This window comes from Xenopus laevis, chromosome 1L (genome assembly GCF_017654675.1).
Source record: "Xenopus laevis strain J_2021 chromosome 1L, Xenopus_laevis_v10.1, whole genome shotgun sequence".
Lineage (NCBI taxonomy): Eukaryota > Metazoa > Chordata > Amphibia > Anura > Pipidae > Xenopus > Xenopus laevis.
The window spans coordinates 107,204,267-107,492,624 of NC_054371.1; the positions used below are offsets into that span (position 1 = coordinate 107,204,267).

The following is a 288,358-nucleotide window of genomic DNA, read 5'->3' on the forward strand; positions in this document are numbered from 1 at the left end:
AGGTTTGTTTTTGCAAGCTAAAGATCGCCTCCCTGAACAAATCAAGAGTTGCGTTCACAGTATCCACTTTGTCTTTAGTGCACAAAAAGATCGTTAAGTCTGGATTTAAAAAAAAATTTGCAAGGGTATGGCAACCCCCAACCGGTTACATTACACGACTTCCAGCTTCGCCACAGAAAGAGCTCACGTGGGCGACTGATGCCTACTTGCCTCTCTGATTGGCCAACGTGACTGTCGTTAAGACTCCACAGTATTATGATTCGCCATTTTTAAGGGGCGGGCAATGACTATCGCGTGGTGACTCAAATGGTTTATGTCGCTCAATTTAGAAAAATACATGTTCTTCCGCCGCAGAAAGAATTGAAAATAGTCCTTAGCTCCCGCCTCCTTCTTGGGGTCTTCTTTGGGCGCAGGAGGGGCCGAGAAGCTAGTCGAAGGTGAGAAAGAAAGATGGATTGTTGAATACTTAAGAACAATGTTAACATTAGTATTTGTTAAGCTAAGGCAAGAGCGGAGAATGTGGGCGCTTTATACGTTTAGGAAAGGAATGTCCAACCTCCAGCTGTTGAGCTATAGCTGCCAGACTACGCCGAAGGCGCTTTAAGATGTCCGTAGCATGTTGGGAATTGTAGTCCAACCAGAGCTGAAGGGCGGTAGAGAAGACGGCCTTGCGTTTGAGCAGGCATATTTTAAAGTAAAAAGAACGGAAGGGTTATGTCATGGAGCATTCTAAAGGCTAAGGGGTGGAGTGTTTGGCAGTAAAGAGACGCAGGCAGCTAACAGAGGGTGTGCTTTTTTTTAAAAAAAAAAAAAAAAGGAAGAGGTTTTTTAAAGCGGCAGTGCAGGATTCGTTGGGGGCTTAAGTTGGAGAGGGGGAAATATTTGAGAATGAAAAATCCTGTAAGAAAATGAGGGAGTGTCTTCGTAGAGTTGTAGGGTGGAATGGCGCGGGGGGGAGGTATTTAGTCTCTTCTCGAAGTTGTGGGCTATTACTGCAGGTCTAACGCAAAGGGAGGAGAAGGGGTTGTTATTGGGGGGGGCTTCAGTTTTATATAAGGTGGGAGGGGGAGGAGGAAGGTGTGGATTTCGTCCTCTCGCCCTCCCCTTCTTCTCTCACTCCCTCTCTCTCTCTGGTTACATTGTAGCATTGGAACTAGTTACAGTTGCTGTTTCTCAGACAAGAAGACAGACCTCTGCACCCCCCTCCTCCTCCCAAATATCCCCCCAGTCAGGAGGGGGGCACAGGAAGGACCCCAGAAATCATCAAACAACCCCCATCTCTGCTTTCATCTTAAGGATAGTAAATCTGGGCTCAGACCTGCTTCTCCTGGGGGACTGATCCACTTCCTATCTCCATGCAATCCTTCTGGATGTTGACTTTGTAAAAAGGTAAATATTATATTTACATCGCTTCTATATAGGCATTTTACAAATGGAAGAGGCATGTAGTGCTTTGCATATCAACAAGAAAATAAGTGACTGATTTTGTGCATATGTGTAATCTCTGCAAACGAATGCGCATATTTACCTAAACTATTTTAGCACACATGTAGGCAACTTTCCTAAAGTCTAAACATGGCTTGAAATTTAATTAGATTGTAAGCTGTTCAGGGCAGAAGATCTAGATTTCCCAGAAGATCATGGAAGCTTCTTTCGTAACATTGTAATGTCTCAGTAGACCTTGGGCCTCAGTGGGTTTACTAGAATGCAGTGTACATGTTTTAACACTGATAACTTCTCCTTTGTGTGTGGAATATAAAGTGGCTTTCCTGCTACCCGTTCCTTACTCTTTATTTTTTACTTGGTCTGTTTTCTCATGTTATGCAATACTAATAACTGACATTTTTACTTTACTCTTGGATTGGCTGCTTTTACACATTTATGTATCACATTTTTATAATAAACGGGCAAGTGTTTATTTTGTGCTCCAAAAGAATCCTATTTTTTTTCCAACAGTGTAACTTGTAAATGAAAGTCGTACAAATGTAATGTCACTCATTTATTTGTAGAATCAAACAAAATTGATCACTATTTTTTTTGTAATAGAGGTTTGAGTTTAGAAAAGTTTTTTTTCCCCCCTCCATGTATTTAAGCCTTGTTTTGAATTATTAAATTATGCCACTTTCAGAATAAAAACATCTTCCATGTTCTCATTTTTTTTCTTATAGAATGTAGTATATTTTTCCACCTTTGTGGCATTGGGCTTTGGTGAACGGGGACGCATGGCAGGGGTGTAATGGTGGATGAGAACCTTTTGTCCATAAGGAATTGGTTCTTCCTGACTGAGTTTGGCAGGCTCAGTTTGTCGAAGGAGGGGAGGGAGGTGGTGGAGGGGAGGGGGAGTCTCTCCCTTTCTCTGAGCTACAGAAACATCTGCTCTGTGTTAACTGGGTAGAAGAGGGACTAAGACATTCTGCAAAAAAAAAGGGAGGGGGAACAAAGTTCTGAGAATAATTTAAAATCCTTCAACAAAAAAAACCTTCAAAGTTTTTTCCACTTAATGCATAACACCTTGAACTCAACAGAGACTTGAACACAAAAATAGACAACCCTGAAAAAAATATATTATGCTTGAAAACAAATAGAAAAATTAGTTTGTAGGAATACAGAATATTGAATTAAATGTTCCGCCATGGAAAAAGTGATTTTTTTTTTTTATCTCTCAAAAGATGACAGTCTTATGGAGTTGCTAAATTGAGAATGATTTGGATCTTTAGGTCCCAAGGTCCAGTGTGGCAGTAGTCCTTTATTGCACAACCAAGCTTCTGTAAAAATACTAAAATAATTTTTGCTCATTATATAAATTAAATACCGAAAAGGCAGGACTTGGCAATTTTTTTTCATTGTAGTCACATTAAAGTGTTCTGTAGCCTTTTACAAAAAGGGCAGACACTTTACTTATGCTGCTTTTTACACAGTTGTTATTTTAATATGGGAAATTTTATTCTAGGCATTTCTTCAGGACTAATATCTCATCCATGTAAAACCCCAGATTTAATATCCGTTTCTTGCTCCACATGCATGGGCCAAGCATTCTTATAAATAAATGCATGAAACCTAAGATGACATCAGTCAGGTTGACATTGATGTGTTCTAAAAGTAATATTTATTAAGTATAGCTATGGGATCTGTTATACAGATTGGTCAGTACTTGGGGGTTTTGCAGATGATGGTGTGGCTAATTTGGAACACAATCCGTAAAGGAAGTGCTTTTATAATGGAGGGTGGCAAAATGTTAGGCAATCCCAGTGAATTAAATCTCTGCAGTTTTTTTCCACAGGTCAGTGCTCATCTTTAGTAAAATATGCACTGGACCAGGGGAAAAAAATTGAGCATTGTTTGTGCAAGTGGGTAGCATTTATTATTTTACAATACTGCATGGATATGTCTGCACTAAGGATGCCTAAGAAAGTAAGCAAAATGGCAGCATGGCACTTTGTTAGTTTTGTCACTGCCACTGGAATTGTTTTGTCATACAGCATAAATTAATGCAACCTTAGTTAAAGGCAAGTTAAAAAAAAAAAGTGAATCCGTTAAAATGGCAAACTATATTACCATGTTTTGGAGATTTCTAGAGAATGGTTTTCCAGATCCTAGTTATGTGATTGTTTTTCACTTTATTATCACATTTATAAACCAGCAACATATTTTGTAGCACTATACAATAAATATAAAATATATACTGGGCATTGAACATACAGATTTATATACAAAGCAACAATTAACCAATAAAGAGAGCCCTGCCCAAAGGAGCTTTATATTCTTTATAACTTTGTTCATACACCAAGGATATTCATTTGTATTTTTCTACTAAACTAGCTGCATGTTCATAAGATAATATTGTATAAGATCAATATTCACCCAAATATTTTTTTAATAGACTAAATTTTCTAACATCTTGCTTCTGTAGATGATTGTTTTAAGGATGCTCCTTTTAGTTGAGAATGCTGCTTGTTTGACATTACTGATCTGTCAAATACTTCATTCTGTGAACTCACTAATCTTCTGTGTATTCTGTGGGCTTTTTTTTTTTAAATCAGTTATGTGTTAATGTTGTTATTCATATGCTTAATCTAATAGATGCTTAAGAAAAAAAATATATCATAAAATGAAATGTACAAAAAAAAAATTTGTTAATCATGTTGTTAAAATATGGAAACAGGCCATCTGCATTATTATCTTACCCCTCCTGTATATGATCTTTTTCTTGAATTGCTACTGCAGAATATTTTTATACTTTCTGAGGTCTCCATAACTGCAGTAAGACTTGGGGATATATTTATCAAAGAGTGAAATTAGAGATCACCACAGTCCACTAGCGTGAAATACTGCATCTCTCCATTCATTTCTATGCAGTCTTTAAAGGTGTATTTATCAAATTGTGAACTTTCACCCTTTGAAAAATACGCCTTTACAAATCCCATAGAAATGAATGGAGAGATTCAGTATTTCACGCTAGCAGACTGTGGTGATCTTTAACTTCACTCTTTGATATATCTACCCCTTTGTGTGATCTTCAGTGAAACTCTCTACTTGACTCTGATTGGTTAAACTTACAGCAATACTCTCTGTTTATGTGCACGTGAGTACACAAGTCTAGACCTGTGTTCTGTGTGTGTATATTTAATGAATGAATATGCATTACATGCTGTGTTGATAATTTCCATTAGTTAAGATTATTAAAAATTACTACCCAGTAGAAGAGTGGGTGAGTAAATATTTAAACTGTCAAACATTTTGCCCTGGGTTGTATCCTCTATACACCTTTTTAATTTACTCTGCATTTGGTAGCTACATAGTTTTAGCTATAACACATATTTTTACATAAATGCATGCACAATGAATTTGTCATATTTTAAACTTGTCTAACCAAAGAACAATTTCACCTAGGTTTATGACATGAAAAACAGCTCATATGTCTGTAGCATTCCACAATACAAATTATACTTTTATATTTATTTTCTTCTGATGCAGTTGCCCATAATGTGTCTTCTGATTTTCATTTTATGAACTATATTTTGGTATTTATGTAGCACTGCATGTGCCCATGCTCTAAAAATCATGATAAGCAAAAATGGCTTGAATTTGTCTGCATTCCAGTTCTTTATAAGATAAGTGTACGAACTGTGCAAAGAAATTGCCGCTGTTGCAGTATTTTGGTGGGAGAATACATCTGAATAAAAAAACACTTAATTAAATATTAGTTTTCAAAAGTCACAACATAGTCAGAACATGGGTACTATTATAACTTTTAAAGCACTCCTGCTTTGAAGGCATAGGAAACTACATTAGGCAATGATGTACTTAAGAGGCTTCGAGTTCAGAGTAGCATGGAATGGAATTCATGTCTGTATGAGACTTGAGGGATAAACATGAATGGCATTCCCTCACTTGCTTTTTTCCCCTACTCTGTTGAATAGATCCAATAAAAACTTACACCTACATCCGAGCAAATAATCAACATTTGATAATTGTGGTATGACCATGTTTTAGTACAGTGCCCCCAACCAGTTGCTCTCTGGCCCCTTCAATGTTGCTCCCAGTAACCTCAAAGCAGGTCCTATTTGAATTTCTGATTTGAAGGCAAGTTTTAGTTGCATAACAATCATGTCTACTGCCAAACAGAGCCTCCTGTAGTCTACAAGTCCAAATAGGGGCTACCAATAGTCAATCACAGCCCATATTTTTTTGAATGCTTTTGTTTTCATTTTAATGTGGCTCATGGGTTAAAAAAGTTGGGGACCCCCGTCTTAGTGGATGGTTTTCTGCCTTGCAGTCAATGTGCCCTCTAAACTAGAGCACAAATATTTAGGCAAGTACACACAACCAGTTGTCGTATGCACACAGAATTTTGTGATTATTCTGACCTGCCTGTTTCTTTGCACACAGGTTTTTAATCGTGTGAACGTGGTTTTAGAAGAAAGTGTGTGAAAACATAATTTTTGAGCATGCAGCCAAAATGAAATTAGAGGGAAAGGCTGCAACATTTTTGGTACAATGCTAAAAACTGCAAGTCACCTTTGCTGCAGTTCTACCAATGTAAAGTATTTTTTACTGCAAAAAGTACCAGTCATGCTGATGACGTTGTGTCACTTTGTGAGTTTTGTTTTATTTGTTACCATTTATTACCCTGTGTTTGTAGAATGTGCAAATGTGCACTTTTCAATGAAATGTGTTTTCATTGAAGGTGCAACAATGGTGAAATTTCAATAAACACAGAATTAGGATGCTGCATCATTATGATAATGATTGTAATTTATATGTGATTGTATAAAGCAAGGAAATGTTTCTCCAATGTAATTTATCACGGGTCGAATTTCGAAGTAAAAAATACTTCGAAATTCGACCATCGAATTTAAATACTTCAAATTTGAATATCGAATTTGAAGTTTTTTTTTACCGAATTTGACCATTTTGCGGTCAAAGTAAAATCGTTTGATCGAGCAATTAAATAGTTCGAATCTATTTTACTTCGACTACAAAAAACTTAGAAAAATGCATTAGAAGGTCCCCATAGGCTAACATAGCACTTCGGCAGGTTTTGGCGAACTATTGAAGTCGAAGTTTTTTTAGAGAGACAGTACTTTGATTATCGAATATTCGAACTATTTCACTTCTAATCAAATTCTAAGTAAATTCGAAGTCATAGTATCCTATTCGATGGTCGAAGTATCCAAAAAATTACTTTGAATTTCGAATTTTTTACTTTTCCTCGAATTCACTTCGAACCTTGATAAATCTGCCCCTTAGTGTATTTTTTTCAATGTTCTAGAACCCCTAATAGTGTAATTTACTTAGTATTCCCCCTAAAACTATATTTTGCTCCATATTTGGCAGTCCCCTCTTCAAATTAGCAACACCAGCCAGCCTTCACTGTCTTTGTCTGTGTAGGATTTCAACAGCACAAGGGTGAATATTGCTAATGCACAAAGAAAACGTTAAAGGATTTCACAGGAACATAAAAAAGGAACATTTGTTACTTTACCCTTTGACGCTTTCCACTGTAATAAGTTAGCTTTTCTTTAAAGGGGCAATATCTATCTTATCAATGCCTATCTGAGTCCTGTCATTCATTAGGCTTTCCATTCCCAATTTTGTTTTCTGTGGTTTAATAAGCTGCTGCAAACTTTTCAGTTTCTTAAATTAAACAGATTGGTGTTTTGTTTTTTTGTTTTTTTTGTTTTTTTGAGTGAATGATTTGGTCTAAGTGATCTGTCTCTGACAGATCACTCTGTACATTGAATTCTGTGCAACACTTTTGAGTTCCACATCTCAAATAGTATACATGTGCTGTATTCATATTTTAAATACTTAAGTGTTCACATTTGAACACTATTAAGCTACAAAAGAAAGGGACATTGCTGCATCCCTTCAGCCTAGAACTGTTTTCTTAGTTCCCAACTCACTAATAATCTGGTATTGTTGGATATCAGATCTACTAAAATGCTTTTTTTTGTTTGCGACCAAATTGGCAAAGATTGATCATTTGGCAGCATCTTAGTATAGGCAAATCTTCCTCATCGCTTCAGATTTACTGAATTTTGTGATTTGTCTGTTTATGCCTATAATGAGACATATATATATATATATGTGTGTGTACAGTATGTATGTGTTACATTGTAAAGTGCTACTAGTGTACGCAGATGTGTACCTTTTTACAATACAGAAACATTGAAAACGGGTAGGAAAAATATTTCGATAAGTAATTAAACCAAGATTAAATGCTATTTGCTAAGAGACATGTATCTATACTTAACTTGTATGTTGGCGAAATGCAGAGCAAAATATACAGTGTGGCTTGAATCATGTCAATTATTTTGAACTCCTTTAAAACATTTTGTTTGTTCTGTGGAAGAAGCCAAATCTGGGCTCCAGGTCTTCAAAATAAATCATATTTGTGATGGTAAATGGAGGAAAAACAGTACCATATACCCTTGCTGACATTGAAGGAGGCTGTAGGAAAATATGCAAACCTTTATGTAGATGTGTTGGTGATAATTAATTTAAGCACACATAATAAAGAACTCGGAGACACTTAGGGGCCGATTCACTAATTTCGAGTGAAGGATTCGAAGTAAAAAAACGTTGAGTTTCGAAGTATTTTTTGGGCTACTTCGACCATCGAATGGGCTACTTCGACTACGACTTTGAATCGAAGGTTTCGAACTAAAAATCGTTTGACTATTTGACCATTCGATAGTCGAAGTACTGTCTCTTTAAAAAAAACTTCGACCCTCTAGTTCGCCATCTAAAAGCTACCGAAGTCAATGTTAGCCTATGGGGAAGGTCCCCATAGGCTTGCCTAACTTTTTTTGATCGAAGGATATTCCTTCGATCGTTGGATTTAAATCCTTCGAATCGTTCGAATAATCCTTCGATCGTACGATCGCAGTATTTGCGCTAAATCCTTCGACTTCGATATTCGAAGTCGAAGGATTTCAATTCCCAGTCGAATATCGAGGGTTAATTAACCCTCGATATTCGACCCTTAGTGAATCAGCCCCTTAGGCTAAATCTGGCCTTACATTAAAGGACCAGTAACATAATTTTTTTGAAAAAATATTCATTTGTACAAATCGGGGGAAAAAAAAACACCAAGACACGCTTAACTTCGCAAAGTCCTAATTAAGGAATAACTTACCGATTCTCTGCTTGCGCTCCTCTACAGAAACGGCAACAGGGTGACGATCCATCGTGTGGCGCTCGATCATTCCTCCCTGGCTATCTCCTATAGAAGGCAGGGAGGAGAAATCAAGCGCCGTACAATGGATCGTCGCCCTGTCGCCGTTTCTGAAGAGGAGAGCAAGCGGTGAATTGGCAAGTTATTCCTTAATAAAGACTTTGCTCATTTAAAGTTAATGTCTTGGTGTTTTTTTTTTTTCCGTTAAAGGGGTTGTTCACCTTAGTGAACTTTTAGTATACTGTAGATAGTGATATTCTGAGAAAATTTGCTATTGGTCTTCATGTTTTATTATTTGTTTTTTGATTTATTTAGCTTTATATTCAGCAGCTCTCCATTTTGCAATTTTGGCAATCTGGTTACTAGGGTGCAAATTACCCTAGCAACCTTGCATTGATCTGAATAAAAACTGTAATATGAATAGGAGAGGGTCTGCATAGAAAGATGAGTAATAAAAAGTAACTACATTTGTAGCTTTACAGAGTATTTGTTTTTATTTCGGGTCAGTGACCCCCAATTCAAAGCATGAAAGGATCGGCAGAAAACGGCAAATAATTCAAAAACTATACGAAATAAATAATGAAGACTAATTGAAAAGTTGCCTAGGATTGGTCATTCTATAAATTAAGTTAGTTCAAAGGTCAACCACCCCTTTAAGTACAAAAAAAAATTTGTTACTGGTCTTTTGAAAAGATCCACTCAGAGGCAAGGTCACCATGCTAAAGGGTGGGCTCGAGGTGGGCAATATGGTGCTGATCTGATTGTTGGACACTATGGCACAACAACGGTGATACAGGAGCGCTCTACCGGTATTTTTAAACCTGTCTGATCAATATTGGCCCCATACACGGGAGAATAAGTTGCTGAATTGGTCTGTTGGCAGTTTTTTTATTGACCCTTGTATGGCTTCTGGCTGCCATTACTTTTGTACAAAATTCTGATTGTAATTGATTGCCCTAGTTCTTGATGTGATGGCCACCCATTGTTTTATTTCCACTTATTTAATTCTGTGCAAAAAACAGATTCTTTATCAAACTATAAACACATAGCAGACTAGCCAGCCATCTTTGGAGCTATTTGTATGCTGAGACAGCCAACAATCTAGAATGTAGTGATAAAATAGATACTGGAATTCCTGGATTAAACCCAAATATGTGAGCCAACTCCTCATAATCGGGGGAATTATATGAATGATGAACAGTCTCAGTGTAAACGTGTTATGTTATATAAATAGTAATAGTAGCTGTTTAGTAGTTGTTTATGTTAATAAGAAACCTAAAAATCAAGCATCATTGCTTGCACTTACAATTCAGATTCTAGTTGCAATGGGCTTCCTACTGTGTAAACTTGTAATTTTTTTTTACACTTTAACTGAGGCTTTTATGTTCATCGCTTTCTTTCTAACTTCACTATTCAAAAGCTTGTTTTTTTTTTTCTTCCTGGCCCATCCTTTTGGACTGTTGCTATGTATTTTTTTTTTTCTTCTGATGGTAGTTAGATAGCGAGAAAAAAAAACCATGTTTTTAAAGTCTCTGCATTGAAAATAATTACCGGAAAGAGAAGTAGCATTACAATAAAGAATAGGGGGAAGGGCTCTGATCACATTGACAATCTCTTCCCCTGTCTGAGTTAGAAGTAATTTTTCATTAGAGGAAAACTATACCCCCCAAACTGACTACTTAAGCAATGGAACTTTGTCCATTAATTGGCTCATGTGACCAAACAAGCATAGTTTGTTTGAATGTTCAATTTAGGTTTACCCAATTGTACATAGTACTAAAAAGGTATATTATTATGAAAAAAAATTATTTACATGAAAGTGGGCTTTACATATGAGCCAATTTATACAATTTATTTCTATAGAGACCTACATTATTCGGAGGATATAGTTTTCCTTTAATTTGGTGTGTACAAAATGTTAATGTTCCTTCCACACTTCTAAAACAAAGAGGTAAGTTAGTGGTCTCTTGTACCATGTGCTGTTGTGAGCATCTGACAGGGAATTTCGATTGTGAGCTCCATCCTTAAATGACTGCTGACCATTTTTTTTTGGCTTCTACTGGTCACTCTGCATAGCATAGGGGCTAAATTTGCATTTCTTTTACTTTACTACCCTCCTGCATTACAATATTTAATACTTTTAAGATGAAAGTCCTATGCAACTGTGTATTTCATCTTTTAAACATAAAAGCCTTTTATTTTTAGGGGTCTGCCTTTTAATTCTGGAGCAGAATGAATCAGCAGCAGAGGATGACAGCTGTGGGCACAGACAAGGAGTTAAGTGACCTCCTCGACTTTAGCATGGTAAGCATGGTCAGCCTGTCATGAGTTTCCCAAATCAATCCCGACTGCATACCAATGAACTATTTTATTTTTTTGCCCTTAATGAGGAAGTAAAGTCTAAAATAGAATAATGCTAAAAATGCTGTATTTTGTATACTAAATATAAACCTGAACTTACTGCACCAGAAGCCCAATTAAACTAATAATTTATGATTTCAAAGTTGTTCGCAGGGGGCCGTCATCTTGTAACTATGTTAAACATCTGTGCAAGACCTAGACTACGCACATGCTCGATGTGGTCTGGGCTTTTGTTGGAAGGGTTAAGCTTAGGGATTGTCATAAATAATCACAACCGCACAAATCAAATAATATCTGCCATAGAAGCCTATACAGCAAGACTGATTAATAATCAGAATATGCAGACTGCACTGGGTCTGTGGATAGAAATCTCTACCCGGTCGCCAGCTGCTGTACAGGAAAACAAACCAAGCTGCTCAAGTTCTGGGAAGGAAGGTGGGAGCTTCCCCCTGCCGTTTGAAAGTATTATTGTTTCCCTGCAGAGCAGTTAGGGACCGTTTGAAGTTTCCTATCTTCTGCAGTCAGAGCAAGTAAAATGAAGGAGGATTTTCATTGCATACAGTCAGGTTTCTTATAAAAACAGTACATGTTTTTTTAATTAAAGTATATTGGAGATAGATTTATTTTTCATTAAAATTTTGCCATCATATCCCCTTTAATGTTTTTACCTAGTTACTGAATATTGAGATATTTTTAACTAGAATGTATACATCATATTGTTGAAAAGAAGACACATGCTATAAATAAGTTAATTTTAGGGTGAGCTATCCGTTTAAAGGGGACCCGTCACCCAAAAAATATTCAAAATCCTATTTTGTCATATTAGTCAAGCAATATGATCTTTAATTATATTGAAGAAATTATTTTCTTGTTTGCGTCAGTCTGGGAATTCATAATTATAGCAAGCAGGCAGGAGCCATTTCACTGTTATTAAGGCAAGCATTGCGTCATCTCAAAATCTTGTTTGCGCACCAGAATGGGGGTGCCCATGCTACACAATTAAACTGTGAAGAGAACAGGGGAATGTGGGCAGAGCAGTGACATCTAGGAAGTGCTGAATGAAAAGTGCTGAATGCCAAGGCATAGAGGAGGGGCAGACAATATTTGATTGACAGCTGAGATTTTTAAATCCGCTTACAACAGCTATGAATGCTTTAATAAAAAATAGAAATTGGATTTTCTGTTTAATTTGAAAAGGACTTTTTTTATACAGCTTTTTGTGTCCAGGTGACAGGTCCACTTCAATAGAATTGCTTATATGTATAGCTTGCAAAAGCATCTATCCTATGTGCTATTCTCACTTTCCACAAAAATGTGCAGAGCTAGTACAAAAATCGTATTCGGCTTATAATATCGTGCCTGTAATAAATGCGTATGTATAGTAAAGTAAAATGAATTTGTTGGCATCGCTATAAGTATGAATATCTATGTTCTTAATGGCTTCTTTAGAAAAAGGTTATACAGTATGTCCTTAAAATTTATAGTTTATTAAAATTTTGAAGTAGCTGGTCAGAATGTATTGGGGTCTACTGAACTCATATTCTTTTGTGTTAGCCTTGACAACAGAGGGCGTAAAACTTTTTTTACCTTTTCCCTTTATTGTTAAGTAATTTTACATGAACTTTTTACTAAGTATGAGGAGATACAAACATCCCACTTCAGTACTGTTAAGTCAAATTGGCTAAACTTCAGAATAAATGTGGAAAACAGAAAGAAGTGATCTAGCCGTTTGAAAGGTAGTAGTGTTGTTACATCAGACCTGAGAGTAAATGGGCAGGGTTGGATTCTTTATTCTCCTTTCACAGCCTGACTGACGCTTATTTTATTTTAAGAAGGGGTGTTGAGTAGACCATTCAGGGAGTCAATCCTCTCACCTCACTGCCACTTAATTACACATAAGACAGGGGTTTCCCAGGGTTAATGAGAACAGTGAATTCCACTCCCACACAACCAAAAAGGAAATGAAGGGTCCCCCACCTGCCTCCTCCTTTCTCTCACACCCCCACCTTTTCCCCTGCAGTAGGAGGAAGCTGCAGTTTGCACAATGCTGGGGGGTCCCCTGTGTGAACCTCTGCAGATTGTTTCATTTGAATGCTTAATTAAAATGCTGCTGTGTGCATGTAAAGCAAACAGTTCTCTTCTCTGCTTCTGTAAAGACCCCCTACTGCTACATTAAATCTGAATCTTATCCTGTGAAACTTGTCAAAGGGAGGTATCGCCCAAGGTTTAGATATGCCACGTGGATTTAAATCAGAGTGAATAGAAGGGAACAGGTAGTTTGATTAAGTCTCTAACGTTAGGAAAGAGAGGTATACATTTAAAATGGGGATGTAATGGGCCAAATGTATTTTGGAATCCTAGCAGGATGTAATGGGCCAAATGTATTTTGGAATCCTAGCAAATTTAAAGTGGAGGTTCACTTTTTTAACTTTTTGTAGGTTATAGAATGGCCAATTCTAATGAACTTTTTAATTGGTCTTCATTATTTATTTTATGGTTTTTGAATTATTTGCCTTTTTTCTTCTGATTCTTTCCAGCTTTCAAATTGGGGTCGCTGACCCCAGCTAAAAAACAAATGCTCTGTAAGGGTACACGTTTATTGTTATTGGTACTTTTTATTACTTATTATTTAAGCACTCTCCTATTCATATTCCAATCTCTTAATTCAATTCAATGCATGGTTGCTTGGGTAATTTGGATATAGAAACCTAGGAAGGTGCTGAATAAAAATTTAACTCAAAAACAGCAGATAAAAATTGAGAACCAATTGCAAATCGTCTCAGAATATTACTTTCTACATCATACTAAAAGTTAACTCAAAGATGAGCAACCCCTTTAACTACAAAAAAGCTCATGCTTTTGGCAGGTTCAGATTATAAAGTCAATTTTAGTTAGTGTTATTTATGTTTTTAACAATAATGGCTATTTATAAATACTGTTTTATTTATCGTATTACGAAATTGAACACAGGTGTAAAACAAATCTTACTATTTGGTTATGTACTTAAGGGACAAATGTGAGGTTTACCTAAAAGCAGGAATCCAGATGTTAATTACAAACCAAGCTGGCCAACTAATTGCTTTCGGCTTTATTTTCACCTTTCACTTAGTTGTGTTGGCTTGTAAGTCAAACATCCGTTTTCACTTTTAACAATTTAACAGTTTGTCTCAATAGATGTGTCATTATGCCAAAGCCACATGTGGCACTTTTTAAAAATTCCCTCGGTGGAGTAAATATGCCAATTATGCAATGCATTTCTATGCATATTTCTAATGGGAGTAAAAATGCCAAGCTACGCAGGACAGTACATTTTTTGGCATTGCTAGAAAAAACCCGTTCTATCTGTGAATGGAACTCAAGCAATGAATAGTTTGCCCAGTGTGAGATTATAGTTTGAGACTGGTGAGACATTAAATTAAGGATTCGGCCTTTTTCACCAGGATTTGGATTTGGCTGAATCCTTCTGCCCGGCCGATCCGAATCCTAATTTGCATATGCAAATTAGGGGTGGGAAGGGAAATTGAGTGACTTTTTGTCACAAAACAAGGAAGTAAAAGATGTTTTCCCCTTACCACCCCTAATTTGCATATGCAAATAAGGATTCGGTGTTCAGCCGAATCATTCACTAAGGATTCGGCCGAATACAAAATAGTGGATTTGGTGCATCCCTATTTTAAAATGTATCAAGAAAAATGTGTTTTTGCAGAGTGTGTCTACACACTGATAATTGCCTACACTCAAACATGGTGATTGATGATCAAGGGCTTGTTTAGTATTAAACTGTTTTACATCTTGAGCCCACATTGCATTTGAGAGCCTGTATATGCAATATATAGGCTATAGAAAATATATATACCGTTTTTCGAAGTATATTAAAGTCCATACACGAATGAGCCAGATTATATTTGAATTTACCAGAATAGAGGGTATCAAGGTCTGTTTTGACAACTATTGTCGGCACTATAAAAAATGTGAACTACTTGCATGAAAATCTTAACTCGTATGTAAATCCGCTTCTGTCCTTCAAATAAAATTTTTCATCTCTTTACACTTGCTGAAATATCTAGACTGATTTAAAAGAGTGTTGAAGTTAGATATGTGTGATTCAGGTAAATAAGGATCACATTAAGAGCTTATAGGGGAGGATGGAGCTTAAAAGGTATTTTAGGATGCCTTTATAAGAAAGATTATGGGATTTGGAAAACTGCAGCTCTGTGGTACTAGAAGCCCTTGGCTGGACGTGGTCTTCCTGGATATTTTTGGTCCTCTGCCTGCCCAAGGGTTGGTGAGATGGCCTTGTATGATGTTTTTTTTATCTAATATTGCTTGATACAATTGCTTGCTTTATCTCATGAACCCTTAGGTAAATTGTGAGAAGCCTTTGTGAACCATTCAGCTTTTTTATTTAATCTGTAGTTATTTCATTTGCTACTTTTAATATTCAGTTTCATTTGTTTTGCACCTGGACAAGCTGGCCTGTCCACATTTTGAAAGTGCATCCTTGCATCTTGAACAACCGTTCAACTGTGTTCTGCCATGTTTGCTGACAATTTTTTTGCATCCTGGCTCTGGTTTCTAGCAATCTTTTGTGCCTTATTTGTATTTTTGAAAATCTATAAACATGTTATCAAATTTAAAAGGAATGTAATTAAAGGACAAGTGACTTCAAGTGACAATATTTTAACTTTAGAGTTGGAATCTTTTGATCCTGCACTTACAAATAAAAATCAAAAAATGAAATTTGATTTTGAGATGGGTTTTAATTTTTTAGAAGAAGCTGTAGTTATGGCATACAACTTGTGTAAGTGCTAATAACATTGTCTTTTTGCATAATTTGTCTTTAAACAACCTTGCTTATCTGCTAAGAGTTGTAATTCAGTAAAAGGTATACGCTGGTTATCTTATCCTTAATTCTACCATGATCTTGAGTAAAACCCTAACTTCTTTAATTGTTGAAAAGGCTGCTAAGTTCATGTGCTTTATCACGGGTAGTGAAATAGAAGCTTCAGTAAAAATTACTGTCATCAACTTTAAAGTAATTTCCTAACATATATATATATATATATATATAATTTATTTATACACACATCTTTAAAATGGAAACATGCTTGTATGTATCAACCTCACTCATTGCTTTTTCACATTTGTTTTCCAGATGTTCCCTCTACCTGTGGCTAATGGGAAGACCAGGCCTACTACTCTGGCCAGCACGCAGTTTGGAGGAGGATCAGGTAAAAATATTGCCTCCCAGACAAATGTTTATGGAATGTTTGAAAACTGGTATATTTGTATACATTGTTGAGTAAGAAAGAGAAAAACTGTGTCCAGAGAGCAAACTGTAAAAGAAGAGAAGCTATCTGCATTACAGACTGCTCTGTACTCAACGCACAGGATTGTCATCTGATGTCTGAGCTATATCTTGTTTTTTTTTAATTTTTTTTCTTGTGGATCCTTTTCATGGCTGAGGAAATGTTGGAAAATAATTTAGTAAAAGCATTGGCAGGCTGTTGGGCCATGGACCCTCTGTATCATTCATTTCTGAATGTGTCTTCTGTTTGGGATCATTGAATACCGTCCGTTAGTTTGGAAAGTGAAATAAAATAGCTTTGTATTGACTTGATTTTAACCTGTTTGGTTAAGCATTTGTTTTGCATTCTTCCCCATATTTACCTTCATCTTTTGTTCAGATTTATGCTTTTTAAGAAACGTTCAAAAATTCACAGCAAGTGGTAAATTACGTGTATCTGTACATGCATTTTTATGTGCACTTACTGTATGTCCCAGTCTGTGTACATGCACAGATGTGCTTGGGGCCACCTTCTTTCCAAGAAGCCCCCTCATCAGATCAGACTTGTTACATGCACAGATTAAAACTGTTCTAAATTGTTTGCCTATATGCATATGTCTAAATCTATGCGGGTTTAGGGTTTTGGGAAAGATGGTGGCCGTCTACCCAACTATATGATTCTTTGGGGCTGGATTGGTGTTGAAGTAATTGGGAGTTCATAGAAAATTGGCAACCCATCCTTTAACCTCCTCATCTCCAGCACAAAGTCTGTCTGGCAAACTTTTTTTGTCACAGCTGAGATCTTTTGGACCCCTGCCATTGTATTCACTGTTCTGTGAGTAGCAGACCTGTGAAGATTGGGAATTCACATACCGAACATGGTAGGACTGTGAGCTATATTGTGTTCTTTAAATCTGTACTGCAAAAAGTTCTTAAAAGAGTTGTTCACTTTGTTAACTTTTAGTATAATGTAGACCAGGCATGTCCAAAGTGCGGCCCGTTTTCAAATTTCCCCCGGCCCTCAGCCTCCATCATGAAATTAATAATAATGAGGCCCCCCAGCACAGTTCGATCAGGAATCTCATAGCAGTAATATTTGGGCAGTTAGTGAAATTATATGCCACTTGGTCATTGTAGACCATGATATTACGAGACAATTTGCAATTGGTTTTCATTTTTTATTGGTGTTTTTTTCTTAGTTATTGAGCTTTTTATTCAGCAGCTCTCCAGTTTGCAATTTCAGCAATCTGGTAGCTATGGTCCAAATTACCCTAGCAACCATGCTCTGATTTAAATAATTGGCTAGAATATGAATAGTAGAGGAAGAGAAGTAATTAAAAGTAGCAATAATAATACATTTGTAGCTTTGAAGAGCATTTGTTTTTGAAAGCTGAAAAGATTAAGAAAAAAAAACAATTCAAAAACTGAAGACCAATTGTAAACTTGCTTAGCATTGGCTATTTTAGAATATACTAAAAGTTAACATAAAAGTGAACCACCCCTTTAACATTTTGAAAGCTTAGCTTCACATTGTTCATATAGTTGTAATTCTTATTAAAATATAATATTTTATTTTTCATACTGCTCCCATAGCAATTCAAACTGGATGGTTAAGCCATCACACATTGTATTGAAATGCTGGTGGAGAAAAGGCTGTTCCTGACTGCCACCCATTCCATGTGTGCAGTCAAAGGAATGAATGTGATCCTGTTGCTCTGCACCTGGGGGCTGGGTGGCATTTTAGACAGAAAACCCATGTCTTTGCATTTTCCTGCTGAAATCTGCCCCATGTGCACTGTGAAAGGCTCATTGCATTCATTCCTGTCACTAAACATGGGACTGGTGCAAGGGCATAAGCAGCAAATAGTAAATACCAAACTCTTTGACATTCCATAGATTTAAAGAGCAGCTAATCAGTCACGGAAAATGTGTTAATCCGAACAGTGCCTGAAGTAGTACTAGAAAAGAATTTTGAAATCTTTAATTTGATTCTTGCAAATTACAGTGAATGGGTACATTTTGCACACCATGCTTGTGGTTATGGTTTACTCTTACACAAGACTTCAATCCGACTACTTGCAGTAGAGCAAACTATGACATGCAAACTGTCCCCACAGGAAACAATGTAACCTATTTTTAGCTGCCTCAAGTAATCGGTTTATGTGGTGTAATCCTTAAACGTATAGCAGAGGATTTTGTCAAAGGAAAAACCTGGATTGAGTCTTCTGCAACAGTGGTCAAATAAGGGGATGGTAGATGGGGGGGGGGATGGGAAAGAGTTGCTAGCTTGTGCTACACTTGACTTTCCGGTCTGCAGTTTTTTTTGTGGAACAGGCTTAATAATACAAACAATTACTGCTTCCTTATAGCATGCAAAACAAATATCCTATAGCATAACTTGCATTATTGCTGGGGTAGATTACATTTGTGTGTTACATGATGTATACTCAGACTGACATTTTCCTCTTCATTTTTCTGAATATCCCTTTTGTGGATCATGTTGCTGATTGTATGCTTTCAGGCAGTACATTTAGGGCACAACTGAAATGTTTGGAGGATTAACCCACACATAGCTGTTGAGTTTTGCAGTCCGTATCTTCTTCCGTATATAGCAAAGCAATATCCAGTGAATGCTTACTACATATCTTTTTACCTCTGCATATGTCAATAATTTCACTCCTGTAGTTCAGTAAATGGAGAAGTGTGTGTGTGTGTGTAGATATTGGCCTTTTACACCTATTGCCCTGAGCCACCATTTTGTGATGGTCTTTAAAGGAACAGTTCAGTGTAAAAATAAAAACTGTGTAAATAGATAGGCTGTGCAAAATAAAAAGAAATGTTTCTAATATAGTTAGTTAGCCAAAAATGTAATCTGTAAAGGCTGGAGTGACTGGATGTCTTAACATATTAGCCAGAACACTACTTCCTGCTCTGGAGCTCTCTAACTTTGAGTTAGTCAGCGAAATTAAGGGGGGCCACATGGGACATAACTGTTCAGTGAGTTTGCAATTGATCCTTAGCATGCAACTCAGATTCAAAAGCAACAGTTATGACCCATGTGCCCCCCCTCAAGCCACTTATTGGTTACTGCCTAGTACCCAATCAGTGGAAACCAAGAGAACTGCAAAGAAGGAAGTAGTGTTCTGGCTATGATGTTATACATCCAGTCACTCCAGCCTTTACCTAACTACTGTATATTAGAAACCTTTTTTTATTTTGCACAGTCTTATCTATTTACCTAGTTTTTATTTTTACACTGAACAATTCCTTTGACCATATGACTGGAAATAATGCAGCTCTAAGAGCAAGGCCAGACATGGCATTTTTATTTTATTTTTTAAACCACACGCGACCGCTGACATGCGTTTTTCATGCGTTTCTTAGCATGTAGGTTTCTTTTCCCAACATGCACGTCTCATTAGTCTCGTTCCCCATAATTCTGCTGGCTTTGGAGGAAGACATCTAGGAAGAATTTAAGCCTAGTAGAAAATGTATTTACATATAAAATGGAGCCGGAATGATCGTCGATTCGCAACGTAATTACGTCACCGACCTAATACGTCATAGAAACGTATATGCGTCATTTATCTCGTGAGAATTTAGACGCCATATTTAAAATACGATGCGTATTTACCTAAAGTGTGGTTTCAAACGTGCAGATCCCATAGAATCTATTGATTTGCTAGTTTCTTGACGTATTGGCATTTCTGCTGAAAACGCCAATACTGGTGTCCCGTGGCGGATTTCAGCTTGCAAGCGCCCTCTGATAATTGCTATACTGCGTTTTCCATTAGTTTCAGTGGTACTGCAGTTTATGCGTATTTAAGGCAAAAACCGTGAGAGACCGCTCCAGCTCATCACACTTCCTTCGGCCAGGTGCTCAGTCCTCGGTGTCCCCACTGTATCAACATTATACGTATTTACGCCCGACTGAGCTTTTTTAAAAACGCCACTTGTGGCCTTGCCTTTACAGTCATAGTAAGAAGTCTGTGCGTTCATTGGCTAATGTCGCCTAGAATGTATGTGTTCACTTTAGTACTTAAAATTGCAGTTTCTGTTTAGGAGTATACGCGTAATTAGGATTATATACATACTAACATAAAAGTATACTTTTATAAAACTGGTTTAGATGATTTTTTTAAATTTTTTTTTTTTGTTTGTTTGGGGGGATTTGGCCGAATCCCAAATTGTTCATGGAGAACTGCTGAATAGAATCTGAACCCTAATCTCCATATGTAAATTAGTGTTCAGATCAATTTTTGCTCCAAAAATTGTTGCACGCACATAACTGTTTTCACCCACAGTGCATAAAAACGTGACTTTATATGTCAATCCTCTTATAATAATGCATTAATTGTGCAGTAATTATGGGTTGGTAATCATGACTTCTAATCTGTCGTGAATCAGTCCGTATTTCTGACCCTTTTACAATAGGTAAAATTACAGCATATAATGGGTCAATAACCCCACGCTCTGGTGTATACTGTGAAAACTAAACTAATTGGTCTGTTGTTACTTGGGTTCTCTAATCATGGGGGTTGGTAGAGTGAGCACTCTAAATACATTTTAGAACCTTTGTTTCTTTATTTTCAGGTTTAGTTTTTGAGAACCTTTTTTTGCTCATTTATGTACAACATTTAATGTACTATACACAGAAAAGATCTATTTTCTCTGACACAGGACCAGACATATAATAGAGCTAGAGACTGTGTTATGGCAACAAGTCAGCTGAAAAGAGAGAAACAAAGGATCTAAAACTGTATTGAGCATGTTCACTCTCCCAACCCCCATGATTAGGGCTCAGAATTTCTTTTTTATGATCAACATTTTTTCATCCCCTGATACTTTAACTCTGATCTTTAATCACATTTTCCCCAAGTGATCTTAGCAATGCCTATAATGGAGGGTTCACTTACAGCAGGAGTGCCCATACTTGTATGAGGTCTACTTTTAGTGATGTTGTCCCATTATGATCTACATTCATAAAATCATTTTAGCACTCCATGGAAACGATTATTTAAATATTATATTGATTTATGAAAAAAATTATATTTCTATATTTAACAAACAACTATTATGTAAAATTAACATCAATATATGAATGAATAGCATGAAATAGGAGGTTAATTTAGACAAGCTGTTCACCAATTTAGACAAGCTGATCTACCTTTTGGGCACCCCTGCTTTACAGACATGGCGAAGACCACTTAGAAAATGTACAAGTCATCTGCATGACCTGATGACATATAATAGTTTTATTATATATCTATGTGACTTGTGTTTATACATATACATTTCTTTCCCCATTGTTTTATCTGCTATATCTGGATTAAGGGTTATTAACCTACTGTCACAACCTTTGGTTTAGCACTCCTGAGGTGAGCCTGCTAGCATCCACTTTATATCCTATAGGATTGAGTTGAACTGAGCTTGCTTTGCTGCCAGATGGGTGAAGGAGCTGAGCAATGATGATCAGATAAGAATAGATTTAAACTCCCCTACACTGTGTGGGCATGGGGCGGGTGGAGGAGGCATGTGACATCACAGTTGTTTCTTGCCCATCATGCGTTTAGTTGGAACATGGGTATCAACTCAAGCATGACCGTAGCATGCTTCATGAGAGGCACTCCCCAACTAGCAATTGTATGTTCCACAGGGAGGGGGACTGTAGCTTTTTTGTTTTTGCTTTCCACATATAATAGTCATACTCTTTCTTCTTTCACATTAACTGGAAGGCAAAAACTTGCACATACAGGTTTCACTGGTATTCCATAGAGCAGGGGTGCCCAAACTTTTTGCAACGAGTGCCAGATTTGGTGAGGTGAAAATGTGTGGGGGCCGACCATTCAGCCCGACATTCTTTGAACCATTAACATTAAATTACAGGAATCGAGTAATCGTAGCAGTAATATTTGGGCACATTAGTGAATGATTTGCCACTTGGTCTATACTGCTGCCTGTGTGCTGAAGGTGTTGGCAATAGACACGTACTGGAACGTAGTGACGCCATACTTCTGCTGGCACGTCAGTACGTCTATTGACACCTTCAGCCCTAAAGAATATGCGAAAACAGTGCAGGTCTACGTGCCAGATCATTTCACTAATGTGCTTTAATTTAACTGCTATGGGATTCCTGATCGCACTGTGCTGGGGGGCCTCATTATTATTAATTTCATGATGGAGGCTGAGGGCTGCAATTGGCCCCCGGGCCACACTTTGGACATGCCTGGCATAGAGCTTTCCACAGTTCATTTTTCTCCTCACTATAAAAGTAATGCTGCTAGATTTCCTTTGTTAAAATTGGTGAGACAGTTTTAGCATTGTTTCACATTATAGGACAGGCAAATAAAAACATGTTTAGTGACTGGTTTTTCTGTCCGTTTTTTCTGCTAGCACAGAAATTTGTTCAGTCAAAACAGGCACATTATCTGTTCTATAGCACCGACCTATTTTATGTAGTGCTGCGTTCACATCCATTCCTGTCCCAGGGTAGCTTACAATATGTTGCCTATTGCCTTTGCACACACTTGGACCCAATTTCATAAGAACTCTGAACTTACCTGTATAGTTTTAAGGTGTGGTAGTAAACTGTATAAACAGGAGACACCCCTGCAGACACTGGGAGAACATCAAACTCCCTGCAGAGAATCAAACTAAGGATCCTAGCTCTACAAGGCAGCATTGTAGATCATTGGTTAGGTGATTTAATTGTGGAAGAGTACTGTGCGTGAGATAAAATATTGGGATTTCTATTTATAAGCAATTCGGCTGACCCTTATACAGCACCTGTCAATCTGACCTGCAGTGCTGTTTGGTTCAGCATGTTTATGGCCACCTTAAGCCATGCAAAAAAGCAAATCTTTACATATGGCAAGTTATTAGCTGGTCCAAATCAAACTAATCAGATTGTTTTGGTTATGGGCCAACAAATATTTCACATAGGGGGCCCATGGAGAGATCTCCGGGGAGGACCGCATCCACTAACAATACAGTCCTTGTCCCCAATACTGCACGATTAATCAAATGTACTGTACAAGGTCATTTAAGTGCTCAAATATTTTCAATTTATCTACACAATATACTACTCCCAGCTTGGATTCATTTGATCCTTCTCTTTCCTAGTGAGCTTCAATCGGAAACTATCCAGCTGATACTATGCAGCTCCTGCCAGCAGGCTGTCATTGCATGCTGGGAGTTACAGTCCAGTTCTTTCTAAAATGCATAAGGGGGTGATTTACTTATGTGAAGGCAGTGTGCAAAACACAATCCCAGTGGATTTTTTGCTCTTAGCCTTCCTATATTACATAATTGCAGCTGCTTCAGTGAATACAGCGCTGTCTGCGTTCGGCAGCACTTAATTCATGTGGGCAGGAGGGCGGGACTCGTCCCTACCCATTCCCCAACACACGAGCATTCTCATATAGCACCATCATTTTACTTTTTTTAATCTTTGTGAAGCATGTAACTTTAAAGACGTGTAAAGAAAATAAAAGGAACCATATTATGCCAGTAAGTATAAATTAAAAAATACAGAGAATATACGGTTTACATCTAAAGCTGTATACTGTCATAGCAGGTATGAAATTCAACATTTTAAATGCAGTCGTCTTGAACCTATTGGCAATGCACTTGTTTTGCCATGTGGTGAGGCACAGAGTTAGGTGCTTAAAGGAGAAGGAAAGCCCCAGGGCGCAAAACCCCTCCCCTGTGTTGCCCCCCTCCCTCCTCCCCCCTCCTCCCCCCTCCTCCCCCCTGGCCTACCTGTCCCCCTGGGCAAATGCCCCTAACTTGTTACTCACCCCTCTGCGCAGGTTCTGTCCACGGAGTTCACAGTCGCCATCTTCTCCCACGCGCGTCTTCTTCCTGCTCTGACCGGCGTCTTCTGGCGCATGCGCAGTAGGAACAGGTACGGTACAGCTCTATTGCGCATGCGCCGAATGTCACGAAGTGTAATCGGAAAACTTCGTGACATTCGGCGCATGCGCAGTAGAGCTGTACGGTACCTGTTCCTACTGCGCATGCGCCAGAAGACGCCGGTCAGAGCAGGAAGAAGACGCGCGTGGGAGAAGATGGCGACTCTGAACTCCGTGGACAGAACCTGCGCAGAGGGGTGAGTAACAAGTTAGGGGCATTTGCCCAGGGGGACAGGTAGGCCAGGGGGGAGGAGGGAGGGGGGGGCAAAACAGGGGAGGGGGGAGGGGTTTTGCGCCCTGGGGCTTTCCTTCTCCTTTAACTGCACATGTGCAATTTCCCATAGCATCCAATCTGCAATTCATTTTGATCTCACTGATTACAGCGGTGAACCCTGGTTTATATAAGGAATGGTTGAAGTAACCAGTTTTTGGATGTGTATGGCAAAAAAAAACCCCAATGATTTACATTAGATGCTGGTGGATTTTTTTACAATGTGGGATCCACAGTTTGATCACATGTGGAATGAAAAATTTAACTGACCTATACAATTCTTGTAACATTTGGGTTATTGCATCCAATAAGTATGACTGGCATACTTTGACTTTAACCAAGTTTCATAAAGCCTGTGCTTTGTGGTAATCTTCTTGTGTAGAAAATAATGTGATATTTTGTTTTAATACAGTTAAAATTGTCAGTGTATCTTATTTGTACGGCTGGGCCTGTAAAATACCAACCGCCAACTGTGAACGAGGCTTTAAAGTATATTTTCCCGTTTCAGGTGCTTCAGTATTCTTCAAACCATGTAAAAGCAACTAAATTATAAACTAAAAAGGCTTCTTTAGTAGAACATTTTGGGGTACCAAAGTCTCCATAAATGTGACCATGATGAGCGAGCTGATTTTCCCCCAAAGTATATGTACGTGTTAAGCTAAACTTTGCCCTCCCCCAGCCTGTTTTTCTCATTTACAGAGTTCCTTTGGAATTCCCTCCCCTCTCTCTCTCTCTTACTCCAAGCAGCTGCTCCTTCACCCTCATCTGCTGATCTCCTCCCCTCCCTCCTTCCATCACCTCTCTCCAACTTGTACTTCCATTGTGCACCCCCACTCTTTTTCTATCTCTCTCTCTCTCTCTGCAGTGTTTCCTAACTAATTTCCTAGTTTAGTTTGTTTTCCACACTCCTATTTTTGTCCTTGTTTGCTGGGTATTTGAGAAGCATCTGCAGGGAATTCCAGGTGTCTGCAGAAGACATCCTATCCTGATTATTAACCTTCTCCATTAATGTATCAAAAATTAGCTGTTTTTTTTTTTTTTCCAAGCCAATGTTAAAAATGTTTTGGATTGTCACAAGAGTGAGAGTAATATCGTACATGACAAGTCTATCTTGTATAGGAGTAATTCACTTTTAGTATGTTATCGAATGAACAGTTCTAAGCAAATTTTCAATTGGTCTTTTTTTAAAATGGTTTTTGAAATATTTGCTTTTCTGCATGTTTTCAGCTTTCAAACAGGGGTCACTGAACCCGGCAGCTAAAACACTACTGCTCTGTGAGGCTACAATTTTATTGGTACTTTTTATTATGTACCTTTCTATTGAGGTCCTCTCCTATTCTATCTATAAGATAGGACGACTTGGTTTCAGGATGAGCGTAGGAACCAGTGTGGCTTGGACTTGAACTTATGTATCCCCTTACTTGAATTTTTAAGAGCTTGCATAAACATAAATGCCTCCTGATGTGCATCATCATGCTTGCAAAGGAATTTTTTTGTAACTGATATTACATAGCACTAAAGCATATTGGTACATTTACAGGTATAAGCATTAAGAACTTTATGGTTGATTTGAAAAATGTTTCTATATGGTGCCATTCTAAGAACTTCGTGTTATTTAGATACAATAGCTAACATAAATGTAGTGCCTTCTGTGGATACATTTAACAACTTTAAAATTGGCATTTTGTAGTTTTATTTAAAACTGGTTTTAATTGTATTTACAGATACATTAGTGGTGTGAAGTATTGGTGGCGATTTTAGGCACTTGGTGCAATGTGTTGGAGCACAATGAACGGCATTTCTGCTTTAATAGAATCTGAGTGTGATGACATTTGATGACATTTTTTTTTAATATCACTAGCTCACAGCCTTTATGTTGTTTTGTAACAGAATTGTAACACTATGGAACTACAGATGTTAAAGATTAGAGAAAAGTGCAGTTTTTGCAGAGAAATTATGTAACTAGGGCCTATGAATTATCAGTAGCAGATTCAAATGCAGCTAATTGCATCAGGCTACTTCCCACTGATGGGCTGATCCAGTGCCTGTCAGTACACACATACAAGGCGAGTAAAGTGACTGATCAGCTTTGCTCTGCTGGTATACTTGTAGCAAAGCTTGTCATTAAAAAAGCACATATTGCTATGAGTGGCCATATTGTCATGATTATGTGTTTTTTCTGACACGATTGTGAAATTATGGCACTCTGCTACAGACCTCCCCCCCAGTCATTTTGTCACTGGCGGTTTCACATGCACCCCTGCTGATTCTGGATACCTTCCTGCTACCTAGAGTACTATTTCTTTTTTTCAGGGCAGGGTATCCCCCGCTGGGAGAGAGCATGCACAATACAGAACTTTTTCCAAGAATTTTTACTGTGCATGCACCCTCCTAAAATTGGTGCAGTGACACCTGAGTGGTCAAAAGAAAATGGTGGCACAGCACTTTACAAAGAGTACCCAGCTCGGCTAAGTGATTAAGCAGTTAGACACCCCCAGCGATTAAGATTTATTTACATTACATTATTTATTTCACATTATTTGCTGTATTAATTCAAATAGCCCATAGGGTGTCCAGTGGAAAACAGAAGCAGTCAAAGTGCACCACATAACCTCTACTGGTTTTTGCAAGATGGCAGCAGCCGTTAAAATGTCGTATCTGCAATTAGCCTAAGAATATGCACAGTGAATCACTGTGGAATGCATGGTAGCCTTGCAAATGCACATCATATATCTCCTTTCCCCTAGACATGCAAGTCCTGGACTAATAATTGGTTCAGATTTATTACTTAAAGCCTTTATCTGCGGAAACAAAGCAAACCGTTTACTACTAAATATGACACCATCACGTTACTTTGTTACAAAATTTCAGATTCTATAACTAGTTTAACAACAAAATAATGTCATTGTTTTTCTGTAAACCAGGGACATAAACTGCCTTTTTTTTTTTTTTTTTTTTTCTTTTATTGCCTGTGCCTGGAATTTATGATCCCAAAAGCAGATGTTTTGGTAGGGGAAGGATATAGAAGTCCCACTCACCAACTCCACTCTTAAAGGGCAAGTCAACCCCAAAATAAAAAATTTGCCTAATAAAAAAAATATAATTTTAAGCGATTTTCCAATATACATTAATTAAAAATGTCAGTGCTTTTAAAGTTGTTTATAAAAACAATTGTTATTGAAATCAGCATTTGCTTAACTCCTGGTTGTTACTTTTTAAACAATGCAGTCTTGGTTCCCCAGCAAATACAGGTCTGTTAATCAGCTGCCTTGTCTTACATTGTTTCAACAGCCACCGATGCAGAGACTAGAAAGTGACAGATAAACACTTCTTTCTATAGCAATACAGATACAAATAACTTGAAAACCATAGAAAAATTGTAATGAGTGGCAAATATTTTTTGGGCTGACGTTGCCATTAAACGGAGTATAACAAATGTTAGCTTATATTTATTATTAAATGTAATATTAAGGGGTTATTTATTAAAGGTAGAGTTTTTCCTGAAAAAGTCAAATTTTTTGAGGGTAGTTTGAGTAAAATCTCAAATTTCTGGGGATAAAAAAACCCTAATTTTTCTAGACTTTTATCTAGACTTTTATACCCCGAAGCTCCAAAAAGCCAGAGTCAAGGTCATGTAAAAGTCAGTGGCAGAGGTCCCTTTAACCATTTGAAGATGTTTTTAGCCTTGATTTTTGGGGGGGTTTTTTGGTGGTTTGCTCTCGAAAACTCGATCGAGTATTCGAGTTTTCCACCCGATTGCATTGATTCAAGTTTTTTTTTTTTTAGATTTTTCATAAACACTCAAGTTGTGAGTTTATTCGAAGTAGAAAAAAAACTTATAAACTTCACAAACTCGATAATCCCCTAAGTGTTTCTAGCATTATTTTAAATGAATCCATTTTTAAAAATCGAGAGAGAGAGAGAGAGAGAGAGAGAGAGAGCATTCCAACAAAATCATATACTCACAATTTGGAATAAAGCATTCCCAGGCCAGCACTTCCCTTAGTAAATGAAGTGATTTCTGAAAAATAAAATCACTTGATTTATTAAGGGAAGTGCTGGCCTGGGAATGATTTATTTCAAATTGTGAGTATATATGCACTTTCTTTTTGTATTTAAATAACCACGTAACCACTTGCACTTATTCTTGATAAAAGCCCTAATGTGGGCCGAAACGTTGGACACGTGAGTGATGATTGAATAAAAATCTTTTTGATTGAAAATTCTGGAGTGCTGGTCCGCTTTGAATATTATATTTATATTTTATATATATATATATATATATATATATATATATATATATATATATATATATATATATATATATATATATATATATTTTTTTATTTCTTTCTTTCTTTTTTTTTCACTAAAGGGAGTGCAGGTCTGGAAACGATTGGGATATAGATATATATTTTTATATACACCTATGGCATTACCATATGATATCATGGGCAAATTTTGGCGCCATTTGGGCCCGTAAAAGGGGTTGTTTTTTGTGTTTTGCACTTCCCGATGACGGCTACGCTTTGGATTTTTGTGTGCACCAGCTTATAGTTGGGGAGATATATATTTATACACACACACACACACACACACACTGCCTTCGTTGCTACACAGCAGCTTATTTATATAAACAATTGTAGTGTTTCTGAAGCAAACACAGCCGTTTTACCAGTGCAGGGCAACAGTGCTTTATATTTTTATTACATAAAAACACTTACTTTTTTATGTTATTGTTCCTTTAACTACCTTTTAGGTGGCCATACACTCATTTGTAAAGAGACCCATATGTCTCTGCTCAAATTGCCCATCCAGGTATGGGGCAAGACTGGGGACAATAATAAGGGTTGCATTCTCGGTTCAGTGTGATTTTTCTTCTAAATGGGTTTTTATCGTAGTGGCAAAAGTAGGTAATTTCCATAAAGGTCTGTATGCACACAGATGGAGTACATTTAAATGGTATATCATTTTCAGCATTTGTCGGCGGGAAATAGTTATATAGGTATATTTTATATACCTGTATATGCCATAGTGCTGGCTCTAATATATATTTAAAATATTTCAGAATAATTATCATGGCAAACGTCTGAGAGCTTTGTTTCCTTGGCCATACAAAAGTTGCTGCCTATCTTTGAATAGTATACAAGGCTTTTGTCTGGATCCTTATTTCTCTAGCTTTTGGTAATCCACATCCATCCGTCTCCTTTTATGTATGCATTGACAAGCCAAGATTTGCAGTTAAAATGCAGCCTTTAGTCAAGTATCAGGATCCTTTGGATCCTGGGTATTTTAAATCCTGGGAATAAATAAGTTAATGCAGATCTGTATCATCACTTGTGTTACATGTTGCAGAGATCCATCATTTTCTTGGACCATGGAAATATCTGGCTTGCTTCCACATCTCAACTGCTCCGTAATCAACATTTTTATCTTCCACATCCCTCTCCCCGTTGATTAGAAAACAAAATGTAAAAGAAACATGATGAATATTCATGAACTGCATAGATTAATATGCATAATTATGCAAATTAGGCAGCAATTAAACCACAAATTCTCCAGAGCGGATTGAGGAGGGGTTGAATCTCAAGCACAAAAGACCCAAGTGTAGCAGGCTCTAATTGCAGCTAGGCAATTCCAGTCAAATGAGCAACAGCAAGGCTGAACTATACTGTATGTATGTGTTCTATGCTTCTTTGCATATATGCACGTTCCCCCCCCCCCCCCTTAGATTGAGGCCCTAAGGTTTTGCATGCTGGCATGTTATTTAGCAGAGTAGAACCCAAAACCAAGCAGAGGGTAAGGATGCATATTGAAATATCATGTTGACTAGCTATAAGTTTAAATTCCTACTGAGTAAAACAATGGCTAAAAATTATGAGATGCATTTAATGGTACGTGATCATCCCAAAAGTCTCCTGTCCCTTTTACTTTTTTAAATGTGACATCTTCATGTGCCGGTCAGATGTTTAACATTCAGGTGAATTTAATTGTTTGATGCAGTTTAAGGTGCTTTTCTGTTGCTGAAGAAAACAGCAAGTATGTCATCCGTCAAATAGCGCAAAAATCTTGATCTAATACAGGAAATTGTATCTGTCAGAGAATGTGTTTTAAGAGTTTGTTCACACCCCTTTCCCTGCTTTGTTTTACATATATATGGATATATACACACACACACACATATTCTCCCTGCCCCCTTTGCTTGCACGCAAGTCTCGTTTTCAAGTTGTTTTTATGTAGATTATCTATATAGACAATAGTGACATCTTTATAAAGGCTAGATTTGCTCTAGGAGCAACCTACAAAAAATGAGGGGGGTGTGAACCTATTGTGAAAAAATCTACGCACAATCAAGACATTTGCATTGTCATTATGTCTGTAGTCGTCTGTTGCTAGACTGTTTTCCAGGAATGGTGGTTGGCAAGGTTTTCTCTGAAGACTGCTAAGGGACAATATACATACCTGCAGTAGTGGTGTCCCTCGGGGCATTTGATCCCAGCACAGTGTGTTTAAGTACTAGTCTTTTAGCATTATATGAATAGAACAGCTAGTCATTCTTTTACATACTCTTTACCAGTGTAAACTTACACTTGGTAATATGCTTATTGTTTTGCAAATGTTTACTGAATGTTTTAACACAAATACTGTAACATGGACTAAAGTTTGTGGGGCCAAACATAATGGGGAAGACACAAGATAGTCGCGTGCCTGTACATGAAAATCCAAAAACAATGGACATTAAAAAAAAAAAAAAAAACTGCACCACAGTAAAAAAAATTGTGGATACTTTTACTTCTTTTGTGAGGATCTATTCAATATTTGTAGTTCCTTGTGGTAGAAAGTCAGACCCCTGTGGGCATACATTTTGGTAAATGTTTTCAGAAATGGGAGGAAAGGAGTATGCAGTCATTCAGTTTTATAGCTGATAAGCTATTTCTTTAGAATTTATTTACTATAGTAGTGATAAATAGGAGAAAATTGGCAATCACAGCTCTCTACATACCTATATGATATATTTCTATATAGCATATATAAATATTGCATTTACAGTGCTGAACGATCAATTATTATCTGTACAAACATATGAAGTATTTTCCTTTTTCGTATTAAAGCGTCTCCTTTAAGGTGTGTTATTTATCTCAAGGTGTCATGGGAAAGCATAGATGATGCAATTGATGCTAGCCATTTTAATTGCTTGGCATCTGAGAGGGATTTCTGAGTAACTGGTTCTTGTGTCCAGAATTTAAAGGGCTAGTGCATCTTTGGTATTTACAAAAGATTTTTAGCCTCCCAAAATATACAAATGGACAATATAAATTGCATTATTAATAATAATAAGTGTAATGATCATCTGTGTAACATCATTTGTTTGTTTTGTTCCAATTAAAGGTTTGGAAGAGAGAACAGGCTCTGCACCATGGGGTACAGAAGATCACAACGGATCTACCTTTGACCAAGGAAGGGTAAGGGAAGGCAACATTAACATACCTGATATTATAATACAGTTGTATCATTTGTACAACCCTGCCCCACCCCCTTTCATTTCTCTTCCATTATAATGTTTCAATTCCAGTTCTTGCTTGTAGAGCACGGCTCGCTTGCTGTAAGGTAGAACTTCTTCCCCTGTGCCCCGAAAGGCAGTATGTTAGGTAATTGTTTTAAAGATACAGAAGAAGCAAAAATATTGTCTATTGTTGCTGAACTGTGATGGATTGTGATTTTTATGATGACTCTTATTCCCAGTTGTGATTTTGAGCAAATTATCTAAAGGACCTACATTTTTGATATTTTTAAAAAACAAAAAAGTCTTGATTTTCTTTGCATAGTGTCTGTTTTCTTTTGATTTTATTATCACAGCCACATGTATCTGAAGAGTGATGGGGACTTTATTGGAGGCATTTTTTGAAGCGCAGCCTGGTTTGTCAATTTAAAAAAGCTGTTCTAATGAAGGGGAGTGGTTGCTGGTGGTTACATTGTTGTTTTATGCTGGGGGTTACTTGTAGGCTCAGTGTCATTTTTTGTTCAGATAAGCTATAAGATATATAAAATATCTAGTAAGTCATATTTGGGTGCAAAACTAGAAATGGCTCAAGCTAGGTTTTACTTGAGCAGTAGATATTCTAATAAGCAGTTTATAAACTTGTCATTGAGAATTATTCAGAACTGGCACAGGCAAAGCCTGTTAGGCATTCCCCAGTGATTATACTCTCTTACCTGAGACCCAGGATGGTGCTTCTGTTTGCTAAGAATTGGGGGGGGGGGGGTACTACTTTAGCAACATCACCATCGCAACCTTTCCGGATCTTCTCTACGTTCATCGGTCCTGGCGCACATGTGCAGGTAGAGTAAAAAGTTGAACTTAGAAGCAAAAAGCTGACCCCATTATTCTATTGCGCATTTGCAAAAGAGGATCACAACATGGTGCTCCTACAGAAGTACCCTGGGCTGGTGCAGTTTTCAACAAACTGGAGCACTGTCCTAGGATCTCAGATAAGTTAATCATACAGACTTGATGGTGCATAACATTAAAGGGCAACTAAAGTCTAAAATAGAATAATGTTAGAAATGCTGTATTATGTATACTAAATATAAACATGAACTTACTGCACCAGCAGCCTAATAAGACAAATGATTTATGCTTTCAAAGTTGGCGCAGGGGGCTGTCATCTTGTAACTTTGTTAGACATTTCTGCAATATCAAGACTCGCACATGCTGAGTGTGGTCTGGGCTTCAGTTGGGAGGTTAAGCTTAGGGATCGTCATAAATGATCAAAACAGCACAAGTCAAATAATATCTGCCATAGAAGCCAATACAGCAAGACTGATTAATAATCATAATATAGAGACTGCACTTCGTCTCTGGATACAAATCTCTACAGGGAATCCAACAATGCTGCTCGAGTTCTGGGAAGTAAGGTGGGGGGGCTCCCCCTGCCGGGCTCCCCCCTGCCATTTGAAAGTATGATCGTTTACCTGCACAGCAGTTGGGGACCATCTGACAATTCCTATCAACAGCAGTAAAAGAAGGGGGAATTGCACTGCATACAGTCAGGTTTATGATAAAAACTGTAGATATCTTTTAATTAAAGTATATTGGAGATAGATTTCTTTTTCATTAAAGAAAGTAAAAATGGGATTTTATATTTTTGCATTTACATGCCCTTTAAGCACTCCCCTCCCCAGTGTTTATAACTTTCCTTTTCATTTAACTATTTAAAAACAAAGTTTGTATCTGTTCTCCATCATCACACCATATGAGCAACTACAGCTGCTGCTGTCAGAATATTTGATATGCACTTTGCCAGGTACATATTTGTTTTTCTCAGCCATTCCTTGCATTTTTTTTTCTTCTAGGGTTATGGAGATGGAACACATTATGGGGAGCACAGGGAACTGCCATCACATGAAGGGAACTTATCTGCTCCATTCCTTGCTTCTGGTCTTGTAGGTAAGTGTAAGAGACACAGTGGTAGATCTTCAGGATTTACAGGTTATTTAGTTGCACTCAGAGCCACAAAAATAGCCTGTATTTATTTCATTGCTGATAAATACATGCTTATTCCTTTATTTCCCTGACCCTATAACTATATTATTTGTGGCAGTCATCCTCGATGCCTCATGTTATCTTCATGTCTTGTGATTCCTCTGCAGTGCTCATGATTTATGCTCACCTGCCAAATCTGTGCAGGCTGACTGAAAGAGGGTATCTGTGAGTCTTTTGCTTAATTTTGTGCTGGAGTTTCATAGGTACTAACAGAAGTCTTTATCCTATGTGCAATTCTGTGAAGGAATGGAATAGTTTTATTGGTTTATGGGGCCTATTTAGTGAAGGCAATGATAGGCTGGGGTGCATTTGCTCTAATTGGAATGGATGGGGAAAATTTGTACTTGGTGGGGACACCTGTAAATTATGCACAATGGCCCACCACTTACCTTATAAAAATTAAATATGGTTCAGTTGAGATCCCCATTACATCATTATGACAATAGATCTTAATATTCTAGTTATTTTAAATATTTTAGAACCCATCTCGTATACTGATGACTTTTTTTTTTTTTTTTACGCCAGGAAAAAATGATAGACCTCCTTATTCAACTTTTGGTAGAGACTCTGGGATGACAATGAATCAGGTAGAGTCTACAGCTATATAGTTACACCATGGCATTTTGTACATGCACACAAAAGGTATAAGTGAAAGAATGGTAAAATAATACATAAAATACATGAGTACAATGTAAATTTTTGTTTATTGATCTAATATACCTGTAGTATATCAGGTAATGGCGTTTAGACTGTAATTCAATGGTGTCTATAGTCTTATTTGGCAAGTATAACTCAAACTAGGTGAATATTGCAATAGGCAGCTCAGTACTCATACTATTTCTGAAATCTCTCATTTTGTATTGAGCATGTCGCACATATCTACCCCACACAATGTTCTGAAAACGATCGCAAAGGTTATCCACTTTCTATTCAGGTTTTCACATATTTATCATTCAGTTTATCATTCATACCATTGCCTTGATCCTAAATTATGTGAAACTCATGGCTAGTTGATTAAATATTGAATTGTAGAGATGAAACTTTGTTCTCTTGTATGTTATCATATATCATATTTAAAAACTCTGTTTAGCTTGCTGTTGCTAGATACATTAGGGATGATGATTATTTGATTTTGTCATTTTAGACTGGATTTCTTTCTGGAGATTTGGCCATGAACAGTCCTTCTGCCCTGTCACCAAATGCAGGAAAAGCAGGGTCACAATATTATACATACCCCAACAACTCACGGCGGCGACCTGGAGATAGTAACCTTGGTAAGAAAGCAGATGGGCATTTTGTCTATTGAATCACCAAAGTTACTTGCTTATTACAGTTACTGTAAGAAAAATGTTTTTTAGCTGCTTTAAATTTGGGTATTTGGTTAAGGAAGTGATGTAGAGGGGGTGGATCCCATGAGGGGTCTTGAGGGATGGAGGGCCTGCAAGGAGGAGTTGCTGATTACTCACAGTTTTATGCCCCTGGACCAAGATGAGGAGGTGTATTTTACCCCTAGCTTTTCCGTTTATCCGCCCCCCTTTTATTTTCACTGATATTCAGATTTTTTTTCCCACAGATGCCCAGCCAAAAAAAGTGCGGAAGGTACCACCAGGACTGCCTTCTTCCGTAAGTGATATTTATTATTCATTAATTAATCCTTATAATAGAAATCTGGAAGAAATGGGTAATGTGTAGGATGATGTGCCAACAAACAGGATGTGACATGGTTGAGGACAGAGGCCACCAGAGTTGTTAGGACAGGGTTGTGATATTACAAGAGGGAAAGACTCACAGGGGCCTATTTATCATGCTGTGTAAAAATTGGAGGGAAGCTTTACCGGTGATGTTGTTCAGAGCAACCAATTTGCAATTAGATTTCAACATTAAACAAAAGGAAAGATATTATCATCTACATCCATTATATCACTGTTAGCATTCTGTTCCATGAAAAATATTACTTAACTATTATATTAATTTATTTATAGTAATTTATATTACTATATTTAAAAAAAACAACAATTTGTTATGTAGCTTTAACAGAATAAATATCTGAATGAAAAGAATAAAACAGAAGGGTAATTTAGTCAAGGTGTTTGTTGACCGTGTCTTGAGATCTACTGATCACCAACTAAAGGTCTACTTGTAGATCCCGATGTACCTTTTGGGCACCCCTGATTTAGGGGCTGAGTCAAGTATATTAATCAAATTCTGATGGTGTGGACTTTATTTTTTGGAAAATAGTAAATTGATTTTAATCGCTCCCTCTGTGCTCTGACAACATAGTAGCACACTGAATACCTGAATTGCATGTGTTTTTAATAAATTGTTAATCTATTTATCATTAATGATATTCTAAGTTGTTTAGATATTTCTGTAATTTCTACACACTAGTTGTGTTAGCATTGCTGTCTTAAAGTGCAGGGGTGGTGGGGTTTCATTATGACCAAGGCACTATCTGCATGGTGTTTGTATGATATCCCTTTGTTTGCCTGGGTTTTTCTATGGATGTTGTAAACTGTATCAAAAAGGATGAGGCATCCACATATCTGGAAACCCAGTAGTCAGTAAAGTAGTTATGATATGAATGCCATCTGGCATGTAATAATTGCCTGCAGGGTTTCCAGTTATGTGCCTATTTCTATTGCTCAGTTTACTTCCTCCACTCTACACATACTGAGGTTTCTTTGCTTCTGATGACATTTTATGTCATGTTAGGTTGTAAACTCTATAAGGGCACTGGGTGGTTTGAAGGTAGAGTTAGTCCTGGATTAATAAATGATGCTTAAAGGGTAATTAATCGAAATGAACATGCACACAAAAAGTAGTGGATAAGTACTTTACATAAATATAATTTAGTATGTATTTGTTATAGTTAATTCTTTTTAGACTGTAAACTCTTTTGGGAAGGACCCGCTTTACCTTTTATGTTCTTTTTTTTCTTTTCTTTTTTTTTAATGCAATGTGTATGATGATGATAACTGACTTATTAATGTTCTTAAATGTGAATAAGCTGCTGAGACAGGGACAATTGTGAATAACGAAAGATATAAAAGTTTACATAGAGTGTGTAAATATGTGAGCACTAAATTCTTCCTGTTAAAGTTGCAAGTAGAAAATCATTTAATGTAATGTTTAGCTAGTATTGCAACTGCCATTTTATTCCCAGACCACTACAAAAAAACTGTACATCAACATATTTGTGAAATTCACACATATAAAATCTTTGGTAAAAGTTGTATTATGATTTCAGTTTAGATCCATGGAAACTGATAGTCGGCATTTCTGTTAAAAAATCTTCTGGAGGAAATGCTCTTGTTTTGACTGAAATCATTCATGTAGGGGTAAATTTTGATTTCCAATTGTTGGCATTATTAGAGAAAAAGTACATCTTATTGGCAACTGTGCAATTATGGCACTTATCTATGGATGCTAAGATTTGCTAGCTTATGGTAGGGAGTGGTTTTGCCGAAATCTGCTCTCTGCATGCCCAGGCAGGCTAAGCTGATGGCAGTACACACATAGTGGGGATGGAAGGCAGCGGATTGGCTTTACTCCACTGGCATAGTTACGGCAACATAAAAAGATTTGTGTGCCTTAGCCACTTACACAAAATAGGAAACGGTTCAGGAAATGTAAAATCTGCATTTATGATACTATGGTTCATTTAAATCATTAAATGTAGATAAAAAAAATCATAGTATAACTTGTCCTTCAAAGAAAAAAATGGTTTGGAGAAAGAACTTGTTTATATGCCTATATATTCAGAGTTTTTAATGTGATGCACAAAAAATATGCTATAGCTCATGTACAATAACATTCCAGACCCTACTAAAACACTCAGGGCAGTGTGTCAAGGCCTGCTCCTCACCCCTCCTCTAATGCTTAATCTTCTTGCGCCCCCTCCCAACCAGACTGAGCAGAGGAAATGACTTCACTCTGCTGGAGGGGTGAGATCCCCCCCCTCCCAACCATTTAAAAGGGGCTTGGGAAGGAGGAGGGGTAGTCTGTGTGATTTACAGCTTCCTGAGTAACTGTTAACTTACTCATTTCCAACCTGTGGGTTAATGGCAATTTGGGGGTTTTTAAATTAAAAACAAGGCATAATTTTCTTCTTCATTGAGTGTATCTTAGTGTGTCTATATAACTGTACTACCATTGGGGGGATGCTTTGCAGAAGAAAAATCATAGCTGAGCCGTTTGGATGAATTAAAAATATTTTAAAGAAAATGTAATATAAAATGTAATATGGCTGTACATATTGTTATTTGCATCTTTGAGTCTTTTCACATTATCCTTTTTAAGAGTATTCAACAGAGTCTTTGGACTTAAATTAAGACCGTTAGGAATCATAATAGTCTCCAGCTGTGTGTGTGTCGTTTTTCTAGTTTAGAAGAAACGTGTGAATTGCTACTAGTCTGCAAAAGGAAGAAACTGAGATTCATACTTAAAAAGTGTTGGGGGGGGAGGCACAAGGTTGTTTAACTTATATCCGAATTAAAAGCCATATCCTTACAGTTCTGTATGTTTAGGTTATACTGTCATTCCTTAATTATCTCCTTTGATCTTGGTAATAATGTCCATAACACTTTATAGAACGCAATACGTTCGTACAGAACTTTATTTTGATCATTCCTGACATCAGGCCATGGTCCAGTGGAGGTTACATTCATACCGATTACATTCATACCACACAAACACCAGGGTCTTTTTCAAGCCATGCCATATAACCTGCCTGTATGATTTTGGGATGTGAGAGAAAACCAATGTAGATATGCACAGAGCTACCTCAGTGGTTAACCCCGTCTTGCTGGGATCCTGAGCCATGTCTTAGAGCAGGGGTCCCCAACCGTTTTTAATAGCGAGCCACATTCAATTGTAAAAAGAGTTGGGGAGCAACACAAGCATGAAAAAGTTCCTGTGGATGCCAATTATGGACTGTGATTGGCTATTTGGTAGCTTCTATGTAGACTGGCAGTCTAATGGAGGCTGTGTTTGGCAGTACAACTGGTTTTTATGCAACTAAAACCTGACTCCAAGCCAAGAATTTCAAAATAAGCTCCTCCTTTGAGGCCTCTGGGAGCAACATCCAAGAGGTTGAGGAGCAACATGTTGCTCATGAGCCACTGGTTGGGGATCACTGTATAAATGGTTCAGATTTTATTAATTATTATATTATGACTTCCAATTTCTGTGGTACTGAGAGCTGGAATCTTGCTGGCATACGTGGCGTAGGTCTGATAATGAAGCCAGTGTTGACCGCCTCACTTTAAACCACACCCATGTTACCACAAGAACTGTTCAGGCCAAATCCATATGGTGGTAGCACACCAAAAAACCAGATGGTTGGTGCTCACTGCAGGGATCTCACTCATGTGTGAAAAATGTAAGTCATATTAAAACATACCCTTAGATCCATATTCCTCCTCCCCTGTGGATAACACCTTAGGGGCCTGTAACAACAATTCCCAAATGCTAAAAAAACACCGGAACAAAACTTACTAGGCTCATGTCCCACAGGTAGCGCAGGGCAGAGTATGGTGCGCACACACACAGAGAGCATGAGGCAGGTAGAGTATGGTACATACAAGAATCATAGGGCAGGCATAATATGGTATATACAAGAAGCATAGGGCAGGCAGAATATGGTATATACAAGAAGCATAGGGTAGGCAGAGTATGGCACACACACGGAGCATGAGTCAGGCAGAGTATGGCACACCCTTTCAGTCTGGGTATGAGGTGTGAACAGTACAGGGCTTTAGGGGTGTGAACAATAGAGGTATCACAGGTGCGAACAATGCAGGGGGATTACAGGTGTAAACAATGCAGTAGTTTACCATCTGAATTTAAAGAGCTACTGACACTTTCCTATAAAAATCATAGGAACGTGTCGGTATAAAGTAAATGCTGCACAAGGAATTGTTTTGCGGAAAGCCGCCCCCAGCTCCCGCAAACCTGTGTTCACCCAACCCTCCGGCACCGCAAAAAGTCCTTCAGTGACGCTGGGCTGGGCTGGGGGTGGCACGATCCTTCCATAGGCTGTTACAAATGAAAACAGGAATTCAGCATATGGAAGGATCGCTATATGGAAGGATAGCCCAGTGTCACTGCAGCAACACAGAAGATCAATTAGCTGTGTGAGTGGATCGGCAGCACACAGTTTTGGGGGGGCTGGTGGCAGGTTTGTGGGAGGGGGGGGGTTGAGCGAAACGATTCCTTGTGCAGCATTTACTTTATACTGACACTTCCCTATAATTTTTATAGGAACGTGTCAATATCGCTTTAAGGGTTAAACCATGCAGGGGCCAGTTACTTTCAGTACTTACCTTTTAAAGCTTACACAAGGTATGCAGTCGCAGCAGACAGACTTTCATAATGGGGGGATCGTGGCCCACGGGCCAATTGAGCAGCACTGGCTTAATACCTTGCTTTATTTTGCTGCAGCTAAATTGCTGTCAGATCAAACTCTTTGACTGCTGATGTAATCAGATGGAAAACAGTGGTAGCCAAAATACCCCATATCTGCCTGTCATTGCTTCCAATATGAATATATTGTTAATGTTGATCTTCCCAGGCATTTAATTTTTAGTAACTCTGTTGGCATATGACAATAGCCAGCTCTTCACTTCCTGCTGTTTGATGGATTTTGCTGTTTGCATGAAAAATTGGAACAATAGAAAGTTAGCCATACCATGTATGGCCCCTTGTGTGCTCTCTGTCTGATAAAACTTTCGGTAAATTGAGATTTTAAGTCTTTTAAAGGAACAGTTAAAATTTTTTGGCTAAATAGATCAGCTGTGCAAAATAAAAAGTGTTTCTAATATAGTTAGCCAAAAATATAATCTATAAAGGCTGGAGTGAACAGAAGTCTAACATAATAGCCAGAATCCAACTTCCTGCTTTTCAGCTCTCTAACTCTGAGTCAGTCAGCGAATTGAAGGGGGGCTACATTGGACATAATTGTTTAGTGAGTTTGCAATTGAAACGTAGCATTCAGCTCAGATTCAAAAGCAACAGTTATGACCCATGTGCCCCTCTCAAGTCACTGATTGGTTGCTGCCTGGTAACCAGGGTAACCAGTCAGTGTAAACTAAGAGAGCTGAAAAGCAGGAAGTAGTGTTCTGGCTATTATGTTAGACATCCAGTCACTCCAGCCTTTATACATTACATTTTGGCTAACTAACTTGAAAACATTTTTTATTTTGCACATGTAATGCATATAGTATCGAAGAATCTACTCACATTTATGGGTGGTGCTCTATCTGGGAACCTTGCTGCAATCCTTGGTATCCGTAATCCATATACTCCTAGAAAATCAGATGGCACACACAGAAGCATTCGTGCTAAACGTTTGAAGTTTTATTGAGATCCCCACATTTTATTTTGCACAGCCTATTTACCCAGTTTTTATTTTTATACTGAAAAATTCCTTTAAAATAAAAGTACTGCATTGCCAAACATTTGTGCTGCAGAATAGTTCTATGTACTATGGAAGGCAGCAGGTAATCTAGGTAGACAGGCCTGTACCAAGCATTTCCCTAAAAAAACAAAAACATCTGGTTTGCAGGCAAATGGTCCACATCACCAAAATCATCACCCCTGAAAATCCCAGATTTATGGTTTCTACTTTGCTACAATGCTGATACTATAAAATGGCGTAATTTCATTGGTCAGAACTTTTTTTTAATTTATCTATTTTGTGTGTGTATCACTCTCTCTCTCTCTCTCTCTCTCTCTCTCTCTCTCTCTCTCTCTCTCTCTCTCTCTCTCTCTCTCTCTCTCTCTCTCTCTCTCTCTCTCTCTCTCTCTCTCTCTCTCTCTCGATATATATCTCTACTACAAGAAGGTCCGCACTCTCAGGAGTGTTTTTTTTTTTTATAATTATTTTTTTTTTTTGGAGTTTTTTTTTTTGTGAGTTTTTTTTAATTATCTTGAGCTGAAGTTAATAAGTTGCTTAGGTAGATTTTTGTCTTAGTGGGACTTAGTGAAACCTGAACTTTTTAACAGGGAATTAAGCTAGGCATTAAGGTTTATGGGGAGAGCAAATTCTGTAGCCTCAGGTGATGATTTTTTAAAAAGCTGCTGGAATCTGCTACATATGCTGAACTGCCTGTATACAGAATGTTACATATTTGCATGAAAGATGTTATACTCATTTATTAGTGAATTATTTAATTGAGAATGAGCAAGTTTTATAAACCTCATCTTTCAAGAGAGAATGTACATTCATATTCACTTATGTATGTTTGTATTCATAATTGTAAATTTTTGTATATGAGTAACTTGCTGGCAGGTGGAGTTCTTCTGATATATATCTTTCCACCTCTTGTCTCCCTTCCCCCTTCCATTCTAGCTCGCAATTTAGCCCCCCTCCTCCCTCTCATTATCAACATCCCCCCCCTCTCCCAGCTGCCCAGAGTGCTGGCACAGTGCCAAGGTATGGCAGATGGTGCAGAGGGTCTAACTCCCCACCCCCTTTCCCACTCACACACACTCTGTCTTTAATCAAATTATAGGAATCCAGTATTTTAGTATCCTATACATTTTGCTATTCTGGGAGGTGCCTCCTCAATCCTTAACTCCAATGTATTCCTTATCTGCATGATATGCCTCTGCTCAGTATTCTCAATAATGTGATTCATTAACATGAAGACAGTCAGAAAACTTCTGTACTGTTCTCTGCTTAAATGTGGCTTTTTTACTCTTTGCAACTGGAAGCCCACTGGGCCAGATTTGGCCCTTCAAATTATTGTAATGGCTCCAAACATTCCCATAGAGTTCACAACATTGTTTTATAATAATCTGGTCCCCAAATTTATGAAATAGGGAAAACTTGGCTCATGTCATGGCAAAAATGTGGTCAGTTAGGTTATTTACTATTGTTTCCATCTCGATAAATTCCTTTATCCATACTGTATGTGTAGAGACGGACATGTTGGAGAGTATGTAAAACTGTTGTTTGCAAACTGTTGCAGTTGATATTTTGCTGCAGAAATTAACTAATATACAGTTATATAATAATAGTAATATACAGTACAAAAAAATACATGTGATCTAAAAAAAATTACAATTAAAGGACAAGGAAAGGCTTATTCACAGAGGGTTGTCAAGATGCTAACATATTGGCACCCTCTGGGCCTGATGCGTCTTCTCAGAAAATAAAATGCGGGTGGGGGGGTTGGGAAGTAACATTGCTGCACCGCCATCTTGCTGTATACCCAGTTGTCATCCTACTGCATGAGTACGAGTCAGCACCAGGGACGACTGATAAAGGTAAGTAAAATAGCGGCACAGCTCTCTGCTAGTTTTTCCCAGGCCAGTGCAGCATTTGAGGAAGAAATAGCAGACTTCCGTCATGACCAGGGAAGCAGAAAATGGTTACGGGGGGGGGGGGGGGGGAGAATGATAACCTCAGGCCATGATTGGTGCTGAAGGCATGTTGCATTTTAAATTTTGGTTTAGCATTTGCATCATGTGAGGAGCATTGCTTGCAAAGGTGGAAGAATTTATTTTTCAAAATAATGTTTTTGCTGAAGACTGTTGGTTGTGATTAACCTTGCATTATTCATCTTTTTATTCCATAAGAAAATTCAGTTTTTTGTTTTTCTATGCAGGTTTACCCAGCAAACTCAGGTGATGAATACTGTGGTGACCGAGGAAGTTATGCCTCCACTAAGACGCCTAATTCAGTGTATCCTGGTGCATTCTACATGGCAGGTCAGCCATAATCACAGCAAAATCTTATTTGCGTTCTCTCATTACAATGTTATACGTGGCTATTTCTGACATCAGATGTTTCTTTTTAAAGATGTGTTTGTTAATGTGGTAGATCCCTGATGGAGGAATTGTAGTATATACTGTATAGAAATATCTGTATGTTGACAGTTGAGGGGCAATTTACATTTGAACATGCTATTGAGGTTAGAAAACACCCTAAGTTCCGTTGTACCAGACTTAGGATAAACACTTTCACCATGTCCAAAATGTCATCTAATTTTTGACCTGCTGTCCTTGCTCAGGTCTTGAAAAACGGTGCTGTTCAGTTTGGTGAAAGCATCTAGTGAATACCAAAATGTAAACAGGATCTGGCTTGAGGAGTTTTTTCTCTTTAAATAGTGAAGTATGAAGAAGCAATAATAAGATCAGAAATGTCATGTTGCTGGTCACAAAGGAACATCAGTTCTCCCTAGACTCTTTTAAGCTGCATATCTAATAGCTATTGGCAGAGCATCAAACTGCAATCTGTGACAAGACAAGACAAATGGCAACACCCACCAAAATGATTGGCACATAAAATATTCCATGGCCTCAAGAAATTCTGAATCTGTTTTTAGAAGCAATACTTCACTATGATGGAATAATGTATTTGTCAATGTATGCAATCTTTGTAGAGCCAAACTGTGGGGTTGCCTCATCCTAGGGATCTGAAGCAGTGGCTTGGGGGCCCAGGCTGAAGACCAGTTACGATTAGATTTAGGCAGAATGTCTGTTTGCTCTCCTAGATAGTCTTGGAAATCCAGCATGAAGATCAATGATGGTATTTGTTAGCATATTCTTAAAACATGGCTGATGCGATTTAAATTTAAAATATACATACATGCATACAAGTAACTTTATCATGAGCTAAGAGGGGTTCTCAACAAATTTTAGCCAAAATGTCTGAAAACCACTGATGTAGGCAAACGTTTAACTTCAGTACATCAGCCATATGCATAAAAAGCACATTACTTGCAAACAAAATGTCTGTGAGCCTTTTTTATCTAAAATTTGTGCCAACTGAAAACAAAGATTCCTGTTCTACTGGGTTATCACTTTCATTACACAAGATTAATTCATCATTCACACATATGCTATGGAGCTGAAAACTAGGTCAGGTTAATATTTTTCTATTATTAAATTGAATGCAAACTTTGTAACTGTGTATTGCTTACACTGTGTGTATTACCATTATCATTCTACACTGTTGTATCACTTACCCAACCATCGCTCACACTATTTTCCACCTGCTCAACTTAAAAATAATATTTAGAATGATGTAGACAATGGTATTCTAAGGCAATTTGCAGCTGGTGTCTCAGGCTGAATTTTAAACTTCAGGTTAGGCAGTGACCATATATAAGAATTTGTTTTCTGTAGTGCAAAAATGCATAATAATCCAATTTGGCATGCATTCTGTTTGAGATTCGGACCGAATCCAAGCCTTTTTTAGCAGGGTTTGGCCGAATCGAAGAGCCTGACTGAACCAAATCCAACTCTACATAACTGTAAAAAAAACCTTGCTGTGCATGGTGTTCCGCTGTGAGCCTGGAATTTCTGGCCCTGCTGAGGGTTCGGTATTCATCTGCATCTGTTCCCAAGGATTTGGGGTTCAGTGCATCCCTAACATTTGCAGAGAGCTCTCTTTTTATGTTTTTTTTTTTTCTTTTTAAGATGGACTTCACAGTTCCGATATCTGGGCTTCTTCAGGAGGGATTGGACAAGGAGGTTACAGTTCAGTCCTGAATAGCTCTCAGTCCTCAGTCTCCCAGACCACAGGATTCAGCAGCCTGCATCCCCATGAGCGAATGGTTAGTGACTATTCTCTGTTAAGAGTTCAATGTAAGAGAACACTAAAAAAAAACATAGGGACAAAGCACCATGGATTTTATGTATCCATCTTTATCTTTGATTTGTTCCTTACTGCATTCTGTATCACATGTTTGTTACATTATTGTAAGACCCATATTCGTTATAAATTATTGTAAATGATTGTAAGGTGGTGCATAACTTGCTTGTGCTATATAAATATGTTTACTGGCAACATATTAGATTATTAGAAATTAGATTAGGCGATATTAACATGATCCACATAGTTACTGTTTGATACTGGCCTTACCGTAAGATCTCCCCAGTGGGGAAAAAAATGGCCAGGCAGGTGAGAAAAATAAGCTACCTTTTTCCACACGCAGGCCAAAATAGAGGAATCTTTACAGAAGTCAATAGGACTGTGCTTTTCTCCATACACAGCGGCAGTCCTACCAGCTTCTCTAAAGTAATTCTGTTCGTGCATGTGAGGTTCAAACCAGAGAGGAGCCGGATAGCTGAGAAAATGTACCTGTTAATCTGCCGGCAAAAGCTGCCTGGGGAGAATACTGTGGCTGCAGAATTTTTGCTAGTGAGTCATGGTAAAAGCACACTGATTATTTATACTAATGCTGTAATCAGGTCTGAAAAGAGCAATGCCGCAAGTGCCCCTATTCACTTGTCAATATTTCCTATTGTGATCTATGTAAACATGGTGGCTGAAGCAGACTTAGTGGTCTGTGTGTTATAGTGGTGGATAGTAGCTGCTGCTTTTTTCAGGCTGATGAGTCTCCTGTGCCACTGCCAAGTGTCTTCTAATATTTGTCTGTTTATCTTAAGGGTTTTCCAATGCATTCCGGGGAGGTGAACCCTTCTGTGACTTCCAGTTTCTCCTCTACCCCTGCACAGTATGGAGTTTCCAGCCATACACCCCCAATCAGTACTGGGGATACTATCATAGGCAAGTTGGAAACTTTTTTTTAAATTTTTATGCAATTGTGTTTTAAGCCTCAATGGTTTATATTCACTTGACTCAAATCATATTTGAGTCTGCACTTGGAAGCCATACACCAGATGTCATGCTGTGCTTGTACTGTGTTTGTCTGCAGGAAACAGAGGGACAGCCACTGGGAGCTCAGGAGATGCACTTGGAAAAGCACTAGCCTCAGTAAGTTCTTCTTTACATTAATTAATATACAGCACGGTATATACCCTTTATGGAGTTAGTTGTATTTTTTTTTTTAAAGAATGTTTTATGATGTGTTTGTGTTATCTTTGTGATGCAGCAGGTTAATTACCCAAGTAAAGATTATTTGCTTCATAGCACAGTATTCTTATTATATGAAATTATATATGTCTTGTAGAGGAAAGTCTTAAAGTAATGAAAATATAATTTACTGTTATGCTGCACTGGTATAAGCGCTGGTATAACTGGTGTGTTTACTTCAGAAACACAACTATAGTTTATTTAAACAAGTTGCTGCATAGCCATGGGGGCAGCCATTCAAAGCTGAAAAAAGGCACAGGATACACAGCAGATAACAGAAGCTCTGTAGTATACAGTTGGATTCTTCAGAATTTATCTGCAAACTACTGTGTATCCTGTGCTTCAATGGCTAAACATCAGCTTGTTTATATAAAGACACTTTTTTGGTGTTACTGTTCCTTTAACTGAGGTGCTTATTGGCAGGCTAAAATTTTGTGTGTTTTGACAATAGCTGGACATCCAGTGAGCATGCCAATAAACACCTTTTGACGTCTTAAGCCCTGTGAGTGCAAATTTCTTTCTACAAAATTTGCATAACTTCCAATATGGACAGCAGATGGGTCTTCTGTGTCTACATATGTGGGTGCTGACATGGTCTAAAATGTGGTTGCTAGGGTTCAAATAACTTCAGCAACCAGGCAGTGGTTTTAATGGAAGATTGTTATATGAATAAGAGAGGACCTGAATAGAAAAATGAGTAATAAAATTAACAATAACATTTTAGCATTTCTGAGCTATAGTTTTTTTTGGTTATTGGGGTCAGTGACCCCCATTTGAAAGTTGGAAAGAGTCAGAAGAAAAAGGCAAGACCATTTGAAAAGTTGCTTAGCAATGTCCATAACATACCTAAAGTTAACTTAAAGGTGAGCCACCTCATTAAATGGTCTGTTATTCACGTCTTTTGGAACAGCATTGCCATCGGAGCCCAGTATTATTTGACCTAATAACACAAAGTATTGTTAGAAGGCCTCCTTAGGCTTACAAAATATTATTCAGTTTTGTAATCCATAGCCCCCCCCCCTCAGACTGTTTCCATTACAGCAGTGCTTGCTTTACCCCATGATGGCTGGCTACCATGTGTTGTCTGTTAACACCTGACTTTGTTTCTAGATCTATTCTCCAGATCATTCCAGTACCAACTTTTCCTCCACACCATCTACGCCTGTGGGTTCTCCACAAGGAATAACAGGTTTGTTTTTGAATACATATTGGTAGCATAATAAATATTTTCTGGGCCCCTATATTGAGATTTGTTACAGTGTATTATCACAACCAGCATTCTATTTCTCCCTTTTCACTATATTTCTTATGATAGATTGGTATAGAAACAAACATAGAAGCAAAATTCTGCACAGACAAATGTGCAGCTTTCCAAATTCACAGAACATTATAGAACAGACTAATTGTTTCTGCTGATTATTTCATCCATTCATGTTATGGTCTTGTGTGTAGATGTTTGTGGATTGGTTACTTCTGTATAAGGCCTCCCCCTGGTGGTTTCTGGCTTTCATTGCATCATTGTCATTTTACAGGTTCAGGACAGTGGCCAAGAGCAAATGGCCCCGGAGCTCTGTCTCCTAGTTATGATGGAACACTTCACACGTTAGTAAGTACTTGCACTGATTACAGTTTTGTGAAGCTATAGATATTGTACATACACCTTCCTTTGCAAGCGATCTGTTTGTTGTAAATTCAAATGGATTGTAGCTGTTAGATGATTTTCTTTTCCCCTATAATAGCAGAACAAGATGGAAGATCGCTTGGATGAAGCCATCCATGTCTTGAGAAGTCATGCTGTGGGGCAGACGGGCGCCCTTCCAGGAGGCCATGATGACATCCACTCTCTTCTCAGTGCTACTGCTAGTGTTCTTGGAAGTGGCTTTCCTGCTGCTGTGCTCTCTCTTGCCAATCGACATTCTATGGTAATGTGAAAAAAAAAACATTCTCCTGTAATATGCTTACTGGTTATATTTCTTCTTATATTTGTTAATGTTATAAATTCCACCAATCTATTACCAAATAGTCATCTTTTTTCTAATTTTTAAAAATTATTATATACTTTTCTTGATTCTCAGATCAAAGGTGAACCATTATGAAAGTCTTAACCCTTGGCTTCTTTCTTCTTCTAGTTAAACTCTCACACAGAAGAAGCCCTGCCTAGTGCTTCCAACATGCTGCACAGCCAGGTCACTGTTCCTGCACAGCCAGGTTCACTTCCTGATCTAACCAGACCACAGGATTCCTACTCAGGTTGGAAGGAGGCACTTTCTTAATGCTGGTGTTTGATATAGAAATACTGTGCTTAATGAGTCTGCATCTGTTTGCCTCTTATTGCTGTATAGGTCCCATACAAACAAATAATATTTATTTTGACTGTTTTGCTTTTTGACTGTAAACAGTAGGTGCAAGGCACTGACATTTTTATAAAGTCTATATCAATGGTACAACAATGATGGGATTTTGTTATGTTTATATATTTATTAGTAACCTGAAGTCATGGTGTACTTTACCTTCACATTATTCTAAAAAACACCAGGTCCAAAGCATTCTAGATGATAGTTCCCACACCAAAGATCAGCCAAAAATTTTACAGGGAATATTTAAATGTCATTTGGATTAGTACAACATTTTATAACAGCAGAAAGAGCACATAGTTAGAGACTACTTAATTGCTATGGCAATATATTTCATTCCAAGTAGATGCCATACCCACAATCTAACCTTACAAAATATCATGGCATACTGTATATCACAGTAGAAACAGATGCCTATTTGTGTTTTATCATGGTATATTCATATACAGTATACCTTATTTAAACCGTATAATCTTCTGTTTGCTGCAGGGCTTCCGGGGCTTGGAAGGGCAATACCTCCAGGCAGAGTCCCAGATATAAAAAGGGAGAGTAAAGAGGATGAGGAGAACAGATCTGTGGCAGATCTGTCAGATGATGAGAAGAAAGAGTCTAAGCCACAGAGAAGTCGGACACGCTGCTCAATTAACAGGTCTCACTAATAGTTTGCTGGGGTGTAAAATTTTGGGAGAAATTGTTTTTTGCAGTCAATTATTTGTAAAGAGCTTTTAAGAAATTGTCAACCCAGACAAGCAGCGGCTGTTTGTTGGTCTTAGTCTTGAAAACAGGGTTGCAATGATCAGCACTTCTCTAGCTAAGACTAAGGGTCAGATTTATCAAACTGTGAGATTAGCGTTTACCACAGAAAAACTCTCGCACTTCTATTAATTCCTATGGTATTGTTAGAATCAGATTTATCAAATTATGAACTGTAACTTTTACCAATTAATAAATATGATTTTAAGAATCCAATAGAAAATGGGTCAGGATTTCTGTGGTAAACTTTAATCTCACATATTGATAAATCTGCCCCTAAGTGTCTATGCTTCTTAAAAATTCAGTACCATGTGCAGAGAATAGAAAGGGATATAGAGCAACTATTATCAATAGCAATTACATTAATTACATTTACAAATAAGTAAAACATTAATTTTTTTTTTTTTCAATTAATGTAGATTAGAATGTCGATTAACATTTTCTTTCATCATGCTTTTTCAGTGTTTGGGTTGACAACACGTTTTAAGTGCAAAAGAGGTTTTTTTTGTTTTGTTTTTTCTTTTAAGAACTACTAGTACCTTACTTCTAGCAAAGCATGTTTTATCTAATACACCATTTAGTCTACAGAGAGTTAAATGACTGCTACATACATTGTCTATGGATTTGACTCGGCACAGTTCTCTCCTCCTTCTTCAGCTTGTTTAAAGCCGATAACTGTTCAGAGAAGGCTCAGGAGGTGCTGTCTGCACCATATATTTAAAGAGAAAATCTACCCCTTTATAAGATGAGCTCATTTAGCTGGGCTTATATAGAAAATGGTACATAAACACTATCTAAATGTAGTTGTTGTTGTTAGACATACCTGATTTAACAGATTGAAAAGAACACCATTTAAGCATCTAAGCATTCTTAGATTCACAGTGTAATAGTGATTACCAACCCCTTGGATGTTGCTCCCAGAGGCCTCAAAGGTGGTGCTTGTTTTTAAATTCCTGGCGTGGAGGCTAATTTTGGTTGCATAAAAACCAGGTGTACTGCCAAATAGAGCCTCCTATATAATGCTTGTCCACATAGGGGCTACCAAATGGCCAATCACAGCACTTATTTTGTGCCACCAAGGAACTTTTTTCATGTTGTGTTGCTCCCCAACTCTTTTTACATTTGAATGTGGTACATGGGTATAAAATGTTGGGGTTCACTGGTGTAATACAACCCATCTATTGTCAAGTGATATATTCCATGACTTGAAGTCCCCTTCTTCACAATTAAACAAGGTGAGGTAAACTGGTTGGATCTCTCTGTAAGACTATTACGGTTTCCTTTCACTCTGTGAAGATCAGGTATACCTGGGTAAAAAAACTTAATGAGCTCATGCCATAAAGAGGAGTATATTTTCCCATTAACTCTTTGGTGGCCTAAGTTGCTCTGTCAGATGCAAGGTAGAGCACATTGAACAATAAGACATTAATTCATTTAGATCTCCTATAAATAAAGTCTGCTATCATCATTCCATGTTTTTATAAATATTTTGAATTTAACTCTGCTGAAGGACTTTTGTGAGTTGGAGTGAAAAACCTTAGTCTTGCAAATTCCTTCCTTCCTTTATACCCTTATTCCCTTAATTCTACACTGCTATCCTAACTACACCTCCCCTCCAGTCAAGATGAGGATGAAGATGAAGATGATGATAACCTTCCCCCAGAGCAAAAAGCAGAGCGTGAGAAGGAGAGAAGGGTAGCTAACAATGCTCGAGAGCGGCTTCGTGTCAAAGACATCAACGAAGCTTTTAAAGAGCTGGGGAGGATGTGTCAACTGCACCTCAACAGTGAGAAACCGCAGACTAAGCTACTGATTCTGCACCAGGCAGTCTCTGTCATCCTCAGCCTCGAGCAGCAAGTGCGAGGTGAGTGGGATGTGCTGAGGGAGTGGTGGGGCACTAAATCTGTCTGTCTCTCATCCCCCCCTCCTATTCTTCTCTTCAGTTCCAGGATATACATGCCACGCCCCCTCCATCCTTCAGGCGCTTTGCTTCTGGACAGTACATGTATATTCTGCTACCAATCCTTCCTGCTTGCCAATGTTTTGTTAATTATCCTGCTTTGTTTTCATGGGGTTTGGTGGGAAGTGTGGGGAATACTGCATGAACTGCATGATATTCATGACATTTTCCATGTTCCCAAGTCACATATTTAGAGATGGGCTGTCAGGATAAGAAATAATTAAAACTGATGCACTTCAAATTTTCCTTTTTGAACAATTTGTATATTATATACTTCTGAAGTCCTGTAGTTAGTTGCAGGCTTTAAAACAAAATATGATGATAAATATATCCATAACATTTATGTAAGGAAGCGTGGCTTTATTTCAAGCTATCTTATCCAGGGCTACAGCAACCAGCAGCAGTTAAAAAGTGGTGTTTAAATGTAATGAGAAATAGGGAATCCCAGTGGAGAGTTGTTTTGGGCCTAGTTTACACTGGTGAATGTTTAGCATCATTCTATTCTATGGCCTTTTTAACCCGTTGCCATTTTTAATTGTGAACATTAAAGATATATTCCTTTTGCTCAGATTTTTATTTTGCCATTAAGTGCAGTTCTTAGTTTCTTTTGAACAGAAATTGTATAAATAAGTTTGTAAATCCAGATTTGTCTTGTTAACTTAATTTTCTGCTGTGTGCTTCTTTAGTGCAGTTTTATTGTAGAAACACTGCCATTAAAAAATCTACTAAAAATTAGTTTGTCCGTGTATTCCCAAATTTTAATTATTTTTAATTTCTGGCAGTGATTTTACTAAAAGAATGCCATGTTTATCATGTCTGAGAAAATGGTTTAGTTCTTTTAGGATGTTGAGGGTTAACATACTCAAGCAACTATTTAAAACCGAGTGAACCTGTAATAGACATATGTTTCTGTAATGGCCTGTGCATGCTGGAGCTCCTCCAAGTACTGTCTTGTAGGGTCACAATTTCAACCACCCGTCCTCACCCAGACTTGCTTTGTGCTGGGCGTCTGCTGCACTCTTTGCAATATTTTGATATGCCCCTCTCCCCCCACTATTCTTCTGAAAGCTCATAACAGCCTATATCTAGTGATTATTTTACTTCATCCTTCTACACTGCGCTTCATTCTTGTCCTTTTCATACTGCCAAATGTCTTGCACTTTTTTCCTTTTCTAACAGACAGTTCTCAAACTTAGTGCCTCCTACCATCCCCTGCTCCTCCTCCACACCCCAGTCCCAATGACCTCGCACTACCTGCTCCTAGAAATTGTGGACACCATAAAAAGTAGTAATTTTTTGTTTGTTTGTGGTATTGTGCTGCTCCAGCAGCCACTACTGAAATGTTCCTAAATGGACTGAGTTTTATATGCACAGCTTACAGCAATATACAGTATGCAGAGGTGCAGCCATGTCTAAGTATATGCATAAAATTAACACATCTGTATACATGAGTACAGTAGAGGCTGATTTGTGCATCAAATCCCAGGCCACTTATTAAGTCTAAATATTCTGGACCATGAACAACATTCTTCATCAGAGTTTTACTGACATAAACAAAACAAAAACAAGCTGCCTGCAAGCAAACACGAGCCTTTGGAATCCCACTCTCCTCCATTCACAACCAAGACTTTTTGCTCTGGAAGGAAGAACAGCAATGAATACATTCGGGAATGTATTTTCGGTCATGTAAAATCTTTTGTCTTGGGCTGGAATATTGAAAGATTCTTCAGTGCTTAGAAAGCAGTGTGTGTGTGTGTTTGCTATGACTGGTTGTCTTCCCTAAATGTCAAATTCCTTGGCTGTCTTAATTTCTAAATGTGTGATTCTTTTACTGAGGTAGACTTGTGAAGCAGCAGTGGTAAAAAAGAATGTTAAGTTAAATTTTGTTACTGGGATATACTGCATATTCATAATATACTTATTTTAGAGTTTATCATTTGATTTGTGCTTAAAATAGAATTTAAAAACTAAACGGTGGCACATGTGAAATAAAGAACTGTTAGGACCAAAAACATTTTTATTCCCCGCAATAAACTCATCCAGCATTATACTAGAAGTAAGCCTCTGCAGTTTTATTTTGCAAGCTTCAGAAAGAACCTTTTAAAGAAAACTGACTTTGTTTTCTGCTCAAATCTAGCCCTTTGATGCAAGTTACACAATGTTGCAGAGCAGTTTTCAGCTGTTAAAATATTATGCCATACATGGCTTTTCTATGGCTTTTGATTGTTGCTGGACTTAATCAGTGCAGTGGCTATGAAATCTAGTAGTGCATGATCTTTTATGAGATGCAGTTATAGCTCTTCTGCAAAGAATATCAATTTCTTAAAATCTGACAAAACTATATATGACCAATTTCTCAGATTTCTCCTTCCTGAATACACTATATATCATGATTTTACAGATTTGTAAATTAAGCTTAAGGGGGCACACTTTCCTGCCTCCCAAAATACAGTGCGCCTTAATCCTAATATAGTAAATTAACTAGAAATTCCTAGTGTGTGTATATAATTATTGCAACTAAATAAACTAAAAAATCTGATATTTTTGTCCACTGCTGCCGGTGTCGACCATTTATATTTTGGGATATCTTCCAAGAGATTAGGCTGCTTTGCCATTTTAGTTTTGTCTTGTGGAAGCAGAAGAATGCAGTTTAAAAGGATTTTCAATGTAGGCAGCAACAGTTTTGATATATTGATTTTATTAGTTTTGAGACAGATTTATTAAAGGATTATCAGAAGTAGTTTAATTCCTAAAGAAAATGGTATATGTGGAGTTTTCTGTGGAAATGTTGCACAGCAAAATGCTGAGAATATGTACTGCTGTATCCAATAATGCTTTTTTATGTATTACTATACCTTTTGAGCCAGAAAAACATCACATGCACCATTGGTAATTCTTCTAGTAAATCTCCTAAGATTCATTACATTTTTTTTTTTTTTTTTTTTTTAAAAGGATATATTTTTCAAATACTGTACACAACTTCTCTCCATTAGTGTGAGCATGGCCTCAGTGTGTAGTATGTGTCTTGAGTGTTCTAAGCAGTGAAAGGTATTTTGGGGGTTTGAGCCCCATGCCCTCTTTAATCCTTCACTCTCCTGGGGTCCAGCAGCGGTGGAAGCAGTAAGGAAGACTGTGTTGAAGAAAAGGACACAAAGGATCGTGAGAGGAGGATGTCAAATAATGCACGAGAAAGAGTGCGAGTACGAGACATTAATGAAGCTTTCAAGGAACTCGGTCGTATGGTGCAGATGCATATGAAGGCTGACAAGGCTCAAACCAAGCTCATCATCCTTCAGCAGGCCGTGCAGGTCATAATGAGTCTGGAGCATCAAGTGCGAGGTATCCCCTACCAGCCATCCACTGTTGTATCTAGTTTGCCATTACAAGTCCTCTTATTGTTCCACTTTGCCTTCTTTCTAGTGTTTTTATTCATACACTAATCATGATGATCCACATTAAATTTTTCCCAATCTATAACCCATATTACATTTTTTTTATTCCACTCTATAACATTCATCACATTAACGCATCATCCTTCTTTCCATGCAGTACAACTACATTCACTTTTCTGTAAAGCTTATCTTGATGTCTGAACCATCGTCTTGCTCATACATAGTCCTTTTCTATCCTCTTCTACACCAGAGCCGTATTTTCCCTTATTAGCCTAAAGCACCAGTGTGTTTCCCAGTTGAGTAATTTACTGCCCCACTTACAGGCGAGTCCACTTTTTTATCTTCTTAGTGAGTTATTATACCCAGTATCCACTATAGCAATCCCATTAACTTGGCCTTGGTTACTTTCAAATGTTGTTTTAGCGCTTTTCTTTTCAACACTTGGTATGACTACATTTTTACTGGTCCTACCTGTCTAAATGTCCCTTCACCATGCTGAGTAACACATCTAGCCATATGAGTATGCATAATTCTATAATAAACCCGTTGGTAGAGTATGACCATAAAATGGTTTACTGCAAAAACATTGTCTGCATAATCATATATTTTAGCACAGCTAGCCCCCATGATCATGTCTGCCTTCAGTGGCTTTTTAGTTAAAAAAAAGTTGTCTTTGTGCAATGTAATAATGTTTTACCAGTGGTGCTATGAATTGGCCTTCATGCAAAGGTATTTTTAGGACTTTGGTACCAGTAAGACAGGAGATTTCGCATGGGTAACCAAGTGCCCTTTTTGCCATGGCCCTAAATATAGTGGGTGTTGGGAAAGCATCTTGGGGGGGAGATGTCATCTGCAGTAGTGCAGATTTAAACGTGTGCCACTACCCTAAGACTACTTATTTAATGGATGGCCACAGCCAAGCAACATGCTGCTGTGTTTCTCATCTACATCCAGCGCCTGATGCAGAAGTAATAACAGATTGCATGTGTCTGGAAATAATTTTTGTTTAATGGTGATACTGGTATTTATCCACTTGTAGTAAACAAGCTTCTCTTACATAGTTTGTGGTAGTTCAGATTGATGTTTTTTGCTCAAATAAATCAAGAGGAAGGTAATTATTTCAGTTTACTTCAAAAGATGGAGAAGCTGTTTTGGCCCTCTGCTAGTTGCCGCTGCTTTTGTTTTAGATTCAAGTAGCGCAATGCTTTTTCTTACTGCAACATCGCCTCTAGGCTTTGTGCTTGAGCATGCAAACAAATGTTTATATGACCAGTTCAGGAAAGTCGTTCTTGAGTGTACAGATTTTTTGTATACACACTCATAACTGGGGTTTTTAACCAGACAATCTGCTTTAGGCAGGTGCTGTCCAGTTCTGGAAAGACTGTGTGGTTTTCAAAAGTCTGAACATAGCTCAGTAGAAATATGTGCTTATAAGCTTTTCAAAGTGGTTGGTGCTTTGTACTGAGCAGTAACGTCTTTAAGCTGAGTTATGTTGTAGCAGTCTAGTAGACCATGACAGCGCAATACTACAGTCTTTACTATTTTTCTTGCCTCTTTAAATTTATTTTTTATTGCTATGCCTTTATAGCAATAAAAATAGAGGAGCTGACTAATGTTTTGTTGGATTATGTGCTTTGTGCTTATTTTTTTTTTTTTAATTTCATCATCATTTATATAGCACAAACACATTACTTTAAATTGGATCAATTATGGTGGAGAGGGCTATAAAGCATTTACATGGCAAAAACCATGCTATGTCTATCTTTTTAGACTGACTTTCCACATTATCATTGGTAGGGGAGTGACTGCGCTACATACAAAAGAAATATAGGCAATGTAGAATCTGTCTTTTTTTTTTTTCTTAATTCAAAAATATAAAAACTTGATATGAAGGATTTCTGATTTTATATCCAATTGTAGAATATATTGTGTTTTCTAAAAGTGCATCTGATGCTTATAAAGGTTTGTGCAGAATAATAAAGCTTTCCTATGTTAGAATAAATACTATAAGCACAGCATATAGGCAACTAACTCCTTGTCTCAGGCAGCTGTGCCAAAGGGGGGGGGGGGAGTAGCAATAGGAAAAGGAATTCTAGAGAATGTGGTTTGTCCTGAATCTAAATATACCGAGTGAAGCAAGGGGTGTGAGATCACTAATATACTGTAGTAATAAATATTTATATCTTAGAAGTATTTAAGACTTTAAACTCTCCACTGCCCTGTAGCCTGAAAAAAAGCATTAGAAAACATATAGTTTATATCTGTAAAGATCGGGGTGATATTTAAAGGACAAATATGACAAATTTCATATATTTTCATGTTCGTACTTAGTGTTTTTTTTTTTTACATGCTACCATATATATGCATTAGTACCTTTGTTAAGAAAGCAAAACTAAATCTTTAAAATCAGAAGATTTTTGTCCTTTATCAATATACCGCAGACAAATTCTGCATCATCTTACAAAACTTATATAAAGTTTACATCAGTTCGCCCCAGTGTAGCTTAAGCTGGACATACATATACCAATAATATACCACATTTTTATGTATGATTATTGGTATGCCTTTGGTGCCAACCGAAGCCCAACTGATCTTCATGCACAATAGATATTGGTTGGTTTGGGAATGTGACCAGTTAGGAAATGTTATCTGCCAATGTCTGACAGCTTATTGTATATTGGCAGATGAAATAAAGACGGGACCATGTATGGCCGCCATCTCAGTCTAAAATCTATACTATTGTCAATTTATTATCTATTCTACACTATGGTGTAGAAAAAAATATTTGTAATATAACCCTTGACGCTGAATGAGCACTATTTTTATTACGAATCCTCAGCTGAAGTATTGTTTTATTAGGCAGGCAAAAAATTTGCTTATTCTTGCAATCTTCAGTATACTACTTAGTTCCTCTGCCTTCACAAAGAAATTACATGTAAATCCTTGACAATATGGTGCTGTCCTACTATGATCGACTTATATGCACAATGCATAAGGAAATCTTGATGGTGCACCTCATAATTACCGCTGCCTACTTCTCTCATAGAGCGGAACCTGAACCCAAAAGCTGCCTGTCTTAAGAGGCGTGAGGAAGAGAAAGTTTCAGGTGTTGACCCTCAAATGGGCCTGTCTGGAGGACACCCTGGCGTTGGGGACTCTCACAACCCAGTGGGACACATGTGAAGTAAGTAAGAGCAGAATATAAGCATTAGCAGAAGCTAATGTACTGGAATTGTTATGGGGATTTCTGGTTGAAGAAAGGTTTAAAATTCTGATGTAATTGTTCTATGAAACAATTATAAATCCAAACTAACAGTGTTTTACAGATTTTAGTCAAACATTTACATATGTACTACAGTATGTGTATTTGCATATATATATACTATAAAAATAGCAATATTGCTAATCTTTTTTTTTAAAATCATATTTTAATTGGCACTTTAGGAGCACTGATTAGAATATAAGTCAATGTCTTTTAAAAAAAAAATAGCTTAGCAATTTTGTTCTTTCTACAAATCTACTGAACCTAACGTATTGTTTATTGCCAGCAAATATTGCTACATAAACAAACATCAAATATAACTTCAGTTCAGTATGCATCTCTCTGTAGGATGTTGTATATAGAAGGATGTAATGGAACAGCTTTGCCAGCCCTCACTATATATCTCAGATTTAAGGCATTCTTAAATTTTTTTGGATTATTTCTTAAAAGTTTCCATTTTCTCTTTCTGCAGTTTCCACTGGAGCACTGGAACATTTATCCCTATGAACCTTTGTTGCTGTTATTGTTTTTTTTATATTATTATAAATTTACATATTTTTCTTTGTGTTTTGGAAAACCTCCAAAACACAGAAGTCTTTGTGGCCTTGACTTTATTCTCCTGAGATGTGGACACTCGCTGGAAATTTCCAATGGGGGAAGGACAAAAAACATTGACTCATACTGACAATTTGTCTTTTCTGGACTTTTATAAAGCAAAAGAAAGACAATGTGAGAAATTGCCTTAACTGAAAACAAAATCAAATCGGTTTATTTAAAGGAGGCAGCAGGGGGAAGGATGCTTACTCGAATACTCCCTGCTACTAGTGAGTTGTGGGGAAGCAAGGATAATTTTTCTGTCCTTGTACATTCACATCTACAACAAACTGAATTTTTTTTTAAAATAAAAGAAAAATTAAAAACCGCGAAAAAAAAATAGTTAGGCATCATAGAAAAAATGTTTTTAAACTTAGAACAAAATAGAAATAATTATTTTTTTCAGGATTTTTTTTTTTCTTACAGTAACCTTTTTATATAAAAATAAATGCTGAACAAAAAATTTAAAAACAGAAAAGGAACCCTACCCTATACACTTGATTGTAACCCTGCCCCTTAATTCCATCTTGCACACCCTAGTTCTACCTTTTTATCTGCCGTTGTACTCCCTACACTACCTTGCTGCTGATCATTTTCCTTGGGCATATCCTGCACTCCTTTATTGGTGATTTAGAAGCAAAACTACTCCATTCTGCAAACAAACAAAATGCAAAGAACAACTGTTGCATTGCAGATGATATGTGAACTCTTTAGCAAAAAAATTATTTTGGGTGGGTTATTCCAATCTTGGAACTCTTTGTATTAGATGAGTGCTTCCCTAATTACATCCAGTGTTGGGGGAGGTTTAAGATTTTTAAAAACAAACAGAATTATGCTCTTTGATTTATATTCCACAAAAATATCGTCTTCAACTTAGTATAATGTTAGTTTACAGAGCATTGTTTCTGATGGATGCGAAGGGTTGTTGAACAAATTACCCATCAGATCTAATTAATAAAATGTGTTTTCTAAAATTATTACAAACCCTCATCTTCACATTTAGACTCCCTTATATTGCCCCTTTCACTTTTATGACTTTCCTTTTTAAAAACCTTACTGCAATTTGTTTTAACTTTTGTTTTTTTATAAAAATGTCTTGCTGTATTTTTTTAATTGATTCTATATATAAAAAATATTTACTGAAAGACCTGTTTTAACTCTCTGAATACATAATACAGCTGTAGCTCATGGCACATCAGCTGACACCCGAATGAAGAGCTATCTGGACTGTCTGTCTTAGTTCACTCTCCCACAGCTTTTTATAAGGGCTGTGCATCAGTGTAGAAATATGTAGCATTAAATGTTAGGGTGCAGAATATACCCTTATTTTTGTAGATATGTGTTGTTTGGAAGGGTTGCAGTGGGATTTTGGAATATTTCTGGAAAACTGCCTTCAGACATTCGTAAATATATATTTTTAATATTTTATTTTAAATATCCTGCCTTTTAACATGTCCAGCTATGCTTATTACTTGTTACTGTCCTTATACTTCTCTTGGTATTCACAGTTTTGTCTTTGCAATAGAGTTGAATGTACTGTGAGAGGATAAAAGGGGGGGGGGTCTGCTCTAGCCATAATTTACAAGCTATGAAGACTTGTTTTATAGCATGGGTTTAATTATTGTATGATTTAGAAACAGAATGCCTTGAGTCTATGTTCTCAACAGAAATAAGCATGGTCAACTCCCAGAATCCTTCTCTAGGCATGTCATTCAGCTTTGTATATTTTTATTGTCCTCTATGTTTTTGTTTATAAATTTTAATTTGTTTAATACTATCACGCAAATGACAATAACGTTTTGCTCCATATTACAAAGGTAGGGAATGAAGAGGCCTTAATACCCAAAATCAAGTAATTACAACTCAAAAGTATTTTAGAAAGACAATACATATTTTTGTTGAAGAAGCACAAACAGAAAACAAATGGTATTTCTTTAGTGCCTCGGACATTTTTAGTTTTTTTTTGTTTTTTTTCTAAATAATTTTATATGTGTCAAATCAGCTGGCTGGAATATTTGGAATTTTTAATAACAAAAATAATAATCCTAACTTTTTTTTAAGTAGGTTTTGAGAACTGTCCTGTACATAAATCTGTGTTGCAGCAATACATGTAAGCTTTTATAACTATATAACTTCTTGAATCCCGTTCTTTCAGATGTTGTATACGATGAATGATAAAAAGAAAATACATTTAAAAAAAACCCATTGTAATAAAAGATTTGCATTGTATTAAATACAGCTTTGACTAAGCTTTTTTTCATATTGTAAAGCCCCAAAAGTACAGCAGCCGTGTGATTTTTATTTTATACCAACTTTCATGTTTTTATCTAGTTTATTTATTTATTTTAATTCTATTTTGCCTCCTTCAAAGTTGATTTTGTTTGTCTCTAGATTGCCAAACCTAAATGTACCAGTGGAACCTGCTGATTCTTGCACAAGCAACTTAAACTACGACCAGTAGAATGTGGTTATGAGCTACTTTTTGTATGGCTGATTTACGGAAAACACTAAATGCAATTAAATTAAAACCAAACAGACATATATGCCTGTGCACTATAACATCCCTATAAATGACTAGACATTGCAGTCTGCAGAAAAACAGCAATTTTCCAAGTTTGCCAACTACATGTAGTATCTTAACAGTTAACAATAAAGGTACCACTTCTAAATCATTTGCTGCACTTTATAGAGGTTTTACATTATTCACATCAGTCTATACTAGAGTCCATATTATCAGGATGTATGATTGGTAGGAAAGGCACACATTCAATCCTGATGCTTAACCAATCAAAAAGTCAAATCAACTTTCTGCTTTTCTACTCTGATTTGCTTATCTTTGACCCACTTCAGTTGTCTTGCTCCCATGATGAGGTTTTATTTAGTTTTGTAACACTCTTTGCTCTGTCTTCTTAATCTCTGGCATTTCAGATTTTCTTCTCTGGTTTTTATTACTGCAAAAATTATCCTTCTAGCAAGGCTAGATACACCTACCTATATACAGCTACATATTACACAGTAATAGGCATTTAAAATGCATTGTATTCAAGCCTATAATTAAATATGGGATAATGGTCAAGCACATGGTAAAGCCAATAAGTACTGGAACAAATGCACATACACACTTTGCACAATCCATATTGAGTACAAGCCCCAATTGGGTTTGCATGCAAAGTGCTTGAACACTGGCACCTATTAGCACATATTGTATAAGTCTAGGGGTGCCTGGCTACAATCATTCAGTAATTCCCAAAAGCCCACAGTAATAGTTCGAGCTCTACCTGATCAGAGGTAACTGAGTGCCTGTGCACTGCCTTAGTGTAATTTTCCCAGTCTCCTGTGGAAAGGGGAATTGACAAGAATCTTTTTTTTTTGCCATTTGTCAATCCTGAGTCTTATGATTGTTTGGCCCCCTTTTCAGATGATTGGATTACCCTCTTGGGGAATTTAGGTCTGTCATAGAAAGTTTGTCAGGGATGCTCATCTGCCATACTGAAAACGTATTTTTCGATTTGCTTGTTTTTTCAGGATATTTTACATTTGTCTCAATATCTCTCTAAAGAAAATTGTGTGTGTGTGTATGTATGTGTGTGTATATATATATATATATATATATATATATATACATACATACATACATACATACATACATACATACATACATACATACATACATACCATTTAACACTAATGGTGTTTGTAATTGAAGACGGATGCTGTGGGTTATTTTTCTGTGCAGAGTAGAATGACTTTTGACCCCGAGATCTAAAATCTTTCTACAAACAGAGCAATTCTGTACCAATGTCCTGCTCTATAGAATCTGTTTAAAGATATATGTATATATATATATGACATATATACAATCTAACTCACTTTATATCTACGAGTATCCTAAATCTGTAACACACACATATATCCACATGTTCCTGTCCACGGTAAAGGTTTTTGAGGTATTATGTACTCCTGCAGGATTATCTAAACCTTTTCCAGTTCAGAGCTCTTCCCTTTAGGACTGCTTGTCTTAAAAGATTAAAGGGGCTGTTGCTCCTCATACATGGCTTTCACAAATTTTTTGGAAAAACTTTAAATTAGTGACCCTTAGGGCAGAGACACATGCTGCTATTTCGGGAAATCAATCGCCCAGCAACAAATCACTTCTTCAGGCGACTGGTCTCCCTGAACTGCCTTCCCGCTGGCGCAATCCAAGTGCTATCCCGCCAGCGATTTACATTCTAGCTGGTGGAAAGGCAGTTTGGAGGGATTAATTGCCCGAAGAATCGATTTGTCACTGGACGACTTATCTCCCAAAATAGCAGCAGTGTGTCTCTGCCCTTAGGTTGAGAGTAGTTCATATCTCTAAGCACAACTTGTATCAATAAACTTATCTCTAAGTACTCCCTGGCCTGTTCTTACACCCTTCTGACCATCTGCTCTACACATCAGTTATTACTTCTTCACATACACGCATTCAAACTGGAGCTGCACTCCTCTGCAATTTCCTTTCATGTTTGATAAGACATTATCTAACTAAAAGATCATTTAAACACTGAAAGATTTGGAGAAAAACATTTCACTCTGATCTGCCATAGCATTCCTACACAATACACTATAAGCCACTGCCACCTTTTAAGTATAATATTCAAGGCAATACTTGCTTTGTTTCTAATCCTACCCAACATCACGCCTTCCTTTTCTTACTAATTTCTCCTGTTAGATTTCAGGTTCTAATGAGCAGTGCAGTGCTTGGTTACTATGTATATGAAATATTTGTAGTACAGAACTGTTGAATATTTATTCTACACATTAAAAAATACTAATACTAATAATAATGGCTTCTCCAATACGAAAAACTTTTTAGACCATGTAGGAATGGGGCACCCTGGCCCTACCAGAGAACCTAAAGTTAAGGGCCCATCTATTTAGGCAAAACAATTATCTGCATTCTAGTGATGTGCGGGTCGGCCCAATATTCAGGCCGACCGCTACAGACATTTTGGGGGGCCTGGGCAGGTTCATGTTGAGCTCTTCTTCCACTCTCCTCTCCTGACTTTACTCTGCTGACTTTCAGCTTTGGCATCCTCTATTTATAAACGCATGCCTGCCCGCCCCCTTCCATGATGTTTGAGATATGTGGGTCAGGCACACATCTATAAATGCTGGTGGGGGTGCAGGATCTTTTTACTGATGACCCGCACATCACTACTTCTGAATGATTAATGGGATTTTTTTATGTGGTTTATGGCATAGAGTAAAATATTTCAAAGCATTCAGTATATCCAATAACTATTTATGTATTTGTGTGGATCATACAACATTACACCCTAAAACACCCCTTCTTTGAAATTTGGAAGGCTCCAAGATACATAGTGGAACTGATATACTGAATGCCTAGTCCATTTTAAGATGCATAATGCAAACTGTATTTAGATAGGAGTGTTTTTAATCCTACTAGATTACCCAATTTTAAAGGTAAATTAACCTTTTAAATAGTTTATAGATGGACCTCTTCTAGGCAAACGTATTTATTTTGTATGGTTTTTAAATCATTATCCTGCCTATTTTTCCAGGCTGCAAATGAAAATATTTTATTGTTTGAGATCATTGACCCCAGCAACTAAAAATAAAACCATTTACTGTGAGGGATCCATTTTGTTGGTTGGTTTTTTTTTTTCCGGGTCATCTACTATTAATTTTATACTAATTTATTGTATAAAAAATAAAAGACGATAAAGACTAGCTATAAAATGTCTTAGAATATCACTTTTTACATCATAATATAATTTTAATTTAAGGTGAAACACTATCATATGGTCCAGCACAGCACAGAGCGATCAGGAATCGCGTAGCCATAGCAGTAATATTTGGCCACATTAGTTAAATGATCTGTCACTTGGTCTATACTGTGTATACTTCAGCCTGTGTGCTGAAGGTGTTGGCAATAGACACATACTGGCACCATGTGACCTGCCACTCTTGCATACTTCTTTAGGGCTGTAGGTGCAATAGACGTACTGACATGCCAGTACAGTAAACTAAAGAAGTATTCAAGAGCGGTGCATCACTACGTGCCAGAAAAAAAACTAAAATTAGTGCATCATGAAGACTACAAACACAAACACCTTCAAATGGTTCAAGGGACCTTTGCCACTGACTTCTACATGACTTCCACATTTTAGTTGGGAGTATTTTTGGATCCAAGCCATTTCCAGCTTCAGGGCATAATAAATCTTGAAAAATGTGATTTTTTAAAAAAAAGTTTTTACTAAAACTACCCTCGAAAACTCCAATTGTTCAGGAAAAACACTACACAACCTTTTATAAACCCCCTTGATGTAGTTAAAATTTGATCCCTTGTTGCATGAAGCGAGGAACATATTTAGTTTCACGGCAGCAAATGCCCTCATGCACCATAGGTATTAGCACACAGTTGTCACAGTTACATCAATGCAGATATTTTCAGATGAATTACCATTGCTGCCTCTATCTCTCCTAATTGAATATTCAAGAAAGCAGAGAGTCTATGATAAAAACTGTTAATTCTGTATATTTTAATTTAATACAATGTTTATTTTATTTAATTTGCAGTCATACACTCTTAATTTTTAAGCCGAATCTCTGAACCTCCAAATTTTGCTGACGCAAAAGCAGAATGTAATTGTATATATACACTGAAAACTAAGTACATTCCATGTTTTCGTTTCTGTGTACACCAATATACAATTTTCAAATATTGACAGCACCAGTCATGGATTTCTTTACGTCTGAAACGTTGCCAAGTGTATCGGGGTCTGAGCCCATGTCTCAATAAAGGCATTTTAAGTAAAGAAATCCATGACTGGTGCTGTCAGTATTTGAAAATTGTGAGTGAATGGATACATGGTGGAAACAGTTGTACGTGCACCAGGCTCTAAGAATTGGGAGGCTAACGGTGCTGACTAAGAAACCTGCTTACTCCAATATACAGTCAGCACATGCCTGTGGGTGCCTTCTCCTACATCATAGGTACAGTTTATCAGCAACAGACTCACTCCAGGGCTTCATAATGCAGTGAAAATTTAGAAAAATGTATTGTCAACATTTAGGGGGCTATTTATTAAGGTTCTCCATGAAAATTTGTGTTTTCAGGGTTATTGTTTTGGTCAAAACTCCCATTTTCAGGTAAAAAAAAATACTTGAATTTATAGAAATGTATTATACCCCAAACCTGGAAATATCTCAAATCCAAAAATACACCATCTAAAACATGTAGAGGTCCCTTGAACCATTTACAGATGTTAATAGCCTCCATGATTTTTCGAAGGCAACATGTCGCCAAAAAATTAGAAGACCCCTGCATTTACCCCATCCTAGGGTTGACATCTGTTCGGTTTTGACCCAAACTCTTCGGTTTTTCTAAGGCCTGTTGTACAGGTCTCCACTTTCTGTTCGGTTTTCAGCCATGTGAAACCCGAATAATAATCTGGCCAATAAATGAAAACCAATTAAATACAAAGATACTCTCCTTGACATGGCTTAGTTGTTATCAAGTGCAGTTTATTTCTTGTTATTACAGAAACAGAAATAAGCAAATCAATCAAAAAGAAGAAAGTTTTTCTAAATGAGCATTGCTGTATTTGAAAGCTTTCTGGATGACGGATTTCTGTATAATAGATCCGATACCTGTAGATTAAGGATTGGCTTTAAGGTGGCCATACATGGGCAGATAAAGCTGCCGATATCGGTCGTTTGGACCGATTTGACAGCTTATCTGCCCGTGTATTGGGGCTTCCGATATCTGGCCACGATATTGATCGGGAAGGTTGGATATTTACCCGACCGACCCGTCGGAGACACCTGACGCATCGTAATTCGATCCTTCGGCCATACGGCCGAATGTTCGAATTACCCCCAATATAGCCATGCAGTTAGTGGCATATCGGGGAAAGACCCGCTCGTTTGGCGATGTCGCCAAACGAGCAGATCTTTGAGTCTATGGCCACCTTTAGTCATGGGACAGAACAGATAGAGATAGGGTTTCCAGCCATATGGGTTTCAACTGGACATCTCTTGTCAAAGATCGACCCGTCGGAGACACCTGACGCATCGTAATTCGATCCTTCGGCCATACGGCCGAATGTTCGAATTACCCCCGATATAGCCATGCAGTTAGTGGCATATCGGGGAAAGACCCGCTCGTTTGGCGATGTCGCCAAACGAGCGGATCTTTGAGTCTATGGCCACCTTTAGTCATGGGACAGAACAGATAGAGATAGGGTTTCCAGCCATATGGGTTTCAACTGGACATCTCTTGTCAAAGGGCTGTCTGTTCAAAACTGACCTATTAAAAACATTGCAAAAACTGGGCAGAAATCCAGCCAGTTGCACATAAGTTATGCAATAACCCTTACCCGGCATCATAACAAACTCCACACATCATCTCTGATATCATCATGCCCACCTGAACACCACTGCTCCACCCCAATGCTATCTGCCCCGCCCCCTTTGTTCGGGTTTAGCTACTGGCAAAGGTGGCAACCCTACCCTATCCCCATATAATATGTTGAAGCATGCTGACTGTGTTAGAAGATTTATATCTCCACTTCGGTTTTCACTTCCCAAATTAGTACTCTGCATTTGGTCTTCGCTATGTAAACCTTACAGTTTGTAAGTTTTATTATTAAATGCTAAGTAAACATTTTAAGAAAAACGGATGTAATGGTCTCCAAGCCAGTACCAGACTCCAGGCTTTTTTATTCAGAATCCGATCTTGATGTTTAGTAGTCCTACAAATCTCCTGACAATGCAGTCATTCGTTCTGCTTCTGAGAAGCCGAGGAAAATATGTTTTAACCAGGCAGCAATTCGGTCAGCCTGGATCCTGAGGTCCTTTCGCCGCCATTTTGTTTGCGAATGTTTATATTACAGACTACGGGGACTTGCAGGTCACATTGAATGCATAGCCGGAACCATGATCGCTAGGGTGTTAGGTCCTCGGTACCAGCAACTGGCAAAGAACTGGTAAGAAACAAATGCTTCTGAATTGGGCCAACTTACGCATGTACCACTTTTTAATGCACAGCCATATTAGGGCGCGGATATTTCATTCTTTGAGCGATAAAATAAATAAAGTTTCACCAAGGATATAGAGTCCTTTTTCCACTGTCGGTCTGTGTATGTTTTGTATGAGTTATCACCTCTTTCTGAGCTTTGTGGATGTGAAACTATACATAAAATATTTGGAACGAACACACATTTTACATGTTATTCACCTTGATAACTTTTCCATTATTGGGTTTCAAGACCTAACCTACAAGATTATTTGTGTGTTTTCTTTACGAAGAGTTTACAGTTGTGGGTTACACACACAGGAATCCAGCTCATATCTGCTTCCCCCCTTGTTGAGGAGCTTAGATCTTGCAAAGGACAGTAAACCATTAAATGAAAAAAATACTTGTGTTGGACATAGTTTTTATCTGTTTTAATCATAAAAAAAATGTTTTTATTTTTATAAGCTATACAAGGAAAACTGGTCTTTGCAGACAGATAATTAAATTACTAGTTCTTATGCAAGAACTATTACAAAATGGCCCCATAAAGTGGCTCCTGCCATGAGGCAAGGTGAGAACATTGCCTCAGGCAGCAGTGATTGGCCAGTTACCATAGCAGTAACTTAAAGAGCCGAATTTCCGGTTTTCATCCAAGGCTAAAGATCTCTTAAAACACAAAAGGGTGAAGAATTATGAATGGGTTTACATTACAAAGTACAGCAATCTGTCCTATTTTTCAAGTATATACCCTTCATTTTACTTTGTTCTCTTTTAAGGGTTTGTTTGCCTTAAAAGTAGCTTTTAGTATGACCGCTATCCTGAGACAATTTGCAATTGGTCTTATTATTGTTATTTTTTTTTTGCGTTTCGTTCAGCAGCTCTCCAGTTTAGAATTTTAGCAGCTATGTGGTTGCTAGAGTCCAAATTACACTAGCAACTAGGCAGTGATTTGTATTAGAAACTGGAATATGAGAAGAGGAGAACCTGAATAGAAAGAAAGAAGTAATATAAAGTAACACTAGCATTTTTTGGCTGCTGCAGTCTGTGACCCCCATTTAAAAGCTTGAAAGTCAGAAAAATGTAAGGCAAAAAACTATAATAAAATAAATGACCAGCTGAACAGTTACTTGGAATTTGATTAACATACTATAAGCTAACCACACCTTTAGAAACAACAAAAGGAGAGCTGCTGCAATCCAATGTCCTCAGATGTAAATGAATATCCTGGTCACTTGGTGGAATCAAGTTTGGACTTAAAGGAAAACTATACCCCCCAAACAATGTAGGTCTCTATTAAAAGATACTGAGTAAAACAGCTCATGTGTAAAACCCTGCTTCATGTAAATGAACCATTATCATAATAATATACTTTTTTAGTAGTATGTGCCATTGGGTAATCATAAATAGAAAATTGCCATTTTAAAAAATAAGGGCCGCCCCCTGAGATCGTAAGATTCACTGTGCACACATACAAACCACATGTAAGGTCACATGAGCCAATTAACAGACAGAGTTCTGCCTTTTGCTTCCTCACTTCTTCCTGTTACAGTTAGTGTTGTAGTATTTCTGGTCAGGTGATCTCTGAGGCAGCACAGATAGAGTCACGAAATGGTGGTTCAAGGCAAGAGATGTAAAAGGGCAATATTTATGTAAATATATATTCCAGTTTGGTAAGATTCTTTAATATGTCATTCAATTTGATATAAACTATCTGTTGCTTAAGTGTTCATTTTGGGGGTATAGTTTTCCTTTAAGCATTTTGTCTGTTTTCTTCTTTAGGGCTCCTGTCCTAGCCACCTGGGGATCAGTAGGAGCAGTGGGACTGATATGGGCTACAGACTGGAGGCTGTTTCTTGATTATGTTCCATATGTAAGTGGAAAGTTTAAGGATGAGAAATAAACTTCTACCGATCCACTGTCTACTATGAGGTGAGCACATGTAGTAGGCTGATTATTATACCATGTTGGGGAATGAGGGTTTTTTTTGCACCGAATCCACTATTTTGGATTTGGCCGAACTCCCGAATCCTTCACGAAGTATTCGGCCGAATACTGAGCCGAATCCTAATTTGCATAGGCAAATTAGGGATGGGGAAAACATTTTTTTACTTCCTTGTTTTGTGACAAAAAGTCACGCAATTTCCCTCTCCGCCCCTAATTTTCATATGCAAATTTGGGTTCGGCCGGACAGAAGAACAAAGCAGTCTATGGAGCTTAATGGAATACTGGGGGGACATAACAGAATAGCATCACATATTGGTATATTGGTTGCCACTGCAAAAAGGTTTGGCTAAGCAACTGACAAATTGTTTATAAAGCCAGTGTATTAAATAGCCACTACATTTTAGTGGATTTCCTATAATAGCAACTATTTCCCCTTTTGCTAAAAAATAAAAAAGCATTACAGTTATGGGACCTGTTATGCAGAATTTGTGGGGCCTGGGGTTTTTAAGTCAACTAATTATCATGTAAACATTAAAGGAACAGTAACGTCAAAAAATAAGTGTTTTAAAGTAATGAAAATATAATGCAGTGTTGCCCTGCACTGGTAAAACTGCTGTTTGCTTAAGAAACACTACTATTGTTCATATAAATAAGATGCTGTGTAGCAATGGGGGCAGCCATTCAAAGGAGAAAAGGCTCCGGTTACATAGCAGATAGCAAATAAGCTCTGTCTGTCTAATGGTGTTATCTGTTATCCACTCGTTAACCTGTGCCATATAGCTGTTTTTCAATTTCCGCCATTGCTCCACAGCAGCTTGTTTATATGAACTATAGTAGTGTTTCTGAAGCAAACAGATCAGTTTTACCAGTGTAGGGCAACAGTAAATGATATTTTCATTACTTTAAAACACATTTTTTGGTGTTACTGTTCCTTTAAACACAGTAAAATGCTTCCAATAGGGATTAATTATATACAGTATCTAAGTTAGCATCAAGTACAAGGTACTGTTTTATTATTACAGAGAAAAGGGAAATCTGAATTGTTTTATTAAAATTGAGTCTATGGGAGATGGCCTTCCCTTAATTCAGAACTTTCTGGATAACAGACCAGTTATTACCTGTTATACAGTCCATTTGACTCGCAGGTGAATCATTCTGATACAATGGAGGATTAGCTGGCCTACTTCAACCTTTATATTAAACCCTCTGTAAGCCATGTGATTTCTTCTAGTAATGTTAAAGACACTAACTGTAACTTTGTCTGAAGATTTATTTTATTAAATATCATTCTGTCCCTAGCATGTCTTGGATTTGGCCCAGATCACAAAATCTTCAGTGTCCAGTATGTTAATGCAAGGAAATGGACAGACCGTCTTTACACCTTGGATGAAGCTGCTTATTTATGAATAAATGTTGGACTTGCGTATTTCAGAATTATTTGCTGAAATGTATTGGTGTCTACTTTAACTGTACTGCTCACTTCTGAAAAAGAAATCTAATAAAATGTTTATAATTCAACTTGAAATACAGTATTTCCTGTTTATCTTGAACTCAAGATGACTGATTTTTCAGGGACATAAAGATTTAAAACTATTGCACTATATTGCAGTTGAAATTAATGCATTTCTGAAAGCGGTCTTCAGCAGTAGTCATGTTAGGGGGACTTAACGACAAAAATTAAGGTTGGTGCCACAATGTGCTGTTTTACAACCTGTGTATAAGCGCAGTAAACAGCCCCTCTGCTATTTGTCTTCCTAGAATCAACTTACTCCTGCTCCCCGTTTAAATTTTTTTTATATTTGTGTTTTAAAGTGCAGCCATTTTTTTTCTTGTTTGGACAGTAAAAATGTAATGTGCATAATTAAAAAAAAAACCCTCACTTGACTAGGATTGCCATTTGGAAAACAAGTCAATTTTCACAGTACAGGTATGGAACCTTTTATCCAAAATGCTTGGCAATTGGGGTTTTCCAGATAAGGTATGGACATCCAAATTATGCAACGATCCCTTAAAGCAGGGCTATCCATCTGGCGGACACGACCCCCCCTTGTGTGGCCACATGAAAGTCTGTCTGCTTACCATGTGTAAACTTTAAAGGGTATCCCTACAGAGATTTTAAACCTCCAATTCAGACTGTAATCCCCTGTATTGTCCATGCGCAATCCCCCTTGAATTGTTCACACCTGTAACACCTCTATTGTTCACAACCCTAAAGCCCTGTACTGTTCACACCTGAGGCCTAGACTGACTGCCCACATTGTTCACACCTTATTCAAGCTGCTAAAGGGGCACTGTCACTGTATGTAGTACGTTTTAGAGTGGTCCTGATAGGTTTCCCTGTCTCCTGCTCTGTTCTGACCCCCCCAATGCTCTGTGTGTGCTGTACTCTGCCCACCTTATGCTCCCTGTGTCTGCTATATGATCACACTCTGCCTGTATGTGCTGAATACTTGCAAAGCTTTGATAGTGTTCTATTTCTCAAAATTGCCTTAAAGGAATTGTTCAGTGTAAAAATAAAAACTGTGTAAATAGATAGGCTGTGCAAAATAAAAAATGTTTCTAATATAACTAAGTTAGTTAGCCAAAAATGTAATGTATAAAGGCTGGAGTGATTTGATGTATAACAAGTCAGTCAGAAACTACTTCCTGCTTTTCAGCTCTCTTGGTTTACACTGACTGGTTACCCTGGCTACCAGCCAGTAACAAATCAGAGACTTGAGGGGGGGCCACATGGGTCATATCTGTTGCTTTTGAATCTGAGCTGAATGCTGAGGATCAATTACAAACTCACTGAACAGAAATGTACCATGTGGCCCCCCTTCAAGTCGCTGACTAACTCAGAGTTATTGAGCTGAAAAGCAGGAAGTTGGATTCTGGCTGTTTTATTAGACATCTGTTCACTCCAGCCTTTATATATTACATTTTTGGCTAGCTAACTATATTAGAAACATTTTTTATTTTGCACAGCCTATCTATTTACACAGTTTTTATTTTCACACTGAACTATTCCTTTAAAGCTGAATTTTTTGATGCCTAGTATGTTTAGGATTAACCAGTGGGGCCTGTAGAGAGTTAAAAAGGCTGTACACATTCCAAACACTTTTTTTCAGTTAAGTTGTCTTCAGATTGTTCACCAGAGACACACTTTTCAATCGCTTTCCATATTTTATTTTTTACCGTTTTTCCAAAATTTAATTTAAAGTATAATGTTCCTGTGTCTGGTGTTTCAGTTTGGCAGCTCAATGATCCAGGTGCAGATTCTGAATGTTTATGATTTGCTACATTAGTTGTTACATTTCTCAGCAGCATCTGTGGAATATTAGCAACTATTGTATCAATTCTATCAGCTTCCTTTAATGAAACGCAAGGATTCTGCTCAGCAGGGTCAAAGATAAGATATGTAGCAACTAATTTATCAAATTAGAACAGGTTACAGAGTTGGTGACTAGTGATGTGCGGGCCAGCCCAATACCCGCAGGACCCGGGGCGAGTTCCAGCTAACCACAGCACACAATTTACAAGTCATGTGCAGGTTTGGGTTGTGCTGCCTGCTCGCACCGTCCATGACCTTATACTGCTTCCTGCTTCAGGATTTATAGGTGCCCGTCCCACCCCATTTGTGATGTCATCAGCGGGACAGGTTGACGTGGGTCTATAAATAGAGGGTAGAAGGAGAGGGTGGGTTTGGGTTGGTTGTGAGCGAGTTTGGGTCGGGTGCAGGTCGAGTTTTTCAACACCCTGCATCCCCCAGAAGTGAATACCTCCAGAAATACTTTTCACATTTCAACCTTTAAAACAATGTAATACATTTTCAACAGCATATTAAAAACATGGGATGAGCAAGCTGTTTCAGTCAGCACAGTTTTGAAGTGTAATCTGCATTTTCAGCAGGAACGAACATTTTTGTGGATCAGAGCTAGAATTTTTTTTTTTTTTAGATTTGTGTTGCCAAATTAAAAGGCTGGCATTATGTGACATTTACCTTCAACATTAACCAATCTGATCAGAGCCAGGTGTGATCCTCTCATTAAAGCCATCTGAGGTGGTGTTTGCAATACCATCCCTTCTTTGCTCCCTGCACGTTTATCTTTACATAGCCAGCGAGGGTCTAGGGCAAAGTTCCCTCCAAGCTGTGTGCTTGTGCACGCACACAACTACTAATTATGGTAGGCACAAAGAATTGTGTGTGAAAACACAAAATTCGCATTTATTCTGACCTGTGCACACAGTTTTCAAAAGTGTGCAGACAAGTTTAAAATGTGCACACAAAAGAATTTGTTTGAGCACATAGCCGAGAAGCAATTACAGGGAACATTGGTCCAGGGGGTCCACATTGCTAGTGCAAAGAGGGAAATTGTGCTCTTTGCACTAGAAAGAATAAGTAATAATAACTAGAAATTTGTCTCTTAAAGTTACCGGGAGCAGCTTATTGCCACCCCTGGTAACTTCTGGGGAACTGCAGCCTGAGGCAAGATTCTCCCCATGCCTCATGGCAGAAACACCCCTGTAAGCCGTTCAGGCTGTCTAAGGAGCTCTGAGGGCAGGAGCCTTTTTTTTCCTATGGAGAACAGTTGTAGCATAGTGGAAAGAAGCTTTCTCTAAAAAAGTAGGGCAATGCATATGATATATACAGTATGTATATGCTATTTGTATGTTAAAACCTGCTCACATGTACCTCAAATGGTGGAAGACATAGGAAGATGTTCAGTCGGAGATTGGGATATTACCTAAATATTCTGTATCTAGAAATACATCCACAAAAGAACAGATCAGTTAAGCTGTTTAGCCAAAAGTACCTGGCTCCTTAAAATGGATGCTAATGCCTTGCCAGAGTTCCCAAGGTAAAGCCCTTGTAACATATTTGGTTTAACTTCATTAGAGCTAAAATGCTCCGGAACAACATAACTAATAGCTATCGGACCATCATATTTCTACTCATTCCTTCATGGAGGATCTAGCATCTAGCTAATGAAAGATAGCAATATTGACGGTGATCTTTCATGTTCTTGTTTGATCTTATGCAACGCTTGAGACAAGCCATCTTACATGCATCTGTAGCCTTTGGAAACAACAAAACACATCTAAAATGTACATGTACTAAAGCAGACAAACAAGTAATGAGTCCCTTACAGCAGAATAATGCCAAAGTGGATATGGGTGGAGGCACAGTAATACTCTTATTTCTGTTGTAGGTGAAAATCTATACAGATATATCTATTATCAGAAATGCTTGGGGGGGGGGTCCCAAAATATAATGTTTTGCCTAATAAAATAAAACATAATTCTAAGCAACTTTGCAATTTATATTCATTACATTGTACTGTTGCCCTGCACTGGTAAAACTGATCTGTTTTCTTCAGAAACAAGCTGCTGTGTAGCAATGGTGGAATTTGAAAAAAAGGCTTTATGGCACAGGTTAAATAGTGGATAACAGATAACACCATAATGTTCTACAGAGCTTATCTGCTGTGTAACCTGAGCCTTTTCTCCTTTGAAGGCTGTCCCCATTGCTACACAGCAGCATATTTATATAAACAAAAGTAGTGTTTCTATGCAGTTTTACCAGTGCAGGGCAACACTGCATTATATTTTTATTACTTTAAAAAGTTTAAATTTTTTATGTTACTGTTAATTTAAGTAAATGCTGCTTTCAATAGCAATTGTTTTTACAAATAACTTTAAAAGCTCTGGAAAGTTGCTTAGAATTATGTTTTCTTTTATTATGCAATTTTATTTTGGGGTTGACTTTATAAGTCTACTAAAAATAATTTAAAGGACAAGGAAAGTCCAAAAAACATCTTATTTGAAATGGCTATATGCAAGATGTAATTAAGTGCTCTTCAATTACCTTAAATTACATTAATTTTCGTGCAGCAGAAAGTTCTCTGAAAAAATAGCTCTTACTAGTAAATTCTGAAATACCCATACAGCAGTGGTCTATGCTAAGACCAAGACCACGGTTCTGTTTAGTGTAATATAGCAGAGAACTTGAGCATGTCAGAAATCTGTCTAGAGGGCGCTTTCCATTCTACTCATTATCAGTGACCTGCCAGTTAAAAGCAATGCAGCCAATCTCGTAGTTAGCGCCGAGTTGCAATGCAGGCTCAGGAAGGAAATTATGCAGCCTCGCTGCAAAGGTGATGCGGGTCAGAGGATTGGGTAATTGTGGCACATGTGCACTCAGAGAGCATAGAAAATATGTCAGCGCCAGAGAGAAGCGGAAAAGTTTCAGAAGCGACTCAGTACAGCAAAGGGGTTTGCATCTTATGGTAAAATTATGAAATAAAGGCATTCCTTGTCCTTTAAATAATCATAATATAATTGTTTTGTGACCAAAGTGGATTTATGCAGCTTAGTACTTCTTTTTATATTTTACTGTTTTATTATAAGAGAAAAAAGTAGATTTTAATTATTTGCTTAAAATAATGAGAGATGGCCTTCCCGTAATTCAAAGCTTTCAATAAAAGAAATCCCATACCTGTATATTGATTTGATCTAAATAGGAAACAGTAGAGATGGTCTGGGAAGAGTTATTAACTGTACGTCAATATACATAATTGATATATTGTTAAAGAATAATTGTAAGTTTCATTAAAGGACCAGTAACACTAAAAATTATTAAGTTCAAAATCTATTCTATACCCCTCTAACAATGCATCTGTCCTCGACAATTTTACATATTTCAAGTGCTTTATGTGAAAATACCATTAAAAAAATTTCTCTTCTTGTTCTCAACAAAAGGCTATAGGGCGACTTCAGCTGTGGCAGACCCAACGTGCGCGCTCCACAGCAGCTCCCGACATCACCTCCTCAAACCAGAAGCCAGTTGTAGCAGCTTTACAAAGGATTTTCTCACCCCTTGCTAACTGACAATTTCTTCTTTAACATTCCTGCAAATTATGTTCCAAAGAAGAGAGGCTTCATTACTTCCTTGTTGCTGTGCTGCGTGCAGGTGAAGGAATGTGCAGACTGACTTGATTTATGGCTGACTTGGGCACTGCGTACCCTGCTCGCAGCACGTACAGCAATAAATCACGCTGAGTTTAAAAACAAGGGGCTAGAAAAAACCTTCATAAAGCTGCAGCAACTGACATTGTTACATATACCAAACACTGCAATATGGGAGTAGGCCACTAGATGGCAATTCTTGTTTTGGTACATTATAGTCTTTACACACCTAGTTATACTCTGTGACTAGCATTAAAGGTGTGGTTCAGCTTTAAAGGAACAGAAACACCAAAACATTCATGTTTTCAAGTGAAAATAGAATGTAATGCTGTTCTGCACAAGTAAAACTCCATCTCCTATTCATATTCCAGTTTCTTATTCTAAACACTGGGTAAATAAATAAACTGTTTAACCAAATTCTAGCAGTATCCAGAATCAACCTGGCAAAGCAATGGCTACAAACTTAGCAACATCACCACACATGGATTAAAGAATTGCTCTGATACAGAATATGTTATATCTTACAGCTTTATTGAAACGGTGGCAAAGCATATTGCAATATGGATACCAGGGAATTTGTAGAATAAAACTATATGATAAGTACAATAATAGCAGATAAGACTGGCAACAACACTGGCAGAATACAGACAGAATGGTAATTTCTGTATTCCCATACTAACCTTTCCCACCCATTCATAGTTGAAGTATACTTATTAATGTTGAAATATATACAACATAACCTGTGTTGAAAAAACAAAAATTAAATAAAAGATTTAAAAAATAAAAAAACACTGGGTAAATAAGACCATAGTAACCAGATAGCTGCTAAAATACCATACTGGAAGCTGTTGAACACAAGGCTAAATAAGTAAAAGAAACACAAAAAATAAAATATGAAAATTGATCAATGTACAAAACAGTGTTTACATCACACTAAATGTTAATTTAAAGGTCAACAGGATTTTTTGTGATAAAATATCTGCTTATACTTCATTCATTGTGAAATATATAGTGAATAAAGTACCCCCTCTTGTAAAATATAAGGATATTATAAGTTACCGAGGAGTTTCATGACCATATAAAAACACGAGGCCGAAGGCCGAGTGTTTTTATACAGGTCATGGAACTCCGATGTAACTTATAATATCCTCATATTTTACAATTGGGGGTACTTTATTTATTATAATACACAAATTTTAGTGAGTCATGTGACAGAAATTACATCATTACTCACCGTTTATAACTGATGACATCACTACTCACCGATTATAAGGATATAATTTACAAGATATTCATGGCTTTTGTGTATTATATATAAATATGGTTATATTTGTGAACCCACAGGCCTATTATATCTAGCGCTGGTGTGTACATAGGGGGGGGGGTTAAGCAGTAAGTGCAGATGTCCTGTAGGTTCCAAGCCATTCTTTGCTCTTACCTTGACTTCTTTAGTTTGCACCATAAGAAACATGGCTCCACAAAAGCTACAAGTTTTTATTAGAAAGATCTATAGGAACATTTCTTCCATTAGAAAGTTCCTGTAAAGAAGACAACCTCAAACTGGTTGTATAGTAGACCTTTATTAAAATAAGGGACGCTGCCATTTCAGTCAAAAGTTATAGGCGATGAAAGGTCTGGTGAAGGCAGTGGGCAAACGCACCTCTTATTTACCAACATTGCTCTGCCTCCAATCCTTCCACCTTGCCTCTGAAGTCACAAGTCATAATCAATCCCATCCCCGTTTAAATGTACCACTCTCGTGATTCCTCCACTACTCTATGGGATCCATACCTAGCTCCGCCTCTTCCGGCAGCGTGGTCATCCTACCGCGACATCACTAATTGTCATGTATTAGGCTATAGCCGCTACCTTACGGCTCTTTTCCATCGACCCCGTGACCCCCCAACAAACAATGTTGTTGAGATTAAACTCCGTCTCTCCAGTGGATTGACCCAATCAGCGCTCGCTCTGCTCCTACTGGGGGGGGGGGGGAAAACAATTAGCGGAGGGATTCTAAAGAACCCGCAAGACTTCGCGGAGGCATACGCGCTTTGTGTTGCGACCGACAACGGTACTAAAATGGAGAAGAAGCGCTGGGAGTGCTCGGCTCTGCCCCAGGGCTGGAAAAAGGAGGAAGTTACCCGAAGGTCTGGCCTCTCCGCCGGCAAGAGCGATGTCTATTACTATAGGTAACTGGGGAGAGAAGTAAGAGAGCAAGTTATAGTCTTTAGTAGACGGGGGTAAGAGAGGGACTAGAAGGCGGGAGGTTAGTGCAAAATGTAAATGCATAGGGGTGCAGTGAGCCCTAGGTGGAACTAGGAAGGGGGTTTTGGGTGTCGGCAGTACAAAGCAGATTAAACTTGAGTCAGAGTGGTGGTGGGTCAGATAGGGACAAGCAAAAATGGGTGCAGATGGAGGAATAAAGAGTAGGCGGGATATGGGAGTGAAGATAATTAGGAGGGACAGAGAGGCGCCCACTGTTTAGATTATAATTGGAACAAAACAGTGCGGAGCAACAAGGGCATAATATCAAGATGGAAGATAATGCTCCTCGCTGGTATATCTCAATTTTATTCTATTGCCCTAGTGCTATTTCTCTTTATTTTGCCCATAAAGAAATAAAGCCATAGAATGGCAAACTTCCTTAGAATTCATTTTTTTCTGTTGGAATTCATTTTTCATCTAATGGAAAATGAATATTTTGTTTCCATATTTCAGCTATAATGCCCTCCTCACTAGTATTTTGCTATTACCTGGTACACATACTTAAGCCAAATTTGCAGCTTGATCCCCCCCACATTACTAATAGTTGTCACTTGTGCTTTATATTTTTATCATCCGATAAAATGCATTGGCAGATTTAAATTCAGTTCCTGTTATATTCAGTCTGATCTCTGGTGCATTATCAATAAAGAGGTGGGGGAAAGCCTGACACATTTAGTATTTTTTTTTTTTTTTAACCGCTGTGGTCATTTCCCATTAACAGCTACATAAAGCACTCTTAGTATCCCGGCACCTGCAATTATTATCTGAAAATGTGTGCTGGCTAGCAAAATGCCTTCTATGGACAATGGCACAGGCTGGCTTATGTATTTCAATCAGGATAAATGTAAGATAATGTATGCAGGGTTTACAAATATGCAGTTTACCTAACTGGGGCTGAGTAAGCAAGAATCCTGCTGAGGGGGAAGAATCTAGGAATACTTATAGATGGCCAGTCTTGGTTGGAACAATTTTGTTATGTTTTAAGGGGTAAATCCTCATGACCAAATAAATTAAAATATATGGAGGATTGAAAATGGATAATTATTTACAAAAGATGCACATAATGGGATGTATCATCGTTTCATAGAAATATATAAGGGGACCATTTAATAAACTTTCTGGTTCCTTACTCGCTTGTATATGTTTCCAGAAGACACAAGGGCATTTGGGGGGGAAAAATTCATCTGTAGGTGTAGAACAGTTTTTGTTTTTGCTTTTTTGTTTTTTTTGTACAATGAAACGTATGAAGTTGTGGAATTCTCTCCCAAAAGCAGCTCACCCAGCAGATATAATAGATCGCTTCGAGACAGGGTTGGATGCCTTTTTACCAAGTAAGAAAATACAAGGCTACTGGCATTTATTCTGTTAGTACAAGGTTGATTCATTGACTGGTCACATAGCCAGTTTGACAATTTTTTTCCCCTTTCTGAAGCAAATTGGAATTAGGCTCAGCTGCACCAGGATTCCTATCCATGTAGGTTAACCATTGTTTTAAATGTCATAGTACTAACTCTTCCAGTCAAAAGGATAGTATTATTTCTGCAATGAGACTTAGCATGTCATACTGTATCCAGACACATATAAGCTTTACTGTATTGCTTATAACTACTTTGCATTAGTCAACATTTTTTATACCAACATATGCTTTAACAGAATTTTATTGTAAAGAAAGGTGTGCCAGTTTGTTATGCCCTTCCCAGTGGTTACTTCTACCACCTAAAATTTAAATAAATAAAATGCAACTGCTTTCCAGCAAGGCACCGCCAGTATGTATTTTAAAAAAGAGCCAGCATGAATAGCTGACTGATTTTAACCTTTTGGTGTGTGCCTAACACACTGGACCCCCCCCCCCCCAACAGTGATTTTGACTAGTTTTTTTTGTGAAATATTGTAATGCTAAAATTTTAAGCTGTTTGTTTGCCTTTCATTAACCCCAGAGGTCCATGATAGTCAAGTAGACAAGTTAAAAGTTTGCAAAGCCATAATAAAAATGGGTGTTCTTTTAAGTTTGCTGTGCCAGTGAATTCCTTCCTTCTATGTTCTAGCCCAAGTGGGAAGAAATTCCGCAGTAAGCCTCAGCTTGCTCGTTACTTGGGAAACTCAATGGATCTCAGCACATTTGACTTTCGTACAGGAAAAATGCTCATGAGCAAAATCAACAAAAACAGACAGCGACTGCGGTATGATGGACTAAATCAATCTAAGGTATGAACAGCAGAGAATGCCAAAGGAAATAGTGAACCTACTGTATTAAATGGATTTTAACTCTCTCTGACTTGCATCATTACACACCACCTACTTTTGTAAATCTTTTGCAGGGTAAGCCAGATCTTAATACTGCACTTCCTGTGAGGCAGACAGCCTCCATTTTCAAGCAACCAGTGACAAAGGTGACTAATCACCCCACCAACAAAGTCAAGAGTGACCCACAGAAAGCAGTTGACCAACCAAGGCAGGTAAGGTGTTTATGTTGTGTTCTAATGTTAAAGCCCCTAAGTATATTCCTGAACTTAAGGTAACTCTAGCTTTCATATCTGCAGCTCTTCTGGGAAAAGAAGCTGAGTGGGTTAAATGCATTTGACATTGCAGAGGAGTTGGTGAAAACTATGGAACTACCTAAAGGTTTGCAAGGTAAATGTCTGAAGGTGTTTCTTTATGCTTATATTCCTTTGCCACAGCAACATTTCACTAGCCACATTTTGTTGTGCCAATCAATACGGCGGTAACAATCCTTATTGCTTTCCATTCATTTAAATAGGAAGTATTGTGGGTTAGCTTGCACCCACGATTAGTGGTTGAATACAGGTAGCAGTGTTTTGATTTTTGCTATAAGTAGCAGTAAAGTATGCTAATTAAAGATACTATATTGTGTCTGTTACTTTTACAGTTTTGAAGAAAACTAACAGTAAACTTTATTTGAAGAATAATTTTTGCAGTGGTATCACTTTAACATCCTCTGAACATTTCTTTCTTTTAATTTTAGAAGTGTGGTGTGTGTGAGAGAGAGAGAGAGATTTTTGAAGTGCTGGATATATTGATCAAATTACCTTTTTACAAAATCTCCACTGCTTTATTATAAAGTACCTTGATTGCTTAGCCAGTAGGGATGCACAGAATCCACTATTTTGGATTCTGTCGAACCCCTGAATCCTTCGCAAAAGATTCGGCCGAATACCGAACCGAATCTGAATCCTAATTTGAATATGCAAATTAGGGGTGGGAAGGAGAAAATGTACTTCTTGTTTTGAGACAAAAGGTCACGGGATTTCCCTCCCTGCCCCTAATTTGCATATGTAAATTCGGATTCGGTTTGGCCAGGAAGAAGGATTCGGCCAAATTCTGCTGAAAAAGGCCGAATCCCGAATCCTGGATTCGGTGCATCCCTATTAGACAGAAAGTTTGACAGATGTAGTGTACTGTATATATACAGCCCCGAAGCGGAGCTTTTAGTAATGTTGACAATCTCTCATAAGCTATATAAATATCAATAAAATTATGGCAGATTGGACAAATTTAGTAAAACGCTGTATGTGGCGTAGATAATATAGTGAGTAAAGTACCTCCTCTTGTAAAATAATAGGATTTTTTGTTACTCACCGTTAAATCCTTTTCTCTGTGGTCGATAGGGGGACACAGGGAACAGCTGGGGTTAAGCTCCACCCTCCGGAGGCAGGACACTTGTATGAGTAATCAAAAGGGGCGTGACCTAGGGACTGGCTTAACCCATATGCTACGCCAACCTAATCAGTTAGTACCAAAGAGACTGCTAAACAATAGAAATAAAACTTCAACTAGCAGAACTGGTAACTCAGGGAGTATTCCCTCATGGACCAACGTGGTCAACATCTCGCCGCGGGACGGGAAGCCCTGTGTCCCCCTATCGACCACAGAGAAAAGGATTTAACGGTGAGTAACAAAAAATCCTATTTTCTCTGTCGTCTCAGGGGGACACAGGGAACAGCTGGGGACTTATCAAAGCAGCCCCAAGAACAGCAGGGTGGGAGCGAAGAGATTGTGGTACATTACTGTACCACTGAATGTAACACCTTTCGGCCAAAGGCAGCCTCCGAAGAGGAAAAGGTGTCTAATTTGTAGAATTTGGAGAATGTATGAACAGACGACCAGGTGGCCGCTCTGCAGATCTGATCCAGGGTTGCTGAATTGCGCCAAGCCCAGGAAGCTCCCATTGATCGAGTGGAATGTGCTTTTACATGCTCTGGAGGAGATTGTCCTTTGGAAATGTAAGCTTGTCGTATGGTGTCTTTCAGCCATCTAGCAATGGACGACTTAGATGCCGCCATGCCTCTTCTAGGCCCATTAGGAACTACAAACAGTCTTTGAGAACGTCGAAAAGACTTAGACTTTTCCAAGTACCAGCGAAGAGCTCTGACCACATCTAGGCTGTGAAGTCGTTTCTCCTTGGGGTTCTTAGGTTCCGGGCACAGGGACGGCACCACAATTTCCTGGTTTATGTGAAATGAAGACACAACCTTGGGTAGGAAGGATGGTACTGTGCGTAGAACTGCTTTATCTTTGTGGAATACTAGATAAGCTGGGTCACATGAGAGAGCACTCAGTTCCGAAACTCTTCTGGTTGAAGTAATTGCCACTAGAAACACCGTTTTCCAGGTGAGCCACTTCTCAGGAACTGAGCCTAACGGTTCGAAAGGGGGATCCAGTAAGGCTTCCAAGACTAGATTGAGATCCCAACCAGGAATCGGAGGACGAAATGGAGGAACTAAATGGGCTACTCCTTGCAGAAAAGTGTGCACAGGGTCTTCTAGAGCTAGGCGTGAGTGAAACAGAGCAGACAATGCCGAAATCTGTACCTTTAAGGAACTCAATTTGAGGCCCATCTGAAAACCTCGCTGTAGAAAGGATAGAATTCTTGGGATATTCAACTCGAGAAACGGTACTTGTGCTTCCTTGCACCAGTTCCAGTAACTGCACCAAACCCTGTGGTAGGCTTTGGACGATGTCGATTTGCGTGACTTTAACATTGTGTCAATAACGTCTTCGGTTATGCCCTGTCTTCGCCATATGTCGGCTTCAATAGCCATGCCGTCAAAGCAAATAGGCCCGGGTTGTGATGGACTATGGGTCCCTGACACAGGAGGTCCATTCTGGATGGAAGGCGAACAGGAGGTACTGCCGACATTTCTTGGAGATCGGAGAACCAGGTCCTCCTGGGCCAGAAAGGAGCTATCACAATCACTGTGGAATGCGATACTTTGATCTTCTTGAGGACCCGAGGCAGCATTGGAAGTGGTGGAAAAATGTAGGCTAGGTCGAACTGCCAGGTCTGGGTCATGGCATCCACCCCTACTGCTAAGGGATCCCGAGAGCGTGAGAAGAATCTCTTCACCTTGCGATTGGTTCTGGAAGCCATTAGATCGATTTGAGGAAGTCCCCATTGGCTGACAAGATCTGAGAAAACATCCGGATGAAGCTCCCATTCCCCTGGGTTCAGATTGTTCCGACTGAGAAAATCTGCTTTGGTGTTGTTCACTCCTGGAATATGGATAGCCGACAGCCTTACAAGATGGAGTTCCGCCCATCTCAGAATCTCCTGAGTTTCTGCTAGTGCTGCTTTGCTGCGGGTTCCGCCCTGTTTGTTGATGTAAGCCACAGTGGTAGAATTGTCGCTCTGAATTCTCACTGATTGTGTCTGCAAACGGCTTGACCAGTGATGAAGAGCCAGTCGCACTGCCCGAAGCTCCAGTATGTTTATGTGAAGCTTGGATTCCGGAAGGGACCATGTGCCCTGTACGGATAGGTTGTCCCATGTTGCTCCCCAGCCCCGGAGACTGGCGTCTGTCGTGATTACCTTCCAATCCGGAATCGCCCAGGATTGGCCCCTTGATAGATTGTCTTGTTGCATCCACCATTGTAGAGATTCCCTTGCTGCTGGAAGAAGTTTGATCTTCTGGGAAAGAGGACCCCTCTTCCATCCCGACAGAATGTTGTTCTGAAGAGGGCGTAAATGAATTTGTGCGAATGGAACTGCTTCCATGACCGAAACCATGGATCCCAGGACCCTCATGGCCATATGTACTGTAGGATTCTGTGTGAGAGATAGTTTGGAAACTTGATTTCTGATCCTCAACTGTTTGTCCCAAGGTAAGGTCACCCGTTGGGTGAGGGTGTTGAACTCTAAACCCAGGAACGTCATCTGGTGACTGGGAAATAGACTGGACTTCTCCCAATTGATTGTCCAGCCAAAGTCCTGGAGTAATCGGATCGCCGTCCGAAGATCTGTTCTGCCCTTCTCCAATGTTCTTGACTTCAGAAGGAGGTCGTCCAAGTAGGGCGTCACTGAAACACCCTGAAGTCGCAAGCAGGCCGCCGTAACCGCCATGAGCTTGGTGAATACCCGAGGAGCCGATGACAAGCCGAAGGGAAGGGCTACGAACTGGTAGTGGATGTTCTTGAAGGCAAATCTCAGAAAACGATGATGAGGTTGCCATATCGGCACATGAAGGTACGCATCCTTGATGTCTAGGGACATCAATAATTGTTCTGGTTCCATTCCTCGAATTACAGAGCGCAGGGTCTCCATTTTGAATCGTACTGAGCGTATGTGCTTGTTGAGGAATTTCAGATCGAGAACAGGTCTGAAGGATCCGTCCCTCTTGGGCACTAGGAATAGATTGGAGTAAAACCCGGAGAATTTCTCCAGCGGGGGCACGGGGACAATTACTCCGTTCTGTTCCATGTTGGATATGCATTCCAAAAAGGCTTGAGCCTTGGCTGGATTGACCGGGATTCTGGACATAAGGAATTTTCTGGGGGGAAGTGAAGAAAAATCCAAATGGTAGCCCTCTGAAATTATTTCGTTTACCCAACTGTCTGATGAATATCGGTTCCACACCTCCCGGAATTGAAGCAACCTGCCCCCTATCGGATGCTGTGACTCCGGAGGGGATGCCCCGTCAACCTGAAGTGGACTTGTCAGTTGTGGGCTTGTTGTGAAACTTGTTGGTTTTCCATGCAGGACGTCCCTTGTCACTGTTCTTTGATCTAAAGTGGGAACGTTGGGGAGGACTACTACGTCTGTTGTAACGTCCACTTTGGCCACGAAAAAATTTTCCGCGTCTGTAGGAAGGATTGGTCTTGCTTTTGCTCTGGGGTAGAAATGTACTCTTTCCCCCCCGTAGCCTGTGATATGATCTTTTCTAATTCTTCGCCAAAAAGTCGCTGCCCTTTGAAAGGAAGTGAGGTTAATGACTTTTTTGAACTGATGTCCGCTGCCCAACTCTTAAGCCAGAGGGTTCTTCGGGCGGCTACCGAGAGAGCTGAGGTGCGGGCAGTAATCTGGGCCGCATCTAAGGTAGCGTCACATAAGTAGGCGGATGACTCGGCTATCGACTGTGCTGTGGCAAGGAGCTCCGATCTAGAGACTCCGTGTTGAATGTCTTTGACTAGGGAATCGGCCCATGTTTGTATGGCCCTTGCCACCCAGGAAGAGGCTAGTACCGGCCGAAAAGTAGAACCTGCAGATGAGTACAGAGACCTCAAAAAACCCTCTAGCCGTCTGTCAGATGGATCTTTAAAAGCTGCCGAGTCAGTGACTGGTAGTGCTGTGGCTTTCGATAATCTGGATACTGGAGCATCAACTGTTGGTGGCATGGACCACTTATCCACCAATTCCCTGGAAAAGGGATAGGACTTGGAGAATTTACGGGTCGCCTGGAATTTTCGTTCTGGAGAGTTCCACTCCTCTTGTATAATGGCGAGAAGTTGATCATGAGAAGGGAAGACTGTCGCTGACCTGTGCTGCCTTTTGAATAAGCTAGCAGTCTGAGGTTGCTGTTCTGAGGGAGTGATCTTGAGGACCTCTAGTACTCCCTTAATGATACCCTCAATGTCGTGTTGTGGTTCACGACCCTTAAGTTCTTCGCATTCATCATCTTCCTCCCCAGAAGACACATCGGATAGAGGTAGTTCGCCCTCTGACTGAGATGAGTCGGCTTCAGCTGATGAGACATCTGAGGGAGTAAGATTACTAGCTTCAACCCTGTTTTCTACTCGTTTGCGTTTCCCACTGGACTTCTGACCCAGCTTGGCTAGAGCTTTACCCAAATTATTTGCGATGGAAGGTAAACTCTGTAGGGATGCCAGTGATTGAGACAGCTGTATAGCCCAGAGTGGAGCTGGAGGGTCTGAAGAAGTTCCAGCCACCTCATCAGGAGATGGGTCCTCTAAATTTGGAGTCCCAGTCTGAGAATCCCTGGGATTGGGTGAAACCCCTGGAATTGGAGTAACTCCCTGCCCCCCTGAACAAGGTCTGCAGAGAGGCTCACCCTGACCTCCTGGAATCTTTGCATTGCACTTAGTACACAAAAAGTAAGTGACCTGTGCTGCTGCCACTGCTGCTCTCCCCCCCGGTCTAGGGAATAAACCCCCTGACTTACCTTCTGCCATGGCAGTGTCTGAGGTACTCACTGAGCAGGTTAGGCAGGTGTGAGGGATGAAGCTGACCCTGGCACAATTATGGGCACTCGGTCAACAGTGCTGGTGCTGTTGTGTGGATATACTCCTAGCAAGTAATTTAGGTGAGAAGAGCAAAAGACTTTATTGCTGAGTCTGCTCTTTGTCTAGCCTGTCAGCCGGAGCCCAATACAAGTGCAAGGCTGCGCTTGTAATCCGGCGCGACAATCAAAATGGCGCCTGGAACGCATCCGACTCTGAACTGAGCGATGCGTTCCACCTATTCCCGCGAAGCAAACCAAAATGGCGCCTGGAACGCACTCTGCGTGTAGCGCTCAGTGCGCACAAACGACTGGCCGGACAGAGGAGGGAGATTACTCCCTACTGCTCCCACACCTCTCTGCCACCTCCCCCGGCCTGTAAAGGAAGCCAGATGCAGAGGTACAGAGGGGGAGAAGGGCGATGGAAAACAGCAGACAAGCCCCAACAAACAGCGCTTAATATAGTATAGGGAGAGTCAACATCACCTCACACACACATACCGGCCAAACCTTCTGACTCCTTATCAGGAGCAGGAATGTATGGGTGGTCGATATAGCCAGGAAGGCTAGGATAAGACCCCGGTATGTATTCCCACGAAGGAGGTCTCTCCTACGGAAATAGGTAACCCTGTTCCTGGGAGACCCCTTGTTGCCAGCCTGAACTGGCTGTAAAATCTTCTTTTCTTCCTGAAGAGGAAATGTCCAGCCTCCTAGCAGGACACTTAAAAACTGATTAGGTTGGCGTAGCATATGGGTTAAGCCAGTCCCTAGGTCACGCCCCTTTTGATTACTCATACAAGTGTCCTGCCTCCGGAGGGTGGAGCTTAACCCCAGCTGTTCCCTGTGTCCCCCTGAGACGACAGAGAAATAAGGATATTATAAGTTACAGAGGAGTTTCATGACCATATAAAAACACGAGGCCGAAGGGCCAAGTGTTTTTATACAGGTCATGGAACTCCGAGGTATCTTCTAATATCCTCATATTTTGCAACTGGCGGTACTTTATTTATTATAATACACAAGTTTGTGAGTCATATGACAGAAATGACATCAGAACTCACCGTTTATAACTGAGGACATCAGATATTCATAGCTTTTGTGTAAAATGCGCGCGCGCGCCTGGTGCACCCAGAGAACTAGGTCACTGCCCAGGTGCTGGAACAAGCAATAGTACAATCAATGAAGAATTTTTTTGTGATGCAAAAAACTTTAGTGTTTATTCGACGTTTCGGCTCCTAAACACGAGCCGTCCTCAGGAATAGGACGGCTCGTGTTTAGGAGCCGAAACGTCGAATAAACACAGTTTTTTGCATCACATACACAGTCATACATACACAGTCCCAAGGTGCACACCGTTTCCATAGATAAGGACCTGGGTGCCTGCTCATATGTTATAGAAGCTGCTGGTGTATTCGGGGGGTCAAATTTGCTGGTGGGTTTAAATCTTGGGATGGTTGTCCTGGGTTTATCTCTGAAGTGTTCTTTTAGTTTTAATTTTCTTTGGAATCTATTTATGTCCCCAAGTATTTCTATGGGCTGTGGTGTTGAACTGGGAATAAATGATAATCCTCTATTAAGCAAGGATAGTTCGTCCGGGGTGAGGATGTGCTGACTGAGGTTAAAGATTACATCCGTTTCCCTCGTGGGGGTTTGCTTCCTAGGTTAATACCTCCCCCTTCTAATGTGGTTTCTCTTCCTCTGTCTTGTCGGGACCTTGTTCTCACCCCTAAAAAACTATTCTGTTCGGTCTGTGTGGGTAGGCCAGAGTCAGTCAGTGGACTGGTCAGAGCTATCCACAGTCTGTAATGTCCTGGGTTTATGTTTACGTCTGATATTATTGTAACAATCTGATTTTATGCCCATAAGCCAACCATACAACCGTTTCTGTTTATAATCGTCAGCAACCTTACGTATCTTTGTTTGTTTGAAGTTAGTCAGGTCCTGTTTGTGTCTTTCTATAATGTCAGTGAGTTTTTTTCAACCAGTCGCATGTATTGTCTGATTTCAGTGATTCTAAGTGAGCTGTTTCAAGTCTAGTAATGTCCTCCCTAATCGTTATCAGGTCTTTCCCCACTTGTTCTACCACCAGTAATATCAGGTCAAGGGAACATCGGTTCAGGATTCCGCACCATTTGCTGCAGAAGTCTGGGTTATTACGACCAAGGGTGGGAATATTATTTATTCTAAAACCCCTCGGTATCAGTTTTTGTCTGTGGTAATTTGACAGGAAAACCCCATGTAGATGTAAGTCCACTTCTTTACGTTTTAAATCCAAAAGTTCATGATAAACTCTTGCTTTTATTCTGTTTTCCCGCATCACCTCTTTTTTTCCCTACACTCTGTTTTACCTCACTTTTTCCCAACATATTTGGTTTTTACAGTTACAAGCGAATGGAAGCTTGTTCGGTTGCCTAGCAACGACCATTGGCGCCATTTTCACCACAAGGGGTTTAAATTCTGTGGGCTAGTGGGTTTTCTGGATGTTTGTTTGTTTGTTTTCCCTCCTGATGAAGATCCCTGTGGGGGATCGAAACGTTGAGCTTCAATAAAGATTCTTTCTATTTTTGAACCTTTCTGCAAATCCTGTGAGTGCAGAAATGACCAGCAACACCAGGATTTCAGTAGCCAACGTGACGTTTCGGTCCTCTCAAGGCCTTGAGAAAGGTCCCTGAGAGGACCGAAACGTCACGTTGGCTACATATGCACATGTGAATATATTGTTTTTTTCACTGAAATCCTGGTGTTGCTGGTCATTTCTGCACTACATATTATTTTACTGGGCACCCAGGTTTAGTAGAATTAGTAAGCGTTGTGCCACCCCACTGACTGTGTGTGTATATATAATATATTTATTTCCCTATGGGACCAGACTGTAAATTATATCCTTATAAACGGCGCGTTCTGACGTCAGAACGAGCCGTTTATAACAGTGGCCCTCGGGCCGCCGAATTTTGACGCATCGCATTGGAATTTGACGCCACGCGTCCGAAACGGACGACGGCAACCAAAATTTCGATGCATACCCCCCCGCAAAATGTACATTATAATGCATAATGTACCCCCTACTAAAAAATTATAAAGATATCAGAAGTCACCTCCGAGTTATGTGATATATAAAATAAATTATTTAAAGTCCCGCTTTTGGGTCAGCATGTTGCTTAGATCTACAGTACCCATGTAAATACTCTTATGGGAAATACATGAAACAGAAAGGGTAGGTGTTTTTATACTTTTATTTATTTATTTTTTCCCTAGGTGTGGGTCCTGGATGCACAGATGAGACTCTTCTGTCTGCTATTGCAAGTGCTCTGCATACTAGCACTATGCCTATCACAGGTCAGCTTTCTGCAGCAGTAGAGAAGAATCCTGGTGTTTGGCTTAACACTTCTCAGCCCCTTTGCAAAGCCTTTATGGTGACAGATGAAGACATCAGGTGATAACCATATTTTTTTGGGTGTAAAATAGTTAAACTTGTATTTCTGTAATTAAAGGGAGAAAAAATATGTGAAAACATACAGTATAAAACATAGACTGACTAAAGTTAAGTTCTGAAATTCTGGCTTATGCATAAGGCTACTATACTATGCTTTAGATACAAGCTCTCTGTCACTGATGGTCTGTGCACCCAAAGTGTCATGTGCTCATGGAGTAGTTATTTCAAACCCCAGTGCTTGTACAGTGGGCGTTGAACATACAGCAACTGAGAGAGCACATACAGGCACCAGGGAGAGAGCCCAGATGAGAACTTGAAACATAAAACTTCAGTTTTACACCGCTTCTATGTGTCTAGTGTATATGCATTACTAAATGTATGTTTTCTTATCTGGCAGGGAATAGTTTACAAACTTTCATACATTTGCAGAAGATAGCTGACATGTATGGGTTAGGTTTTAAGTGAATGTAAAACATAGTTACATAGTTAAATTGGGTTGAAAAAAGACAGTCCATCAAGTCTAACCCCTCCAAATGAAAACCCAGCATCCATACACACACCCCTCCCTACTTTCACACAAATTATATATACCCATACCTATACTAACTATAGAGTTTAATATCACAATAGCCTTTGATATTCTGTCAGTACAAAAAGTCATCCAAGCCATTCTTAAAGGCATTAACTAAATCAGCCATCACAACATCACCCGGCAGTGCATTCCACAACTGTCCTGACTGTGAAGAACCCCCTATGTTGCTTCAAATGAAAGTTCTTTTCTTCTAGTCTAAAGGGGTGGCCTCTGGTATGGTGATCCTCTTTATGGGTGAAAAGGTCCCCTATTATTTTTGTCTATAATGTCCTCTAATGTACTTGTAAAGTGTAATCATGTCCCCTCGCAAGCACCTTTTTTCCAGAGAAAACAACTCCAACCTTGACAGTCTACCCTCATAATTTAAGTCTTCCACACCTAACCAGTTTAGTTGCACGTCTCTGCACTCTCTCCAGCTCACTTATATCCCTCTTAAGGACTGGAGTCCAAAACTACACTGTATACTCCAGATGAGGCCTTACCAGGGACCTAAAAAGAGGCATAATTATGTTTTCATACCTTGAGTTAATGCCCTTTTTTTATGCAAGACAGAACTTCATTTGCTTTAGTAGCCACAGAATGACACTGCCCAGAATTAGACAACTTGTTATCTACAAAAACCCTTCTCATTTAAGGGAACTCCCAACACACTGCCATTTAGTGTATCAACTTGCTGCCCAGTTTTCCAACTTAGACAAATCACTCTGCAAAGTGGCAGCATCCTGCATGGAACCTATAGTTCTGCACAATTTAGTATCATCTGCAAAAATAGAAACAGTACTTTCAATGCCCACCTCCTGGTCATTAATAAACAAGTTGAAAAGCAAGGGACCTAGTACAGAGCCCTGTGTACTCCACTAACAACACTGGTCCAATTAGAAAATGCTCCATTTACCACCACTCTTTGTAGTCTATCTTTTAGCCAGTTCTCTATCCAGATACAAATACTATGGTCCAGGCCAACATTCCTTAATTTAACTAGTAACCTTTTATGTGGCACTTTATCAAATGCTTTAACAAAGTCTAAGTAGATCACATCCACTGCCATCCCAGAATCAAGGTCCCTGCTTACCTTGTCATAAAAAGAAATTAAGAAATTTTAACATACTTAAAAAAAGAATTTTGAATTCTTTTTACTGCTTGCTGCAATATCCCTTTCCATATTAATTTTAGCTTGCCTTATAGCTTATTTGCATGATTTATTGGCCTCCTTGTACCTTATAAATAATTTGGCTGTCCCAGCTAACTTGAAAGCCTTAAAAGCACGCCTTTTCTTACCCACCTCAACACCAACACTTCTATTGAACCAAAAAGGTTTTGCTTTGCAACGTCGTTCCTTGCTTACAAGGGGAATATACTGACATGTATATTTAATAAGCAGCATTTTAAAGATTTCCCATTTTTGTTCTGTGTTTAACCCTGTGAAAAGCATATCCCACTTAATATGTTGCAGAGATGCCCTTATACTGTCAAAAGTTTGCATGTCTGAAATTTAGTGTTTTAGTTACTCCCTTATAGAATTGCTTCTGCAACAGAATCTCAAAGGAGACCATGTTATGATCACTATTCCCTAAATGCTCACCCACACAAATGTTAGAGATGAGTTCAGTATTATTAGTTATTAGAAGGTCCAAAAGTGAGTTATTTCTAGTAGGTTCTTGAACGAGTTGGAATAAAAAGTTGTCATTCAGCATATTTACAAACCTACTTCTAGCTTTTTCTGTCTTGGCAACCCCATTACCCCAGTCAATGTCTGGATAATTGAAGTCACCCATAGCAACAACTTGACCCAGCTGTGAAGCCGCTTGTTTCTGCAAAAATAGCTGGGCTTCATACTCGACACTTATACAAGGTGGTTTATAGCATACACCAATGATAATTCTCTTTGTAACCTTTTGCCCAGTCAAAATCTCTACCCAGAGGGATTCTACACCCTCACCAGTGCCAGCTATGGATATTCCTTTAGTGCATGGCTTTAATTCAGGCTTTACATACAAACACACTCCTCCACCCTTTTTTATCCCTCTGTCCCCCCTGAAAAGGGTGTAACCATTAAATTCACAGTCCAGTCACATGTTTCATCCCACCAGGTCACAGTGATACCAATTATATCATAATTTTTAGAGCATGAAATGAATTCTAGGTCTCCCATTTTACGTGACAAACTCCGTGTTTTTGCTAGCATACAGTGGAGGTTACTACTTTTACTTTTGAAATTTGCATTACTTAGTGGAGAATTATATGTTAAGTTAGCATTATTCTGTTTTCCTTGTAACAGAGGGACCTCCTTAACTGGTAAACTATATGCCCCCCCCCCCCCCGTGCCTAGTCTAAACATTCCTCCAACCTCTTAGCCATTCTTTCCCCTAGCACAGTGGACCCCCTTCAATTGAGGTGCAAACTGTCACGACTGTATATGTTGTACCCCAAGGAAAAATCAGCCCAGTGCTCTAGGAACCCAAACCCTTTCTTCCTACACCAAGACTTGAGCCACGCATTTCGCTCCCGCTGTCTTCCTAAACTTGCACGTGGCACGGGCAAAATTTCAGAAAAGATGACATTGGAATACCTTTCCCTGATCTTAGAGCCTAGATCTCTGAAATCACTTTTTAAGGTCTTCCATCTAGCATTTATTTTGTCATTAGTACAGTTGGGTCGTGTCCAGGCCCACCCAATAATTTGTCTACCCGATCAACCATATGCCGAACCCTGGCACCAGGTAGGTGGCAAACTGTTTGGTTGTAGCGATCCGGACGACAGATTACCCTATCCACTTTCCTAATAATTGAGTCCCCTAAAACCACAATCTGCTTAGGCCTGTCTCTGCTCTCCTCCCCACCACTACTAGAGAAACTGGTCTCCCGGCTGTTAGAGAGATCAGCCCCATCTAGAATTGCCAATCCGGAGTTCATACTCCCATCATCATCACACAATCTGGCAAATTTGTTGTGATGTATTAGCTCTGGTTCAGCCTCCATTTTCCTTTTGCCCACCTTAGATTTTCTAACTGTCACCCAGCTAGCTGCCTCAATATCCTGCTGCTGTTCTGTTCCCCCCAAACTATCTGACCCCGCTAGGTCCTGCTCAGTGAGCAAGCGACTCCTTTCAAGATTGTCAATTGACTGCAGTGTTGCAATTTGTTGCTCTAGTGCTCTAACTCGAGCCTCCAAAGTGGCAATTTGCTCACAACCACCACAGAGGTAAGCATTTTGGATCTCTTGTTCCAAATCTGCATACATATGACAGATTGTGCACTTAGTCAGACCTTCAATCATGTTAGCACTCTTTATCCCAGTTACAGATCAAAACAGGAATAAAAAATAAAATACACCAATCCTCAAATGATTTGGGAAGCTCACAAATGTGTGATTCGAGGAGAGCTAATCAAAGCTGGGACACAGAAAAAAAAGGAAAAAATGGAGAAATATAATACTCTGCTTTCCACCTTACAACGCTTAGAAAATGAGCACAAAAAGGCTCCCTCAATAAATCTGCTGCAGCTCCTCACTGACACGAGACAACAATTGAAAGCTATTTTAACTACTTACACGGAAAAAGCCATATTCTACCAGAAGCAGAGATACTATGAACATGGGAATAAGTGTAGTAAGATGTTAGCTAATGCGTTGAAACGTAAACAAATATCTACTCAGATTACCAAGCTCAGAACCTCTGCAGGAGATACCACGACTGATACTCAGAGCATAGCGCGAACGTTCAGGGAATTCTACCATTCTTTATACAATTTGCAACCTTCTGCCCAGAATCCGGTTTCCCAGAAAGTAGCTGGTGCAGACTATCTCCGCACATCGACCCTGCCGCTGATAACAAATGAAATTAGAGACCGATTGGAAGCCCCGATCAGTATGGACGAGGTTGACTCGGCTATAAAGGCAATACCGAATGGGAAAGCACCTGGCCCGGACGGATTCACCGGCCTCTATTATAAAAAATTTAAGGACATCTTACTCCCTCATTTCACGGCAAATCTGCAGACTACCCAGGTTCGGGGGACTCTTCCTCCAGCTGCTATGATGGCCTACATAACATTGCTTCACAAGAAAGGCAAAGATCCTTTAGATGTGAAAAGTTACCGTCCCATATCGCTGCTAAATGTGGATACGAAGCTCTATTCAAAAATTTTGGCGAACCGTCTACGTACAGTGTTAGCTTCCTTTATTCATCCCGACCAGGTTGGCTTTGTCCCCTCGAGAGAAGCACGGGATAACACACTGAGGGTTTATGGGGTAGTGCGTTATTGCAAAAGACACAATATACCACTGGCTCTACTGTCGACCGACGCAGAGAAGGCTTTTGATCGTGTATCCTGGTCTTTTATCTTTCAATGCCTCCAAAAGATGGGGTTGGGACCCCAGTTCATTCAGAGCATCCAGTGCTTATATAACACTCCCAGAGCATGTATTAGGGTTAATGGTTCACTGTCGGAACCGTTCGACATTACAAATGGGACACGTCAGGGATGCCCGCTGTCTCCGCTTCTATATATTATCTCCCTGGAGCCATTCCTACAACGAATCAGATCCAACCCTGATATAACTGGAGTTATGATAGCCCATACCAATCATAAAGTAGCGGCCTATGCTGATGACATGTTGTTTTTTGTTACCAATCCCCATATTTCTCTGCCAAATTTGATGAAAGAACTTAAGCATTATGGGTCGGTCACCAATTTAAAGATTAATTATCAGAAATCGAGTCTGCTCAACATTTCCCTGTCTGCTTCACATTTAGATCGTTTACGACATTCTTTTGATTTCTCTGTAGAGGAAAAGTCCATTACGTATTTGGGAGTCAAAATTACAGCTAACGTTGAAGATGGGGTTCTGCTTAATATACTCCCACTGATTAAACGGACGCAGGAGGACCTTGCTTCTTGGGAGAGGCCCGGCTTTTCATGGTTTGGCCGCATGAATATCATTAAGATGGATGTACTGCCGCGGTTTCTCTATCTTTTCCAAACCATTCCTTTTCATATTCCAAAACACATTTTTCAGACATTAACTGCACTGATCTCTCAATTTATATGGCACAAGAAAAGACCTCGACTGAAGTTTAGTTTTCTCAGCCAACCCAGAAGTAGAGGGGGAGCGGGACTGCCGGATTTTCGGGTGTACTATCAGGCGGCAGTGTTGCAACGGATGCTGGATATTTGGCATGCAATGGACACTAAACTGTGGATTTCGACAATTCAAGAAGAAACGACGTTACCATTGCAAGTATTACCCTGGATAGAAAAAGATAAAAGACTGCTTACTAAACCATTGAATCCGATCCTTTCGACTATTTTGCTTACCTGGGACGTCTTGAAAAAGAGACTGAAGTTGGTTGATTCCAATACTAGAATGATTCCAATCTCCCATAACTCTAGTTTTCCACCGGGCTTACGATTGTCTAACTTTAGGCATTGGACTCAAAGAGACACATTATGGGCCTTCCAGCTTATGAAAGGCAGGGAATTTAAAACGTTAGAGGAGATTTTGCAACCTGATCGCATAACCGCACTGGACCGTTTGAGATATTGTCAGGTTAAACATTTTTTGATGACGGAGGGCACACTGAGCTCTGGCAGTGGAGATGATACTGCTTTTGAACAATTATACACGAAACCAATGAGATTTCCGCATGAAATCTCTCTGTTGCGCAAAGTCCTTTCAGAAACTCAGGCCTCTCCTTCGGCTGTTTTTAGAGGGTACTGGGAGAAGGAACTCCAAGTTACATTTACTGAAGAGGAGTGGTCCTCTATTGTCGACAAGTCACTTCAGACGGCAACTAGTGCTAAACTACAAGAGCACAACTATAAAGTACTTTCTCACTGGTATAGGGTACCTACAAAGTTAGCAAAAATTTACCCTAATTTTCCTGACATTTGCTGGAGGTGCGGACAAGGGAAGGGGACGTTGTCCCATATTCTGTGGACCTGCCCGGGAATACAACCTTACTGGTCGCAAGTTAAACATTTGACATCTCGGTTTACTGATTTGACAATTGATGACTCAGCAGCATTTTTCCTCCTTCATCATAATGCTTTGTCTACAGCACAATACAAACGCTCAATTCTTTCCATTCTGATCACTGCTGCCAAAGCACTAATCCCTAAGTATTGGAGAACAGACCGGACTCCCTCTATTGAGGAGTGGATCTCGCAGGTTCAAGAAATTTACCAATTTGAGAGGTTAAAAATCCCGAGAGACACTCAATCCCAAGACGATGCTTTTAATCGGAAATGGACCCATTGGCTCCTCTTTAAAGACTCGGCGGAATGTGCAACACTTCTCAATTAGGTGGGCTTCCTCACTTACAGTATTGATACATATATCAGGGTACCACTATTATTGTCTGGTGCTTCTCTGTGGACCCGGCGGGCTTCCCCTCCACGCCTCTTCATGATGTCTGACTTTGTTTTTCCTCCTCTCGCATACTTACCTGTAACTCTTTTACAGTGAATGCTTACTGTTTTTCATTGTGTTTGACAAATGGCGTAATCCTTTTATTTTGCTATTTTCTTTTGTTCTTATATTCTCATGTTTGTGATTTGTTCTTTTGCACATGTCACCAGAATGTATCTTTCTTTGTATACTATTTCCTGCAACACTGATTCATGATACCAAAGACTGATTATGTAACATTGCATTTTGGACGTGACTGGTGGGTGTGCGTTTGGAAAATAAAGAATTTATAAAAAAAAAAAAAAAAAATAAAATACGTAAACTTTGTAGTTAGTGGGAGCTGCTATGAATTGTAGTACTCCATGTTTAAGCTTACTGTGGAAGTGTAAGGGTATGGAGAATTTAATGTCGACATAAAATATAACCAAAATTACTAAATTCATTGGTTGGATGTTGTTATAGCATGCATGGGGTAATTGTTACAGTGGTTTGCCCCCTTTCCATGTATTCAAATACATTGGATGGCTACTTTTAATACATAGTTTAGAATCATTGTGAAAATCTGTTCGCTTTAGTGCAGTTACATTTTTTTAAGTTATTTACTTTCCAGCCAACATTGCTCTAAATTTGTTTAAGCCTTTCAGATTATGAATTTGATGTTACCATGAATATTTGTAGGTCTTTACTCTTAATTCGATTCTTGTGCACTTGTGCTTAAAATTTGATGAACCCTTTTGAATTTTTATTATCTGCATAAATACTTTCTAAAACGTGATCTGTTTTTCACGCAAGTCCTAAAACTGGCTAATAAGAACACTGTTAAACAAATGAGTCAAAATCATTTATTCAGGAAATTCTCAAAAGTTACATATTTATTTGTGTGGTAACAGTATGTAAACCATGTGTTTTGGCACTTTGAGAAAACTGCTACAGTCTGCACTGTTTCCAAAATATTGCCAGCACTGACCAAAAGAAAACACTTTTAACATGTTCTGATGTTAGGCTGAGGATGGCATATTGATTAATGCAGTGCCAGCAGAGGCATAATTTCAGTAAGTAATAAGAAATGCAGTACAAACGAGCAATCCTTCCATTATTTATTTACATAGCAGCATTTCATTAAAAATGCTAGGATTAAGAAATTGTTAGCATTGCAGTATGTTAAAAAATGGGTATGCCAATAAAGGATTTATTGTACATTTCCAGGAAACAGGAGGAGCTGGTTCAACAAGTGAGGAAGAAACTGGAGGAAGCTCTCATGGCTGATATGCTTGCTCATGTAGAAGAGATTTCCAAAGATGGTGGTGCTCCATTAGACAAAGATATTGAAGACGAAGAGGAAGACCCCAGAGAACAAGAAGCTGATGATGTATAAAAATGGTAAATATGATTATGGGTACAACATTATCTTCAAAGATTGTTACACAGCAAAAATGTTATGCCCTGTTGATTAAAAATAAATCCCCATGCCGAAATTGGCAAAATGAAGGCTAAGAGGGCCAAGAACCGTCTAATTACTTAGGGGTGATTTTTCTCCATGTACTCTGATGCCCTTGTGTCCCCCTACCGCTCCACACCCCCCCCTCGCCCTTTCTTACTTCCACCTTTAACTTTTTAATCTACCAATTGTTAAAGGCACCTGCATGCGAGGTGGAGGGTTGACTTGGCCGTCTCGGTTACCTAGGGTGCACTGTGTTCATAGCTAACTGCTGCTGCTTTAAAAAAAATGGTTATCTATTTGCAGTGGAAAATGTGGAATTGTTTTCCGAAGTTGCCTGAAATTGCCTGACAAGGAAACTTCAGACGACTTCTGAAAGCCGAAGTGATCAGTGTGCCATCTTGCCGGCGATTCACATTCCAGCCAGCAGGAAGGCATTTCGGGGAGATTAGTTACCTGAAGAAGAGGAGATTTGTCGCTGAAAAAATCTATATGGCACAGGATAAATAGTGGATGACAGATAACATTATGATCTACAGAGCTTATCTGCTGTGTTACTTGAGCCTTTTCTCCTTTGAATAGCTGACCCATGGCTACACAGCAGCTTATTTATATAAACAATAGCAGTGTTTTTGAAGCAAACACAGCAGTTTTACTAGTTCAGGGCAACACTGCATTATATTTGTATTACTTTAAAACAATATAATTTTTTGATGTTACTGTTCCTTTAAAGGGATTGTTCAACTTCCAAACACTTTTTTGTTTTCAGTTTAGGTGTTTTCAGAAAGTAATTGAAAATAAATCTTTATTCTGTTGTACTAGAGTAGAACCCTGGTATTACGTTTCCCAGAGGACCGTGCGTACATCTGGGAAAACATTAAATACGGGAAAGAGAAGAACACTGCTTTTTTTTTTTTTTTTTTTTTTTTTTTTATTGAAGCTTAAACTTTTCTGTTTTTCTGGCAACTGTAACTATTTGCTACATTAGTTGATACATTTCTCAGCAGCATCTATAGAATGGTAACAATTGTATCCATATAACAGCTGCCTTTTAAAGGGGTGGTTCGCCTTATGTTAACTCTTAGTAAGCTTTAGAATGACCAAGTCTAAGCAACTTTTCAACTGGTCTTCATTATTTTTATAGTTTTTTAATTTGCCTTAATCTTTTAAATCTTAAATGGGGGTCACTGGCCCATCTTAAAAACAAATGCTCTGGAAGGTTACAAATTTATTGTTACTTTTTATTACTCATCCTTCTATTCAGGCCCTCTTTTATTCATATTCCATTCTCTTATTCAAAGCAATGCATGGGTACTAGGGTCATTTTGACCCTAGCAACCAGAGTGCTGAAATTGCAAACTGGAGAGATGTTGAATAAAGAGCTAAAAAAGTAAAAAACCTCATAATACAAACCCAACTGCAAATTTTTCAGAATATCAATCCCTACATCATACTAAAAGTTAACTGTAAGGTGAACAACAAATGGAATTAAACTTCAATATTAGAAAACCAGCCAAAATTAAAAGATTGAAAATGTCTTTGTTACTGGTAAACTAGACAACTGAAAGTGTTTGGAAGCTGAACAACCCCTTTAATTACTCTAAAGTGAAGGTAACCCCATTATATGATAGATATTTAGAAAGAATTTAAAATAGCTGCGACCAAACCATAAATCCTTCCTAAATTTGTAGTTTTCATAAAGTTTGTACACATTGACTTTTTGATTTTACAGCATTTTCCTCTACAGGGCAAAAGAACTAATGTACCTGTGTGATTTGTCTGTAGTAAAAGTCCAAACAGGAAGCAAAACAATGTATTTTTAAAAAGTACACATTCTGGCAAATTTAGAATGAATTTGTCTTTTTAAATTTTAGTGTTTTTAAATCGCTTTGATTCTACTTGATGTTACATGTCCACATGTCCTTAGGTATAAAGTTCAAATGGCATAAAAATTAATGCAGATGTCTTCTAAACACCACCAATAGTATTAAAGAGCCACAGAATAAACATATTGCCTGTACAGTTTTTACAGACAAGAACCCAATAAAGCCATTCCACTTCAGGGGTCCGAATCTCATTTCAGTAGTCACATTGTGGAGTGAACATTTTAAAGGCACATACAAGAAATGCAGATTTGAAAATGCTTGAAATTTGTAAAAATGCTGAAAAAATACTGAAATAAATTCAAGTATTTCCATAGTATTATGAGTGTTCACGCTAGTCACACTGGGCAATAAAACCTACACATGTCCGATTTTGTGGTGAGTGTGCAGTAGCTCCCTTCACAAAACAATTGTGTTAGTTTAGAAGTGATTATGCCTAAGTATTGTTGAAGCAATTATTAAAGGGGTGGTTCACCTTTAAGGTATTTTTTAGTATGTTCTAGAATGGCCAATTCTAAGCAACTTTTCAGTTGGTTTTCATTATGTTTTATAGTTATTTGCCTTTTTCTTCTGACTCTTTGTAGCTTTCAAATGGGCGTCGCTGACCCCTTTCTAAAAATCCAATGCTCTGTAAAGGCTACTATTGTTATTGCTTCTTGGTATTCCTCATCTTTTTATTCTTCCCCTCTCCTATTTGTTTTCTAGTGTCGTATTCAAATCAATGCATGGTTGCTAGGGGAATTTGCATCCTAGCAACCTTAAAATGCAAATTGACGAGATGCCGAATAATAGGTTTAAATAACTGGAAAACCTTAAATAATAAAAAATGAAAACCAATTGCAAATTGTCTCAGAACATCACTCTCTAAATCATGCTAAAAGTTATCTCAAAGGTGAACTACCCCTTTAAAGGAAAACTATACCCCCATACAATGTAGGTCTCTATTAAAAGATACTAAGTAAAACAGCTCATGTGAACCCTGCTTCATGTAAATGAACCATTATCATAATAATATACTTTTTAGTAGTATGTGCCATTGGGTAATCATAAATAGAAAATTGCCATTTTAAAAAATAAGTGCCGCCCCCTGAGATCGTACGATTCACTGTGCACACATACAAACCACATGTAAGGTCACATGAGCCAATTAACAGACAGAGTTCTACCTTTTGCTTCCTCACTTCTTCCTGTTACAGTTAGTGTTGTAGTATTTCTGGTCAGGTGATCTCTGAGGCAGCACAGGTAGAGTCACGAAATGGTGGTTCAAGGCAAGAGATGTAAAAGGGCAATATTTATGTAAATATATATTCCAGTTTGGTAAGATTCTTTAATATGTCATTCAATTTGATATAAACTTTCTGTTGCTTAAGTATTCATTTTGGGGGTATAGTTTTCCTTTAAGTGCTGTTATTGGGTGTTAAAGAATGTGCTGTTTTTTTTGTTAATATTTTATGTACGGAATGGCACAAATGGCTGATACCATTTCAGAACAAATTGGCAGCTTATTGGTGCATGTAAGAGGCCAAAACCATGGCTTATCCAACCGATATCTGGCTGGTGATCAGTCCAAAATCTATGAGCAGTTTTAAAAATCTTATTGCTTAAAAATGGATTATTGTCCATTCCTTGGCCAAATGAAGCATTTTTTTTTACCAACCAATTTTAATGCATGAATTTGGTACTATGGTACGTCCTTTTTAAATAACAGCTGCGATTTTGGATGTATGAACTACTTAGCCATGCAGCAATGAAAGACTTGAAATGTAGTACAAAATTACTTTAACCCTTTACTTTTAAATTTGCTAGGATAAATTGGACTCCAATAGCAACCAAGTGCCTGTAAATCCAAATTGGAAAGCTGCTAAAAAAAGCCAAAAAAATAATCATAAATAAATCATATTAAAAGTTTATTTTAAATGTGTGAACTATCCATGTTAGCCTTTCTGTGAAACGAGAAATATAGTCTTATCATTTTCATCTCCCTTATAGGTCTGTTAACGAACAACCTCTTCTCTTCATAAAATTCTTCTGACAACTGGAACCAGAGCCACAAAGCACTGATGCAGGGCTGGCATTGATACCTCAAAGAAAAGTGTGCCCATTTACACCTCTTATCCCAAGGTCACTGCTGGCAGGTTCTGATTTTGGATGCTGAAATCTCTGAAGAGCCATAAACATTTTTGCTTTTTTTTTTTTTTTTAAAAAAAAAAAAAAGACATTTCTTTACTTTCTGCACTGCATTCCATCAACCTTCTCCCAGTTATAATACAAAGAAAACATGGATACTTTATATCAGTCCTCACAGCTGCTTCAAAAGAGATGCATTTTTAAAAAGATGGTTATTTTGGATTAATTATTAAACACCTTTTGTAAATTGAAATGGAGTTTACCAAGATTTTTTTTTTTTTTTGTAGTCTTTTAAAAACTCCAATTTGTAATGAGGAATAATCTGTTAACCTGTCAATGGGTGTTCTGATTTTCTTCAAATAGAGCTCTAGATTTTATTTTAAACATTGATGAAATATTAAAGCCAGTACTTTTTCTTTTCATGGATAATTCATTTCTCTTTGTAAGCATGCCCAGTCACTTACTTAACATTTAAGACCTTCAGTAAACACAATCTTTTTCAAAAATGTAAACCTGAAATAACTTTTTGTATAAGATACACATTCATGTGGTTTATAAGTCAAGCACTGAGAAATTCTCAAGAAAACATGTTGTTGCCAGCAAGGCTCAAAAGATGTACTTTTTTTTCCCCTACTTTCAGACAGTGCAACCAAAAATGAATATCTACGTAGAGAAATACCTCTTGTTTTCTTGTAAGCCTAGTTGCAGAAAATGTTCAGGGATTAGTAATCCGCAAGCGAATGTGTGTCTTATGTGAAAAGTCTATTAAATATTTGAATGAAATTATTTTGTTTTAATGGAAGAACTTTTTCAAGATAACAATTGCTCTTCTAACCAAGGGCTTTTTGCAAAAATGTCATTAAAATACTAAGAACCTAAAGATCTACATTTGTTGTTCTCTTTTGTCAGTGGCTGCTTTAACCCTATGCTTGGCAGATGATTTTAGATGATTCTGTGTTCAATAAATGTTATAAATTGAGCATGAGCATCAATGACATTAACTAAAGCAACAGCACTATAGATTGTAGAATATGTGGCATGGTAATAGGCTAATCTAGGAATAGCATATGGAGACTTTCTGAGCAATAGTCCTGCATGAATATGTAGGAAAGAAGCGAAATACTTTTACATTTTACCAAGACTTGCACATATTGTTATTCACAAATAAGACACTAGCAACATTTTAGGATTAGCCTACTTGGAAAGCTGAGCACCCAAAAATACTCAATGATGGAATTGGTTATTTAGCCAAACCCTTTGCTGACAGAGGTGTATAATTTATGCATGTATGACTTTATATAGTACTACTGGAATATGCAGTGCTGTACATGTAACAATACAGAAATTTCAAAACAATAATTAAAAACATTGTAATAAGTCAATATATGTGGAATACATGCCATGTGGTGAGAGACATAGAAGAAATTAGGTTTCTGCCCCATAGAGCTTACAATCTTAAGCAGTTTGATAACATTCTAGCACAAATAGGAGGGTAAAAGTGCACAAAGGTTGGGGCTTTGGCCTAAAGTGCTAAGACTGGACCAGATAATATTCTATAATAAGCATGTATTCTCCAAATCGCAAATGACGATAAACTTATTATATAATTGTGCTTATTATAAAAGCACTGGCATATGAATACCAGGGGTATTATGAACTGTGTTTTATTCTTATAACTGAATGAAATGCGGCAAGCATGCTTTTAATCAAGTCCCAATAAAATGAAAAGTATTATATGTTACTCTGAAATGATGGTCTGGTGAATGCACACTCATTGGAATAAGATGCTGGTATTCTGAACAGTTTGCCTGAAATATGCATAGATTTACCAAATGTATGTATGTATGTATATTTTTATTTCTAAAGTGCTCCTTGAGGGCAAAGCACTGCACAGCAAAACAATAAATTAGTAGTAACAAACAAGGGGTCATTGGAATAAAAAGTAACTAAGTGCATTATTAGAAATATAGGCATACAAGTGACTTACATGTGACTGGTCCGCATCAACCCTCGTGGTGGCCGGACTCCGCTCCAGGCACAGTAACAACGTCCAAGGTAGCAGTAGATAGACGGGAGCCAATAACCACGGGTAGTTTTAGAATAAAAAAAAGTCTTTATTTCCAAGCATCTTTAAAAACACAAACCGGTATCCTCCTGGGGCTCTTTAACTAAACCATGATGTGTCTAGTCACCTGACGCGTTTCGTGCCTCTCTTTGGCACTTCATCAGAGGTGGTCTAGTCCTAGCTCTCTGCCTTATATAGTGTATACAATTAAAATAATGTACCCTTTAAAATTTGCATATTACACTTTTGGTTTATTATCAGGCTGTAACTTTGCTATATAATTGTGGGAATCTTAATCAAACTTGTACAATAGTCGGAATCTAAGTTAGGGGGTATTTCTATCCATATATATTTAATTTAGTTTAATTTAAAGAAAACATGAAACCTCCCAATCACTGTTTAACCCCTGTGGGTGGCATGTTTTCAATGTAAAAATCCAATATACCTCCCTTTGGTCTATCACTTTCTGCAAATCTCCTCCTCTCACTCCTAATTTGACTAATTCAATACCTTGGAATTTTATTAAGCTGAAGTTACCATTGTGTTTTAACATAATGTGGCTGAAATTCTTCTATGATTATGGCTAGTTTGATCCAAATTGTTTAAGTCAATTGGAATGAGGTGAACTCGCACCCGTTCTTTTAGGGTTCTGCAAGTTCGACCCACATATTGTTTGCCACACTCACATGTGGCTAGATAAATAATGCATTTAGAGTCACAATTGATATAACTTCGTATAGGGAAATTCTTCCAGTTATACTACTCTGGAAACTATCCTTTATCATTATGTGTTTGAAGACCTTACATCTATTTTTACCACATTTGTAACATCCATTTTTGTTTAACCATTTATTGCTTTCTTTTCTAGTTTTTTTTGAAGAATATAAGCTTGGGGAAACATCACTTGCAATGGTTCTATTGTGTTTGAATACAAATCTAATGTCATCTAGAACTGACTGGTCTAACAATGGATCCATTCTGAGGACATCTAATCTTTTTTTGATTATTTTCCTAATCTGATTTGCCTGGCTGCTATAAGGAGTAATAAACAATGTTGACTGTTCATTATTAGAAATACAATTCACATAAATATAAAAAATATAATTACAATACAAATTAAGTGCTCAGTGTCAAGGGAACAAAAGGCTAGAGGACCCTACCCCGTAGGGCTTACAGTCTAAATGTATGTGTCATGTAAGGGTACTGAAATAAAAATATTGTACACATTTTCCCAGGCATAGACAAGTAATCAAGAAGAATGCAATAGAATCACTAAAACAATAAAAACACTCAAAACAAAGCTTATTTTTCAGTAGCTTCAGGAAGCAGCACACAGTGGGCCTGGAAGTTAGGATGATTTCCACGTCTGCTGCTTTTCTGAGACCTGTGGCAGTTCCCCATGGGCCATTTGTTTTCCAGTTTACTCATTGATTAGGGGCAGGGGTGGGAGCTGAAACCCTGGACTGGCTTTACAAGCTGGTTTAGCATTTTCCAAGAGAGGGGGGCTTGCATATCGTAAAGTCTATAAAGGCAAGTAAAGACTTTTTATTACACAAATCTTTGTGTTTTGCGATATGTGGCAAACAAGTAGCTAAAGTTTGTATTGTAATTTATGTGTATGGTTAGTTTCTGGTGACCATTTGGGAGTATAGCAGAACCTCAATTGGGAAGAGTATTTTTATTGTTTCTATGTAAGACTAGTTAGTGCTTGGTAATAGAACTTCTTGATGATAGCATTATACACTTCCCACTGAGGATGCTACATGTCCCTTTCCCTAAGAAAGTGGAGGTACGATATCCACCAAATGCATTAGTGCATTGCAAGATGAGGCATTTCAAAGATTTAAAGCAACACTTCATTATAATGAAAGAGGTTACTGCAGTGTGATTTTAGCATGGTGGGGCACCAGTGCTTAGTATCTACACATAACCAACTGGCACTGGTTTTATGTTAAACTAACACTCCAACATATATATTTATATGTGTTGTTTCTTGTTTATTTTGAACTATGTACAAAACTGAACCAACCTGAGACTTCTGAGTTGTAAAGTGCTGCATAACAACATGTCTTTTGTTGGTACTCAAATGTATTGCCTGCAACAAGAGCTGAAGCTACGAAAATAGCCGAAGCCGAACTCCCGAAGCAGCGAAAAGACCCGAAGTCACGAAAACAGCTGAAATTGAAGTCCTGAAGCAGCGAAAAGACCCTAAGTCACGAAAACAGTCGAAACTGAAGTCTTGAATCGGCAAAGAAACCCAAAGTCACAAAAACAGTCGAAATTGAAGTCCTGAAGCAGCGAAAAGACCCTAAGTCACGAAAACAGTCGAAATTGAAGTCCTGAAGTGGCAAAAAAACCCAAAGTCACGAAAACAGTCGAAATTGAAGTCCTGAAGCAGCGAAAAGACCCTAAGTCACGAAAGGAGGTGAAGTTGAAGTCCCGAAGCCATGAGTTCAATTCTACTGAGCACCAATTTGTGTTTTTTGTTTTTTTAATCCCCTGTCCACCAAGTTATTATTTTAATATTCTATAGGCCCCTGCCACCAATGTTTTTTTTTAAATATTCTCTGGGGCCCCAATTTTTTTTAACTTGTAAGGGGGGCCCTGGCTCCAATGTTTTTTTTTTAACTTATAGGGGGCCCTGGTCTCCAATTATTATTTTTAACTTGTAGGGGGGCCCTGACCACCAATTTTTTTAAAACAATTTGAGGGGGGCCCTGGCACCAGTTTTTTTAAAAAAAATTCGTTAGTATACAGCAAAATAAAATCCACCAACACAAATTAAAGTTTAAAATCACAAATCCTTTATTAAGAAATACCTTACTGAAACTCCACTTCCTGTCCTCTTCAGAAAAGGCGACCATCCATACTGCAGTGATCGATTTCTCCTCCCTGGCTCTATCCCATATTCTGACAATATGTGAAAGAGCCGTGGTCCTTGGTAAGAAGCAGGCAGCGCTGGGCCAGTGGAAGTGTGACTCCGGCGATCGGTTTAGTGGGTCTAAGTGTGGGAAGAAGAGTCTTGCGAGTCTGCGAGCATCGAGGCCGCTCAATTGAAATCTCTCTCCCTTGTCAGCTATTTCTGGAGGAAGCCGTGGTAGTGGAACTCTGTGTTTTCGGTAAGCGGGGTCCCAAGAGGGAGCAGCGGCAGTGGCCCTAATTACTTTGCGCTACAGGTGTCTGCGATCCTTGTTAGTTATGTCCGGGGCCCCTCTCTTGTGTCATTAGTACAGCAGCTGTCTATCTTCCTCTCCGCACCTGTACCGCAGCAACAGCGAAAGGAGACCGGCCGGGGCCAGGCAATATGGGATAGAGCCAGGGAGGAGAAATCCAGCGCCGAACGATAGATCGTCGCCCTTCTGAAGAGGACAGGAAGTGGAGTTTCAGTAAGTTATTTCTTAATAAAGGATTTGCGATTTTAAACTTTAATTTGTGTTGTTTTTTTTTTGCTGTATACTAACAATTTTTTTTTATAAAAAATTTGATGTTACTGGTCCTTTAACTTATAAGGGGGCCCTGGCCATCAATAGCTTTTTATAACTTTTGTGTGTGGGGGGCGGGATCTGGGGTGGGCGATTTCTAATGGTGGCCCTGTTTACAGGCACTCACCAGAAAAAGGAATAAAAATAAAATGTATTTCTTAGCACTTAAGGCAACTACGTTTCGCATCACTAAGTTGAATTGCGTGTGGTCGTGACGCCACGCTCTCGCGAGATGAGATTTGTGACGTTGGCATTAGTTGGCTGGCGGATGCCGGCAGGACATTAAACGGCGTTGTGGGACGTTTAAGCCACGAACCAGGACTGAGGTCTGTGTTAAAACATCGGATGCACTGTCCTGCGGAAAGCTTGACTGTGGGCGGGATGCAGTAATCAACGTGACTTAAATATAGGCGTGTAAATAAGTAGCAAGAAGAACAATGTCTTAAATACCCAGGCAATGGAGGGACTGTTTATAACCAGCGCCCTCAAGAGCAATCGGAAATAATAGGCCACCAAGAACCCACTTTGACACCGTTACCTCAAGACACCGTAGAAGCTGAAGAATCCATTCGAAAGCAGAGTCCGCAGGAGGCTAGTGTTAACCTGAACCATTGTGAGCCTTCTCATAGAAGAATCTCTCAGACCATTCATTACAATGCGTGGTTACACATGGAAAATTCCAAAATGAACACTGGCCAGGTGATGCATAGCACAACAATAGATACAGGGGGGACATTTAACAATATTAGTGACAATGAGTCAAGTCACACTAGTTTGCCATACTGGGAGGAGGCTCAGAATATGGCTCCCCAATCGTGGATACACATAAGTTCCAATGAGGACCTTGTCAGACCAGGATTTCAGGAGACTAACTCACTTGGCTTTCAGGATGTACCTCTTCATAAAATGAACCACCAAAAAGCAAATACTCCTACCCACTCCCATGAATTCTGCCTCCACACTGCTCTCCAAGATACTATTTTGCAGAAGCCTCTTTCCAAAGATTTAGGTACCCAGTTATGCTCGGATGAACCCCAGTCCGAAGAGTTCCCATTGTTGGTGGATGCATTCTCAGTTTTAGGATTGCAGGAAGATCCAGGTGGCGGCACAGCCTCGGATGATGCAATCTCAACTTCCCCAAGTCCAGAACCAGGGGATGTGTTTGATGTGGTTGCTGCCGAGAACCTACTTGGGCCTGGAAATCTGAGGAGGGGAGTCAACATGACAGAAGGGGTGCCAGTGCCAAGCTCAGAGCATGTAGCGGAAATTGTAGGAAGGCAGGGTGGGTTAATTCTCCTCTTTTAAATAAGTGTAAAAAATGTATGAAATAAACTGTACAGTTTCTTTTACATATCTTGGTAAATAATTCCAATTGTACTCTCTTAAAAAAGAAACAAACACCTTCTTAAAAAACTCTACCCCACATAGACTCCTCTCCCACCCCCCACCCCCCACACCAGCCTATCTGCTACCCCAGGCAAATGTCCCTAACCTTTTATTTACCACTGATTCAAGGATCAGAGTTCACAGCAGCCATCTTCCCGGTCTTCGGTAATCTGACAACGAGACCGGTGTGGCGGCGCATGCGCAGTTGGAGAAATATCTCGGTTCCCAACAACTGCACATGCAATGAAATTGACGGAAATCGCTGAAAGATGGCTGCTGTGAACTCAGATCCCTAAATCTGCACGAGGGGTAAAGCTGGCCATAGATGTTGAAATTTTTAAAAGATCAGATCCTGATCGTGAGACCACGATCTTCTCAGAACGATCGTACCAATTTACCATCAACTAAAAAGACCAATTTGCCAGGAAAACAAAGGGGAGCTGCCTGCTTGGCCCTGCATACCTAGATAGATTGCACTGGGACCGACAAAGATTTTTTGACCTGGCCGATCAATTTCCTGACAGATGTCGGCCGAAAAATCGTAAGATATACAATCATTCGAATCCCACTATCTGCACGATAATTTCGAAGGATTGATCGGGCTTCCCTAAAATCGGTCGTTCGCAAGAAGAATCGTCGCGTCTATAGGGAGCTTAAGTAAAAAGTTAGGGCCATTTGCCTGGGGTAGCAGCTAGAGTCTATGTGGGGTGGGTTTTTTTTTTATTAAGGGTTTGTTTCTCCTTTAAACTTTTGCAATTACTAATAAGCATATTCATTAAAGGGGTAATTCACCTGTAAGTTAACTTTTAGTATATTATAAAATAGCTAATTCTCAGCATTTATTTTTTTTATAGTTTTATAGTCTACTTCTGACTCTTTCCAGCTTTCAAATGGGGTCACTGACCCCCTCTAAAAAACAAATGCTCTGTAAGGCTACACATGTATTGTTATTGCTTTTTATTACTCATCTTTCTATTCAGCCCCTCTCCTATTCATATTTCAGATTCTTATTCAAATGCATGGTTGCTAAGGTTAATAACAAAGTAATCCCTCCTTAAAAAGATGGAATTCACTTTTATCAGTGACTACAAGATTCATATATCTTTTCTTAGTTATGCATTTTTGCCTTTTCATCAGTTATGTTTGTAAGATCCCATGTGACAGCTGAGAGCACTGAATATTAGTTTGCCTCCAAAAGAACAAAAACAATTGAACTTATTGACTGGAGTCTGAAGAAAATGCTTCTTTTTTTTTTTGATTTTTATGTAGATTGTCAGCATAGCATCTAAAGTTTCAAAAGCTGTAGAAATTTCATTAGCAACTTTCTAACATTTCTTTTATATGTGCATAATGTACACTACATTGTAGTATTTTATTTCTGTGTCTAATACACACTAAGCAGAGAGGACATTGTACAACTATGTATGCCTAGTTAGCCCAATAAGATCACATAATATGTTTGTTTTTATGCATATTTTCTCCAAATTTCTCTGTGTATTTAGATACTTGAATGGGTTGTTAATTCAAAATAAAAATATTTGCATAGGGAAAGAAAATGTAATTGAAGTTAATATTCCATTATACATTGATAAAGTGTCAATAATTTTAATGCTATTTGTAAACTTAATTGCTATTGAAAAGAGTATTTGTCTGTTCTCTGCTGTGCTGATTCTGACTATATATATTGTTTAAACAACATTGAAGTATTCAGCTTTATTTCAGCCAAGACCTATGTTCTCACAATGCCGCACACACTTTTGTAAAGTCTATTAATCACAGAACACGCAAGGTATTGTGGGAACTGGAAACTTTGCTGGAGAAGGGTGACTTTCTACATGTTTTAGTGATGCAGGTAATGAAAGCCAGACGTTCAATGGAGAGGAAAGCCGAGCCAGGAAATATTTATTCAAATTATGTTTACAAATGCTTTCTAAAATCTCTGAAAATCTGTAATTAAGCTTTATAGGTATATATTTACAACTTACATCTTCTTTCATTATGTAATTTTTTTATCTGGTTTTATAACACATAGGGATGCACCGAATCCACTATTTTGGATTCGGCCAAACCCCCGAATCCTTCGCGCAAGATTTGGCCGAATACCATGTGCAATTAGGGTTGGGAAGGGGAAAGCATTTTTTACTTCCTTGTTTTCTGACAAAAAGTCACACAATTTCCCTCCCCGCCCATAATTTGCATATGCAAATTTGGATTCGGTTCGGCCAGGCAGAAGGATTTGGCCGAATCTGAATCCTGCTGAAAAAGGAAGAATCCTGGCCGAATCCCGAACCGAATCCTGGATTCGGTGCATCCCTAATAACATTTGAGCAACGTTTAGCGGTCATTTCCTAAATAAGTAATGTTTTCTGCATATTTGTTCTCTCTAACCTAATCCCCCTCATTCCAGTTTCTCACAATAAATATGCTTTTCATCCTGGTCTCCTAAATAGCTATATTTAGACAAAAAAAAAAATTCACAAAGAGGAAGTGATCCTAGAAATAATTAAATTTATATTGGGGAGGATCAGTTAATAATAAAATGACCTTGGCATCCAAAGGGCTGAGTAGAGCTCCTGAGAAATCTGTGGGCAATACAAATCTCATGGAGAGCTGCATTCATTCTGCAGCCACCTCTTTGACAGCCTTTGTCTACGTCATACTACAGGTATGGGACCTGTTATCTAGAATGTTTGGGATCCGGATAATGAATCTTTTTGAAATTTGGATCTTCATACCTTAAAGGTATGACCTGTCACGCTAAGAAATAATTCCAAATTCGTATCTATTGTGTTTCTTATGCAAAATTACTTACTTTACTTACACTATATAAATTATTTAAATATTGGTTGCAGTCAGCCTTGTCATTCACCACCAGAGCAAGCAGGCAGCAGCCATTTTGTGGATACTGTTATTAAGACTAGCATTGTAACACCTCAAAATCTTGTTTATGTACCAGAACGGGGGACCTGATGCCCATACCTTTTCATTTGGCTACAAAATTATAAACTGTGAACAGGGAGAGGGGAGGCAACATGTAGGAAATTCAGAATGGAAAGTGAAATTAATTGCTTGCACGGCTTCTATGCCTAAGGCATAGAGGAGGTGCAGTCAAAATATGATTGACAGCTGAAATCTTTAAATGCATTTATTATAAGTATGGATGTTTTAATGTAAAATAGAATTTGGGTTTTGTGTCTAATTTTGAAAGGACTTTTTATTATACAGCTTTTTATGTCTGGGTGGCAGGTCCACTTTAAGTCTACTAGAAAATCATATCAGCATGAAATAAACCCAATAGGCTGGTTTTGCTTCCGATAAGGATTAATTACATATTAGTTAGGATCAAGTACAGGTAATGTTTTATTATAGCAGAGAAAAAGGAAATCTCTTTTTTGTTTTTGGGTTATTTGTATAAAATAGAGTCTATGGGAGACAGCCTTTCCATAATTCAGAGTTTTCTGGTTTCAGGTTTCCAAATAATGGATCCTGTACCTGTAGAAGTTACACTACCTGTTTTATGTCCTTGTCATCTACTGTATAAAGTATCAGGTTTTGGTCAAAACGCCTGAATTATTATTTTTGCTGTTATCAGTCAGTGTTTGCTTGGCTGTCATATTTCATATGCCTGAGATATAACCATCTTCCCTCCAATGTTCTCGTCTATGTGGGTCAAAATAAGTACAAAGTGAATAACTATATAAATTTAAATATGGGAAGCTGAAGAACAAACGTTAATTAAAAAATGCAAATTGTTTTATATACCACTGCCTGCATTATATTAAAAGTTAGTTTTGTGATGAAGTATCCCTTCTAAAAAGGGCATACTTAATGGGAATAATATATTTGCAAATGTACTTTAAACCGTTGAAAGCAGTACTCCTGATTCAAAACCAGAAATCAGAAGTTAGTTTTGCATGCTTCTTCTCATAAACTGGCTTCTGCAACACTGTTTCAAAAATCAGATGCACCAGGATATAGAAAGGAAACCAAAAGCTTGATACTACTTTCAGAGGCGGTTATATTTACAAATAACTTTAGCCATTTAAACAAAAGCAAATAGTATAAGATCCATCTCCCGAAAATAAGACATTTTCGAAATGCAATGAATTAAAATTTGTTTACCATTTCTGAAATGACTGTTCGCTATTCTGTGTGTCTCTCTTCATGCAGGCGTGAGAATCAGATTGACAGAACAGTATATTAGGACTATAAATTAGCTGTCAATCAAAATTTGACTCAGACTCCTGCATGACGCGTGAGAATGAAGGGACACAGATGATGAGAGAGCGATACTAAAGATTATCTTGATTATTTCAGAATATGTGGAGAATGTTTCAATTATTATATTTGGAAAGTTCTGTATTTCCGCGAGATAGGGGTCAGGTTACGTTTTCAGTTTCATGATGTCCCCTTTTAAAAATTTGTAATTATTGTACAAATAAGTTGCTTACAATGACATTTTCTGTCATTAGGCAAATTATTATTTTAGGTTTACAATCCCTTTAATTTTAAATTTAACAACTTTAGTGCTTAAAAGACTGTCACACTTTGTATTTATATGAGTAAAGAGAAAGATTTGAATAATCTGCCAGTGTTATTTAGCCTGGTGGAGAAAACACCATGTGTGACATTAGCCTAATTAGGACATAGCTGGCCAACTTTTCCATGTACAATAGACCATAAATTATGAGCTAAATGATAACAAAATATCAATTTTATAAAAGAATTATCTTGACTTAACTGTTCACATTTTTTCCCATAGGTTGCAAAATTAAAGCCTTGCGAGCCAAAACAAATACTTACATCAAGACCCCAGTACGAGGGGAGGAGTCAATTTTTATTGTGACTGGCCGGAAAGAGGATGTGGAAATGGCTAAAAGAGAGATTCTAGCAGCTGCTGAGCACTTCTCTATCATAAGAGCCACACGCAACAAGGCCAGTGGAATTCCAAGTTGCACGCAAGGTCCTCCTAACTTACTTGGCCAAACCACAATACAAGTTCGCGTTCCCTACAGAGTTGTAGGTTTGGTGGTGGGACCTAAGGGGGCTACCATCAAAAGAATCCAACAGAGTACTCACACCTACATTGTAACACCCAGCCGAGACAAAGAACCAGTTTTTGAAGTCACAGGGATGCCAGAGAATGTTGACCGAGCACGGGAGGAAATCGAAGCACACATCAGTATGAGGACAGGGACTATGGTAGACATTCTTCCAGACAATGATTTTCACTCCAATGGTACAGATGTTTGCATGGACTTGCTTGGTGGAAACTCTGCTGCTTTATGGGCAAAGACATCAGCCCCTCGGCGAGGATCCAGTGGGTCACGTATTGGAAGCCTGAGTAGTTCGTCTGGTGAGAGCCTCTATTGTGGTACAACAGGCAGGGAACAGTGTCAAGATCATCTATTTAGACCAATGCTAGGTGGAAGATTTCCGGTGGCTACAGAACCCCATAGGGTTGCTCCACCTTTGGGCACTGACGAATCCGAATATGATTTTGATTTAGCACTAGATCTTAGTACACCAACTGCAATTTGGTCACCCTTTGAACCAAATGGAGGGCAACTTCAGAGCTTCACTGAATGTCCAGTCCAGCGGAAGCACAGTTTCAGTGGAACTCCACGGCTTTCACCAACCCTGGCTGATTCAAGCACTGGACTAGAACATCCTTTAGCACGTCGTATACATAGCGACCCTATCAGTGGGGTCTCCTGTCTGCTGCCCCAAGGCTCATTGTCCTCCTTCTCCAGCAGTACTGGCTATTCCTCGTCTTCCTCGCTGCCTGGGAGCTCCTCTGCTGCATCAGGTTCTCCGACTGACTCAAGCAGCTCAGAAGGCCAACGCAAGAGTGTGAGGGATTGTGTAGTGTGCTGTGAAAGTGAGGTAATTGCTGCCCTCGTGCCATGTGGACACAATCTTTTTTGCATGGAATGTGCCATCAGAGTCTGTGAACAGGAATTACCAGAATGCCCAGCCTGCCATGCTCCTGCAAAACAAGCAATACGTATCTTCTCCTAGCCTCAGAAATAGTCAATAACACTAAAACTAAACAAACAAAAATAGCATTGCTGAAACTTATTGTCTGGATTTTGTGTGTTAACATTTTATAGTTTTTAAGCAAAATATTTAGATTATTTAACGTATCAGGAAAGAGAGAGGCATGCAACAACCCAGAGAGGATGTGTTGTGGATGGGAGTTAACTCACAATTGAAATATTTCAGATGTTTACAAAACAAGTAGACCCCTTCTAAGCTTTTAATGATTATTATAAGCACCAAAAACAACACAGATCACAAGTAGTCTAAACAATATTCAATTTTAAAAAAAGAAAAGAAACTAAAAGAGTAATACGTTTGCACTTTTTATGCTTTGTGAGGTGAGAAATCGGGACATGTTAAAACAATATTTTTAAGATTTTTAACCCAAAGTGTTGGAAATGTTTGAGTTAGAACTGTTTTAAGTATATACCCTGTGCACTGCAGGGATGAGTTATGTGATTCTGAAAAAAATCCATATTACCCGTAAATAAATCCACTTACTCTCCTAGGCATAAGGTTTCATACTCTCTATTTAATGGTTTCTGTATATTAATTTGTAATATACTGCATGCCAAAATTCACACAATTTATAATGTGTACAAATCTAAGAATATTTGCATGTTTACAAAATACAGAAACCTCCCAAATTTTAGTAAAGTAGGGTTAAAAGAAAAAACTTCTTTAACCCTAAAGTGACCTCAGCATGGAGAAAACCTCAAGGCTACGTTGTACATTAAAGAAAATAGAATTTCTGTAATACTAGAATTTCCGTTATACAGTAATCCTTGCATTAGGGGATGTAGGTCTGTTGTGCTGTGTGTATATACAGTGCATGGCCACTAAACCATTACATATTTTTTGCATATTCTTACTAAAAATAGCAAGCAGTGGGAGGAAACAAATTGTAGAATTTGTCTTTTAACGTTTTCCCTGCTGACAATGTAAAATCTACATTGCTGGCAAAGAGGTTACAGTGCCAGTGAGATTCAATGTTCTGTGATTTGTTCAGTTGTGGAAAAAAACATGTTGCCTAGCACAGTTCCATAACAGAGGCAAACTTAAAATCGTAAATAATGTATGACATAATGTTTACATTTGTTTCCAGCCTCTCATTTTCCTATGTTTTGACGCAATTATGTCCTTATTTAATTATTTTTCCTTTTGAGGATTTAGCTGCATGTTCATTTTCAACTGAACTAAATTTTCTTTTAGGGCAATGGCACATGTGGGGAGATTCTCAACATTTTGTTGTCAACACAATTTCCAGCTTTGGGTTGGCAACAAAAAGGTGGGAATTGCCTATCCACTGACTTGAATTGGAAATGTTTTAGGGAAAATTAAACATTTCAGCCTAATTAGCAAGACGGTTCATGCTGAAGCTGCATTAGGTTTGAAAACTGCAGTGGATCACAGATATTGATGGTAGGAAGCGAAATACAAGAAATTTTCTTCATATCGCCCAAATCAGATTTTGCATTGTGCTGATATTCTTAGTTGCTCAGTGAATGAGGTTAGGTCATCTGAAATCACTTATGCAAATGCTTGGCAGGTAATTGACACTCGGATGCATGGCACAGGAATCCATCACTTGAAAGAGTTTTTATAAGCATTTCCAGGTGATTTTAGGCCACTTCCTGAGTTACTCAGCTCACTGAAAGAAAGGAGAACATTTCCTTCTCTACGTGTCTTGTGTTATACAGCTTGCCTATGTGCTTCCAGGGGGCAATAGCCATCAACTAAAGAAGTATTAAGGATGCATGTGATTGCTTGCCGGTCAGACTTAGATATCAAATTTAGCACACATGACCAGTGTTTTTTTTTTTTTTTTTAATGTTTGATGAGCGAGACAAAGCCTGGAAGACTGCAACCAACTGCACAAATTACACAAAATATATCTGCAATTTTAAAGCTTGCTTGTGAATGTAGTGGGAACTAAGGTGCAAACACAGCAATACTGACCTTAATCTTACATGACTAAGGGTCGTTTGACCTATAATCATGTCTCCAGTGTCAGGAAAGAATATACGGTAGTTAGGTGAACTATACATGTGGGTTTCACACTCCTGTATCACTATAGCTTTTGAAGGCTGATATACTTAGGGGCATACCGATAAGTGTGTAAAAAAAAAAAAAAAAAGTGCTGTTGGGACTATTTATCCTCAGGTTAATGCCATTCTATGTTATGTAAGCACCTGCATTTATAAAGCTGTGTAATGAATTTTGGCAAATGTGTAGTGAGTGTAACCTTCTGGTGTAAGAAATAGATATTTGTACAGCTTTTTTTTTAAAAAAAATGTGGTACAGCTTTTTTACAAAGATCATAAAACAGATTACAAGATTATAAAGCAAATATTTATCCTACCTGAACTTGCCCATATAAAAAAATTATATAAATGCTGCTTCTAACTATGGAATGAAGTCTGCCTGCTGATATTAGCAATGGATAAAGTTAAGGGCAATAAGACACAAGTACATTTGATCTGCCCTACTATATATTCTTCTGAAAATAGCAGCAATCCTGGGTAATTGAAAGAAAATGCCTTCCCAAGCTTTATAATTACATTTAGAAATATAGCCCCCTAGTGTATAGCTTTCATTAATAGAATGTTCTATACTTCATTGGTCACTTTGGTCATTTGTAGATGTTTTATATTTAAATGAGCGTGACCATCAAAAAGTCCTACCAATGTGGTATTCCCATGATGAAGTACAGAAATTATCTGACAGGACCCTTTAACACTTCTAGGTATAACCATGCATTGCAAAGAATCCACACAATCGAGAATATCATCCAAAGAATTGATCCATATTGACTTAACAAATTCAGTTTGTCCTTATATAACACTTTCTTTGTGGAACTGATGCAGTGAAAATAAAGGAGAAAAGCCTCGCTATATACCCCGACATGCTACCTCAGTCGGTAGCAACTGGTAAATCAAACAATCCACTGCCAGAGGGATTTACAGCGTGTTCCCCCTACAGTGGTTAAAAACAGACCTTGTTTTTCCACATGTGTTTTAATTGTGATATTTTTATTTTCTTTATTGTTTTTGTATTTAGATCTATTTTTTTATTCCCTCACCTCTGTTAGATTAATAGAATTTTCTCAGAGACGTTTTAAATAAAAAAAGGTAAAAAAAAAAATGCATATATATTAAAATATAAAGTATATATTTTATTTTAAAAAGAAACAAGCATTGTTAACCTTAATAGGAATCTGTTTACATCTACAGACCCCTGTTAGGTGTAAAGTGTATGAAGAGTTTTATTTTTTTCTAATCTTTCTTTAATAAAATACATTTTGTTATAAATTTGTGTGCTTCATAATTTAAAGTTCATAATTGAAAGTTTGTATCAGACATGGCTTCTGTAGGGCTCCCCACTTCCACATTTTTTCGGCACCTATAAACAGCACCCAAACGAAACGGCGCTTGGATAAGAGACTTAAATATAACACCTGGCGGCACTGGCACAGCTTTATAGGCCTTAATGAACGTGACGTCACGTTGGCCTAGATGTTTCCCGCATTTTCGGAATGAATAACGGGACCATATATTTACAGAGCACTGCATATATCTAACGCTGCCGCTGACATTCCACTTATTAGTCACTCAGTCAGCAGCACTGATAAGGTCCTATTAACCTCACTGCAAAGGACGTTGCACAGCTTAATAGCTTCCCTGTACGGCTACAGACTTGAGGTGTGAGAGGAAGGGACAAAAGCCCAGAGAACAATAGCACAAGGCAGGTGGGGTCATCTCTCCTCCCCCCACACACTCCAAGTGGGACAGGCAGCCATCCAAGTCAGTTTATATTATAAAAGAGGGACACACGAATTGTGACTAATTCTGGGTAGCCATATTGAAATGTCTAGACACTATAATATCTGTGACTGTTCCCTGTTTGTAACTACCAATATTTCCTCTGTGTTCCTTACAATATGTTTTCATGGCCCTTGATGTTTGGCCTAAATAAGCCATGCAACATGGCTTTTCTGCATGTAAATCTCATTATTTGTGTTACTTGTAGCAAAATGTCAATGGGATCAAGTTCATAAACTTGAGGAGCCAACCAGAAAGCATGCTATACTGGATCTAGTGACGACTAATGACCCAGAACATATGGCAAATGTGCAAATAGTCAAATCCCTGGGTAATGTGATAACATTTAATGTTTGGTGCAAAAAACAAATATACACTAGGGTAACAAACACTCAATATTTCAGAGAAGCAAATTTTAGCTCCTTAAGGGAAATACTGCAGATCATAGATTGGGTTTCAAGGTTTATGCTAAAAACATAGAACAGAAATAGTTGTAATTTAAAATGTTATTAAATCATTACTGTCCTCAACGTATTTCCTTAAGGCTATGGGCACAAAGGCTATTGTTAGTGGATGTTGTCAGCCTGTGTATTTTTACAGGCTGAGACAAGCAGATCTGCTCAGTGTCCCTGCTCCATTGATTTGAGTTCAATCAGCCTGTGTTTGGTCACACACTGTCCTCAGCTTCAGCCCACCGGATTTTTTCCCTGTGTCCCGTCGGGCCAGTCCAACACTGCCCAAAAGTAAATGTAAGAGCTTTCGAACCACCCTATGTGACTTAATTCAAAAGTAAAGAAGAGGAAGGCATTTAAGAACTATAAGTCAGAAGAGACATACGCTTTATGAATATAAATGCTTTAGCAAATGTTGAAAAACAGCAAACAGGAGAAAACTGGCTACAGGATTCAGATTCAGATGGTGGTTTTTAATGGAATATTCTCTACTTGGAGTAGGGTTCTTAGCAGGGACCCACAGGGTCTTTATTGGGTCCACTTTTATTTAAAGGGAATCTATCACGATTTTATCATGTCATTTATAGCATTAAATTACACTGTATACGTTGCAAATAATTCAAAAGTTTTTTATTCTTGAACCAATCAATGTAATATTGGTTTGTAGGCAGCCTTCTTAGGTCGTTTTGCTTGATCCTGTGCTCATAGAAAGAGTCAGAAGTTTACATTGGAACTATTTTCAGATAAGCTATTTTTTCTCCTACTCAGTGGAAATGGAGGAGTCACAGTCACACTTGGGTGTTTTAATATGCTGTTTCTCATATGTACCACTAGGTGCACTGGGAGCATTTTTATAAATACAGGTGGCTATTATCTGGTTACCTTCACATTGTTTTGGTGGGTGATATCCAGGGCCGCCATTAGAAATCACGGGGCCTCCATACAACAAAATTTTCCTGGGCCCGCCCACCCTTGCACCCAAGCCCCACCCCTGATCCCACCCACTCCACATCACAATTAAAAGACCACACAGACATCAGTGCTAAAAAAGTAACCCCCCCTCTCATATTGATGGTCAGGGCCCCTTATAAGGAAAAAAAAAAACATTGGCACCAGGGCCCCCCATAAAAGTTTTTTTTAAAAAACCATTGGTTCCAGGGCCCCCCTTACAATTTAAAAAAAATTGGGGCCCCAAAAATAATTTTTTAAAAAAACATTGACGCCAGGGCCCCCTTACAATTTAAAAAAATTGGGGCCCCAAAAATTATTTTTTTAAAAAAAAACTTTGCGCCAGGGCCCCCCTTACAAGTTAAAAAAATTGGGGCCCCAACATTTTTTTTTCAAAAAGACATTTGTGCCAGGGCCCCCCTTACAAGTTAATAAAAATTGGGGCCCCAAAAAAAATTGGTGGCAGGGCCCTATAGATTATTAAAATAAAACATTGGTGGCCAGGGGATTAAAAAAAAAGCCACATTGGTGTCAGTAGCTGTTATAGCTGTTTTCGTGACTTCGGGTCTTTTCGCCGCTTCAGGACTTCAGTGTCGGCTCCTTTGGTGACTTTGTTTCTTTTCGCCGCTTCAGGACTTCAGTGTCGGCTTCTTTCGTGACTTCGGGTCTTTCCGCCACTTAGGACTTTGTATGTTCTGCACTTCCGCATTCGGCTGTTCGGGACTTCGCAAGCAGAGGCACAACTGCGGAGCAGTCAAGGGGGGCCCAGCTCTTCGAAAAGTGCAGCGCTGCCGGGCCCCCCTCTCCCCCCCTGATGGCAGCCCTGGTGATATCACTCCAACGTGCAGTGCAGCAGTAAAGAGTGACTGAAGTTTAGCAGAGCACAAGTCACATGACTGAGGGCACCTAGCAAACTATGAACCTGGCTAATTTAAAAAAAATCTGTTTGCTCTTTTCAGAAATGGATTTCAATGCAGGATTCTGGTAGAGGAGCAATATTAACTGACACATTTTGTAAAAAAACGTTTTCCCATGACAGAATCCCTTGTTTATTAATGAGTTAGGGGAGGGTATTGTAAGTAATTTTTCAGTGTTTGCAGATGACACAAAACTATCCAGTCCAATAAATTCCATCCAGGATGTGGCATCCTTGCAACAGAATCTTGACAATCTGGCAAGTGGCTAATTGTCAGGTGATATTCAGAGTAGATCAATGTAAGATCATGTGCCTGGGATGTACAAATATGTAAGCAACTTATATCCTTTGACTGTGCTAGGCAAAAAGTCATTGGAGTCCTTGTAGATAATAAACAAGAAATGCCAGTCTGTAGCTGCAAGGGCAAACAAGGTATTGAGCTGTAGTATAAGGGGCATACATTTGTGGGAGCAGAGGGACATTCTTTCAATTTATAGAGTGCTGGTAAGGCCCCATCTAGAATATGCCATGCAGCTTTGGTCTCCAGTGCTCAAACAAGATATTATTGAATTGGAGAGGGTCCAGAGAATGGAAAAGTGTATGGAAAGTATCAGTTATGAAGAAAGACTGGCGAAGTTAGGGCTGTCACACTGGAGAAGAGGTACTGAAGGGGGGATATTGTAACTAAGTATAAATATATCAGGGGATCATATAATAATCTCTCTAATACTTTATTTACCAGTGACTCCTTCCAGACAGACACAAGGGCATCCATTCCAAAGAAGAAGAAATGAGGATCCATCAGGGGCAGAGGAAAAGGTCAAGTTGTGACTATCAGCACTACATGGGACTTCTTACTATAGAGGTACTTTTCTTTGGAAGCCTGAGTAAGCCAAGAGAGGTTATCTATACTACACAAAGTTTTATTGTTGATTCTTACTTAATATTTTACACTCTGATGAATGTATATTGGCATGCATGGCAAAGTAAGTTAAGCCAATAGCTCAGACAAATGTGTAAGTTTTGTAACTAAATCAGCTAATTGGGGTCATCTATGAACAGGAAGGCAATGTGCAAAGAGCAAAAAACACAATCCACCATTTTCACACAGCCTTTCTGCCTTGCAGAAGAATCACAGAGACCTATGGTTATCCTCATAAATACAGCACTGCCTGCATTTGGCAGCTCTGTATTCATTGTTAGGTGATAGGGGGAGGCATGTAGGTATGTCTCTTGCACTTCTGCCCAGGGTCTTTGTACATCATTTTTAAAATTGTGGTTCACCTTTAAGTTACATTTAAAGAGGTGATTAATTTTTACGTTAATGTTTAGTATGTTATAGAATGGCTAATTCTAAGTAACTTTTCAATTGGCCTTAATTTTTTTCTTTTTTATAGTTTTTCAATTATTTACCTTCTTCTTCTGACTCTTTCCAGCTTTCAAATAGAGTTGCTGACCCCATCTAAAAATAAATGCTCTGTTACACTACAAATTTATTGTTATTGCCCTCTCCCATTCATGTTCCAGTCTCTTATTCAAATCAGTGCATGTTTGCTAGGGTAATGTGGACCCTAGCAACCAGATTGCTGTAATGTCAAACTGGAGACCAGCTGAATAAAATGCTAAATAACTCAAAAACCATAAATAATAAAAAATGAAAACCAAATACAAATTGTCTCAGAATATCACTCTCTACATCATACTCTACATTAAGAAATCGTTATGGTATTTCATGAATGCTATAAATTGTTACACAATTTACATACACCCAATTTACAAAATAAAATTTCCTTTATTTTGAAAAGGCATCTATACCACAACAAACAGAAGAAAACATAAGAAGGTGAGGACCTAGAAAAACCAATAAATAAGACAAAGTTAGAATGGATTATCTGATAATTAGCAGCTATTAGGTCCCAGTCCTGATTAGTTACAAATCCAAGTTTTTAATGCTATGACACCAAATATTATTCCATCTTAGGAATTCCTGAAGGAACATATTTTACATTTTTAAACCTAGGAAAGGTACATGCAATGGTTGCCAGTTATAGACCTTTCTAGTACTTAAATAGACCTAAATCTATATGCTAAATACTCAAATATTAAAGCCAGTTCTACAGAAACAAATCTATGGAGGGTTAATTTACTATCATAGGTGCTAATTAAATAAATATGTGCTGCTGCCAACAACAAACAGTCAACACTTTGCTTTTATTTTCTAATTAATGGTAGCCTATTGAAAAATAATTGATGATTATTTGCTATAGTGAACTGCCCTTGCTCTTATTAATAAATCAGCTGCTATGTTGATATGGCGCACAGAGGCTATAAAAACCCTAAAGACGTTCCATTATATAGTATGCTAAAAGAACCAAAACCACTTTTAATACTCCTCTTACCTATCAAGAAGTACAGTATATACTTATGGTTTGGTATTTTGTGAATAAAAGTCCCTGCACCATTTATTTCATAGTAACATAGTAGCATAGTATGTTAGTTTGAAAAAAAAAACACATGTCCATTAAGTTCAACCTTTTAAATCTATTTTAAAATAGCAATCGGACCAGTCCGTGGATCAACTTGTACTATGAGCTACCTTCCATAAACCCTTCTTAAAGTCGTCTAATGTATCAGCCTGTACAACTGATTCAGGGTAAAGAATTCCACATCTTCAGAGCTGTCACTTAAAAAAAAACCTTCAGAATATTTAGCTGGAACCTCCTTTCTTCTAATTGGAATGGATGACCTTGCGTCAGCTGGAAAGACCTACTGGTAAATAAAGCATTAGAGAGATTATTATATGATCCCCTTATATATTTATACATAGTTATCATATCACCCCTTAAGCGCCTCTTCTCCAGCGTGAACATCCCCAGTTTGGCCAGTCTTTCCTCATAGCTAAGATTTTCCATACCTTTTACCAGCTTAGTTGCCCTTCTCTGTACCCTCGCTAATACAATGAAGTCCTGTTTGAGCATAGGAGACCAAAACTGTACGGCATATTCTAGATGGGACCTTACCAGTGCTCTATAAAGTGAACGAATGACCGCTTCCTTCCTTGAATCAATGCCCCTTTTAATACAGCTCAAGACCTTATTTGCCCTTGATGCCACTGACTGGCATTGCTTGCTACAGCCAAGTTTATCATCTACAAGGACTCCAAAGTCCTTTTCCATAATGGACTTCCCTAGTGCAGTCCCATTAAGGGTATAAGTATTTTGGATATTTTTACATCCCAGGTGCATGGCTTTACATTTATCAACATTGAATCTCATTTGCCACTTAGCTGCCCAGATTGCCAGTTTGTCAAGATCGTGTTGCAAGGATGCCACATCCTGGATGGAATGAATTGGCCTGGATAGTTTTGTGTTATCTGCAAACACTGATACATTACTTACAATACCCTCCCCTAAGTCATTAATAATATAAGTGGACCCAATACAGAGCCTTGAGAGACCCCACTAAGAACCTTACTCCAAATAGAGAATGTACTATTAACAACCACCCTCTGTACCCAATCCTGTAGCCAGATTCCTTTACATGTGCAAATGACTTCATTAAGGCCAACAGACCTTAGTTTAGAAAGCAGTCGTTTGAGGGGCACAGTATCAAACGCTTTGTAAAAATCCAAATAGATCCCATCTACTGCTCCCCCACAGTCCAGCATTTTACTTACCTCATCATAAATGACCTATCCTTCATAAAGCCATGCTGACTGCTGCTTATAATGCCATTCTCTAGGACAAAACTTTGAATGTGATCTCTTAACAAGCCTTCAAATAATTTGTCCACCACAGATGTCAAACTTACTGGCCTATAATTGCCAGGCTGAGATCGCAATCCCTTTTTAAATATTGGAATGACATCAGCTTTTCTCCAATCCATAGGTACCATACCAGATGAAAGCGAATCCGAGAAAATCAGAAATAGGGGCCAATCTAAAACTAAACTAAGCTCTCTTCGAACCCGGGTGTATATGCCATCTGGCCCTGGTGCCTTATTTACATAAATTTTTATTAAAGCTTTATGAATCATATCCTGAGTCAGCCACTGACTAGACTGAGCTGAGACAAAGCTTGACAAAGGGGTATAGCCCTGAAACGTTGCATTCCTGTTAATAAATACGCAAGGGGTCCTCCGTGCTTGAATTGCTGTGAGTGCCAGTGTGCTTTTTGCTTAGACTGAGCTGAGCCAACAGTGCAGCTATGAAATGTTTGTAAATGTAATTTATCAGCTGTAAGCACTGCACATGATATTATGTAGTCATAATGTGCAATTCCAGTGAGATATAATAAACCAATTGGATAATCTCCCTTTTTGGTTAGAAGCAAGTCCCCAGTGGGACAAATGAGTGGGTTTACAAAAGAACATGTGAAAAAGAAAAAAAAATTACATGCAAAAACGGTAATTAAATATAAGAACATGCTGCCAAAAATGGTTACCACTGCTTTCTATATATATATATATATATATATATATATATATATATATATATTTATAGTAATGTATTGCCTTTCCTTCATTCCTTACTTAAAACTATGACTATCTGGGTTACATGACTGAGATATGATTGATTATTATTCTTTTTTTCTCAATCGGTTGTCCTGTATTTTTGTATTACTGTCTTGTATTTCACTAATTTATTAATGCTGAGATCAGCTTTGTCAGCATATTGGGCAACTAGAAACTGTATTCCTTGCACAATGTATAGTGATGTGAATGATCTCTTAATGGACACATCAAGTGATATTCACTGGGGGGTGCCAATGGGGCAGGCTATCCCCCAGTGAATTTTAAAATAATAAAAGGATGGTTCAGACAAGGTTACAGCACAGAAGAAGCATGCCTGACTGGTTTTCCAAAATTAATACTGTCACGTGCTGACCTATTTACACTTCTGTAAATGGCATCTAAACAGAAAATAAATATTTACGGTGTAATATGGGAAAAAGCATTTGTGCATTTTGCAAAACTGAATACAGAAATATTTTTTTTGCTGTGTTTAACATATAGGGGCACATTTACCTAGGGTCGAATATCGAGGGTTAATTAACCCTCGATATTCGACTGCCGAATTGAAATCCTTCGACTTCGAATATCGAAGGATTTAGCGCAATTCGTTCGATCGATCGAAGGAATAATCATTCGATCGAACGATTAAATCCTTCGAATAGCACAATTCGAAGGATTTTAATCCATCGATCGAACGATTATCCTTCGATCAGAAAAACCTTGTAAAGCCTATGGGGACCTTCCCCATAGGCTAACATTGGCCTCGGTAGGTTTTAGGTGGCAAACTAGGGGTTCGAAGTTTTTTTTAAAGAGACAGTACTTGGATTCTCGAATGGTTGAATATTCGAACGATTTTTAGTTCGAATCGTTCGATTCGAAGTCGAAGGTCATAGTCGAAGGTCGAAGTAGCCAATTCGATGGTCGAAGTAACCAAAAAAACCATTCGAAATTCTAACTATTTTTCCTCTATTCCTTCACTCGAGCTTAGTGAATGGGCCCCTAAGTGTCTGCTGCCATGGGTGCAGACCCACATGGGAGTCTGAAACCAACAATTGTGTTGCCATACACAACATCCACTGCATGGCAAATCTTCATAAACCTATACACATTTGGCATGCTTATTGGGTATAGAATCCAGAGATAGTGGTGTTTTTGTGTATATAAAATAATGTATGTAAAATAATGTTCACATTTCTGTGTATTATATTATATAGAAATGTTAGTACACTGTAATTCATTCTGAAAGCTAGAAAGGGTTTTTACACCACTTTTCTCTGTTTGAACTTGTCCTCTTTTCCTCTTGATTTTTATTTTTTGACATTACATCAGGTCTGAGGTTCCTTAATTAAGGGTCCTCACACACAGGTGTTTGTTCATGCAGCCCCCTGCAGTTAACAAAACAAATATCATTCTTACTTTAGCCCTAAGGGATTCCATGACAATTGATATTGAATGTTTTTGCAAGCATATACTAAAATTTGTTCTTTACAAATTTCTCTTTATAAGTATTTCTGCCTCTCTATTTACAACTTTCTTAAATCACATCCCTGGTTATGTTCCCTCTATTCTGGAGTGCCAAACACTTATATAAATAGACACGAAGAACAGATTAGCATAGAGAGCATTAGATCTGTCAGTCTCTAGTGAGTGATTATACGGGGGCGTAAATTGTGTTGCGACTGTCAATGCGATTTATAAGAAATTGCAGTGCAGATAAAATCACCCTGATAATTATATAGTTTAGAATATACATTAACCATGAACCAAAATGTTTGGTAGTAGATGCTGAAATAGTATTTATATAATACCTCACACAGCTAAACAATGCCTCCACAAACAGATTCCAATTGAAACTGTGGAGCAATAGAAGATGCATTTAGTTTTTGTGACTTAAGTCAGACCATATCCATTGACTATTTAGCTCCCTTTAGGACAGTTCCTAAACAGAGAAAACTGAGAGACTGGCCCCCACAGGGGTGCACAAATAAACCATAGAAAAAAACACCCTGGAATCCAGTTAGGGTGAAATTTGGAGAGGATACCTATTTCATCTCCTTTATGCTTCTGGAAGTTCTTCTTGAAGATTATTTATGGTAAGATTTGGGGTGAATACATCATTGCTATCCTAGATATTCTTTGGACTTTGGTTGAATGGCTGATACAGCAGTGATTTTACATGTCTGTAACACTTGCTTTAGGCATTATCACACAGTACCAGCTATTGTAAATGGGAAGTAATACTAAATGGATACTGTTAAGTTATGATGTATTAATCTGCATTGTTAGTTTGCTGGTTTACTGGTAAAATATTAACATGCCTGGCTATCACTTCATGTATTCTCCATGTTACATTGCTGATTACTAATCAATTCTTATCTGGGGGTTAAAAGATGAGCTTGACAACAGAAGGGGTAAGGGAGGGGAGGAATTTATAGGGTGTTATAGATTTACCAGCTACATTGCCGATATATTTGGCTAGTGATAGCTGGTGATTTACTGGCTGGTTGGCAACTGTAAACATGTATAAAAAGTAAGTGCTCTCTGTAATATACACTTGCTTATTGTATAAAAATACATATCTCCCAACTGTCCGGTTTTCTCAGGACAGCCACAGTTTTCAGGGCACAGACTGCTGTTTAAATGTCCAGTCTTGACCCCTTGTTCTTCTCCGATCCCTGCCCCTCAAGAGTAAAATCCAGGATGGCCCTGACTTTCACTGTGGAACACACAACCATTTTGGGAGAGGGGAACAATTAGTAGTATTCTGCTTGTGAGCGAGATAATAGTTTAAATCTGTGCTTTTTCTGATATGATCTTACTGGCATCTCTGATGTAAATGTGTTTGTTGTCCATTTCTGCAGTGATCTTACTGGCATATCTGGGTACTTATTGCAAAAGGGAGTTGTAAAGGGCCTTAAATGTTTAGCACCACATAACATTTTGAGACAGCCCTGCTCGTCCGTGTACATGGGTGAATGGTGGAAGTGAAAGCTGTGAGGTGTTGTGGCAGTCGGTACTCTTATATATTTGGTTTGGTGGGCCCAAGGTGAGGCTCTCTATTGGGTTTCAGGGGTCAGATTCTCTGGTGGGCCCCAGGTAATCCAGTCCAGCACTCCATGACAATGTCAAATAATATAAATAGAGAACATAAAGGATACAAAGAAATGTATTCAACACATGAACTCAAGATCTCAAAAAAACCCACAATAAAACACATCAAGAAAAAAAGTTATGGAAAATGCTTGCTTTAAATTGCAATGAGTTCCAAGTAAAAACCTCACTCCCACTTCCCATAACAACATCTCCATTCATAAAGATGATATCTCTTCTCTTACTGTAAGTCAGGCTGTGCTGCTGTTTTTTTGCAGAGATGTTTTGTTAAAATTAAAATACTTACCAGTTGTTTGGGTATCATCATTGTGCTCATCCGGTGCTAGGACAGCACTGGGCACAATATGTTTTAAAGAATAGATATATAAGATATTCAGGCTGATTCATAGGACATTACAATTGCAGTCTCCTCTAAAATGCTGAATAATATGGCATGGCGCCACTAATATCTGTAAATTAAATTTTGTTAAAAGTGTTTAGGATGTGATTGTGTGCCAAGGACCTTATTACATAAGTTTTAGAGGAAACAGTAAAACAGTCATAAGATGAGATGATTTGTACTACATACTGTTATATAGACATTAGGCTGCATCAGTCAAGTACAACCATTCATTTACTGATTATTTTCTATTACTGTTATCCAAAAGTAAGGTTTTAATAAAGCCAATCTAATAACTGGTTGGAATGCGTCTTAACTCCAGGTATTCCAGTATGATTTTTGCCAAACACCAAATGATCCATTTACAAAGGGGATTCATCTGTGTAACAATACAACTTTAAATAAATAGATATAAATAACTTAAAAATCAGAGAAGTATGGCTAAACCTCTGTAGGAACAAACCACAAACATTACCCAGATTCATTACCCTGATTAACCAAATGAATATACTAGTTAAAGGTAAGAGAGGAAAAACCCTTCTTACAAGCACTCTAAAGTAGAAAACAAGAAGAAAATTAAAAATGAGGAACCGATTGCCTTATTTGCAAAGACTAATCTCAGAAACATTTTAGGTACTGTATATCAATAGTAAAATGATGTGGTTTGAGAGTGTGGCTAAATTAAAAAGTGGGGTCTTTCAGTTAAAGGGGACTTCTCTAACATAATAGACTCCTTGATGTACACAATAGTAGTGTCAGAGCTTTGATGGTGAAAAATGTTTAATTGAAACAAGTTACTTGTAGGTAATGTAAACCTGGTGCTTGATGGAATACACTATTGAATACTTAGCTTAGCTCAATTTTAGCAGAACCACATTTTGATATTTTCCAAGCTCTCTTTTTATCTAATGGATTAGAAGCAAGATGATGTTCAGTCCCTCTCCTATTCATAGTCCAGTCTCTCGCTCAAACCCCTGCCTGGTTGCTAAGATAAACAAAACCCTAGCAATCAGATAGCTGCTAAAAAAAAGCCAATTTTGAGAGCTGCGGAACAAAAAGTTAAATAACTGTCTCAGTCTATCAATGTCTATGTTATATTAAAGTTAATTTAAAGGTGTGCAACCCGTTTAAGAGATTACATTTAAGTTTATGTACAATATTATTAATAGTAAATTAGTAGTAATCAGCAAGTCCACATGACACTATTAGCAATGTATTTGTGTTTGCAGGAGAAGATGGTCATTCTTTGCATTTACAAAGCTCTGGTTAGGCACCATATGTGGTGCAATTTTGGTCTCTAGCTCCTAAAAGGGCTATTAATAAAACCTTCAAAAAGATAGACTGTACTAATAAAAGACATTGTAAGTCAAAGTTACCAGGTAAGGTTTGCCAAATGGGGATGATTACACTGGAGAGGAAGCACTAAAGTTAAGATATGATAACTATGTATACTGTAAGTATCATATTATAAACTCTAAACCTTTGTACAGTATACCAGTAGATCATTCTAGCTAACAGAAAAAGATCAGAAGACCAGGCCCGGATTTGTGGAAAGGCCACCAAGGCCCGGGCCTAGGGCAGCAGGATTTTAGGGAGGGTCGGCATGCTGCCCAACCACACCCACATTGGTTCAAAAACACTGGGGATGCACTGAAGATACAATTATGTTTTTAATTTCCAGTGCACTAATCCCCATTGCTCCAGTCCAGCTGATGAAAATTTTCACAACAGGGGAAATGAACGTCAGTGGGCCTAGGGGGCGCCCACTATCTAAATCCGGCCATGCAGAAGACAGGAGGTTTCATCTTCAGTTGAAAAGAAGTTTTTTTTAACAGTGAGTGCTGTGAAGTTGTGGAATTCTCTCTGTTTAGTGAGAGAAACTGCAGATGCTTATACGGGTTCAAAAGAGGGTTACATACATTTTTAGAATATGAGAAAATACAACTCAATTTAACTTTTTAGGTGACAGGTTTAATGGTTTATAAGGTTGAACTTGATGGACATGCACTTTTTTAACCTCATCTACTATGTTACTTTTAATTATATAGCTGTGCTGAACTGAATAAATACTGCTGGGAAATTCAGTTGCCAGAGGTGAAACACAAATTATATTTAATATAAGCTCTGTGGATTCTGAACTTGCCAAGAGTCGGAGCAGGGGCATTTCTGGGTCCTTGACTTCCCTGAGGCAGCCTTACATATGCCACCCCCCTCACATGTCTCATGCTTACCTTTCAGAGTGCCACAGCCAGACAAATGGGGCTGCATTGTTAGTGCAGAGAGTGCACTTGCCCTTCTTGATATTACCAGGAGTGGTTCTCAGCTGCCCCCCAGTAACTTATGGGCTGCTGTCTCCTGATGTGAGCTTCTCAACTCGCATCATGGCAGCAGCACCCCTGAATCTGAACCCTAAAAAAAGAAACCTCAGGGTTTACATAGACTTTTACATGGTGGCGGTATGCAAAGGAGAATGGAGCACAGAAGTAAAAGGGAGACATCATTAAGAAGTGAAAAAGGAGCTATTGTGACATAGCCTAGCGGTATCTCTTCACAACACAGAAAAACAAGTAACCGCTCTTACAGCCAAACAGGTGGCTCTGCCCTTAAGGCCAGGGTAGTAGGGACCAATAATGGCTTAAGAACATAATCCATCAGAATCAGTGGGGCTATACAGTGGAATCTGAATAAACAGAATTTTGTTCTCTATCAATGCTCTACACTCTACAAGAACATAATCAATCAAAATTTACTTTATGGGCCTGTGCCGGGCCAGACCTGAAGTATTTTCTTCCTGCTTAACAACTTTATTTTAAGATGGCAACATGCTACACGTATTGGCAGTTTAAAGGAAGGGTTCAGTTTAAAAATAAAAACTGGATAAATAGATAGGCTGTGCAAATTAAAAAATATTTCTGATATAGTTAATTAGGCAAAAATTTAATCTATAAATGTAATCTATATAGGCTGAAGTGACTGGGTGTGTAATATAATAGTCAGAATCCAACTTCCTGGTTTTCAGCTCTCTAACTCTGAGTTAGTCAGCGACTTGAAATGGGGGCACATTTGACATAACTGTTCAGTGAGTTTGCAATTGTTCCTCATTTCCGATGGTTTCTAATGATTTTAGCTAGAAACAACAGAATTCAATGTTTATCTGATGATTCAGCAGTATTCCCTTGCTGATTCACTCATCAAAATGTTCTGTTTTTGATGATCAGTGAGATGCAGGGGTGTAACTACAGAGGAAGTAGATATAGGAGATATAGCGGCCCCATGTGACCCTAATTCATATACCTTTCAATAAATATTGGTAAAATAAGTCAACCTCTAAACATTTTGGGGGCTTGAGAAATAATGTGCTCTGGGGCCCAGTTATATCTACCTGTCTTTTGCAGACAACTGCTGCCTTGTCTCCTACCATACACACATTGAATATTGTATGAAACATTTTGTATGCTAATATATGTGTGTGTATGGCCACCTTGAGGGAAAATAGAGAGACAAGGGTGCTTAAGGAGCATAGATTCCCTTCCCTGCTTAATGCCCTTTGCTTTGTCGCTTCCAACACACCTAAACATAGCCAATATTCATGGCAGAAGGAGCCAGCCATAAGATGCAGTCATTGCAGCTGTGTCAGTTAAAGGGGTTGTTCACCTTTGAGCTAACTTTTAGTATTATGTAGGGAGTGATATTCTGAGACAATTTGCAATTGGTTTTAATTTTTTATTTGGGGTTTTTGAGTTATTTAGCTTTTTATTCAGGAGCTCTCCAGTTCGCAATTTAAGCAATCTGGTTGCTAGGGTCCAAATTACCCTAGCAACCATGCACTGATTTGACTAAGAGACTGGAATATGAATAGGAGAGAGCGTAGATAGAAACATGAGTAATAAAAAGTAGCAATAACAATAAATTTGTAGCCTTACAGAGCATTGGCTTTTGAGATGGGGTCAGTGACCCATTTGAAAGCTGGAAACAGTCAGAAGTAAAAAGCAAATAATTATAAAGCTATAAAAAATAAATGTAAACCCAATGTAAAAGTTGCTTAGAATTGGCCGTTCTATAACATACTAAAAGTTTACTCAAAGGTGAACCACCCCTTTAATGCCCCACAATCTACAGTGCAAATCAAATATCTGTCTTGTATGGGGCAGAGCAGCAAAATGCAGTTGATTGGAGGCCAGTCATGATGGCTCTTTACTTTTCTATCAAGAGAGCAGTGGCGGGAAGTTTGAAAGAGGAGGAGGGAGGGAGGTCGGGTTGCAGACGATTGCTCAGTGTTCTGCAGAAAGCAAGGAAGGGAGGGTTGGAGAGGGGGGTAAGGTTACAGAGAAAGCTCCTTTCTTTCTGTCCTGAGAAAGCAGGGAATAGCTTGGGAGGTGTTCCTGTTGCCACACGGACAAGGGACAAGAATAAAAAGCTTGCAACGGGAAAAATCCAGCATAAAAAAACTCTGGTATTATGAATCTTTCCTTTTAAGATAGATGGGCCCCTAATCATTCTGGCCCCCTAGACTACATATGCATTAATCTGCCCCTGTATACAGCAACCATTTCATTCTAGCTCAATAGCCCTCATTAACGAGGGTCTGTATTGCAAGAAAAGCTTCATAGCCACTTTTGTCAATGACGTGTGCCATTGAGCAGACACCCTGTCTAACCCACGCCCCTTTCTCTTTCGCAAATCAGGTGTATTCACTCCCTCTCCCCCACCCCCTTCTCCTCGGCTCCCAGCGTGACGTCAGAAGGAGCTCTCCATAGCCTTGGTGCTGAAGCAGAAAGATGGAAGAGTCGGTGCAGTGGGAGTGACAGTCATTATGTCCAGCTGTAGCCGGAGGAGGGCACTGACCAGCTAACCCTGCTGAAGGAGGAGTGGGCATTTTGCCTGCTCGGGACCGGGTACCATGTCTTTGCTTTGCGTGGGAGGTAAGGCTTTCGATGGGGACCCCATATCTAGGTGGGTGTTGGCTGGAGATTTTCCTTTACTATTTGCCATCCTATAGCAATGGTCCCGTATCTATCAGCAACAGGATGTGACATTTAGATGTGTTTTATGCATTTGAAAATGATTTTCACACACATACATGTAAAGCACCCACAAGACATGGGGATCACAAGCTATACTATGTTAAGTGTGTGGTGTTATTGGTAAAACAGGCAGATTATAGATAGATAAGGGATTAGCAGACTGCAGCTCTCCGTTAATGAACTACAATCCCCAGCATCCATCAGACAGCTGTAGGCTGGATATCATTATCAACGTTGGTAGGTACTCATGTAATGTAAGTATGCTACTGAGCAAGTATGTTCCTTGTAAAGGCTATTTCTTTCAGAAAATGGGTGACCTGGGTTGCTCTTGTTTTTCAGAAAAGGAATTTTCCAATAGATTTATTTTGTCATCATTATTAGGTAGCATATATTTCCACAAACACCCAGAAAAAAATAAAAATAAATTATATATATAAATACACATGCTAATTATGTTTACATATATGTGTAGAATTTAAATTATATTATTTTGTAAGTAGTTGGTGTGCAAGCCAACCATGCAAGCAAATATTAAATATCCCTATATTAGCTCCTGATATACCACCCAGCCTCACACTTACTAATATGTTTGTACTTTGTACCATTTCCATCAAAATCATCAACATTTTTATCTGTAATACTTTCATTTGAAACATGCTCTTTTGTCTGCTTACTTGACTGCACACTTTCCACTTTCTCCCTGACACTGTCATGCCATCCATATTATCACCACCCCTATGCAACATGGCAACTGCTCACAAATCTTAAGCTGGCCATAGACGCAAAGATCTGATTGTAGGAATCATCATATGATCGGACTTTCCCATCTCCCGACCTGCCACTAACCATTCAGATCAAATAAAGTACAAAAGAACAGATCAGCCAATGTTCTGCCCCTGACAGCAATCATACGAAGGTTATGTCCGACCAAAGCTAGTGACAGTCTCACTCTGTGATGAAGTACAACATGTTGGGGATGGAGCTGTCCTCCAATTCACAGACACCCCTGTCCAATACATCAATCCATGATACAAAATCAGTTTGTCCATGTCACATACCAAGTCTAGTGGTAATTATTTTAGATTGCACCACTTTCTTCTGTTGTACTCCTATAACACAACCACTTTCACTATTGCTTTAGTATTGGTAAGATGCTCATCATTAATAATCCTCCACTCTCCCTCCACTCAATATACTGTCACTCTGATTGTATTCTAGCACTGCCCCTTAGCACTAAACCTGTTCATGTTCACACAATATTATAATCGTGTGGGCTGATATTTCTAATATACAGCATTCTTCTGGTCAGGTTATGTTGAAACAATGATGTGTTACAAATGGTTGAGTGGGCTTAAGGGCAGACTTTTGGTCATAAAAAATGGATGGTTACATCTGTCCCTTGGTTGGGCAGCCCTGTCCTAAATAACATTAAAATTAACTGTAAACAGACTCTCTAGTGTGCTTTACTGCCAAACTAACTACCTGCAGTATTACTCCACCCTGTCAGCATATTGAAAATGTACACTTACACTCTATAACAATATATTTGCATTACATGTTATCTATACATGTTAACTAAACATTTTCTTTTCTGAAGCAGCTTCTACATATTGTATACTGCATTTGCGCATCCTTCATTTATTGCTGATTTTGCTGCTTTTACCATGTCTCTTAGCAGTTTTTTAAATAGAAAATGTGAGAAGATAAGTGTGCAGACATAGTGAGCAAGAACCATGCATGCTAAGAAACACAGCAAGCTGCATTGTAATAACTAGCTCATTTTTTTTATACGATTGTATGACAATTTTCCGACTTTGTCATCTGCAGAAATTACATACATATATATATATATATATATATATATATATATATATATATATATATATATTGCAATTGTGCAATTGTACAATTCCTCCAAATGTTTATCATCTGCAGAAATTATATATATATACACTCTTTCCAATAAGTATCCGCACTCCAAGGCTGTTGGTAGTGGCGGGGTGCACGTTAATTGTATTTATATCAATTATCAGCAGACCAGCACTCCCTTTTAAAATGTTTAAAACATTTTAAAAGGGAGTGCTGGTCTGCTGATAATTGATATATATATATATGTATAATGTATCCATATACTTGGGAGGCAGAACAACTTGTCTGCAAAGAAAGGTTGTTTTATTTTAGTCAGAAGTATTATATTAATCCCTAGTTTTATATGAATCTTCATTCATTCTTTTCCTCACTGTCTCGCTCTCCACTGAATGCATTGATTTCCTGTAGAGATCTGGGGATGGTTTAAATAATAGGAGGCAAGCTGGCGTCCCTCCCCCATTCTCCTTTTTATCTCTTCCTCCCTGGGGTTCTGAAGCATCAGCTGAGCCGTGAAATAAAACAACTGCTCACAATTTTTTAAAAGAGATGAAAAGCCAGTACACCACATAGACTGAAAAAACGGTGTACATATAATGTAGTGGTAATCTCTTGACTGCAGATCATGTGTAGACCCTAGGTGATCTCTTTAATATTATTTGATGCAAAAAGATTTAGGAATTGATGGAGACAGTTCTGTGTGATGTGTTGGCATCCAGACATATTCAATGAATTATTCTTTTAGTCAGTCTTTGAAATTTGTATAGAGCATGGTCATTTTTAAAGGTCATACCCAGTTTGTAGCCGAGCTCACACATCTTCTGTACCCTTTATCTGCTCTTCTCTGAACTTTCTCTTTTTAAATAGTGTCCCTTTTGAATACTGGGGACTCAAACTGCACTGCATTTTCTATATGGGGCCTTACCAGTGCTAAGTAAACAGGAAGAATTATCCTCTCCTTACTAATATCTATAACCCTGTCAGTAAAGGACAGTATGTTCCTGGCCCTTGCTGCTTCTTACAGCGTTGCTTGCACAGGAAAATGTATTATCTAGAAATACTCCAAGGCCCTTCTCCATCACAAATTTAACTATCTTGGGGCAGATAAAGCTATCCTGCATATATCTGAATCCCAGATACATAACCTTACTTTTATAGAAATTAAAAATTTTCTGCCCAGATCATCTGACTGTGAAGATGCCTATGCATGGAAGACACATATTAGACAATCTGGTTGAAAGTCCCCATTCAAGGCATTTATAAACTGATTAAATAAAAGTAAGAAAGAAAATAAGGAGCCAAAAAATGGAGCTTATTTCTTTAAGTACTAATAGGGTACACTCAATGGGACCCAGGAGCCCTATTCGAATTAACATTGTTTAAATGTACAGAAACTGTACTGTCAGCCACTGATGATTTCTTTGATTTAATCCTTTTGTAATACTGCAGAATTTTTTTTTTAATTGACCTACATTATTAACCAGCATATGTTTACAGTTGATGTATTTTAACTGTTTTTGGTATTGTAATTTGCAAATTAAGCAACCAGTTTCTGATTATCTTGCTCATTCTTTTTGATTGCTGCTTTACAGTTCCTGTAGGATAAACCAGGACATTGCATAGCCTCACCATGATGTCTTGGGACACTACCAGGAAATTTTGGATGGATAGTCCTAGTGTTTGGTTTAACTGTTTGGTTTGAGTGTAATATTAAAGGACAAGGAAAGCCTAATTCTTTGGTGGTGCCAAAATATTAGGCACTTATATTTTTGTCCTTAATGGAAAACAAAATGCACCAGTCCAGGGATCTGCCTAAGAAAGATCTGTGCTGCTATCTTACCTGTCCCTCTCTGGTTGCACAATAGAGTAATAGTTTTAAATTTACACCATTGTTCATACACAGTCCTAATCTCTTGCCAGATTTAGCTGAGACAGAGATGTAAAATGGCCATGCGGCATTCTTTAGAAAGTTCCCCACACTGTCCCCATATTTGGAAAGGTTTTTAAATAGCTAATTTGTAAAAATCTGGATTGTTTGCTCTTGTAACTGGCCTACAATCCACTGCATTTTGCTGCTCTGCCCATACATGACAGATAATGGATCTGCATTGTAGATTGTGTGGCATTAACTGACACAGCTGCAATGACTAGCCCTTATGTCTGGCTCCTTCTGTCATGAATATTGGTGGGCTCAGTTTAGGTGTGTTGGGAGTGGCAAAGGGCAGTAAGCAGGAAAGGGAATCTATGCTACTTCAGCACCTTTGTATCTCTTTTCCCTCAGCCTGCAGCTGCTTTTCCTACCCACATTCTCTCTGAAAGAAAGAACATTTCAAAGCTCCTCTTTGCTATTTTCATGTGGTCAATGATTTTCCAGGAATTTATAAGATAAACAAATATGATACATGGGAATACCACCATGCCATCCTGCTATGAGTGTGGGGGTATTTATAAATTAAATTGCCACTGTGTCATCCTGCTGTGTGTTTTAGGGGGTATTTAGACATGAAATTGCTGTGTCATCCTGCTATTAGTTCTGAAGGTGTTTATACATGAAATTGCCACTATGAAGACACATCTTGCCTTGTCTGGCTGTCTAACCTTATCTCAGCAGGTGCCAACCAGACACAGGCCCAGCAACATAGGTAAAAATAAATATGAAGAAAAGATAAAATATAAGAAAATACAAATAATAATTGAAAAAAAGCTAGATCATGGGCCCTTGTGTTTCCAGGTGCACCTGTGACCCTGATAATTTGTTGTATATTTCTAAGCTTGTTTAGTGGGAGTAGCCTAGAAGGGGGTCCTGTGGAAAGTGTAGCCTAGGGGCTTCACATCTCATTAATCTGCCACTGAATAGATACATTTTTCCAATTTGACCTGTTTGGTTTAAGACAAAATTTTTTTTTTATATAATTAAGACAATAGGCACAAAGTATGTTTAGTCCTATTCATGTAATCATGTTAAAGGAACAGTTACATCAAAAAATAAAAGTGTTTTACAGTAATAAAAATATAATGCAGTGTTGCCCTGCACTGGTAAAACTGCTGTGTTTGCTTCAGAAACACTACTATTGTTTATTTGTTTATATAAATAAGCTGCTATGTATCAATGGGGGCAGCCATTCAAAGGAGAAAAGGCTCAGGTTACACAGCAGATAAGCTCTGTAGAACATAATGGTGTTATCTGTTATCCATTATTTAACCTGTGCCATGTAGCCTTTTTTTCAATTCCACCATTGCTACACAGGAGCTTGTTTATATGAACTATAGTAGTGTTTCTGAAGCAAACAGATAAGTTTTACCAGTGCAGGGCAACACTACATGATATTTTCATTACTTTAAAACACTTTCATTTTTTGGTGTTACTGTTCCTTTAAACAAGGTGTTATACTGCCTCTTTAATGACAAGAAAGACACAAGCAGCAGCCATATTCCTGTGGGAAGTGATTTGTGACCAGTTAAACCTTCATCAAATCATAAAGCACATGGACAGTACATATAGGGGCAGATTTATCAAAGGTCGAAGTTCGAAGTTAAAAAACCATCGAACTTCGAATTCAAAAAGACCAACCGAACGGTGGTCGAAGTTTTTTGGGGTTGAAGTGGGCCTACTTCGAATAGTATGATTCAAAGTAGCGCTACTTTGATTCAACATTTTTTTAACTTCGACCTTCAATCTCCCCAACTCCCCCAATTGCCTCCATACAGGTTCTAGGAGGTCCCCCATAGGCTAAAACAGCACTTCGGCAGCTTTTAGGTGGCGAATGGTAGAAGCAAACTCATGAGGACCCCCGGCAGACCCATCTGTTTAAAGAGGCCTATTCGATGTACCTTAATTAATCTGTATCAAAAATGACAAAGTGTTTATACAATCCTAATGTCTCAATTGTACCCTAACCTTTTAGTTTGTAAACCCTATTGTACTCTGTAATCCTTGTCTGTTATCCACCATTTATTCCCTGTTTGCTATAACTGCAGTAAAGCACTGCGTATCTTGACAGCGCTATATAAATAAATGATGATGATGATGATGATGAGGAAGCAAAAACAAATAAGGTATACTGGCTAATAAGTTTCTTAAGATCACAACTACCACAAGTATGAAAGGATCACTAGGCAGATTACCAGAAAAGCTGATAACATAAAAATGTAAATTTGTCATCAGGTAAAGACAATAAAATACACATATGCCCACTTAATTTATAAGACAAAACTATCCCAACTACACTGATAGAAGTTGACACATTTTAAGTTAATGACAAAAATGTGCCTTTCTTACAAACATAACAGGAAGCATTCAAGAATTATAATTTAAGGAAAGCATCTGCAACGTTTATTTTTGGCTTGAAAGCATTAACAAAAGTGCTTCAGAAGACTATGTTGACCATTAAGGCATTTTAGACACTATTTGCTTTTGGCAAAGGCAGAAGAAAGAAAAAAACACTGGAGATATAAATGGCATGGGTAGTTTCTTGAAATCATGACTGTATTATTAAAAACAAACCTTTACTAAAGTATACACAGTCAAGGCAATTAATGGTGTAATCATTTACACCACAAGGTACTTCACATATGATACCACCAAAGTTATAATTTACTCCCTCATCATGTTACCTATTAACTACTACAGTTCTCAGTTAGGGAGGAAGAGCGGGGCCTGTATTTGCTTCAGGCCACAGACCCATTGCCATATACTCCACCTTGCTACTTACTTTCAGTGCTCAAACCAGGGAAAGGGGGATGGGATTGCAAGTACAGCAAGCACTGTATAGACTAGGTAAGTAAATTTATGGTTGAAAAAAACAGATTTCAACTTTTGCCACCACTTCTGTCACCAACGTCTCATCCTCCAACATGCCACTCATGCCAATCCTATCACATTTGGGATATACTTCTACTAATCCATTCAAAGTAGTACACAGCTCTGCCCCACCCTACATCTCTTATCTTCAATTACTCCCCAATCTGTTCATCATGCTCTTATAACCATTCACTCATTACCTCTTTACATAAACATACTCTAGATTAGTAAAACTATAGTTATTTTTTGAATTCCATTTCACATTCCATTAGATTTTCTCTTATCTTTTATCCTTTAAAGGACAAGGACACTTAAAATCATAGGAGGCGCCAATTGTTAGGCTTCCCCCCCGTGATTATATTTGCTTACCTGATACTTGGACAGGTGCTTCTGTTAGCAGAAAACTTCACAGGCGCCTTTTCTGCTTTTTCATTCTTCTTTTGTCCCGGGCCAGCACATGAACAGCAGAGTAAAAAAAAAAAGCTGTCTTTTTTGCTTAAAATTTAACTTTTCATTGTACTGAGCATGCACAGCAGTCGAGAAGAAGAAAGACGCTAAGAAGATCACAAAGTGGTGCTCTACAAAAGTACCCCAGTCCAGTACAGTTTAATCACTGGGGTGCCTAAGATTTGGCACCTCCATTGATAGGATTGGTATAAGAGCATGGCAATGGATGAGAAGTTGGTGAATTGTATGAGCTGAACTTTCCTTCTACTTTAAATAATAAGCAGAGCTCTTATTACCATCTGTATCATTCAGTATTTATATGTCATTTCGATGTCCTGTTTTACAGTGCTGTTGAATATGTTGGCACTTGTTACATGTATTACTAATAGCCGCAGAGAGGTTGAAGTGTTTGATGAACATTGAATGCAAAATTGAGTTTAAGTTATATCCAAAGTTTATTCCAGCTTGAATGTTAAATATGGTTAAATACATCTTTCCACCATAAATAACTATAGTTGAATGGCTGTGACAACAGTGTTTTCCTATAACCTGTTACAAGTTTGAAACAGTCCAAACCCCATTGTTATAGAGGGACACTTGGTTACAAGTGAACATGAGTTCAGAACTTTGATGCAGAAGTTAACTCGATTTTGTCCAAAGCAAAAAGTTGATACAAATGGCTGTTTCTGTTTAATAGTTGTACTGAAGAAACTGCTTGGATGAACAGCAAAAAGTATTAAAGCTTTTCAACCGTTAGTTATTTTATGTAATGACCAGGATGAATGAAACCCTTTCTATATAGGCATATTAGCTCTGATTCAGGTAGACACAAGCTGGTGAAGTCCTCTCTCAAGAGAAAAGAATTGATTTCTTCAGCAGATTTGATACATATTATCGAGACAAACTAATGTTGCAGCCTGGTGTTTACGTCAGGTGTAACAGGATTGATAGCATTCAATAGAACAAACAGAACTGAACAGTTCTTCAGTCATGATTAGTTTAGACAGACTTCAATCCAATATGGGAAAGAAGTAAAAGGGAACAAATAAATAGCACCTGACAGATGTATAAATATTCTATCAGGTAAAAAAAATCATTTGGACTAGATCTGAGTAGACTGAACTGACCCAGAAGCAGTTTTGATAGATCATCATCTCAGAGCAACATTAAGTCTCTGCTCAAGAACTTGGTATTAATAATGAAACAGTAGGATTATTTTCTATAATAATAATTAGAAAGAGGAGACACATCTGTCACTAGCAGTCTTATCTTGGTGCCCCGGAAAGCCACTGTCCTGGCAGCCACTGTTCGTGCCCAGAAGATCCCGTAAATATAAATCAAGCTGGGATCTGGTGCCGTTACTATAATAACGCACATTGGTATGTTCTTATGTCATTCTTATGTATTTGAGGTTGCCCTAAAAGATGGTTGGTTGGGGATAAACATTGCAAACTAGTGCACATATTTCGGAACTCTGCATATCCTAAAGTCATTCAAGCCGCATAAGAATTAAAGGGAGACTAGAAGTTGGTACAATTTATTCTGTAAAGGAAGTGCATACAATCCTTGACTTTTATATTTCTTTAGGGTTGGAATCCCTCTGTATTTGCGCATCCATTGTGTTATATTTGCGCAAGGTGTATATTGAATTACTCTATAACTGTTCTGGCAGCAGTTGTATATGGACAGAAGTGACTGTAAAAGACACACAGATCTTAAGGATCCCAGAGTTCAATATTCTACTTGTATTATAAAATAATCCAAATGTATAAAGTAGCTTGTGTCACATTATTAAGCTTATTGCAAAGAGATTTATGGAAAGCATTATTAGTTTTGAGGAATTACCGTACATTTGAGGAATTACCAAGCTCTGTGAGGTTTGGTATTGTTATATAAAGCCATGAGTAAATATACTTTAGATACTATACAGAAGATTCCATAAAGGGAGAAGACAACTTAGAATGCAATTTTCAAATTGATATGGTTTGTGGTTCTTTTTTAGATATTTTGTTATAGGAGTACTTTAATTTTTTTAAAATGTATTACTGGCATGGGAGCCGTTATACAGAAACCTGTTATCCAGAAAGAGCCAAATTAGGGAAAGGCCCTCTCCCATATAGACTCCATTTTATCCAAATAATCCAAATTTTTAAAAATGAAACAGTAACTTTGTACTGCAGCCAAAATAGGATATAATTAATTATAATAATTAATATTTAGGGGCAGATTTATCAGAATGTGAGTTTAGAGCTTAATAAATAAAAACTCACCCTAAAGATCTCATAGAACATTGGTGAGTTTTTATTTATTAAACCCTAAACTCACGTTTTGATAAATTTGCCCCTTAATGTTTACATGATTTTCTAGTAGCTATACTATGCAGCTGTTCATTTTGCCACTTAAACCTTAAACTGCTGTATGGATTCTAGATTCACTGACACAGTCAAGCTATGGAATACAAATTTAAAGCTTAGATGTGAAGACAGATTCATCTAAAACTCACAAAAGTTAGAAGGAGGACCAGGTGCACCGACCTGAGCCTTCAGCTAGGGAAGCAGAAACCACCATAATATTAGGAGCCGCCACTCAATGAGCAGTCCTCAAGGCAGGAAAGTTAAAGACAGTCTTTTGCATTTTGCGTTGTCATAACACTTCATAGGCTCAAGTGTTATGACAACATAAAATGCGTAAGTCTGCCTCTGCTATTAGTACTTCAAATATTCTATATGACTTCACTTTCCTGCCTTGAGGACTGCTCACTGATTGCCTGCTCCTAAATTTAAAACTCACCCTAATATTTCTTCCTGGAAAAAAACCTGTTCTATTATGCTAAAAGTATTCATTAAATTTTGGCAGAATAGCTACCCTCAACATTCCAAAATTAGACTATATAAATGAAATATACGTAGAGTTTTAGGCTTTCCCGGCTTTAATTTTTATTATCAGTTGGCTCATATGTACAACTGTACATATCACCTTTACATATTACTGATATGATTTCTCTGGAACATTCCCTTGGGAGCAGCAAAATGCTGGAAAAAATCCATTCCATATATAAAAATGGTAATTGTGCTGGCCCTGCTGCTGCAATTGTAGGTCAAGTGTTTTTTTCTTTCCATTGCTGACTGCAGCAGTGCATAAAACAGAAAATCATAACAGCAAACGGACAACAACAATTGCTAGGGGTAAATTATAACTGTATGGTGTTAGTTATACTTTTCAGTTTCCTGGCTAATATAATTGCCATGGATTTACTGGGAGAAATAAATATTATTATGACTAAGAATACATTTATTTTGTTAGTTTAGAAAGATGGATATGCCATGTGTTAATGTTAGGAAACTACAAGAAAAAGAGATAGCAAGTAAAGTACTTACCTCTACAGGAAATATAAATATAGTGTATTTTGCCTTCTTCGGTAATTAGCCTTTAACTGGTTGTTTCTGTTCCTCCTGTTTTGACATAACAAGTGTTTTAAAGGAGAAGGAAAGGTTAAAAAAGCTTTATCAGGAAGGACTCTATAAATATACCAGTAAAACCTCAAAGTAATGCTGCTCTGAGTCTTCAATTAAAAGAAACACCACATGAGCATGTCCAGTTTTTCTGCTCTCTCCCTCCCTCCTCTCCTCCCAACTGTAATCTGAGCTCAGAGATATGAGCAGGGAGAGACTTGGGCAGGAAGTGATGTCACACCAAGCTAATATGGCAGCTGCTATCCTAAACAAACCGAGAAAGCTGCTATGGCTATTTACTCTGGTATGGTAAAGCATTGTACAAAATAAACATAGCATTCTAGCTTGCACTATTGTTGCTAATATATTGCCAATAAACTGCCTTGGTAATTTTCCTTCTCCTTTAAAGACCTTTAAGTATGATCTTAGTAAATTCATTTACTTAGAATTAAAGTCATCCATTCATTTAATGAAAGAGATGAAGCTATGGAAGAGCAGGCCATGAATGTTCTCAGAACCCAGGTTCAAATTTCGAAGTGCAAAAATCTTCGAAATTTGACCATAGAATAGGTTACTTCGACATTTGAAGGCAAAGTATTTTTAACATTGTACGGTCGTACTACGATCGTACTTCGAATCGAAGGATTCGAACGATTTAATTGTACAATCGTAGGATTTCACTTTGACTTCTAAAAACGTAGCCAAATGTTGGCTATATGTTCTAGGAGGTCCCCATAGGCTAACATAGCAATTCTGCAGGTTTAAGGTGGCGAAGTGTCGAAGTTTTTTAAAGAGACAGTACTTTGATTATCAAATAGTCTAATTATTTTCACTTTGAATCAAAGTCGAAGTCAAATTTAGGCCTATTCGATGGTTGAAGTACCCAAAAAATTGTTCGAAATTCGAAGTTTTTAACTTCGAAAATTCACTTCGACCCTTAGTAAATCTGCCTCTAAGTGCCCGGTAGGATGGACCCTAGCAACCAGATAGCTGCTAATAACCCAAACTGGAGAGCTACCAGACAAAAAGCTAAATCTTTTTTTTTTATTTATTTATTTTTTTAATCAGCTTACATCATATTTAAAATAAATTTAAAAATAAATGTAAAAACCTCTTAAACTGCTAAAAGAAGTGAATAATGAGGAGAAAAAAACAGCTTGTTATAAAAGTGAGTTGCTACAAATTAAATTAAAGCAAAATAAATGAATCATGATAGTACATTAGAAGAGTGCTTAAAATAGGACTTTGCATTAGATATTACATTTCCAGAAACTATAAATCTACTTCAAATCATGCATAATTAAAGGTTTACTGTTGCCAGGATAGGCGTTTACTTTTGCCAGAAAATAATATGTAATATTAAAGGTAAAATGGTATTATCATAAAAGGGTATAACTATGTGATGACAGTATTCCAATAAACCTTCCATTTTATAAACAGAGTGTTGTTTTTGGATAGAGGATCTGGTAACCTGTATTAGCTTTTGTACCTTTGAGACAGCTTAAAATGTTCCTGATTCAAAGAAAGAAAGATATAAAGGTTACAAGTATGGGATCCCTTATCCGGAAGCCTGTTATCCAGAAAGCTTTGAATTATGGGAAGGCCATCTCCCATAGAATCAATTTTTTTAAATATTTAAAATATTTTTTTTAATTGTTTTAAAATGTTTGGCTTTTTCTCTGTAATAATAAAACAGGACCTTGTACTTGATCCAAACTAAGATATAATTAATCCTTATTGGAGGCAGAGCGATCCTATTGGTTTTATTTAATGTTCATATGTTATGTAGTAGACTTAAGGGATGATGATCCAAATTACAGAAAGATCCTTTATATGGAAAACCCCAGGTCCCTAACATTCTGAATCCAGTAATAGGTCCAAAAGTTGTACTTACACTTGGCAAAGAAAGCTACAAAAGCACACCTGCAACCAATTTATTCTTGAAGGTTATAGAAAAACCTGAGTGTTAGATTGATCCCTACATATGTTGCAAGTCAGCACTGATTTCCCTGCATAATTATAAACTTAACTGGCAGTCAATCCACAGGCATGTCTTCTCCATTCCCTTTTAATTCCACAGAGTGCAGAATCTGTGGATAAAAAGCTCAGCCTCCATAGATCATAAAATCTAAGATCTGTAGGATTTCAGTTCAGTTCCCATACCTCTGGAAAGGGGTTTTTAACCCATAAGCCATTCTATTGAGGCTAGATAAACTATGGGTTTGTCCACTGATTTTAATGTAGAATCATTTATGCTATGATTGCTTTTTAATCCATTTTAGTTATTTTATTGTATTCTGCATTGTTCTTGATGACATTATTTTTGTCTACTTTTTTCATTTTGGGGTCTCTAAATGTCACATAGTTTGCATATCGGGTATCAAACTGTTCAGAAAACTACTGGCATTCATATTTAAATGGGAACTCCGGCTTCCAAACCAAAATTTGATAAAGAGGCCCACATAACACAGAAACCCCTAATATACCCATCACAGTTTCTTCAAAAAGTATGAATAAATGCCATATTCTATGCTGAAATACAGCTGTTTAACAGTTCTTCTCTTTCTGCATCATTTGAAATCCTGGCAGGGAAGGAGGGACTAAACACTGATGTTACAAATTGTAACAACTTCTCCACAGCTTACAGACAGCATGCAGGAACTACATAACCCACAATGCATTTCATTGTGATGTTCCTTTCCTTATTGAAATCATGTGTGCAGGGAATTGTGGGGTTTGGAGGATTCAAGTTAAGGACAAATGGTTGTTGATACAAAGTAACAGTAGTCAGCCAGCTCAGCAAAGTAGTCCGAAAGTTCAGCAGAAGAGCAGGGGGCTAGGCTTAGGGAACTGTTAGAAACCATTAAAAATCATGAAAAATCTGCATATTTTTAAATTGATGTATATTGCAAAGTTGCTTGAAATTATGTTTACTTTTCAAAAAGCTGAAGTTATGTTTTTGAGGAGTTCGCTTTTAAGATGTTTTATCTTAAATACCTAGGGCAGTTAGCTCTAAAGTGCATGTTTTGAGTCAAGTTTCAAACATTTTAGAAAAAATGTTAGTAGTTAATTGTAGTTGGGTAGAAAGGCATCTTTACTCATTTTGAATTTGGCAGAATACATGATCAACTTACTGCTAAGGGGTTTGACCAAACATGAAAGCAAGCAGTGTATTATTAGATATTAAATGTGAAATATCAGCCATGAAAAATTCACATGCATTATTTTCTTTACATGCCACATACTTATTAATCCTTACAACAACATACTGAACATCAATCTGTTCAGAAGACCCCTGGAATTCCTTCTGTCTTCATGATGTTTTATCATTCTACCTGACATGGAAAACAAGATGCAGTAAAGTAGAAGTCAATTTTCAGAAATCTAATTAAAAGCACTAACTTGGCAAAGTTTTGTATTTTTGTTGTTATTACAAAAAGATATATTTATATACTGAATTGATCCAAAATGTTTTCTGGGGTCAGCATATTATTAGAGACCTTTTTGGCCAAGTCCCTTAAATTACTAATTTTTCTATTTAGTTGGGCAGTTCATCTCAACCTTCTAGGCAAGCAGATTTAATAAAATATTAATGACAGTATTTTTGATTTTCTTTTTTCAAAACTGAAAAAAACGCAAACTTGAATTCTTAAGTATGAAAACCGTCAATAATAAAAACATAATCACATTAAATTGTGCAAAAATGTATTTCAGTTTTTTCTCATTTGGTTAATCTCAGATTTTGAAAACTCATATTTGATAATAATTGCAATCACGTTTTTTTTGCCATGAAAAACTTGAACTATGCTAAAAATGTGATGACGAATTTTGATAAATAAGCCCCTAAGTGTTTTTTTTAGATGATACCAATAATAGTAGCCAGTAGGCATTTGGTAGTAGCCAGATTTTGGGTAGAAATGTTTCTATGGAAAAAAGCAGTATCCAATGAGCCTTCCCTAATGTGAAAGTCATACTTACCGTAAGTAATTATTGGGGGTATAGTTGGATACACTCAATATGTGGAAACCTTTTATGCAGAAAGCTCTGAAACACGGCATAACCATTTCCAATTTCTCCAATTTAAGCAATTAAGCTTTTCTACATTTTTTAAATGGATTTAAATTACACAGGGATGTACTGTGTTGGTTAATTAGCACAGTTCCGTTTCTGTTAAACCTGTAATTTATACATAATTAAAGGAGTATTTACAAGTATTAAGGAGTTTGCCAGCTTCAGCGAATATATGCAGCAGACAGTACTTTTAGCTGAAAAGGATGCTGTCCAAGCCACGTATATTTCTCAGACCCTCAGTTTAGTTTTTTCTCCTCTAATGTTAATGCCTCAGGGGGAAAATGATAGAAACAATTGCTAGCGTTTCCTCCGCTAAGATGAGAATGAAATTACCTCTGTTCGTCAGTTTGAATGATAAATTGGACCCTGGAGTCTGCTGTGAAACACTGCACAATGCATTTTTTTCTGTTCTCACATTTTCTTAAGCCTTTGGCTAGATGGACATTTTTTGAGGACATTTCCCTTATTCATTCACAGTCTAGACACAGCTACTTATTACATGAAATTGATAAAAGTGTTAGAATGTGCATACAGCAATGACTTTTAATCCAAATACTCTTCATGGTTATCCCAAGAAGTAATGCATGTGCATGTTTGTTCATGTTTATGTCTCATTCATTTTCATGTATTCAGTCTATATGTATTGCAAATGACTTGCATTCATAAGACGTAACCTTACCTCATTTAGCATATTCTTCAAAAATGTCTTAATCTGTTTTCTCTCAGTAAGTAGCTGGATAAAATTCATCCAGTCTAAACTTTGCAACTGTTCTCGACATTCATTTCTTATCAACAAGACAAGTAAAATCTTAGGTTATAACCATATGATTTTTGTTACTATTGCTCTTGGTACAAGTTTAAGAGCATGAAGGGGTGCAATTTTGCATCAGTGTGTCCTGAGCAATAGTTAATAAAATTAAAAATGCAGCTCAAGGTGTAGAGGGCAGCACTATTGGCCCAAAAGCAACCTTGCACTACGAGGCTCTCCTGCTCTTTATGGCCTCAGGCTCCCCCAACCTACTCTTTCGATGGGGTTTAAGGGGAAGTGCACTTGCCATCCAAAATGCTCATCCCTCTGACCTCTGAAAGCAGTTTCAGATGGACCAAAGCTACGGGAAGGCAGGCAGTTGAGGTACATATCTGGTTGCATTCTAGGCATGTGCCTTCTCTGCCTACACTTGTTCTGGCCCTGATGTTTAATATGTTGTGACATTGCAGTGACAATTTTGATGGTTGGTAGTGACAGAATTGCCATAGTCTTAAAATGTTATCCAAATTACTAAATAGGGGTGCTGGCAATTGAGAACTAAGGGGCACCCAGGGTATCTCTGGGGTTGTAAATAAGCCTTTTTGTCTTCTCCTATTTGTAATTTGTTCTGACATTCAAACAAGTACCTTTTGGTTAAGCATACCAACAAAAACAGTTTAAATACTACTATAGAGAACTGTACACAAAAATAAACTGCAAAGTCTTTTATAATGTCATTTATGCCATATTAAAATGTATTCTAAGCTGAAGATCTTTCCTTTTTCCCTTCTCTTTTGTCAGTGAAAAAGGCCACGTTTGATGGAGCACAAGGTAAGATGGACAAGTTGATATTTTAATCCATGACTGCAAGTGAGCTCATTTTTAAAATTAAATATGCTTTTGTACTTTAAATAAAGTTAAAAGTGGAGCATCAAGTTTTCATTTTCATAGCTGTTAAAGAATAGAATGCATCACAAGAAGATCTTAACTGTATTCAGAGCTGCATCAGTATGCCACAAAAAAGCAATATTTGTCAATCAATACCTCTCTTAGATATGAACAGGAAACTGGCTGAAAGCTTCTTACATCAGAAAGCAATTTACGGAAATGTTGATCATGTTTTTAAAATGTTCTTCCTTTCCTGTGGTTTAGAACTTAATGTTATACAGTATAAGGGTTAAGTATTTTTCCTCTCAGATCCCCTTAAATCCAGCTATAGGTTGGGTTTGTAAAGAGTTGGATATGTAGGATTTCCCAATCTATTGGTTAAGGAAGTTTGGAATTTCTTAATGACCAGTAATGTCAAGTGGTTCTATAATCCATACAATATATGAGATCCCAAGGTTTGGCCTATTTGACCCCACTTGCTGGAGGGGGTGTTCGGTGCTTAAGAGCCTGAGGTAGCAAGCCTCAGTAAAAGGAGAAATATGCAAGGTAGGACTAGCTAATGTAAGGGCTAGTTCTTGCAATAGCTCACTTGTGCAATGAGAGATAGAGTGTAGGTACTTAATAAAGCAACCTGGGCTCCACCAAGAAGAGCAGAAGGGATTAGTAGCCTAAACAGCAGCCATCAGCTACTAGTCACTATTGCTGTTTGTCTCTGAGATTCTGATTTCTTTTCCTCTTGACAGAGAAGTTCAATGCCTATGTTACCTTGAAGGTGCAAAATGTGAAGAGCACAACAATAGCAGTGCGGGGAAACCAGCCCTGCTGGGAACAGGATTTCATGTTGTGAGTATGGAATGCATTGATCAAGGGCTGATCACTTTGCACAGTATACATTTTTTGTCATTCAGGCACATTTTCACTTGTTTTTTGTAACTCCTTCCTTACAAAAAGTGTTTATTAATTTCATTTCACATTATTTACAAACACATTGCTGGAGGTTTCTACCTTGACCTTTTGTATCTTCAAGCTGCATGTCAGTGAAATTTGCGGAGCACATGATGGAGCTTTTTATTACATTTTCCTCCTTATCTATAGAAAGACTACATATTAGGGGGCATTAATAACTCAATAGGCAGGGTCCTCTTGAATGAGTATTAACGGGAATACTTCTGCATTTTAGCACTTGCGTCAGGGGTTATGGTAAATGGCCCCTGCTATAAGGCAGCCACAGCCATTTATCAGTGTAATTCTGTGACCCCACAGCGTATGCTCTGGGCTGCTGTCAGTTACCCAAGAAAGTGCTGGGGACGCAGCTGAATGTTCACCTCCCAAATAAATGCATATTTGAAAGCTTATAAACTCTGTTAATTAGTAATTAATTCAGATTCAGATTACATGACATCTCAGAATTTAATAATCAGCCCTATAGAATCAGCTTCAGTGAAAGACAAATTTAGATTTTCTGCTTGATGATGACCCCTAAGGCTTGCTTCTCAACAACTGTGTACACTGAGGATGTGAGTGTCACTGATATCCAAAAGATAGCCTAATAAGATACAAGATGGGGAGATTTTGTGGACAAGTCTGAATGCCTAGATTATTATTATTATTACAGCATTACTGAACCTTTGTGATGATATAGTACAAAGTTCGTTACATAAAACAGAGCATACGCCTTTTTAGGATTTAGTTCTCCTTTAATTTAATTTATATTCAAGGACACATGCAGCATCACCCATGAAATAACAAACAGTTAATGTTTCACATTTAGACTGGCAAGTCCTACGTCCAGGTCCTCAATGAGAATCAAATGTGGCCCTGGTATTTCAAATACACAGAGGCCCAAACAGTCCCCACAGGCCCAATAAATAGTGACTGTCACTCTATGGCATCTTATAGCAGCCCCTCTGGCATTTACAACATTCTATGGTTTACCAGTCCAGGCCTGCCTGCATTGGAAGTTTTTATTTTATACTGTAATCAGGGATTTAATATTCATTAGGGTTTACATGAATATATACAGTACTTAGGCATGTTGCAAGTGTAGCATTACATCATAATTTCATAAGCTTGCAAATTGTTCTTAGTTGGTGCAAAAAGGGAAAATTACAGTGGTTTAGGTTTAAAGTTTGAGTCAATGTGCCTTTTTACAGTGAGATTAATCGTTTAGACCTTGGGCTAACAGTGGAGGTCTGGAACAAAGGATTGATCTGGGACACCATGGTGGGAACAGTATGGATCCCTTTAAGGACTATCCGACAATCTAATGAGGTAATCTGCTTTGCCATTCTTTCAATTTAGGGTATAGACATGAACTGATATGGTTGTAAAGGGGAAGTTTGGTTTTGGTTCTAAGTTATGTTAATTGACCTTTTAAATTGTTACTATTAATTTTCCTATTCAGGATTTCTTCTATTGATCCAGTCTTTCATTCAAACCTCTGCCTGGTCATTAGTGTAAATTGGATCCTAGCAATCGGATAGCTTCTGAAATTTCAAATTTGTAAACTGCTGAACAGAAATTCAAGAAACACAAAAAATAAGACATTTCAGATTGTCTAAATCATACTGCACTTCCCATTTAGAAGGCTTAGAGGGCTTCAGGCTGTGGCATAAAGTGTTTCTGGTCAGTTTGCTGTTTGTAGTTTTACCAGTATGCTGTGTCTATTCAACAGTGAGCAGACACAGAGTAGAATAGCTAAGTGAAGGAAGAAACATCAAATGGATATTTATGGAACATAAAATTAGAGCTTGACAAGGCATAGATTATTGTTAATACCTGCATCATGGCAAGTAGAATTAGCTCGGGGCCAAGCCGGCCAGGTGCCCTAGGCTACCTGGCCGGCCATGCCTCCTTGCGTGCACTGGTGCGTGAGTCCATGCGCAGGAGCGGATAGTCGCGAGTGTGCATACAGGGGATAAGCATGGGCGTGCAAATAGACGTGCGCACACACTCCCTCTCAGCCGGCTTCATTGCAGAGAGATGCGACCAGACTAGGGGTAGAAGAAAGAGAATGTACGTGCACAACACCTCTAGGCATGTGCTTACTCTGCTAAACCCTAGTTCCAGCACTGAGTAGAATGTACATCTCCAGTACCCAACTAATACAACTGAATTCGTTCAGATCTGGATCTACCAGCAGACCTTTAGTTGGTGATCAGTAGATCTCAAGACACTGTCAACAAACAGCTTGTCTAAGGGTAGAAATACACGGGCGATTTTAAGTGCGATAGCTTCCATTCTGATGCGCTGAGATGAATCGCAGGCATCACACTGGATGCGCTGAATCTAAGGTAAGTAATAGGAATGTCGGTGTTGGTGTCGATGCGTGTCATCTCAGCGCGTCGTAATGGTAGCTATCAAACTTAAAATCGTCCATGTAGTTCTACTCTAAATTACCCATTGATTGCATGCTTTATTTCAGATATTTATGTTGAGGTTACATAAGAAATAGATGTTTATTAAATATAGCTATATAAATTTTCTCATAAATCAATATAATATTTAAAGGGATTCTGTCATGATTTTATGATGTATTTTAAATTATACTGTTTACACTGCAAATAATTCACTCTACAATATAAAATTTAATTCCTGAACCAGCAAATATTGGTGTGTAGGCAGCCATCTCAGGTCATTTTGCATGGTCACGTGCTTTCAGAATGAGCCAGCACTTTAGGATGGAACTGCTTTCTGGCAGGCTGTTGTTTCTCCTACTCAATGTAAATGATTGTGACGCAGTTGGACCTGGATTTTACTATTGAGTGCTGTTCTTAGATCTACCAACCAGCTTTGTTATCTGGTTAGGGAGCTGCTACCTCGTTACCTTCCCATTGTTCTGTTGTTAGCCTGCTGGGGGAAGGGATGATATCACTCCAACTTGCAGTACAGCAGTAAAGAATGACTGAAGTTTATCAGAGCACAAGTCACATGACTTGGGGCAGCAGGGAAACTCACACTATGTCTAGTCCCATGTCAGATTTCAAATACCAGATGAATGCAGGTGCTGCCAACTTAATTTCTTATTTCTTTCAGTGTCTCTCTTAAGCATTTCTACATTTGTCATTTAGACTCTCACCAAATTAAAGTTGTGGTTTTTATTTATATTTATTTATATTTTTATTAATCCTATCTGCCATCAATATTAATTTGGATTCTACAGAATCCTGAAAGACTTCCATCGCACTACTCCTGTAGTGCACTGGATTGAATTGTGACGTCTTTTTGATTTTATCAAATTCATTTTTAGTTATTCCTTCCTTATTTTGAATGAATTCATTATTTTCTTGTTGCAACATTTCTAGGCAATTAATTGTTACTTCCTCCCTAAAAGTAAATTGTGTTCTATCATTTATATCACTCTCATCTAACATTTCATATACATTAAAATCATTAGACATTTCGGGGCACATTTACTTAGCTCGAGTGAAGGAATAGAATAAAAAATACTTCGAATTTCGAAGTATTTTTGTGGCTACTTCGACCATCGACTATGACTACGTATCAAACGATTCAAACTAAAAATCGTTCGACTATTTGACCATTCGATAGTCGAAGTACTGTCTCTTTAAAAAAAACTTTGACCACCCCATAGGCTTTCTAGCCAATTTCTGATCGAAGGAAAAACGTTCGATCGATGGATTAAAATCCTTCAAATTGTTCGATTCGAAGGATTTAATCATTCGAGTGGAGTTTACGGGCGCCATCTTCTTCTCTTCGGTAATCTTCAGAATGAGACCAGTGTAGCGGCGCATGTGCAGTTGGAGCAATTTTCTGTTTCGCGACAAGTGTGCATGCGCCGAACTCACAAAACTTGCCGAAGCGCCGATTTAATTTCGAAGATTACCTAAGCAGCTGAAGATGGCGCCCGTGAACTCATCTGTACAGAATCTGCATGAAGGGATAAGAAAAGAGTTAGGGGCATTTGCCGGGGGGGGGGCAGCTTGGCTGGGGGGGAGGGTCTATTTAGGGTAGGGGGTAGGGTTTTTTTTTATTAAGGGTTTGTTTCTTCTTTAAAGCAAGCTCCATTGTTGTAACCTGTGTTGATAAAAACATTAAATGATGCAATATAGCTATTTGGCTTACAATTTCTCAGTCTTCAGCTGATCTGTACTCATTTTTGATTTTTAAATTCATTTTTTATGCTATAAATGTTTTCTTCATCATTAAAGCAAAAGCCATTACATGATTTATTTTGTCTTATTAAAAAAGTCTTTGTGTGGGTGGCATAAGCGGGTCCAGGCAGATGGCATATTAAGACCAGAATACCTAAAGTTGTAAGCATAGACAGGAAACATGCAGTAGAAAACCATTTTTTTCATTAGAAGTTAGACTAGAAGTTTAATTAGATGTTAAATTAATTTTTACAAATTAAAATGTTCTGTTGGTTTCCAGTTAACTATTTACTTCTAGACTATCAATCTCAATTATGATAGGGCAGCAGGCCAAGTGCAAAGAAGAGTTGCCTTTTTTTAAGCATCTTTCATACTCTGAGATGTAGCTATTTGCAGTCATAGGGGTAGATTTATCAAAGAGGGAAGTTAGAGATCTCCACTGTCCGCAGAGTGAAATACCACCTCTCTCCATTCATTTCTATGGGATTTATAAAGGCGTATTTATCAAATGGTTAACTTTCACTATCACTCTTTGATAAATACGCCTTTAAATATCCTATAGACATGAATGGAGAGAGGCAGTATTTCACTCTGTGGACTGTGGAGATCTTTAACTTCACTCTTTGATACATCTACCCCATAGTTTGGAGCTCAAAGAACTGTGGCTCACATTGAATATCCATCCTTTGTACTTTCTACCTGCTGATGATTGTGCTCTGCAACTTGTGCTGGATTTTAATAACAGAGACAAATTACTTATCCCACAGGCACAAGTATCTGTGGATTAATCTTAATGGGATAATGTTGCACCCCTTGCACTTGTGCCTGTGGGGTTGGTTTAACAGCTCCTGTGTTTTTTGCTTTCTTCTTATCCATTCCTTTGTTTTTGCTACTATATTTTTTTGATATCTTTCTCTCCTTTATTACCTTTTCCCCACCCTTCATAAAGTGATGCTTATCCTTTTGTTAAATTTTACCATTTTACACATAGGAGGGTCCTGGGGAATGGCTGACACTTGATTCGCAGGTCATAATGACAGACAATGAGATTTGCGGTACCAAAGATCCAACCTTCCACCGCATCTTACTGGACACCAGATTTGAGCTTCCTCTAGGTAAGAAATCTCTCGGCAAGAAGTCAAACTGTTGTTAAGGGACTTTGACCGGTCTACGGAAGTCCAGCACCACCATAAGCAGGAAGAGTGAACTACAGGTGTGCGGAGGTTACAATATATGAAACTAGTCAACCTACCATTGGCTTACTTACTTAAAAAAAACAAAACCCCCAAAATGAATACTTAGGCAACAGTTAGTTTAATTTAGGATTACCCAATGGCACGTACCACTAAAAAAGTATAATACTTTGAAAATGGTTTATTTGCATGAAGCAGGGCTTTATATGAGCTGTTTTATGCAATATATTTTTACAGACACCTACATTGTTTTGGGGTATTGTTTTGCTTTAACTTTATTACAGTGAGGAACCATGGCTAGTCAATAGGACACCATTGCTGACATGCTAGACTAAAATATAAGGACTTGTTTATGTCAGCAAGTGCTATCTCATTCCTTGAGATAAAGACCTAAAAAACACCCAAAATTGTGTATTAAAAGTTGACTAGCATGATTTCCAAATGTTCAGCGAGAGAGTGGGCATGCTTCCCATTCTATAGATGCACTTTTATGCATTATATGAATTCTTTAGATGCAAGTGTGCTGCACCTGTTGATGCAGGGCACTAAGGTAACCATGGAACTACTAATTGGTCCAGAGGTGGTGTTAACTTCAGGGTTCCTCTATTTCAATATGTGCAACTATGTTTAATTCAGAATGAGAGGAGCCAAGACCAAGTATATTAAAGTAAAAGAAGCACATTATGAAGCATGTACTGTTAATGAATGGGGTGTTAAACCAATTGACTGTAAACCATATATATCATATATCGCAAGCTTCCACCTACTCTTCTGATACCTATTTCTGTTTGTTGTGCTGATTAAATAGACCTCTAGTAAATACTGTAGTTCCTCTATGTTTATTAACAAATAAACGGTGTCTCTGCTGCATAGAACAAACCGTAAGTTTTGCAAGATAGATGTCCCTAGGTCCAAATACTGTAGGTTATCTGGCCTGTTAAGAGAATCCAAAACTCCAGAATTTGTATAATGATATGCTAGCTTGACAAAGAGCCGTGCGAGGCTCGAAACGTTGCTATGCTGCCCTGCTGTTTGTAAATAAAGGCAATTTTTACTTTATCCTGGAGTGCTGCCCATCTCTTCTCTGATTCCTGTTAAGAGAATCCGAAACTCCAAACAGCACCCAGCATCAAATGAGAACAAAACAGATGGTTTGTGGTTTTATTATTATTATTTTTTTAACTTAGATATACCAGAAGAAGAAGCTCGATATTGGGCAAAGAAGCTTGAGCAACTTAATGCAATGAGGGACCAGGATGATGTAAGTGGTTTTAATAGTTTAACCTTATTGCAGAATTTCAAAACAACCTTATGCAGTGTTGAGTTTATATGAAGTACCACCTGAGACTTGGCTACAAATTATCAGCAATTAGCACAAGCACAATTATTGGTTTATCTAAGTTGTCTCTAAGTAGAGAGATTTGACTGCAGAATAATGAGAGAATAGTCTTTCTATGCTCCTGCTGTGCTATTTAATATTAGCTAACATGAAACATGAAATATGTCTGGATATTTCTGGGTAGGCTTTAAACAGTGTTAAACTGCTTCTTGTATTTGGTAATCTTTCTTTCTTTTTTTTTTTTTTTTTCATGTAAATGTTTTTATTGAGGGTAATCTTTCTTCATTCATTGCTCCCTTATACGTCAGTATGTTTTTCAAGAAGAAATTCCAGAGAATCCTCTTCCCGTCCATGGACCTCAATGCTGTAAGTAATGTCAAGTAAATTTCCCAAAAACACTTTGAGAGTATGTGTAAGAGGGTTGGAATGAAAGATGGAGTAAGGTAAGCAGGATGAGATAAAACATGGAATGCCTCATGAGAATGAAAAGCAGTAGATTAAGTAGAGAATAGCAGCTGAACCTGGGCATTCTTGTTTTGTTTTATGCAAAAAATGCTATATTCAGTTGTAATTATTAAACTAGTAACACTGATATCTAGTTGCCATTTTAGAGATGGAATGGAATCAGCTGTTGTTCTGGTGGGGTGACTATTATAGAGTTTTGAAAAGCTTTTGTCCTTTTTGATTTTTTTGAGATTTTTAGTATGTTGTTGCATGTTTTCACTATTGACAGATGATGGATGAGACAGGATATTATGTTTAAGAGAGACGTAGTAGTGATGTAGGATAGTAGGACAAACTGTAATATGAACCATTAGTTGGCAGTTCTTACTGCCCCTATGCATGGAGTCCATATATAAGTCTGAAATATATAAGGCTAACATTGTTCTTATGTTGGTCCGTTTTTCCATTTGTAGGTAACTGGAATTATTTTGGCTGGGGGGAGCAGCCCAGTAAGTATAAGAATAAATACCTGCATAAAAGTATGCCTTATTTTTTAAGCATTGTTTCTCTGCTTTTAGTATTAAGAGCAGACTATTTTGTTTTACATATGTATTAATCTGTAATTGATTGTATCTGCATATTTCATGATGCAAAGTGAGGGAATTTTGCCATTTTTAATTAAGTATTTTTATAAATATCTTTTGCTGGGAAGTTACAGACATCTCAATGGCTACCTAACCTCACAAATGTAAGGCTATTTCTCTTTATTTTGCATCGGTACCATGAAGTAGTTCCAAATTGGGATATACAGTATTTGGTATGGTGGTCTCAAGGACAATGTGGATTAGTGGCCCTGAGAACAGTGTGCAGTTGCACGTGGCTCCCTTCAGTTATAGACGGATTTAGAACTGCTATTTAAAGAAAAAATATTTTCATAGCTGTAGGAAGCTCAGAACCCTACTTCTTACCTACAGGTGCAAATTGCAAATGTATAATAAATATATTAATTGCTGTAACTGTCTGTGCAAATGAAAGAATAGTACCTCTTGGGATTTACTGGTGATGAGAATAAAATGCAGAAGCTAAATAAAAAATGCACTCTTATGTCTGCTCATGTCAGTTTTGTACATATATGTGCTTTTCTATCCAGATGCAGCTATAGTACAGATCTGTTTTTAAACAATACATAAGCAACAATGAGACATTTCAGTACAGAAAATAAACGTGAAATTCATATATAAGGGTAATAATACATGACATCATTTCAATAACTCAGTAAAACAATCTCAACATGCAAGGAATAATACAAACAGTATAAATAACTAGGATTGATTGTTTAATGGGCAGACAGGATGGGCAGCAGTGCTGTACAGATAACAACAGGTAAGAAAAGAGATCAGGCAAGAAAAGATGGAGCGTGATAAATGGGCAGTTAATAGGCAGTTACTTTTCAGGAGATAAAAGATGAAAGAAAAGAAAGGGAAACATAAGGAGGAGCCAACAGCATTAGCTTGTGTGAGCGTGGACTGATACAAAATAACATTACAGCTGAAGGGAAAATAGGGTAGCACTGGGAGGGCACTGTGGCATTGAGTAATGGGCAGGAAACAATCACAGAAGAGAAATACTCTTTGAAAGTCTGTTCCGTAGCTTTCTTGTTTTTTATTGAAATCAGTCTCAGTGGGATACTTACAGCCAAAGGTCCATCTCTGACGTAGACCACTATTTTCAGAGGGCTCATTAACTCTGGCCTTCTGGCTCCATATGTTGCATGGAATGCAGAACCACAGGGAACATAAATGAAGACTCTTGAATATTTCAACAAAATAGAAATTATTTATTATTAGACAAACAATACCTTATACATGAAAATAAATATCAAAGGTAATGCTACCAGTATTATAACAGAGGACAGAATTAACAGGGAGGCTAATACAGAAACATAGGCTGCCAGCATACTGTATGTGCAAACATACCATACTATTTTATCATTTAATTTAGGCATCATAGAGCAACACATTTGCATACATCCCAACTGTCCCGTTTTGAGCAGGACAGTTCCGCTCAACCAGCAGTTCCGGCTTGTTACTGAAATATCCCGACTTTCTGTTTGATCTCCTGCACTGAACAGCCAGAAAATGATACAATGTTTCTAACTTAAAGGGGAACTCTACAAAAACATAACTGTAGCTTTTTGAAAAGTAAACATAATTTCAAGCAACTTTGCAATATCTTTGCAGCATCTAAAAAATATGCCGACTTTTCATGATTTTTAATGGTTTGGAACAGTTCCCTAAGCCTAGCCCTCTGCTCTCCTGCTGATCTTTCTGGCTACTTTGCTGATCTGTCTGACTACTGTTACTTTGTATCAACAACCAGCTGTCCTCAGCCTGCATCCCCCAAACCCCACAATTCCCTGCACACGTGATTTCAATAAGGAACAAAACATCACATTGCAATGCATTGTGGTTTATGTAGTTCCTGCATGTTGTCTGTAAGCATGTGGAAAAGTTGCGACAATTTGTAACATCAGTGTTTTGTCCCTCCTTCCCTGCCAGGATTTCAAATGATGCAGAAAGAGAAGAACTGTTAACCAGCTGGATTTCAGCATAGAAAATGGCATATATTTATTATTATTATTATTTACTTTTGTAACAATTTCAGATATAGGCAAATAAGTAATTGTAACAATTTAACATAAGCAGGTCTCTTGGGGAAACTTTGACTAGCAGCTTAAAGGGCAATTCACTTTCATTAGAAAAACTGTAATAACACATAAAAACCACAGAAATGTGTTCAAACTTTCATAACCTTCCAAATTTTGTAAAATAAACATGGTAATTAGAGGGTATGGCAACAAAAACGGGTGTTGTCAAACAATTTCCGCTGCCGCTACACATGGCAAATCTTTTTGTCCCGCTTTCTATCTCAAGAATTTTGGGAGATATGCATTTGGAATTTATTATTTATTGCATTCATTACTTTCTTTTTATGCACCTCTAATTTTATATTTCACCTAATCTGGTAATTTGAGCCATAACCAATCTGTATAGGTGCAAATTGAGCCCATTTTCCCAGGATGTGTAATTCCCTCTAGGCTGTGTTCAGGTGTACATGACCAGATCCACTTTTGGTTAGGTTTCCAAGTTAGCGGATCCGGGCCCTATTGTGGGTCAAATCAAACTGATCTGTCAGTGGGTCCCATACGTAGGCAAATAAACTGCCCACTTGGCAGCTTTATTCGGAAATAGTTTCAGAAGTAGTTTTAATAAACAAGAGACAAAAATAAAGTTGGGCATAAATGCAAAGATTATCTCATTTGTCCATACAAGCAGATCTTTGCCTGATTTGGCCACCCTGGTGAATCGTAATAGGGGCCTATGCAGCCCTGTTGGAAGAAATGCATCACTGGCCTGATGTGATCCTTGCCTGATGGGATTTTTACACCTGCCACTAAATATCCAGTATAGAAAAATAACACAGCTTGATACCACTTTTGAGTTAACATTCTTTTTGGTGGAAAACTTTTTACATAGCTTTATAAATATGCACTGTTTTAATGTTTTTTTCACTGCTTCTCTCTTTTCACCACTTCCAGATGAGGATCCTGATAGTGCAGTGGATGACCGGGATAGTGATTACCGCAGTGAAACCAGCAACAGTATCCCACCCCCCTACTACTCCACCTCACAGCCAAATGCCTCAGTGCACCAGTACCCGGTACGACAGCAACACAGTTCTCATGGATCATACACCGATTCTGCGCACAGCTATGATATGGACTTTTCTGACCATCGTCCAATCAGGTGCAGACTTACATCCAGTGAATTGTAAATTGAATGCTTACAATTTATATATTAAATCTGATCGTAATAATCTCAATATTGATACACGGAAACAATACTGAACACTCTAAGTTCATTAAAGTTATTATAATCTTTATAATAAACATGCTATGTTTTATATTAATGCTTAATATCACTGTTACAAACCAGTGGAGGGCAGGATGGAGGGGTGTGTGTGACCCCCTCTGACCTGTTTCCTCTCTCCCTGGATGGCAGGCGTTACGATAGCGCAGACTCTGCCACTAACGGGCGCAGTGATGTGGAGTCTGTCTCCGGTTCAAGCCGCCTCACCAGCCGGCAGCACTCTCTGGAGAGCCGGCAGTCCTTAGACCTGTCCGATAGGTGGGTCAGTCCTGGGGTGTCGCAGTGTGGGTGCTGCAGAGTGGCGTGCTCGTGTTATGCACGCATCAGGACAGGCCGGTGCTAATGGGGGACACTCAGTCCTTACATACAATTCATAACACATTGGGAGAAATGTGCCAATTACGACAGTGTATGGATAAATATACCTGGTGCATAAAAACCATTCACTATTCCACAGTAACCTACTTATTCCTTACAAGGATGTCTCAGCTAAGTTGCTCCATTGCAAATAACCAAAAACTGTCTGAATTAGCGCCAAGAAGAAATTATCAGTTTGCTATATTTGATCACATAAAGATAAAAAAAAATGTATACAACACAGAGCAGTCATATAATCAGTTATACTTTCCTATGGGTTCATATCCTACATTTATATTCAGTTAGAGTATTTCACAGTACTTCTAATGCTGGAAGTCAGTTTTAAGCATCTACTATGCTTTCAATATAAAGTATAACTTCTTCACATCATCTCTGAAATACATTTTACATAACTGAAATAATGCATAAAGCCCTTGGATTTAATGTAGGATTGAAGCAGGGAACATGCAGTATACACCGTGAAGAGATTTGAAGCAGTGTGGAAATAATCACCAACATTTTAAATTCATAACTACTTAGCACCACTGGATTTAATGGGTGTAGGACGTGTTTAGTATTGGCCTGTCCTGGGGTGTGCCTCTGTAATTCTGTCTGCATGTGCGCTTAAGGGTGGGTGATCTTGTGTTACGTGGGGATCTTGTTCATGCAGGGTATTTTGTCAGCAGCTTCCTGCTTGGTGTTATGGATCTGGAGAATCTTTTGTGGGTTAGAATATGCAATTCATATGCAGGAGGAGATAGAAAAGAGTTGGAGGTCTAAACCATATATGCACAAGAGGACTAAAACACATAGTAGAGGAAGTGTATAGGGGGTGGAATTTGCTAGGGAAAAATCAATCTCTAATCCAGTGGTCCCCAACCAGTAGCTCGTGAGCAACATGTTGCTCTCCAACCCCTTGGATGTTGCTCCCAGTGGTCTTAAAGCAAGAGCTTATTTTTGTATTCCTGGCTTTCTGGCAAGTTTTGGTTGTGTAAAAACCAGGTGTACTGCCAAACAGAGCCTCAATGTAGGTTGACAATCCACATAGGGGCTACCAAATGGCCAATCCCAGCACTTATTTGGCACCCCAAGAACATTTTTCACACTAGTGTTGCTCCCCAACTCCTTCTACTTCTGAATGTTGCTCACGGGTTCAAAAGGTTGGGGATCCCTGCTCTAATCCAACATGGCAGTGCAAGGTGGTAGATGAGCTTTCACTTTTAAATATTTATAAATTATAGTTTTTAACCCTTTGCACTGGAGCTGTACATACAGTATATGTATGGTAACCATTGTATTGCTTGTGACCATTCATATTATTTATATAGTGACTACATTATCATTATTATGAATTCATATTTAAGCACCAACATATTATGTAGGGTATATACATCAAATGTACAGATTGCATACAGATATAGAATGATGAGGGAGGTAAAGCAAGCCCTGCTCAATAACTTGATGGCTAATCTTTATTATTCCCTGGCTATGCCTGTAAGGTTTTGCTTAAAATGTCTAGTAGTTTGTTTTAATAAGAAACATCTGTTTTCTGCTATGGTCTCTGACTTTCAGCAAATATTGGGTTCTGTAAACTAATAATGTTTGAAAATAACTATATTTACAAGATAATGGTAATCCAGCACCTAATTAGAAACGTACTTAAAGGGATGCTGTCATGGAAAAAAAAGATTTTTTCAAAATGAATCAGTTAATAGTGCTGCTCCAGCAGAATTCTGCACTGAAATCCATTTCTCAAACGAGCAAACAGATTTTTTTATATTCAATTTTGAAATCTGACATGGGGCTAGACATATTGTCAATTTCCCATCTGCCCCAAGTCATGTGACTTGTGCTCTGATAAACTTCAATCACTCTTTACTGCCATACTGCAAGTTAGAGTGATATCACCCCCCTCCCTTTCCCCGCCAGCAGCCAAACAAAAGAACAATGGGAAGGTAACCAGATAACAGCTCCCTAACACAAGATAACAGCTGCCTGGTAGATCTAAGAACAACACTCAATAGTAAAAACCCATGTCTCACTGAGACACATTCAGTTACATTGAGATGGAAAAACAGCAGCCTGCCAGAAAGCATTTCTCTCCTGAAGTGCAGGCACAAGTCACATGACCAGGGGCAGCTGGGAAATTGACAAAATGTCTAGCCCCATGTCAGATTTCAAAATTGAATATAAAAAAATCTGTTTGCTCTTTTGAGAAATGGATTTCAGTGCAGAATTCTGCTGGAGCAGCGCTATTAACTGATTCATTTTGAAAAAAATGTTTTTTCCCATGACAGTATCCCTTTAAGGTGCATGTCAGACTAGTGATGTTTACCAGCATTCTGGTGTTTAATTTGAGGGGGGAAAGATTGGATGCCTCTAGTTCACAGACATATAATTTCCATATAAAAGATCTAAATTTCAATTCCCATGAAACACATAAAGTAATACTGGAATAATTACACTTAGAAGGTCTTTCCATATGTACTAGGTGATTGGAGTGATCTAATTATTATAATACTCTAATGCTTTTGTGGGGACAGGTACTTTTGTGTCAGACAGTTTTCATTTACATGATAGGAAGTAGCATGGACAGTGGCGTAAATACATGTAGCTGGGCTACACAGCAAAATAATCTAGAGGTTGCCCTGTTTTACCAATATATGTTGAGATTGCTCATTAATTAGGGCCTCATGGGGCCCATATACCTCCTGTTCCCCCCTGCAGTCACAGAGTCATGGATGGTCTCAGGCATTTCTCTGCCAGCTACAAATACACTGTTGGAAAAGTTCCCGTTGTGCCATTAGCCTCAGACCCTTTGAATTAGTTTGTACTTGTACAGCATAGCTTGTACAGTGTATAAACATTTAGTTTTAGTAATCTTACCATTGGATGACTGCATTTGTCACCTTTTGATTTAAATGTAATTGGAAACATAGTTTTACTATAAAAATATTAACATTAGACTGTGAATCTGATGACTAAATCACCCAGAAGAAGATATTTTGGTTATAATTTGTGTACTGGGAATTAGTAACATCAAATTAGGAGGTAAAATGATGTTAACCCTACTTATATCATGCTTTTATTCATGCACTCTGGTTCTGTAGCCCCACTGGAAGTAGTCGATATGCTTCATCAGGGGAGATCAGTCGTGGCTCCTCACAACTCAGTGATGATTTTGACCCAGACGATGACAGCTTGCAGGGTTCAGAAATAGAGGAAGAAAGGGATAGAGACTCTTATCACTCCTGTCATAGTTCTGTCAGCTGCAGCAAAGACTCGCCAAATTCGGAAGGAGAGGAGGAGCCTGAAGTTTATAGTGAAGATGAGGAAGAGTATCCTGACAGTAGGGGGCAGCTCTCTGACCAGGAGCTGTATGATGATGAACAACTTGAGGAAGAGAAAAAAAGAGGAATATTAGCTTATGGGAAGGAGGACTCCATCTATCAATCATTGGAAGCTGAGGAGAAGGAACCCCTTGAGATACCATTGGAGAAGGACAGGACACCAGAAGCTGTGCCCGAGGAGGTAGTAGAGCCAATAGTGCCAACAGTGCCAACAATTCCGTCTCCTCAAGTTGCAGACAGGTGGGTGTCAAGTTAGCTCGCTACTTTGTGTAATAATACCCTTATGTATATTCTTTCTGAAACGTCATGATTACCTTTATTGAAGCTGTGTAGTATACCGTATACACCAATACAACTTTTATAAAAATGCTACTGTTTCAAAATAATTTTGAAAAGGAAAATATTACTAAATACTTAGGGGCCGATTTACTAACTTCGAGTGAAGGATTCGAAGTAAAAAAACGTCGAATTTCGAGTAGTTTTTTATGCTCCTCGACTATCGAATTGGCGTAAATTCGCCTGAGTAGAATAATTCGAATAGATCGAGCGCAAAAACGCTGCGACTATTCGCCCATTCGATAGTCGAATTACTGTCTCTTTTAAAAATACTTCGACTGCCTACTTCGCCACGTAAAACCTACCGAATTGCTTTAAAAGCCTATGGGAAAGTCCCATAGGCTTGTTTTCCAAGTTTTTGATCGAATAAAAAGGCATTTGATTGAATGAAAATCCTTCGAGCAAATATTCGATCGAGCGCCTATTCGCCTGGCGAATATTCTCCAATTCGACTATTCGCCAGCGCGTAAATTCGCCCGAATTGCCTATTCGATTCTATTCGATTCTATTCCCCAGTCGAATTTCGAGGGATTTAACCCCTCGAAATTCGACCCTTGATGAATTTGCCCCTTAGTATTTCATAAAAAAATATACTGTATAAGTACTTCTACCACCTTTATAAGCACAGTCTGCCATTTCCCATTTGGGCTTTGATGCTAATGACTCATTTTTCCAGAGACAATTGTATTTTTCCCATGCTGTATGTTTGTGCATATGCTGTGCAAGAATTCTGCACTAATGGACACAGCATTGGCATATACATGTCAACAATAAAACAATAATAAAATGGTGTGTTTTTGAAGTATTCAGCTCATCGGGACATTTCATATACAGTACCAACTAAGTGGTCCATTTATAAGCCTATAGCCTGTTAACACTAGCTAACACATTTCACTCCATCTTCCACATCTTGTGAGCTAATAAAACATATTCTAACTTGATGTTCTGCAAGTCAATTTAGTTTATGTGGCTTTATTTCAGTGTAGTTCACTTTATTGAATTGTATTACTGTTACAAGAGTTCCAATCATGGGGCAGTTAGAAATTCTATTCAACACATTTTTAAATGCTGTTATTTCATATAGCAGTTTTTTATAATATGGATAGATAAATGATGGGATTCAAAAGTAGGGTCATTTCATTTTAACCAGGGTCAGATGGGGCAGAGGGGGCACTGGGTATAAACCAAGTGGGCTCCATCCCTCATGAGCCCGACTGATGCAGACCTGCCCCCCCCCCACCAGGGCCAAGTTTTAAGGAGGAGAAGGAGACAGTATAAGCTACGGAAGGGCTGGCTGGCAGTGCTTTGGCAGGGTTGGAAGGAGTGAGCATGCAGCCTGGTGGCACATTGGGAGTAGGGGGCAGATATGCACAAGGGATTTTGCCATGGTTTTAGGTGGAGTGGGCCCTTAAAATTGGGTCCTGGTGGGCTCGGACCCAACCAGTCTGAACCTGATTTTAACCAATTGTTGAACTTTGGTGAAAGTGTGTAAATACATTTTTTTTCTACAGTTACAGAGAAGAAGAGCCTGGAATGTCCAGGGCAAAATCTAATTGGTTAAGAGCATTCAACAAGGTGTGCCTGCAGCTCCAAGAGGTATGTCAGTAAGGAGATTCTTGCAATAATTGTTATCTATTGCTATATGATGACATATTTTTTTTAATTTAAGGTTTCAAACTGTTTGAATTCGAACTTACATCTCCTTATGTTTCGACAAAATTCAGAATTTTGGGGTCTGTCTATTATTAACCCTGATGAAATAGTACTCTATTACATTTCTAATACAGCTACACGGTGTTACACTTTATCTTGCATAGAATATTTAAAACATTATATCCCATCAGAATCCCTAAAGAAATTCTATTTATCCTAATACTGAAAAAGTCAGTTGTAAAGTTATATCTAATTTGTGTGTTCAGAATGCACATTAATACACATGCTGTTCACTAAAAATCTTACATGCATGCACTCTTAGGATTATTGTACATTGATTTAAATCATTACACCTTTTCAGGTATTTTTAGGCTTTATTTTTGCATGTTGACATTTTGTGTTGTCTTTCTTTTTTTTTTTGCATTTCTGTTCAGCACCATATTTGTCATTTTATGTTTGTTTTTATTTGTTTTTGTTTACATTTTCTGGTTACTTTTATGCTTTTGTGTCATTTTTATGTTTTTGATTCAGAGAGGCTCCCCCACTCAGTCCCCTCCTTGCACACACTTTCTTCCCAAACATTCCTCAGTCCTGTGGGCAGACACCCAAGATGTCGAGAGCAGGTAGGTGGGGAATGTGCTATTTTGCTCTCTTTCCACCTGATCACTGTTTTCATGGAAATATAATGCAGTATTGTCCAACTTTTTCAGTGTAGTGGACTGATTATACCATATACTGCCATAATGGATAATAAAATATTATGGTTCAGATTAAATTTGTGAGAAAAGCTTATTTCCTAATTCAGTTCCAGATCAATGAAATGTCACCGTTTATCACATAAATACTGGAATTGAATTAGGAGAAAAGTATTTCTCATAAAATTGAATATTGGCTTTAAGTTGTCACATGATAAACCATAAAATAATGTTTAAGAATTGATTTGAATCTGCCCCAATGTGTGAAAATGTACTGTATTTCTGTAGTGCAGTGAAATGCTAAGGCACATTCCCATGGTACTTGACTAGAGAAAATACAACTAATAATTTGTATTTCTGTCTTTATCTGATTCAATAAAACCAGGGTTCTCCCAGTTTAGCTGTATGGTGTTATTTTTATCCAGTGTACGGAAACAATTTTGTTTTTTGTAGAATCAGTCAGAGAAATGTATGTAAATTAAACTGTGCATAACCAGCTTGCCAGCCACCCCTTGCCAAACCTTTCTGATTGCAATCCCTTCAAAGGACTGATTGTTTCTTCAGAATTTTTCTTTTCAGAAGGCAAGGCATTGGCATGAAAAAGAGCAAGCAATGTATGAGATATGGATTGCATATGGATTAAGTCACAAGCGAGACAGTGGAGAACATATCGTTCAATGCCTTTGCTACATCTGTATAATGACTGGCTAATTTAGGTTTATTCTATAGCACTTGAAATAGGGCACAGCATGCATCTGTATTACTACATTAGTTATGCTGCTTGTTGGCTTTACATGTTTAATTTTAAAATTGGACATGGAGATACTGCAGGGTGGAAATGAATACCATTTATGGATGCTTCTTTCTATGTGTTATATTCAACAGTACTGACTGTTCATTTTGAGCCAGAGCTAGCAAAAAGGATAGAAGGATGGGAGAATTTTTAAGAGTTCTAAATAAAACTGAAACATACTCTATTTTGTTAGTTTGTTTAAAGGAAAGCCAAGATGAGTTTAGGTAATTTATTAATACATTTAGGGGCAGAGTTACTAAGCTCGAGTAAGTAATTTGAATAACAAAATATTCGAATTTCGATGTAATTTTTTGGGTACTACGACCATAGAATTGGTCAAATTCGATCGAATCGAATGATTCAAACGATTCTAAGTAAAAATCGTTCCACTATTCGACCATCCGATAATCAAAGTACTGTCTCTTTAAAAAAAACTTTGACTTCATACTTTGCCACTTTAAACCTTCCCGAAGTCCAATGTTAGCCTATGTGAACTTTCCCCAGCACTTTTCTAAGCTTTTTGTGATTGAACAAAAATCCTTCCATCGATCGCTTAAAATCGTTGAATTCGATCAAAGTTTTTGCGGTAAAATCCTTCGAATTTGATATTCGAATTCAAAGGATTTTACTTCGAGGGTTTACTAACCCTCGAAATTCGACCCTTGAAAAATCTGCCCCTTAAAGACTATGAAACTATGAGCCATGCAGCTTTATGAGACCATAAAAACAGTTTATATATCGAGCCACAAATAAGACCTATACCACCAGTCATCGGCATTCTGAACAGTACCATGAGGACATGCAGCAGTTAAGAATTGGAATAATAATTCATATGATCTTTTTTAAGTCAACTCATATTAAATAATCAGGTTTGTTTAAAGAAAGCACTCTAAAAAGAATTAGATTACTGAATAAGTTACAGAACACAAAAATTCATACATTATAGAAATTATACGGAAGGTAAAGGAATACACAGCAATAGAAAAAAAATCATAAAACCATTATTCACTGCAGAAACATTGGGCATGGAATTATCCAGTAATTTAATGTTAAGTATAATTGTTATGATCTCAAACAGCATCCGGTGTGAATAAAATGCAATACTCCTCCAACTCATGCTATGAATTAGCCATTTCACCTATGTTATACAGTATAAGCCTTTATAATGTGTAAGAGAGGCCCTTGACAAAGTCTTATCTCCAAACTACGATTTGGCATAATTTACTAAAAATCTGAACTAAAAGTCTAGACAAAATCACCGGACAATTTGAATCGTACAGCTTTTTCGAATTGATGTGATTGAAAATCACAATTTTTTTTCGAATGAAAACCAGCGTCAAACATCCCAAAACCCTTGAAAATCATGAAGGCAAAAACATCTTCCGATTGTAAAAGGGACATCTGCTATTAATATTTACATGACTTTGACAGGTTTTAGCTGGAGTATTTTCGGATTTGGGTTTGAAGCAGCTTTGGTGCATAATAAATAGTTACATAGTTAAATTGGGTTGAAAAAAGACAAAGTCCATCAAGTTCAATCCCTCCAAATGAAAACCCAGCATCTATACACACACCCCTCCCTATTTTCATATAAATTATATATACCCATACCTATACTAACTATAGAGTTTAATATCACAATAGCCTTTGATATTATGTCTGTCTAAAAAAATCATCCAAGCCATTCTTAAAGGCATTAACTGAATCAGTCATCACAACATCACCCGGCAGTGCATTCCACAACCTCACTGTCCTGACTGAAGAACCACCTACGTTGCTTCAAATTAAATTTCTTTTCCTCTAGTCTAAAGGGGTGGTCTCTGGTACTGTGATCCACGGTAAAAAGGTCCCCCGCTATTTGTCTATAATGTCCTCTAATGTACTTGTAAAGTGTAATCATGTCCCCTCGCAAGCGCCTTTTTTCCAGAGAAAACAACCCCAACCTTGACAGTCTACCCTCATAATTTAAGTCTTCCGTCATTCTAACCAATTTGGTTGCACATCTCTGCACTCTCTCCAGCTCATTTATATCCCTCTTAAAGGGGAAGGAAACCTAGTCAGCGCAAACCCCCTCTCTTGAAAAACTTGACCAGAAAGATTTGAGATTTAATAAATAGGCCCCTAAATGAGCATTATACATTTTTGATCAAATCTAGTCTAGTCTAGTCTGCAGTGCCATACCGTACCATATCCTACCTTACCTAAGTTCAGTACAGTACTTTAGTCTATAACTACTGTTGGTACTGTAATGCAAGTAGTAGTAGTAGCAGCATATATTGTATTATAAGATTCTTTTTTATAAGATATATTGTATTAGAAGTTTAATTTACAGTATGTCCTACATTTAAGCAGCATCCAGTACAGGGATTTTGTAAGTGGTGCGGGTCCACCCCTTCATAGCTACTGTACGTTACTGTTAATATGAGACAGGTTTAATGAGTACGTTGCAAGTTGCAATTTTGGTGTTATCTTGGGTGATGTCATGTATTAGAAATTATGTAGTAAAATAATAGATTAACATACTGATTAGATATGAGTAGTGAAGGAATGGACAAAATTAAAATTAACAAAAGTTATATATATATATAGTATGATAGTAGATAAAAAAATCACTCTGTACTATAAGAACAAATATGTGCCACTTTATTTCACAGGCACGAGGTGAAGGGAGTGGGGAGTCCAAATCCCTCTGGTTTAAGGATGGGTAAGTAGCATTTTTAGAGTGTACAGTTTAATAATGCAGCACACTATACCAGGTTGAATATGTGTTTGTTCATGTTATACTTTGTCTTTCTGTGTATCTATCTATCTATCTATCTATTATCTATCTATCTATCTATTTATCTATCGCTTTTTATAGTTATCTCTAACTGTCTATGTCCATATTCTCTCATAGGCCAGCTGGTGGTCTTATAATTATAGACAGTATGCCAGACATCAGAAAGAGGAAACCCATCCCTTTGGTCAGTGACCTGGTAAGTTTGCTCTTGGTATATCTAATATAAGTAATTAAAAAAAAAATCTTCATAGTCATTTAGCTTTTGGTATTGAAGCCTATTAACATGCTAAACAACATTTGGTTGCAAAATAATCAACAGCATCTCTCTGATGGCTTCTCATATTAGTCAAATCCAGTCAGGATTAAAAAGATTTGCTAATCTGAGACTGAAAGCATGATATGGTGTGGGAATAGATTCACCTAGCACACTGGGTATCTAGCGGATGCTGGGCCACAGAAATATATTGTAGTAAAAACTGCAAATTAGTCTTCAACTTTGGTTTGGTTTTCTTTTGAGTTGTTGCCAAATCCCAAAATTATTATTCTGTACTTCCCTAATAAATTTGGGGAGATATGGTGTTTTTTGGTAAAAATGGACCTATACAGAGTAAACACTGTGTGTGCCAGCCATAATGCCATCCTGTAAAAAAAAAAAAAAACGGTAGCTAAACTGTATATATGATTTTTCTAGAATACAAATAATAATGTTTTCTATAATAATAATGGTAGCTTGAGGAAAGGCTGATGTCGGCCTGAAACGTCGCTGTATTTCTGTCTTGCTAAAGCCATTTTTCTAATAAAGGCTTTTTAAGGAATCTGACTGGATGTGTGGTGCTGTCTACCTGGGAATTCTGTGCCAGCCATAATGCCATCCTGTAAAAAAAAAAAAAAAAAAACGGTAGCTAAACTGTATATATGATTTTTCTAGAATACAAATAATAATGTTTTCTATAATAATAAAAGTGTTTTTTTTATCATAGTATTCAAAGTATTTCCTATAGTAGTTTTGTAATAGATGCCCATGGGCATTCTGCAAAGCACAAATGAATAAAAGTACAAAAACAACCAGGTGGCAATAAATATAAATCAGCACACCAATTTCTGATCATTCCTAGTGATGGGCGAAATCATTCACCAGGCATGGATTCGTGGGTGACGGCGAATACTTTTGCGAAATCGCTGTGAAAATTCACAGTGGGAAAATTTGCTGCAACACAAATCCGTCAAAATTGTCGCAGGTCAAAATTATTCAGACGCCCATTGACTTTTATGTGGTTTGGACAAAAAAATCGTGTGTATAAAAATTGTCGCTTATGTCAAAATTGGCACGCGTCAAAGTAATTTTGACACCCATTGACTTCAATGCGTCTCGCAAATTTTTTTTGGTTTCGCAAATTTTTTATGAGTTTTGCGAATTTCTCTGCGAAGTAAAATGGGACAGATTCACCTATCATTAATCATTCCTGCTTCCCTTATTGGTTAAGATCCTTCTTCTTATAGTGTTCCAGTTCAATGAATGGAATGCAGCTCTCTAAATGTGTGGGGAAAGTTACCTTTTTCATACATCTGGATAACCAGTATTATTAATTTACCATTCCACTTACTGTTTGATACTGGATAGATATGAATGTTTCCAAATACAAGATATTAATTGTATTGATCTCTTTGATGACAATGTTCTAATCATTGTGTTCCATTTAATGCTTCCTTTAATCTTCCAAGGCAATGGTAAGTAGAGGATGACTTTGTAACCATTTTCTCGTGTTCCCAACAATGGCTGTTTATATGAAACGTCATATAAATTATTTTTTTTAATTCACAAAAGAATAAATACAGCAACCAATCAGCAGGCAGCATTTACTGATATTGATAGCTTAACAACATTATATGGGTGGGCAGGGGTTAGTTTTTTTACAGTTGGAAAAATTTAGCTACCTGTGGGCGATATGCTCTGCATAGAGACAGGCCAGATCTATGGATCTGCATTTTTACTGTATATTCCCCTTCCAAGCAAAAAATGGCCAACGTCCACAACAAAAAGATAAAAAAGTTCTATTCCTGAAAGATCAGTAAGAAGTTTGATAAGTCTTGAGTAGTATTATTTTTCTTTTAAAACTAGAAATTGAAGATACATAAATGGGACCTGTTATCCTGACTTCTCTGGACCTGAGGTTTTCTGGATAACAGATCTTTCCATAATTTAGATCTTCATTAAGGGGCACATTTACTAAGGGTCAAGTATCGAGGGTTAATAAACCCTCGAATTCGACCATCGACGTAAAATCCTACGAATTTGAATATCGAATTCGAAGGATTTACCGCAAATCCTACGTTCGAACGGTCGAAGGAAAAATAGTTTGATTCGAAAGACACAGTACTTCGACTATGGAATGGTCGCATAGTTGAACGGTTTTTACTTCGAATGGTTCGAATCGAAGTCGTAGTCGAAGGTCATAGTAGCCTATTCGATGGTCGAAGTACCCCAAAAATAACTTCGAAATTCAAAGTTTTTTTACTTCGAATCCTTCACTCGGAGCTTAGTAAATGTGCTCCCTAGTCTACTAGAAAATCATTAAAACATTAAATAAACCCAACAGGCTGGGTTTGCTTCCAATAAGGATTAAGTATATCTTAGTTTGGAACAAGTACAAGGTACTGTTTTATTATTACAGAGAAAAAGGAAATATTGTTTAAAAATTTGGTTTATTTGGACAAAACTATGTCTATGGGAGATGATTCTGTAATTCAGAGCTCTCTGGATAATGGGTTTCCAGATAAGGGATCCTATACCTGTACAAAAATGCTGGGTTATTTTCATCAAGGTATAATCAGCATGCCCATGACCTAGTAAAACCCTACCCTACAGGCAAATATGGAGTCTATGGCAGATAGCAATTTCGTAATTCTGAGCTTTCTGGATAACTGATTTCAAGATAAGGGATCCCATAACTGTACAAAAATGTTTGGTCATATTCTTCAAGGTATATTCAGCTTGTCCATGACCTAGTAAAAACCTACCCTACAGGAAAATATTTAAGTTAATATATCAGTTATTGACTATGTTTCAAGTAACTGTCTTAATGGTTCCAATCTCTCCTCAGTCCCTGGTTCAGTCACGGAAGGCTGGGATTACTTCTGCTCTTGCATCAAGCACCTTAAACAATGAAGAGCTAGTAAGTACACACATTATATGCCACACTATGAAACTAAGTAAAGCTAACTATAAAGAACAGTAACAACATTAATCTGTCAAACTTTCAGAAAAACCATGTTTACAAAAAGACCCTGCAAGCTTTAATATACCCAATATCCAGTACTACTCCTCACAACTTTGAAGTTTGGACTGCCACAACTCCTACCTATTGTTATGAATGTGAAGGGCTTTTGTGGGGAATTGCTCGTCAGGGCATGCGTTGCACAGAGTGTGGTGTCAAGTGCCATGAGAAGTGCCAGGACCTGCTAAATGCAGATTGTCTTCAAAGTAAGAACTATGATGTAAATTGCACCTAGACAGCTGTATATGCTATTGTTTTACTGATTTGCATGCTTCTTCAAGTGACTAGTGTCTATCCATTTCCTGATATATCTAACTTACTGTATATAAAATGAAGACATGTGACTAGATGTGTAGCAAACTTTGCACCTTTTATTACACAACCATCAGCTTTTATAAAATCACATGTGACAGTATCACATATGTGACAAAAAATATGTATGTCAAACATGAAACTAAAGCTGGACATACATATATATGTTTATCTATAACTCTACAAACATGTACTGTATATATTTTGGAATGACATCAAAATCATCAGTATTCCCCAAGTGCCACCATATTCATCCAGTGTTATAATTAAACATACACAGCCAATAGAAGCCACAATTAAAATGTAAATATTTTTTAATTGTTATATAATTTGCTGTATAAGTTTAAATAGAGCTCTATTGTTTCTAACAGCAGTAGAAAATGATTATTTCATAATTAAATATGATATGCCCTATATATCAAGGGGTGTTTCCCAGCCAATAAATGACAAAGCTGTCTTCTCAAACAGCTATTACATTGACTGGGCAGACCACAGGCTAAAGCCTTCAGTATTTTAAAACAAAGAGGGGCAGATTTACTAAGCTCGAGTGAATAGTTCAAATACAAAAATATTCGAATTTCGAAGTATTTTTTTGGTACTTCGACCATCGAATTGGTCAAATTCGTTCATATTTGATCGAATTGAATGATTCGAATGATTCGAAGTAAAAGGCCTTCGACTATTCAACCATTCAATAATCAAAGTACTGTCTCTTTAAAAAAAACTTTGACTTCATACTTCGCCAAATTAAAGCTACCGAAGTGCAATGTTAGCCTATGGGGTCCCTCCAGAGCACTTTTCTAAGTTTTTTTTGATTGAATAAAAATCATTCGATCGATCGCTTAAAATCGTTTGAATCGTTCGGTTCAAAATTTTTATTTGATCGTTCAATCAAACCTTTTGTGCTACTTCGAGGGTCGAATTCGAGGGTTTTTTAACCCTCGAAATTCGACCTTGATAAATCTGCCCCAGAATATCCAAGAGTGCGAATGAGGCGCAGACAAAATACAATACCAAATTTGAGAGAACTTGGATAATCTATTTAAAATTATTGTTCTTGATTACATTTCTAGTACAGGCAAGTGTGTTTTCATTAAAGCTAAATAATATGAAATTAATCACTAAAAGAATCATGATTTATGACCACCTCAGGAGCAGCAGAGAAGAGCTCAAAACATGGTGCAGAAGACCGGACTCAGAATATTATTATGGTCTTAAAGGATCGTATGAAGATCCGGGAGAGGAACAAGCCAGAAATATTTGAGCTGATCTTGGAAGTGTTTGGGATATTAAAGGCCACACACGCTCAACAGATAAAGTCTGTGAAACAGAGTGTGCTGGATGGTACCTCCAAATGGTCAGCAAAGATCAGCATAACTGGTAAGTGTTAAGAGCTGTTATTACAATGGTCGATACAGAGAGGAGGAAAGATTTATGTATAGTGGACAAAAAAGCAGAAGAGGCCTACAGTACATATTGAGTATAAAAAACAAAAGAGGCAAAAGGAAATGATGGAAGTTTATAATATGTATATTATTTTGTGTTTCACATTGTGCTGTTTTTTTCAGTTGTATGTGCACAGGGTCTACAGGCCAAAGATAAGACAGGCTCCAGTGACCCATATGTTACTGTCCAAGTTGGGAAAACCAAGAAAAGAACCAAAACAATCTACGGAAACCTTAATCCTGTCTGGGAAGAGAATTTTCACTTGTGAGTGTTATGGGGATTGGTGAAATTTGGGAAAGGATATTATTGTATTGGTTCCCACTGAAATTTATGCTAATGGATTCATGATTTTATTTTACAGTGTGTCATATGCAGAGAATGTGAAAAGTTCTATTAAGGGGGTGATATGATTATATTATTATCTTTTTCAGTGAATGTCACAACTCTTCAGACCGTATTAAAGTTCGTGTGTGGGATGAAGATGATGATATTAAATCTCGTGTAAAGCAAAGATTCAAAAGGGAATCAGATGACTTCCTTGGGCAAACAATAATTGAGGTCCGGACACTTAGCGGAGAGATGGATGTGTGGTATAACTTAGGTAGGTTAAAAAAATCTTTGTTGCTCAGACTGTAAGGGGCCGATCTGGCTTAAGCAGTCATTAAGGAAATCCTGCATGAGTTATTGAATTAACACAAGGTTTTACAAATGCTTTTTTGTCTGTCTTCATATCTTTCTTTCTAGATAAGCGAACAGATAAATCTGCTGTTTCTGGAGCCATTCGCCTTCATATAAGTGTGGAAATAAAGGGAGAGGAAAAGGTGGCTCCATATCATGTACAATACACATGTCTACATGAGGTGAGTGGTTTAGAACAGCATTAGATCACATCCGATTTCCGATGCTATGCATTTTTGCACATATACTGGCTATTAAAGAAGGAATTCAGCAAAAGATCTTATGTTATGTATACTCAGGAGTAGAATTTCATAAAATGAACAAAATGTTGATCAGTTCATATTATATTTTTTTCAGAATCTGTTCCATTACTTGACGGATGTGCAGAATAATGGTGTTGTGAAGATTCCAGATGCAAAAGGAGATGACGCCTGGAAAGTTTATTTTGAAGAGACAGCCCAGGAAATAGTGGATGAATTTGCAATGAGATATGGAGTGGAGTCCATATACCAGGCCATGACGTGAGGAACATTGGAAACTGTGAAATATTACTTTAAGGGAGCCAAAAGTATAGGCATTAACAGGCAAAAATACACCTGTGTTCAACATCACTAAAATAAATATGTCTTATTTTGAAAAACCAATTATCATTTAAAAAATTGAAGTTTCTTTCTTTTTTTTGTTATTAACAGATAAATCTGTAATGCCTAGTGCGTGAAATTACAACAACCATTATTAATTTCAAGGGGTGGTTCACCTTTAAGTTAACTTTTAGTATGTTATAGAATGACCAGATCTCAACACATTTTCAATTGGTCTTCATTATTTATTATATTATTTATTTGCCTTTTTCTTCTGACTCTTTCCATCTTTCAAATGGAGGTCACTGACCCCATCAAAAAACAAATGCTCTGTAAGGCTACAGTTTTGTTGATGTTACTACTTTTTATTACTCATCTTTCTATTCAGGCCCTCTGCTATTCTTATTCCAGTCTCATTGCATGATTGCTGGGGTAATTTGGACCCTAGCAACAAGATTGCTGCAATTGCAGACTGGAGCAGCTGCTGAATAAAAAGCGAAATAACTCAAAAACCCCAAGTAATAAATAAACAACTGCAAATCATCTCAGAACATCACTCTCTACAAACTAAAAGTTAACTCAAAGGTGAACAACCCCTTTAACTAATGTTGAACACAGGTGTATCTTTTAAACTTGAAGTTTCAAATAAGTTGGGCTAAATATCTTTTGGGCACAGTACATAAAGTTTTAATCACACCATAAAAACTCTTGAATAAAGACATATGGGATCTATCTGGAAATATTTGTTCAAAGCCATGTGTAAATCTGAATAATAGTGCAAACAATATATTTCTCTATTACTGTGATCCCCAACCAGTAGCTCGTGAGCAACATGTTGCTCTCCAACCCCTTGGATGTTGCTCCCAGTGGGCCTATAAGCAGGTGCTTATTTTTACATTCCAGGCTTGGAAGCAAGTTTTGATTGCATAAAAACTAAGTATAGTGCCAAGTAGAGCCTTCTGTAGACTGTCAGTCCACATAGGGACTGCCAAATAACCAATCACTGCCCTTATTTGGCACCCCAAGGGACTTTTTCATGCTTGTGTTGCTCCCCGACTCTTTTTACAGTTGAATGTGGCTCACGGGTAAAAAAGGTTGGGGACCCCTGCTCTATTATTTTAATGGTTTTTTTTTCATTTCTAATGGGTTTTCCTCTGTTTTTATATAGGCATTTTGCCTGCCTTTCATCTAAATACATGTGTCCTGGAGTACCAGCTGTAATGAGTACCCTCCTTGCCAACATAAATGCTTACTATGCGCACACAACGGCATCAACTAATGTGTCTGCCTCAGACCGATTCTCTGCCTCAAACTTTGGGGTAAGATAAGTTCAACACTTCATTGCAGTGATCATCTTTACACTTGTATTGATTCATAATGTTATAATGATGCTAAGCGGGCATGGATACTGATTAAACATTTAATTTGTATTTTATTTAACAGAAGGAGAGATTTGTTAAGCTGCTCGACCAGCTGCACAATTCCTTACGCATTGATCTGTCCATGTACCGGGTAAGAAACGAATAAGAGGGAAAGGGATAAAAACAGGATTTCACAATGCATAAATGTATTTGTCCTACTGTAAGGCTGCAGTAAATATACATGTAACATTGTTTATGCCTTCTGGTTGTTGCACTGTATCAAATTCTGGGAGGTAGATCCAAACTCTGGTGCTTAATCTATTCTAGAATTTCTGTATTTCTCCAATTGCCAGGGGAAGGCTTGTGGTTCTTTCGATTCAGAGTTCTATGTTGATGTCTTTGTTTGTGTTTTGTAGAACAACTTTCCTGCTAGCAGCCCTGAGAGACTCCAAGATCTCAAGTCTACTGTAGATTTACTAACAAGCATTACGTTCTTCCGGATGAAGGTGAGAGTTCACTGAGAGACTGAAAGTGTTTCAGAAAGCATCAACAGACACAGTAAATGTGTTAGAATGTTCTACAGGTATCTAACAACATTTTCTCAAAGCAGCTTAGGGTAACAATGAGCTATAGCTTTCACACTAGGAACAGCTCAGTTATAAACGTATCCCCCCGAGATCTAGAAAATGCCGTAAGCTGGTCTGCTACCATGCCATGCATATATTTATATTGTCTTTTTCATGCTTCCTTTCCATGCTTTTCTTAAGTTTTCATGCTGCCTTATTTAATATCACTCATTAAACATTATCTATTTCATTCACAGGTGCAAGAGCTACAGAGCCCGCCACGGGCCAGCCAGGTGGTTAAGGATTGTGTGAAGGCATGTCTGAACTCAACCTATGAATATATCTTTAACAACTGCCATGAACTTTACAGTCGGGAATATCAAAGTGACCCTGTAAGTGGTACATTTTCTACTGTTTACTAGTTATACTTTCCCTTTTCTTAAGAAAATGTAGGCTTGAACTTTATGCATATGTGTTATCAAACACCAGCAAGAGTGTTTAAAGGGGGCCTGTAACCTTAAGGTGATACTGACACTAAAAATTTTATTTTCAAAATATTAATCTACAGGAAAAGCAACCTACCTATGTTTTCGCTTATAGTTCTGCTTTTGTAAGTAATTGTTACTTGAAGTTCCCAAATCTGACTGTTTTGTCAACCTGACTGCCCCTTCTCAACTTGTCAGTTTGATTTTCTAACGCTAACAGACTACTGCTGCACAAATGTGGCAGCCCCCTCATTGGGAAAAAAGGTAAGAAAGGTAATGTAAAAGCATCAGACAGATACTTTTATGGCAAAATTATAAATAGCATTCAAAGATAATGTTATGATAGATATTTAAAAAGTTTATTTTCTGGTGTCAGTATCTCTTTTAAAAATAATTCCAACTCCTGTTTTATGTGGTTAGTCAAGCAAAATAAACTTCACTTACACTATAAAAATCATTTAAATCTTGTTTTTTTAGTCTTGGAATTCACAATCACAGAAAGCAAGCAAGATGCCAAGCTACCAAACTGCAAGGCTTTGCCAAATTTTAGATTTTGATGAAATACCTTAAAAAAATTGCAAATCTTGAATTTTACAGTATTGTATCTCCTACATATCATTAGGTTCCAAGATACAACATCAGGGGTCTTGTAAACAGTTTGATGCAATCCAATATGCATTTAGTAATACCAAAGTATATGCCATATAGCGTAGAAGTGCATAGCCACAAATAGATCAGTACGCTTAAGTAATTAACTTAAATAGTTCACCCTGTTTAGATTAGCGGACAGTGAGTAGTAAACAATGGGCCAGATTCAATTCAGTGAGAAAAATGTTTATCACGCGAAAAGTCATGGACGAAATTTATTTCGAGGTTCAGATAGACTGTAGATTCTACAACCTGTCGCACTTAAAAATTTACTAACAATAAATTGTGTTCTTGGTTGTGGAAGGAAGTATGTTCTGAGAGTACATATGATGCAAATACCACCATTGAAAATATACATATCTTGATCTTACTTTCCCTGACAGGCTAAAAAGGGGGAGGTACCTCCAGAAGAACAGGGGCCAAGTACCAAGAACCTAGACTTTTGGTCCAAACTAATCACATTGATTGTGTCGATCATAGAGGAAGATAAAAACTCATATACACCTTGTCTAAACCAGTAAGTATTTTTGTTGATTAGTTGGTAGACAAATGATAAGAAATACAGAAGGAATAGTCGCTTTAACAGTGGGAAAACCCCAGATTTTTAGGGGCATATTTATTATGCATGTTTAAAAAACAGCAGGATAATACACCACACATCGACAGGCTTCGCTGTGTAAAAAAGCTGCAACATTTGTACTTGTTTTTTGTTAAAGTGACTTCCTCTGGAAGCAATGTAAAATAATGGCGGCAAATCTAGCGCTTGCATGGCGTAAAATTTACACATGCTTTGATAAGTTCGCCATTTATTTTACACAGCTTTTAACACCGTTTTTTTGACGAATTTCATTTTACACATCATAATAAATATGCCCCATAATGTAATACATTTTTAAACTTTGATTTATTTTCATACACTCACTTTTATCATTTTACATCACTCTATCCATAGATTTCCTCAGGAGCTTAATGTTGGTAAGATTAGTGCTGAGGTCATGTGGAGTCTCTTTGCTCAAGACATGAAATATGCCATGGAAGGTGAGTAACCTCTGAGAACTGGAATAGCCATCTTTTTTTTATTATTATTTTAACCTTGTTTCTTGTCAATGCAATTTTTAAAGCAACAAGCATATAGATAATGGGTTACACTCACCTGTCTTCTTTTGCATAGAACATGACAAGCACCGCCTGTGTAAGAGTGCTGACTACATGAACTTGCATTTCAAGGTCAAATGGTTGTACAATGAATATGTAACTGAGCTACCATCTTTTAAGAGCAAGGTTCCAGAATATCCTGCGTAAGTGACTTCTTTATTGTCAATCGAACTTTTGATTCATTGTCTACTAATTGAAGATAGGTTAATCATAATTTAAAGAAAATGTTGGTGCTGGTTCTCATCTTGAGCAGATAATAACATTTTGTTTTCAGGAGAGCTCCATCATGCTCTTTCTTTTTTTGTATCTTACAGCTGGTTTGAGCCTTTTGTAATTCAGTGGTTGGATGAAAATGAGGAGGTCTCCCGGGATTTCCTGCATGGAGCTCTTGAGAGAGATAAGAAGGATGGGGTAAGATGTCAAGCTTTAATCACCAGTATATTATTTTATTTTATTATTTATAAAAAGTAAATCTGCATGCAGTTGGTCTGATCAGTAATCAGACGGACACTACAGGCTTTTCCCAGTTTAAATGCAATATGTAATATTTTTGGCATATCTTTGCCATACTTAGAATTGCCAGCTTATCTTTAAGTAGAGATGCTGAATTCCTGATTAACTGCTCCATGGCTTTTTGATAAAAAATTATTACAGAATAGAAAAATCTAAAATCTTGCAAATAAAAAGTTTAGAGCTTGGTACCTTACTTATTCATAGGGTATTTAGATGTACTGTATTTCCAGGTTTTACTTTTGCCATCTGGGATATGTACATGTGAAGCACTGAGGGACAAACTGCATGGGCAGTTATTACTCTCATGCATGTGCATTATTTATTCTAGGCAGAATTAAAAAAGTAAACAAAAAATATCTGAGCAGTACAATTAAGTGGTGCAAACTTATTTTATGTGTATTTGATATCATTATAAAGCCAAAAACGTGTGTGAATTGGACCAATTGCAGTGTAGGTTATTTTTGTTTTTTGACTAGACTTTCTAGTAAAAGTTCCCCACATTAAGGCTTTTATGCACCAGCCTTAAAAAGGCATTTCTTAAATATAAAGTGGTTCCTTTAATCTCTTACAGTTCCAGCAGACCTCTGAACATGCCCTGTTCTCCTGCTCTGTGGTAGATGTATTCTCACAGCTTAACCAGAGTTTTGAGATTATTAAGAAATTGGAGTGTCCAGACCCACAAATTGTGGGACATTACATGCGCAGATTTGCCAAGGTACTGTGTCCTTCATAAATCTAATGCATTCCAAGCATTACGGTACTATTTTGGTTCATGTATCCAACATTTACCTGTTTTGTCCATGTAAAAATTACTAATTTTCTGATTCCATCATTAAATTGATACTTTTCTTCCTTATGTTCAAATTTTTGTTTAATTAGCATAAATGTTATCATATTGATTCTTCGATTGTACTTAGTAAGGAAACTAGAGATACGGCCTCATTGTTCCAAAACTTTGTATAGACCATAATACATTTTCAGAATAAGAGAGACAGTTTTGTCAACTTGTTGATGCATTTAAAGTCTAGGGAAGTAACATTTATGGTCTTGTGCAGAGATATTACAAAAAGACTTGCAGATTCTCAGGACCATGCCAAAGACTTCTCAGAAAGTTTTATTAACAATTATACAGATTTTTTTCTTCATTCTGTTATCATTTTTCTCTGCAGACGATCAGTAATATTCTGCTGCAGTATGCTGAAATTATTTCCAAGGACTTTGCATCTCATTGCTCCAAAGAGAAGAAAGAGGAAAAAGTGGTAATATCATAATATGTATTCTTGAAGTATTCAAGTCATTTTATGCTTAGCTCTGCAACAAGCCACACGACTGGATCAACACTTGCACGAAAATGCTTGAAGAGCTTGCAATTATTTGTCGATAGATTAGGCACCTCAGAAAGCCATAAAGTCCCTGGTTGTGCAGAGCTGGCTGCATACATTGTAACTAATGTGCCCTATTACCTGCTTCAGGCAGCTTGGTAAGTTAAAAGGGTGGTTCACCTTTACGTTAACTTTTAGTATGTTATAGAAAAGCCAGTTCTAAGCAACTTTTCAATTGGTCTTTTTTTTAATAGTTTTTGATTGATTTTCCTTCTTCTGACGCATTCCAGATTTCAAAATACAAAGGAAAACTATTGCTCTGTAAGACTACACATTTATTGTTATTTCTGCTTTTTATTACTCATCTTTTTATCCAAGTCATCTACTATTTATATACCAGTCTTTTATTTAATGAATGAATCAAATGAATGCATGGTTGCTAGTGTAATTTGGATGCTAGCAACCCGATTGCTGAAATGGCAAACTAGAACTGCTAAATTAAAAGCTAAATAACTCAAAAACCACAAATAATAAAAAATAAAAACCAGATGCAAATTGTTTCAGAATATCACTCTCTACATCATACTAAAAGTTATAAACGGTGAACAACCCCTTTAAAACGTATGCAGTGCAATATTATTTTGATATAATTAGGCCTAAATGTAAATCCACACTTTTTTTAAAAGTTTCATTTAGCTACAAACACTAGTTTCACTAATTCTGTAAAAGCTCTAGAACTTTCACAATCATACCTGTCTCCTTTCTGTCACGTTCCTTCTCTATCTCCAGCCCTGTATTCTAATGAATAACATCCAACAACTTCGAGTGCAACTGGAAAAAATGTTTGAAGCAATGGGTGGAAAGGAGGTGAGTTTCCTCAGTATTGCTTCACTTTCCTACTTTCTACTGTATTTGAAACAGTGACTGAAAAACTGATTTGATTGGATTTCTATAGGAAGGCCTATGGCCTACATATAATTTCTATGCTGGCCTAAGACCACTCTGAGCCTCCTATCATTTACATTAAAAGCAAACCTCATGTTGCTGCTTGTGAAAAAGAAACTTGAATTTTTTTTTTATTATACACCAAAGCTGATAAAAATCCGAATACGAAAATACTCCATGTAAAACCTGTTGAGGCCATGTAGAAGTCAGTGGCCAATGTCCCTGAAGTTGTTTATTGACATTGTTTATCTGCGCTGGATAATCTGATAGTCGGGTTTTCATCTTCTAATCCGATAAAGTCAAGTTTTCTCAGTGACACTTGTATGATTTGAACTGATGCACACATTTGTTGCAACATTTTCTTCACTCAGACTTTTTCGAGAAGAATTATTGAGAAATGAGTGAATGGGAGTTGGTTCGACCTCGTTTTAATAAAAAAATGAGATAAACTTGAGTTTTATTAAATAACCCCCTTAGTGTATTGACTCTCTTCTGGCTGAACTTCACTGGCAGAGAAAAATTACATGTGCCATAGGTCTAATGAAAGCTGTGGATAATAAATAAAAGGGCCCTTATGAATTTAAGACATTGTATGAATTTTAGACATTCTTTTAATAACATTTTATTTATTTTTTTATTTATTTGCTAATGCCTGTCCAGCTGGATGCAGAAACCAGTGACATTCTCAAAGGGCTGCAAGTAAAACTCAACAATGTCCTAGATGAGCTAAGCAGAGTGTTTACCACCAGGTAAGTGAGACATAGCTATCTTAAATGTAAGTAAAGCTATCTAACAACATTTAATTTTACTAGAGTTGGAAGGAAAGTGCAAAAATATGCTTCTAGTGAAAACAAGGAATAATGTATTACAGAACTGCACAAAACAACTTAGTTAGTGTTTAAGGATGTACAGGTATGGGATCTGTTATCCCATTATCTAGAAAGTTCCGAACTACGGAAAGGCCGTCTCCCATAGACTCCATTTGGTTTCCTTTTTCTCTGTAATAATAAAACAGTACTTTGTACTTGATCCAAACTAAGATATAATTAATCTTTATTGGAAAAAAACAGCCTATTGGGTTTATTTAATGCTTACATGATTTTCTAGTAGACAAGGTATGAAGATCCAAATTATGGAAGGATTCATTATTCGAAAAACCCTAGGTTCAGATTACTATTGGACTGTTTGTGCAGTCACATTGTGTATATGCATGCATATTCTGTATATATTCTCTGTTCTATTTGACTTATGACATTACCCAATTTTTTTAATAGTTTTCTGCAACAAATCGAGGAGTGTGTGAAGCAGATGGGTGACATTCTGAGCCAGGTGAAAGGGACTGGAAATGTACCAGCCAGTAACTGCAGCAGTGTGGCTCAGGATGCAGATAACGTATTGCAGCCTATCCTGGATCCTCTGGATAGCAAGTGAGACAACATGTATATATATATATATTATATATATATATATATATATATATATATATATATATATATATATATATATATATATATATATATATATATATATATATATATCACAGGAGATTTATAAAGGGGTGTTTGATAGTTTGATAGACAGGGGGCAATTTATCTGTAATAAGAAGAGGTGTAATGCATAACATTTCGAGCATTGGAGTTTTTTGGAAGAAATTATTCACATATACATGTAACTACCAAAAATGCATACATGAGAATGTTATTCACCAATGCATTAACAAATATTTATAAATAAAAATAATAAAGAATAAATTAAGAAAACATTTTTTTTACTAAATACATTTTTAGATCTATTTGTTTTTACATTATAGTCTGACGCTGTTTGCCAAGATCTGTGAAAAGACAGTCTTGAAGCGCGTACTAAAGGAACTCTGGAAGCTTGTGGTGAATACAATGGAGAAAATTATTGTCCTTCCACCACTGACAGACCAAACAGTGAGTATAATCTGCAAATTTTTGGGCATTGATGCAACACTTTATTTAAGAGGTGTAACTGAACCCCAGAAACAGCAGATCCACATCCATTCAAAAAAATGTTTAAAAAAATGCACACTTACATACAAATACTGTATATATTTGATATTTTTCTTTCTCTTTCTGAATTGAGAATATTAAAAGGGTGGTTCACCTTTCAGTTAACTTTTAGTATGTTATAGAATGGCCAATTCTAAACAACTTTTCAATTGGTCTTCATTATTTGTCTTTTTCTTCTGATTCTTCTGATTCTTTCCAGCTTTCAAATGGGGGTCACTTACCCCATCTAAAAACAAATGCTCTGTAAAGCTACACATGTATTGTTATTGCTACTTTTTATTACTTGTCTTTCTATTCAGGTCCCCTCCTATTCATATTCCTGTCTCTTATTCAAATCAGTGTATGGTTGTTAGGGTAATTTGGAGCCTAGCAACCAGATTGCTGAAATTGTAAACTGGAGAGCTGCTGAATAAAAAATGGAAACCAAATAAAAGGCAAATAATAAAAAATGGAAACCAATTGCAAATTGTCTCAGAATATCACTCTCTACAGCATACTAAAAATTAATTTAATCTGAACTAAAAGGATATTCTGGTTTTCTAAAACAAGCATTTATCATTGTCAACAAGGAGGCCTGGTTTACAAACCACTGTATGTTTATTTGTGTATGTATATATTTTATATATATTTATATCGTTACTTGTATACGCAACACTGTACAAACGGGCAAACATATGCAATTTACCTCAACAGGAACCAACATGGAGTACCTTCTATTTTCCTGTTTCCCCTGTGTAGCTCAAGAAGTAACAAACAACAAAGATTATCATGAATATAATAATAGGCAAAAGTATGTGCAGCACAAGCATTGTTCACTTAACTCATGTTGAAGAAGGGGATATGCTGCCTCAGCCTACAGTCTGGATTTTGTAGCTCATTTTGGTAGACAATCCCCCTTATGCAATGAAAGGTACTATGTTGCCATGTACCAACCCATAGGAACAAATACGATGGTTGCTTTTAAACAGACAACCAGTATATGCTGATTGGTTGCTATGGGTTACTGCACCTGGGCAAATTAAGTGCCTTTTATTGCATAACTCCCAATTCTTGTTAGCATGTCTCTTGAGATAATACTAACAAGAAGTGTGTTACATACCAATTGCATGTGTACTACATTTTACTTAAAACAATGCAGACTCCCTTGGCTGTTAGTAAGTTTAGGCAAAAATGACAGAATCAAAATATTAACTTTTGTCAAATTTGTGCTTATGTTATTTCATTTATTATTCAACCATTTAATGACTGTGTAATAGTTATAAATATGTACTACTGTTTATAGTCGGTGTACTATTAGGGGGTTATTTATCAAAGTCCGATTTTATGTCAACATTTTCTGCTACAAATTCCGATGAAATCCGCTCAGGTTTTGTACACTTATTTATTATTACATTTTCCCGAAAATTTGCTTTGCGGGAAAAAATTAGTTTTTCACTATTTTTTAGAATTTTTGCACCAAAAAACTCAGATTTCTTATGCTTTTTTGCTCGAAACTTTGGGGTATTGCATGAAACCCAGTCCACATCAAAAAATCATTGGGACTTCTCCCCTTGACTTATATGCAACCTCGACAGGTCTCAGATGCCGGATTTTCAGACTTTTCTGAATTTTTCTGATTTTTTAAAAGTCAGATTTTATAAAAAAAAAATCACAAATTTTTCATGATTTTTGCATTCAGAGTTTAGTAAATAACCCCCTTAGTGTGTGAATGGTTTGCATGGAAATGTTTTTGTTTCTATGTACATAAATATATTTTAGGTACAAGCATATCAGAGGCAAGCCAGATTAGAATCTATAGCAAAAGCTAAATTTAAAGGGAAGTTCACCTTTTAAATGTTATAATATTATACATTGTCTTTCCAGGTCTTTATTTTATATTATTTTTAAGTTTTTTCCACTTCAGCTTTCATAATGTTGCCTGTTTACCTAAAGATCACATCACACTCACAGATAGATTTGGGTGAAGTTGCCCTTTAAAGAGTGCTTTTTAAGATTTTAGAAGATCCAGTAACATGAAAAAAATAAATCACGAAACATATAGTATGTTACTTTCTTCTTAAAGGTAATATATAGTACTATTAGTATAAAGCAGATCAATCTTGGTTCCTATTTTTTTGTCAGATGTCTGTGTAGTTGCCTCTGTGCTACAGAAAATGTGTTTTATTATTAGAGAGAAAGAGATATTGTTTTTAAAAATTTTAATTATTTGTTTTAAATGGAGTTTATGGTAGATGGCCTTCCTGTAAATCAATTTGCTACTATTTATGCTGGCATAACATTCCAATATTCTCTTCAGCATTTTGATTGTTTAAATATTGTTTATTATTAGAGAGAAAGAGATATTGTTTTTAAAAATTTTAATTATTTGCTTTAAATGGAGTTTATGGTAGATGACCTTCCTGTAATTCAAAGCCTTTTGGAAAAAAGCGTTCATGGATAAGGATCCCATACCTGTATTTTTTGTGGTAAATAATTCTAAAATATTTAAAATATAATCCAGTACTCTTATATTGGTAATTGCTAGGTACTTCAATCTCACTGGATCAACCATGCAGATTGTCAAAAGTTTGGCAACCTTGGTTTGCTATACTATCCCATGTGTTCTAGATTGTGATTGTTCTCTTTAATTAGTGCCAATTACTTGTACAGTATATGAAAAGAGGTTATGTCTGACAACCATTATTTCTGAGATTGTTTCATTGGTAAGGGAAAACATGGTGATTGATTTTTTGGTGCCCCCACTCTGAAGTTCTAGTGTAGTAGTAGCTTGGTGCTGGCCTTGATCAATTTTAATAATGTTGTTCCTATATGTGTAATTCAAGCTTGGAGCCTATCTAGGCAGTTGATTTGGCTTATTAAATTATTATTTAATTCTGGATAGAATTGACATTTCCTAGGTGGTGTTGGGACCCTGTATTTCCTTGGAGCAAATGTTTCATTACTTTTTTCTTCTGAATATTTTAATCTCACCAAAAATTGCAAAACTTCTAGGATAATAAAAGTATAATTAAAAATCACCTTATTACAAATGTAATGAATGTCCATTGTTATGCTAAGAAATGTACCCAGATCATTTTGTTTGTGTGTTTAATATATTATTAAACACAAATCACTAATCAATTTGCTACTATTTATTCTGGCATAACATTCCAATATTCTCTTCAGCATTTTGATTGTTTAAATAATTGTGTTGTTTTCCCCCTTGATCTCATGTAACAACCTCAAACACAAAGCAGAATGAGCCTGGAATTTTTTTAGACTGCCTAAAATAATGTTTTCCGTGTTGCCAGTAAGATCCTTCCTTTATATTAATTTGTTTCCTATTTAAATATTGAATTTTTTTTAAAAGACATTGACACTTTTTTTTTAGCAGTTTTTCATTTTGAGCATTTTTAAATAGGCCCCTATTTGCCCTTTAGACCTCAAATCTGTTTGCAAATGTGAAATGTTAAACGTTTATACATATTCTCTTTACATTCTGTCCAACTTTTTTAATGCTCAAAACTTTTTTAAGCACTCTTATTTAGAATTATTTCTCTGACCATTGCTGTCTAAAATACTGGATTGATGAGAATAAATTATACAAAACAAACCCACACATATAGTTGGAAAAAGATTCCAATTGATGACATAGCTTGTTAATTACTAGAAGTGATTCCTTGGGGTATATTTATCAAAGAGATGTGTATGTGTGAAAATGTGACTGGTACAAGGTGAATAAGCAGAAACAAGGTACATTCTAGTTAAATATGTATGACTTATTAGAGCTAGTGTGTAATAAAGGGCTTACTAAACACACAGAAAGGTATAATTTTTAGCACTTGAGCATCAATACACCTTTCGATGCCTTTAACAATGATACAGATTTCCTTTTATATTTAATTACAATGGATTTCCGGTCTGTGGTTTGCCTTTGTAGAGTATGAAGGCTGTGTCTAAGTGTTTCTTTCAGCAGTTTCGGAGAGGTCACTTTATCAACCCTGTCTTAAAACAAAATATGCAAATTGATGGATTAATTTTCTTACTATATATGAAAAAAAGAATTTGAAAGTCTAAACTTTCTTTATTTAGAAAATAGCAGCAAAGCAGATGTGCAGAGCCAAATTGGTTTTATTATTTTTAGCTGTATGGAAATGCCTATAATGAATGTCTGACTACTTTCCTTTCCCTTCTGCTTGCCACTCTTGCAGATGATAGTAAGTAGATATAATGTTTTCCTGTCTGGCCTACAATTTAGCTAGTCTCTTGTCAACTGTGAAACTTCTACTTTCCCTTCGTTTGTGCCCTGCTGGCATTCCCTTTGCTCTAGTCTCATCCCTATGTCTGTTTCAGCTGGTTTATACATGTTTCAACCTTTTCAGTGCTTCTATATGTGTTGCTATACCTTGTAGCTCTAACACTTGTGGATTCCCTTCTTTGCGTATCCCCATACCTTCCCTTGCATTCTAATGTGCTAGACCCTTTGTGTTGCTCAGGCTTTAAACAAAACCATATATTAGGGATGATATGTGGTGCAGCTCTAATAATTAGTTTTTTTTTGGTTTGCTGGTGGTATAAGGTTGAAGAAACTTTCTCAGAGTAAATTTGTGGCTTCCCAGCTGCTGGGTATACTGTGAGTTGCAATGCACAGCAGACCTTTATGTAATATTCCTGGGGCATGAATAAACAGTCCAAAGTATCTTCACTCATAATTTACTACTGGGTGCCCAGCCAAAACATGAATATACTATGTCAAGATGGACCCTCACATGTGCAGTTACTTACAGACATTTTCAGGTAATACTATTTGGGATTACCCCAAAGCACTCCCTAACGTGGATTGTGCTTCTTGTGATAGAAAAGCATAGAAGCAGAGTACCAGCCAACATGGATAGGGAATGTATTTGAACTGCCAGCTGCACTGTAGAAAATGGGAGAAATATCCTTAAAATTTATAATTGGTGCCTTCACTTTTGCTATGGTGTGGTTTCTCCATATGTGGTACAAAGTATAAAGTAAGTGTATTACAAAATAAAGTAAGTGTATTGATAGGATGAAACTTTGACAGAGGTCAGAGATACAGAGAATACCAAGTGATCTTTTGCTATGTAAGGAGATGTTGACCTACATGTTAAGTGATCTGCCACTCCTACTGGATCCTGGAGAACCTGGTTCAAATCTTTGTGGAAATTCCTTGTGACCCTTAATAAGTCACTTCATCTCCGATACTATGATGCCTTAATTGTTGTAGTTCTGGTAAAATACTTTGAATGTCCTGGGAGGAAATTGCTTTAAAAATATATCCCCTTGCCTTTGTAAAGGCAAGGACACACACATACGTTGTATCAGTGGAAAGGTTTACATAAATAGCCCCTAATTTTTCTAGAGCGTTCTTTCACCACCAACAACAAGTTATCCAGCCTGACTGTGGTCCTTGTGCTCCTCATGTCTCCTTGTGCTTCTCAAACACACACACAATGTCTGTGTCATATGCTTATTGCATTGTCTTGTGTGAACTATTGTTATCAGTGTTCACAACTCGTGTTGGTGAATATTCTATTTTATACACAATAGGAAGCATGCTAATATTCTTAAAAGTAAAACCCCACTGTTAGCAATACATTTCTACTACCAACAGTGCCTCTTCACTCACATCCCATATTTCTAATACTCAACAAATGTCCATAGTCTCATATCACAATCACATACAACATTACAATACACTTACTGACACTCAGTATGTATGTGTTGTCCCAATTAGTGACCAACTCTGACATGTTTCTGCAGGGGACGCTGCTGAGAAAACATGGCAAGGGAATAGAGAAGGTAAATGTGTACCCAGGCACTGGCAGAGGGATGCCAGAGGGTCAGGAACAGAGAATTGCAAGGATCAGAAAACCCTGTACAGCCAATGGTTTAGGCCAAACTTCCTCTGCTGTTATTCAAGGCATTCTTATAGCTCAATTACATAGATTACCCTTGTTAGCCAAAGTGCCTGCAAAAGCCCAGCTTTTATTCTGTTGTTGAACACTACAGCTAGCCTGTTTGCAACCTAAAGGCACAATGTTATACTTTTATAGACACTTGGTAAATATTTTCTATCAGTAAACATTCATTAATTATCTGGGATTAATGCAACCCCTATCTATGGAAATATAACACCATAAGGCTTCTTATTTCTTTATATTTTACAAGAGGGGTACATACTTTTTTATGATATATTGAGTTGTGATTCAAGTGACATCACTAAGCTCCAATTACTGATAATAGCACTAAGCACCGTTCATAAGGATACATTTTACAGATTATTCTTGGCTGTTGTGTATTATTTATGTGTGCGTGTAGCTTTATAGTGGTGTAAATGGGGAGCTTGTGAGTAAAGTTTAAGTGTAGGAAGTAATGTTTTATGATTGGAAAGTGTTATTGGTTGATAATGCTTGTGTGGTTATGGTATATGCTCTGGTTTCAGTTTGTGTGCATGTAGGTGTTTAGTTTGTATTTTCTGTTTGTGCTGTGCGTGAAAAATGAATTCTTATTTCACACCCACACTCATGTGTTAATCTCACACTTCTTTCTCCAGAGCAGGGTGAAGCTGCCGTACCACGCAGATGTAAGGACACTGTGTGTGTCTGTTTGTCTGTCTGCGCTTGCTCTTCTTTCTTCTGCCTTTCTCCCTCTGTTCTATGTACAGTTTTGACTCTCAGTTCTGCCTTTCTGTGATGTCCCCTTAATATCTTCTTTGTACACCAGAATATATTGTTGCTTTTATTCAATGTAGTACTAGAATGGAAACAGTAGACCTCTCACAGCATAGAGCTGGAAAACCTGGCATACAGATACTATTAGGGTGCAGCAAATTAATTTCTAGAAATGATGGGATGCTGCTCTACATAACTGTATTACATCTATAGAGAGTGATTATACGCATAATTATCACTGTACTGCATAAGTTGGCATGCCATACAAAAGGCATTTACTATATTTCAGAACTTATACACTGCCAACATCATCATCATATATAGTATTAGCTCTTTGCATTCATTTATACCAAACATTTTTTAAAAAGCATGGATTCTAAAATAAAAATGGTGTGTTTATAGACATACACCAGAGAAGTCAAAACTTGTCTTAACTCAGACCTACAACAGACACAATAAGTATATAGATACCTTAGAGCAAGGTTGTCCAAGTTGAGGCCTACAGGCCTGATGTGGCTCATCTAGGGATTTTTATGGCCCACAGTCTGTCTAAAAGCTTCACAGACTTCTTTGTATGACATCATAATTTCATATACACAGCTAGGGTTGCCACCTGGCCACTATTGTGCCCGTAAAAAATTATGCTCAATGCCAATGTTATTAATAGGAAAAAATGGCAAGAATAAAGGAAGGCCAGTATTTTTTTTGCCAGAAAAGGTGACAACCCTAACACTAGCCCTCAATCATGAGGTATGATTAACCAGTTACTGACTGAACAGGGATCAGGAAATTGCAGTTCTGCAAAGCAAGTTGTCTAACATTGCTTTATAATGATATGGGAAGAAGAAAAGCCCACAGTACTACAGTACTACAGAGGGATACACATTTAGGAAATTATGTAAAATCGATTTTAGATATTTTACTGTTTATTCCATTAGGAAATGTTTCTTCCCTTACAGGAAGATTTGGGAGGATCTTTAGAGAGAAGTTATATAGCAAGCAGCAATAGAAGAAGCTCAATGAGTTATAGTTTAGATCAGGGCTGCTCAATTGGAGGAAAACGCATGATTTTTATGGCCCTTTGTCTGTTCAAATGCTCCAGAGTTCATTGTTTGACATCATTTTAATCTGGCTCTTGAACATGATATATGAGAAATAATTGTCCCACCACAAAAGATAGGTTAAGGAAACTGTACATTGCGGTAGAATTATTACATAATTTAGGAGGAAGTGTTACATGAGCTTACAGAACTCTTTAGTTGCAGCACTTACTAACATGTTTTTCCTTATAGGCATATGAATACTTTCCATAGACACATTATTGTAACAATTTTGTGATGTCTTTTATTTAATACAGGGAACCCATCTTATCATTAATGCAGCCAAGGAACTGGGCCAGTTATCCAAACTAAAGGTATTATGAATGATTCAGTTAGATCTGTGTGACCTATGTGAGTTGTAAAGCATGCTAAAAGTACTAATTTCAAGATCTGTGTTTTAGGATCACATGGTGCGGGAGGAAGCTAAGAGCCTCACCCCAAAGCAGTGTGCAGTGGTGGAGCTTGCACTTGATACAATTAAGGTAAAACATATTCCATCTTTCACCAGAGTATTCATATACAGAAATCACTAGAATACTGCTCTTCTAGATACATTTACCTCTCCCAATTATTCTTACTATTTATTTACACAGCACTAACACATTTACACTTTGCAGAGATTGTATGCTCATGTCAGTCCCAGCAAATTCCCTTCAGTCCCTATCACATTCACACCCAATAAGGTCAGCTTCATAAGAAACAAGTAAGCCCAGCTTCTTCTAGATTTCCAAATATCTGAAATAATGTACAATATTTGTATATTCATCCTCTTACTATAATGCTTTTCATCTCTCCACAGTACTGTTTTAATTTGGTACACTTTCTAAATGACTTTAAATGAATGAATTTAAAAATGTGGGGTTTCATGTGAAATAAATACATGTTCTTTAAAATTGATTGGTTGGGCAAAACAGAATTGTAGGTTAAAGGTTGGGGTGTTATTTAGTAAGTGTCAAAGTGGCTACATAACAAAACAGATACTCTGTCCAGGTTGTTATATTTTTGTATGTGTTTTGTTTTATCTAACCTTGAAATTATAATATCCACAGCAATATTTCCATGCTGGAGGTGTTGGTCTCAAGAAGACTTTCCTGGAGAAGAGTCCAGACCTACAATCTCTACGCTATGCACTTTCTCTTTACACACAAGCAACTGATACGCTAATCAAAACCTTTGTCCAGACACAGTCTGCTCAGGGTGAGGTCTTGTTTTCTAATATGACTTGTGCAGAGTGGAGATAGCACAGTGTTAGATTATTAGTCATATTAATTATGTTGTATGTTAATTATGTTGTATTGTTGAATGTGTATTTGACGCAAAGGGAGTCTTGAAAGAAAATCCTCCTCAAGTATTAATTCCAGGACTCCCTAGAGTACACACATCTGTACCTTGCACCATATACCTAATGCCAACCCACTAATTTAGCCTGTTTTGATGTACTGCAAGTAGGTATGTGTTAAAAAGAGAATGTATAGGAAAATGTTTTGCTAATTGCAACACACACACACACATTATGTTCCTAGTTTCTAGCCTGCAGTGATAGAGAGGTATGTTGAGTTGCTAAAGGGGGGACAGGACAGGCTGCAGATCAGGATACAGGAGTTTTGGTGCTGTATGGGTATACAGTATTGTAATGTGTATGTATGTACATGTGTATAGGCTAATGTACATGTGAAAAATGTCACCGTGTACAGATTCACAATGAACTTCCATGGCTCAAATTTTTGCAAAACTTGGTAAAAAATGGCTCATTTGAAGATGCATACGTCTCTCCTTCCACATCTGGAGCCACCCACTGTCTATTTAAGGACATACACATAAATATATGTTTTATTAATTTTAATGTGGGATACAAAGCACCCAGCTATTATCTGTTTTGCCCTCCCAAAGCAGAAACAAGGTGCCACAAAAAACGGCCATAGACTCTAATGTAGTTTGCTACAAAAATGACGCATGACAAAATATGAGCGACAAAAAAGGTTTGCAAATCTTTTGGCAGTTTTATACATTTTTTGGCAAAGTGAAACTGAACAGATTTGCTCATCACTATGTACAAACAAAATCGGGAGCAAAGAGAAAAACAAAAAAAGGACACAAACTAGCCACAGAGATGGGGCTGCATTGTAGAATGGGGCTGCACGCAAAGCTGTGTAAACTGGTAAACTAAGATAAAAATTGTAAAGGATGCATATACAGTATGTGAGGTAAATATTTACTGTATTCATCTTAAATAATTGCATTATTTTCTACAACTGTAAAAGGTTATTTTCAGAGCATCAATGCTGCTATATTGGATCTGGATGGGTACAATAACAGGAACTATCATATGATAATCAGGTTCAGTCTGAAAGTCAGATTAGGCCCTGGCATTTTAAGTAAAAATAAGCCCATCCAACATCCAGGCCTGATCATATTATATGATGAAAATGTAAACTAAATGTACATAACTGTGTATAATCTCATTCCTTACTGACATCCCTTGCCCCTTCCTCACACTTGTTCCCTCTTTTCTCTCTTTGTCACTTCCACCTCAGTTCATGGTGGTAAAGGTATTAGGTTTACACTTAATGAAGAGACTTATCCAGAAAAGGGTATGTCCCAGGAGCAAAGGATTTCAGGAGCATGCACTTCCTTGTCATATCACAGTTCCTTTTACGCCACTCAAGCTTGGAACACCTTATGATCGCTTAGGATTTAATGGGGGGTAGCATGTTGAAACTCCAGTCTCACTTGGCAGCCAACGTGGAGATGTCACTTTAAAAAAACAAAAAACCCCACTAAACTGCAGTGTATGCTTAATCACTCTTCTTTCAAGCAGACCTTCATTTTTTTTATAGTTTTTAAGATAGAAATGGTTTTTAAGGGTGCTTCCTCAGCCTAACATTTTCGCCTACTGCAAACAGCTTGCCCATGTTGTAATCAATTAAGCAGTACAAATCTATTAAGAACTGATAGAATCAGTGTGTTAGTTGCAGCTGCAGGAATATGTTAGATTGAACAAAAATACAAAATAATCTACACTGTTTGTGAGACAGATTCATTACACAAGCACTACAATTTAATAGATAATAACAGCCAGAGTTTTAAATATCAAACTGCAGCACTCTTTCAGTACCAGAGTCCTAATAATAAGTAGCATCTGCAATGCTGACATCAATTCTTTCTCTTCTCTTACCTGAAACATTCTCTTGCTAGAGCATGTCTTCCAGCATTTTATTCTCATGCCCTGGTGTGCATACTGATAAAAGAGCAGGTGTAACAAAGCTATTGGGGGTGTTCTGTAACAGTGTGTTTCAGGTAACCAAGCATGAGTCTAACTATCATTTTAAAATGGCACAAATACATTGCCTGTGCTGTGCCAGCAAATCTGGTGCTGCCAAGACAACTTCTTATATAGTAGTTGCCAGAGTGAGACTGAAGCAATTAAAGCATTCTTCTGCCAGATATGCCTAATGATCATGCTACCTGGGCCCTTTGACAGCCATGGAATGGGAACTGAATTCATATATCCCACAACTAAGTGTAGGACTAAGAGTACCCTCTGCCTGTAGAAAGCATGAAATACAGCCAAATGCACCCAATCTAAATATGGCTGCTGAAATCATAATTGTATTCTTTTGGTTGCACTTAGCAAGGTTGGTTATGGCAGAGATACTCAGTCTTATTATGATTATTAATAATTGAAAAAGGCCATAGCCTCTTCTAGGCACTGTAGTTAATGAGACTTGACTCTACATAGCCATGCTTCTTACTAGCCATCAAAGATGTGTTGGCAAGCACATCTGTGGGTATGAGTTCTTTCTTTCTTTCTTTCTTTCTTTCTTTCTTTCTTTCTTTCTTTCTTTCTTTCTTTCTTTCTTTCTTTCTTTCTTTAAAAAATGGAAAGATAAGTTATGCACTGCATGTTGCACCCAAAGTGCATGCAGAAGTGATAAGGTCCCCAAAGCATCCCCTAAATTTTTTTGCATAAAATCAATGTTATGCAAAACCCAGGCTTCCCAATACTCTCTCACAATGTTTGTACTGCTGGCAGGAGTTTAAAAAATGATTTAACAATGTTCACAGACTACAAGCAATTATTTTTAATAGTAGCTGGTATTCTATCCCATGTCCCATTCTGGAGTCAAAACCCTGCCATCAGTTGCATTCAGATGAGTGGGTGATCTGTGTTTTAAAGGTGTCATGGTAACTTATTATGTTTACTTTCACCAGGATCTGGGGTGGATGATTCTGTTGGGGAAGTTTCTATCCATGTGGAGTTATTTACTCACCCAGGAACAGGAGAGCACAAGATCAGCGTAAAGGGTAAGAGAAGTTGACTGTAATCAGAAAGAACCAAATTAATTACCAATAATTATGAGAGAACTGATGGGCAGACAGGGAAAGGAATGGATTAAACAAACCATGTCAAAATCAAATATTCCATATGTGATTTATTATTTTGTTCTTATGTCAAATTTCTTCCCCCTTCCAGTTGTGGCCGCTAATGACCTTAAATGGCAGACCTCAGGGATTTTCCGTCCCTTTATTGAGGTAAACATAATTGGTCCAAATTTGAGTGACAAGAAAAGGAAATTTACCACCAAATCCAAGAATAACAGCTGGGCCCCAAAATATAATGAGAGCTTCCAATTGTAAGTGAACTTCAAGTTTTATCAACCACTAGCCCACATGCAACAGCAATTTTACTGTTTTCCAATACATGCATAATTGTTTTTAATGGAAAATGCAGTGCTTTACAGTACAGTTAAGAATCATACTTTACAGGAAATAGATACAGTACAGTAATAATTAATATAAGTGCACCAGCAAAAAATGAACAGAAGAAATCCCTTCTCTAAAGAAATTCCAATCTCACTGGTTGGCTGGACAAAGAAACAGAATTAGCAGTTATTTGCTTGAGTGCATATTAGCAGGGGATTTACTTTTGAAATTATGATAAAGACATTGTGTATGACATATTTTTTTAGGGGCAAGAAGTCTCAAAGAAAGGATAGTACATACAGAATGACTTTGGGTCTTGGTCAGACAGCTCGGACAGTCAGCAGAGCAAGAGGCACAAAGGTTCATAATGGAAAACTAGGTGTACAATGGAATGTAATATATTACATAAAGACAGGTGCCTAGAGACAGGGTTAGGTGTCATTTGGTTAATAATTAAAATTAAGTTTGCCAGGGAAGTGTGTTGAGTTAATTGAAAAACTGGAGAAAAAAGGGTTCATTAACAGGTCTGAAAAAGATGCATAGGAGGAATCTGGCACTTATAGCTGTACTTATGCAGTTACCCTTCGCAGCAAGCCAAAATATTTTGTGTATTGATTCTTCTTTTCTTCTCTTCTTGTTTCACAGTACCCTGGGTAATGAAACTGGTCCAGAGAGTTATGAGCTACAAGTGTGTGTAAAAGATTACTGTTTTGCTCGGGAAGACCGCACAGTGGGAATGGCTGTCATGCAACTACGAGATCTGGCACAGAGGGGTAGCTGCGCTTGTTGGCTCCCTCTTGGCCGTCGCATTCATATGGATGAGACAGGACTGACTATCTTGCGCATATTATCACAAAGAAACAATGACGAGGTGGCCAAAGAGTTTGTTAAACTCAAATCTGACACCCGCTCTCCAGAGGAGGGGAGCTAGGGAGTGAAGCATAAATAATACCTCACTCCGCCTCCTAAGAATAATCCATTCACTGCCTTGCACCCCAGGCCCAGACTGTACATAGATGAGCTACAATCGACAACACGTGTTTATCCCTGTCACTTCACAGGCACGTGTCCGGTTCTGCCTATTGCTCCTTTACACCTTTTTAGCAGTGCCGAGGTCATGTTCTGTACAAATACACCTGCACACAAAACACACATTAAGGGCTGCGTTCAAATGTGCCATTGTGTTAATGTTCTCCCTGCTGGATCACACAAGCACAGTAATCGAAGGAGCCTTAACTACTTATTTGCATCACATTGAAGGGAGGTTAAGTGCCCCCTGACAGTGATAATGTTAACAGTTTGAGAGACCATGTTCCCCTTAGAAAAAGGATAAACATTACCCTCCCTTCATGACCAATCCTTTAAAATTGCCTGCATCCCAACCTGCTGTGTATATAGGAAATCCCTTGTACCAGTGTCTTATTCTGTGCAATGGTGCTGCATGGGTATTTGTTTTCTATGAGAACCACCTAAAACCAACCTCCAGAGCTCTTGGTAGTACCCATTCACCTTTTGCCTGTCTTAATGCTATGGACAAAAAGGCCAACTGCCAATATGGTGCAGTAAAGAGACACTGCCGGCTGCCCAGATATTGACATATGCCTTTCCCAAAAACTGCCCAAATCATCCAGCACTGAATAGTTTACAGTCTCCAGTCCTCCATCCCAGGGTAGGAAGGGCAACCACTTCAGTCCCTCACACACTGCACAAGGGATTGGAGCTCATGTGATTTGATTTTATTGTGGCATGTTGTGTTCATGGAGAGATGCCGCAAATATTCCCTTGATATTTCTCATTTTCTGTACATAAAGCACCTCTATTTCATCCTTGTTCCCTGAGTGCATGTGGAACAGTTTTGCACTAATTTGGACATTTTTTGTCTCTGTAAAAATATTTTATTATAACAGCCATTAAATAAAAAGAAATAAAAACACTCTGTGTCTGGTTTTATGAATTATAAATAGGTATGGGATATATTTTTCTCTATAATAATGAAACAGTTCTTTTAATAATGGTAATTATGCTGCATAAATCAATATTGGTAGTAAAACAATCCTTTTGGGTTTGTTTAATATTCCAGTATTTTTTATTTGACTTTAGGTATGGTTATCAAAATCACATAAAAAACTCTTATCTTGAAAACCCCAGGCCCCAAGCATACTGGATAATATATCCATAATATTTAGGATCTTTGAATATGCCTGTGTGATCCAAATCATCCATTGGACACAGTTTTTCCTTTCTTCTTGTGAAAGTCTATAATATAATAATGTTTACTACCCAACATCTCACGATTCACTGCATGATGACAAAACTCTTGCAGTGAAAATTCACATTTACAGAAATAGAAAACTCTATTGCAATACTACTGCCTCCAACTGTAATTTGCATATGATGTATAAGTATTTCTAAATATAACTATAGCTATTTGACTGTTTTCAAATGATGGGTGGAAAACTGTTTTATGAAATATAACTACATGTATTTTTTTAAATAACATTTTTATGAAAGTAGAATCCAGTTGACTAGAAATTCAAAACATTTTCAATCAAGCCCAGGATTCCACCTACTGGTATTAAACAGTGGGATCATGTGTGTTTGGGGGGGGGAGAGGAAAATCAGCCATATCTATGTAAGTTAATAGTTTTGCTTTGATTCCATAAATAGAAGCCAGGAAAGCAACACTCTGCAAAATGTTGTCAACTGGTCAAAAGTAACCATCGATAGTTCTTCAAATATATACAGCACGTTCAGCTTTTGAGCCCACTCTTTCCCTTTTGAAAGGAAAGATGAATTTCCAATGTAAAGGTATTTAAGATTTTGCAGCATTTAAAAGAGTGTAATTCCTACATTCTCATGGTCTTTACTTTCTTTTCAGTCTTTCCTGTGCTCGTTTTCCTGTATCTGATGTGTTATGAATAAAAAAATCTGTATGTTGTTTTAATTCTGCTTTCCTGGATGTCAGATCCTGTTGTCTCCGCAAAGTGTTGGACATTTTTAAAATTGTAATTTTGTTTTGCCTGTCTGGTTGCCCTAATACCCTGAATCCTTGTCTATAAGACTATTAGTTTACCATATTAGTGGATATCGCTATTTTATCATGTAATAATTCCACAGAAATGGTTCTCTTTCAACTGTTCAACACCTATAACATCCCAGAGGTGTCTATTACAGTTAACTCCATTATCAACTCATCTCCTAGGCCTTGGGATTCTGCTTGATTCTGCTGATTCACTCCTCATATCCAATCAATAACAACAAATTATGACCCAAAATGCCACCAAAATTCTGATTTACTCAACAAATTGCTTATTGATTGTTGTCCCTTTCTTTTAATTGGCCTTCCCCTCCTGTCCATAATTAATGATTCTACCAGGCTCATGCACCTTAGAAAGCAATCATCCATTGCTCTGCCACTTCCACTACCATTCAGAATAAAATTCAGACTAATGACTCTGACATTCAATGCAGTTCACGATTTGCTCCACCCTTCATCTCTGAACCTACCTTCAAATACTCACCAATCTACTAGTTTCTATCTCAAGACTTTGTTAGTGCTGCACCTCTTCTCTGGAATTCCATCCCATGTTCCATCCAACTCCCAATATTTCTGCCCTTACTGATCTCTCAAAACACCTTGATTTAGAGCAGGGGTGTCCAACCACATGCGGCCAAGTATGGATATGAACGCGGCCCAGCTTGAAATGCTCAGTTCCCGAGGAAACATCATGTCGCAAAGGATATGGTCTCCCAGACCGAATAGGCCTGCCTCCTGCCACTACTTGGTACCTGACATTGGCAATTCAGCTTGTTGTGCCTGTTGCACTCTGGTTGGCGCATGTCTGACTTGTGCTCTTAACGTTCCTGTTTTTATGCATTGCAAAAACATGCATTACATAAATTTGCTACACATTGTATGTAGAAGGAGAGAGAAAAGGAAGGGAAGGGGAAAAAAGAAATAAGTGAAGAAATAAAGGTATGGAAATAGGAGAAAACAAGAGAGCGAAATAACACTTTATGCTCTCTAAGTCCAGACACATTAACCACCTCAGTCTGTTGTCTTGTTAGGAACAGGCTTACTATGCCAGGTTGTAACAATGTAGGGACCTATGTAGTCCCTACATTGTTAGGATGGGGGACTCTGTCCAGTTAGTAATAATATAGTGAATAAAGTACCCCCTCTTGTAAAATATAAGGATATTATAAGTTACAGAGGAGTTTCACGACCATATAAAAACACGAGGCCGAAGGCCGAGTGTTTTTATACAGGTCATGGAACTCCGAGGTAACTTATAATATCCTCATATTTTGCAACTGGGGGTACTTTATTAATTATAATACACAAAATTCAATGAGTCATGTGACAGAAATGACATCAGAACTCACCGTTTATAACTGATGACATCAGAACTCCCCGTTTATAAGGATATAATTTACAGGATATTCATGGCTTTTGTGTATTATAATATAATACACAAAAGCCATGAATATCTTGTAAATTATCTCCTTATAAACGGGGAGTTCTGATGTCATCAGTTATAAACTGTGAGTTCTGATGTAATTTCTGTCACATAACTCATTGAAACGTGTGTATTATAATGAATAAAGTACCCCCAGTTGCAAAATATTCGGCCTTGTGTTTTTATATGGTCATGAAACTCCTTAGTAACTTATAATATCCTTATATTTTACAAGGTACTTTATTCACTTTATAATAAGTCTATCTAATATCCAGGTGTCCTATATTCCAATGTATAGCTCCATCTGGTTATACAACTGGTATTGTAGTTCTTTTCTGTGTAATTTCTTTACTTTTATAAATCAAAAGTATTTGTGTATTTCATGTGTGGCCCCAGACATTTTTTCTTTTTCCAATGTGGCCCAGGGAAGCCAAAAGGTTGGACACCCCTGCTTTAGAGAAACTTACTCTCATCAATCCTAGCATTCTGTCAGTATACATTACTATCATCTGCTAAATGCAATTTTCACCAAGAATTCCCCACGTTGACTTTTTTGCATTGATAAAAATCTTCTTTGCACTGGTGAACATTGACAACTTTTCTACATGTGAAATTTTTCCAGTGAATATAAACCAATTTAACAAGAGCATAAGAACAGATTTTAGCCAAGAAACATCTCTCCAGGTTTAGGTTGGCATCTGTCATAATAAATATAAGGCAGCCACTTTTGCATCTCATTATCTATGTCACATTCTCCTAATATCCCACATATGTCACTTTATGGCATAAATTCTCTAGAGAATATTCTGCATTACAATTGTAAGGTGAAACTACACTGGGGAATTTTCTCCAAGAGAAATTTCAACACATTTCTCTCCCAACAGTATACTTACCATTTTTAATATATATGAGATGGGTTGTGAAAATACACCGGATGAGCTGAGGTGCACATAGTGATGTTATATAAGGTGAAAATTCACCCTTAAAAATGCTAACTTGTGTCTCATATCTCTCCCTCTCCTATATGTGTTACAACATACTAATAATAATAATACTTCATACTTTTGTATAAACCAAAAGGGTCAATTGGAAATATACTGTAGTTTATGAATAGTGGTTTAGGTTTTGCTAATACAGTAGAACCCCCCATTTTACATTTTTCAGGGGACCAGGAGGCAAATCTGGCATTCACATGGCGTAAAATAAAACACACCTTGATAAATTTGCCATTTATTTTTCGCAGCTTTTTTTTTTTTTTGTAATGAATTTTGTTTTACACAGCATAATAAATATGCCCCTTGTCAACTGGTGTATTACTAACTGTCAATAAAATACTGGACAGCTGGTAACGGTTTGGAATACCAGTGTTTAGAGGACTGGCTGGATCAAAAAAAGCACTGATTTATGTGCATGCATACATGCATGCACATCTGTAGAATCTGTATTTTCAGGTTGAAAGCTGTCCACCACTGATCCCAACAGCTAAAGCATTTATAAAATACACAATATTGTACCACACAATCATTATCATTTAAATATTGCACATTACAAAAATATACTACACTGTGCAGAGACAAAATTCTGCCCCATTTCTAGAAAATACATTGTTCATTAAAACTAAACGTAGTTGTTATATGGTAGGATTATGGAGGTTTTTCATGAATATGTACCAGTATGGGACGTTTGATAATAGATCTTTCTGTAATTTGGATCTTCATACTTTAAGGGGCAGATTTATCAAAGGTCGAATTTCAAAGTGAAATATACTTCGAAATTCGACCATCGAATGGCTGTACTTCGAATATCGAAGTCGAAGTTTTTTTTTACTGAATTTGACCATTTTGGGTCGAAGTAAAATCGTTAGATCGAACTATTAAATCTTTCTAATCGAACGATTTTGAACGATTTCAGCGATCGATCGAAGATTTTACTTAGACTACAAAAAACGTAGAAAAATGCATTAGAAGGTTCCCATAGGCGAAGATAGCACTTCAGCAGGTTTAATTTGGCGAACTATTGAAGTCGAAGTTTTTTTAAAGAGACAGTACTTCAATTAACGAATATTCTAACTATTTTACTTCAAATTGAATTCAAAGTAAATTCGAAGTCGTAGTATCCTATTCGATGGTCGAAGTATCCAAAATATTACTTTGAATTTCGAATTTTTTTACTTCGAAAATTCCCTCGAATTAACTTTGACCTTTGATAAATCTGACCCTTAGTCTATTAGAAAATGATATAAATATCAAATAAACCTAATAGGCTGGTTTTGCATCCAATTAGGATTAATCATATTTTAGTTTGGATCAAATACAAGGAACTGTTTTATTCTTAAAGAGAAAAAGAAAATCATTCCTAAAAACGTGGATTATTTGGATAAAATGGAGTCTTTGGGAGACGGACATTCATCTGGATAATGGGTTTTCCTGATAATGGATCCCATACCTGTATTATCTGTGCTACTGAATACAGTAGCACAAATATTCAACACACTACAACTAAAAACAATACCTGCTTGTTAATAACTATGTAAAAAATTATAATAGAAATAATTTGTTTGCCAATTCAAATGGATGTATATTTTAACAGTGCTACTGTATATATGCAGCACGTACATTTTTACAGAACAAAAATTGGACAAAGAGGGATGCATACATTTAATTAATGCATATAAATATCACGGTAACAAAGAACAAAGGGGCATTACCGTACATCCCTTTGTTCAAAATGAGTTCGAATGAATAGGGTTGGTGTGGAACATACTTTTATACCTGTTGTTTTAATCATGTAAAATCTGTTTTCAATTTCTTGTCAAACAGGGCAAACAGGGAAACTGAAGCTACTCCATGTTTGATCCTTGCTAGGTAGATAGATTATAGTATACGACCCTCTGCCTTCACCCTTTGTCAGGGGCACTGCGCCAAAGAGGCAGAACCTCAAGCGGCAGCTCCAAGCAGGTTGCCATGGTACCTTTGAGAGCCGAATTTCCTGTTTTTAAAATGATAATTTGGCATTTCTTGTCTGAGAGATTGCAATTGTGGTCTTCGCACTAGCGATGCAGCTAGTCTAGGGTTGCCAACTGGCCAGTAATGTTATTTGATTCCAATGTTATTTATAGGGAAAAACCAATAAAATATAGAAAGGTCTGTATTTTTTTCCAGCCCACTTATTCCAAAACGTCCCTGCCCTTAGTTGCTTTTTTATTAGCAGGAATCTATCAAGCAGAAGGGTTATGTGTGCACTAATAATCTCCCTCACAACTCACAAGGACCAAACAGGAAGGAATTATTCAATAATTACTTCATCCTTTTGTGTCCTTAACAAGAAATACTTTTATATATCATATTAATTGGTTAAAAAGAATGTTCAGCACATTTTTTAACTTGAGCTGTAACATAACATTTTTATTTTTCGGTTACTGGTCAGGTATACGTCGGAAAGTAAAGAATTGTTTTAAATCTGTCAGCTGGACAACAATATTCCTTCTTTAAAACGTCCCTCAGCCTTTTCTTGTGTGAGAAATGTACTGATCCCACGCAAATATAGAATATGGCAAACTGAAGAAGCCATCTTAGTAGGGGAATGTTAAGCCGCTTTGACAGGGCTAACCGGAAGTTGCATCGCGCTTCCTGCCTGAGCGGACCGCTATTGAGGTGGATAACGGGGATGGTTTTGTGAGAGAAGTGAGAATTACGAAGCTTTGGGCCAGAGGGCAGTATCTTGGCCTGCCTTTATAAGGGCTATCTTCGGCCGCAAGGATGTCGGCTAGCGCAGTATATGTGCTAGACCTGAAGGGGAAGGTGAGAGATTAAGCGTATGAATGCGGTGGTCACTATGAGCTGGTACTGGCAGGGCCATGTTGTAGCGCCAGGGTGTTGAATGGAATGCCTGTGTTTTGTATGAACGAGGCGGATAGAATGAAGCAAAATATACGTGTAGGGGTAATATGGTGCTAAACACCTGCGTGTGTTGTTACGAGCTAATAAATTATGTGTGTGTGGTACATCAATGAAGGTCGCTGAATCCCACTCTAGAGATTCAGGCCCTGGTGTGTTTCTTCTCTGTGTGGCACGATTACAGGACTTTCTCTTCCCCTTGCGTAAAACCAATTCATAGAAATGTGTTACATTATGATTTGTACATCGCCACATGCCAAGTGCATCCCTCTCCCTGTATCAGATGCTTTGGGTGCTGCTCGTTTGTGAGAGAACAGCAGCAGGTGACCCGTGCACAAAGAAGTCGGGTGCCAAACCTTTACCTACCTACAGTATTAGAGAACCTTCTGAAAGTCAGCAGCCAGGTCTGGACTGAGAATTAAAATAGGCATTTCAAGTACACAGAGGCCCATTCAGCCCCCATAGAGGCCTAAACAGCCCCCACCAGCCCACTAAATAGTGACTTTCTATGGGCCCTTATAGCAGCCCCTCTGGCTTTTGCCAGAACCCACAGATTGCCAGTCTGGGCCTGTCAGCAGCCAAGCATTGCATAAAATGTTACTCATTAGTCAAATAACTATAGGCTTCCTCTGGCCAGTTTTACTATAAATCAGTAATAACAAAAATCTTTGGTAGGGAAAAAAACACGTCATTCATTAAATAACTACAGTTAAAATATGTATACCGCTGCCACTAGATGAGTGGTTGTCAGACTTTACAGCATGATATTGTCTTGGAGGTCCAGCTATGGTCAGGCCTATTCCCAGACTCATTGCAAGGTTCCAAATATAGGAAAACATAAGTTTAAAGGGGAACTATTGTGAAAATAAAAATTCAATATAAGCTTCATCACACTGATATAAGAAATAAAAAACATTCTGAAAGTTATGTACAGTTTCTGAAATAATCAAGTTTATCTTCACTATCCCTTTTGGCATCTGTTTCTCTTCATTCTGTCTTCATGCAGGAGTTGGGTGTCAGATTTTATTAAATCCAATATATCTTTTTTTGGGGGGGGGGGGGGCGGGCTTCCTTCCTTGGCAGATGTATTAAAGCTAACTCAAATAACTTACGCCAGGAAAAACAAGATTTCTGGTCATTTCAAAAGAGTGAGCCCTAATACATCTTCTAGGCAAACTGAGCCCCTCCAAAGGCTGTATTAGACTAAACTGTCATTCAAAATCAGTCTCCTTGCTCCTACATGAAGACAGAATGAAGAGAAACAGATGCTGAGAGGAGGAAGGTGGAGAGTAACTTGATTATTTCAGAAATGGGACAGAATATGTAATTAATTATATTTAGAAAATTTATTGTTTTATAATGATAAAGCTTTTCATTTTCGTGATAGTTGACCTTTAAGTGTATTGTGTTTTTTTGAACAGTGTATTTGTTTTTTTAAATCCACAAATGAACAATGTAACATTTTAAGATAGATTTTATCCCTAACTATTTTTAAATGTGACTTTTTTATTAAAAATTGTAGAAGAGTACCTTTATGTACTATATTTTTGTTATGGCTTTTGCACTGTTATTTTAGCATGCATATACCTGCAGCAGGGTTTGTCTACAAGGGGTAGTTTAATTTAAATTACCCTTTAGTATGTTATAAGTAGTGATGTTCTGAGACATTTGCAGTTGGTCTTTATTTGTATTTTTTTGTGGTTCAGAAGTTGTCTGGATACATACAAGGTATGAATGAGATCCACCTGTCATGGCACACATATGGTGGGTTGTGAGCTTGACTAGAAATCTAACTGAAATCCGCCCTGCTGCCCTTAGCCTAAAGGTGAACTACTGTTCAAGAGCAATGTTTAATAAGCTAGGCTGATGCATAGAGCACTATGTTGACTAGTTCTCAATCGCTGTCTTGTTGCTATGGTAACATTTTCTTTTTAATCCGTTTGTGCTTTTTTCTTATCTAATTATTGCTGCTGTTCAATAACATAAAAGCCTAATGTAACAACTTCTGTGACATGTTCAATTAGAAATGTTTTTTCTTTTTCCAAAATGTTTCTACTTTTTTTTTTCTTCTAAAGTTCCAATTTCTCAATGTAATAACACAAATGTTGTATAAATCATCTAATAGCAATCAGTTTTTAAAGGACAAGTAAACCTTTTATTCCCCTAAAATTTCTCTAAACTACCTTTCTCCCTGCATTGCAGCTCTTTTTTAATTACTTCCTTGTCTAGCCTGAAGCTCCACCCCTTTCCTTTCTGAGCTCTCTTCTCCCCTTTTTCTTTCTCTGACTATGTTAGAAAAAGAGCTCAAAAAGGAAAAAGGTCAGAGGTTCAGTCTAGACAAGGAAGTAACTAAAAGAGCTGCAGTTGAGCTATTTGTAATAGAGGAATGAAAGAAAATACAGAATGCATGGAGAAAGGTATGTTATTCTGGGGAGAACACTAAGGTGGTCAGCATAGTGATCTGGCAAAAATAGGATTGTTTCCCCTGACTGGAGAACAAGCTCTGTTAGCATACACCAATTTTGCAATGAAAGTGCCCCCTTTTTTCCTGTAAAAACCTTTAGAATTGAGTATGGGTCTCATAGTTTTTCAGTGCCCACTGACAAGTAGAGATTTTGCAGACTTGAGGTTGTCTTCACAACAGTTCTGACCCCATTAAATTGAAGCACAGAAATCATTTGTCTTGTCCCATTGATGGCTTTCTTTTTGGTGGCTCCAGGCAGTACGGCATTGTGTTTTCATGGCTGGCACAAAATGATGCTCTGTACTGCTTACCATTTGATAAAACACACTCCTTACTGTCTGTACACTATGGGGGTTATTTATCAAAATCCGAATATTCCTGATATTTTATTTAAAAAAAAATCAGACCAAACTAGAATCTATGATTTGATGTTGTTTATTATTAAAAAAGCTTGAATTAATCAGATTGGGGAAAAACTAAATTTTCTGGCTAATTCCTGCGCAGACCACAGAAACTTCCAATTAGGACAGGGAACTCTCCCATTGACTAATATACACAGGGCAGCCATCGGGGGGGACAGGGGGAAGAGTTGTAGGGGGCCCGAGGGTAAGGGGGCCCGGCCACGCTGCACTTTCTTGATTAGCCGGGCCCCCCCTGCTTTCTGAGAGCTGCTGACTTCGAGAAGGCAGGGCGGGAGCACAAGGGGAGGTATCTTCTGTCCATTACTTCCCCTTATTGGTCACTGAGTTTAAGTCCTGGTTGAGCTGCTCAGGGATTGGATAGCTGAGGTTTGAACTTCCCCTCCAGCTCATCCAATCATCATGCAGCTTTACCAGGACTTGAAATTCTGTGACCAATAAGGGAAGAAAATGCTGTCACTGGAAGAAGATGCAGCCACCTGTGCTCACTCCTCCCTTTTGTAATTGGCAGCTTACTGAAAGCAGGTGGGCTACACTAATGAAGTAAGTGTAACATGGCAGGGCCCCCCTAAAGGTAACCCTGGGCACCATTTTTTTTTTTAAACTTCTGGGTGGGGGGGGCAAGTTTTTTTTGCAAGGATGTTTAATTAAGGCCCTGACCACCAATTTTCTTACAAGTGGGGGAGGCCCTGGCCACCAATTGTTTTTCCCCATGTGGGGTCCTAGCCACCAATATTTTTTAATGGAGGGTCCTGACCACAAATGTTTTTTTTTAATGGGGGGGCCCTGACCACCAATATTTTTTTATTAACATGTGGGAACAATAGCCACCAATGTTTTTTTTTTAGTGTCTGGTGGGCGCTAGACCTTATGAGGTGGGGAGGGCGGACCTGTAGGTGGGGCTTGTGGTGGGTGCAGCCCAGGGGGCCCAGGAAATTTCTTCGTATGGGGCCCTGCGATTTCTGATGGCGCCCCTGAATATACAACCTCGTCAGGTCTGAGATGCTGAATTTTCGGATTCTGACTTTTTCCATCCTCGGAATATAATAAATGTTGAGAAATTCAAGTTTTATTTTCCACTAAACATTCAGATAAAAAAAAAAAAAAGATAGTAAAAAAAGTTGAGTTTTTAGCATTCAAACCCCCTGTATGTTAAAGTTTGGCTGTTGTTTCTGTTGCTCATACCAGACAGAGTTATAGCATTGAAAAAAGATAAACAATTTATTACACAAACTTATTCAAATGTGTAACCAGCCTATGGCATCTTGTTTGCCTTACTGTTTGCCTTTTGTGCTTCCTTCCCTCACTTTTCACCTTGCTTCCCATTAACTGTTCAGTGCAAAACTTGGTGCACGTACCCAAAAGGTGGATGTGAGAGAAGGGCATAACCCAGGCCCTTTACTACTTCAATTGACAAAAACAACATAAAAAAATAGTAAACCACATACACATGAACAAAACAGTACTGTAAGGTATTCTTTCTTTATTTTCTTTCCATTTGCAATCTAAAGTTTCCTAAAATGTATCATGGAAAACTTATAACAGTGAAAGAAGAGGGCAAATGCTAAGGCAGAACCAAAAGAAGACTATACTGCTGCACAGCATTGCTGTAACGTGGCTGGTCTTGGGGATTATGGAGTAACGGGGTCAGTTTACCTTGTTTACTCTGTAGTAAGAATCTGCTGTTATTGGACCAAAATAAAAAGTAGAAAAAAAAACTTATTAAAAATCAACTTTTGTGGGAAAGGTTTACAAATATGCCATAGACCCATACGGGTGCACATCATTTCTGCGGCCAGTGCACACAGAGAATTTATAGGTACAACCCAACTCTTTGCACAGAAGATATTACTTGATCAGGGTCTATTATCTGGAAACACATTTTCCAGAAAAATGTTCACGTTATTTTTTAGTAGACAAAGTATGGAGATCAAATTATGGAAAAATCTCTTATCCAGAAAGCTCCAGGTTCTGAGCATTCTGGATAACACGTCCCATGCCGTACCTTATTCTTTGATAGATTTCCTTTCCTATTTGTCTTTCTAACTGGCTGCTAAGGTAAATGGGGCCCTAGCAACAATAAAGCCTGGAGAGCCACAGAACAAATAGTTAAGTAATTATAAAACCACACAAAATTAAGACCATTTGCAAATTTTCCTTCGCATATTAAAAGTTAGAACCACGCTATGTTGTGGTTAGTCAGGAGCAAAAACAACAACATTATTGTAACCCCATGATAACAGTTTCTAAAAATGGGCATCCAAGAAGAATGCAAAATCATTTTATGGCTAAATCTGCACTGATCAGTGGAGGAGAGCGTAACCTAACCCTTTACGGATTAGTTGCCCCATATTACTACATAAATCTATTTATAATCAAATACTGTTCCATTCTTTTAAATATGTAACTAGTAGTGTGGTTTGTTAAATAAATAAGGATCTTTATTTAGATCTAATAGAATCAGAGTTGCTAATAGAACCAAATTTACAGGTGTATTATGTCTCTGTTAAATGCTGACCATTTTTTCATTATTGTTATCAGGTTTTTATAAAGCACCAACTTCTTCTGCAGTGCTGCAGAACCCTGCTCACCATTTTTATTTGTTTTAAAGGTTCTTATTTGCCGGAATTACCGTGGTGATGTGGACATGTCAGAGGTGGAGCACTTTATGCCAATTTTGATGGAGAAAGAAGAAGAAGGAGCGCTCTCACCAATACTTGCTCATGGAGGTGTCCGGTTCATGTGGATTAAACACAACAATCTATATCGTATCCTATCTGATTTTGATTTTTCGTGTCTTTGTTTTGGATTTATTTTTTAATTTAAAGTTAATTGACAGTGGAGCCACTCAGAAGTTAAATTACAGCCATCAAAACATTTATTCCCACAAAATGGTTTAGGCAATGAGTGATTTGTAACATGTCAATGTCATAAAACTTTTGTGTGTATTAATTTAGCTGCTAAATGGTGCCATTGTATCCTTTTATGTACGTGATAAATGGTTGTTTTCAGTGACTGTTTTGCACACACTAAAGAAAGCTGTATAATGGATCTGGTGACTTTCAGTTTACCTTTTTTTAAACCTCATGAAATTTTTCTCCATATAAAGCCAGCCTGTAAAACCATGTATCCCAGGGATAGGCTAAATGCAGGTTTTCAGATAGATTTGCTTACTTAAATTATTTAAATTACAGTGAATTTATATGATTTGAATATAAGTAACCAGTATATATAATTCTGTCTAAATTTCCAGCTATAGCAGCAAATTGTATAGCTTGAAGAAAACGCTTAAGAAAATGGGAATGGTGTTCTGTGCACCCTGGGCCTGTGAGTTTTTAAAGAAGAGGAAATTTGGCCTCAGGGGTACTACCTTCTGAAATGGGGACCTAAAGGGTAATGGTGTACTGTGCATGAAAGTACCCCTAGCCAGTGTGTTTCTAAAGAAGAGGAATGCAGACACATGACCTGAAATCTGGATGACACACATGTACGGAATGCATTTTCGGACATCATCAGGAGAACACGCTCTTGCATGCGCTCTCGTAAAGGAAAAGTATGCAGACTCGACTCTTGTTCTACTCACTTAAACGAAGAGACTGCAGTCACACCTCCGTGGTACCCACATTTGCTGTTGCAGGCTCCCTCCTCGTGGCTCATTCCTCAATCCTCAGCCCTCCCTCCTCAGCTATCAGCCTGGCTTACAAGCTGAGGTCTGAGCACGGAGAACTGAGGAGGGAAGGCTTTTCTAATGAGGGCTGAGGGCCGAGGAGGGAGGTCTGAGGAGTGAGCCATGAGGGGGGAGTTGTAACAGCAAATGTCGGCAGCACGGACTGCAGTTTCTTTGGATAAGTGAGTAGAATAAGAGTGTGTGTTCCCCTGATGATGTCCTAAAATGCGTTTGGTACACATGCTCATATTGGGCAAGTGTCCTTGCTATAGATCCCCTTAAACATTTATAGCACTGGTTTTGAGGCTGCTGACACACCTGTGTAGTTGATTTTATATTAAGAGATGCTTGAGATCTCCTAAAGTAATAATATATAATCAATTACCCCCTCACACACTGCTGGGGTATTCATTATATTTGCAACCTGCTACATTGAAAACATTTATCTGTCTATTTCTATGCTATATAACCTTAACAGCATTTAGTTGTTGCAACGTCTAAAAAGAATGCCTGTGTATCGTTGGTATTTTCCTTTCTGTACAAAGTAGTCCAGGTGCGTATTTTAAGCATTTATAACTGTATCTCTTTCACATATTCTGCAAAAGAAAAAAAAATATTGAGGCAGTCACTGTATGTAGATCGTGCTAGAAATACAAGAAAACAGATACAGACACTCTCTACTAACCTCATTAAAAACAATCACTTATACTTGAGGATGCTACATACATGTTAAATCATACAAAAATGATCATGTCCTAAATTTGTATGGGATGCTGAAATTAACTACATTGCTACATTGTTTGAGTGCTAAGAACCAACAGGTCTCCAACGAGTAACTAGAATTTGTGTGGACCTTAGATTATTTGTAGGGCTTAAACCATACACACAGTTGGTTAAATTCCATATCAACAGCTGCTCCATCTGCTGTTATTGATGATATCCTAATATATGTATGTTGAATAAAGCCAGTTTGCAATTTAATTTTCAGCAAATCGTTTGATTTATTAGTTGCACAAGATACTTTTATTAGGTAAGAAAGCAATCCCAGCAAAGACATGTTTTATGTAATCTTTCATCTAATTATATCCTCGCTCTGCATAATGTTCTGTATACTTCAATTAGTTACAATAACTTTATATATGTTTAATTTGGCATGTCTTCGGACAGAAACCAGTTCAACTGTATCAAGGAGAAAGAGAAACACATTTCATTGTTTTTGTTTGTTTTTTTTCTAGGTATTTTCTGAGTACTTTAAAGAGTTAGAAGAGGAAAGTATCCGTGATAATTTTGTAATTATATACGAGTTATTAGATGAGTTAATGGATTTTGGATATCCTCAAACCACAGACAGCAAAATATTACAAGAGTAAGTGTCCAGTGAAGTCATGTTCGCTTTATTTTTCTGTCTATTTTTCTGGCAGGTTGTAAGGACGTGGCTTCTATCTGCCCTTTAGTGCTGCACCTTTCCAATCTAGCACAGAAATCTAGCTGGGGGCAGCTAGAGACCAGGTGCAAGTGCCTTTTGATTGAGTGTTAAGGGACATGTGTTTGTGCACATATGTCCAGGGTCAAAGTAAATGACGCCCTACAGGGTTGACTCACTGAGAATAACAAATATTTCAATGTGCCTCAAATCTTTGAAATGTTTTAGAAAGAGTTATACCAATGACAAATATACACATATATGTTTCTAGGTATATCACCCAAGAAGGTCATAAATTAGAAACTGGAGCACCCCGTCCTCCAGCCACAGTAACAAATGCTGTATCTTGGAGATCAGAAGGCATTAAGTATAGGAAGAATGAAGTTTTCCTGGATGTCATAGAATCTGTGAACCTTTTGGTAAATGCAGTTGTACTTTATGCTTGAAACTAATTTTTTATGCAACTTAAACTGAGGGGTAGTTATTTATCCTTCTGATGTTATTAAAATTATATTAATCTTGTTATTGTCAATGTATTTATTGAGGAAGTAAAAGAAAGTGTTATTGCCTACGTGTTAGAGGGGAATTGTGGAAGCACTCAAGGCTAAATCAAAATATATTCAAATATAATGGAAGTGCTACTTACAATGCACTTCCCTGGGCCCCTATCTCATAAATAATTCAGTATAAATGCAAGTGCATATGTTTACAAAACAGGGGTTTTTAGTTACCAAAGTTATGATCATAAAATTGAAAAGCCACCATACCACGTCAAGGTAAACCCCATATGGCGGTCCCTAACTTGCTTACTTTAAAAAGAGATACTTCTCTGCATAATAGCATTACCTGTGTTCAGTGTGTGTTGAGCGTTGGTATGGGCGTTGGTTTGGGCAATCTCTCTCTCTTAAAAGCCTTCACTGGCGGGGGAGGATTCAGCCTTCAAATTGAAACCAATGCTCAACACACACTGAACACAGGTAATGCTATTATGCAGAGAAGTATCTCTTTTTAAAGTAAGTAAGTTAGGGACCGCCATATGGGGTTTACCTTGACGTGGTATGGTGGCTTTTCAATTTTATGATCATAACTTTGGTAACTAAAAACCCCTGTTTTGTAAACATATGCACTTGCATTTATACTGAATTATTTATGAGACAGGGGCCCAGGGAAGTGCATTGTAAGTAGCACTTCCATTATATTTGAATATATTTTGATTTAGCCTTGAGTGCTTCCACAATTCCCCTCTAATATTATTGCCTACGTGGCCTAACTCTTGGCAATTCTCAGAATCCAATATCCTGTACAGTATTTTGCACAATTCCCCTCCTAACCTCTAATCTCTTCTGATTGTATTCTGTTGGAAAATTGTATTCTTGTATTAAAAACTGAAATCCTCCTAGTTGTACTTAAACTTGAATCGGCAAATTCACTTCCCTATTCATCCACGTTATTGTTGAGGCTTTAGAGTTTAAATAAAAAATATTATAGATTTAAATGTAATGATAGAATCAAATGTAATGAAAATATAATGTACTGTTGCTTTACCTGGTAAAACTGGTGTGTTTGCCTCAGAAAGACTACTAAAGTTTAAATAAACAAGCTGCTGTGTAGCCATTCCAAGCTGAAAAAATTAGAAAAGCAACAGTTACACAGCAGACAAGCAACAACAGATAAGCTCTGTTGAATACAATTAAATTCAACAATTTATCCGTTATCTACTGTGTAATGCTTCAATGGTATCCCTCATGGCTACACAGACAGCAGCTTGTTTATATATAGTTGTGTTTTTGAAGCAAACATCAGTCTTACCAAAAACTTTTATTTTTAGATGTCACTGTTCCTTTAAATTAGCTTTTCCATTTTTTCTGTTTAGCAGTGCGATTTTAGTGGGAATTAATGTAATTTCAGGGCACAGAAAGAGAGAGGTTAGACCTTTTGTCAACTCTGTACCACATGATGCGTGGCTGAAAATTGTCTGCATTTTATAAATACAGATTTAAAAATGATACAAACTCTGCCTGTTCCTTAAAAGGAGAAGGAAAGGTTAAAACTAAGTAAGCCTTATCAGAAAGGTCCACCTTAATATACCAGCTAACACTCAAAGTAGTGCTGCTGTGAGTCCTCAATCAAAAGAAACACTGCATTTCTTTCTTTCTATTGTGTACACTTGGACTTCTGTATCAGACTTCCTGCCTTCAGCTTAAACCTCCGTGCCCCGGGCGTGAGCATGCTCAGTTTGCTCCTCTCCTCCTCCCCCTTCCCCTTGCTTCTCTGCTGTAATCTGAGCCCAGAGTTATAAGTGAGCATGGAGAGACTCAGGCAGGAAGTGATGTCACACCAAGCTAATATTACAGCCACTTTCCTAAACAAACAGGGAGCTTCTAGAGCTTTTTACTCAGGTATGGTAACACATTCTACAGAATAAATAGAGCATTCTAGCTTGCACTATTGCAGCTAATCTATTGGCAAAGCCTCCGTAGCTTTCCTTCTCCTTTAATTATGTTATAAACAAGTTTGTGAATGATTACCAGCATTATGTTTCCAAAGGGTCCTGACATTAAACCTTTAATTTCACAAGTTTTCTTAGCAAGCCTAGACCTTTTTTTTAAAAAAAAAAAAGCTCTTGTTTTTTTTCTCCTAGGTGAGTGCAAATGGAAATGTGTTACGCAGTGAGATAGTAGGGTCAATCAAAATGCGAGTGTTTCTTTCAGGAATGCCTGAACTTCGTCTTGGATTAAATGATAAAGTTCTCTTTGAAAATACTGGGCGTAAGTTTTGTTTTTATCTCTTCATGTTTATTTCTGGTAGGTTTAGATTATTCATAGGTGTATAACCATTGCATTTCATTGTACGGATATTTTTTTATTTTTTTTTTTAATATTCTAATCGGTGTATTTAATAGAACTATACAAAATGCTTTCCTTAGGAAAATACACATGCAAGAATCAAAAATCACTGCTAGCTAGGTTGTTTATTTAAAGTGGTGAGAAAATTATTACATATTACATATTATTACATTATTATAACATACTTTACAGTCATGGCTACACCATTTGTGATCTTACTAAGTAGAGGTTTACATTTGGTATATACATTTATCTTTATATTTTGAATCCTGTTAGGTGGAAAGAGCAAATCCGTGGAACTGGAAGATGTTAAGTTCCACCAGTGTGTGCGCCTGTCAAGATTTGAAAATGACAGGACAATTTCTTTCATTCCTCCAGATGGGGAGTTTGAGCTCATGTCTTACCGTTTGAACACACACGTGAGTGAAGCTATATGTTGTCATTTAAATGATACCGCCAGAGCCTTTTACTTTAAACCTGCTGCAGGTTATAGGACCTGTTTTGCAAAATGCCTGGGACCTGGGGTTTTCAGGATAACATATCTTTCTGTAATCTTCATACCGGGGTTGTTTACCTTCCAAACACTTTTTTTCAGATTTTTCACCTGAAATAAAGACTTTTTTCAGTTGCTTTGCATTTTTTATTTTTTATCGGTTTTCCAAAATTAAAGTTTAATGTTTGTGTCTCTGGGGTTTCAGTCTGGCAGGTTAGTAATACAGGAGCAGATTCTGGATACATTGTTGCCTACCTGAGCTGATGCATTTCTCAGCAATATCTTTGGAATATTAGCAATAATTGTATCAATTCTAACAGCTGCCTTTAATGGAAACTCAGGGATTCTGTTCAGCAAGGACAAAGATAAAAAAATCTATCAACTAAATTTATCATTTTAGAACAGTAAAAGAGTCAGCACCCCCCCCCAGCTGCTTTAGAAGGTGAAAAATTTAATTTTACACTCCAGTATTAGAAAAACGATCACAAATAGAAAACAGAAAGTAATTGCAAATAGTATTTTCTTTTCTTTTAGTATTTCTTGTGAATAATCTAAAAAAACAACTTAACTGGAAAAAGTTTTTGAATGTGAACAACCCCTTTACCTCTACCAAAAAATATGTAAGCATTATATAAACCCAATAGGCGGGTTCTACCTCCAATGCGGATTAATTATAGCTTAGTTTGGATCAAGGTATTGTTTATTATTACAGAGAAAATGGATAACAGGTCCCATACCTGTATACTTAAATATATCTTTATATTAACATGTTACAAATAGTTACGATATACGACAGCAATGCGAAGTGAAACGAGCCTAATGCAGTGAGCCTCAAATGAGGAGAATGATAAGAAAGGAACAGGTGGAAGAACTTTAAAAGTACAGCGGGGAGAGAGAAGCAATCCTACCCCATCCCCAGGTCTGTTTTCAGGCCTGGGAGTATGAGTAAGTTGTAGGCCCCCATAGGACAGGGCAGCAGGTGAAGCAGTGTCAGTAGATGAAAGCTAGGTGTCAGTAATTGCAAGTAGGTTGAAGAAATTGGCGATGAAATGGTCACTACAGGGCATAACCTCGCCTGTATTACCTCACAGTTTACCTTGAGTACAGGACTGAGCAAATGCTGTGATTTGCACTACTGTAAACATAATGTTCTTTTTTTCTTCTTTCATTAACATGCCATTGGGTCAAGCTAGGGCATGCATTTTAGCTGTGATTTCTCTTTATATGATAAGTCATATCCTGTGCGGCTGCAGAGAGCTATTAATAAGAGAGATTCCTGCATTTTGGAGTAGTAAGCCTAGAAGTAAATGATCAGCCTCTGATGCGGGATTTCATACTAGAGACAATTGATTGTTTTCCTGTGGTAACTGCTTGTCCTGGCATACTTAGTGGCTGTCCCACCAGAGAATACAACTATCCTTCCCATTATTGAATGGTTCAGTGTAACATTTATTGTAAGAATTTGTTTTGTTGTTTTTCAACTTTTTGCATTGTCTAATTAAAATCATGAACTTTAATCATATTGAAATGTATTCTTGTCTCTAGGTTAAACCGCTAATCTGGATTGAATCTGTAATAGAAAAACATTCCCACAGTCGTGTTGAATACATGATTAAGGTTTGTAATGTCTGACCTGAAATGGCATTAGTAGCGATTTGAATACAAGGGACACAATGTATTTATATCTACCTGCTGATAGGGTATACCTATGATGGTAGATCTTTGTAAAAGCTAGTAAACCAAAAATTTATATGTACAATTGCTAGAAATGTTTTCCTGGTGTCGGCTAAATGGTCACACCCCCACTGATATCGATAATTTGTAGACTTTTATTATGCCACCAGTAATTCAACGTTTCGGGGGGGAAACCCTCCCTTCATCAGGATACAATTCAAAGTGCAAACACCAATTTAACCCCATCAAGCCCCACCTCCATTTCCCAGCATGCAATCTAGGATACATTACATTACAATCCAAGTAAACCAATTAAGGTAACAATATCCTAGTGTCTCTAGGCATTCCACAGTGAAAACAACTTTTGTAAGACCACAATACCATAGATGTGAAAAATTGGTTATAACGTATTAAATAACATTCACAAAATATTTGTAGTATACATTGATATATTCACTCTCTGCCCTGGGATTACTAGTACCCCTTAGTATTCTGTGTTTACTCGGTTGTTCTTATCTGTAAAAAAGGGCAGAAACAGAAAAAAGGGTTAAAAACTGACTTTCACAAGAAACATGTAAAACTAAAATTCTCATTGAGGCCCCTGGGTGTTTTTAACTTCCTCCCCCGTCTTAATAAAGACCTTTTATCTTCAATGCCTTTCTCTTTATGTAACACTTCCAGAATTTGCCACCCGAGTTGTGCAATATTGTGTTTAGCTTCATAAAAATGTTTTGCTAGTAATGTCTCTTTTTTATATTTCTCTTTCTACTTTTTTTTTTGGTAACAGTGACATCCTCCCCTTTAGCTTCAGGTTTGAAATTTCTGATTGTACTCTTATGTTCATTCATTCGGGTTTTGAATGCTCTGGAGGTCTTCCCGACATAACAGAGACCACTCAGGCATTTAAGTAAATATATCATACCTTCTGTATTGCAGGTCGCAAACTGTTACAATTTAATATCATATCCTAGGGTGGGATGTTGGCATACTTCCCCTTTAATCACCCCATTACAATGCCAACAGTGGTAGCAGGGATAGGTATTAGATATTGGTTTCTCTACCCTTTTTCTGAAGTCTGTTCTGATGATCCCATTTGCTATACTTTTTCCTTTTTTAAAGCTAAAGAGGGGTTTATTGTCAAATAGTTTTTTTATCCCTTTGTAGCATAGGCCAATGTTGCAGTATCGTTTTTTTGATAAAGGTGGAGTGTGGACCATAGGTGGTCACACAGACCAAATTATGCTGAAGTTTATCAGAGCACAAGTCAGCTTAGGCTCCCACTAGAAGTCCACACTTTGGCAGGGCTTCCCTTAGCTCTTAAATAATCATGCATCCCACTGGGTAAAGCAATAGTTAGCAAACTTGTCCAGTCCTACATTTGGCCAGAATTTAACTTGAAAGTGCGTCCTTTGGTCATTCAGTCATAATTCCAAGAATATCAAGGCTAGCAAATACATATTCACCCCAAATCTCCTCCTGATTAACATTCAAGCTGGCCTTTCAGGCGTTATCTAAATGACCAAATACTCGCCCTAACTGGCCTTCAGGGTGAGCTGACCTTACCATTGCTCCAAGTGACCCAAGGTGGGAGGCATCCCCACAGTTTGGGAGCCACTAGATTAAATGGACATTTTACCCTCAACTTTTCAGGCAAAAATGTGCTTAAAGGAACAGTTCAGTGTAAAAATAAAAACTGGGTAAATAGATAGGCTGTGTAAAAAAAAAATCTTTCTAATATAGTTAGTTAGCCAAAAATAGAATCTATGAAATCTGGAGTGACTGGATGTGTAACAGAACATAACACAACTTCCTTCTTTTCAGCTCTCTCGTTCTGAGTTAGACAGCAACTTGAAGAGCGTCCACATGGGACATAACTGTTTAGTGAGTTTGCAATTGATACTTTGTATGCAGCTCAGATTCAAACGCAAACAGTTATGACCCATGTGGCCCCCCATCAAGTCTCTGATTGGTTACTGCCTGGCAACCAATCAGTCGAAACCAAGGCAGCTGAAAAGCAGGAAGTAGTGTTCTTTTATGTTAGACATCCAGTCACTCCAGCCTTTATACATTACATTTTTGGCTAACTATATTTAAAATATTTTTTATTTTGCACAGCCTATATTTTTACCCAGTTTTTATTTCTGTACTGAACAATTCATTTAATACAGGGTAATACCAATGCCAGACTAGCCTTATGGTATTTCTGAACGGAAAAAAGTTGTGAAAAAATAGGGCCATTCACAACCCTTTAACTGCCAGCTGATTTCCCTAGACATTTGCACAAAATGCCAACCTAGTTTTGAACATTTTGTGCTTACCCAATTTAGGGAATTTCATATGAAAATGCCTTGTTTTTCAGGCAATATGAGCTTTATTAATAGGACTATATCTGTGTGTAATGCTACTTCTGTTAGCATACCAAAGAGTTATGTCAACCAATTATTTTATATGCATGTATATTCTTGATAGCCTCTTTAGCCTCCAGATTCATATAATGGCTGCATCATATTAAGCAGTGTTACTTAATTTTCTATAGGCCAAAAGTCAGTTTAAGCGCAGATCTACTGCCAACAATGTTGAGATTCACATTCCAGTGCCAAATGATGCCGATTCTCCCAAGTTCAAGACCACAGTAGGAAGTGTCAAATGGGTTCCAGAAAACAGTGAAATTGTGTGGTCTATAAAGTCCTTCCCGGTAAGTTTTGAAAGTTCCTTAATAGAATAAAATTAACAAAAAGAAGTTGAAAACTGCAAGGGTAATTGTGCTCTCGCAACTTTGCCTGCAGTCAGTTGTGCGTTAAACCCCATTCTTTAAACATATTTATGTCCCTTTGCACTTTTGTATAGTTGCACTCAGCTCTGCTCAGTCCTTCCTGCTTTGCGTTCTTAATCGACTGTGCTGTACATATTGATGCAGTGCAACCCTGTAGCTACCATCACCTCCTGACCAAACGGTAGCTCCAGAGTTCTCCTTGCACCCAACTTTAATAGATTTAGCATGCTTGGACCTAAAGTATCTAGTGCAGACATCATTTGCAGTTGTGTTAATTTTAGTGAATCGGACTTGAACTGGATGCACCAGGTAAAAATCTCCCCTTGTCACTGCAACTAAGCTGATGTGCTCTTTGACATGTATGCATTCTTATAGGGTGGCAAGGAGTATCTCATGAGAGCTCACTTTGGCCTCCCAAGTGTTGAGGCAGAAGACAAAGAAGGAAAACCTCCTATCAGTGTGAAGTTTGAGATTCCCTATTTTACAACCTCTGGAATTCAGGTTGGAATGTGCATGAAAATCATTTGCCATATATTTCTTTGCATATTATATATTTCAGTGTTTGAAGTAACCATTTTTAATTTTTTTTTTATAAAAATCTAGGTTCGGTACTTGAAAATCATTGAAAAAAGTGGCTACCAGGCTTTGCCATGGGTGCGGTATATCACCCAGAATGGAGGTAAATTTAGTTTCGATTAACTTTATATATACGTCTGTGAAAGAGCCATTATACTGGTTTAACTGAAGATGCATAGTAGATAAGGGTAATATACCCTAAAATCACGCAGCTTTATTGTCAGTGTAGATATGAATTTGCACAGAAGGCTTTTTGCTGCAAATTTACATGTTGCTGTAATAGGCTGTGCAGTTAAAGGGTTTTTGTTAATTATAAGGCTAGGGCTGCACTCCGGCCTGCAGAGAAATGCAGAAATCTGCCGTGTCGTGTTTCAAGAACCTGCTCTAAATTAGTTTCCCAATTAGCACTTCCCAACCTTTTTTTTACCCATGAGCCACATTCAAATGCTAAAAGACTTAGGGAGCAACACAAACAGGAAAAAAGTCCATGGGATGCCAAATAAGGACTGTGATTGGCTATTTGGTAGCCCCATGTGGACTGACAGCCTACATGAGGCTCTGTTTGGCAGTTCACTTGGTTTTTATGCAACAAAAACTTGCCTCTAAACCAGAAATTAAAAATAAGCACCTGCTTTTAAGCTACTGGGAGCAACATCCAAGGGGTTGGTGAGCAACATGTTGCTCACAAGCCACTGGTTGGGAATCACTGGTTTAGGGCAATGATGTACAGCAGACCAACAGCAGTGAAGCTTCTCAAGATATCCCCAAAAGTTCCCATCTTATTTTTCTCCTAATACATAGCACACATTTAGCTTTAGCTTGTGTAGAACAACAACTAAAAGGGAGTGACCCACCATGCACTGGCAAGCAAGTAAGGTAATATTCATACGATAGATTTAATCCAAATAAAGGTAGAGTCTGATCCAATGTTAATATGCAGCTCATACATTTGGAAGTAAACACTTATTTCTGTGAAGCCATGCACATTTGATTTAATATTAATCCCTGCAGCATATGGATTTGACTGCATAATCATCAGTGAAGCACCTTAATTTGCAGTGGACAATTTCTAATGAATCTGTGTGCATCACATGGTTTCATAGAAACCACTGCATACATCTGAACTGAACAGTAATCCTTTCACCTAGTCATTGTAATTTATGTGTGCAGACATATAGGGATAATCATACTATGTATGCAACTAATGGTTCCAAATGTGAATGAACCGTGCATAAAAATATGCACTGTTTAAAAGCGCACAAAAGAAACCTATTTCCTGCATAACTAAAATGAATGAATGCAGCACAGAAGTTGGGTTTATAGGTGGAGCTCAGGCCCAGACTGACAATGTGCAGGTTCTTGCAAATACCAGAGGAGCTACTGTAAGTTGCTATAGACAGTCACTGTTTAGTGGGCTGATATTGGGCCTCTGTGTATTTGAAATGCCAGGGCCTATATTGACTCTCAGTCCAGACCTGGTGGAGGCCCCTGCTTTGCGGCAGCTGCAAGGGCTGGACTTGCCTTGTCACTGACTGCTGTCTGTGAAGCAGCTGAATCTTGTAGGAAGGGTTTGGCTTACAAAGAACTTACTGAACCTGTGTGTGTGTGTGATGTATTTGATGTTTAAGTAAAAGCTACAGACATTGAAAATATTTAAACATACACAGGTGTACAGACAAATGGTACATAGGGACAGTGTTTATACTTATGTACCTCTGGACTACAGACACAAATGCAGGAATGTTTGGGAGATGTTTGTGTGTGTCCTGACATTAAACCTCTGTTCTGCCAACATATGCCTAGAAAAAGCCATACCTTATTGCTTGTAATTTGTTTTATTTACCTGTTAAATCCTATTCATAATCACTTCTTGTTCTTTTTCTAGATTATCAACTTCGAACACAGTAAAGAAAAAAGTTTGGACAACGCCAAATACAAAGCATCTGGATCTCGCCTTTGGACGCAGAGCATATACGTTACAGAAAAAAAGAAGAATCTGGTAGCTGCATCTGTTGGATTTACGCTGCTTTCTGTAAATGTGTTTGTTGTCTGTTGCCCCATTCCCAGGCCCAGTCGGAATTCATTGTAAGTGATCTTACCAGAAAGACCTGTGAGATGCATCAAGCTCTCTAATAGATTAAATGTTCTTTATATGCTTTAATTTGTTTGCATTCATTTAGGGTAATGGAATTCTGGGTAAAAAGAATTAAATCAATTCTGTATTGTGGAAAAGGATTCTGTAAGGATGTTGTATCTTGTTCTGACCATGGTGAAATGATTCTTTTGTACTATCACAGTACATCCATACTGGTACCTTCTGGTCTATTGAATACAATACTTAAGATATTAAGTGGAAGCAAGACCAATGGTGTACAGCTATTTACAATATTTCAAATAAATAGGGCTTGTGTGGAATAAGGAGCTCTGTATATTTAGGCAATATGTTTCCCTTATAGCAGGTTTAAACATAAGAAGGTACATTTTATTCAGGGAATAAAGCTAAATACCATCTCCAACTACTGTTTAGAAGAATGCCAGAGATACAGTAGGATCAAGTGTATTGCGCAGTACAGATCAAATGGAAATGTATATGTTTTGCTCCCTTTAGTACATCAGACATATCATGTTTAGTATAAAAGCTGCAAGCATAATGCATTTATTTGCACTTTTAGACTGCTAATAGCAAGATTTGGACTCAACATATCTGCAATCCAAGGGTTAAAAATCAGTGCATAGACAGTTTGGGTTGCTGACACTCTGGGTCTTCAAAAAGAGCTGTTCAGAGAAACTTGCCAAGCACTATAAAATCTCAGAAATCTCTAAAAATAAATACGCACGTTTAAAAATTTCTTATGTGGAATTTTCTAATAGCTATGCACACAGGTATGAGATCTTGTTTCCAGAATGCTTGGGTTATTACAGATAAGAGGCAGGGCTGCCGTAAGGAAAGCCGAAAAGGATCTTGGAGATACACTACCGAACATGGCGCCCCTGCGCTCCGCTGTGCTACTCTGCATATAGAGGTCAGTGTTCTGGATGGGACACTTATTCTAGTTAGTAGAACACTATGCAGAGAGGAAGGAGGGAGGGGCCAATGGAGAAAGGAGGTTTTTAGCTGTAGGGGGATTTACTTCAACTTTAACCAAAGAATAATAGTTGAGTCATAGATAAATGACACCAGGACAATAAAATGCAAGGAGAAGGCAACAGCTGTTTTATTTATAACTCAGAATTACAAGTACCAAGATCCAGCTCGAAACATTTCATATGTAAATATTTTTTTTCTTAAATTAACCTTCTTAGTCATGCGCTGTAACTTTAAGTGCCTGCCATAACTAAAATGTTCCTCAATGACCAAAGCCATTTAAACACCATCAACCACCAAATACACGGCACAGCTGCAACACTTTTTTAATACAAGAAAGGGGTTAGTGGAATGGTGGAGTTCCTCACATGGCACTGACCAGACTGCAGAGAATGCCCCAGTTGACCTTTTCTGTATTTGTAGGCATTTTTCTACCAGGCCAAAATTGACCAATAACAAGGAACAAAGCATTCTCTATACTAAGCATAAGTCTTAGTAGTGACAGCCCGCTAGACAATGAGCCCCCACTTACTGTTACCAAACATACAGGACTTACCAACCCAATACTTACCATTCTCCATAACCAACCAAGGGATTCATCACCCCCCCCCCCATTGGGCCAAAGATTTCCTAGGTGGTCCTCCATAGCCACCATAACAAATGTCTGAGATTCCAAAACTGCTGTGTGTAATTTGCATTCCGTTTTAATATAGAATTGTAGACTGCTTAGGGTCCTGAGTCATTTAAAGGAACTGTAATCCACTGTACCCTTCTCCATATACAGATCTATCCTGCAGATAATGTATTATATTTAATTCTTTATCCAAAATCATATTTTATTATATTATTTTGTAGTACACTGCCTTGCGAAAGGGTGACTGCTGGATCCATGGTGCAGTGCTCCATATCTCCTCCTAGCTAGAAATTTTTCAGCTTGCCTTTATTTTAAATACAAGGGGAGAGTGCGGGTGGGAGTGTAATTTGTTGCTGTAATAGCATACGAGTGGTGAAGGAATGCATGTGATGACTTTATGGGGATCTTCATGTAACTTCTGGTTTAGAAGTCTGGCTAGGAGGAGATGTGGAGCGCTGCACCTTGGATCAGTCACACTTTCGCCTTTTGGTAAGACAGTGTATATACGGAAGCAGAGTTTTATAATGGTATTTTGGATAAAGCATTACATATAATAAATAATGAATTTCTGCAGGATAGATCTGTATGTGGAGAAGGGTACAGCAGATTTTTAACTTAAAGGGGAACTATTGTAAAAATCAATTACATTTTCTGCATAGTTTCTGAAATAATCATGTTTATATTCACTATTTCTCTCAGCCTCTGGTTCTCTTCATTCTCTCTTCATGCAAGCAGTTGGGTGTCAGATATTCATAGACAGTTAAATCCAATATATGTTATAGGGGGGATTTCTAGCAGATGAATTAGTGCTCGCTCAAACAACTGATTCCAGTACAAACAAAATCTAACAAAAATGCACAAATTCTGCATGTAGAGAGACAGGGTTTCTGGTGATTTTAAAAGTGTGAGCTCTAATACATCTAGGCAAAAGGAATATCTGACACCCAATTCCTGAATGAAGAGAAACAGATGCTGAGAGAAGGATAGTGAAGATAAACTTGATTATTTTAGAAACCGTACAGAATTTGTAATTGATTGTATTTCGAAAGTTTCTTATTCTGAAGCTTACCGGTATATAAATTGTTTGCGATAGTTTAGTGTTACAGTTCCTTTAACTTGTGGACAGGAGGTTTAAAAAGCAGGCTTCTTGTAGGCAACCCTTAGTGATCCAGCATTTATGCAGGTAAGCTTGTTGCACAATATTTATGTATTTGATGAAGCTAGTATGAATCCATATTGATGGCCGAAAATGTTTTTAATGTTCAAATGTTTTAGTAACAAAGCTCCACACTGCAGAAAGACCACTTATCCAGAACACTCATGACATTCTAAATAAATAACATACACCCACTTTGCTATACAAAATATCCATGGCAAACAATGTCTAATTGGATTTGTATGGATGGATGGAATTATACCAGCAAGTAAACTAGAATGCCCATCTCCTGGAGCAGTGATCATTGACCAGTGGCTCACAAGCAACATGTTGCTCTCCAACTTCTTAGATGTTTCTTTTCACCTTAAAGCTGCTGCTCATTTTGAATTCCTGACGAAGAAATAACGGTGTACTGCACAGTCTGCCATAACCCCTCTTATTGAGCCCCCCAGGACATTCTTCACTATTGTGTTGCTCTCCAACTTTCTTTATACTTGGATGTGCTTTCTGGGCAAAAAAGGTTGGAGATCCCAAAGTTCAGGCTTCTTACAAGGGTGATTGGAAAACGCACACCATATTTTATGCTTACCCACTTTATTGTGAAGACCTATGCATCAATCCTCCCTTTGTCATTCTTTTATTGTGACCATCTGGGCTTCATACTTTAATATGGTCATAGAACTCTTCAGTGACTTAGAATATCCTTATATTTTACAGTAGGGGACATACAATATATTATTAGGACTACAACTGAATAGCTGACGTATCTAGAGTAATTTGCATAAAGCATGTGTAGTATATTGTTCAGGTTGTATGAACTTAACTCTAAGCAAGGCAACACAGTAGGGAGACCACAGATATTCTATGTGTATATCACCCACAGACAGACTAGTAATAAGTACAGAACTGCCTTGTATGAGGTTTTTGTGGGTTTTATATGAGCCTGAACTCCGCACACAGGCAGCCCTATCCTGTTTTTATGGTATGTCCCATAAAGGGGTGGTTCACCTTTAAGGTAACTTTTATTATGTTATAAAACAGCCAATTCTAAGCAACTTTTCAATTGGTTTTCATTATTTATTTATTTTTCTAGTTATTTGCCTTTTTCTTCTGACTCTTTGCAGTTTTCAAATAGGCGTCGCTGACTCCCTTCTAAAAAAGCAAATGCTCTGTAAGGCTATAAATGTATTATTGTTAATTTTTTTTTTTACTGATCCTTCTATTCAGGCCCTTTCCTATTTATATTCCAGTCTCTTATTCAAATCAATGCATGGTTGCTAGTGTAATTTGGACCCTAGTACCAGATTGCTTGAGATGCAAACTGAAGAGCTGCTGAATATAAAGCTAAATAACTAAAAAACGTTCAGTAATAAAAACATGAAAACCTATTGGAAATTATCTCAGTATATTACGCTCTACATCATACTAAAAGTTATTTCAAATCCTTTAAGCGGTAACAAAACAATGCTATATAAGAAGGATACCTTTTTTATAGTGCCGGCAGGACAATACTTGTCCTGTTGGAAACAAGTACTTTTTTGTATTTTAAAATTTCGTTTACACCATGGATTTTCATTCTAAACCAATAACCAATGCATGGACAAATACTGTAATTGCATCTTTTTATTCTTTTTCTATCACTACACCATCGTGAGTGCTCGACTGACTGCATTGTCCCCATAGCGTTTAAAAACTTATAATGAAGTTAACATTTAAAGGTAGAGAAAAACCATGAGCCAAACCGGAGTGCAAGGGCTGTTTATTTATCATTTTATTCATGACGAAGGTTTAAAACAAGTTCAGACAAATCAAAATGATGGGGAGGGAAAAAAATAAAGTCAGGGGGGGGCATAGACTGAAATCACAAATGTTTATGGGGTATTAAAACAACTGCTTAAGTAAACAAACAAAAAAATGCAGAAGCATTCCAGACTGAGAAATAGATTGGAGAATGTTATATTACTCATAATCAGCATTTGCACAAAGGATACAGAAGCTAAATATGCATCTACTTAATCTAACTGGAGGGGAATAAAGGGAAAAAATGTTTTAAAAGAGCCCTTCGGCAACGATAATAAATAAAAAAAAAATCCATCTCTCAGGAAGGAAGGTGGCCAGAGTTACATGTATACATGGCACAGAATGGAGCCAATACAGGGCAAAGCAGCAATGCTAGTGACGTCTGGTATTTGTACACACCCTGCTTTCATATGAAGGCCACTAGTATTTGAAAGAAGCCTTACAAAAGGGAAACACTCCAGCACAGTTAATAGAACAAGCATAGATGCTGACTGCTACATTCTGCTCAAATATAAACATCGGGCGTAACGGTAATTTTAGGAAAATTAACGCACATGCTCGATAGAACTAAACAAAATCATTATCTGAAACGTAACATTTCTCATAGGCCTAGAAGTACGATATGTAAGCATTTCTTCTGTTCTAGGTAGAAATCATGAAATGGGACGATTTCCCTTAGTCGCTTTGGAACAGAACTCTTTACATAGGAGCTGGAAATGGAGTAGCTATTGCATATCTTGCCCAATGGTGCAAGGCCACATTTACTTAGGACCTCACGAATAGAATAACAACCTCCAACCATACACTAACTATGGGCCACCTTCCGCTTTGACTGCATTCTGATTTTTTCAACCAGTTGCAAAAGCTATTGAGAAAAACTTTACTTTCAAACCTATATAATCCCCAGTTTCCACTACTACATCCATTGCTGGTAGGGAAGCTCGTCGCAGGCTAACTTTCGCTGCTTTCCTGATAAGTGGGGGCCGAAGGGCAGAAGAATCCCATCCCTTTTTTCGAGCATATAATTTGTCTAAACAAAGATTTGTTTGTTTTGTGGCATAGAGTCTAGACAGTAGCCAATCAAAGCATACAGAAAAACACTGAAAAAACCCCTCTCCTTAAGGGAGTTTGTATACTCCATTGCTCTGCTACACTGCTTTAGGAAAGAGAGGCTAGTCATTAGGTCATTTACTGCTGCTTAACACTGAAAGTCCCTGCAGGTGGCAGTATTCCTAACTGACAAACCACAATGCTATGAAGTACTTTCAGGTCCACCGCAATAAGATACAAACTAAGGAAAAAAAGAAAAAAAATCCAGCACTTCCATATATCTAGAAAACTTCTTTAAACCATCGGGTAGTGACAGAACAGTTCAGTAGAAGGGTGCATAGCGGACCATACTGTTCACAATCAAAGGCAGTTTGAAAATCAAACCTGCATCTCAAAGTTGGCCTCTCCATGTGTCAGTTATACTACGCTTCATTTTAAAAATCTAGAAGGGATGCAGTTTGCATTAAAACAAAAAGACGACTTGGCTACTGGAGTCCATGAGATAAAACAACTCCGAGATAAGGAATCGTTTTCCTCCAGCTTTGATAAAATGGTGCCAAAGAACTCATTTGAATGAGAAAAAAAGCAAATATGCTTCTCTCTTGCACCTGCCCAAGAGGGAACAAATGCTTAGTCAGCCACTCGTTACATAGGGCAACTAGATGTTATGCTTCTCCCCAATTTACTACCCATCCTTTTGAGGTGCACTTGGCTCCTCTGATGTACAACCTCTTCTCCTGCCGTTCTCCTCGTCTCAGTGTGCTTGCAGTGGTCTCGCTTTCTTTCTCGTTCTCGTTATTTTTTGTTTTTTGTCCCTCTCTCGTTCCTCTCTCTCCTGTTGCTCTCACAGTGGTGCTTCAGTTTTAGCAGTGGAAAACAGGTATCCGTTTATTTTTATTTATTACTCAGAATAAAATGTGGATGAACTAAGTTCCACGCAGGCTTAGCTCGTCTTCAACCTTTACGTGGGAAGAAATAAAAGTCAATTGATGGCTGACGTAAAATGAAAACTCTTACTAGACAATCACTTTACTTACATGCTAGTACTGGGACAGCCCAGTGACACCACCATGTTGATACGCACGTTCTCCCTGGTACGTAGAGTCTTGCGATAATGCAACATCGATCTGAGACTTAAATTCATCACCAAGATAGCTATCCTAAAATGGAAAGACAAAAAAATGGATTTGGAAACAAGGTACAAAGTGTTAGTTAAGTGTGTGTAATTGGAAAAAAAAATCAAAAACCTATACTCTAAAAGCGATGCACAGCACATCAATCTAGGAATGTTGTTCATTTTCAGCTACGGAAAGGTGCCCAGCATTGTGTTGGCAGATTGATGGTCTGGGTGGTAAATAATTTAAAAAATGTATGTTGGACCCAACTTTTATATGATGTGCCTGATACTGAGGATTTTGGGATAAAGAGTAAAACGGAGTTACCTTTAAGGTATGTACTAGGCTTTGTATTTGGATAGTACCAAGTTATTTTATTTAGTAACTTGTAAATCCATGATTCTGCTGGGGCTTCAATGGAATACATTTGTGACAACTGCATGAAAATATTTGCCAAAGGGGCTAAAAAATATCCAATAACACCCTAATAAAATATTAATACCCCCCCATCCCAATATACCTGCGATAACTCCGGCTGGGAGAGTCCTGGCTGGCTCATCTGGGATGGCTGACTCATGGAAATATAACCCTGCGTTAGAGGGCCTTGTGAGAATGGTTGGGATACAACATCTTGACTGGCCTGACTGTTTGGCATATTTCCTTGACTCATGCCTTGAAGCCCAATGCCTCGCTGTTTCGGACGTCCACCACGTGTTGACTTTCCTTTAGGCATGCCACGTCCTAGTGGGAACAAAAAAAAAAAGGCCAACACTGGCATCATTGCATACTAACAAAGCAAATGTAATCATTACTCTACTTCTAGGGGCAGATTTATCAAGGGACGAATTTCGAAGTTGAAATTCGACCATCGCATTGAATTACTTCGACTTAGAATATCAAAGTTGAAGTTTTTTTTTTCCATCGAATTTGGCCATTTGCGGTCAAGTAAAATCGTTCGATCGAACGATTAAATCCTTCGAATCGAATGATCGAATTGAACGATTTTCTTCGACTTCAAAAAACTTAGAAATCTGCTGTAGAAGGTCCCCATAGGCTAACATAGCACTTCGGCAGGTTTAATTTGGCTAAGTATTGAAGTCGATGTTTTTTTTTAAAGAGACAGTGGTAGTATCCTATTCGAAGTATCAAAAAAATTACTTCGAATTTTGAATTTTTTTACCTGGAAAATTCCCTCTAATTCACTTCGACCCTTGATAAATCTGCCCCCTAGTGTCTAGATTACAGAATAGACTTTCAAAGGGCACCGTGCTGTTTTCAAGGTTTGCAAAAGATGGATTTTTATACAAACTTGAAATTAGATTTTAAAAGTCAAGCCTCTTTAATATGGGATTAATAGAATTGTTTTTTGCCCAGAATCCAGATGATTTGTCTACATCAGGGATCTCCAACCTTTAGAATCCGTGAGCAACATTCAGAAGTAAAATGAGTTGGGGAGTAACACTAACAAAAATGTTCCTGGCCGGCCAAATAAGGGCTGTTATTTAGTAGCCCCAATGTGGATTGTCAGCCTACATTGAGGCTCTGTTTGGCAGTACACCTGGTTTTAATACAGCCAAAACTTGCCTCCAAGCCAGGAATTCAAAAATAAGCTCCTGCTTTGAGGCCACTGGGAGCAACAGCCAAGGGGTCAGAGAGCAACATGTTGCTCCTGAGCTATTGGTTGGGGATCACTGGTCTATATATAGTGTGAACCAGTAAACACAAAAAGGAAAGGCGCTAGTAATGGGACATATGACAAGTCAAGGAAGCGCTGTTTCTGTATTTCAGAGAGCACTGTGATCAAGTGTGTTGATTTGTTCTGTGCGAAGAGTGAATCATTTTTTGTACGATTCATTTGTTAAATATATTCAATGGCATCTGTCTTACATTTTCATCGATTTTTCTTTTTTTCATCGATTTTTTTTTCCAGCTTTTATCCCCCATTGGTATATATACAAGTAAACACACAATATACATACATAAAGAGACACTCAACATAGCACTAAGAGGTTTACCTAGAGCTGGTCCATTTGCCTGTCCAAAGTAGCCCGGTGGTGGCATTGGAGGCATAACTAGATTGAATGGTATTGGAATGTTCATAGCAGTCACATGACTAGGTCCAGAGCCAATCATGCCGATCTGATCATGGGTTTGAAAGTACATGTTTGAGGGACGTCCTGCAGGTGAGAAGGATAATTTGTTCATAAATCCACATTTAAATAAAATTATATTTGCCCCATTAATGTTACAAGTCTGGTCAAATTGTCTGTATAGATTACATCGGTTCCATTATAAGCAAATAATTCCATTTCTTTTTTTAAATTCTTTTTTCTCTGTAATGATAAAACAGAACCTTGTACTTGATGGTAAGTAGTGATGTGCGGGTCGAGAAATTTTCAAACCCACCCACCTCCCAACCTGCCATTCCCCCACTATTTATAGACCCAATCCGCAGTGACATCATGAAAGGGGCGTGGCAGGGGAGGGCATGAGTCTAAGTTTAGGGGCTGGAAGCTAAGCAGTGCTAGGTCACCCGAAGATATTGTGCAGGAGCAGGCCCAAACCCACGGGTTTCAGCCCGGCCCATACATCACTAAGCTGCATGAATCCATCTTGGTGGCAAAAATGTCCTATTGGGTTTATTTAACATTTAAATGATTTGTAGCAGACTTAAAGATATGGTGTTCTAAATTATGGACAGACATCTGAGGGAGAAAAAACTGATTCCAAGATTTACAGATAACATATTCCATACCTGTACATATTAGAAACTTGCTTAGACTTATATTCACTTTCATTATTGTAAATATGCCCAACATATGTAGAAAATAATTTCCTTTTAAGACTACATTAGGCTCACTTTCATCAAATATTTTACACTTCATTAAAAACATGCGGCTATAATTTATTGTATATTACAGCTAACACATATGTAAACAGGCATTCTTTTGTATTGATACAAAACATGTTTATATTATATTGCCTTGTACAAAAGAAAATGCTTATACGTCACAGGAAAATGTCAACTGATGGTCATTGTAGAAGTTCTTTTTGGTTATTGTTTTGTACTAAGGAAATAAAAACAATAAAAATTAAATTGGAAAAAAAAACACCCTACTATATGCCTTACCTTGACTGCTTCTATCATAAACAGACCCAGGGATGATGGCTTCACGAGCATCATACATTGCAGTTGTCATGAAACGGGCACCCTGAAAGCAAAAATTTGACAGTTGATAGTTCAGTAAAAGGTTTAATAAAAGTAAATACTCGTGCTTGCTAAACACTCAAATAACAAGCATGTAGGCCCTTAGTACCTTTGCTCTGCATTATATAGTAAAAAAACGTTTCATGACCATATTAAAAACACGAGGATAAAGGCAGAGTGTTTTTATACAGGTCATGGAACTCCAAAGTGACATCTAATATTCTCATATTCTGCAACAGGGGGTACTTTATTTATTATAATATACAAGTTTCAATGAGTCATGTGAAAGAAATGACATCAGTTCGTATGTTAAGCCAAAAGCGCCTGTGTGCAAATAGATAGCCAAACAATAAGTATTAAGTCCGAAATAGGGCACGCACTCAGAGGACTTATGAACGTTTCGGCTACCACTCTAGCCTTTCTAACCAACCTTAAAAAAGTCCCAGTGGCGGGAAAGCGAGTGTGGTGATGTCATTGCATGTCCATATAGGGAAACACATTAAATGCGTTTCCCTATATGGACGTGCTATGATGTCACCACAACCAAAACGTTAGTTTTTTTGCTTTAATAAATAACTTTTTTCTTCATAAGTTCTGTGAGTGCTTGCCCTTGTTCGGACTATATATATATATATATATATATATATATATATATATATATATATATATATATATATATATTTTTTTTTTTTTTTTTTTTTTTTTTAAATTATTATTAAAAGGATGTGGACACGATACTGTACATTCCACTGCACAACCAGCTAAGCCACCTAGTTGCTGTTTTTTCCACTGCAAAAAAAGTCTGCTTGAAAAACTGCAGCATTGCTTACTCCTTACTGCTTGGCACAGTTCCAATTCATTGACTGGGGTGGCAAACATTACAACAACCTATTTCATGCATAGAGAGCCATACTAAAGGATGAATGCGGATCATTGAAGATAGTGACACTTACAGGATTAATGGTGTTGACAAGTTTGCGAGGTTTGCTGAACTGCATGAGACTCTCCCTTAGATTATTTAGAGGACCCTCTACAAGAACTTTCTGTTCCTTGTAATAATTCAAGAGATGATTCCACAGTGGCTGCTTTGAAAGAGCTTTGGGGTTTCCAACTATAATTACCCCATACCTATTAAAAAAAAAAAAGTGTCAACACAGTTCTACATTCAACCTGTAGCACAACTGCTCATAATTATATATTTACACAGTAGTAGTACTGGCAGAGTTCAATCCAATGTCTTCACCATGTACACAGAACAATTTCAACTGGTGTCAAAAAATAAAGCATTTTCTTGAGCATACTGGTCTTTCCAAAACAGCCCATAAAACCCTTTATAAACATTTTGCGGCACACGTTCAGGTTCATCAAAGCCAAAGCTAATGAGCAACAAAAAACATGGATAACTAGTGTCAGGCCTTCAAGACAAAATATTAAAAGCCACAAATATGAAGTGTACTTGTCTTGCTCCACTGAAAATCAGCAGTCTAATGTGCCTGAATGCTGACTAACACATGGCTTGCAGAAATTTAAAAAACTACAATACTAGCAGACAGTTTCCCATATTAAGATGTAAATAGTTCTCCAGTGCAGGAACAAAATATAAAAATTTTAGAACTAAAGTACAATTTTCTAAACATTTCCACTAATAACACTTGTAAAAATCAATGTAAAAGTCGGAGACCAGAAGATGTTAGAAGTTGGCATGGGAATATTCTATTAAAGGGGAACTCCGGCTTTCAAAGCAAAATTTGATAAAGAGGCCCACATAAAAAAACCCCTAATATATCCATAACAGTTACCAGTTTCTTCAAAAAGAATGAATAAATGCAATTTTTTATGCTGAAATCCATCTGCTTAACAGTTCTCTTTCTGCATAATTTCAATTCCTGGCAGGGAAGGAGGAACTAGACACTGATGTTACAAATTGTAACAACTGCTCCACAGCTTACAGACAGAATGCAGGAACTACATAAACCACAATGCATTTCATTGTGGGGTTTGGAGGATGCAGGCTTAGGACAGATGGCTGCTAATACAAAGTAACAGTAGTTAGCCAGCTCAGCAAAGTAGTCAGAAAGATCAACAGGAGAGCAGGGGGCTAGGCTGAGGGAACTGTTCCAAACCATTAAAAATCATAAAAAGTTTGCATATTTTTTAATTGGTGTATATTGCAAAGTTGCTTGAAATTATGTTTATGTTTCAAAAAGCTTAAAAGGAGAGGGAAACCCTGTAGGAAGAAATTCCAGTTCCGGGGGGGAAGGGACAGTTAGCCTGAGGGTACGAGGGTCTACGTGGGGTAGGGTGGGGGGGTAAGGAGTTCTTTTCTACAGGGTTTCATTCTCCTTTAAGTTATGTTAAATAAGTACAACTGCCTCTATCACATTCAACCCAGCAGATGAATAGATTGTCATTACCTTGCTCTGGTTAAAGCCACATTAAGACGGCGGGGATCATTTAAGAATCCAATCCCTTGATGCTCATTGGCTCGTACACAAGAAAGAATAATAAAGTCTTTCTCACGCCCCTGAAAAGCATCCACACTTGCAATTTCAACCTCCTAAAAAGAAAAAAAAATTACCAGGGTGATCACATTTTCTAGCTAGACGGTCATCTTAAATTCTTCCAAGGAGAAAATTGACAGGTCAAATTAGGAGAAAATAGACAGGTCAAATGTAATGAAATTCTGGACAAAACAAAGAACCAAAATTCCTATGTGCTTATATGGAAAAATGCCAGCAATTGTGAGGATGTTCTAAAGGGTTTGGCTATATTGGGCACTCTACCCGCTGGGAACCTTATTAACTTGCCTCTTATTTACACGGCCTACCGCCATATAATCTTTGGAGTAATAAATTCCTTTATTGAATGCATATTTACCAATGGCAACTCCATATAGACTAAGGCAAGTAACATTCTAGTGCACATGAAGTCATTATCTGTTTTTCTCCTTTTAACCCTGAAAATTCAGGCAAAAGTATGGGGGTCACATTACTGCCAAAAGAGCATTCTTCTAGATAACCCAATTGCCACATCCTTTCAGTTTATGCTGCCAATGGATAAACAAAGGAATGTTATGATGCTGTGCTAACAAAGGATGCCATCACTGTGCACTCCAAACAGATGGGCTGTCAAAACAGACAAAGGACAAGTGTGCCTAATTATTATGATTATCTTAAAAATACTTTACCTGGTAGAGTTTTGTATGCAAGGAGCCACTGAACTGCATATATTGAACCAGGTAAGAGCGCTGGCCTTCATATGGTGTGATTATCCCAATTTGATCTGGTTTGGCTCCTGCCTTAAGAAGCTTTGTGGTGATCTTCTCCACATTAGCAGCTTCAGTTCTATCAGAGAAAAAATGAGTTGAAATTATTTTAAAGGGAATTAAAAATATATAGTATGTATATTTGTGTATACTTTGGCAGCATTTTTATATGAATGAATCTTTAACTAAAAGCTAGTGTTTATCTCTTGAAGTAAACCATAGAGAACAGGTGGCAACTGCCACATCTGCTCATTTGGCAATGGCTGAATTTGGCCATCCTTTTCACTGGGCCATTTCGGGCTAATACAATCATTGGCCCTGGTGCGAACAATTGGATTTTGCAGTTAGGGCTATAGGGGTCCATCGGATTAGGAGTGCATCAATGTGCCCTTGCATTCCAATGGCATTTTCAAAACGGCCCAATTGATATCAGTTGGACAGGCCTGTTGGGCCCCATACATGGGCGAATAATCTGCATGTAGAGACCGAGTTGGCAGTTTTTTTATCAGCTGGTGTCTAGTCAGCTTAACTGTGAGAGAAAGCTATTTAGTCAGATTCTCCCTCCATGTTTACAGTCCCTTATAATGAACATCTCATTTGCTATTACATCATTAGCCCTGGGGCCAACATATGGATCATGCAGTCAGTGCTATAGAGGTCCATTGGATGAGTACTGTATCAATGTGCCCCTGCAGTCCGCGTCCAAAGGAATTTTCTAAACCTGTCTGTAAGAGTTTCTGCCAGATATCAGTTGTACATGCCTGTCAGTGGGACACATACTTGTCATATAAGGACACAAGTTGGCCCGTAGAGACAGAGAAGTCAGTTTTTAACCGGTTATGGTATACTGGAGAGGAATGTGGCTGAAGAGCAGAGTTGCACTTGTTAATAAATAAGGTACAGCTTTATGGATTTTTATGGATGCATTTGGTAAATCGTGCCAAACTACATTTGATCCTGGGGGGAATGATCGTATTACCTGTTTAAATAAGAGGTACCAGAGCTGGCAATTTCTTCCTGCCCTTGAGTCACATAAAAGAACATTGGTTTATCTGGCTGAGGCCACTGGAAGTCAAATCCTTTTTTAACCCGGTCCGCTAAAAATAAAGTTAGGGAGAAAAAAAGTTTAGAAGGAACTACACAACATTAAAATTCCACTGTTGTATACTGAAAGAAAGTCTTCCTACATATACGTCATATCATATACAATATAATATATATCATATCAGTGGATAAAATGTACAGTAAAATATGGTGACAAAGTATTTTTATATTGTAATGTTTTGCTTCAATTGGAGTTGGCAGGATGAACTGGATAAATGGCTAACTGACCAACAATATGTTCTAAGGTATACTGCAGAATCATGTCATTCCCTCTGGCTTTAATATGTATGGCAGAGGATTTTTTTCCCCCAAGGACAATAAATATGATAAACATCCACCAAACCATTCTAGTAATATATTAAACAGTGCAATAAAAGGCACTAAGTTTGCCCAGGAGCAGTAACCAACAGCAACCAATGAGGTGTTTGTTTTTAAACAGGTGACCAGCAAATCCTACCTGCTGATTTGTTGCTATGGGTTATTGCTCCAGGGCAAACTTTGTGCATTTTATTACATAACCCTCTAAGTTTGTTAAGGATCCATAGGAAAGTTAAGTAAAATAACAGTGTGGCTCTGTGCTACTTTTCTTTCCTGAGCCCTGGCCCAGGAAAAATACTTAAGCTATTTGCTTTACTGAGGGGTGCCTAACATATTGGCATCTCCAGTGAAGGGTTTCCTTGCCCTTTCAAAATATATTTTTTTCCATCATCTTAACATCTCTTTGCATGCATTACCTGCAGTAACACCATTCTGAAGAGATCCTTCATAGAATATGTTTGAAGGGAAAGCACTTAAAGCAGGATGCATCCGGTATTGCACCTGCAAGCGAATGGGTCGGATGCCCAGAACTACAAGTCTCTCAAAAAGAGACTGAGACAGTCCTGCTTTTGCAGCTTTCTTGCACATCACAACTGGGCCAAGCTGGCAGTGATCTCCCACAAGAATAAGCTGAGGGGGAGGGGGGGAATAAAAAATTTAATTAATTAAAAAAAATTAAATAAAAATACAGTTAAGATTTTTATTTCCAAATTGTAAGCCGAGACCAAAGCAAAATGCAGGCACGTGTATTCACTTTAACTATATTCCAGTAAACATAGTTAAAATGCCAAGTATAGGTATTACACTATCCTTAGCATTTTTAAACTGGTCTTCATATTTGTATGGATTTTGATTTATTTGCCTTCTTATGGCTCTAGCATCATAAGGAACCTTATTTTAGATCTTAACCATGCAATTCTAAATCGGAAATAAAACTCTCAATACATAGTATCACAGAAAGTGAGATTTCGGCCGATCTCTTATTATAAAGGAACTACAGGGGCAATGTCAAGGAAGAACAATACTATGTTAGACTGATTAAAAAACGCAACACTGACTTGTCTGAACAGGTGTACTACTTGTCTCTAAATTGTAAACTATTTAATGATTTACAAGAATCAACAAACACACCTGTTTGGCTCCCAAAACAACTGGCACCATACACTCTGGTTCAGTGGCTTGAGTGCTTTCATCAATCAAGATAGAGCGGAACTGCATCTTTGCAAGTCTAGGGTCACCTGCTCCCACACAAGTACAGCAAATCACATCAGCATTCTAGAAGTGAAAAAACAATATATAAGTAAAATATCTTTTGACTGACCATTTAACCATGCCCCCCAATAAAATGGAAGGGTAAAGGCAAAATATCTTTTTGCTAGAGTAAACAATGCCAACAAGAAGCTGAAAACAGCAAAATTATATTTAGTCAAAGAAAGAAAGACATACATTTTTAAACCTAGGATTAAAGCCTCACTAATTTTTTTTTTTTTAGAGGTGAAGTTTGGTTGTCACCATCACATTTACATATACGTGGAGCATAACATTCAATGTAAGCTGTTTAAGAAGTTGGATAGATGCAACAAAGATGGGATAGGACTATAAAATTTTATAATGAAAAATGCTGATTTCTTAGTACCATAAGTAGCTCTCTCTCGGCTGTTCTTTTCAAGGCACGATAGCGTTTTTCATCAGCAGAGGATAACTCTCCAGTCTCATCTTTCAGCTGTTGCAACTTCTGGAGCTCAGGCATACTAAGAAAAAAAATGTGTAACCATTATTTTATTTTGGTGAGTTAAATGTCGACTCAAAAAAATACTACAGTATAGTTTTATAAGGAACAAAGTTTTGTTTGTAAATAATAAAAAGAAAACTAAATAAAATTTAAACATTAACCACATTGAATACACATTTTATAAACAACATAAAAAGATACATGAGTCCTACCTTTCCATATTGCGAATTTGGTTGTGCAAAGCCAAGAAAGAAACAGGGGAGTCAATAGCTTCACGGCTCTTTGCACAGAGACGAACCACTTTGAGGCCGGTTTGGTGGATTTTTTCAGTAAGCTGGTCTACAGCAATGTTGCTTGGTGCACAAACCAGGACAGGGCTAATTAAATGAAAGTAATTATAAGAAGATTTTAAACATGATGAAGTAGATAAATATTATCCCTGTATCAGGTATTAAAGGGGTTGTTCATATTTGAGTTAACTTTTAGTATAATGTAAAGAGTGATATTATGAAAACCTGCAATTGGTTTTCATTTTTTATTTTTTGTGGTTATTTCATTATTTAGTTTTTTTATTCAGTTGCTCTCCATTTTGCCATTTCAGCAATCTAGTTGCTAGGGTCCAAATAACCCTTGCAACCATGTATTGATTTGAATAAGAGACTGGAATATGAATAGGAGAGGGCCTGGACAGAAAGATGAGTAATACAATGCAGCAATAACAATATATTTGTAGCCTTACAGAGCATTTGTTTTTTACACGGGCTCAGTGATCCCCATTTGAAAGCTCGAAAAAGCTAGAAGAAAAAGGCAAATAAAATATAGAAAAAAAAAATAATGAAGACCAATTGACAAGTTGCTTAAAACTTGTCACTCTATAACTTAAAAGTGAACCACCCCTTTAGCATAGGCCTTACAACAGAGACTTGCCCGGGTCTTATGAATTCAGTGTACCTGCACCTTACCACTAACTAACCTAGCATGCATAACTGCCATTTCATACATACAAAGCTTTTATCTGCAATCCAAACTGCAACCAGCTTTCCAGAGAGATGGAAATGAAATCACTGGGCAGGTTCAGGTTATGAGGCAGGTGTAGTAGAATACTCTGCCACAGCTGCCTCAACCATCAATTAAGTTAGACTTCAATGGACTAACGTCAAACTGTTCAAGATAAGAGGACCAAGTTTTTTTCTGCTGTCACAACACACACACACCATTAGTGTGTAATCAGGATCCAAAATTCAAAAGTAGAAACTAAGCAAAAGACAGATGTTCTTATGTCAGCAATTCACGCATTTCATATGTTTTGTGATCTACTCCCTTTTTCACTTGTTCACCGATTAACAGTGAATTGTAAACAAACTGCTTCTTCTACATTTGAATTTTGGTTTTAATTTAGAGCTAAACACATGCTGTATATACAGGTAAAGGGTCTATTATCTGGAAATGCTTGGGACCTGGGGCATTCTGGATAATGGATATTTCTGTAATTTGGGACACCATACCTGAAGTCGTCTAATAATCATTTAAACATCAAATAAACCCAGTAAAAATATCCCCCCCCCCTCAATATGGATTCATGCAGCATAGTTAGGCTCAAGAACAAGGTACTGTTTTAGTAGAACGAGGAAATCATTTTTTTAAAAAAAAGTCATTGCAATTTTGGCGGTTGTTTAGGGTTTTAAGGATTTTAAAATAAAAGGTTTACTTATTCTTCACGCGAATAACGAATTTTTAAAAATGATTCCCTCTTTCTAATAAAACAGTACCTTGTACTTGATCTACACTGCATGAATGCATATTGGTGACAAAACAATCTTACTGTCTCTTTTTAAGGATTTTAAATTAAAAAAAGGTAGTTATTATTACAAATAAAAAGGGAGAAACAGTTTTTAAAAATATATAATCATTTGCTTATAATGGGCTTTATGGAAGATTGCCTTCCTGTAATTCAGAGCTTTTTTTGGATAAAGGGTTTTAAAATAAGGTACCCCGCACCTTTATAAACATACATATTTGTACATTCTACACAACTCTATACATAAATATGAAGGCATACAAACACACATATGTACATAGATACATGAATACATGCAAACTTATTAGGGTAACAGGGTTATATAAAGTAGATAGAGGAATTGAATGTAGATCAGTTAATGTGCCTCTATTCTTGTAGTACATTAACAAAGGTTTAAAAAATATAAATAAATATACAAGTTTGCATACTAACCCATTTCCTTGCCTTGCTAGATGATAAACAATGGTGGCTGATGTTACAGTTTTACCAGTTCCAGGTGGGCCCTGAATGAGACTAAGTGGGCGCTGCAATACAGTCTTAACAGCATAAACCTAGAAGAAGAAAAAAAAGTTCTATATTAAGAATAATATGTAAAACAGGAGATCGTATTTTGGAGATAGAATTTGTGTTTACCTGTGAGTGGTTAAGATCAGGAAGTCCCTGTGCTGTAAATCTCTTTGGAAGCTGGCATTTTATAATCACATCTTCAACTTCATGTCCCAAAAGTTTATGGTAGATGTAACCTGAAACAGAGGTTTCGTCCACTGCAAAGGTCTTCAAAGCACTCTGCATTCTAGTTGAAAAAAATGGATGCATATTGTAAGATGTCTTCTAGAATAGGGAAAATGCCACTAACTGGGAGCATACTGAAACCTAAAATGCATCACAGGCATAGGGAAACAGACTTCAAAAGGAACATATCACAATACCTAATACTTTTTATTTGTCCTCCAGCCTATCGATACTTTGCACTGCTCACCATCTCCAATGTAAATTACAACTTGCTGTTATTGAAGCGGTGTCAGGCTTGAGACAGATGAGTAGAGGGGAGGGGATGAAGACAGGGTGTCTTTTTTTATAGGCATTAAGACATATCCCTATTAAAACTGGAATGTGCCTCTATACAAAGCAGCTTATTTATCTCCATCTATACATTATAGTAGTGTTTATGAAGCAAACACACCAGTTTTACCAGTGCAGGGCAATAGAACATTATATGTTAAATAAGCTTTTACTTATAGAATTTGAGGCAAATCAATGAAAAAAAAAGTAAAACAAAGGTGTAAATACCTGTCAAATGAAGTGGATTTCCAAACAAAGTCAACTTGGAAATTATGAGTGACTTCAACTGGTGCACCAACACTACTTCTCAATTCAATGGCAATTTCATCACCATAATCTACATATAGGTTAAGTCTTCAAACAAAACACAATTTAGAAAGCATTGGGAAAATAAAACCACTAAGGTCAGTTGTTCATTGCTTCATTTTAGAATACTAAAAAAAAAAAGAAAAAAGTTACTACCACTAATGAATTATTGAAAAATATGTAGTGTCCTTTAACCCTTTTTGTTATAATCTGTATTATGTATAATAGGTATCATCCTACATTAAGTCTTTGGGAAATTAAGGTGGGTCAGTGACCCCGTCTCTAGACTTTCTAGGTACCTGTATTCAGCTTGCCTGTATATAGAAAATGAGAAGAAAAAAAGAATCGCTGAGTATGTTAACATCAATTCCTCATTTTTTGGTGTTAACATCCTTAATAGACTATTTGCCAATGCTTTAGCACCAAGGGACAGCTCAGTACAAGAAAAGACGACACAGTGCGACATTTTACATTAGTCATTAATGAATGTATACGGGAAAGTTTTTGGGTAGAGGACCCCTTTATGTGAATTATAGAATTTAACATGTGCATATCTATTGTAAAGAGGATCTATGGTCAAAATCTATGGTCAAAATCTATAATCTTTCCTAGGCTTTGAGGAATGATTATAAGGTTATTTGTAATTGCAATGTATTATTTTTTTTGTTACTGTTTTGATGCCATTACTGTTTTTTTATTCCCACTACACTGTTACCGAATCAGCGCGATCTCCGTGGGCTCACTGCAATGCTTTCTGCTTTTTCTGACTGTCAGGCTGCCTACTGTTTTTTCATTGGTGGGTGGGCGGGTTAGGCAGATGAGACAGCTGCTGGCCGTGAGGTTTTCTTTCCAAGTGAACTGAGCAGATTCTGGGGGAATACACTGACAAGCAAGGTAACGGCTATTATAGCATCAAAACCTTAAAAAAATAATAATAATAATAAAAAAAAAATGCATTGAAATTACAAATAACCTTATAATCATTCCTCAAAGCCTACAAAAGATTATAGATTTCAACCATAAATCCCCTTTAAGCACATCTAGCTCCTATCTCTTTGAATTCAAAACAGACTATTTTCTCAAAAGTGCATACAGATGAAACAAATCGATGAAAGGATACTATCAGGAACTTTAATAACATGACCAATGCCCTTCCAAAGAGGTGCCAAATCTCCTTTATATCGCAAACAAATCTCATCACCTTGCATTAGACGCATATCTTAAAATTAAAAGGAAAATGTTAGGAAAAAACATTAGGAAAAAATACAGCAATACCATCTAAGCAAATATAAACGAAGTCTAAAACATGCTGAGCATGCTAATGCATGCTGAGATAGCTATGCATTACAAGAGAAGGAAAGGTAAAAAAACGGGGGGTGTCAAATAATTTGGCACCACAGAGAAGATCGCTCCCAGTACCCAGTACTAGCGCAGTTTTCTGCCAACAGGAGCACCAGCCAGTATCAGGTTGCACCGTCAGTGATTTCACCTTTCCTTTTCCTTTCAGTTACATTCCTAAAAATGTATGTTATTTTTAAATTCAGCTTATTCATAAACAAAACAATAAAGTGCTACATAACATTTGTAGTACTTGAGTCAAATTTACATACCAAAGTTAAAGATCAAGCATGCACTCAACAAGGTAGTGAAGACAAATATTAAAAAGTAGTAAATATTGATTACCTGAATCAGTCTTGGGCAACGTGAAGTATGCAATTCTTTTCTTGTTGAGCCCTAGGTCCCATCTCACGGTTATGTTATCTTGGGTCTAAAATAAATGAAAAATTAAACCTGTAGCAAATCCAAGTATTTCTTTCATTGTATACTAGGATAGTGTCTTTCACATAGTTTCACAGATTTACAAATTAGAAACAGGAATATGTCTGCATCTCAGCATTCTCTGAAACATATTTATTAAAGGGATTGTTGTGATTTTTATAGCATAGTTTTGTTACTAAATTACAGTGTACTATGCTCATAATTCATTCTACCAATTGAAATTTTATTCTTGAACCAATAAATGTATTTTATTTAGTTGTATATTTGTATTTTGGCAGTCATCTTGGGTCATTGTGCCTGGTCGTGTGCTTTCAGAAAGAGCCAGCACTTCACAATGGAACGATTTTCAAACAAGCCATTGTTTCTCCTACTTGAAACTGAAGGTGTCGCAACTTGGGTTAGCTGGACTCGAATTTTTACCACTGAGTGCTATTCTTATATCTACCAATAGGTGGTAGATATGAGAGCAATGCAGATGTCAGATAGTGGTTATTAGTGATGTGCAGATTGAGAGTCTCTCGACCCGCAGCCGGGCCTGCTCCTGATCACTTTTTATAGACCCGCGCCTGCCCCGCAGTGACATCACAAAAGGGGCATGATGGAGGCAGGTGGAAGTTATCAATTCCTGCGTTGGAAGCGGGCAGTACTAGGTCGCGGGCACAGAGAGCAGGAAAAGAGCCGAGACCTGAAGCCCGCAGGTTTTGGGTCGGCCTGCACATCACTAGAAGTTATCTGGTAACTTTCCCATTGTTCTGCTGATGGGCTGGTGGGGTGGGGGGTATGGAAGGGAGGGGTGATATAAATCCATCTTGCAGTGCAGCAGTAAAGAGTGACTGAAGATTATCAGAGCCCAAGTCACATGACTTGAGGACACCTGGGAAAAGACATTTCTAGCCCCATGTCAGATTTCAAAATTAAATACAGTATACAAAAAAAATCTTTGCTCTTTGTAAAAATGGATTTACATGCAGATTCTGTTGGAGGAGCGCTATTAACTTATGCATTTTGGAAAAAAAAATTTCAATGCCACTGTCCAAACGTCAGACAGAGTCTGGTTAATGCAATACTGAAATTTGAGACCCCAGCCAGCCAACCCCTTAATTTTTACCACCTTGGAAGGAGAATCAGAAAGTTATTCTATTTTTAGGCTCTTTATGCCCTTAACATATATTCAAGAATTGAGTTGAAAGAGACATACTTTTAGTTTATGAAATTTTAAGGTGTTTTACCTGGGATTCCTTAAGCTTCTTGTCATAATCAGCTTCAAGTTTGACAAGTGGCCCAAAGATATTTTGGTACTGATAGGCATCTTCATATCTTAGCAAGACATGTTGTGGTTCTTCATCAACACCAGGCTTTTCTAGGTCTTCTAGGGTTGCTGATGGGTTTTCCTGATGACAGGAATTATTATGTGAGAATTAATTAAAGGGGATTGCCACAAAAACATAACTTAAGCTTTTTGAAAAGTAAACATTTTCAAGCAACTTTGCAATTTACATCAATTAAAAAATATGCAGACTTTTCATGATTTTTAATGGTTTCTGACAGTTCCCCAAGCCTAGCCCCCGTGCTTTTCTGCCGATCTTTTGGACTACTTTGCTGAGCTGGCTGACTACTTTTACTTTGTATCAACAGCCATCTGTCCTCAGCCTGCATCCTCCAAACCCCACAATTCCCTGCGCACGTGTTTTCAATAAGGAAAGGAACATCACAGTGCAATGCATTGTGGGTTATATAGTTCCTGCATGTTGTCTGTAAGTTGTGGAAAAGTTGCTACAATTTGTAACATCAGTGTTTAGTTCCTCCTTCCCGGCCAGGATTTCAAACGATGCAGAAAGAGAAGAACTGTTAACCAGCTAGATTGCAGCATAGAAAATGGCATTTATTCATACGTTTGAAGAAACGGGTAACTGTGATGGGTATATGTTATGTGGGCCTCTATATCAAATTTTGGTTTGAAAGCCGGAGTTCCCCTTTAACTAATTGCCCCCCCCATTTCTCCAGCATAGAGTATGAGTTTAAAAAAAACGCTAGGAATTGCTCAGAAACGAGATACAATCTTACAAGAGGTTAGAGACAGAATAAGAAGGCAAAGAAAATAGTTGCAAGATGCCAGATAGTATAAATGGCTACATAATACTTAAATTTTCATCCTAAAATAGACTTTGTTTTTAAAGACTATATAGGCAAAATTAACGAATTTGTTTAAATGTGTATAACACTAAAAAGTCCAAGAAATAGCACCTTCCACAGTTCCTCCAGTTTGTTGATTTGTTGAGCTGTAATTTGACGGGCTCTCAGTTGCTCCTGTTCAGATGGTATCTTTACCAGCCAAGAAAGGAAGCAGCGATCCTGAATGAGGGGTTGCCACTGGGAACTATCCCAATTGATATCCTTCAGGCTGCTCTGACTGGCACAAGGTTGTCTGCATAATTAAATCAATAAATACATATTTAAATCCACACAAAGGGCCCACCACCCAACCACCGTCGCACTGAAGCCACAACTCAAAGCTAAAACCAGTCTTTATTTGGGACCTAATCAGCAGCTTTTCCTAGCTGTGCTTCAGAATTGGTCAATTATTTCATGAAAACGGAGATTTTCAAAGTAAAACATTACTTCCTCCCAATGCTAAATGTTGCCCTTAAATGTAACTATCCAACATAAACCTCCCAAAATTATAAATGGTAAATATATTAAATATGGTAGAAATGCTTTTGCAGTGTTTCACATTTAACTCACCTACAAAGTAGTACAACCACAGAGTCAGCTTTAGCAGGAATAAATCCAAGAAGAAAAACATTACGACACCCACAGTTGTAACACTCCAGAACGGTTTCCCCCAAAGGTCCATCTTTGTGGAGTGTTACCTCCTTACATTTAGCTCGGACCAAATGGTTTACGATGTGGCTACAACAAAAATAAAGAATGCATAAGTTGTTGCAGAGTCAACTGTCAGAACACATAGTTTAAGCTTGATTTAATATAACTTAAGCAAAGTGTTTGTTTGAGTCCGGGAGGGCCCAAATTGATGCACTTATCTTAGAGGGTTTTTATCAAGGTAAAAAAAAAAAAAAACTACAAGTTAAACTGTCTTTTTTGCCTCATCTTTTAAAACAAAACTTTCCATGCCTCTGAGAGCAGTACCTAAACCCTACAGCAAATGCGTAACTCTTATTAGCAGGTCTCAATTATCTACAGCTACATGTATTATGAAAGCATATACTAAAAATTGTAGACTACATTTTTCCTAAATTGTCTTTATTAAGGTTTTAGGAGTATAAATACATCTGTACATAATGTTCACCTGCCTATGCCTTAAGGTGGCCATAGACGCACAGATATCGTACAAAATAAATTTTCGTACAATAGTTGGTGTGTGTATGGTGGAAAAAGAGCCGACCAATATCGGCAGAAGACTTGGATAACTGTCAGCTCGTCGATCGGTCTGGACGGAAAATTTTGATCGGGTGCCTTTGAAGGCACCAAACCATTGGCCATTGTTAGTGCTGAATCGTCAGATACAGGTAGAACTCTATTGTTTTTACCTGTATATCTGATGATTCAGCTCTACACGTTTGTATTGAAATGAACGATCTTTCTTGGAAAGATCTTTTCCAAGAAAGATCGTAATTGTTAAGTCTATGGCAACCTTTAGATTATAAGAAGAGGGGGTGTTTTGTCAGTAGTGGTGGTAGGAATAAACAGAGAGGGGTAAAAAAGGAAAATATTGCATAGCGTTATCATCCAATGCTACCCATTTAGACTACATTGCAGACAACATAGCTAATTACATACCTGCCAGAAGTGTTTCCTCGACCATTGCAAAACCACTTCTTACTGGTGTTGCAGTACACAACACAGGCTGGATCATGGATGCCACAATAGCTGACAGGAGAGAAAGTATTTATCATCAACAGGAAGGAAGAGGCGAGATGTATTAACAATATTTTTACATTAAAACATCTGAACTTTATGAATTAAGACAGCCTGATAGACCTACACAAACTTGAGGGGAACCCCCTAAAGAAATTGAGTTGTGCATGGCAGAATTTTGTGTGTGTGTGTGTGTATTTACCTTAGCGCAGATGGGAAGGCATTTAGAGGAGATTAGTTGCATGCAGAAGAGGAGATTTGTCACAGGTGACTAATTGCCTTGTGTGTCAGTGCCCTTACCTTTCTGATGACAAATAACTAAGGTCTATGGGTTACTAAAAAACGTTTCAAATTGCATCAGACGATAGGACCAATTAGTTTTTAAAAATTTAAATTATGATCTGATTGCACTTGCACATTTATGATATCTTAAGTCTAATGTCTTGCTTTACAAAATTTGTAACATTGGGATCTTGAAGCAGCCCTTCAAGTTGCTTACCTGCAAGCATGAACTGGAAGGTCCTTAGTATAATAGGTGTCTTCCTCATCTTCCTCGAAGTTCAGCTCACCCAACAACTGGCTTGTTTTGCCGACACCATCATCCACTGTGCCATTCTGAAGCATGCCATCAGGCCCATTTACCTTGGACAGTGCAAAATAGTTCTACCATAAACTTTAGCAACATTTAAAGTACAGGGCTGATAGGCTTTAAAGGGGAAATGTTGAAAATATACAAATGCAACTAAAGTGCAGGTAATATTTAAAGCAGTCAATTTTTAACACTTTTTTTTATTCATGCACTTCTACTACCTACCTTTTTTCTGCAGCAATAATTCACTTGTGCCTTTTAGCAATCCAATCCTCAGATCTGATCATGTGGGAAATTACTTACACCAGCACCTTTTACATAACACATTTTACCTCAAACAAACATTTGCTTTTGCTATCAATCTGAGACTCACAGCAACAGTGAATTGTTACTGATCCTTTAATTAAACCCAACAGGATTTTTTGCCTGTGATCAGGATCAAATTCAAGGTACTGTTATTATTACAGAGAAATTTTCAGAAATCTGATTAAAATGGACTCTTCTGGAGTTGGCCTGTCCATTATTCAGAATTTTCTGGATAACGGGTTTCCATACAAAGGACTGCATACCTGCATTTGTTTAAAACAGACTCCTCCCAGTAATTCAGAACTTTCTGGATAAGGGTCCAATACCTGTTTTTTTTAATAGATATGCAAAATTACCTTTTTCTATAATGTTTTATTATTTAGTCTGACATTGGGGATGGCTGGGTTCAGTATTGCTTACCACTGAAGAGAATAATTGTATTGGCTTCTACATCTCTGTGTATCTGCACTGAAAAGTACAGCTTCCGCCTGAGTGTAGGTACATTGAGCAGAAATCGGCCAGAAAAATGTGAAAGCAGGCATTTTCGGGCCAACCTGTACTCAGGCAGAAGCTGTACTTTTCAATGCAGATACAGGGAAATGTGGAAGAGATCAGATCCGCTTTTCTCTGCCTGCAGAGAAAACAAAGGCAGAGAGCAGCAGAGCCAATGCTCCATGTGCCCTTGCTCCCATACCTGAATGATTATACAGGTATGGGAGCTGTTATGCGGAAAGCTGTTATACAAAAAGTTCCGATTTAAAGCAGTTTAAATTTAGGTTGAGAGAAGCAAGTATTTACCTTACAATTCAACCACTCCGGTATTCTGGACAAATATGAACCCAAACAAGCAGATGGCCTCAGAAGCTGTCATTCAACACACACACATTTCACTTTTTATGGCATGTCATGTATTCATCATGTTATGTAATCATATACACTTGACATCCCTTTTAAAGCACATTGTTGAGCTCTAAACGGTCTTTCGATAAGCCGTCAAGTGATATGTGGGTCAGTGATCTCATTTAAAAGATGGAAAGATTCAGAAGATAGCCAATAACTCAATATCTGCCCATTCAACAACATACTAAAAGTTAACTACTCCTTTAATAAACTGCAATGCCAATTGCAAGCCATGACTGGACATCCAAAAACAGTGACCAACCTCATGGTTGCTTGTGGCTGAAAAAAGCAATTGCCACAATGATTTACCATCTAATAGAAAGCCTTTTCACAAGAGAAGAAGCCTTTACAAAAGAAAAGGACCAATTTCAAATTGATAACCTTAGTTTTGCAACAAGATATTGGTCTGGCCACTATCTAAACACTTTTGGGCATGGGTTGTATGAATTAAACATCTGTGTAGTAAATATATTGAATGTTATGTACACGGCATAGTATTTTCTTCAGTTCAGTTGGTTTCACATTGTTTTCCAGAAATGGAACATTTTTCCACAATTACATTCTATTTTCTATGTGTAACTGTTTTTCGAATGTTGAAATATGATGTGTCATTTTCCACCTTCTAAAGCAATTCTGGGAAGGGGAGGTCGCTGACCCTTTAAAGGGGTGGTTCACCTTTGAGTTAACTTTTAGTATGATGGAGAGAGTGATATTATTTGTGGTTTCTGAGTTATTTAGCGTTTTATACAGCAGCTCCCCAGTTTGCAATTTCAGCAATCTGGTAGCTAGGCTCTAAATTAGCCTAGTAAGCATGCACTGATTTGAATAAGAGACTATGAATATGAATAGGAGAGGCCTGAATAGAAAGATGAGTAATAAAAAGTAGCAATAATAGATTTGTAGCCTTACAGAGCATTTGATTTATAGATGGGGTTGGTGTTCCCCATTTGAAAGCTGGAAAGAGTCAGAAGAAGACAGCAAATAATTAAAAGACTATAGAGAATAAATAATAAAGACTAATAGAAAAGTTGCTTAGAATTGGCCATTCTATAACATACTGAAAATTAACTTAAAGGTGAACCACCCCTTTAACTATTCTAAATGTATACATTTAGTTGACATTATCTTTGTCTCTGCTGAGCAGAATCCCTGAGTTTCATTACAGGCAGCTGTTAGAATTGATACAATTCTAAAAATTACTGAGCTGCCAAACAAACACCAGAGACATCAAAGTTTAAACTTAGATTTTGGGAAAACTGCAAGAAATAAAAATTGGAAAGTAATTGAAAAAAAAGTCTATTTCTGGGGAACAATCTGAAAACAACTGAACTGAAAAAAGTGTTTGGAAGGGGAACAACCCCTTTAAGTATCATTTCCCAGAAGCACAGTACAATGAGGGTAGCCAAGCTCTGCTCTCACACAGGAAAATATATGGTACAGTTTATTGTCATACCTGCTGAGCTATTACATGGCATCCAACAATGCCCTTGGTTGTGCTGAATGGCCTAGGAAGGCAGCAAACAGGAAGTTGAACAGCTAGCAGTAACAAGGGCTCTGGGGAATCTTTCATTAAAGCAACAAAAAATGCAACATTTAAATGCACTTTCAAGTGCACAGATATCCAGGCATAAAACATGTAAGGCCACAGACTGTGTGGTTTGTAGGTTATAAATTATGCTATAAGTATTTTTTTTAAACATAAGGTGCAGAATAAATCTCTATAATTGCATTATGGGGCCCTACTGATAATATAGCTTTTCTGTGTTTTTTTCTGAGGTATATTGTATACCATGGAACACAATATACCTCAGCTTTTTGCTAGTCGTTCATCTTGCCCCTTCTCAACTTGGGCCTGACCCGGACAGAGGTTGAAAAGAAATATGTAGACCCCAGCCTGTCTCCTTAGCGGACATAAGAAGGGATTGGGCTCCAAAAAAAACACTATCCCGGCAACCATACGGCTAGCCTTCTGGAACCCAGTCACGGCATGCAAATAAAAAGCAACCTGCTGCAGCTGCGCAATGATACCTGCACCATATGTGGTTGGCTATTTTCCACCCCACACCTCACTTTTACCAATATATAAAGGTTTTAAAAACTAGATTTTTGTATAGTTTGACTATTTAGTATTTCCCATTTTTAACACAGCCTTCTTCGAATAGCTCTACTTTTATTATGATTACCCTTCATTTATATAGAACTAATGTATTCCGCAGCACTTTACACATATTAGAAATCATTCCCATCAGTCCCTGTCCCAGTGGAGCTTACTATCTGTTTCTAGGTCATAGAGCTCCTCCTAGGAAAGGCATGACAGTAGCATCTGGGAACTAGGGCCTGGATAATACGTGAAAAGTCAGCAGGGAATGTAATGGTTTCGCTTTGCTATTACGTAACGATTTCGTATGAAAAGGAATATACATACTGCTGGCCATCAGTAGTGGTTGAACTACAATGTGAATGAGTCACGACACGAGGTGGGAAAGTTAATATTTAACAAAAGCTGACAGTTCGCAGTTCAAACACAAGTAAATTATCACTCGAGTCTTCCAGGCCTGTAACACACAGTCACGTATACTAAAAGCGCAACGTAACGTTGAAAAATATTGGGGAAACCAGCCATCTGTCGGTCTAATAAGAGGAGCACATTTTGAGGGAGACCTTCCCGCAAGCTTAATGCCGCCTGGCAATGGAAGCGGTAGAGAGACACGCGAGGCCTGACAAGCATATTCCCGCCCCCGGAAGCAGCCATATCGCTCACCTGCCCATCCAGCTGGCTTTGCCCTTGTGTCTGTGTCTGGCTAGGCAACGTGAAGTCCGTAAACTCGAACTCTGAGCCCTGAGTGTCGGCCCCGAGCAGTTCGGCCTCCTCTGTATCCAAGAAGGTGAGGGTCTGCGAGCTGGGCCCGTACGCCTCCACACTCATTGTAATGGCCGAGGAGACAGGAAACCGATGAATTTTGAAATCCCTATATAGCGTTAATTAACTCTCCAATGGCTTCGATGCTACCACGAAGCCCCTATCGTATAGCCACCAAACACGGGTAAAAAGAGAAAAATATGAACTGCCACCGACCGAGCTCCCTCCGTCCTAGATGACGTCAGTCGCAGCCGCACAGGAAGGAACTCGCTTGCGTGCAAACGTGACGTAATGGCGTTGGCACGACAGTGGTAGCTGTGAGTTGCTATTGACAACAGGGCTGGTGGCTGCCTGTAATTTGTTATTCAAGAGCGTGGTTCTCAGGCAGTCAGATGCGGTTTAAGAATATAATTGGTTCAAATCGGAGAATGAAACATAGATTCCAGGCGTAGAACTGGTCTTTAGTCTGGGAGGTGACAAAAGTGACGTAACTGACACGTCGGCAGCCACTAAACTAGGTTGAGCAGAGAATCTTGGCAGACAAGAGATATGAGTAGCAGCTCTTGTCCTCACCGTATTTCTTAGTATAGATTTTTTATTTTTTTTTGCTATATCAGTCTTAAATAACGTGGCTAATTATATACATCGTTCTGTAGCTATCGAGGCTGTGCCCAGTGGGTTCCTGTCCTGTAGAGAATGCGTTAGCATTATGGCGCCTTCTGTGCGTGAGAAAGGACCTGAACACCTGTCGTCCCAACAAGGCAACTTGGTTTTCAAGTATATGAGGCACTGGCTACAGTGTCGGACTGGGACACCAGTGGCCCACCCAAAAACTTTGACCAGGGGCCCACCAATTAATCTTAGACCAGGGGCCCACTCTACCTCTCCTTTCTTCCTCTCCTCACTCAACCTCTATTCTCCTAGTCTCTTTTCTTTACATACTATACTCTATTTTTCCAACTATTTAGCCTCTTCGTTCTCATAAAAATAGGGAATGGCCATAAAATAGGCCAAATGTTCAGCAGCATGAGGGGCCCCTGACACCTGGGCCCACCGGGACTTTTCCTGGTATCCCTGTGGGCCAGTCCGACACTGACTGGCTATGATACAGTTGTTTAAGCTACTGAGATAACACCCGTACACCCATGGGGTTGGCAACAAATATTAAGCCTACAATATTTTTTATCTTTCTTCCATATTGGCATTAAAGATTATCTTTGCCTGCCAGATGGCAACCCCAGCTTACAGATGGCTTGCAGAAGATTTCTACTGTTTCTTCTTGGGTCACGTTTTAGTTGTGCCCTCGATTTTTGCAGAGCTTTAAGGAGAAATAAACCCTAAAATTGAATATGGCTAAAATGGCGTATTTAATATAATGAAGTTACTGCATCAGCATAAAGTTTCAGCTTCTCAATATTAGCAATGATCCAGAACTTCAAACTTGTCACAGGGGGTCACCATCTTAGAAAGTGGCTGTAACATTCACATGCTCACTGTTGAGAAGCTAAGCTTAGGGGTCATCGCAAAATATCCCCCAGAAAATGAGGGTGGCCCATAGGCAACAGAAGACGGTTTTGTTAGAGGGGGGCTAGGACTAAGATTTTTTTTGGCGACTTCCTTTGGACTCCATCCACTTTCCCGTGTGCTTTCACTGAATTTTCAGGAAAATCAAACCATAGCAGTGGGGGCAAAATTTGCTTAATGTCTGGCACTGCATGGAGGGGGTATTAAAACCACATATACAATTATAACCAAGAGCTGTGAATGCTGGCACTACAAGCACATTATAGGGAAAAGGGGCAAAAAGATTCTGGCAACTTAAGTACATTACATGCAGAGACTGTGAGGTGCTCAAAAGACATACAAAGGGGCAGTAGATACTGATCTACCAAGAACATAATATAGAAAAGGCACCATAAAGAACACTATATAGTAAGAAGCAGAGGGCACTGGCACACAAAATACATACATAGGGGCAAATTCCCTAAGCATTGGACATGGTGAGGGAGTTGGAATTCTCCTCTCGCTGTCGGTTCAAACCTATTCCTATTCCTCCAGCATTCTCATTTAACTCTTTTGAGGTGCATGCTATTCACATCTTCCACCCTTTCTCTGTGTGTGTAGCTGTTATTTACAGACCCCCATCAGCCTCCTCCTCTGCTGCCTTCCTTTCTGACTTTGACACCTTGCTTTCTTTCTTCCTCTGCACTGACAGCCCTGCAATCATTCTTGGGGATTTCAACTTCCACATTGATGATGCTTCACAACCCTGGCCCTCTTGTTTTCTCCGCCTAACCTCCTCCTTTGAGCTCCAGCAGTGGACAAACACCCCTACCCGTAAGGATGGCCACTTTCTGGATCTAGTGTTTACTAAAAAACTCTCTGGTTTTAACAGTGAACCCTTCCCCCTTTCTGATCACAATTTGGTCACATTTTCCATTTCTCACTCTCCGTGCCCACCTGCTTCTTCCCCCACTGTCTTAGTCCGGGATACACGTGACATTGACCTTCCAGCCTTAGCTCAGTCTTTCAGGTCCAGTCTCATTTCCCTTAAGGAAATGTCTGATCCTGATATCCTGGTAAATGAGTATAATCACATACTATCCTCAACCATTGGCTCATTTGCCCCTTTACAGGCTAAGCGTACAAGTGCTCTGAACCCACGACCCTGGCTGAATTCACAAACCAGATACTTACGCTCCTGTAGCGTGGAGATCTGCTGAACACATGTGGAACAAATCCCATACGCAAGCAGACTTTATTCACTATAAATTTCCATTGTCCTGCCTCAATTCTGCCTTGTCAATAGCCAAGCAAGAGTACTACAGTACCGTTATAAACAATCACAAATCCAACCCACGACGCCTGTTTTCTCTATTCAATACTCTTCTCCATCCCTCATCAACAGTATCAACCAGACACACTCTCCTCAGGACTTTGCTGATTTCTTTAAAGAAAAAGTAGAGTCCATCCGCAATCAGATCCCTACCTCTACTAATGTAAACCAGCTCCTCCTTCCTAAGCCCCCTTCTGCATGTCTTAATTCCTTCCCTCCGGTAACAATGTCTGAAGTCTCCAAGCTTCTCTTGTCCTCCCCACTCACAACTTGCCCCCTTGACCCTATGCCCTCTTCTCTGGTCAAACACTGTGTTGCAGAGCTTACCCCACTACTTACTCGCATCTTCAATTCTTCTCTAGCTTCTGGAACCTTCCCTTCTCCTTTCAAACAGGCCTGTGTAAAGCCTATTCTTAAAAAGGCCACGCTTGACCCAGCCTGTCTATCAAACTACCGTCCTGTCTTCCTTCTACCACTTGCCTCTAAACTCCTAGAGCGTATTGTGTTCTCCCGTATTACTAAGTTTCTACACATCCATGATCTGTTGGACCCTCTACAATCTGGTTTCCGGCCTGGTCACTCTACTGAGACTGCTTTGTGCAGAGTTACAAACGATCTTCAGGTTGCCAAAGCCAAAGGTCACTTCTCCATCCTTCTCCTCCTTGACCTATCCTCTGCATTTGTCTACATCTCTCCTGATGCAGATTCTCTATTCGCTTGGCATCCGTAACCTGGCTGCATCTTGGCTCTCTTCTTACCTTTCTAACCGATCATTCACTGTCTCCTATGATAACAAAACCTCATCTCCAGTCCCACTTAATGTGGGGGTGCCGCAAGACTCTGTACTTGGTCCGCTGTTGTTCTCCCTGTACACTCTGTCTTTGGGAGATCTTATCCGTTCATTTGGCTTTAATTATCATCTGTATGCTGATGAAACCCAAATATATTTATCCACCCCTTAATTAACAGCTGAACAGAGGTTCAGATCTCTTAACTGCCTCCTGGCTATCTCAAATTGGATGAACCAGTGCCACCTCAAACTCAACCTAACAAAAACTGAACTTATCATCTTTCCACCTAAGCCTGGTCCTACTCCCCTATTTACTATCTCTATTGATGGCATGCTCATTAATCCTGTCAACTCAGCTCGCTGTCTGGGGGTAATCTTTGACTCCTCTCTCTCCTTCTCTGATCATATTAACACCACTGTCAAAACCTGTCACTTTTTCTTATGCAATATTGCCAAAATCCGTCCCTTCCTTTCACCTGATACATCCAAGACGCTCATGCATGCTCTCATCCTATCCAGACTAGATTACTGTAACCTTCTACTAACTGGCCACCCTAACTCCCATCTCTCCCCTCTACAGTCTGTATTAAACACTGCTGCAAGAATTATCCTCCTCTCATCCAAAAGGGTACAGGCCCCTCCACTGCTGAAGTCCTTATCATGGCTTCCTATAAAACAAAGAATAACTTATAAACTCCTCCTCATAACCTTCAAAGCCCTACATTCCTCTGCACCTAACTACATCTCATCTCTTGTTTCTCTATATGTTCCTGCCCGAAACCTCCGCTCCTCTCAGAGCAAACGATTGGTTGTACCCCCACTACTACTGCTGGTTCCCGTATCAAACCCTTCTCTCTTGCGACTCCTTATATTTGGAATGCCATTCCTGAATCTCTCAGGAGAGAATCCTCCTTCAGTGTTTTTAAAACAAAACTCAAAGACTACTTCTGGGAGCACCTGGATAACACCTGAACTGGCACTTATATAACGGTGTAACAAACTGTAAACCACAGCACCTTAATACCCCTCTAAATTGTGTCTGTATGTTACCCTCCCATTTAGACTATAAGCCCTACGGGTAAGGGTCCTCTAGCCTTTTGTTTCCTTGACACTGAGCACGTAATTTGTATTGTAATTATATTTTTTATATTTATGTGAATTGTATTCTAATAATGCACTTATTGTTACTTTTTATTCCAAAGACCCCTTGTTTGTTACTACTAATTTATTGTTCTGTTATACAGTGCTTTGCCCTCAAGGAGCGCTTTACAAATAAAAATATACATACATACATACATAAGCACAGCCATCGCAACACTTCGCCAGGCGTAAATTCGCCGGTACAATGCTAATTTCCTAAGATGTGAAGTTGCGTCCAGTGCGCCAAACGATAGCGAAGTTGCGCTACTTCGGCAAGCAAAGCGAAGTTGCGCAAGCGTTGGTTAATTTGCATATGCCGGGAAGTGAAACTTGAATGAACGTATATGTTGCAGCAAGTACATTACATTACACAAGTCCAGGGAACCTTAATAAAATAAAATAGAGTTGTTATAATGCCCTACACATGAGCCCAGTGTATAGTGTATGTGCCATACGTTATACTGTATTTTCTGTATACCCTCCGCCCAGAAAGCAGGATGGCACAGTAGAAATTCCATGTGTTAATACCCCTATAACTCATAGCAGAATGGCAACTTAATTTATAAATCCCCCAGAATTCACAGCATAATTGCAACTTAATTTATAAATACCTACAGAATTCATAGAAGAATGGCAATTCCATGTATAAATATCCCGCAGAACTTATATCAAGTTGGCACGGTGGCAATTCCAAGTATAAATAACCCCAGAATTTATATCAAGTTGGCACGATGGCGATTCCAAGTATAAATAACCCCAAAATTTATATCAAGATGGCACGGTGGCAATTCCAAGTATAAATAACCCCAGAATTCATAGTAGGATGGCAAAGGGGCAATTCCATTTATAAATACCCCCCAGAACCCATAGCAGGAGAAGAGAAAATTAGATGAGCACATTGACAGATGTTGACAATGATCAGCCACTCACCCTCACCTAGGGTTGTTAAAAGGGTTGTTCACTTTTGAGAATACTTTTAGTATGATGTACAGAATGGTATTTTGAGACAATTTGCGAATGGTTTTCATTTTTTATTATTTATGTTTTTTGGTTATTTAGCTTTTTATTCAGCAGCTCTTCAGTTTGCAAATTCAGCACTCTGGTTGCTAAGGTTCAAATTACCCTAGCAACAATGCATTAATTTGAATAATAGACTAGAACATGAATACGAGAGAATAGAATTTTTAGTACTAAAAAGTAGCAATAACAATACAGCCAATGTAGCCTTATGGAGCATTTGTTTTTTGATGGGGTCAGTGACCCCCCTTTGGAAGTTGGAAAGAGACAGAAGAAAAAGGCAAATAATTAAAAAAATATATAAAAAATAAATCATGAAGACCAATTGAAAAGTTGCTTACAATTGGCCATTCTTTTAGTGAACTTAAAGTTTAACCACCCCTTTACTCAATACGTAAAGCTATTAAAATAGATTTGGTATAGACTTCTTGAAATACATTTGCCTGGGGTAAACATATGGGGTTCTAGTTGTCTGCTGTTCCTTTTACTCCTGTCGCCTGCAATTACATTATAATACATTTATAGTAACTTTAGGGCCAGGGATTGAGACTTAAGCACCAAAATATACATTTTAAATTGTGCGAATACATTTGTAGGAGATATCTGTTAATAGCTTACCAGTGATCCCCAACCAGTAGCTCGTGAGCAACATGTTGCTCTCCAATCCCTTGAATGTTGCTCTCAGTGTCCTCAAAGCAGGTGTTTATTTTTGAATTCCAGGCTTGGAAGAACATTTTAATTGCATAAAAACTAAGTATAGTGTCAAGTAGAGTCTCCTGTAGGCTGCCAGTCCACATAGGGGTTACCAAATGGCCAATTATAGCCCTTATTTGGCACCCCAAGGGACCTTTTCATGCTTGTGTTGCTCCCCAATCCTTTTTACATTTGAATGTGGCTCACAGGTAAAAAAGGTTGGGGACCCCTGGCTTATACAATGGAAGATGCATGAGTCTTCACGTTTCACAGATATACAAGGGATTTTTTTGTAAAATATAAAATAATAGCATTATTTTACCCTGTTAAAATAATCACATACGAGTATTGGTACTGAACGATGCATAAGAGGGATGAGAGGTTAGCGTTGCATTTGCCAACTTGTGCTCCACAGAGACAACCTTGGATACTGCGATTTATTTGCACTGCCTGTGCAAATATTGTAACCTCCTTACTGACAGGTGCCAATTTGATCCTCGCTCCTCTTTCGGGCTCCCTCTCCGCAGACTTCAGCTGTGCAGCAGACAGGGGCTTCCTTTCCTTCACTGGCCACTTCCACTTTACCGGCTTGGAGGGGGGGTGGTGCAAAATGGAAGCGGGTAAGGGAGCCAGCCCAGACACAGACCAGCTAAAAAAAAAAGGCAAAAAAAAAATACTGTAAAAAAAAAAAAACCTGTTCCAAACTGGAGGAGAAAAATTCTGGGGGGACCATGGCCCGTTTTTTGCGCCGGCGCCGGCGAATTTTTGTGGGCGTTTCGCGAATTTATTCGCTCGGCGCGAATCGTGCAAATTCGCCGCAAGTTCGCGCCTGCCGAATAAATTCGCCCATCACTAGTCTGCACAAATGATGAACCAACAAGTGAAGGTTTTCTTTTTAATAGTCCTAATTCCAGTAGTACAACTAATGATGCATCATTCATGCAAGAGGAAATTCAAAAGAGATTAAAACATTTAAAGATAAACAAAAGCCCAGGACTGGATGGTATCCCAGGGTACTAAAGCTTAGCTCTGTGATTGCCAAACCTCTTAATTTTTCAGGATTCATTGAGGTCTGGCATGGTACCAAAAGAATGGCGAATTGCTAATGTGATGCCACTATTCGAAAAGGAATCTTATTCTCAGTCTCAAAACTATGAGCGGTTAGTTTGACATAAGTGGTAGCAACGTTTTTCGAAAGGGTGTTACGGCTGAACTCCATGGGCGTCTTTCGTTGGATTGTGTTGGAACGACGCAGGCTACAAATTGGATGTAGGCGCACGCATAAAAATATAATGGGACTTAACAAAAAAACGGCATTCCATCCCACACAACATGACTGTCAGATGTGAATGCAGAAAGCTGCGTCTTCATCCGACACTCTAATCACTCACCCAGTGCTTTCTCTTAATAGGTAAATACCCAATGCTTTACATTGACCAAGCGTTACTAGGACATTAAATAAGAGAAAGAAATATTTTAAAAACAGCCTTCAAGTGGGTAATCTTTCACCCCCCTTAAACCTGGTAAAATGGGCTGCCAGAATAGCCAAAAGGGGGCTTTTGGGCACCTTGGTACTTTGTTTTTGGCCTGATCAAAGTGCCTCGTATATCTTTACCCCAGTGAAGGCCCTTAAGTGTCTAAATTAATGCAGTGTGTTTGGGAGAGGGGGAGTAGCTATGTAGAAGAGGCCAAGAAGCAGGGAAACAAAAATATTTTAATAACTTTATCTAAAATACGTGACACCAAGGTGACCAAGTAGATGATAACAATTGCATTTTATTTGTTTTAAGCCATCTATAATTTTTAACATAGAAACTATTTTAAGAGTAGCACTTATTTGCTAGATTGCTAATTACATTATTAAAGGATGCACTTCATGACTTGCAATTTAGCTCATAATGATTTGCCTCTTGGTGGTATCTCCCTCGAGAATGTAGCAACATTCCAAATCTATTTTTGCAACTGTTATTTTAATAAGCCTCATGATGCCTTGTAGTGGTAATTAATGTAATTAATGTCTGCAAATAGAGAAGAAGTCAATAAGCAAGTGTAAAGTTTTACTTGTTTAATAATAATATTGCTACACTAAGGCTCATCTGGATCATTATTAATAACTCCTTATGAAACAACATCTGAAATGTTTAGTGTTATAGAAATAACATAAGTGGCCTATGAGAACTGTTGTAATTTTAAAGGGGACCTGTCACCCAGACATAAAAGGCTGTATAATAAAAGTCCTTTTCAAATTAAACATGAAACCAAAATAATTTATTTATTAAAGCATCCATACCTGTTATAAACATGTGTAAATGTCTTAGCTGTCAATTGTGTATTGCCTGCCCCTCTGGCAGCTAATTAGATGTACCTGCCCTCCTCACATTCCCCCTCCGTCCTCATCATCTAATTGTGTAGCCAGTGCATGGCCATCAGCTGCCCCATTCTGATTAATAAGCAAGATATTGTAATGAAGCTAAGCTTGCATTAATAACAGTGTCCACAAAATGGCTCCTCCTGCTTGCTGTGAATTCCAAGACTAAAATAAACCAGATTTAAATAATATATAGTGAAAGTGAATTTTATTTTCCTTGACTAATTTACTATCATAAAAGCTGACTATCATAAAATAGAATTTGGAATTATTTTTTAGATTGACAAGTCCCCTTTAACTGATTGGGTCTTGGATTTTTAGAATATATTAGGATGCTGTGATTAGTGTATTCTGTCCTCAAAATCCTCTAAACTTTCTTAGACCATAATGGTGAAAAACAATTGCAGCTTTCACAGATTCTGCAAGTTTGGTTTTATATCCAATGCTAAAAGCAGTAAATGGCAGTAAGAAGATTTTAAAGTGAATTTATATGACTTCTATGTTTGATCTAACTAAATGTAAAGCCTATATAAATTGTAAATTGGAAGGCTTTCATGTAGAAAAGAAATCTATAAAGACAAAGTTGCACACACACTCAAAATATATTGATTAAAAAAGTACTAACAAAATAAATGGTTTCTTGCAGGGACAAGAGCACTAGGGCTTATTATACAGGTAAGCAGCATATTTTCTCAAGGCAGGCTGCAGTGGCAATGTAATTGTTACAAGAAGCTAGTGGAAACCATTATTAACAATATTTAAAAATACAGTAATAAATTATGAAACATTTAGGATGGCTATAGATTTTATGGCTAGATCGCCAAATGTGCTGGACTGGACCAAATTGGTCAGATGTGATTGTTGGCCGGGGTTACAACAATTAGATCATGGTGAGGGAGTACAGGACCTATTGGACGAGGGCTAAATCAATTCAACAAATTTTGGCCAAATATCGGTTGAATTGGTAGTCCCAAGTGCCCCATACACGGACTACTAAATTGCCGGTTTAGTCAGAAAGGGCCAAGTTGTCATCTTTTATTGGCCTGTGTAGTTATAGTTTTGGGCTTCATACACTTCACACACAGCAAGTGTTTTTTTTAACGCCTTCAACATGCCATAGATTTCCAAGTGCTCCATTATATGGCAATGCATGTATTTAGTGTGCTGAGAGACTATGAAGCTGAACTTTCTAAAGTTGAAATACATTGCAATTAGGAACATTTAGCATAGTAACTCTTGTATGAAAATGTACAAAACTGTCCATTTTGTAATTTTGCTGCTTTTTCTAGTTTTGGCATTTCAGATTAGATTTAAATTACTCAATTTCAAAATTGTGCTTCAGTAAGGAGTCATTAGTTGTCCTTGTATTGGGTAGTTTTCATCTGGGTACTCTAGTTTTCTACCATACTCCAAAACATGCAGACAGGTTAGTTAGCTTCTGATAAAATTAACCATAGTGTGCATGAATGTAATAAGAATAGTAATGACTTGAATTCCGAGGAGCCCGGAAGATGGCCACATGGAACTTCGCTGGATGAATTTACGCCTAGGGGTAAGTATGGAGTATGGGGCATTTCCCCAGGGGGAGGTTAGCCTGGGGGGAGGAGGGATGGAGGACTACCTGGAGTGGGGGGTAGGGTATTTTTTCCCCCACAGGTTGATTTCTCCTTTAATCTCACGTGAGCCTGCATCTTTCTTTTAGACAGAGGAGACAGAGGAGAAACTGCTCACAGACACCATGCTTCTCTTGCGTCAAGAAGACATAACCTTATTAACACTGCTGCATTAGCAGACAAAGATCATGTTTATTGATGGCGCGAATTCGCTGTGAATTTCCGCGTTTTGCCGTCGGAGAATAAATTTGCCACAAAAATTCACCAGCGTCAAAGTTTTTTTGATGCCGGCAACGGAATCGAAAATCCATGTTTCACAAATTTTTCGCCTGTTTCGCGCCGAAGTGAAATGGGACTAATTCACCCATCACTAATCATGTTACATGATTGTGTCAGTATCAGATTACTATGGGATCTGTATGAGAGCACATTAATACATTTCTTAACAACACCCCTTGTCCAGCTGCGGGCAATAACTCATTGGTGGACTATTTAGGCCCACTTCCATGTCTCCCCAATGCTGGTTCATTGGCCATTTTGCCTTATCCTAGCCTTGTGTTGTGAAGATTTTGCTCCTCATTTGTGACTGTTCCTGATCAGGTTACTATCCTGTACCCTCTGGTTCTGACTCTTCAGTTTGACCTCGGCCTGTTTCATTACTCAGTAAGTCTCCCTACCTTTGGCCCGTTATATGGACTTCATTCTTGCTTCTGACCCTTTTTTTGGGTTCTGTTTGTTCTGCACAGGTCTGAGTGTTTTTCAGTTTTTTTATTAATTAAACCTTGTTTGAAGCACACAGTTCTTGTCAAGTGTGGTAATGGTTATATGGCACAAGAGCTCCTGTCAGTCAAATCAGTAGATATTCATAACAGAATGATCCAGCCATACATAAAAGAGCCTTCTGGTAACTTCACTCCATTGGATGTAATTGCTGAACTACAACACTCTGTTGGACAAATCCCTGCAATTATAAAGTATACAGGGCTAAAAGATGTGTTCCATGAATGTCTGTTGCTTTCCTACAAATAATCTTTTCAAGCGTCCCCTGTGAATATGAGAAGCAGGCTCATTACACTGTCTCTTGTGGCCCAGAAATGGATTGAAAAGTCCATTCCACTTTTTATATATATATATATATATAATATATATATATATATATATATATATATATATATATATATATATATACACAAAGCCATGTGGAGCCGGCACTCTCGATAAGATGCAGTAAGTTGCCTGGGTGCACGATCAGCAAACATCTCCATACAATCGCAAAAAGGGGATCAGCACTACTCAGGTCTTAAAAATTAAACAGAATTTATTTAATAAAATAGCAGCAGAATGACGTTTCGGCTGACTCCTCAGCCTTTCTCAAAGTGTCAAAGTCTATACTGAACATGTCTTTTAACCACACACTGGTGGGAAACCACCAGCTTCAGCTTAATCACATGATTAAAAGCTAATTAAAAAATCGACTAGGTATATTTCAATTTGTATTCATCTCTCCTAGCAGAAAAGACTAAATTAAAAACAACACCACAATAGCAATAATATAACAAAATGTGTCCAAATGTTTCACACAAATCAGGAAATGTTCCTATATGTTACTACTTTTATCTGTTACATTAATACATTGTTTCATTACTAGATTACTCTCAAGGACACAATTTTCGTAAATTATATTGTTCATGTGAAAATCATTGAGTCTAACACAACGATCTATCCTTCCTTTGGGCTGTTAAACTTTCACTTGAAATGTCGAACTGACATCTGGCTCTATATTGTTAACTATTTTACTCTATAGCACTATAGGGAGCGACCCACCTCGGGGGTAATCATATGTATGGACTAGTATCCCCGACCTGTTTGTGATATTCAGCAATTGCTGATATTATTTTTGTTGTATTGAATAGCTTTTAATCAGATTAATTCTTCCCAAGAACGTTAGGTAAGTATTGGACTATTTACGGATTTCTTGTTCTGCTTGGTCCTTTGAGTGTCTTATACTTAGTTTGTATAGATCTTTGTGGTGTTGAAGTAGTGTGATTCTGAGGAATTTAATATGTGCATTGGCTTTCTTAAAAGGAATGGGGTTGGTCCAATCTGAGGGATTGGTGTATTATCGCAGAGCTTCTGATTTCCCTAAATTTGGAATCCTGCTATGTTCCCAAATTCAGATATATTTCTTAAGATTTTTGGTAGTTCTGTTTTTGGCGTGTTTATAAAGAAAAGAATGTCACCAGCATAAGCTATGAAAACACATTTCACAGGGGCCAGTTCCAGAAGTTTTATTTTCTTAGTCTCAGCTGCCCAGCCTCCAATTCCTGCTCCTGGACTTCCTCTCCAGCAGATATCTCTGGTGCCAGCTCTCCACAATTTGGTCCCGTGCCAGCATTTCCACGTCTTGGCCCTCTGCTAAACCTCCAGCTGCCTCGCTCTGTGCCTTCACCCCAATAAGTGGCGGCCCCCTGAAAGCTGCCTGTTCCAGCTCCCCGAAAGCTGCCTATGCCAGCAGTTGTGCCTGCACTCTAGTCTTCAACTCCTTTGCCTGCATTCTAGTCTTCAGCTCCTATGCCAGCAGTCCTGTATCCTGCCTCTATGCCAGCAGCCCTGCCTTCAGCTCCTGCCTCAGTGCCAACAGTCCTGCCTCCAGCTCCTGCCTCAGTGCCAGCAGTCCTGCCTCCAGCTCCTGCTCCTACCTCAGTGCCAGCAGCCCTGCCTCCAGCTCCTGCCTCAGTGCCAGCAGCCCTGCCTCCAGCTCCTGCATGGCCTCCAGGCCTGAGAACAAAACTACCTCCAGACCTGCCTTCCCTGCTACTAGATTTGGTAGTTATGTTGCTGCAGACTCTACCAGTCTTGTTGCTGTGTGTGGTGGTCTTTCTGCTGTTCTGGGCGGTCCTCATCATGTTGTCGTTGAAGACTTAGATGGTCTTTCACCTGTAGTGCGTGACTTAGCAGGTTCTCCTGCTCTGGCTCCTGACCCTCGCTGCTCCAGTCCTGGCTGCTGACTCTGGCATGCTCCAGTCCTGGCTGCTAACTCTGGCGATGCTCCAGTCCTGGGTGCTGACTCTGGAGACGCTCCAGTCATGGGTGCTGACTCTGGAGATGCTCCAGTCCTGGCTGCTGACTCTTGTAATACTCTTGCCGGTTTCTGTCATTGCTCTCAGTGGTCCTCCGGTTCTTGCTGTTGTTCCAGGCGGTCCTCTGGTTCCTGACCCTGGTGGCTCTTCAGCTTCGGTTCCTGACACTGGCTGCTCTTCAGCTTCGGTTCCTGACTCTGACTGCTCTTCAGCTTTGGTTTCTGCTGCTGACCCTGGAGGCTCGTCAGAAACGTATCTTATGGTTTCACGTAAAAACTCTATTGAAGTCTATGGGGAACTAACGGGAACTGAATTAGGAGAAAAGTGTTTTCTCCTCAAATTGAATCTCGCAAATGAGTTTTCAGGTGATAAACCAGTAGATAACTTTTCCTCAGTGAATTGAATCTGGCCCAATGAGTCTCATAATGTTAAATAATGTTCATTAGTATCAAGTGATTAGTTGGATTTTGTAATTGGTGTGTAATCTTGATTCCATACATTCCAGCATGGCTATAGATTTGAGTATATATAGACCAATATAGGCCCATTTAGTTAACTTTGGGGCAGATATATGAACCAAAAGTAGTGGGAAATATGTACAAATCACCATGTTTTTTTAACCACTATGTATATTTTTTCTGCATTTAGCTTAACTGTCTTGTGTTAAAAAAAACTTTGCGCAGTACAACTTGTGCCAGATTCTTCAATATGGGAGAACACTTCCCGGCCATAGCTTTCTATTCACTTGTATAGGTTTATTGGTAATACAGGTATGGGATCTGTTATCCAAAAAGGCCTTCTCCCATAGACTCCATTTTATCCATATAATCCGAATTTTTACAAATTAATTACTATTTCTCCGTAGTAATAAAACAGTAGCTTTTACTTGATCCAAACTAAGATATAATTAATCCTTAATGGAAGCCAAACCAGCCTATTGCTTTTATTTAATGTTTACATGATTTTTTAGTAGAAGATCCAAATTACAGAAAGATCTATTATCTGGAAAACCCCAGGTCCCGAGCATTCTGGATAACAGGTTCTATACCTGTATTTCACAATGGTGAAAAATATTTGTAAAATTCCCCGTTAGTGAAATGTGGTGAGCTCTATTTTACCTTTTCATCAGTATGTTCATCTTTATATATTGGGTTGCATTTATCAGAAATCAAGGGGTGAATAAGTGCAACTGCAAGTTTTCCAGTATGCATTTTTAATGCAACTTTGTATATGGGTAAATCACAATACACTTCCTTTGGAGTTTTTAAACAACTTAACTGCTTTTAGGTGGTGTAATGTTGATATTTAGAATTTTAGTTTTTTTTAAAATAAATTGCACAGTATGCTGGGTGAATTGAAAGGCTACATTTTCCATTTTACAATGTTTATTTTTAAATATGACCCAAAGTGACTAAGAAATTATAATTGCTTCTGTTTTTATTCAGAATGTATAATTCTCCTTCAAAAATACATGGTACATGTGTTTGATTAAAATACCTAGCCACGAAAGAAGGTCACGTGATGCGCTACTGAGCGGACGCACTTGAGAGTTGCTCAGGTCCCCTCTGGAAATACAAGGGTGCAAACTTAAGATATACAAGCCGATCGGTGACTCAAGTAAGTGTGACCTGAACCTAGACATGCCTAAGTCAGCCAAGTCGAAGAAAAAGTCGACCCAAGGCTCCATTACAGGCTTCTGCACACAAGAGGCTCAAGTGCGCAACACTGGCATGGAGGCTGCACAGCCTGAAAAAGTGTTGCAACTAACCGGCCTATCTCTGCAAAGCCCAGGATCACTGATCTCTGAACCGGAATCGATCTCACCTCAAATCCCGATGCAATTGAGTGATGCCAACCTCCTTGCCAGGTTTAAGACACTATTGCAGACGGAATTAGCTACGGTCACAACGACCATCACAAAACAGCTTACACAGGAAATCAGAGACTTGGGTAATCGGACTGATCAAGTCGAACAAAAGCTGGACGAGGTAATTAAACTGGTCAATGAGCAAGATACCCAAATTGATACCTTAATGTCCCACCATCTATCCACGATGGACTGTATGGAGGACTTTGAAAATCGCTCACGGCTAAATAATATCAGGATTAGAGGCCTACCAGAAACACTTAAAGACTTACATGCAGAGATCCCGAAGCTGCTGGCTACTCTTGTTCCAGATATCCCAGAGCAACACATGGAAATGTCCATAGAGCATTAGGCCCGATAAAATCTGGAGGGCCACCAAAGGAACAAACGATCGCCAGCTAGAGATGACAGATCCACCTCACCTAAACCAACATCACCTGCCTCTGATTGGTAATTATACATCAGTAAACCTCCCACACGCACAAACATTATTTCTACGCTATTTGCGATTGACATTTCTGCCCGTTGGGGCGACGTTGAAGTTAATTTCAATTATATGTTTAAACTGTTAACTTGTTATTTCATTGGCACACAGGTTGCTGTCTGGCCCTTTCGTTTGCTCTAGGATCATCGTAAAGCAATGCGAAAGGACCTGCTGACAATTTTTTTCACTTGTGACTTGAAGTAGTGTTGCACTTGGTCTACATCAGCATCTTTATTTGCACATGACCAAAAATGTTCAATATTGTCGTTATTGTATTTATCTCTTGATCTTTCTGTCTCATGGGTATGTTTTTGCTGAACGTTTATTGCATTTCATGTTTTTGTATTTTTCGTCCAGTTTATTGCTTTCAATTATGTATGTAGAGTTATGGCGGCTAAGACTGCGTTTAGATGCAGAGGGTGTCTTTTTGAGGTTTCTGTATTTCTTTATGTTGTTGTGGTGGTCATTGAAACTTGATACGATGTGGACTTAGGAGCAAACAGGCATTTTTGCTTATTGTTAAATATACAGGGGCGGAGAGGGGTGGTGTCAGCGGGGGCGACGTGTGTGCCTGGGGCATTTGCTTGGCACACAGGTTGCTCCCTGGCCCTTTTGTTTGCTCTAGGATCATCGTGGAGCAATGCGAAAGGACACCGCTGACAATTTTTTTTCACTTGTGACTTGAAGTAGTGTTGCACTTGGTCTACATCAGCATCTTTTTTTGCACATGACCAAAAATGTTAAATATTGTCGTTATTGTACTGGATTTATCTCTTGATATTTCTGTCTCCCGGATATGCTTTTGCTAAAAGTTTATTGCATTTCATGTTTTCCTATTTTTTGTCCAGTTTATTGCTTTCAAATATGTCTGTAGCGTTATGGTCGCTAAGAATGCGTTTAGATGCAGAGGCAGTCTTTTTCAAGTTTTTATATTTCTTGATGTGGTGGTCATTGAAACTTGATGTGGTGCGGACATAGGTGCAAACAGGCATTTTTGCTTATTATTACACTAACGGGTAGGGTTGCCAATTGTCTGTACTTGACCCGCACACCTCGGTTTTTGGAGGGGCTGCCCGGGTGAAAAGTGGCTTTTCGGATTTCCAAATTAGGAAATCCGGACAGGACATTGAAGTGAATGGCATGGTGATCAGCCAATCGTTGATCAACACGTCATCAGTCCCACCCCCCACGCCATCTGTCCCGCCCCTAAGCCACCCTCCACCAGCTTCATCCGCTGACAATTTTTTTCACTTGTGACTTAAAGTAGTGTTGCACTTGGTCTACATCAGCATCTTTATTTGCACATGACCAAAAATGTGTAATATTGTACTGGATTTAGCTCTTGATATTTCTGTCTCCTGGATATGCTTTTGCTAAAAGTTTATTGCATTTCATGTTTTCCTATTTTCTGTCCAGTTTAGGTATGTAGAGTTATGGTCGCTAAGAATGCGTTAAGATGCAGAGGGTGTGTTTTAAAAAGTTTCTGTTTTTCTTTATGTTTTATAGACATTTCTTTTTATCACTAGCAAAACATGCTCAGGGACAAGTAATAGTTGAAGGAAATTTTAATGCAGCAATTGCAACCCAACTTAGATAGACATGACCCATACAATCCTGCCAAGCTATCTATGGATCCAGCACCTAAATCTCTCGGGGCACATATTGCAGAAAATAACCTTACAGATGTATGGAGGGACAGGCACCCTTTCAAATGGGAATACAGCTTTTTCTCCCACCCAAACAAAACGTACTCCAGAATAAACTATATATTCTGTTCCCAGCAACTCCTCCTTAATGTATTAAATACCAGTCTGTTATATTGCTCATGGTCAGATCACTCCCCAGTCAGAATGACCATTACTGGTATATATGTGCGAATTAACCAAAGACTGTGGAGATTAAATGAATCACTGCTTACTATACCTAGTATTGTAACTGAGCTTGAAGTGGAACTGTCAAATTATTTTGAAACAAATGTAACAGAGGATGTAAAAATGTCTGTGATAGCGCATAAGCATATATAAGGGGCATATTTGAAACGGGGAAGCTCACGGAAAAAAAACTAAACAAATTCATAGAAGATCTCACTAACGAATTGTACTCATTGGAACAATCCCATTTACTCACCCCCCTCCACTATCATAGCACAAAAAATTAAAACGGACGGACGTAATTAAATATGTGCTTAATGAATGATGCAGAAAAAAAACTATGGTGGACCAAACAGAAATTTTATCAAAAAGGTAATAAAGCTGACACGCATTTGGCTAATAAACTATAAGGCAAAACTAGCTTCACACCTATACAAAAACTTGTTAATTTACAGGGGAAACCCACTGCTCATCTGCAAGATATTGTAATGAGATTTCGTGCATTCTACCAAAAATTATATAAACAAACACAGACTATATCCAATATAAAATGCAAAACCTATTTACAGCACTTAACCCTGCCAACCTTAACAGCTGACCAACAAGAATATGTGGCAAAACCTATATCAATTGATGAAATAACCTCAACTATTATAATCTTTAAAAATTCTAAAGCAGGTCCTGATGGCCTGAGTGCACAGTATTATAAAACTTTTATAAAAATATTAGCTCCCCATTTATGCCATCTTTACGCTAATATTGGTAAACTAGACTATTTATGTCCTGAGACATTAAGTGCATATATCTCAGCCATACACAAGCCATCTAAAGACCCCATTAAAGCTGAAAATTACAGACCAATATCCCTTCTTAATCTAGATTTGAAAATTCTGGCTAAAATATATACATCTCGATTGAACATCTTTATCACTGATATTGTCTAAAAAAGACCAAGCTAGCGATAATGTAAGGAGGGCGGTGCATCTTTTACATAGGGCCAAGAAGGGGAGCACACAGATGGTGTTCCTCTCCTTGAACCTAGAAAAAGCATTTGATTCCATTTCTTGGGTGTATTTACGTGAGACATTAATTCACTACAAATTTCCTGTGAGCTTCCTAAATCATATCGATGTATCAAAATCCAACTGCCAAGGTCAAATACATCTGAACCGATTTTTATACAAAGCAGAACGAGACAGGGTTGCCCCCTCTCCCCGATTCTGTTTGCCCTATGCATGGAACCCCTTAGTCAAGCGATCAGGCAATGCCCGGACATATCCAGCTTAACATTTGCAAATGAGAAATACAAATGCTGCCAATATGCTGACGATATACTGCTTACAATATCCAAACCCATCTATGTAAAGGAAGTAGAGCCAGGCACTGGTTTCTTATCAAGTAAAGTAAAAAGGGCCTTGCCCGAAACATGTCGTACTAATAAAACTATTTGCAGTTGATCTGTGAGTGCCTGGCTCTACTTCCTTTACATAGATTGACTCGGCTTATCTGGACTAAGGCAGAGCTTTGAGGCACACTAAGGCATTTTTGGAACCAGTGTCTACATACATGAATATCCAAACCCATGACATCGTTACCCAACTTTTACCGCATTTTAAATCTTTTTGGTAGCATCTCGGGTCTTACTATCAACCCTATCAAGATGGTAGCGATGGGACTTAACTTACCGCACTCACTTCAAAAACTGTTACAATTAAATTTTGATTTCACATGGAAAACAAAATATATGGATTACCTGGGAGTCAAAATCACACCGGAATACTCCACTTTGGCCCAAACTAATTATCAGCAGCTCATTAAATCTCTTCTCAAAGATCTTGAAAGCTGGGGAAAATATAATATTTAATGGTTTGGTAGGGTCTCAGCACTTAAAATGTAAATTTTGCAGCGTTTCCTATACTTGTTCCAAGTCATACCAGTCACCCCGTCTGCAAGGCTGATAATCCAGCTACAACGTGCCAGTCAGAAGTTCCTATGGGGCAACATCAAACCACGGATTGCCAAAGCTATCGTCTTTCGGCCACGAACCCAAGGAGGATTGGGAGTCCCAAATTATATAAATTACTTTTATGCTGTACTAGCACAACTCACCAAATGGCATGTAAAAACCAACCTTCCAGCCTGGCCAATTTTGGATTTACAACACCTGCTATGGATAGAAAAAAACTCTTGACCAAATGTCACTGCACCAGTAATACAATTTGCATTTCGGACTTGGGTCAAAATCAGACGACAACGCGCCATTATCTCTCCTCATAATCCAGCTTCCCTGCTTTTTAACAATCCCAAATTTCCACCACAGATGAACCCCTTACAATTTCAATGGTGGATAGACAATGGATTTACCAAATTATTTCATCTACACCAGGATGTCATCAAAGATTGGCCTACGTTCCAACACAAATATCATTCTATCAAATACAACATTACATAAAGTCTACTTATACCAGAGGCTCTCTGCAAACTAACACCATATATGAAACTTACAGTTTAAAATACCCAACATCACAGAAACTGATAGGCCCACTATATAACTAGCTAACGAACACCACTCCTATAATGGAACTTAAATACATTCAAGACTGGACCCAGGAATTACAACTACATATGGAAGAAGCATACTGGAGACAAGCAATAGAACCCGCACAGTTACGGCAGCAAAGCAAATTATAGCAAAATCGAGGCTGTCCACTACTTTACAATTTGGAGAACTGAAAGCAAAAATAAACACAATCTTTATAATGGAAAAGCTAACTAGCATACTACAAAATAAACAAAAAAGATTCTATGTAGTGTGGGATCCTTGGATTAAATACACATTCCCACACATGACTTGGTTTTAATCAAGTAATTTTTCTTCATCTTAAACCCTGAGTTATTTAACTGCTACCAGATCTTATCGATTTAAGATTTATAATCTCCCCAACAGAAAAAAATTCTGAAAAGGTTCGAGTTGTGTTTTCCATGAAAAATTGGAGTTTTCAAGGTTATTTTTGAGTCAAAAAAAAAAAATTTTTTGGGTTAAAAAAAACTTTAATTTTTTAAAATGTAACTGTAAAAACCTTGAGATCGCCTAGGAGTCAATGGCAGAGGTCCCTTTTACCATTTGAAGTTTTTTCAGAGGGTTTTGCCGGAAAACTTGATCAATTTAAGCAGATTCAAATTTTTTTCCTGCCAAAAACAGAATGAATTTGAGTTTTTGGTTTTTCATCCCCAAACTCACTGATTCAAGTTTTTTTCATTTGAGTTTTTTCTTAAATTATATACCATTTGGGTTGTGAGTTCATTCGAGGTATACAAAACTCTAAAATTGATCTTTGATAAATAAGCTCTTTTGTGTATCATAAGAATTATAATTCCATATGATTGTAAAGCTATTGTTGTTTCAAAGGTTGAAAGATTTGTTGGATTGTATTAAAGGACATTTTGCTCTTGAATAACAATGGATCAGATATTGAGACAGTATTTTCATGTGTTTCTTGATAAAGATGTATATCTGAAAAAGACAAATAAAAAATTATTGTGATAAAAGAAGCACAATAATCTCAGAAATGCCAGTAAAATCACATCATTGTATAAAATGGAATAACCTTAATACACATAAGGGTAAGATCCTGCATAGTAACTTTTAGTAATATTTGCCAACCTGAAGGCCGGAAGCTGTTGGTGATCTAAAGCTTCTAGTACCCACCAACTGTTGGTGATCTAAAACTTACAGAACCAACATCCAAGAACCAGGAATTTGAAATTGTATAATGATCTAATTGTACTAAAACAAATCAATATTATAGATAAGATTATTGTAAATAGGCCACAGGTCCCTGGCTGGGTCTGGAAGTTGGTAACTTCTCCCAGACTGAATTCCTTCAGCTGCACCAAGCAGAAATTTGGAGCAGAGTTGGGATGGGTGTCTGGAGCCTCTGTCTCTATTTATCAGTTCTGCTGACATTTCTCCCTCTCATCTTATCACCTATTCACTGTCTGGTATGACCTCTCCCAACACCACTACCATGTTGGGTTGCCACCTTTTATGTATTCTTATCTTTATTCCCTATTAATAACATTGTCATTAAGCATCACTTTTGCCAGGTGCAGGCACACAGAGTATAATTCTACTTACAGAGTGATCATCTCAAACCTAATGGCAATGGGCAACATCACTGGTGATGTTTCTCTCCAATGTTAATAAATACATCTCTTCTTGAGAACAGGGCAGGCTGTACCAACAACGGGGTCTCTATTTTGTTATTATAAAGAAGCACATATACAGTCATATGAAAAAATTTGGGAACCCCTCTTAAAGGAAAACTATACCCCCCAAACAATGTCGGTCTCTATAAAAAGGAATTGCATAAAACAGCTCATATGTAAAATCCTGCTTCATGTAAATAAACCCTTTTCATAATAATATACTTTTCTAGTAGTATGTGTCATTGGGTAATCATAAATAGAAAATTGCCATTTTAAAAAATAAGGGCCGCCCCCTGGGATCATAGGATTCACTATACTCACAAACATACCAACAAACCATACATGTTAGGTCACATGAGCCAATTAACAGACAGAGTTGTGTCTTTTGCTTCCACACTTCTTCCTGTTACAGTTAGAGTTGTAGTATTTCTGGTCAGGTGATCTCTGAGACAGCACAGAGACCATCACGAAATGGTGGCTCAAGGCAAGAGATGTAAAAGGGCAATATTTACTTAAATATATATTCCAGTTTGGTAAGATTCTTTAATATGCCACTTAATATGATATGAACTATCTGTTGCTTAAGTGTTCATTTTGGGGGTATAGTTTTCCTTTAATTCTTTTAAGTTTTGTTTAGCATTGGCTGAGCTTTCAAACTAGCAACTTCCTTTTAATATATAACATGCCTTATGGAAACAGTAGTATTTCAGCAGTAACATAAAGTTTATTGGATTAACAGAAAATATGCAATATGCATCATAAATATAGACTGGTGCATAAATTTATGCACCCCAACAGAGATATTACATCAATACTTAGTTGAGCCTCCTTTTGCAAATGTAGCAGCCTCTAGACGCCTCTTATAGCCTTTGATGAGTGTCTGGATTTTGGATGGCAGGATTTCTGACCATTCGTCCATACAAAATCTCTCCAGTTCAGTTAAATTTCATGACTGCAGAGCATGGACAGCCTGCTTCAAATCATCCCATAGGTTTTCGATGATATATAAGTCGGGGGACTGTGGCGGCCATTCCAGAATATTGTACTGCTCCCACAGCATAAATGCCTTTGTAGATTTCGAAGTGTGTTTAGGGTCATTGTCAACTAAACTAACTAACTAACTAAACTAACTAACTAAATTTTTTTGTTCCAAAATGACTGTGGTTTGTCTAAGTGAGCTTTTGTATACAACAAGTGACTCTGTTTGTGAGTGCAGAAAGGGCTTCGTTCTCATCACCCTGCCATGCAGATGTTCTTTGTGCAAATTGTGCTGAATTGTATGACGATGTACAGATACACCATCTGCAGCAATATGTTTTTGGAGGTGATCTTTGGGTTGTCTGTAACCATTCTCACAATCCTCCGCATATGCCTGCCATAGGGATGCACGGAATACACTAATCTGGATTTGGCCGAACCCCCGAATCCTGAAAGATTTGGCCAAATACTGAACCAAATTCTAATTCACATATGCAAATTAGCGGTGGGGAGGGGAAGACATTTTTTACTAGTTTTGTGACAGATTCTGCCGGGCAGAAGGATTCGGCCAAATACTGCTGAAAAAGGTTGAATCCTGGCCGAATCCTGAACCAAATCCTGGATTCGGTGCATCCCTATTCATTTCATACAACTGAATACTGCTTCACTAAAAATCTTTGTTCAGAAAACACCACAGTACTTACATGATCCTGGGAAATGAAAGACATACCACTGTAATTTTTTTTGTTGACTATGGAGTAAATTATTATGCAGGCTGAGAGGGGTTTTCATATGACTGTATTTGAGACACAGTGGGTTGAAAATATAGGGATGAGTCCTACAGGACTGATTACCTTCCTGCAAGCTATTCAAAATAGTTTGTAGTTTAATTACTTTTTATGACATATTCATTGAAACAAAAAAAAAAACAGTCCATATATAACTTAGTCCCTTTGTAAAATGTATAATGAAGCAATAGAATTCTTAATGAATCAGATGAAAATTGAACGTAGGACTGGCCACATATGGGATGACTTTGACGTAGTTGGCCAGCTTAAATATATTGCAATATATGGACAAACAATCCCTGTTTCTGTCTTACATATATTGATAATGGGTTGAGTGCAGAGGAGCTCTTGTATTTGTCTATATGTATTTTGTAGTTACAGCCTCATTGCACCCCCGCCTAATGGTTTTAAAAATTAGTGGTGAGCACAACTTTCCCTTGTTTGTTATAGTTATACAGGAGCAGTGACCAGCTCCATGTTGTAGCTCCCACCCTTCCCAGCTATAGTCAGGTGATCCCACTGGTGTCTAATAAAAGGGCAGCCAAGTTTGGGAGTTTTACTTTGAAAGCAGCTAGTAAGTTGCAGGTAAAACTTAGTCCCTTTGTAAAATGTATAATGAAGCAATAGAATTCTTAATGAATCAGATGAAAATTGAGCATAGGACTGGCCAGATATGGGATGACTTTGATGTAGTTGGCCAGTTTAAATATATTGCAATATATGGACAAACAATCCCTCTTTTGTTTAAAGGGTAAGGCATTTTTCAGTAGCAGTATGCACAAAATGTCTTAAATATATTGATAATGGGTTGAGTGCAGAGGACTCTTGTATTTGTCTATATATATATATATATATATATATATATAAAAAAATAAATAAATATATATATATATATATATATATATATATATATATATATATACAGTATATATACACACAATACATATTGCTGATACACTCGATCTTAAATTTGCTTCCACAATTTATATACAGTATAAAAATATGAATTCATATACTAAGCACTTAGAAATACAACTAATACCCTTTGCAAATTGCACCATTTATCATCAATTGTTGGTTGGTATTTCTTTACATCCCCCACCTCGAAAAAACTTTAATGTTGTTGTTAAAATAATAATACTCTGCACATCACCTGTTTATTTTATAATTTTGCCAGTTCTCATTAATACACAAATTACCTAATTATAACTAGTGATGAGCATATCGCATTGAAGTCAATGGGGTTTTTTTTTTTGCTGATTTTTTTGTTCAAATGCATTAGTCAACAGCCTTTTTTTTCTCTGTGACTTTTTGTCGCAGTTTCGTGAAAAAAAATAAGCAAATGGAGAAATGCAGAATTTTGCAGCATATCCTTGGCTGCCAAAACAATTCACTCATCACTAATTATAATGAATTAAACCATAGATGGGGCTTCACAAGTAGTTTAGAACCTTGATTATTGTACCACTGACATACAGTAGAATATATTGCTCTTTCTTACTATTGAGCAAGCAGTTATGCCAATATTTGTATACTGTACATTCTCTCCCAGTCTCACCCCAAGATTTCTTGGGGTTTTGCTTACATACGGTAAGCCACAAGGGCATTCCAGCAGATACACTACATTAAAGGTGTTGCATGTTAAAAGCCATTAGTCTTGTACTCTTTTCAAGTTTGGTTTGATTAAAAGGGCAAATTCACTAAAGGGCGAATCTTGGCCAGCGACCAGTTCGCCACACTTTGCAGTACTTCGCCAGGTGAAATTCGTTACCACTGCGCCAATTCACTAAAATGCGAAGTTGTGTCTCAGCAGCCGAACGCTTGTGAATTTTCGGTTGTGTTACTTTGGCAGTGCAAGCATTTCATAGCGAATTTTCACTAACGTTCTTTCTCCCTAGCGAAACGTAGTTAGTACTCTTACGCTTAGGTCAATTTGAAAAGGGCGGTTACATCAAAGTCATATGGACGTCTTTATTAGTTATTGAGTGCAAATGCTTGTCCAAGGAACCATAATAAAGACATAAACGATCCTCAAATGACTTAGACATAAGCCCACCCTAAAACAAATGTGGCATGCCCCTCAAATGTCTGGAAAAAAATGTTAACACAAAAATCTTTATTAGTTAGGACTTTTGAAAGCAATTCCGCTTTAAAAAAGTAAAAGTCGCCAGCGTTTTTTACAATTTTTATGAGTTTCAGGCATACAGGATATGTTGTCACTGAAATAAAATTGAGGCAGATGTAGCTTCGTTTTAGCAGTTTGCCTGTTCTGAGGTGGCGAAGGAAACTCTGGCGAAAGAGGTAACGTTCAGTAAAATTAGCATTTTAGTGAACTTGTGGAGTAACGACTGTTTGCTAGAGCGAGAAGTCACCTGGTGATAGAGTGCGAACATATGCTAGCTAGGGTTGCCACCTTTTCTGGAAAAAAATATCGGCCTTCCTATATATTTATCTTTTTTCCCTATTAATAACATTGGGATCAACCATCATTTTTACCGGCCAGGTGGCAACTCTAATGCTAGCATCAGTCTCTTTCACTAGCAAATTGTCCTCTATGCCTGTTAGTTAATTGGCAATGTCACTGCGGATGGGATTTCTGGCAAATTGTGCTAGCGTTGGCCACTTTGCCCTTTAGTGAATCTGCCCCATTGTGTTTGATGGTTTATCATGTTTTTTTTCCAGACAACTAGGTGCTAGCTTTTGTCTAAGTGTGCTAGGACACTTAAATATTACCAGAGGTTGATCCCCTGATTTGATTCCATTCTTAAGACATGCAAGTGTTTCCCCCCCACATTTGTGACCTAGGCACATGCCTCTTCTGCCTACCCTTAGTTCCGGCCCTGAGTGTTTCCTTAATGTATTGGCAACTTTGTATGCATCTTTACTACAGATAGTTATAACTTAAACATGTTCTCTTTTGCACAACTCCCATTATTTTATATTTAAATAGCATAGTATCTCTGTCCATCTTATTAATTTATTCTCTAGCTTCTTTGATCACATTCAGCTCATACCCCTTTGCCTTCTGTTCTTCCAATAATGTCCAATTTCAATATAATAATTTTTTTGGCCATTTCCTTTTATTCTGCCAAATTGGGGGTGGTAATGTTTTTCAGCTATTTTCTATGATTACAGCTAGTAAATGTAATATCGCTATTAGAATCAGTTTGTTTCACATATAGCTGTGTCATAAATTTCCCATTTTCATATTGAGATCTAAGTTTACTTCTGTAATGAAATGTGAACTGTAAATTATAGTTGTTGAAAAAAATAGACCCCCAGAAACCCATAAAAGATTGGCATTGGTTGGGGTAAATTTAATTCCCATGGCACTTGAGATTATTGTAACCCTGGATTTTGGCAATAGCTGTGGTGCTGTGGTTGTGCTGGTGCTATTCCAAGTTGTGTAGCACAACCACATGTCACCCTAAGGAATAGTTCCAAATACTATACTATCTGCAAAGGAGAACAGGAATATTGGTTCATGGAACTAGTATTGATGAGTGAAGGTAGGCACAAGTAGATTGCAAATGAGTAATCATAATTAACCTCAGATGATAGTCTTCTGACAAACATTATAAAGTCACATAGCTTGCAACAAACCACACACATTTCAATTTGAGTTCAATAAATTTATAGATTTATTTTATAATTAATTCAACACTGAGATGCTGTATCACCACTTGTGCTTTCACTGGCAGATCTGGATGTTCTGATTTACTGCTTGCCATCTGGTATCAAAGCAGGCAAAGAGTCCAAAGCTACCTGCCTTGTTATTGCTTTAGGTTCCTGTACTACACTTGATGCATGATAAATATTCCCAAATTGTATTCCATTTGATATCCAAACTTATCTTGTACCCTCCATAAAGTAACAACTTGCTACTTCCAAAAAATCTGAGAGATTACGTGTGACTACTATGGGGCGGTTTGTGAGGATGGACAAACTGCCCCATGGAGGCAACTCTTGTGATGCCCTTGAGTAAAAATATGAAGAACAGCAACTGCAAATATTTAATATAAGAATAACTTTGAACGCAATGTCAGATGAATGCATGATGACTTATAATTCATCTCGCCTCAGTGACCACTTGCTTTAGTCAACAATTTAATGATTAAATCAGTTACTAAAGCATGTGGTCACTGAGGCAAGCTCTGGGTAAAAGGTGATGCCAAAGGCTGGCAGTAAAAGCTACACTTAATATAAAGCAGACAATCACAGATTTTAAAAGAAATAATTGAAAGAAATGATCCATTATTATCATGTCTTTAAAATTTTAATTGCTTGGTAGCATGAGAACCAAGAAGCTGCAAAGATTATTACTACAGTTTCTACTCAAAGAGACTTTTTATCACAAACTGATGCCATCAGTGTATATAGGGAATGGGAGAAAGAATGTAAATACTTTATTGCGCTGGATTTGCATCTGAAAACGCCAATGGGATGAGGAATTTGTCGAAAGATGGGAATCCATTTTAAACAAATGCTCCTTTGACCTTGAATTGTGTATACAGAAGGAAGTCCAGATGGTAGCACAGAAAACTACATTGGAACAAAAAGTGCGGAACCTAGACACAGTGGAGAAGTTTGAGGTGGGACGGAGTAAACTGCAGACGTCCCTGCGTCATTTCCAGGAGGACATTGAGATACGGAAGCACCGCAAATTTCAACGTGATGGGGCTGATTACGAGAGCGGCTATGTGTACCGCTGGCCTCAGCGAGAGCAGCGCTGATACCGGAGGGACTTCCACGAACAGGCGGCAATGGAAAGGAGAGAAGGGAGATGAGTAGATCTCTGGGCGAGAGAGTCAGATACTGACTCCTCGACTACATCGCTGGATTTTTTAGGAGGTGCCCATGGAACCTTACCCCCAGAAGGAGAAGGAGGGGCGCTGCAAACATAAGAGAAGGGAGACGGATGAACCAGCCCCAGAGAACACGGATGCGACCAACACGCTGGTGGTAAATATTTCAACTTGCTCACTAACTGACATGGAACAAAAGATTCTTCAGAAGGGATTGTCTTTTTGCCCAGATGCTTTACCTAACTTTTTCACGATCAATCTTGAACTAGCACGCTTCTTTAGACTTATTAAATTGAAAGCACATTTTAGCACAATGGAAGCACCACAAGATTTGCCAGGTAATACAAACGATCAATATGAAAATACATTCACATTAACAATGTTTGATTTACATTTGAAAAGTAATTATACACCTGATAAGGTGCAGAAGGGAGTTAATACTTACATTGGGATTGTGAATGATGAAATAAAAAAACTGGAAGGACTATAAAATGATGGGAAATTAAATTCTAATATGGCAAATATAAATAAAAATGAGAGATTGGCTTTAAGGAAATTGCAAAATCGAAAAGACATAGTGATAAAACCAGCTGATGGGGGGGGCAGTGGGGGTAATGGATAAGTCTTATTATACTGATAGTATTATTGAAATGTTGGCAGACATCAAGACATACATTCCATTGCCCACTGACCCCCTCCCTAATATCCAGCAGCAAATAAAATCTATTTTAAGGGAAGCTGTTGAAAACAGGGTGATTATTTTTGGAACAACTTAATCCAGTTACACCTGTACTGTACACCTTGCCAAAAATTCATAAGAACTTGGAGTGTCCTCCGGGACATCCAATCGTGGCAGGTGTACAGTCAGTGTTTAATCCTATTGCAGTCTTTTTGGATAAAGTTTTACAGCCATATGTTGAGAAACAAAAATCATTTATTTTGGATACATCTCACTTTTTAAAAAAGTTGAAAGAGATAGATAATGTTGATAAGGACACCTATCTTGTTACACTAGACATTGAGAGCCTGTACACAAATATACCGCATACAGGTGGTGTTGAGGCTGTAGAACAATGACCCCTGCTGGGATGGGGCGCAAAAAAATGTAATTGTGACATTGTTACAAATGATTCTTGAGAAAAACTATTTTCTTTTTCAGGACACTTTCGATGAACAGCAATGTGGAACGACGATGGGGTCGAATGTGGCCCCTACTTATGCAAATATTTTTGTCAATAACTTTGAAGAAAGATTTGTATATTAA

At 37.9% G+C, this 288,358-nt stretch overlaps 7 protein-coding genes across 32 annotated transcripts; 6 read left to right on the plus strand and 1 right to left on the minus strand.

Moving 5' to 3' along the window:
- The first annotated feature begins 278 nt into the window (after positions 1-278).
- tcf3.L (transcription factor 3 L homeolog) lies at positions 279-61,431 on the plus strand. 12 transcript variants are annotated; one of them, XR_005966824.1, is made up of 22 exons: positions 279-437; positions 1,146-1,389; positions 5,890-6,096; positions 10,886-10,984; positions 16,197-16,272; positions 31,902-31,975; positions 33,867-33,960; positions 34,582-34,643; positions 35,201-35,330; positions 35,630-35,679; positions 43,668-43,770; positions 45,484-45,620; positions 46,456-46,576; positions 46,725-46,783; positions 47,993-48,071; positions 48,415-48,488; positions 48,622-48,804; positions 49,012-49,132; positions 49,726-49,885; positions 51,609-51,853; positions 55,059-55,288; positions 58,388-58,525. XR_005966824.1 is itself a non-coding variant. In XM_018260695.2 (21 exons), exons 3-20 carry the CDS (start codon positions 10,913-10,915, stop codon positions 58,522-58,524), a joined length of 1,977 nt encoding a protein of 658 aa, XP_018116184.1. In that variant the 5' UTR covers positions 279-437; positions 1,146-1,389; positions 10,886-10,912; the 3' UTR covers position 58,525; positions 59,076-61,431.
- Positions 61,432-68,000: 6,569 nt separating this feature from the next.
- On the plus strand, positions 68,001-71,681 carry LOC108712319 (cytochrome b-c1 complex subunit 10). Its single transcript, XM_018254561.2, has 3 exons — positions 68,001-68,190; positions 69,999-70,148; positions 71,463-71,681. The coding sequence occupies exons 1-2, from the start codon at positions 68,141-68,143 to the stop codon at positions 70,117-70,119; spliced, it is 171 nt and encodes a 56-aa protein (XP_018110050.1). The 5' UTR covers positions 68,001-68,140; the 3' UTR covers positions 70,120-70,148; positions 71,463-71,681.
- Positions 71,682-78,921: 7,240 nt separating this feature from the next.
- Positions 78,922-104,607, plus strand: LOC108712329 (methyl-CpG-binding domain protein 3). Of its 7 annotated transcripts, none has more exons than XM_018254575.2 (8): positions 78,922-79,300; positions 80,651-80,707; positions 81,422-81,581; positions 81,695-81,832; positions 81,917-82,007; positions 91,103-91,280; positions 99,486-99,659; positions 103,590-104,607. In XM_018254575.2, exons 1-7 carry the CDS (start codon positions 79,191-79,193, stop codon positions 99,652-99,654), a joined length of 903 nt encoding a protein of 300 aa, XP_018110064.1. In that variant the 5' UTR covers positions 78,922-79,190; the 3' UTR covers positions 99,655-99,659; positions 103,590-104,607. The 7 variants fall into 7 exon arrangements, with proteins under 7 accessions (XP_018110064.1, XP_041417517.1, XP_041417519.1 ...); XM_041561583.1 differs by having other exon boundaries at positions 78,922-79,258; positions 80,648-80,707; XM_041561585.1 differs by having other exon boundaries at positions 78,922-79,258.
- Positions 104,608-109,488: 4,881 nt separating this feature from the next.
- On the plus strand, positions 109,489-117,417 carry mex3d.L (mex-3 RNA binding family member D L homeolog). The gene is made up of 2 exons (XM_018254597.2): positions 109,489-110,556; positions 115,423-117,417. The coding sequence occupies exons 1-2, from the start codon at positions 109,944-109,946 to the stop codon at positions 116,679-116,681; spliced, it is 1,872 nt and encodes a 623-aa protein (XP_018110086.1). The 5' UTR covers positions 109,489-109,943; the 3' UTR covers positions 116,682-117,417.
- Positions 117,418-135,573: 18,156 nt separating this feature from the next.
- Positions 135,574-203,854, plus strand: LOC108712370 (protein unc-13 homolog A). 9 transcript variants are annotated; one of them, XM_041561602.1, is made up of 46 exons: positions 135,574-135,763; positions 152,052-152,081; positions 152,882-152,981; positions 154,292-154,409; positions 158,244-158,367; positions 159,633-159,706; positions 160,093-160,150; positions 160,702-160,737; positions 163,827-164,034; positions 164,290-164,415; positions 167,625-168,104; positions 169,712-169,796; positions 173,996-174,045; positions 174,238-174,316; positions 175,843-175,848; positions 177,222-177,293; positions 177,382-177,601; positions 178,860-179,087; positions 179,276-179,417; positions 179,585-179,754; positions 179,898-180,013; positions 180,189-180,352; positions 181,581-181,731; positions 181,856-181,924; positions 182,190-182,279; positions 182,597-182,731; positions 183,856-183,989; positions 184,425-184,510; positions 184,644-184,770; positions 184,942-185,038; positions 185,712-185,855; positions 186,310-186,399; positions 187,252-187,329; positions 188,068-188,156; positions 188,682-188,834; positions 189,218-189,341; positions 193,631-193,636; positions 195,207-195,245; positions 196,000-196,029; positions 197,475-197,531; positions 197,619-197,699; positions 198,267-198,414; positions 199,752-199,808; positions 201,430-201,522; positions 201,692-201,851; positions 202,567-203,854. In XM_041561602.1, exons 1-46 carry the CDS (start codon positions 135,742-135,744, stop codon positions 202,850-202,852), a joined length of 5,232 nt encoding a protein of 1,743 aa, XP_041417536.1. In that variant the 5' UTR covers positions 135,574-135,741; the 3' UTR covers positions 202,853-203,854. The 9 variants fall into 9 exon arrangements, with proteins under 9 accessions (XP_041417536.1, XP_041417546.1, XP_041417540.1 ...); XM_041561612.1 differs by lacking the exon at positions 199,752-199,808; XM_041561606.1 differs by lacking the exon at positions 195,207-195,245.
- Positions 203,855-209,969: 6,115 nt separating this feature from the next.
- LOC108712381 (AP-1 complex subunit mu-1) lies at positions 209,970-228,773 on the plus strand. The gene is made up of 12 exons (XM_018254607.2): positions 209,970-210,181; positions 215,772-215,928; positions 217,313-217,380; positions 218,063-218,193; positions 218,522-218,669; positions 220,892-221,018; positions 221,373-221,515; positions 223,135-223,206; positions 225,800-225,958; positions 226,412-226,537; positions 226,640-226,715; positions 228,498-228,773. The coding sequence occupies exons 1-12, from the start codon at positions 210,140-210,142 to the stop codon at positions 228,518-228,520; spliced, it is 1,272 nt and encodes a 423-aa protein (XP_018110096.1). The 5' UTR covers positions 209,970-210,139; the 3' UTR covers positions 228,521-228,773.
- A 4,456-nt stretch (positions 228,774-233,229) lies between these two features.
- upf1.L (UPF1 regulator of nonsense transcripts homolog L homeolog) lies at positions 233,230-258,856 on the minus strand. Its single transcript, XM_018254615.2, has 24 exons — positions 258,457-258,856; positions 254,400-254,542; positions 253,823-253,912; positions 252,767-252,934; positions 252,269-252,449; positions 251,254-251,415; positions 249,929-250,013; positions 249,366-249,464; positions 248,168-248,276; positions 247,511-247,670; positions 247,310-247,428; positions 245,292-245,456; positions 244,984-245,098; positions 244,479-244,622; positions 243,764-243,977; positions 242,905-243,022; positions 241,848-242,004; positions 241,075-241,217; positions 239,614-239,788; positions 238,583-238,664; positions 237,468-237,629; positions 235,973-236,193; positions 235,375-235,497; positions 233,230-235,296 (listed from the first exon to the last, which is right to left on the minus strand). The coding sequence occupies exons 1-23, from the start codon at positions 258,619-258,621 to the stop codon at positions 235,378-235,380; spliced, it is 3,297 nt and encodes a 1,098-aa protein (XP_018110104.1). The 5' UTR covers positions 258,622-258,856; the 3' UTR covers positions 233,230-235,296; positions 235,375-235,377.
- Between the last annotated feature and the right edge of the window lie 29,502 nt (positions 258,857-288,358).

Bases quoted from the DNA above. Each gene is read 5' to 3' on its own strand.
- tcf3.L (XM_018260695.2), top strand. From the start codon at position 10,913: ATGAATCAGCAGCAGAGGATGACAGCTGTGGGCACAGACAAGGAGTTA. The intron at 35,680-43,667 runs GTAAGTGATATT...TTTTCTATGCAG, and splicing joins CACCAGGACTGCCTTCTTCC to GTTTACCCAGCAAACTCAGG. The intron at 48,489-48,621 runs GTAAGTACTTGC...CCCCTATAATAG, and splicing joins ATGGAACACTTCACACGTTA to CAGAACAAGATGGAAGATCG.
- LOC108712319 (XM_018254561.2), top strand. From the start codon at position 68,141: ATGATCGCTAGGGTGTTAGGTCCTCGGTACCAGCAACTGGCAAAGAAC. The intron at 68,191-69,998 runs GTAAGAAACAAA...TTTCTTCTTTAG, and splicing joins CAGCAACTGGCAAAGAACTG to GGCTCCTGTCCTAGCCACCT.
- LOC108712329 (XM_018254569.2), top strand. From the start codon at position 79,191: ATGGAGAAGAAGCGCTGGGAGTGCTCGGCTCTGCCCCAGGGCTGGAAA. The intron at 80,708-81,421 runs GTAAGAAAATAC...TCTATGTTCTAG, and splicing joins GTTGGATGCCTTTTTACCAA to CCCAAGTGGGAAGAAATTCC. The intron at 81,582-81,694 runs GTATGAACAGCA...AATCTTTTGCAG, and splicing joins ATGGACTAAATCAATCTAAG to GGTAAGCCAGATCTTAATAC.
- mex3d.L (XM_018254597.2), top strand. From the start codon at position 109,944: ATGGAAAATTCCAAAATGAACACTGGCCAGGTGATGCATAGCACAACA. The intron at 110,557-115,422 runs GTGGGTTAATTC...TTTTTCCCATAG, and splicing joins GGAAATTGTAGGAAGGCAGG to GTTGCAAAATTAAAGCCTTG.
- LOC108712370 (XM_041561602.1), top strand. From the start codon at position 135,742: ATGTCTTTGCTTTGCGTGGGAG. The intron at 180,014-180,188 runs GTGAGTGGTTTA...TATTTTTTTCAG, and splicing joins AATACACATGTCTACATGAG to AATCTGTTCCATTACTTGAC. The intron at 181,732-181,855 runs GTAAGATAAGTT...TTTATTTAACAG, and splicing joins TCTCTGCCTCAAACTTTGGG to AAGGAGAGATTTGTTAAGCT.
- LOC108712381 (XM_018254607.2), top strand. From the start codon at position 210,140: ATGTCGGCTAGCGCAGTATATGTGCTAGACCTGAAGGGGAAG. The intron at 223,207-225,799 runs GTTTGTAATGTC...AATTTTCTATAG, and splicing joins GTGTTGAATACATGATTAAG to GCCAAAAGTCAGTTTAAGCG. The intron at 225,959-226,411 runs GTAAGTTTTGAA...GCATTCTTATAG, and splicing joins GGTCTATAAAGTCCTTCCCG to GGTGGCAAGGAGTATCTCAT.
- upf1.L (XM_018254615.2), bottom strand. From the start codon at position 258,621: ATGAGTGTGGAGGCGTACGGGCCCAGCTCGCAGACCCTCACCTTCTTG. The intron at 253,913-254,399 runs GTAAGCAACTTG...CTCTCCTGTCAG, and splicing joins CTTCCAGTTCATGCTTGCAG to CTATTGTGGCATCCATGATC. The intron at 242,005-242,904 runs GTAATACGATCA...TTTCTCTGATAG, and splicing joins GGTACCTCTTATTTAAACAG to AACTGAAGCTGCTAATGTGG.